Raw genomic sequence first — 221,540 nt, forward strand, 5'->3', positions numbered from 1 at the left:
TGTGCGGTGCCAACATGATGACGCTTTTCTCCATGTGCCAATAATTCCATGGATTTGTATTTACATGAATGTGAAAACTGAATTTTCATTACGTTTGCTGAGCCCTAAAAGGGGCTGTCCACCAATAAGTCACAGCCCATAGTGCTCCACAGGGTCAGGCTCACAGGGGTCCCCTCCAACCAGAGACCTCTGTAGCTACAGCCAGACCTGAGGGCACAGCGCTGTACACAGAGAGGCCTTGTCACATGACTGATGGCTGATTAGCCCGTCTCCATGGAGACAAGAGGTCAGAGACCGTGAACGAGCAGCCTGAGAGCGCAACGTAATGACGTCAGGAAAACAACACCACCGGGGGGGGGCGGGGCGTGTGTCAGCTGTGTACGGAGCATCGGATGGGTGAATCCAATCTGTGAACCGGATAGTGCAGGCGCTGCTCCCGGTGTCCGCCGCCTCCTGGCGCCTCTGTCCACACATGGCCCCCGCTCCAGCTACACACACAGGTATGTGCCCACAACCACATATATCTAATATATATACACACAGGTATATGTGCCCGCGTATATATATACATATACACACAGGTATGTGCCCACAATTACATAAGTACCCATACACACGGGTATGTGCACACATATATATGCACACAGGTACGTGCCCGGCCCACATATATATATACACACACACACAGGTATGTGCCCACAATCACATATGTATATACACACACACACTTAAGTGCCCACAATTACATATGTACACACACACACACACACGGGTATGTGCCCACATATATATGCACACAGGTATGTGCCCACAACCACACATATATATACACACACACACACACACACAGGTATGTGCCCACAATTACATATGTACACACACACACACGGGTATGTGCCCACATATATATGCACACAGGTATGTGCCCACAATCACATATGTATATACACACACACACACACACACACACACACACACACACACACACACACACACACACACTTAAGTGCCCACATATATATGCACACAGGTATGTGCCCACAATCACATATGTATACACACACACACACACACACACACACACACACACACACACACACACACACTTAAGTGCCCACATATTATTATTTATTCATATAACGCCATTAATTCCATGGTGCTGTACATGAGAAAGGGGTTACATACAGAGTTACAGATATCATTTACAGTAAACAGGTTTACAGTGACAGACTGGTACAAAGGGGAGAGAACCCTGATCTTGCGGACTTACATTCTATGGGATACAGGTATGTGCCCGCGTATGTGTGTGTATATATATATATATATAGAGAGAGAGACACGGGTCCCACATATATGTATATACACAGCAGGTATGCGTATATATATATATATATATATATATATATATATATATATATATATATATATATATACATATATACACACACACACAGGCATGTGCCTATATATATATATATTATACACACACACACACACACACACACACACACACACACACACACACACACACACACACACACACACAGGTATGTGCCCACGTGTGTATATATACACACACATGTATGTTAAATATACAAATCTCAAGGCAGGGTATACATATAAATTAATCCCCAAAAAATAAATTAAACAAAATTAGAACAAAGTAATAGCACTATCGCCACAATGTATACGAAATGGACTATCAACCGGACTACTCGGTAATTACAGGAAAAAAGGCCGAAAAGAAACCGAACGCAAGTCCAACAATTCACTAAATGAAAATATTTATTGGGAATATACAACAACGCGGGGTAGGGGGAATACCAAAGAACACACAGACAGGTGTGTGCCCGCATATGTATAGACATACAGGTGTGTTCCCACATATATATAGTTTCCCCAGGTTGCTGCTGACACATATGCCTCTGTAGTTGGCAGGGTCCTACCTGTCTCCACTCTTGTGAATGGGTGAGATGAGGCCTTGGTTCCAGGTACGAGGGACGTAGCCAGCACTCAGCGCAATATTGAACAGTTTAACCATTGCTGCCTGTATTTCTGGTGGGCTGTATTTTACCATTTCTGGAGTGATTCCATTCGGGCCACTGGCTTTTCTACATCTTATGGAAGAGATTCTCTCTGTAACTTCCTGTAGTGTGATTGGTGTATCCAGTGGGTTTTGGAAATGTTTGACTTTTTCTTCCATAGCTTTTAGTTTTTCCGTTATGTTTTTCTGTTCTTGGTTTAGTTCTTCCATCGGGATGTCTTTATAGAGGTCTCTGAAGTACTGAAGCCAGATATTGCCATGTTGGATATGGATGATGTTTTTCTTACTTTTTGTGCCCATGTGGTTCCATAGTTCCCAGAAGGATTTGTCCTGTAGGGCGTCTTGAAGTTGGTTAAGTTTGGTGGAGATGTAACTCTGTTTCTTCCTCTTGAGTATGGTTTTGTATTGCCTTTGTATGGTGTCGTAGGCATCCCTCAGACCCGGGTGGTTGGGGTCTCTGTGTTTCTTGTTTGAGGCTGTTCTCAGGGTTTTCCGTATGGCTTTACATTCTATGTTAAACCAACCGTTGGTCTGTTTTTCTTTTGGCCTTTTATAGTTGACTTTTTTAAGGTCGGACAATTCGGCCAAGGTGTAGAATATATCATTGAGGTCTTTTGCAGCTTGGTTCACTCCTTCTGGGTTAGGCTTGTACTCGTTGTGGAAGTGGTGAAACATCTCCTGTATTTTGGGTCTGCTGGGAGCCTCTTTATATTTTATTGCTGACGTCTTGGACCATTTATATATATATATATATACACTGCTCAAAAAAATAAAGGGTAACACTCAAATAACACATACTAGATTTGAATGAATGAAATATTCTCATTGAATACTTTGTTCTGTACAAAGTTGAATGTGCTGACAACATCATCACACAAAACTCATCAATGGAAATCAAATTTATTAACCAATGGAGGCCTGGATTTGGAACGATACTCAAAGTCAAAGTGGAAAATAAATTACAGGCTTATCCAATTTCAGTGGAAATACCTCAAAACAAGGAAATGATGTTCTGTTGTGTGTGTGTGTGTGTGTGGCCTCCACTTGCCTGTGTGGCCTCCACTTGCCTGTCTGACCTCCCTACAACGCCTGAGCATGCTCCTGATGAGGCGGCGGATGGTCATCCACCAACTCCTGGACAGTTTGTGGTGCAACCTCATGTTGGTGAATGGTGCAAGACATGATGTCCCAGATGTGTTCAATCGGATTCAAGTCTGGGGAACGGGCAGGATATAGCTTCAATGCCTTCATCTTGCAGGAACTGCGGACACACTCCAGCCACATGAGGTCTGGCATTGTCCTAAATTAGGAGGAACCCAGGGCCAACCGCACCAGCATATGGTCTCACAAGGGATCTGAGGATCTCATCTCAGTACCTAATGGCAATCAGGCTACCTCTGGCGGCCCTCCAAAGAAATGCCACCCCACACCATTACTGACCCACTGCTAAACCGGTCATGCTGAAGGATGTTGCAGGCAGCAGATCGCTCGCCACGGCATCTCCAGACTCTGTCACGTCTGTCACATGTGCTCAGTGTGAATCTGTGAAGAGCACAGGGCGCCAGTGGCGAATTTGCGAATCCTGGTGTTCTGTGGCAAATGCCAAGCGTCCTGCACAGTGTTGGGCTGTGAGCACAGTCCCCATCTGTGGACGTTGAGCACTCAGACCATCCTCATGGAGTCGGTTTCTAACCGTTTGTGCGGACACATGCACATTTGTGGCCTGCTGGAGGTCATTTTGCAGGGCTCTAGCAGTGCTCCTCTTGTTCCTCCTTGCATAAAAGCTGAGGTAGCGGTCCTGCTGCTGGGTTTCTGCCCTCCTACAGCCCCCTCCACGTCTCCTGGTGTACTGGCCTGTCTCCTGGTAGCGCCTCCAGCCTCTGGTCACTGCACTGACAGACACATCAAACCTTCTTGCTCGCATTGATGTGCCATCCTGGATGAGCTGCACTACCTGAGCCCCTTGTGTGGGTTGTAGAGTCCGTCTCATGCTACCACGAGTGTGAAAGCACAACCAACATTCAAAAGTGACCAAAACATCAGCCAGAAAGCATTGGTACTGAGATGTGGTCTGTGGTCCCCACCTGCAGAACCACTCCTTTATTGATGGTGTCTTGATAATTGCCAATAATCCATCTGTTGTCTCTTCCATTTGCCCAACGGCAAGTGAAATTGATTGTCAATCAGTGTTGCTTCCTAAGTGGACAGTTTGATTTCACGGAAGTTTGATTTACTTGGAGTTATATTCTGTTGTTTAAGTGTTACCTTTATTTTTTTGAGCAGTGTGTATATGCATATGTGTGTGTGTCTGTAAAATATATATATATATATACATACATATACATGCTCACACACTAGATGGTGGCCCGATTCTAACGCATCGGGTATTCTAGAATATGTATGTATGTATATAGCAGCCTCATAGTATATAGCACAGGTATTATATAGCACCACGTAGTATATAGCAGACAAAAAATACGATGTGGCCTGTGCTATATACTATGTGGCTGCTATATACATACATATTGTAGAATACCCGATGCGTTAATACAGGCCACGCAATATATAACTCAGCCCAAACAGTATATAACACAGCCCACGTACTACACAACACAGCCCACGCAGTATATAGCAGCCACGCAGTATATAACACAAGTGACGTAGTATATAACACAGGCCACGCAGTATATATAACACTGGCCACGTAATATATAGCACAGAACACGCAGTATATAACACTGGCCAGGTAGTATATAACACAGCCCACGCAGTATATAACACTGGCCAGGTAGTATATAACACAGCCCACGCAGTATATAACACTGGCCAGGTAGTATATAGCAGACACGCGGTATATTACACAGCCCACGCAGTATATAACACTGGCCAGGTAGTATATAGCAGACACGCGGTATAGTACACAGCCCACGCAGTATATAACACTGGCCAGGTAGTATATAGCAGACACGCGGTATATTACACAGCCCACGCAGTATATAACACTGGCCAGGTAGTATATAACACAGCTCATGCAGTATATAACACTGGCCAGGTAGTATATAGCAGCCACGTGGTATATTACACAGCCCATGCAGTATATAACACTGGCCACATAATATATAGCACAGCCCACGCAGTACATAACACAGCCCACATAGCATCTAACACTGGCCAGGTAGTATATAGCAGCCACGCGGTATATTACACAGCCCACGTAGTATATAGCAGTGTGGGCACCATATTCCTGTTAAAAAAAATAATTAAAAAATAGTTCTATACTCACCTGCCGGGATCCAATCCAGCGAAGCTGTGGCGCAGGCGATGAGTGCGTGGCTGCCGCCATCTTCCGTTCCCAGGATGCATTGCGAAATTACCCAGATGACTTAGCGGTCTCGCGAGACCGCTAAGTCTTCTGGGTAATTTCGTAATGCATCTCTGGGAGCGGAAGATGGCGGAGGCCGCCCGCGGCTCGGCGGACTACGGAGTGTGAGTATAGCAGGTTTTTTTTTATTATTATTATTTTTAAGCGGTGACAGGATGGGGAGCATGTGGGCGCCGGGCACTGACTGCGGTGACTGGAGGGGAGCATGCGGGCGCCGGGCACTGACTGCAGTGACTGGAGGGGAGCATGCGGGTGCTGGGCACTGACTGGAGTGACTGGAGGGGAGCATGCAGGCGCCGGGCACTGACTGCGGTGACTGGAGGGGAGCATGCGGGCACCGGGCACTGACTACAGGGGAGTAGGGAGGGACTAATCGGACTGTGCCCGTCGCTGATTGGTTGCGGCAGCCATGACAGGCAGCTGGCGAGACCAATCAGCGACGCGGGATTTCCGTGACATATAGATATATATAGATATATAGATATATATAGATATATATAGATATATATAGATATATATAGATATAGATAGATATATATAGATATATAGATAGATATATAGATATATTTATATATATATATATATAGATCTATCTATCTCTCTCGATATATATATATATATATATATATATATATATATATATATATATATATATATATATATATATATATATATATATATATATATATGTCACGGAAATCCCAGGTCGCTGATTGGTCGAGCACAGTCCGGACGCGAAATGGCCGCTCCCTACTCCCCTGCAGTCAGTGCCCCCTCCATACTCAACCCCCCCCCTCCCAGTCAGCGCCCGCCACCCACATAGCGTTTTAGCTGTACGTTAAACCGACTGCGTTACACCGCGGCATAACGCAGTTTAACGCTGCAATTAACACTGTGTGACAAACTTTACTATTGATGCTGCCTATGCAGCATCAATAGTAAAAAGATACAATGTTAAAAATAATAAAAAATGGTGCTATTCTCACCTTCCGCCGTCCACCGATGCGTGCGAGTGGCGAGGCTGCCGCCAGCTTCCGTTCCCAGTGATGCATTGCGAAATTACCCAGATGATTGAGCGGGACTGCTAAGTCATCTGGGTAATTTCGCAATGCATCACTGGGAACGGAAGCTGGCGGCAGCCTCGCACGCATTGGGACAACTTCGGTGGACACCAGAGGGTGAGTATATAACTATTTTTTATTTTAATTCTTTTTTTAACAGAGGTATGGTGCCCACACTGCTGTATACTACGTGGGCAGTGTTATTTACTGCGTGGGCTGTGGTCATGAACATTATTGTCAAGAATCTGCTGATACTGAGAGGAATCCATGCGTCCCTCAACTTTAACAAGATTCCCGGTGCCGGCATTGGCCACACAGCCCCAAAGCATGATGGAACCTCCACCAAATTTTACTGTGGGTAGCAAGTGTTTTTCTTGGATTGCTGTGTTTTTTTGCCGCCATGCATAACTCCTTTTTGTATGACCAAACAACTCAATCTTGGTTTCATCAGTCCACAGGACCTTCTTCCAAAAAGAAATTGGCTTCTCCAAATGTGCTTTTGCATACCTCAGCCGACTCTTTTTGTGGCGTGCTTGCAGAAACGGCTTCTTTCGCATCACTCTCCCATACAGCTTCTCCTTGTGCAAAGTGCGTTGTATAGTTGACCGATGCACAGTGACACCATCTGCAGCAAGTTGATGCTGCAGCTCTCTGGAGGTGGTCTGAGGATTGTCCTTGACTGATCTCACCATTCTTCTTCTCTGCCTTTCTGATGTTTTTCTTGGCCTGCCACTTCTGGCCTTAACAAGACCTGTACCTGTGTTCTTCCATTTCCTTACTATGTTCCTCACAGTGGAAATTGACAGGTTAAATCTCTTAGACAGCTTTTTGTATCCTTCCCCTGAACAACTATGTTGAATAATCTTTGTTTTCAGATCATTTGACAGTTGTTTTGAGGAGCCCATGATGCCACTCTTCAGAGGAGATTCAAACAGGAGAACAACTTGCAAGTGGCCACTTTAAGTAGCTTTTCTCATGATTGCATACACCTGGCTATGAAGTTCAAAGCTCAATGAGTTTACAAAACAAAAAAAGTGCTTTAGTAAGTCAGTAAAAAGTAGGTAGGAGTATTTAAAACAAGAAAATAATGGTGCCTATACTTATGCACCTGTCAAATTTAGTTTGAATGCAGATTGCACATTTTCTGTTAGTACAATAAACCTCATTTCAAGGCAGAAACATTATTGTGTCCAACAGTTATTAGATATATGAAACTGAAATAACTTGCAAAAAAAATAATTTTTAGAAAACATTAAGCTTAAGATTAATAGGGGTGCCCAAAGTTTTTCATATAACTGTATGTACTATGTGGCTGTGCTATGTACTATGTGGCTGTGCTATGTACTATGTGGCTGTGCTATGTACTATGTGGCTGTGCTATGTACTACATACTACGTGGCTGTACTATATCCTGCACCCCGAACCCCCGACATCCTGCGCCCCGAACCCCGACATCCTGCGACCAATCAGTGACAGATGCAGTCCAGCCGCGAATTGACACTGGATTTAAACCACGCTTCGCTGATTGGTCGCTGCCAATTTAGCTTACAAATACTGACCAAATAATGTGTGAACGAGGTCTAATACAGGAGATGACATACAGGTACATACTATATACAGGAGAGATGACACACAGGTATATACTATATACAGGAGGAGATGACATACAGGTATATACTGTATATAGGAGGAGATGACACACAGGTATATACTATATATAGGAGGAGATGATTTACAGGAGGAGATGACACACGTATATACAGGAGGGGATAACATACAGGTATATACTATATATAGGAGGAGATGACATACAGGTATATACTATATATAGGAGGAGATGACATACAGGTATATACTATACAGGTCCTGATGAATTTCTCTCTGGGTCTTACCCTCTTGCTTGAGGGTGTCAATGATGGCCTTCTTGACATCTGTCAGGTCGCTAGTCTTACCCATGATGGGGGTTTTGAGTAATGAACCAGGCAGGGAGTTTTTAAAAGCCTCAGGTATATTTTGCATGTGTTTAGAGTTAATTAGTTGATTCAGAAGATTAGGGTAATAGGTCGTTTAGAGAACCTTTTCTTGATATGCTAATTTATTGAGACAGGTTTTTTGGGTTATCAGGAGTTGTATGCCAAAATCATCAGGATTAAAACAATAAAAGACCTGACAAATTTCAGTTGGTGGATAATGAATCTATAATATATGAAAGTTTAATTGTAATCATTACATTATGGTAAATAATGAAATTTAACACTATATGCTAATTTTTTGAGAAGGACCTGTATATAGGAGGAGATGACATACAGGTATATACTATATATAGGAGGAGATGACATACAGGTATATACTATATATAGGAGGAGATGACATACAAGTATATACTATATATAGGAGGAGATGACATACAGGTATGTACTATATATAGGAGGAGATGACCTACAGGTATATACTATATATAGGAGGAGATGACATACAGGTATATACTATATATAGGAGGAGATGACATACAGGTATATACTATATATAGGAGGAGATGACATACAGGTATATACTATATATAGGAGGAGATGACATACAGGTATATACTATATACAGGGGAGATGACACACAGGTATATACTATATACAGGGGAGATGACACACAGGTGTATACTATATACAGGAGGAGATGACACACAGGTATATACTATATACAGGAGGAGATGACACACAGGTATATACTATATACAGGAGGAGATGACACACAGGTATATACTATATACAGGAGGAGATGACATACAGGTATATACTATATACAGGAGGAGATGACATACAGGTGTATACTATATACAGGATGAGATGACATACAGGTGTATACTATATACAGAGGAGATGACATACAGGTGTATACGATATACAGGAGGAGGTGACATACAGGTATATACTATATACAGGAGGAGGTGACATACAGGTATATACTATATACAGGAGGAGGTGACATACAGGTATATACTATATACAGGAGTAGATGACATACAGGTATATACTATATACAGGAGGAGGTGACATACAGGTATATACTATATACAGGAGGAGATGACATACAGGTATATACTATATACAGGAGGAGATGATATACAGCAAGTATATACTATATATAAGGGAGATGACAAACATGTATATACTGAGGGGAAAATGAGAGGTGTGAGTGCAAAATGAGAGGTGTGAGTGCAAAATGACAAGTGTTGGGGAAATGAGAGATGTGAGGGGGAAATGAAAATGAGAGATGTGAGGGGGAAAATGAGAGGCGTGATGGGAAAATAAGAGAAGTGAGGTGCTATAACTATCCACAGATATTTACTATGCCCAGGCAACGCCGAGCTCTTCAGCTAGTGTGTGTGTGTATATATATATATATATATATATATATATATATATATATATATATATATATATATATATATATATATATATATATATATATATATTTTAGATGGTGGCCCGATTCTAACGCATCGGGTATTCTAGATTATGTATGTCCACGTAGTATATTGCCCAGCCACGTAGTATATTGCTCAGTGACGTAGTATACAGCAGAGAGCCACATAGTATATTGCCCAGTGACATAGTATACAGCACAGAGCCACGTAGTATATTGCACAGCGCATGTAGTATATTGCCCAGCTATGTAGTATATTGCCCAGCCATGTATGACACAGGTTAAAAAAATAAAAAATAAACATATACTCACCTTCCGCAGGCGCATTGTAGCTCTGTCACCTGTGTGGGGTGCAGGCGGCAGCTTCCGGTCCCAGGGTGTGATGACGTCGCGGTCACGTGACCGTGTCGAGGGTCACATGACCGTTACGTCACGGCAGGTCCTTGTCGCTCAGGAACTGTGATGACGTCGCGGTCACATGACTGTGTAGCGGTCACATGACCGTGACGTCACGGCAGGTCCTTTCCGCGCAGGCGCGCAGGACTTGTGATGACGTCGCGGTCACATGACCGTGACGTCATGGCAGGTCCTTCTGCCAGACCATCCTTGCCACCGGAACGTGCCGCTTGCATCGCGAGGAGCGGGAAAGGCGGCGTAGGTGAGTATATAATCATTTTTTATTTTTTTTAACATTAGATGTTTTTACTATTGACGCTGCATAGGCTGCGTCAATAGTAAAAAACTTGGTCACACAGGGTTAATAGCAGCGGTAACGGAGTGCGTTACCTGCGGCATAACGTGGTCCGTTACCGCCGGCATTAACCCTGTGTGAGCCGTGACCGGAGGGGTGTATGCGGGCGCCGGGCAGTGAGTGCGGGGAGTAAGGAGCTGCCATTTTCTTCTGGACTGTGCGCGTCGCTGATTGGTCGTGGCAAAACGCCCACGACCATTGCCACGACCAATCAGCGACTTGGATTCCATGACAGACAGAGGCCGCGACCAATGAATATCCATGACAGACAGAAGGACAGACAGAAAGACGGAAGTGACCCGTAGACAATTATATAGTAGATATATATATTTATTTATTTTTTTATTATATAGGCACATGCGTGTATATGAATATGTTTGCACATACCTGTGTATATATACATTGGTATGTGCCCACATACATGGTACATTCAATACAGAATCTGATCCAGAGACAGTGAGGGCACCAGGCCTCTGATCTTGCTTGGATATTGGAACTATAAAACTTTCACACCACTAATCTAATCCAATTAAGGATTCAGTCTCTGAGCTCCATTTGTTTGTTTATTCAAAGGTTCATTTATTATACCATGCCCTTCTTTTTTTTTTTTTTTTTTTTTCTTTTTGCTGTTTGTTTGTGCATATATTTGTGTTTCTTCAGAAACTTTGTTGTTCCATGCCTGAGGAAAAGCCCTAAGAAGTCCTGAAAGCTTGCTTTGTAACATCATTTATTTTATTTTTGTTAGCCAATAAAGGGAACCTGTCACCCCGTTTTTTCAGTATCAGATAAAAATACCGTTAAATAGGGCCTGAGCTGTGCTTTACAATAGTATATTTTTTGTCCCCTGATTCCCCACTTATGCTGCCGGAATACCTTACCAAAGTTGCCTTTTCGCCTGTCAATCACCCTGGTCTGGTCAAAAGGGCGTGATAAAATGGCTTTCTCCCCCACCTCTTGCTTATCTTCCCGGCGTTGGCGTAGGGTTCTGCGCACGCGCAACTGCCGAATGCACTGCGCAGCGGCAGACAAAGAGCACGATCTGCGCTATTCACTGGCTTTTCTGTGGCGGCGGCCATCTTTCTGAGGTCGCGCGTGCGCAGATGGAGTGCTCTGCTGCCCGGGGCTTCAGGAAAATGGCCGCGGGATGCCGCGCGTGCGCAGATGGAGATCGTGGTGGCCATTTTCCTGAAGCCGAGTTCGCATCTCTGCTCTTTGTACCACACCAACCACTGACTTTTTGGGGTGGGGGTCCATGTCTCCAGTGCCTGTCCTTCAGACATCTGGGAGGAGGTGACCGGGCTAGCACCCACCAGTAGATCAATACCAGTCCCTGGTACTTCAGGCCCAGGTCTCTGGCTCTCTCCTGTAAAGTGGATGCAGTCCAATTTCTGTACTCACTCTGTGGGTGGTTCTCCATTGGGTTACACTCTGTTGATCCCACCGTTGCCACCAGTTGTCACGGGGTCCTTCTCCGATACCACACAATCAACAGAGCGAGGGAAGTGTGAACAATCCCAAGACCTTTATTATCGGCAAAACTAAAAGGTCCATAAACAATCCACCACACAGAGGATACAATAGTCCAGAACATGAATGCAGTTCAGTAACAGGGTAAAATGTCCAAGGAGATGAGAGTCCAATAATCCAGCAGACAGAGGATAAAAATGGTCCATATGCTTCCCTTTCTCTCTGACGTGCCGTGTTCACACCATCCTCACCACACAGGAACTGACTTCCAGCTTCTGTCTTCCTCAGCCCCATCCTTATGTCCAGGGGTAGTCAGATAGGTTGGGGCGGTTTTCAGGCATCCCAGACCTGACAAAGGTGCCTCAGGGATTAAGGCACTACAGGGGGTTCATCAAGAGGCATAGATACAGTCAGCCTGCAGATAGTAAGTGAGCTAATCCAATTATCAGCCTTTTGGAAGGTAATTGAGACTCTAGACAATATGGGGAATACACGTAATGATACAGGGCAACAAGAGAACACTATGAAAATCAATAAAGTATAAATATACACAAAATGATACCCACATAACATATCACACACACACACACACACACACACACACACACACACACACACACACACACACACACGTGTGTGCTCGTACATACGGTATACATATCTATATATACAGGTGTGTGCCCGTACATGGATGTCTGACACCCTGCGCCCGGGATCTTCATTGTGATATCAGCTGCTGCAGCCACACTGTCTACACAACACTGACACTGTGGAGCAGTGTGTACAGCACCCACACGTCACCCTCCGGACTTTGTGCTCTCCTGTTTATGGTGGAGCTGTAACCAGTGACGGGACACTCAGGCTCTTCTAGTGTTGTCAGCTGTTTCAGGAGAAGGTTGTGTTGATGTTGATCCTATGAAAAGTTTGAGACTGAAAGTAATAGAATGGATTAAATACTCTGTGCTGCAGGAGACAGTTCCTTCACAGGAGCATATTGATTAGAACCAAGGTGCGGGCTCGTCTGTGGCTCATTGCCTGACATACATGTTGGAAGGAGCAGGGTTTCCAGGTTTCCAGCAGCACATTGTATTTAAAGGGAATCTGTCACCCCAAAATTGGCCTATAAGCTAAGGCCACCGGCTTCAGGGGCTTATCTACAGCATTCTGGAATGCTGTAGATAAGCCCCCCAATGTAACCTGCAAGATAAGAAAAACAGGTTATATTATACTCGCCCAGGGGCGGTCCCGGTGCTGTCCGGTCCAATGGGCGTCACGGTCCGGGTCCAGCGCCTCCCATCTTACGATGACGTCCTCTTCTTTGCTTCCTGCCGCGGCTCCTGTGCAGCCATACTGATTTGCCCTGCGCACTGCTGTACTTTGCTCTGCCCTCAACAGGGCAAATCAGTACGGCTGCGCTGGAGCCGCGGCAGGAAGCAAAGAATAGGACGTCATCGTAAGAAGATGGGAGGCGCTGGACCCGAACCGCTACCCCCACCGGACTGGACCGCACCGGGACCGTCCCTGGGCGAGTATAATATAACCTGTTTTTCTTATCTTGCACGTGACATTGAGGACTTATCTACAGCATTACAGAATGCTGTAGATAAGCCCCTGATGACGGTGGCCTTAGCTTATAGGCAAATTTTGAGGTGACAGATTACCTTTAAAGGGCCACTGTCACCCCCCCCCCCCCCCTCCAGCCGTTATAAACTAAAAGAGCCACCTTGTGCAGCAGTAATGCTGCTTTCTAACAAGGTGGCTCTATTAGTTTTTTGTACATGTATTCCCAAAATAAAGCATTTTATAAGTTCTCCAAAATACCTTTCTTTGGCCAGGGAGGCAGGTCCTCACCCCCTGCTTGAAACGCCAAACTGCCGTCACTCAAATGTTCAGGGGCGCCGGGCACCGCCCCCTCCGCTCTGTTTTCGCATGAAATCCGGCGCCTGTGCTGTGTAGTAATGTCACCTTGTTAGAAAGCAGCATCACTGCTGCATAAGGTGGCTCTTTTTAGTTTATAACGGCTGGAGGGGGTGACAATGGCCCTTACGGAGAGAATTGTCCTAATATTGGGGGCGATGTTCATTTCTATGTCACCTTTGCAGGACTTCGGGACGAGACCTAGATTCTCCTCTGGAACGGATTCGGTACCCCTCAGCCATGGGACAGCAGCTGACCAGCCAGGCCGTGATGAACAAACTTCCTGAGAAAGTCGTCAAACACGCAGCCCTGGTGCGTGAGAGCGGCTTCCTGACGTACGAGGAGTTCCTGGGCCGCGTCGCCGAGCTCAATGATGTGTAAGAGAAGGATGTACATCAATCGCCACTTACTGTGCACACGACTACTAAAACCCTGCCTGGTAGTGACGAGTATTACCCCGACCCCAAGTAGCGAGTGCAATATTGTCACTCTGACGGTAGAGAATCCGCAGTGTCGCCGCACTGACGGTAGAGAATCCGCAGTGTCGCCGCACTGACGGTAGAGAATCCACAGTGTCGCCGCACTGACAGTAGAGAATCCGCAGTGTCGCCGCACTGACGGTAGAGAATCCGCAGTGTCGCCGCACTGACGGTAGAGAATCCGCAGTGTCGCCGCACTGACGGTAGAGAATCCGCAGTGTCGCCGCACTGACGGTAGAGAATCCGCAGTGTCGCCGCACTGACGGTAGAGAATCCGCAGTGTCGCCGCACTGACGGTAGAGAATCCGCAGTGTCGCCGCACTGACGGTAGAGAATCCGCAGTGTCGCCGCACTGACGGTAGAGAATCCGCAGTGTCGCCGCACTGACGGTAGAGAATCCGCAGTGTCGCCGCACTGACGGTAGAGAATCCGCAGTGTCGCCGCACTGACGGTAGAGAATCCGCAGTGTCGCCGCACTGACGGTAGAGAATCCGCAGTGTCGCCGCACTGACGGTAGAGAATCCGCAGTGTCGCCGCACTGACGGTAGAGAATCCGCAGTGTCGCCGCACTGACGGTAGAGAATCCGCAGTGTCGCCGCACTGACGGTAGAGAATCCGCAGTGTCGCCGCACTGACGGTAGAGAATCCGCAGTGTCGCCGCACTGACGGTAGAGAATCCGCAGTGTCGCCGCACTGACGGTAGAGAATCCGCAGTGTCGCCGCACTGACGGTAGAGAATCCGCAGTGTCGCCGCACTGACGGTAGAGAATCCGCAGTGTCGCCGCACTGACGGTGGAGAATCCATACTGGGATGTAAGGTTCTGACAGGAGAGGGCGCCACCAAGTGGCCGTGCAGTAGACTTCTCCATAATGTAGAATAAATGGTCCCTTTATGTGCTGGTAGTTGTGTCGGCGGTGTAGGGGACTCGTGGTCTGTGTTGCTGACGTCTCCCTCCCTCCCGCAGCACAGCGAGGCTGGCCGCAGGGCAGGACAAGCATCTCCTCTTTGAAGTGCAGCCGGGCTCGGACTCGTCCGCCCTGTGGAAGGTTGTCGTCCGTGTTTTGTGTACCAAGGTGGGTGCCCACCTGTAGCTTTGCATGTTGTGTGTCTCCTGTGGTTTTATATCAGACTGGATCGTTACCTCCAGCTATTATGGACCTATAGTGTCAGCCGTGGTATGCTGAGACTTGTAGTCCCACAACCACTGATGCAGACTTTTCACCTTGTTTTGTCTTTCTGCAATCTTTTGTGTCTAGTCACATTTTTTTTTTCTGCTCCAGATTAATAAGACAAGCGGCATCGTGGAGATATCGAGGATCATGAACCTCTACCAGTTCATCCAGCTCTACAAGGACATCACCAGCCATGCCACCGGCGTGTTCACCCAGAGCAGCGAGGCCTCCGAGGACAATGCCCAGAGCCTGGCATCGCTCTCAGACTGCCAGGCCAGCATCTTAATGGGGAGGTAAGTGATCTGCCCACTCCTCCATCTGCACCGCCTCCGCTGCACACGTCAGCATCGCCTGTGTACACTGAACCTTTCCTGTCTGCTGGTTGTTGGCTAGCTGCACTAAAGTCTGCTGCACCTCCGCTTACATGATTATGTTGGATCAGTCCTGGACAAGGTTGGCAGAAAGGAGGAATCTGCCGAGGAAGCGACACCAACACCTAATCCTTCACATCCCCGAGATAGCGGGGGAAGGGAAACTGTGGTGGCGGATACTTTACTGTGTAGAATATATAACAATAATATACAAAGTCCTCCCCTAAAAACAAACGATGTAAAGAACAAAGCAAGTAATATGCACAAATCCATCCGCATATTCATCTATATAGTGTGCAGTATTATAGTAGTTACATTGTTGTACATAGGGGCAGTATTATAGTAGTTATATTCTTGTACATTGGAGCAGTATTATAGTAGTTATATTCTTGTACATTGGGGCAATATTATAGCAGTTATATTCTTGTACATAGGAGGCAGTATTATAGCAGTTATATTTTTGTACATAGGGGCAGTATTATAGTAGTTATATTCTTGTATATAGGAACAGTATTATAGTGGATATATTCTTGCATATAGGAACAGTATTATAGTAGTTATATTCTTGTACATAGGGGCAGTATTATAGTAGTTATATTCTTGTACATAGGGGCAGGATTATAGTAGTTATATTCTTGTACATAGGGACAGTATTATAGTAGTTATATTCTTGTACATAGGGGGCAGTATTATAGTAGTTATATTCTTGAACATAGGAGCAGTATTATAGTAGTTATATTCTTGTACATGAGGGCAGTATTATAGTAGTTATATTCTTGTACATGGAGCAGTATTATAGTAGTTATATTCTTGTACATAGGAGCAGTATTATAGTAGTTATATTCTTGTACATAGGAGCAGTATTATAGTAGTTATATTCTTGTACATAGGGGGCAGTATTATAGTAGTTATATTCTTGTATATAGGGAGCAGTATTGTAGTTATATTCTTGTACATAGGAGGCAGTATTATAGTAGTTATATTCTTGTACATAGGGGCAGTATTATAGTAGTTATATTCTTGTACATAGGAGGCAGTATTATAGTAGTTATATTCTTGTACATGGGGGCAATATTATAGCAGTTATATTCTTGTACATAGGAGGCAGTATTATAGTAGTTATATTCCTGTACATAGGAGCAGTATTATAGTAGTTATATTCTTGTACATAGGAGGCAGTATTATAGTAGTTATATTCTTGTGCATAGGGGGCAGACTTTCATTCATTATTACAATCAGAATAAAACACAACTGTATGGCTTAAGGACAAGGTGTAGAGAATAAACTGTGATTTATGTTTTTTTCATGAGTCCTTGGAACCGGTTTTCCCTTCTCTGCTGACACTTTTTTTCACCGTTTTCCAGGGTGAAGCAGGTGACAGATGAGGAGGAGTGTTGTATCTGTATGGATGAGCGAGCTGATCTGATCCTGCCCTGCACTCACAACTTCTGCCAGAAGTGCATTGACAAATGGTAGGAGGCAGCGACCGTCCCACTGGTGTCGTCATTATCTCTGCGTGTGCTGGGAACACAGGGCTGATTGCTTAGTCCATATTGACTTATATATATATATTTAGACTCGTCACATGTGATGAGTTGCCATTTGTTATCTTCTGCTTATTGTGAGTTACATCTTGCTTTAGTCGCACTCCGAGCTGCAGTCTGAATACTTCTGGCTTCATGTGCAGCTCTCTGTTGGAGAGTGGATGGTAATTGCACGCTGTTTGAGGCAATCCATGTGTCTGTTTCCAGATCAAGGATCAGGGGATAAAGCGGTGTCAGATATTTATGGCAGCTGCTTTTCTTACTGCTTCGCCCACATTTATTTGTAAAGGAGCTGATAGAGATGAGTATCGGTTTTGTCGTGTCCCATGCAGTGAACCTTCCCTGCAGCCACCACTAGAAGGCAGACTCTTTTATACTGTAAGTCTGTCTGTGGTGAGCTCCCCCTAGTGGTGGCTGCTGCCGGACAGCATTTCATCTTATAACACTATGGACCTATAGGGGATTTGGAGCTAATTATGACACTGTTCATAACTAGATTTTCTCTTTAAAGGGATTTTGTGTCCAGACTGACAGTATAAACTAAGCCCCTAGCCTTGTAGGGAAACTACATTGGAAATCAACTTGTTCTAACTAAAACCTTTTAACTTTTTCTACTTCCAGGAGCGACCGGAACCGCAATTGTCCCATCTGCCGCTTACAGGTGTCGGGAGTGAATGACTCATGGGTGGTCTCAGATGCCCCCACGGAGGAGGATGTTGCAAGTTACATATTAAATCTGGCTGATGAGGTTGGGCAGCCCCATGATACCGTCTTCTAATTACATGGACTATATGCTCATTATGTGTTTAACATTCTTTTATATGCTTGAAAGACGCCAGTGTATGATTGTAAGGCTATAAAACACCGTTTATCACCCTCTGATCAACATCTACACCTTCCATATAGAATGATTATCCAATATTGGTACAGACATTGTATACGTATATTACTGATCTGGAGTTACATCCTGTATTATACCCCAGAGCTGGAGTCACTGTGTACATAAATTACATTACTGATCCTGTACTGATCCTGAGTTACATCTTGTATTATACTCCAGAGCTGCACTCACTATTCTGCTGGTGCAGTCACTGTGTACATAAATTACATTACTGATCCTGTACTGATCCTGAGTTACATCTTGTATTATACTCCAGAGCTGCACTCACTATTCTGCTGGTGCAGTCACTGTGTACATACATTACATTACTGATCCTGTACTGATCCTGAGTAACATCCTGTATTTTACTCCAGAGCTGCACTCACTATTCTGCTGGTGTCACTGTGTACATACATTACATTACTGATCCTGTACTGATCCTGAGTTACATCCTGTATTATTCTTCAGAGCTGCACTCACTATTCTGCTGGTGTAACGCAGGATGGGTAATATACACTGCTCAAAAAAATAAAGGGAACACTTTAAACAGAATATAACTCCAAGTAAATCAAACTTCTGTGAAATCAAACTGTCCACTTAGGAAGCAACACTGTTTGACAATCAATTTCACATGGTGTTGTGCAAATAGAATAGACAACAGATGGAAATTATTGGCAATTATCAAGACACCCCATATAAAGGAGTGGTTCTGCAGGTGGGGACCACATCTCACTACCAATACTTTCTGGCTGATGTTTTGGTCAATTTTGAATGTTGGTTGTGCTTTCACACTCGTGGTAGCATGAGACGGACTCTACAACCCTCACAAGGGGCTCAGGTAGTGCAGCTCATCCAGGATGGCACATCAATGCGAGCTGTGGCAAGAAGGTTTGCTGTGTCTGTCAGCATAGTGTCCAGAGGCTGGAGGCGCTACCAGGAGACAGGCCAGTACACCAGGAGACGTGGAGGGGGCACCGTAGGAGGGCATCGAACCTGCAGCAGGACCGCTACCTCAGCCTTTGTGCAAGAAGGTACAGGAGGATCACCGCCAGAGCCCTGCAAAATGACCTCCAGCAGGCCACAAATGTGCATGTGTCTGCACAAACGGTTAGAAACCGACTCCATGAGGATGGTCTGAGTGCCCGACATCCACAGATTTGGGTTGTGCTCACAGCCCAACACCGTGCAGGACACTTGGCATTTGCCACAGGACACCAGGAATGGCAAATTCACCACTGGCGCCCTGTGCTCTTCACAGATGAAAGCCGGTTCACACTGAGCACATGTGACAGACGTGACAGAGTCTGGAGACACTGTGGAGAGCGAGCTGCTGCCTGCAACATCCTTCAGCATGACCGGTTTGGCAGTGGATCAGTAATGGTGTGGGGTGGCATTTCTTTGGAGGGCCGCACTGCCCTCAATGTGCTCGCCAGAGGTAGCCTGACTGCCATTAGGTACCGAGATGAGATCATCAGACCCCTTGTGAGACCATATGCTGGTGCGGTTGGCCCTGGGTTCCTCCTAATGCAGGACAATGCCAGACCTCATGTGGCTGGAGTGTTTGCCCACAGTTCCTGCAAGATGCAGGCATTGAAGCTATGGACTAAATCACCCGTTCCCCAGACCTGAATCCGATTGAACACATCTGGGACATCATGTCTCGCTCCATCCACCAGCGTCACGTTGCACCACAGACTGTCCAGGAGTTGGCGGATGCTTTAGTCCAGGTCTGGGAGGAGATCCCTCAGGAGACCATCCGCCGCCTCATCAGGAGCATGCCCGCATATTGTAGGGAGGTCATACAGGCACGTGGAGGCCTCACACACTACTGAGCATCATTTCCTTGTCTTGAGGCATTTCCATTGAAGTTGGATCAGCCTGTAATTTGATTTTCCACTTTGATTTTGAGTGGGATTCCAAATCCAGGCCTCCATTGATTAATAAATTTGATTTCCATTGATGATTTTTTTGTGACTTTGTTGTCAGCACATTCAACTTTGTACAGAACAAAGTATTCAATGAGAATATTTCATTCATTCAGATCTAGGATGTGTTATTTGAGTGTTCCCTTTATTTTTGTGAGCAGTGTATAAAGGCTTATTCTATATGTAAGATGTTGATCGGAGGTGACAGATGCTTTCTGTCCGTATTCGCACACATTAGTGTTCTTTGTGTGAATGTATTACACAGCTGCGTCGGTGAATTACTGCTGTAGGAACACTACAAGGTGCAGCTATGTGTGAACCCGCCCTAACAGGGCGAGACGCTGATGGTGATCTAATTCTATGATGTCATGTCCGGGGTGGTGGAGATAGTGTAATATAGTGTGACAGCGACTTCGCACTTTTTAAATTATTGATGTTTTATGTTCCAGATGTTTTTATATCTGAACTCGATAGATTTAGGAAACGTTTCTTTGCTCTTTGTGATATTGTATATAGATATCTATCTCCATCTTCATCGGGTCCTTGGGGTTGATTGACGCCGGATGTGTATAATGGTGAGGAGGATTTTATTATTTATCTCCTAGATGTCACACATTTCAGCGTGATTTATATTTTCATTGGGTGAAACCACATTATGGGCGTGAAGGTATTGGTCCCGTGCTGGGATTACTGGGAACTGATGGGTCAGTGCCGGCTGCCACGTTGTAGACACCGTGACTCCTATGTGAAGATTGGAGTATACAGGACGTAACGTCCCAAGAGCTGCGCTCCGGTGTAAGGCACAGCCATAGAGCACTGGAGCCCCCACATTAGGGGTGATAGGAGAAAGTAACAACATCCCTGTAATAAGTAAACTGCATGTGTGTATGTGTATATATATATATATATATATATATATATATATATATATATATATATATATATATATATATATATATATATATATATATATATATACTGCCATCATGGAAAATTGTGAAAACTTTGCCGATCACTTTATTGGGCACGTAAGTGTCTTCCCCCAGTCTATGTCACTGCCTTCAGCTGCATTAATATATCAGAACGTTCTCGTTTGGAGTACAGATGATGGCAGTGATCAGTCAGATAATCCCCAGGGTTGGTGCTGAGCTGACCCATCACTGCCATCATCTGTACTCCAAATGGGAACGTTCTGATATCAACGCAGCTAAGAGTAGAAAAGTAGGGAAGAGCCGGGGTTTAAAGCCACCTGCATGCCTTTTTTTTTCTTTACAGGACTGTAGTCAAATTCCCTAATAATGTGATTGGCAAAGTTTTATAACTTTCCATGCTGGATACAGTTATGAAAAGAAAATGTAAAAAAATACTATTTAAATTTATTAAAATATTGACTCTGCCAACATTGGAGTATAAATAGGTGATTAATAACAGCTCATAGCATTCAGTGCAGGAGGGATAAGTCACATGGTGTGCATTGCCCCATGTTGTCTGCAGCTGAGAGTAACTACATTGCCATCTAGTGGCTCAAATATAAATAGCATTATAGTTCATTTCAGGAATTTCAATAATTAGGGCTCTTTAAGGGTTGTCCCCCAAAATCTCAAGTAATTCCTTTTCCATAGACTACGGGATAATTTTCTGACATTTGAGTGTACGACTGCTAGCAGCCCCCCAGAGATATTAACAACGGCGCTCTGTACCCTAGGTGTGAGGATCTGCGGAGCCCGGTCTTGAGTTGAGCGGAGGAGTGCTGGCCTTACTTCTGCTCTATTCATGGTCTATGGCACAGCTGGAAATAGGAGAGCGCGACACTCGGTTTTCTCTCTGTTCTATAGGCAGTGAATGGAGCAGAGGTCGAGTGTGTGCACTTGTGCTCCCTTTAACACGTATGCAATTCTCAGGATCGGACTTTTTGCATCCTGTACAGAGGAAAACAACAGACATCTTGGTGATATTTGGCTTACACTATGAAGCCGACCACTAGTGAGGGGACCACTATGAGGCCGTGTAAAGAGGTTTTTTTTTAGGTGGTCAAAAACAACAAATTTTCTAGTGGAAAAAGCTTAGTTTCCTGGAGCAGTTTTGGAAGAGTTTGGTTCCAGCCCCTCCCTTAACCCCCCAAGGTCTCCCCCACTTAGGATTCCCCCTTCCTAAGTGTTCCACCCCCCCAGGGTTCCACCCCTCCTGAGGGTTCCCACACCCCCCTGAGCTTCCCCTCCTGAAGTTCCACCCCCCTGAGGTCCCCCCTGAGGGTTCCACCCCCCCAAAGGTTTGCACCCCTCCTGAAGTCCCCCCCCCCCCCTGCCGAGGTTCCCCTCCTGAGGCTTCCACCCCCCAAGATTTACACCCCTCCTGAGGGTTTCACCCCTCCTTTAAGTTCCCTCTTCCCCTTAGGTTCCCCCTGATTGGAGCAGATTCAATCAGGAGCAGCTCCAAAGACGTGACCTGCACTTTCTTGTTTTCCCCACCAGGTGTTTTTTCAGCACTTAAAGTGCAAAAAAAACCTCTGAAAAAATAGTTGCACAAACAGGAAGAGTCTTTTAAGCATTTTTTAGGTGGTTTTTGGTGTGTTTTTTTAATTTCCTTCTTTAAAAAACGAGCAAACTAAACTCTGTCTGCAAATAACATAAAAGTAATCAGCAATAAATGTCTATTTTTCTGTTTATTTTGTGGACGCGTACATGTAGCATATAATTCTGTGATCACAGATACTTTAGAGAAGCGGCAGTGATTGCCGTGTGACTACTGGGGTGTTTGGAGGGGCTACTACTCTTCCCTGTCGCCTTCGTTAATGAGGGGACCGCAGCCCTTTCCCTTTAAGACTTGCCTGAGACTACACTGAATAATCGTACTCCCTTCCGGGATGTCTGCTAGCGGTCTCCCATGTACACTACGGAGGGAACGCTTATTTGCTACGTTTCCTTCGCAATTGCTTGGCTTCCTGGAGGCCCAGGCTGCTGTTGTCGGTTCCCCATACTTTACACTACAGCTCTGCTCCTTTGTAACGTTCACTTTTTACACTTTATAAGAAGCAGTAATATACTACACTGTATAGGTACAGAGGAGGCCGCCATTGCGGAGCGCAATCCACTTGGTCACATGACCGCACATCACTTCCCTGCGGCCGCCTCTTTTACTTCGGATTTACTTATTATTTTGTATCTGATGCCGCTCATGATAATAATTCATTTATGTGACCTTTTTGCCTTGTACACTAAGCGCTAAACATCCTTACATTACTGCCTTTGTAAAGTAAGAGATTGTTACTGGAAATATTTTAAGATATAAAAAAAAAATTGTATGTATTTTTAATTGTCCAAAAATAAATAAAACCATTTTGAAACTAATGTTTTTTTGTTTTTTGTTTTCAAATCATTTTTAACAAAACTATAACTATTCTGAACTTTTATAATTTTCTTTGTACAATTTATGATTTTTAATTTAAATATTAACGCAGTAACTTCTATTTCTTAGATATATAGATAGATAGATATATTTTATTAAAAAAGGACGGTCGTGTGATACAATACAAGCAGGGGAGTGGGTCCTGGGGAGTGCTTCTTGTGCGAGGAATATACTGCTGTGACATGCTGTTCTTAAAGTGACGATTACATCACGGCAGGTCTTTTCCCCCCATTCTTCTGTGCCTAAAGGGGTTTACCGGTTTTGCATCCTTTATTCCAGTAGGGGGCGTTTTCAGCGGTTGGATCCATGTTCTGCTTGAAATATGATACAGCTAATAAAAACGCCAAACACTTTGGTTTCTGATTTTATTTTTATTTCTGTTTAAAACATAGAAAAAAACAACTTTTTTTGGCAGAATAACACTCTTAAAGTACAAGATGTGTAAAATGTGCACCAGGCCGAGCGTTACATCCATGTAATAAGCGCAGAGATGGCGGTGCACCACTGAGCGGGGAAGCGGGGCGGCAGGCTGGTGAAATGAAGATCCACCAGATGCTGTCGCGATACTATTAGGTTATAGCTGAAACATTGCGGCAGTGACTGTTTATAGGACCAGTCCGGATGGCCTCCATTGGAGCCCTCAGGAGGGGATTTTAACCCTTCTTTCCCTGAGTCCTGAAAATCAAACTGGCCTCAGTGTCCTGTGATACGTCCCCTCCTTATTAGATTGCTAGGCACGTCGGGTAATTCAGGGACCTGGGAAAGCTGAGTGCTGATCCGTATTTAAGCAGCTATTATTTACCCAAATGACGGATCGGACAGATGGAATTTCAATACCCGATCCTTTTGTTTTCGTCGGAGACCTGCCTCTGCCAGAGGAGTCTGACAGCGACTTTTCCTTGTTGAAAACACATGAACTTTTGACCAATTGGGGAGTTGGAAGAAACATTGTTTTCGAGTGTGCGGCCAGCTTGGATGGCCCGAGTACAGACCCAAACGCAACAGCCTCATATGCCTACGAGGCTTCACATGGATGAGTCAAACGGCCTTAAAGGGATCTGTCACCAGGTTTTTGTTACTCTATCTGAGAGCAGTAAAATAGAGGCAGAGACCCTGATTCCAGCAATGTATCACTTACTAGGCTACTTGCTAGAGTTTTGATAAAATCCCTGTATTATTCTGCTGCAGATCTACGAGTTCTCTAAATGCTGAGCTCTGTTTCACCCCACCCACACATCTGATTGGCTACTTTGTGTACACTGTGCAAATCAGTGGTGGGGGCGGGATTGGACTACATGGCAGCAGGTTTACTAGTCCTCTAGTGATCATCTGCTGATAAAACTGTTATTTTATCAATACTACAGCAAGCAGCCCAGTAAGTGACTCATCACTGGAATTGAGGTCTCTGTCCCTACATTATGCTTCCCTCAGATTAGATGCTAAAAACCTGGTGACAGGTGCCTTTAAAAAGCAACTGATCGGTGACACGCATGGATTTTCCCAACACTAAAGACAGTGGTGTAATTTGAAGCTCATGGGCCCCCAATACAAAATCTCCAACTGGGCTCCCTAATTATCACCCGTATTTAATAGTATTGATCTCAAAACTGCCAAAAAAGGACCTTTTTAAACACCCCCTTAGGCTCCAACCTGTGCACCCAGCATGGTTATGTAAAGTATGATCAACGGCGGAAGAGAGGTTTGTACAGCATCTGGCACTCATTCCCTCGATTAACACTGCTGTCAGCTGATATCAGGGAGAAATAGCTTGTATTCGCATGTCTCCCTGTCTACAAATGTCTGATAAAGAGATCACAGGTGATTGTAGACAGAGTGCCCCTTAATTACCATCCATTATTCACATTCTCAGTATTTTATATAAGCGAGCTTTGGCAGACAGAAGACCACAAGGTTTTGAGTGGTGGATAACGGAAGAGGGGGTCCGGCAATGGTGACCAGATTCCATGGTGGTGCTAGAAAAAAAAAGCAATTCACTCTCCAGGGTGACAGGCAAACAGGAAATCCTGGAGGAAAACACATGACGTCCATGATCATCGTCATCATCCATGTTGGCTTGTAGGCACCAGAATGAAGGGACGTTCCCCTGGTTCTCCTCATTGTGCCTGAGCCAAGGGTAAAGCCTCAGAATGCATAGCGTCGGCCAAGAAGCTCAGCTCGTTGCACAGAGTTTCGTAGCGGAAGGCCATGCGGATCTGAGCCACGTTGGTTCTCCTGATGTCGTTTCCCTCCGGACCTTCCTTCATGCAATTCTCCCCCAGAAAATGCTTCTTCTCCTGGAAGACAAGAGGATGAGAGATGAGGATCAGTGTGTGACCCAATGTCAAAACGTCACCCCAAAGCCCCAAACCGAACCCCGGTCAGCTGCACCCCGCCGCCTCCTGGGATCCTCTCGGGGATCATATATGTCTTGGATCACATCCCAGCGAATCCATTACGAAATCAATTTTGCTACAGATTTCCCCCAAAATTCAGGTTCTGCAGAAAGTGAAATTTTGGGGTTTCAATTGGCTCAAATCCAGCAAAACATCGGCCAGGTTGGTGACGTTTTTCCTGGATTCTTTAGGGCTAGGAGAGGGTTAAATTAACAAAATTGTTATTTTTTTTTAAATCATGTATTTTTTATTAAAGCATATGACACGCCATTAACACAGTCCGATACAATTTGCAGACAAATACCGTACATTAGATACATGACCTGATAATATATTTTCATTTTACTAAACAACACCCTTACCACCTAACCAAACAAAATTAAATTTTAAATAGTCTCCCTTCTTCACTAGCTTCCCCGAACCTCTGTCCCAGATTTGTATGTCCCATCAGATTTGATGGATCAGCCAAGACCAGGGAAAGTGTCTCAGCCCAGACCGGGGGGAGTGTGTCAGACAAGGTGAGGACAGGGGGAGTGTCTCATCCCAGACCAGGGGGAGTGTGTCAGCTCAGACCAGGGGGAGTCTCAGACGACCAGGGGGAGTGCCTCAGCCCGGACGACCAGGGGGAGTGTCTCAGGCCAAACCAGGGGGGGTCTCAGACTACCAAAGCACAGTGTGTATAGAGGGCTAGGAATAGGGCTGGGAATGAGAGAAACCATGCCAGAGGGAATAACCAGGAGGAACCGGGTAGGCTAGCCAAGCATTATTGTTTAATCCTGAAATTTTAATTATAGGTGGAAAGTCCTTCTAGATAATGATTCCCTTCTACAGCTGTAATAGGGTGTGATTGACAGTCGTCACTTCTATTGGATCTGAACCAGGTGTGAAAGAAAACCCCAAAATCGTATTGCGACTCAAGGAGACTCCACATTGGGTTCTTATGTCCTAACCTTGTCGGAGAGGCCGCTCTGCAGGACGCTGTTCCTGGCGATCTCGCACAAGTCGCAGGTGCTCAGTTTCCAGACCTGGGCAGCGATGGCGTATTCCTCCATCAGGGCTTCCTATACCATGGATAGAAATATGCATTACCGAGGACACAGGTACGGTGAGGACGACAGAGGGTAACAGTGTCCTCAGCAGCACAGAGTATTTCAGGAGAGGAGAGAGCTGATTTTATGGGAGGTGACAGAATAAGGGATAAATAGGGCCTAGCAGCACAGAGTATTTCAGGAGAGTAGTGTGCTGATCTTGTGAGAGAATACAGGTCTAAAAGTGATCTAAAGGAAGATTACAGAGTAAAAGAGCATAGTGGAAGTAGTGGGGCTCTCAGCAGCACAGAGTATTTCAGCGGAAGAGTGCACTGATCTCATGGGAGATCACAAACAAAATTACACAATGGGAAAAGCAAGGTCTCCGGCAGCACAGTGTATTTCAGGAGCAGGGTGTACTGATTTTATGAGCGATTACTGACAGAGTACATAGCTGAAGAAGCAGGTCTTTCCAGCAGCACAGAGTATTTCAGTAGATAAGTATGTGCTTATCTGGTGGGAGGCGAGGGGCCCCACTTCTTCCTTGCTCCTACCTTGGTGTAGTGGAATTGCATGGGATCGTCTGTGGACAGGGACACGACCAGGCCTTTATGCAGGAATTCCCGCAGTGGGTTCTTGGAGTATTCTAGGAATAAGCTGTTATTGCTGAGCGGAGACATCGCGATGGGAATCTGTGCCAGGTAGTAGAGGTACTGCAGCACCGGGCTCTGGGGAGAAAGGACGGCACGGGTGACCACGGCTCTGCTCACACAGTCAGAAAAATCACAACTTTACAAACACTCAATACACTTTCTGCTTTTACTCCTGCTTGTTGTCAGTGAATAAGAACATTCTTCTTTACAGTGGCATGTAAAAGTCTTGGCACCCCGGGGCAAAATGACTGTTATTGTGAACAGTTAAGAGAGTTAAAGATGAACTGATCTCTAAAAGGTCTAACATTACAGATGACACCTTTCCTTTGTATTTTAGGCAAAAAATATATATACGGTATATCATCTTTCACAGTTTAAAAATTACAAAAAGGAAAATGAGCAGATAGAAAAGTTTGGGCACCCTGCTTGGTTAGCACCTAGTAGCCCCCATTTTGCAAGTATCACAGCTTGTAAACGCTTTTTGTAGCCAGACAAGAATCTTTCATTTCTTGTTTGAGGGATTATCATCCATTTTTCCTTGGACAATTCTTCCAGTTCTGTGAGATTCCTGGGTCGTCTTGCATTCTCTGCTATTTTTAGCTCTAGCCACAGATTTTCAATGATGTTCAAATCAGGGAACTGTAAGGGCCATTGTAAAACCTTCAGCTTGCTCCCTTTGAGGTCATCTATTGTGGATGTTGACGTGTGTTTAGGATTATTATGCATTTGTAGAAGCCATCCTCTTTTCATTGAATCTATTCTTCCCGCTACCCGTGAAATGTTCCCTGTGCCATTGGCTGCAACACAACCCCAAAGTATGATTGATCCACCCCCATGCTTAATGGTTTGTGAGATGTTCTTTTCCTGAAATTCTGTGCTCTTCTTTCTCTACACATACCTTTGATCAGTGTGGCCATAGAGTTCTATTTTAACCTCATCGCTCCACAGTACTTTTTTCCAAAATGCATCAGGCTTGTTTAGATGTGGTTTTGCATATTTCTGACACTTAATTTTATGGTGAGGACACAGGAGAGGTTTTCTTCTGATGACTCTTCCATGAAGGCCATGTTTGTGCAGGTGTCTTTGAACATTAGAACGATGTACCACAACTCGAGAGTCTGCTAAATCTTTCTGAAGATCTTTTGCAGTCAAGCAAAGGTTCTGATTTGCCTCTCTAGCAAACCTACTAACAGCTCTCACTGAAATTTTGCTTGGTCTTCCAGAATTTATTTTGACCTCCACTGTTCCTGTTGACTGCCATTTCTTAATTACATTTCAAACTGAGGAAAGGGCAACTTGATAAAGCTTTGCGATCTTCTTATAGACTTCTCCTGCTTTGTGGGCCTCCACCGGTTTCATTTTCAGAGTGTTAGGCAGCTGCTCAGAAGAACCCATGGCTGATGTATTTTGGTAGAAGGTTAGAGGAGGCTGGGTTTTTATAAAGCTGGAAAATTTGCATCCCCTGGCCTTTCCTAACGATGATACTGAACAAGTCCTAACCCGAACAGGCTCGTTAAGGTGTGAAACTTAGGTTAAAGTTATCTGAGCATACAAATCTCCAAGGGTGCACAAACGTTTGCATAGGCCCATTCTGCTTTTTGTAATTTTTAAAATGTAAAAGATAAATTTATTTTTATTTTGCCTAAAATACAAAGGAAATGTCATCTTTAACTTTAGGCCTTTTAGAGATCATGTCACCTTCAACTTGCTTAACTGTTCACAATAACAGTAATTTTGACCAGGGGTGCCCAAACTTTTACATGCCACTGTAACTCAGCTGAAAACCTTTAGAGATTGTTGCCTCTCGCAGTTTGTCTTAACTGGATACAATTGTAACAATCAAAATATTAATCATTGTTTTGAGCAGAATTATAGGGGATGCACCACTCCCACCCAACTGAATAAAGAGGTGTGACAGGGCCCCGTTCTCCAGATAGATGGGGGTCTTAGTGGTGAATCCTGAATCTGTCTTATAGTTTCACCATTTACATGTATAGTACAGAGGACATATTTAATTTGCAAGCAGCAAATACAAAGCCTTGGTTGCACTACAACTCCCAGCATTGGATCCCGATAACTTTTTTTTTTTAATTCTTACCTTTTTGAGAAGTAATCCATGAGAAATGTTATCTGCAGTTATAAAGGCCGACACCAGATGTGTGATGGACCCGGCTTCTCCGCAATGAGGCCGGAACAGGAAGGTGCTCATCCCCCGCTCCCTGAGAAATGGAAAACGTCAATGATCATTGCAATTCTTCCACACCAGCGATCGCCGCCCAGCACCACAGATGGTTTCACTCCAGAGACCCCATTAATCTCTAAAGCTAAGGGGGGCCCCGGAAGTGAAGTCGGTGGAGAAACCAACAGCATTGCTGTGAGATATGGGAATCTGGAAGCCCTGGAGGGGCTCTAACTTAGGGGGTCTACACAAAAACTGCACAAACTCCAAGGAGAAACCATTTAAAGGGATTCTCCTGCCAATGCTGACTTGGTGGGACAGTCTTGAAGGGAAGGGGTGGGGGTCACTTACTTGCGCAGGTTGTTGAGCAGCATGATATTGGCATACATATAATACAGGTAGTAACTGTATGGGGGGTTCTGCTCGTGTGTCCACTGGTCGGGGGTCGGACTCTTGTTGGAGAACATGTGATCGTTGTGTTTGGACTCATCGTCGACGCTGTCAAAGCCCGTGACCTGGAATCACAAATGTGCCGATCAACGAAGGATACACATGAGAGGGGGCACCCGGAATGTACACAAGGAGAAACACCCCCTGATTATATACAAGGGACGACTCCCCCAGATATACTTAAGAAGGGACACCACCCTGGATATATGCAATGGGGAACAACCCTGGATATACACAGAAAGGGGACACCCCTCTTACTTACATAGTTAAGGAATAGGTAGAGCTCTTTGTGATCTGAAGGGTTAATTGTCGCCTCAAATAGTGGCAAGAATATATTTTCCAACATTTTGCCAAAATCTGGAAGAATCTTCTTCGATCTGAAAATGTCACTGGAAGGAAAAAAACACAGACATTGATTCTTCATGATTATTGTTATTCTGCCATCCGGCCTTACATGTCATAATCCACATTTATGGGAAAAGTAAAGTTTAATTTCAAATCTGATATAACCCGTAATCAGAAAGAAAAAAATGGTATGTAACAACATATTTATCACTGATTAGTCATCATATATCATTTTTTCTTCATCATAGGACTTACTATCGACTAGTCGGCACCAAATACTACCAATAGGAGTGTGGAAACCACAAAAAACACGACAGAAACAGTCATAAATAGCACAAAGAAGTTTTTATTATTCCATACAAAAACAAAAAATAAAAAAAAATAATAATGTAGGACAAAAAAAGGCACAAAGTGGGAAGCATGTGCATACAGCAAGCAAAGTGCAACGCCTTGATGTGCAGACCAAGGAAAGGGTCACATTTAGATCTCTTTATGTATTATCAAAAAGAGGGAAGCATGTATAGGGGTACTACCTGTAGAACAAATAGTAAAGAGTAAATTGGAGATCATCAATTAATCGTGGTACAACCACTGAACACAAAATGTTTATCAAGACATATTACAATATCCAATGCTGAAGCGTCAGCTATAGGAGGCGGGATCCAACCCACATGTTCAATGGTGTCCCCACCCAATTAGATGACCGTCCGGCTATAGCTTGTATGTAGCCACCAATTACAAACTATCCCTCACATGTACCAGGCCAAGGAGTGGTATCTACCACCAAATATATTACCTTTAAGGATGGCACGTCTGCAGACGTGCAGTCCGAGGATTTTCCTGTGTGCCTGTGCCATCCTTAAAGGTAATATATTTGGTGGTAGATACCACTCCTTGGCCTGGTACATGTGAGGGATAGTTTGTAATTGGTGGCTACATACAAGCTATAGCCGGACGGTCATCTAATTGGGTGGGGACACCATTGAACATGTGGGTTGGATCCCGCCTCCTATAGCTGACGCTTCAGCATTGGATATTGTAATATGTCTTGATAAACATTTTGTGTTCAGTGGTTGTACCACGATTAATTGATGATCTCCAATTTACTCTTTACTATTTGTTCTACATGTAGTACCCCTATACATGCTTCCCTCTTTTTGATAATACATAAAGAGATCTAAATGTGATCCTTTCCTTGGTCTGCACATCAAGGCTTTGCACAGTTGCACTTTGCTTGCTGTATACACATGCTTCCCACTTTGTGCCTTTTTTTGTCCTACATTATTTTTTTTATTTTTTGTTTTTGTATGGAATAATAAAAACTTCTTTGTGCTATTTATGACTCTTTTGGTCGTGTTTTTTGTGGCTTCCACACTCCTGTTGTATAACCCGTAATTGCAGTTCCCATTCTCTACCATCAGGGGCAGCACATTTACAGTTAGAAAATGTTGACTACCCATAAATGAAAAGCAGGCGTCAGGGCGGCATCAGTGATAATGGGCTCCATGTCTGCACATCTCCTCTGCATCATATCTCTGTGTTAATGGTCCGGAGAGATTATGTTTTTATTGAGATTGCATCAAGTTTCCAAACCACAGGAAGCAAAATGTGAATTTCCTTTACAATTAAGCTCAGCCTATTACTGGAAAGGCTGCAGTGCACAAAATGACTCCTGATCCACAGCCGGTGCTGAAATCAAGTCTATACAGAGGCTTTTCTATTTTCTGGACGAGGCACAGCATTGTCGATAGCTCATGGTGTTTGTGGCTACATGGTGGGCAGACTTATTGGGTCCCTGGTTTGGACACAAGCTTACTGCTGGGAGTCCTGAGGTTTGACAGTGTTTTTATTTTATGGCGTTTATATTTAGACAGTTTTTTCATGTATTAAAGGCTGTCTCAAGCTGAACCTACTTGAGCACACCGCTCCCGCCCCTGGTTTCTTACTTTGCCGGTAGAGTGTGCTCATGAAGATTGACAGTTCGGACCAGCAGAATGGTTGCGCTTTTGGTCCAAACTGTGCTCTCCCCTAGGCTGCTAGCAGACGAAGCTGGAAGAATTGCAGAAAGTCTGAGGATGATCGGGTCCAGTGACCCGAAGAAGATGTGTCAGAGCAATGTTGGCACCTTTAAGAGGTGCGTAAACACCCCCAATTAAAGGGTTCCACCTCTGAGCTTCTACATGACTACATAGCAACAAAACTCCAGTTGGAGGAGCAGAACATCAGGTCTGTTTTAGGTGAAAGAGAGCAGACACTAGCAAGACAAACGCTGTTAATGAAGGGCAAGGATTGATGCATTATTGAGGGACTTATTCCTGCTTGTGAAGCGTGCACCTTCCAGATAACTGCCTAAAAGTGTCGAGGCCCCGCCACACCAGAGGAGTCTGGAACTCATGCCCAATTGCATAAAGGAGTGCCACAGCAGAGCCTGCTAGGAGAGGGATGCAGTTGTGCAGTAGCTGTAAGGCTATGTACACACTTAAGAAAAGAGGTGCAGAATTTTCTGCTCAAAATCTGCATCTCCTGGCAGAATCCGCAGCTGCGTTTTTTGTGCGGATTTTATTTCTATAATGGAGGGGTGCAGAAACGCTGCAGAACTGCACAAAAGAAGTGACATGCACTTCTATGAAATCTGCAGCGTTTCTGCGCAGATTTTTCTGCACCATGTGCACAGCTTTTTTTTTTTCACATTGATTTACATTGTACTGTAAATCACAGTGCAGTTCTGCAGCGTTTCTGCTGCAGATCTGCACCAATTCTGCACTAAATCTGCATCGTGTGCACATACCCTAAAGGCTGCAATAGCGTGCAAAGCCACCAAGCGAGCTGTTGCAGGACATTGCCGCCAAAGAGATGTTCATCAGATTGTTTGTGAACACTGAGAAAGTGTGAACTGCGCTGTTTAGTTAGTGACACAGAGACTTTTGCAAGCTGAAGGAAGAGCTGCTGATGAAACTGCCAGCAGACTGTCACAATTTTAGCTAATTGCCACAAGTGTCAGTAAAGGGAGAACTGTCCACTAGTGATGAGTGAGTATACTCGTGGCTCGGGTTTTTCTGAGCATGCTCAGGTGGTCTCCGAGTATTTGTTAGTGCTCGGAGATTTAGTTTCCTTGCCTCAGCTGCATGATTTATGACTGCTAGACAGCTTGAATACATGTGGGGATTCCCTAGCAACCAGGCAACCCCCACATGTACTCAGGCCGGCTAGCAGCCGTAAATCATGAAGCTGCGTCGACAAAAAGTAAATCTCTGAGCACTAACAAATACTCGGAGACCACCCGAGCGTGCTCGGAAAAACCCGAGCCATGAGTACACTCGCTCATCACTACTGTCCACCTCTTTTCTAGTAAACCGTTGCCTGATGTGAGCTGGTCGTGACCCTCAAGCTCATTGCTTCCTTGGGTGTAAAGTTCCTCAATGGACAACTGGGTGCAATTGCATCCGTCTGTCAATCTTGCATGGGAAACCCCTGTATCACCCAGGCCCACTACATCCTAATTATAGTTAAAGAGTAACTGTCATTTTAATTTGTATTAAATAAATCAATAATTCACGTGAAAATAAGCAACTTTGTAATACATCTTATCAGAGAAATCTCCATAAAACTTCGAGCACCAACTGTCTTCTTCTGTTTCAGTAATCGGAAAGTCTGCACTCACTGCGCTCAGTGAATTGAGAAATTTGAGAACGAAAGATCAGATCTAGAGGAGAAATAAGCAGATTTATCCTCCTCCTAATAAAAATGGGTTCCGCCGCACACGCAACACCATCCTTTGTACTCATGAGTAATCACTGGGCAGCAGGTGGGCTTCATAGTGTTAGCGTTAACATGATCCATAAATGACTTACAAGATCCGAGGCACCTGGATCATCCAGCGCATGTTGGGGGAGTAGACCTTGTGCTTGATGAACCACTTGGCCAGGATGTCCCACTCATCGGGGGAGCGGCCGTAGATGGATAGCCGAGGCTCTGTGTACTGGTACTTGCTGTCCTCCAGCTCTCGAGCCACTTCCTGAACAGACAGACACGGGGCGCATTAATGCAAAAAAACAAGAAGAATAAGTTAGAACCACGGCTACTCTTTCAGTTTGGACTTTTAAAGGTGCACTGAAGTTGGAAGAAGGGAAAAGGTACAAGACCTAATGGTGACAGGACCTTACAGGTAACCTGGGGGGGGGGGTCTGACCTTCATAACTCATCCAGGGCAAAAGAAAAAGTAAAACACAGAGTTTGAATAGTTAAACATTCACCAGAAGGGGACCCCATTGTCATTGCTTCTACAGGGGCCCCACACAGTAATTGGCAACCATACTGTAAATTTGTGATTGCACCAACTAATTAGGGGAATATTTAAAGGGGTTTTATGAAATTAGAAAAATATGGCTGCTTTCTTCAAGAAACAGCGCCACATCGCTCCATGGGTTGTGTCTGGTATTGCAGCTCAATTAAATTAAATGGGGATCAGTAGCAATACCAGACACAATCCATGGAGAGGTGTGGGACTCAGAGAGGTGTAAAGTGATGCAGTGACTAGAGCATGAATGAATATAGCATATACCGGTAATCACATGTCAGTGGGGTCCCTACCTTAATAATCCTGGCAAAGTACTCCCCGTCTATGTAATTGTCCGTCTTCTGGTAGAGGTCTCTGAGCTCGCTTGCTCCCACGGGGTTATACTTAGCGTTGAACTTATCGAATCTATGGAAGGTTTGTCGTCCCTGTAGTTTAAGCATTAATCGATTATTGAACAGAATCTCCCCAAATAATTTTGAAAAACCCCAGAAAAAAAAAATTAAAACTTAAAAGGCAAATTCTATTCACTTCAATAGGCCGGCTGTAACCTGATCCCTCAGTTGATTTCATCTCGCACAAAAGAGATTTAAGCTGTACTTCAGGAGGCAGGAAGTGGGAAAGAAGTGTCTCATAAGTGGGGAAAGAAGCAGATTTCTCTCCTAAGATATATTACGATCGCTCATATTTGCTTGTAAAATTGTTTTATACAAAATTTGTCAAAGTGATGGTGACCATTTAAGATTGTTTTTTAAGCAGGGACAAATCTCAGGCTTATTATTTTACAACTTTGAGATATGATTGCGGTTATTTCAAAAAGTTCCAGAAAGTCCAAGTTTGACTTACTTTCTCAGAACCCGGACAGATCTAAGACTGATTAGCTCAACATTCTGGTGTACGGACCCTAGATAAAGAGTTTGGAGAAGTAGAAGCTGATTTATTATCTCAGGGGCTGACAGATTGCAGACATACTCGCTCTGACTGATCACAGTCCTATGTTGCCAAAGTTTTGGCATATGAAATGTGGACATTATTATGGGTATTTTCTCCAATCTCTGACATCTGGACCACTGATATAGTCCTAAGAAAGTCAAAGATCTGACCTATTATCTCAGAGGTCCACATCATAACCACTGGACGGCCACTAGTTGTAGAATTATAGAGCTTCCCCAGATCATCACAAACTATACGTTACCGCGTGGACATCCAGAGAGTCTACAGTCAGGTCGTACGGATCCATGTAAAGACTCTCAAATAGTTGTTTGAGTGTCATCTTCTTCCCATTCTTCTCAGTGACCACCTTGTCCGGTTCTGTGCGATACGTGTGTTTAATGAAGCGGAGCAAATGCTTCTGGTTCATACAGGCAGCAGCATGAATATGGGTGTCCACCTGAAGATACCGAAAACCAGATGGTCAATTGTCCCCTTTTTTCAATGAGTGTCCATCATTCCAGAACCGAATTACTGAACTGAAGATCACCAAATGACCAATGTCCATATCATCCATGGTCATACCATGCAAAAATCTAAAGACCAAATGAATGATAAATATGAGGTCTCCAAAGGACTTATCCACCCAAGACCAATGTGAATGACATTCTCCCAAACAATTAGGTGAAATCATCATTGCCGACACAAGCCAAGTTGAATGATTTCTGTCAGAAACTTACGGATATTAATGTCTACGTTGGCCAAACCTATGTCACATATTTCCTGGTCATATGACCAAATCATATCAAGGATAATCTATGTGCCCTAAACTGGTCAATGCACAATCAAAACCAAACTTCAGGATTTATTTGATACTTTCTTATGATGGTCTTCAAACACCATCAACCCAACTGTATGTCTGATCATCCCAACGTATCAATAACCACCCAACCACCTGTTTGGTTGAGTGGTCTCTGATAACTTCTAAGTTATTAGACATCACCTAACCAAACTGTTATCTAATGACGATCCCTACCAAGTATCGAAGATGGCCTAAACCAAAATTTTTCCAATGATCTAATGACCATCTGAAAATAGCAATGATCACCAATTCTAAAAAAAAACAAAGCCCCAACAAAGTATCAGTCACCATCTAACCAAACTGTCTGACTTTTGTAACAACCACGTTCATTTGGCTGACAGCAATTCTTCGAAGATTACCTAAACTAGAATGTGTCCAATGATCTATTGACCATCTGAAAATACCACCAACCACTGGTTCTAAAGAAAAAATCTTGGCAACACATCAATGACCATGAAACCAAACTTTATCTCATCTAATGACCATCACAACAAAGTATCAAGCACTATCAAACTGAACTGTATCACTGATTTATTGACCATCACAACAAGGTATCAATGACCAGACAACAAAACTTATCTCATTTGATGAACACCTTTAAGTATCAAAGACTACCTAAAACAGAGTTTATGACTTATTTAATGACCTTCTGAAAATACCAACGACCACTGTATATAAAAAAAATCTTACCAAATATCACTGGTCACCAAACTATTTAAACACCGTCCCAACAAAGTATCAATCAAGGTCTAACCAAACTGGATGACTTTCTAATAACCATGCGTGTTTTGTTATTCTTTCCATTACCCGGGTTTCATCTAATGACCCTCAATTCATGGGTTCCTTTAAAGTAAAAGCCGATGAGTGCATCATTGATCACTCGTATTAGTAAAAAGAATACGAATATATTGATTTTGATGTTTATATTTATACCTTCCTGACATTATAGAAGTCACGGTGAGGGACACTTTTCAGTTCCTTCAGCTCCGACATCTCGTTCAGCATCTCATGGAGGTTAAACTTGGATCCCAAGAAATTGAGCCTGCGGTGACAGTAGGTTTTTCTGTGGGAAACGTTGATAAAAATAAGGATTAATGTTCTTATTTTTATAGTGCAGATCTGGCAGCTCACCAGCCCACAGAGAGCACCAAGCGATTGGGCCGTATTTAGAGTTTCCGCTGCCCTAGGCACTTTTAGTGCTGGCCCCCCTCCCCCCCCCCCATTGGTGAGTATGACACTATCGGCAGTGACTTTAGCAAGAATCGCTGATGTGAAAGTCGCCTTTTGCAGCAGATTGGGAAGTTTTTCTGCATGTGCCGCGTAACGGATCACTTACGGCAACACAGCGTTCGGCCTCATTCATTCCTTATGGTATTTGTGGCACTTGCCATGATCTGGCAAATGCGGTACCATACCTCCCAACTTTTGAAGAAGGGAAGGAGGTACAAAGTGTGCGGCGCGCTACGCGTGCCGCAGCAAATTTTAGGCCACGCCTCTGACCACACCCATTTCACAACTAGTCACACCCATATCCACGTCCCAACCACAGCCATTTAGCACTGCTGATCACACTGTTTTATATACAATAATTATAAACGAAAAAATATGGCCACAGTGCTCCATACTGTATAATAACCACACATGATGCTCCATACTGTATAATGACCACACATGATGCTCCATACTGTATAATGGCCACACATGATGCTCCATACTGTATAATGACCACATGATGCTCCATATTGTATAATGGCCACACATGATGCTCAATACTGTACAACGGCCACACACAGTTCTCCATGATACTGTATAATGACCCCCCCTCCTGTATGCATGGCTCACACTCCCCCCCCCCTGTATGCATGGCTCACACTCAACCCGTGTGCATGGCTCATATTCACCCCCCCCGTATACATGGCTCATATTCACCCCCCTGTATGCATGGCTCATATACACCCCCCCTCTGTATGCACGGCTCATATTCACCCCCCCTCTGTATGCATGGCTCATATTCACCCCCCCCCTGTATGCATGGCTCATATACACCCCCCCCCCGTATGCATGGCTAATATACACCCCCCCCCTGTATGCATGGCTCATATACACCCCCCCTGTATGCATGGCTCATATACACCCCCCCCCCGTATGCATGGCTCATATACACCCCCCCTGTATGCATGGCTCATATACGCCCCCCCCCCGTATGCATGGCTCATATACGCCCCCCCCGTATGCATGGCTCATATACACCCCCCCCCGTATGCATGGCTCATATACACCCTCCCCCTGTATGCATTGGTCATCTCTCCACCCCTCCCTCTGTATGCATGGCTCATATACACCCCCCCTGTATGCATGGCTCATATACGCCCCCCCCATATGCATGGCTCATATACGCCCCCCCCTGTATGCATGGCTCATATACACCCCTCCCCCGTATGCATGGCTCATATACACCCCCCCCTGTATGCATGGGTCATCTCTCCACCCCTCCCTCTGTATGCACGGCTCATATTCCACCCCCCCTGTATGCATGGCTCATATACACCCCCCCTCTGTATGCACGGCTCATATTCACCCCCCCTCTGTATGCATGGCTCATATTCACCCCCCCCTGTATGCATGGCTCATATACACCCCCCCCGTATGCATGGCTAATATACACCCCCCCCTGTATGCATGGCTCATATACACCCCCCCTGTATGCATGGCTCATATACACCCCCCCCCCCGTATGCATGGCTCATATACACCCCCCCTGTATGCATGGCTCATATACGCCCCCCCCCCGTATGCATGGCTCATATACGCCCCCCCCGTATGCATGGCTCATATACACCCCCCCCCGTATGCATGGCTCATATACACCCTCCCCCTGTATGCATTGGTCATCTCTCCACCCCTCCCTCTGTATGCATGGCTCATATACACCCCCCCTGTATGCATGGCTCATATACGCCCCCCCCATATGCATGGCTCATATACGCCCCCCCCTGTATGCATGGCTCATATACACCCCCCCCCGTATGCATGGCTCATATACACCCCCCCCTGTATGCATGGGTCATCTCTCCACCCCTCCCTCTGTATGCACGGCTCATATTCCACCCCCCCTGTATGCATGGCTGATGGCCCATCAGCCATGCATACAGGGGGGGTGGAATATGAGTCATGCATGTGGCTCATATATTCCCCCGTAGGACCAGGTATATACCGTGCCCTGGCATACACAGGGGTGGCAGAGCAGGACTTGGATGGCGTGCGGGGAGTTTGCCAGCCAGCCGGACCGGGACCCGCTCGGCTCTGCTATATCTGCGCAGCACTCACCTTCAGGTCGTGCGGGTCCCGGTCCGGCTGACTGTCATACGATTTCTCCGGTGTCAGCCTCGGGGCAGAGGAGCCGTTGAACTCGTCCATGAAGATGCGAGCGTCGGCTTCCACCTTAGGGGGAGACGGCCGCCCGCGACTGCTCCAAGCTGCGGCGCGAGAAGACACTTACTGGCTGGATAGTGCACCTGCTCTCCGCGCCCCCCTCCTACCTGCCCGGTGTGAGTTGTGAGTATTGTTTTCAAGGAGGGCGGGGGGCGGGGCGGGGTGGGGCGGTCGGTCGCTTGTGACCTGGGACTTTAAAAAAAAACAAAAACCTTGCTCAGGTGCCGCCCCCCCGCAATGTCGCCGCCCTAGGCACGTGCCCTCGAGTGCCTAGTGGCAAATACGGCATATATATATATATATATATATACACACACACACACACACACATATATATATATATATATATATATATATATATATATATATACACACACACACGCGTGTGTGCTCGTACATACGGTATACATATCTATATATACAGGTGTGTGCCCGTACATGGATGTCTGACACCCTGCGCCCGGGATCTTCATTGTGATATCAGCTGCTGCAGCCACACTGTCTACACAACACTGACACTGTGGAGCAGTGTGTACAGCACCCACACGTCACCCTCCGGACTTTGTGCTCTCCTGTTTATGGTGGAGCTGTAACCAGTGACGGGACACTCAGGCTCTTCTAGTGTTGTCAGCTGTTTCAGGAGAAGGTTATGTTGATGTTGATCCTATGAAAAGTTTGAGACTGAAAGTAATAGAATGGATTAAATACTCTGTGCTGCAGGAGACAGTTCCTTCACAGGAGCATATTGATTAGAACCAAGGTGCGGGCTCGTCTGTGGCTCATTGCCTGACATACACGGTGGAAGGAGCAGGGTTTCCAGGTTTCCAGCAGCACATTGTATTTAAAGGGAATCTGTCACCCCAAAATTGGCCTATAAGCTAAGGCCACCGGCTTCAGGGGCTTATCTACAGCATTCTGGAATGCTGTAGCTAAGCCGCCAATGTAACCTGCAAGATAAGAAAAACAGGTTATATTATACTCGCCCAGGGGCGGTCCCGGTGCTGTCCGGTCCAATGGGCGTCACGGTCCGGGTCCAGCGCCTCCCATCTTCAGAGGATGACGTCCTCTTCTTTGCTTCCTGCCGCGGCTCCTGTGCAGCCGTACTGATTTGCCCTGCGCACTGCTGTACTTTGCTCTGCCCTCAACAGGGCAAATCAGTATGGCTGCGCTGGAGCCGCGGCAGGAAGCAAAGAATAGGACATCATCGTAAGAAGATGGGAGGCGCTGGTAACGAACCGCTACACCCATCGGACTGGACCGCAGCGGGACCGCCCCTGGGCGAGTATAATATAACCTGTTTTTCTTATCTTGCACGTGACATTGAGGGCTTATCTACAGCATTACAGAATGCTGTAGATAAGCCCCTGATGACGGTGGCCTTAGCTTATAGGCAAATTTTGAGGTGACATATTACCTTTAAAGGGCAACTGTCACCCCCCTCCAGCCGTTATAAACTAAAAGAGCCACCTTGTGCAGCAGTGATGCTGCTTTCTAACAAGGTGGCTCTTTTAGTTTTTTGTGCATGTATTCCCAAAAAAAAGCGTTTTATAAGTTCTCCAAAATACCTGTCTTTGGCCAGGGAGACAGGTCCTCACCCCCCTGCTTGAAACGCCAAACTGCCGTCACTCAAATGTTCAGGGGCGCCGGGCACCGCCCCCTCCGCTCTGTTTTCGCATGAAATCCGGCGCCTGTGCTGTGTAGTAATGTCTGGTGCAGGCGCAGTGAGCTCTGGCCGTCTGACGTCACAGCCAGGCTTGCAGACTGCGCCTGTGCGGCCGCCCTGCTTGTGAATCCCAGCCCCGCACTCTGCATAATACATAACACACTGCGGGCTGGGATTCACAAGGTGGGTGGCCGCACAGGCGCAGTCTGCGAGCCATGGCTGTGATGTCAGATGGCCAGAGCCTGCACCAGACATTACTACACAGCACAGGCACCGGATTTCATGCGAAAACAGAGCGGAGGGGGCGGTGCCCGGCGCCCCTGAACATTTGAGTGACGGCAGTTTGGCGTTTCAAGCAGGGGGTGAGGACCTGCCTCCCTGGCCAAAGACAGGTATTTTGGAGAACTTATAAAAGGCTTTATTTTGGGAATACATCCTAATATTGGGGGCAATGTTCATTTCTATGTCACCTTTGCAGGACTGCGGGACGAGACCTAGATTCTCCTCTGGAACGGATTCGGTGCCCCTCAGCCATGGGACAGCAGCTGACCAGCCAAGCCGTGATGAACAAACTTCCTAAGAAAGTCGTCAAACACGCAGCCCTGGTGCGTGAGAGCGTCTTCCTGACGTACGAGGAGTTCCTGGGCCGCGTCGCCGAGCTCAATGATGTGTAAGAGAAGGATGTACATCAATCGCCGCTTACTGTCCACACGACTACTAAAACCCTGCCTGGTAGTGACGAGTATTACCCCGACCCCAAGTAGCGAGTGCAATATTGTCACTCTGACGGTAGAGAATCCGCAGTGTCGCCGCACTGACGGTAGAGAATCCGCAGTGTCGCCGCACTGACGGTAGAGAATCCGCAGTGTCGCCGCACTGACGGTAGAGAATCCGCAGTGTCGCCGCACTGACGGTAGAGAATCCGCAGTGTCGCCGCACTGACGGTAGAGAATCCGCAGTGTCGCCGCACTGACGGTAGAGAATCCGCAGTGTCGCCGCACTGACGGTAGAGAATCCGCAGTGTCGCCGCACTGACGGTAGAGAATCCGCAGTGTCGCCGCACTGACGGTAGAGAATCCGCAGTGTCGCCGCACTGACGGTAGAGAATCCGCAGTGTCGCCGCACTGACGGTAGAGAATCCGCAGTGTCGCCGCACTGACGGTAGAGAATCCGCAGTGTCGCCGCACTGACGGTAGAGAATCCGCAGTGTCGCCGCACTGACGGTAGAGAATCCGCAGTGTCGCCGCACTGACGGTAGAGAATCCGCAGTGTCGCCGCACTGACGGTAGAGAATCCGCAGTGTCGCCGCACTGACGGTAGAGAATCCGCAGTGTCGCCGCACTGACGGTAGAGAATCCGCAGTGTCGCCGCACTGACGGTAGAGAATCCGCAGTGTCGCCGCACTGACGGTAGAGAATCCGCAGTGTCGCCGCACTGACGGTAGAGAATCTGCAGTGTCGCCGCACTGACGGTAGAGAATCCGCAGTGTCGCCGCACTGACGGTAGAGAATCCGCAGTGTCGCCGCACTGACGGTAGAGAATCCATACTGGGATGTAAGGTTCTGACAGGAGAGGGCGCCACCAAGTGGCCGTGCAGTAGACTTCTCCATAATGTAGAATAAATGGTCCCTTTATGTGCTGGTAGTTGTGTCGGCGGTGTAGGGGACTCGTGGTCTGTGTTGCTGACGTCTCCCTCCCTCCCGCAGCACAGCGAGGCTGGCCGCAGGGCAGGACAAGCATCTCCTCTTTGAAGTGCAGCCGGGCTCGGACTCGTCCGCCCTGTGGAAGGTTGTCGTCCGTGTTTTGTGTACCAAGGTGGGTGCCCACCTGTAGCTTTGCATGTTGTGTGTCTCCTGTGGTTTTATATCAGACTGGATCGTTACCTCCAGCTATTATGGACCTATAGTGTCAGCCGTGGTATGCTGAGACTTGTAGTCCCACAACCACTGATGCAGACTTTTCACCTTGTTTTGTCTCTCTGCAATCTTTTGTGTCTTGTCACATTTTTTTTTCCGCTCCAGATTAATAAGACAAGCGGCATCGTGGAGATATCGAGGATCATGAACCTCTACCAGTTCATCCAGCTCTACAAGGACATCACCAGCCATGCCACCGGTGTGTTCACCAAGAGCAGCGAGGCCTCCGAGGACAATGCCCAGAGCCTGGCATCGCTCTCAGACTGCCAGGCCAGCATCTTAATGGGGAGGTAAGTGATCTGCCCACTCCTCCATCTGCACCGCCTCCGCTGCACACGTCAGCATCGCCTGTGTACACTGAACCTTTCCTGTCTGCTGGTTGTTGGCTAGCTGCACTAAAGTCTGCTGCACCTCCGCTTACATGATTATGTTGGATCAGTCCTGGACAAGGTTGGCAGAAAGGAGGAATCTGCCGAGGAAGCGACACCAACACCTAATCCTTCACATCCCCGAGATAGCGGGGGAAGGGAAACTGTGGTGGCGGATACTTTACTGTGTATATTATTGTTATATATTCTACAAAGTCCTCCCCTAAAAACAAACGATGTAAAGAACAAAGCAAGTAATATGCACAAATCCATCCGCATATTCATCTATATAGTGTGCAGTATTATAGTAGTTACATTGTTGTACATAGGGGCAGTATTATAGTAGTTATATTCTTGTACATTGGGGCAATATTATAGCAGTTATATTCTTGTACATAGGAGGCAGTATTATAGTAGTTATATTCTTGTACATAGGGGCAGTATTATAGTAGTTATATTCTTGTACAATGGAGCAGTATTGTAGTTATATTCTTGTACATTGGGGCAATATTATAGCAGTTATATTCTTGTACATAGGAGGCAGTATTATAGTAGTTATATTCTTGTACATAGAGGCAGTATTATAGTAGTTATATTCTTGTACGTAGGGACAGTATTATAGTTATATTCTTTTACATAGGGGGCAGTATTATAGCAGTTATATTTTTGTACATAGGGGCAGTATTATAGTAGTTATATTCTTGTATATAGGAGCAGTATTATAGTAGATATATTCTTGCATATAGGAACAGTATTATAGTAGTTATATTCTTGTACATAGGGGCAGTATTATAGTAGTTATATTCTTGTACATAGGGGCAGTATTATAGTAGTTATATTCTAGTACATAGGGGCAGTATTATAGTAGTTATATTCTTGTACATGGATCAGTATTATAGTAGTTATATTCTTGTACATTGGAGCAGTATTATAGTAGTTATATTCTTGTACATAGGAGCAGTATTATAGTAGTTATATTCTTGTACATAGTGGACAGTATTATAGTAGTTATATTCTTGTACATAGGGGCAGTATTATAGTAGTTATATTCTTGTACATAGGGGGCAGTATTATAGTAGTTATATTCCTGTACATAGGAGCAGTATTATAGTAGTTATATTCTTGTACATAGGAGGCAGTATTATAGTAGTTATATTCTTGTGCATAGGGGGCAGACTTTCATTCATTATTACAATCAGAATAAAACACAACTGTATGGCTTAAGGACAAGGTGTAGAGAATAAACTGTGATTTATGTTTTTTTCATGAGTCCTTGGAACCGGTTTTCCCTTCTCTGCTGACACTTTTTTTCACCGTTTTCCAGGGTGAAGCAGGTGACAGATGAGGAGGAGTGTTGTATCTGTATGGATGAGCGAGCTGATCTGATCCTGCCCTGCACTCACAACTTCTGCCAGAAGTGCATTGACAAATGGTAGGAGGCAGCGACCGTCCCACTGGTGTCGCCATTATCTCTGCGTGTGCTGGGAACACAGGGCTGATTGCTTAGTCCATATTGACTTATATATATATATATTTAGACTCGTCACATGTGATGAGTTGCCATTTTGTTATCTTCTGCTTATTGTGAGTTACATCTTGCTTTAGTCGCACTCCGAGCTGCAGTCTGAATACTTCTGGCTTCATGTGCAGCTCTCTGTTGGAGAGTGGATGGTAATTGCACGCTGTTTGAGGCAATCCATGTGTCTGTTTCCAGATCAAGGATCAGGGGATAAAGCGGTGTCAGATATTTATGGCAGCTGCTTTTCTTACTGCTTCACCCACATTTATTTGTAAAGGAGCTGATAGAGATGAGTATCGGTTTTGTCGTGTCCCATGCAGTGAACCTTCCCTGCAGCCACCACTAGAGGGCAGACGCTTTTATACTGTAAGTCTGTCTGTGGTGAGCTCCCCCTAGTGGTGGCTGCTGCCGGACATATATCTTGATTTTCATCTTAAACCCCTGGTATGTAATTTACCTTCCTACATTAGAGACACAGGAGATGTTCTGGGCAAAATCGATGGCATACCCATGGAAGATGATATGTGGCTGGTGTCATTAGACGTTGACTCTTTGTACACTGCCATACAACATCATCATGGTATTTTGGCAGTGGAATCTTTCTTACTAACTACAGAAATGGACAGAGATTTTATTTGTTTCCTCCTTGATTTGCTTAAATTCGTTCTTGAGCATAATTACTTTATTTTCAAGGAAACAATATATGTACAGCAGAGAGGTACAGCAATGGGGGCGGCATTTGCCCCCTCATATGCTAACCTCTTTATGGGGAGTTGGGAGAGACAAATTTTTTTTGTCAACCCCATCGCATACATTGAGAAGGTCCTGTTCTGGGTCCGTTTTATTGATGACATTCTCATGATTTGGCAGGGCTCAGAGCAGGACCTTCTCGCTTTTTTGGACATCCTCAATAACAACACTATGAATATCAAGCTTACATGTAAATATAGTCAAGTGTCCCTGGATTTTTTGGATATTTTAATTACAAAAGGACCAGATGGTTATCTGGAAACTAATGTCTTCAGAAAAGATACGGCAGTGAATTCTCTACTGCACGCCTCGTCCTCGCATCCAAGATCTCTAATTGAGGGCATACCAACTGGACAATTTATTAGAGTCAACAGAATCTGCTCTAATGAAAAATCTTTTTCTGAACAGGCGGACAATCTTTCATCAAGATTTGAGGACAGAGGCTACTCTAGACGTAGCATTAAGAGAGGACTCCACAAGGCAAGGAAAGCTACACGTTCTGCATTAATGAAAACCAAAACCAAACCAGTGGTAGAACAAAAGGTGAGATTTATATCTACCTACACTGAACAATGGAATCAGATGAGAGAGGTATTGAAAAGGTATTGGCCCCTCTTACAAAAAGATAGGGATTTGACCAAATTTCTACCTACGTATCCATCTATCACATACCGTAGGTCTAGCAATTTGAAAGACCTATTGGTACATAGTTATTATGCAGGCCCGAATATTAATAGGGCCTTTGGATCAAGAGGACAAAAATGGGGTTGCTTTCCATGTAACAACTGTATTGCCTGTCCGAACATTCTGCAGGCTTCAATATTCACCTCAAGTGATGGGAAGAAGAAATTTAATATAACCCAACACATCACCTGCAATACATTGGGAGTGGTTTATTATGCACAATGTCCATGCCCGAAAATCTATGTGGGACTAACGTCTAGAGCATTAAAGATCAGAGTAAGGGAACATGTCAGAGACATTATCAATGCAGAAGAAATTGATGACTTATCCATGCTCAAACCTGTACCGAGACACTTTAAGTCCCATCATAAATGTAACGCAAAACTTCTCAAAGTAATTGGGATAGACAAGGTACTAATCAAGGTACATGTTGATCAGAGAGGAGGTAATTGGAGAAAGACTCTGGCACAAATGGAAACCCGCTGGATCTCCAAAATCAATTCTGTTCAGCCGTTTGGCTTGAATGAGGTGCTTAGCTTTGCCCCCTTTCTTTAAATGTATACATTTTGTAGTGGTGTTTTTATTATCTGATTTTAACTGTGTGTTTTTTTAGTTTTTTAGCTCCTGATATTGTCTCTATAATACCTGATTTGACCTACTGAGTGCTCTGGCCTTGATATCCAGGATACTTTCCTTCCGGAATGGGACCTGCTTTTTTCTTTTTTTCTTTATGTTTTATTTATTTATATTGTATTTTGTATGGGTATATGTGCATTATATATGACAGTTGTATGTTGTTTTTATGTAATTGGCTGTTATGACCCCAATGGCGAGGGTCTCAGAGATATCAGCAAGTCTGCAAAGTACAAAAAATCCAGCTCATAGGGCAGTGGTAACTGGGTTGACCATATATCTACTCCTAACGCCAACCCTAGAAGTAGCCGGGGAACATGCCTACGTTGGTCGCTAGATGTCTCGCGCCAGCCGGAGAGCTAACTACCCCTAGAAGAGGAAAACAAAGACCTCTCTTGCCTCCAGAGAAAGGACCCCAAAAGTAGGATACAAGCCCCCCACAAATAATAACGGTGAGGTAAGAGGAAATGACAAACACAGAGATGAACTAGGTTTAGCACAGAGAGGCCCACTTTCTAATAGCAGAATATAGTAAGATAACTTATATGGTCAACAAAAACCCTATCAAAAATCCACGCTGGAGATTCAAGAACCCCCGAACCGTCTAACGGCCCGGGTGGGAAACACCAGCCGTCCTAGAGCTTCCAGCAAGGTCAGGATACAGATAATATACAAGCTGGACAAAAAATGCAAATAATAACGAATTGCAAAAAGCAAAAAAGCAGACTTAGCTTAATCAAGCAGGAACCAGGATCAGTAGACAAGAGCACTACAGATTAGCTCTGATATCAACGTTGCCAGGCATTGAACTGAAGGTCCAGGGAGCTTATATAGCAACACCCCTGACCTAACGACCCAGGTGAGCATAAAAGGAATGACTGACAAACCCAGAGTCAAATCACTAGTAGCCACTAGAGGGAGCCAAGAAGTAAATTCACAACAGTACCCCCCCCCTTAGTGAGGGGTCACCGAACCCTCACCAAGACCACCAGGGCGATCAGGATGAGCGGCGTGAAAGGCACGAACTAAATCGGCCACATGCACATCAGAGGCAACCACCCAGGAATTATCCTCCTGACCATAGCCCTTCCACTTGACCAGGTACTGAAGCCTCCGCCTGGAGAGACGAGAATCTAAGATCTTCTCCACCACGTACTCCAACTCGCCCTCAACCAACACCGGAGCAGGAGGCTCAGCAGAAGGAACCACAGGCACAACGTACCGCCGCAACAAGGACCTATGAAATACGTTGTGAATGGCAAACGACACCGGAAGATCCAGGCGAAAGGATACAGGATTAAGGATCTCCAATATCTTGTAAGGACCAATGAATCGAGGCTTAAATTTGGGAGAGGAGACCTTCATAGGAACAAATCGAGAAGACAGCCATACCAAATCCCCAACGCGAAGTCGGGGACCCACACCGCGGCGGCGGTTGGCAAAACGCTGAGCCTTCTCCTGTGACAACAACGGCAAAGGATACTGAAATTTGACAGTGATCTTATTCAAAAGCCGATAGTCAATACAAGGCCTCAAAGATCCGTCCTTTTTAGCCACAAAAAAGAATCCCGCACCAAGAGGGGAAGAAGAAGGACGGATATGCCCCTTCTCCAGAGACTCCTTGATATATGAACGCATCGCGGTATGTTCAGGTACCGACAGATTAAATAGTCTTCCCTTAGGAAACTTACTGCCTGGAATCAAATCTATTGCCTTCCAGTCCAAGACTGGATTATGGGTCTGTAACCATGGCAACCCCAAAACAACCAAATCATGCATCTTATGCAGAACAAGAAAACGTATCACCTCCCGATGTTCAGGAGTCATGCACATGGTAACCTGTGTCCAAAACTGCGGCTTATTTTCTGCCAATGGCGTAGCGTCAATACCCCTAAGAGGGATAGGATTTTCTAATGGCTCAAGAACAAAACCGCAACGCTTGGCAAATGACAGATCCATAAGACTCAGGGCAGCACCTGAATCTACAAACGCCACGACAGGATACGATGACAGTGAGCAAATCAAAGTTACAGATAGAATGAACTTAGGTTGCAAATTACCAATGGCGACAGGACTAACAACCTTAGTAAGACGCTTAGAGCATGCTGAGATAACATGTGCAGAATCACCACAGTAGTAACACAAGCCATTCTGGCGTCTATGAATTTTCTGCTCATTTCTAGTCAGGATTCTATCACATTGCATTAAATCAGGTGCCTGTTCAGATAACACCATGAGGGAATTTGCGGTTTTGCGCTCCCGCAACCGCCGGTCAATTTGAATAGCCAGGGCCATGGAATCATTCAGACCTGTGGGAATGGGAAAACCCACCATCACATTCTTAATGGCTTCAGAAAGGCCATTTCTAAAATTTGCAGCCAATGCACACTCGTTCCACTGGGTCAGCACAGACCATTTCCGAAATTTTTGGCAATACACCTCAGCCTCGTCCTGGCCCTGAGACATAGCCAGCAAGGCTTTTTCTGCCTGAATCTCAAGATTGGGTTCCTCATAAAGCAAACCGAGCGCCAGAAAAAACGCATCAATATCAGCCAATGCCGGATCTCCTGGCGCCAGCGAGAAAGCCCAATCCTGAGGGTCGCCCCGTAAAAAAGAAATAACAATTTTCACTTGCTGAGCGGAGTCTCCAGAGGAACAGGGTCTCAGGGACAAAAACAATTTACAATTATTCCTGAAATTTCTAAACTTAAATCGGTCTCCGGAAAACAGTTCAGGAATCGGTATCTTAGGTTCTGACATAGGATTTCTGGTAACATAATCTTGTATGCCCTGCACACGAGCAGCAAGCTGGTCCACACTTGTAATCAAGGTCTGGACATTCATGTCTGCAGCAATCACAAGCCACTCAAAGGTAAAGGGGAAAAGAAAAAAAAAAAAAAAAATGAGAGAGAGAAAAAAAAACTCAGAACTTTCTTTCTTATAATCCCACTTCTGCAATGCATTTAACATTTAGTACTGGCCTGGCAAACTGTTATGACCCCAATGGCGAGGGTCTCAGAGATATCAGCAAGTCTGCAAAGTACAAAAAATCCAGCTCATAGGGCAGTGGTAACTGGGTTGACCATATATCTACTCCTAACGCCAACCCTAGAAGTAGCCGGGGAACATGCCTACGTTGGTCGCTAGATGTCTCGCGCCAGCCGGAGAGCTAACTACCCCTAGAAGAGGAAAACAAAGACCTCTCTTGCCTCCAGAGAAAGGACCCCAAAAGTAGGATACAAGCCCCCCACAAATAATAACGGTGAGGTAAGAGGAAATGACAAACACAGAGATGAACTAGGTTTAGCACAGAGAGGCCCACTTACTAATAGCAGAATATAGTAAGATAACTTATATGGTCAACAAAAACCCTATCAAAAATCCACGCTGGAGATTCAAGAACCCCCGAACCGTCTAACGGCCCGGGGGGAGAACACCAGCCGCCCTAGAGCTTCCAGCAAGGTCAGGATACAGATAATATACAAGCTGGACAAAAAATGCAAACAATAACGAATTGCAAAAAGCAAAAAAGCAGACTTAGCTTAATCAAGCAGGAACCAGGATCAGTAGACAAGAGCACTACAGATTAGCTCTGATATCAACGTTGCCAGGCATTGAACTGAAGGTCCAGGGAGCTTATATAGCAACACCCCTGACCTAACGACCCAGGTGAGCATAAAAGGAATGACTGACAAACCCAGAGTCAAATCACTAGTAGCCACTAGAGGGAGCCAAGAAGTAAATTCACAACAATTGGCTGTCACTTTGTTTCACTTAATATCTATTGGGAAGTATTCTAACACTATAATATATATATATATATTAGTATAATCTATATGTATTTCAACACTATAATATATATGCACTTTTATAATTTATATGTATTTTACGTATATAGTTCATCAATAAGAAATGTATAGGTTCTTTGAATTTGAATTGCATATGGGCATATTCAAGACACTTTCACTTATGATATGCTTGTAGTATGGCTCACCTTGCCTTCTAGTGCATATTACATATTTATGTCTTGTTTGCACTTTATTTTTTATTTATACACTTTTTTTGTATGTAGGTTTTTACTATGCGGCCTAATGTCCTTAGCCATTCTACTATTTTGCGCAGGGCATTTTTTGGCTTCTGGTTACTATGGTGACACTTCGTAATGTGGCTATCCACTGTTATTTGCACATGTATTAGATATTGAGGTACTATGTTTGCACTTTAACCCTGTGCAAATGTTTGTAGGCACTTATCAGTCTGGTTTTATTTATATTTTTACGGTACATTTGTGTAGATACTTCCGTTTTTTTCGGGTTGCTGTGGAGACGCGGCTGCAGTTACCCCACCATCTGTATATATAATGCATATTGATGTTCTGTCCTGCACTTTATTTTTGATTTATATATTTTTTTAATACGTAGATATGTATTATACTGCCGAATGTCTTCAGCTATTTTTTTATTTCACTTAGGGCATTTCCGGCATTTGGTTGCTACGGTGATTTTTCTATAGCGTGGTCAGCCCCCTCTTTTTGCACATATATTAGACATCTAGGCACTATGTTTGCACTTTATTATACCCCTTTGCATATATCTGCAGGCATTCACCAGTTTGTTATAATCCTGGTCCTATTTACATTCTTGCGGTGTGCGCTTGTTGATACTTCCGGTTTCTCGGGTTGCTGTGGAGACGCGTCTGTAGTGTGGCTTAGTCCGCCCCCTGTCCTGACGCGTCGGAGAGGGGATTGGAAGGGCCGCATGTGACGCTGACCGGAAGTGACGTCCATGCTGGTATGTTGAAACAAGCGCCATTACAAACCGCTGCCACCACTGATTATACCATCTATATAAACCCTGAAATAGTCACTATGTGCTGTGACTATCCCCCTGGACGAAGCATACCGCGAAACGCGCGTCGGGGTTTCTAGACTGCGCTGCATACTCAGGTAATATGCCCTTACTTTTTGTCATACCATATATATGCACTATATGTGCTTTGTATCAGTGATGCACTATCTTGCACTTTCTATTGAGGATACAAAAAGCTATATGCTGTGTCTAATGAGATGGGATTTCCCTTCAGTATAAGCATGTTTGCTACATAATGAACTCTATAGGATTAACCCTTTTAGTAAATATGTCCGCCATATAGTGCACTTTATGGGATTTTCCCTTTGATTGTACATATGTGTGCTATATGGTGCACTTTATGGGATTAACCCTTTTCTTTATGAGTCTCTGTAATGACATAGACTATATTCAGATAATTTGAATAATTGTACTATATTTGCAATTCCTTGGTATGTATGAATATATTACTTTATTTTGAAGCATATTCCTGTATGCAGATAGCAGTATTCTGTCACATGTATTCCCACTGGTTACTATGAGACTTGTTTTTATATTTTTGTGATTAATAAAATATTGATGTTTTTTTTTCTACTTCCAGGAGCGACCGGAACCGCAATTGTCCCATCTGCCGCTTACAGGTATCGGGAGTGAATGACTCATGGGTGGTCTCAGATGCCCCCACGGAGGAGGATGTTGCAAGTTACATATTAAATCTGGCAGATGAGGTTGGGCAGCCCCATGATACCGTCTTCTAATTACATGGACTATATGCTCATTATTTGTTTAACATTCTTTTATATGCTTGAAAGACGCCAGTGTATGATTGTAAGTCTATAAAACACCGTATATCACCCTCTGATCAACATCTACACCTTCCATATAGAATGATTATCCAATATTGGTACAGACATTGTATACGTATATTACTGATCTGGAGTTACACCCTGTATTATACCCCAGAGCTGCACTCACTATTCTGCTGGTGCTGTCACTGTGTACATACATTACATTACTGATCCTGAGTTACATCCTGTATTATACTCCAGAGCTGCACTCACTATTCTGCTGGAGTCACTGTGTACATAAATTACATTACTGATCCTGTACTGATCCTGAGTTAGAATTTATATAAAAAGTGGCGCCAAGTATCAAACGGAGGTGTCCTGCAGCGAAACCAACAATTCCCCACAAAAGTGAATTGTAAAATGAAGTTACAAATAATAAATACACATAAAATGTGTATAGGTTCGCGCTGGAAACGTGACTGTATATGATGGAAAAAAGAGAGTAGGGGGACTATTGTTGGTTCAGATATGGGAGAATATTCAATTATTCCAGACACAGAGCTGTAAACAGCATAAGAAAATGCTAAACGCTCACCCGTCTTGTGCAGATGGTTAGGAGCGTCTAGTAGTCCCAGCAGGTGCTAGAGGATGTCCGTCCAGAAGATCCTTTCATGAAGGTAGATCCTGGTAGGACGAAGTCCGTTAGTGCAGAGAAGATCGTGGCTACCCCGGCCGGTAGCAGCCACTGTTCACCTTGTGGCAGAGAGAGGCGGGGTCCAGTTGTGCCGGCGCCGCGTGTGAGTCGAGCGTTGCGTGCGGCTAGACTGCAGGACCTGCGTGACGTATCTGTTCACGTGACCGCCGCTACTGCCCGGTGATAAGTGTACGGAGTGCGGTAAGGACCACTATCCTACGCGTTTCGGAGACGCCTGTCTCCTTCTTCAGGGATGGTCCTTTACCCCACTAGAAGTCTTTTTATACCGCCTCCCATGATCGGTTCCTTCATTGAAACCCAAACAATTCAGCTCCAGCATTGAGACCTCTCGGTGCAACAGTGTCCAGTAGGAATATCCACTTAGTCTCAACTCTGGACATTGCTTTGATGAAATTGCCACCTCTCCAATGTTTTTGTACCACCGCAATACCTGTGACTTCCATGTCTTTAACCTGTCCCCCATGGTAGTCGATAAAGTGTTTTGAAAGTGGGTGGCCCATGAATTTGGTTTTAATATTTCGGATATGTTCATTAATCCTAATTTTCATTGAGCGTTTTGTTCTACCTACATACCGTATATACTCGAGTATAAGCCGACCCGAGTATAAGCCGACCCCCCTAATTTTGCCACAAAAAACAGGGAAAACTTATTGACTCGAGTATAAGCCTAGGGTGGAAAATGCAGCAGGTACCGGTGAATTTCAAAATTAAAAATAGATACTCCATACCGTTCATTATGGCCCCATAGATGCTCCACATAAAGCTGTGCCACATATAATGCTCTGCACCGTTCATTATGGCCCCATAGATGCTCCACATAAAGCTGTGCCATATATACAATGCTCTGCACCGTTGCCCCATAGCTGTGCCATATATATAATGCTCTGCACCGTTGCCCCATAGCTGTGCCACATATATAATGCTCTGCACCGTTGCCCCATAGCTGTGCCATATAGTGCTCTGCACCGTTGCCCCATAGCTGTGCCATATAGTGCTCTGCACCGTTGCCCCACAGCTGTGCCATATAGTGCTCTGCACCGTTGCCCCACAGCTGTGCCATATAGTGCTCTGCACCGTTGCCCCACAGCTGTGCCATATAGTGCTCTGCACCGTTGCCCCATAGCTGTGCCATATAGTGCTCTGCACCGTTGCCCCATAGCTGTGCCATATAGTGCTCTGCACCATTGCCCCATAGCTGTGCCATATAGTGCTCTGCACCATTGCCCCATAGCTGTGCCATATAGTGCTCTGCACCGTTGCCCCATAGCTGTGCCATATAATGCTCTGCACCATTGCCCCATAGCTGTGCCATATAGTGCTCTGCACCGTCCATTATTGCCCCATAGCTGCTGCTGCTGCTGCAATAAAAAAAAAAAAAAACACATACTCACCTGTCTTGCTTGCAGCTCCTCGGCGCCATCTTCCCGGCGTCTCTCTGCACTGACTGATCAGGCAGAGGGCGGCGCGCACACTATATGCGTCATCGCGCCCTCTGCCTGAACAGTCAGTGCGGAGAGACGCCGGGAAGATGGCGCGGCGCCCGGCGTGTGGAACGAGGACAGGTGAATATGTCATACTTACCTGCTCCCGGCGTCCCGCTCCTTCCCCCGGACAGCTGGTCTTCGGTGCCGCAGCCTCTTCCTCTATCAGCGGTCACCGGCACCGCTTCATTAGAGAAATTAATAGGCGGCTCCGCCCCTATGGGAGGTGGAGCAGCCTATTCATTTCTCTAATGAGCGGTCCCACGTGACCGCTCAGGGGAAGAGGCTGCGGCACCGAAGTCAGTGTGACAGGCAGGGGGAGCGACAGGAACGCCGGGACTAGGTGAGTATATGACAGTGCTCACCCGCCGACCCCACCACCGATCATGACTCGAGTATAAGCCGAGAGGGGCACTTTCAGCCCAAAAATTTGGGCTGAAAATCTCGGCTTATACTCGAGTTTATACGGTACCTTTTCCCGCAGGGGCACTTGATCGTATATATCACCCCTGTAGTGGAGCATGTAATAAAATCTTTGATTGTAAATTTTAGATTACCCTTTTCAATGTCTGTTTGTTTGTGCACTCTAGTTTGCTTGCACATATTACACTTATTGCATGGGAAGAACCCCTTCAATATCCTATGGAAGAAGGAAGATGGTTTATATGCCGGTTTTTCCTGAACAGTGGGTGCAATACTGTTGCCCAGATTACAGGCTTTTTTATATACAAATTGTGGATGATTGGCTATTCTATCCCCCAAAATTTTATCATTCTTGAGTATGTGCCAATGTCTATTGACTATTTTGCGAAGAATGTTAGTACTGGCGTTATATTGTACAATAATGGGGATGGAATCCTCTGTATCTTTGGGTTTCACATTGTTGTTAATAAGTTCTTCTCTAGACTTTTTAAGGGCAGTTATTTTGGAACATTCCAGCATTTTTTCATCGTATCCTTTCTCAACAAATTTTTTTGTTAAAAGTTGGGCCTCACTATTAAAATCCTGGAGTCTCGAACAATTGCGGTGGATCCGCATATACTGACTTTTCGGAATATTCAACAGCCAGCTAGGGAGATGGCAGCTGTCGAGAGGAATAAAACTGTTTGTGTCGGTGGATTTCGTGAATGTGCACGTATGGATTTCTGAATTCTTAATAAAAATATTTAAATCTAAAAAGTTAATATTAGTGGAACTGGTGGTTGAAGTGAAATTTAAAAAGTATTCATTTTTATTAATATCAGTTAAAAATGTATTAAGAGTATCCAAACCACCAGACCAAATAAAAATGACATCGTCAATAAAACGCTGCCAGAGGACCAGGTTCGCGCGTAGACGCCCCCCAGGGTAAATGGTGGATTCTTCCCACCTACCCACGTATAGGTTGGCGTAACTGGGCGCGAACCTGGTCCCCATAGCAGTACCCCACTGCTGGGAGTAGTAGTTCTTCTGATACTGGAAATAGTTGTGTGTTAAAATAAATAGCATAAAATCACCCAAAAAATCAATCTGTTCGTGCGGAACCTCAGATAATTTATTTAAAAAGTATTTGGCCGCGTCACACCCCTTTTTATGGTCAATGACCGTATAGAGGGAGGTGATGTCAAGGGTGCCTAATAAATAGTGATCTTGCCATTCAACATTATGTAAAAGGCGCAAAACATGTGAACTATCCTTTAAATGGGATGGTAATAGGGGTACAATTTTCTGTAGGTGGGAATCTATGAATTTGGACATGTTGGCTGTCAGGCATTGAATGCCCGACACGATCGGCCTCCCAGGTGGATTATTCAAGTCTTTATGTATTTTTGGCAGATAGTAAAATACTGCTAGTCTGGGAGGCCCATCGTTGATAAATTCAAACTCCTGCTTATTGATAAAACCCCTATCTAGGCCTGATTTGGTAAGATTTTTCATTTCTTTTAAATATTCTTCAGTAGGGTCCCCATTTAGTCTAAGGTACGTACGTGAGTCACTAAGTAAGCGCATGGCTTCTCTGTGATAGGCATCCTGGTCTAGTAGCACGACCCCCCCTCCCTTGTCGGCTGGTCGAATGACCAGTTCTCTATTTTCTTGTAGGGACACAATAGCTTTTCTTTCTCCATTAGTTAGATTGTATTTATATTTCCTACATTTTTTGTCATTAATTTTACGTATCTCGTCAATGACATTAGCCTGGAACGTTTCCATATGTTCCGAGTATTCGTTCACGGGGTGAAAGTATGATTTTTTCTTTAGATTAGTGTGGACGAAACCAGTATCAGAAGTTGTAAGAGAGATATTAGTCTGAGGATTCTTTATGAAATGTCTCTGAATAGCCAATTTCCTCATGAATAGTTTAATGCCCACATAGGCTCCGAATTTGTCCAAACCCTTGGCTGGAGCATACTTCAAACCCTTTTTTAAAATAGAAGTTTCTTTTTGTGTGGGGGTCACTTTTGAATGTTGGTTGTGCTTTCACACTCGTGGTAGCATGAGACGGACTCTACAACCCTCACAAGGGGCTCAGGTAGTGCAGCTCATCCAGGATGGCACATCAATGCGAGCTGTGGCAAGAAGGTTTGCTGTGTCTGTCAGCATAGTGTCCAGAGACTGGAGGCGCTACCAGTAGACAGGCCAGTACACCAGGAGTCGTGGAGGGGGCGCCGTAGGAGGGCAACAAACCTGCAGCAGGACCGCTACCTCAGCCTTTGTGCAAGAAGGTACAGGAGGATCACCGCCAGAGCCCTGCAAAATGACCTCCAGCAGGCCACAAATGTGCATGTGTCTGCACAAACGGTTAAAAACCGACTCCATGAGGATGGTCTGAGTGCCCGACATCCACAGATGTGGGTTGTGCTCACAGCCCAAGACCGTGCAGGATGCTTGGCATTTGCCACAGGACACCAGGATTGGCAAATTCGCCACTGGCGCCCTGTGCTCTTCACAGATGAAAGCCGGTTCACACTGAGCACATGTGACAGACGTGACAGAGTCTGGAGATGCCGTGGAGAGCGATCTGCTGCCTGCAACATCCTTCAGCATAACCGGTTTGGCAGTGGATCAGTAATGGTGTGGGGTGGCATTTCTTTGGAGGGCCGCACTGCCCTCAATGTGCTCTCCAGAGGTAGCCTGACTGCCATTAGGTACCGAGATGAGATCCTCAGACACCTTGTGAGACCATATGCTTGGCCCTGGGTTCCTCCTAATGCAGGACAATGCCAGACCTCATGTGGCTGGAGTGTGCCCACAGTTCCTGCAAGATGCAGGCATTGAAGCTATGGACTAAATCACCCGTTCCCCAGACCTGAATCCGATTGAACACATCTGGGACATCATGTCTCGCTCCATCCACCAACGTCACGTTGCACCACAGACTGTCCAGGAGTTGGCGGATGCTTTAGTCCAGGTCTGGGAGGAGATCCCTCAGGAGACCATCCGCCGCCTCATCAGGAGCATGCCCGCATATTGTAGGGAGGTCATACAGGCACGTGGAGGCCTCACACACTACTGAGCATCATTTCCTTGTCTTGAGGCATTTCCATTGAAGTTGGATCAGCCTGTAATTGGATTTTCCACTTTGATTTTGAGTGGGATTCCAAATCCAGGCCTCCATTGATTAATAAATTTGATTTCCATTGATGATTTTTTTGTGACTTTGTTGTCAGCACATTCAACTTTGTACAGAACAAAGTATTCGATGAGAATATTTCATTCATTCAGATCTAGGATGTGTTATTTGAGTGTTCCCTTTATTTTTGTGAGCAGTGTATAAAGGCTTATTCTATATGTAAGATGTTGATCGGAGGTGACAGATGCTTTCTGTCCGTATTCGCACACATTAGTGTTCTTTGTGTGAATGTAGTATACGGCTGCGTCGGTGAATTACTGCTGTAGGAACACTACAAGGTGCAGCTGCGGCGCGCCCCCACACCGCCGCAGGGCCGAGGGGTACCCGGAGCCGGGCCTCTAGTTCTCAGTCTCGGGGTTGTCACGGTGGCTAGACCCGGTCCGTGGCCCTGTCCGTCAGTGGGGGACGTCCGGTGAAATAGGTGGTAATAATGGTAGCGATTTAGCGGTGCGGTTGTGGGGTGTAAGTTGCGGTAAATAACGAGGACACCAGGTTGCAGTCTCTTTACCTCTTTACTGGAGATCTCTGAGTCCTCAGTCCAGAACACGGTTCACCAGGCTACGCAAGTCCGGCCGGTCCAATGGCACCTCCAGAGTTCTCCTCTCAGGTGGAAATCTGTGCCTTCCTTCTAGCGCTATGTGTTGTAGTCCTTCCCTGCTGTGCTCACGGAAAGTAACCCCACAACGGTTGTGTCTGTTTCTTAAGTTCCCTCACAACTCGATTTGATGTTCCTCTGTAATCCACCCCTTCCCTGTATTCAGGTTGGAATGGCACCCGTTTGTCAGGTAGGCCTGGAGTTCTTCCGGGACCCTAGAGTCGCCCCTCTCCCGCAATTGCCCCCCAAGACTTCATAGGTGATATGTGGTAGACAGCCCGCCTGAGACCGACTGTCCTGCCGCTGTTTGGAGTATGGCTTGAAGCTGTATTCTAATCCACTCCCTCGGCGTTCCGGCCACCGGTATTGCGCCTCAGCAGGGTGCTGCCTCTTTCAACAAAACCCCTGCTGGTATTCTCCTTCTGCTTGATCTCGTTTCTCACTCAGCACAATCTATCTCGCTTCTAGTCCTTTCTTGAGTCCCGCCGCTTCCAGGAGCCTGCGCGGACCCGTTACGTTCTTTCAATGCCAAGCCTCTGCCAGGATCCCACCCCTGGCAGAGACCCTACAGTCTCTCCCTTCACAACACCCCCTGCCACAGGGTGTTGCTCCGTTCAATCCCGTCAGCGTTCTCTGTCTAACTTCCTGTCTGACCCCCAGTTTACCCACTATGGTGGGGAGTGGCCTAATGAATAGCACCCTTAGCTCCCCCCGGAGGCCCAGCTGTGAAACATATTGGTGTCTGTGATACCTGATTGGAGGAACTCCTTCAGTGCCATCGAACGCACCGTGGCTCCCCTTAGTGGCGGAGCCACAGTACTGCCACGACCAGGACTCTGGGGCGCTGCACTCCCCCCTGGTTAAACACAGTACTCCGGGACTGGGAAGAAAACAACAATACAGATTAGCAAAAAGACATACAATTTTGTTGAGTGTAAAACAATAAGTATACTTGAACAGGCTTCCCTTTATGGGAGGTGAGGACACTTTTAACGTTACAAACATAGTCAACATTATAAATTACAGGCTATACATAACTCCTGTTACCCAACCGGGTATTCTACCTAGTGCAAATTCTGGAACAATAAATTAACATTGCCTTTAAGAAACATACACTCTTAGTTTACCAAAGGCCTTCCTATAATCACATTACAGGGTAAGGTAACTTCACATTCTCCTACTTTGAACCTGCAGGACCGCCTGTCCCTATGGCACCAGACCTACTGCCTCTCCTTTCTTTTACAGGACCGCCCCGTTCAGCCAGGGCCTACTGCCTTTCGCTACTATACATAGTATAGACATAACATTCCTTTCATTTAAAGAACTCTGAGCCCGCTCTACTCAGCTCCTTTAAGGACTCACTCTCTAACCCCTACGGGTTCACTTTCTGTCCTTAGTAACAAAGTAACTTTCTATGGGGACGCAGGGTTTACCTTCTATCCTCACCTTCATCATTACTTCCTTACTTTCAGCTATGCAGATCTCTATCTCTACCCCTACGGGCTCTCTGCATCTTTTCTTTCTGCAAAACATTATTTAGATTTCACATTTCAACAAATTCAACACATATAACTTAGCATGTAAAACAGTTACATTTCTTTTTCAAGCTTCATTATCACATTACTGTTCTGCAACGGTATCTTTCTCAAGTTCAATTTCACACATCCCCTTTAAGAGGGGACCAAGTCTTTCTGAGGTAGCTCGTCTTCTCAGCCTACCAGCCCACGCAAAGGTTCCGGTATGGTATCTTCGCAAAGTGTCTTTAACTAGAACCGGTAGGAAAGGTATCTTCACAAAGTGTCTTTGGCTCAAACCAATAGGGCAAATATCTTCGCAAAGTGTCTTTGGCTAAAACCAGTAGGGAGCACCTTTAAGAAGGTGCAAACTATTTACAAAAGAAAGTTCGAATCATGCACAGTCCATGATTTCTGCAGTTTGTGTAACTTTAAAACTTGTATAAACTTCAGGAAAACAACAGTGACCCCGGGTCAACAAAGGGGTCACCTTTAACCCTGAACGGGTCTAGCAGCAACTTGGAAGAACAGTAACTATGTACATTTAGCAGTAATATTACTTTACCGTTGAGATGTGGCCGGGGGTCTTCTCTCCGGCCTCACCAAACCAACAGATCGTTCTGGTGAGCCAGGGCGTCGTTCCGATCCCAGCAGTGCCAGAATCCCCCGCTGGGAGATCCTCGTTGTCGGCAACCGTACACGTTCCCCCGGGGCACGGTGAGGTCGAGCTTCTGATGGTTCCGCGGGACCGGGCTCTGCAGCTTTCCTCGCCGGAGTATCGTCTTCCGGTGCCCCTGCAGCAGCCTGGAGGGCAACGCATCGCTGCACGCCTCGGGCTATCCAGCCCGTCTCACCCGCGGCCCTCCTCCACCGCGTGTAGGTGACAGCATCACCTGGCTCTAAGTTGCAATCGAACCTCCCGCTGCTTGGTTCCACCTCTATCCGATCCACACGGACCTGTAGTGGCTCCCCAATCTCCTGGATTATTCCCCGTCCAGACTGGGGATTGAAGGCCACCACTACACCCCAGTGCAACGGTGGGATCTCTGGGGGGCTTACCAGGTCAATCTGCTCGGCGGGCTGGGGCCGGCTCCGCCAGGCTGCCATCAGACGCCGGAAGTGTTCCGCATCTGGAATTATTTTCAAGTCCGGCGTCGGTGGTGTATCTTCGGACGCGGCCAGGTGGGAAGGAGCAGGGGACACTGGGGACAGGCGGATTTCTGTTGGCTGCCCCATCCGAGCTAGCACACGGGTGTCATTCTTTAGGCGGCGTGCCAGCTGTCGGGTCTCGGCTGCAGCCGCACACTCCGCGGACATCGGCGGAGGGGGTCGTCCCATCGGTGGCCCTGCCAAGGCCGAACCCCGCAATGTGGGCGCCCCTGAGGCTACCTCAGGCTGCGTATCCTCAGGCCGAGCCGGGTCAGCTCCGCGTGGTACTCTGAATGTCGCCATCTTTTTCTCCTCTTCCGCGTCGTCTTCCCGCGGTCTCTTCCGTGGGCGGCCCCGTCCCCATGGTCTCCACCCTCCGGCCAGAATCAGGAGGCGGACCTCGGCAGTTGACGGGCACGTCCTCAGGACACAAAAATACTTAGACTGGGCGGCCATTATTCTTCGCGCTCTCCAGCTCGTCTACGCCCACTCCACGCCCCTCTTCTCTTCCTGCGCTTTCCTCAGCGCTGCAATGGCGGCGGATTTTGGCGGCAACTGGCGCAGCACAGTCTTTGTAATAAAGTACAGTCCAAGCACAACAAATCACAGTCTCTAGGCACACATGACCTGATTCTTCAGGCTTAAGTAGATCCTGTTCGTGACGCCAAGTCTGCGGCGCGCCCCCACACCGCCGCAGGGCCGAGGGGTACCCGGAGCCGGGCCTCTAGTTCTCAGTCTCGGGGTTGTCACGGTGGCTAGACCCGGTCCGTGGCCCTGTCCGTCAGTGGGGGACGTCCGGTGAAATAGGTGGTAATAATGGTAGCGATTTAGCGGTGCGGTTGTGGGGTGTAAGTCGCGGTAAATAACGAGGACACCAGGTTGCAGTCTCTTTACCTCTTTACTGGAGATCTCTGAGTCCTCAGTCCAGAACACGGTTCACCAGGCTACGCAAGTCCGGCCGGTCCAATGGCACCTCCAGAGTTCTCCTCTCAGGTGGAAATCTGTGCCTTCCTTCTAGCGCTATGTGTTGTAGTCCTTCCCTGCTGTGCTTACGGAAAGTAACCCCACAACGGTTGTGTCTGTTTCTTAAGTTCCCTCACAACTCGATTTGATGTTCCTCTGTAATCCACCCCTTCCCTGTATTCAGGTTGGAATGGCACCCGTTTGTCAGGTAGGCCTGGAGTTCTTCCGGGACCCTAGAGTCGCCCCTCTCCCGCAATTGCCCCCCAAGACTTCATAGGTGATATGTGGTAGACAGCCCGCCTGAGACCGACTGTCCTGCCGCTGTTTGGAGTATGGCTTGAAGCTGTATTCTAATCCACTCCCTCGGCGTTCCGGCCACCGGTATTGCGCCTCAGCAGGGTGCTGCCTCTTTCAACAAAACCCCTGCTGGTATTCTCCTTCTGCTTGATCTCGTTTCTCACTCAGCACAATCTATCTCGCTTCTAGTCCTTTCTTGAGTCCCGCCGCTTCCAGGAGCCTGCGCGGACCCGTTACGTTCTTTCAATGCCAAGCCTCTGCCAGGATCCCACCCCTGGCAGAGACCCTACAGTCTCTCCCTTCACAACACCCCCTGCCACAGGGTGTTGCTCCGTTCAATCCCGTCAGCGTTCTCTGTCTAACTTCCTGCCTGACCCCCAGTTTACCCACTATGGTGGGGAGTGGCCTAATGAATAGCACCCTTAGCTCCCCCCGGAGGCCCAGCTGTGAAACATATTGGTGTCTGTGATACCTGATTGGAGGAACTCCTTCAGTGCCATCGAACGTACCATGGCTCCCCTTAGTGGCGGAGCCACAGTACTGCAACGACCAGGACTCTGGGGCGCTGCACAGCTATGTGTGAACCCGCCCTAACAGGGCGAGACGCTGATGGTGATCTAATTCTATGATGTCATGTCCGGGGTGGTGGAGATAGTGTAATATAGTGTGACAGCGACTTCGCACTTTTTAAATTATTGATGTTTTTTGTTCCAGATGTTTTTATATCTGAACTCGATAGATTTAGGAAACGTTTCTTTGCTCTTTGTGATATTGTATATAGATATCTATCTCCATCTTCATCGGGTCCTTGGGGTTGATTGACGCCGGATGTGTATAATGGTGAGGAGGATTTTATTATTTATCTCCTCGATGTCACACATTTCAGCGTGATTTATATTTTCATTGGGTGAAACCACATTATGGGCCTGAAGGTATTGGTCCCGTGCTGGGATTACTGGGAACTGATGGGTCAGTGCCGGCTGCCACGTTGTAGACACCGTGACTCCTATGTGAAGATTGGAGTATACAGGACGTAACGTCCCAAGAGCTGCGCTCCGGTGTAAGGCACAGCCATAGAGCACTGGAGCCCCCACATTAGTGGTGATAGGAGAAAGTAACAACATCCCTATATTATATATATTATCCCATATATATATATATACTGCCATCATGGAAAATTGTGAAAACTTTGCCGATCACTTTATTGGGCACGTAAGTGTCTTCCCCCAGTCTATGTCCCTGCCTTCAGCTGCATTAATATATCAGAACGTTCTCGTTTGGAGTACAGATGATGGCAGTGATCAGTCAGATAATCCCCAGGGTTGGTGCTGAGCTGACCCATCACTGCCATCATCTGTACTCCAAATGGGAACGTTCTGATATCAACGCAGCTAAGAGTAGAAAAGTAGGGAAGAGCCGGGGTTTAAAGCCACCTGCATGCCTTTTTTTTTTCTTTACAGGACTGTAGTCAAATTCCCTAATAATGTGATTGGCAAAGTTTTATAACTTTCCATGCTGGATACAGTTATAAAAAGAAAATGTAAAAAAATACTATTTAAATTTATTAAAATATTGACTCTGCCAACATTGGAGTATAAATAGGTGATTAATAACAGCTCATAGCATTCAGTGCAGGAGGGATAAGTCACATGGTGTGCATTGCCCCATGTTGTCTGCAGCTGAGAGTAACTACATTGCCATCTAGTGGCTCAAATATAAATAGCATTATAGTTCATTTCAGGAATTTCAATAATTAGGGCTCTTTAAGGGTTGTCCCCCAAAATCGCAAGTAATTCCTTTTCCATAGACTACGGGATAATTTTCTGACATCTGAGTGTTTGACTGCTAGCAGCCCCCCAGAGATATTAACAACGGCGCTCTGTACCCTAGGTGCGAGGATCTGCGGAGCCTGGTCTTGAGTTGAGCGGAGGAGTGCTGGCCTTACTTCTGCTCTATTCATGGTCTATGGCACTGCTGGAAATAGGAGAGCGCGACACTCGGTTTTCTCTCTGTTCTATAGGCAGTGAATGGAGCAGAGGTCGAGTGTGTGCACTTGTGCTCCCTTTAACACGTATGCAATTCTCAGGATCGGACTTTTTGCATCCTGTACAGAGGGAAACAACAGACATCTTGGTGATATTTGGCTTACACTATGAAGCCGACCACTAGTGAGGGGACCACTATGAGGCCGTGTAAAGAGGTTTTTTTTAGATGGTCAAAAACAACAAATTTTCTAGTGGAAAAAGCTTAGTTTCCTGGAGCAGTTTTGGAAGAGTTTGGTTCCAGCCCCTCCCTTAACCCCCCAAGGTCTCCCCCACTTAGGATTCCCCCTTCCTAAGTGTTCCACCCCCCCGAGGGTTCCACCCCTCCTGAGGGTTCCCACACCCCCCTGAGCTTCCCCTCCTGAAGTTCCACCCCCCTGAGGTCCCCCCTGAGGGTTCCACCCCCCCCAAAGGTTTGCACCCCTCCTTTAAGTTCCCTCTTCCCCTTAGGTTCCCCCTGATTGGAGCAGATTCAATCAGGAGCAGCTCCAAAGACGTGACCTGCACTTTCTTGTTTTCCCCACCAGGTGTTTTTTCAGCACTTAAAGTGCAAAAAAAACCTCTGAAAAAATAGTTGCACAAACAGGAAGAGTCTTTTAAGCATTTTTTAGGTGGTTTTTGGTGTGTTTTTTTTAATTTCCTTCTTTAAAATACGAGCAAACTAAACTCTGTCTGCAAATAGCATAAAAGTAATCAGCAATAAATGTCTATTTTTCTGTTTATTTTGTGGACGCGTACATGTAGCATATAATTCTGTGATCACAGATACTTTAGAGAAGCGGCAGTGATTGCCGTGTGACTACTGGGGTGTTTGGAGGGGCTACTACTCTTCCCTGTCGCCTTCGTTAATGAGGGGACCGCAGCCCTTTCCCTTTAAGACTTGCCTGAGACTACACTGAATAATCGTACTCCCTTCCGGGATGTCTGCTAGCGGTCTCCCATGTACACTACGGAGGGAACGCTTATTTGCTACGTTTCCTTCGCAATTGCTTGGCTTCCTGGAGGCCCAGGCTGCTGTTGTCGGTTCCCCATACTTTACACTACAGCTCTGCTCCTTTGTAACGTTCACTTTTTACACTTTATAAGAAGCAGTAATATACTACACTGTATAGGTACAGAGGAGGCCGCCATTGCGGAGCGCAATCCACTTGGTCACATGACCGCACATCACTTCCCTGCGGCCGCCTCTTTTACTTCGGATTTACTTATTATTTTGTATCTGATGCCGCTCATGATAATAATTCATTTATGTGACCTTTTTGCCTTGTACACTAAGCGCTAAACATCCTTACATTACTGCCTTTGTAAAGTAAGAGATTGTTACTGGAAATATTTTAAGATATAAAAAAAAAATTGTATGTATTTTTAATTGTCCAAAAATAAATAAAACCATTTTGAAACTAATGTTTTTTTGTTTTTTGTTTTCAAATCATTTTTAACAAAACTATAACTATTCTGAACTTTTATAATTTTCTTTGTACAATTTATGATTTTTAATTTAAATATTAACGCAGTAACTTCTATTTCTTAGATATATAGATAGATAGATATATTTTATTAAAAAAGGACGGTGTGATACAATACAAGCAGGGGAGTGGGTCCTGGGGAGTGCTTCTTGTGCGAGGAATATACTGCTGTGACATGCTGTTCTTAAAGTGACGATTACATCACGGCAGGTCTTTTCCCCCCATTCTTCTGTGCCTAAAGGGGTTTACCGGTTTTGCATCCTTTATTCCAGTAGGGGGCGTTTTCAGCGGTTGGATCCATGTTCTGCTTGAAATATGATACAGCTAATAAAAACGCCAAACACTTTGGTTTCTGATTTTATTTTTATTTCTGTTTAAAACATAGAAAAAAACAACTTTTTTTGGCAGAATAACACTCTTAAAGTACAAGATGTGTAAAATGTGCACCAGGCCGAGCGTTACATCCATGTAATAAGCGCAGAGATGGCGGTGCACCACTGAGCGGGGAAGCGGGGCGGCAGGCTGGTGAAATGAAGATCCACCAGATGCTGTCGCGATACTATTAGGTTATAGCTGAAACATTGCGGCAGTGACTGTTTATAGGACCAGTCCGGATGGCCTCCATTGGAGCCCTCAGGAGGGGATTTTAACCCTTCTTTCCCTGAGTCCTGAAAATCAAACTGGCCTCAGTGTCCTGTGATACGTCCCCTCCTTATTAGATTGCTAGGCACGTCGGGTAATTCAGGGACCTGGGAAAGCTGAGTGCTGATCCGTATTTAAGCAGCTATTATTTACCCAAATGACGGATCGGACAGATGGAATTTCAATACCCGATCCTTTTGTTTTCGTCGGAGACCTGCCTCTGCCAGAGGAGTCTGACAGCGACTTTTCCTTGTTGAAAACACATGAACTTTTGACCAATTGGGGAGTTGGAAGAAACATTGTTTTCGAGTGTGTGGCCAGCTTGGATGGCCCGAGTACAGACCCAAACGCAACAGCCTCATATGCCTACGAGGCTTCACATGGATGAGTCAAACGGCCTTAAAGGGATCTGTCACCAGGTTTTTGTTACTCTATCTGAGAGCAGTAAAATAGAGGCAGAGACCCTGATTCCAGCAATGTATCACTTACTAGGCTACTTGCTAGAGTTTTGATAAAATCCCTGTATTATTCTGCTGCAGATCTACGAGTTCTCTAAATGCTGAGCTCTGTTTCACCCCACCCACACATCTGATTGGCTACTTTGTGTACACTGTGCAAATCAGTGGTGGGGGCGGGATTGGACTACATGGCAGCAGGTTTACTAGTCCTCTAGTGATCATCTGCTGATAAAACTGTTATTTTATCAATACTACAGCAAGCAGCCCAGTAAGTGACTCATCACTGGAATTGAGGTCTCTGTCCCTACATTATGCTTCCCTCAGATTAGATGCTAAAAACCTGGTGACAGGTGCCTTTAAAAAGCAACTGATCGGTGACACGCATGGATTTTCCCAACACTAAAGACAGTGGTGTAATTTGAAGCTCATGGGCCCCCAATACAAAATCTCCAACTGGGCTCCCTAATTATCACCCGTATTTAATAGTATTGATCTCAAAACTGCCAAAAAAGGACCTTTTTAAACACCCCCTTAGGCTCCAACCTGTGCACCCAGCATGGTTATGTAAAGTATGATCAACGGCGGAAGAGAGGTTTGTACAGCATCTGGCACTCATTCCCTCGATTAACACTGCTGTCAGCTGATACCAGGGAGAAATAGCTTGTATTCGCATGTCTCCCTGTCTACAAATGTCTGATAAAGAGATCACAGGTGATTGTAGACAGAGTGCCCCTTAATTACCATCCATTATTCACATTCTCAGTATTTTATATAAGCGAGCTTTGGCAGACAGAAGACCACAAGGTTTTGAGTGGTGGATAACGGAAGAGGGGGTCCGGCAATGGTGACCAGATTCCATGGTGGTGCTAGAAAAAAAAAGCAATTCACTCTCCAGGGTGACAGGCAAACAGGAAATCCTGGAGGAAAACACATGACGTCCATGATCATCGTCATCATCCATGTTGGCTTGTAGGCACCAGAATGAAGGGACGTTCCCCTGGTTCTCCTCATTGTGCCTGAGCCAAGGGTAAAGCCTCAGAATGCATAGCGTCGGCCAAGAAGCTCAGCTCGTTGCACAGAGTTTCGTAGCGGAAGGCCATGCGGATCTGAGCCACGTTGGTTCTCCTGATGTCGTTTCCCTCCGGACCTTCCTTCATGCAATTCTCCCCCAGAAAATGCTTCTTCTCCTGGAAGACAAGAGGATGAGAGATGAGGATCAGTGTGTGACCCAATGTCAAAACGTCGCCCCAAACCGACCCCCGGTCAGCTGCACCCTGCCGCCTCCTGGGATCCTCTCGGGGATCATATATGTCTTGGATCACATCCCAGCAAATCCATTACGAAATCAATTTTGCTACAGATTTCCCCCAAAATTCAGATTCTGCAGAAAGTGAAATTTTGGGGTTTCAATTGGCTCAAATCCAGCAAAACATCGGCAAGGTGGGTGACGTTTTTCCTGGATTCTTTAGGGCTAGGAGAGGGTTAAATTAACAAAATTATTTTTTTTTTTTAAATCATGTATTTTTTATTAAAGCATATGACACGCCATTAACACAGTCCGATACAATTTGCAGACAAATACCGTACATTAGATACATGACCTGATAATATATTTTCATTTTACTAAACAACACCCTTACCACCTAACCAAACAAAATTAAATTTTAAATAGTCTCCCTTCTTCACTAGCTTCCCCGAACCTCTGTCCCAGATTTGTATGTCCCATCAGATTTGATGGATCAGCCAAGACCAGGGAAAGTGTCTCAGCCCAGACCAGGGGGAGTGTGTCAGCCCAGACCGGGGGGAGTGTGTCAGCCCAGACCACTGGGGGAGTCTCAGACGACCAGGGGGAGTGCCTCAGCCCGGACGACCAGGGGGAGTGTCTCAGGCCAAACCGGGGGGGTGTCTCAGACTACCAAAGCAAAGTGTGTATAGAGGGCTAGGAATAGGGCTGGGAATGAGAGAAACCATGCCAGAGGGAATAACCAGGAGGAACCGGGTAGGCTAGCCAAGCATTATTGTTTAATCCTGAAATTTTAATTATAGGTGGAAAGTCCTTCTAAATAATGATTCCCTTCTACAGCTGTAATAGGGTGTGATTGACAGTCGTCACTTCTATTGGATCTGAACCAGGTGTGAAAGAAAACCCCAAAATCGTATTGTGACTCAAGGAGACTCCACATTGGGTTCTTATGTCCTAACCTTGTCGGAGAGGCCGCTCTGCAGGACGCTGTTCCTGGCGATCTCGCACAAGTCGCAGGTGCTCAGTTTCCAGACCTGGGCAGCGATGGCGTATTCCTCCATCAGGGCTTCCTATACCATGGATAGAAATATGCATTACCGAGGACACAGGTACGGTGAGGACGACAGAGGGTAACAGTGTCCTCAGCAGCACAGAGCATTTCAGGAGAGGAGAGAGCTGATCTTGTGAGAGAATACAGGTCTAAAAGTGATCTAAAGGAAGATTACAGAGTAAAAGAGCATAGTGGAAGTAGTGGGGCTCTCAGCAGCACAGAGTATTTCAGCGGAAGAGTGCACTGATCTCATGGGAGATCACAAACAAAATTACACAATGGGAAAAGCAAGGTCTCCGGCAGCATAGTGTATTTCAGGAGCAGGGTGTACTGATTTTATGAGCGATTACTGACAGAGTACATAGCTGAAGAAGCAGGTCTTTCCAGCAGCACAGAGTATTTCAGTAGATAAGTATGTGCTTATCTGGTGGGAGGCGAGGGGCCCCACTTCTTCCTTGCTCCTACCTTGGTGTAGTGGAATTGCATGGGATCGTCTGTGGACAGGGACACGACCAGGCCTTTATGCAGGAATTCCCGCAGTGGGTTCTTGGAGTATTCTAGGAATAAGCTGTTATTGCTGAGCGGAGACATCGCGATGGGAATCTGTGCCAGGTAGTAGAGGTACTGCAGCACCGGGCTCTGGGGAGAAAGGATGGCACGGGTGACCACGGCTCTGCTCACACAGTCAGAAAAATCACAACTTTACAAACACTCAATACACTTTCTGCTTTTATTCCTGCTTGTTGTCAGTGAATAAGAACATTCTTCTTTACAGTGGCATGTAAAAGTCTTGGCACCCCGGGGCAAAATGACTGTTATTGTGAACAGTTAAGAGAGTTAAAGATGAACTGATCTCTAAAAGGTCTAACGTTACAGATGACACCTTTCCTTTGTATTTTAGGCAAAAAATATATATATATTTTCATCTTTCACAGTTTAAAAATTACAAAAAGGAAAATGAGCAGATGGAAAAGTTTGGGCACCCTGCTTGGTTAGCACCTAGTAGCCCCCATTTTGCAAGTATCACAGCTTGTAAACGCTTTTTGTAGCCAGACAAGAATCTTTCATTTCTTGTTTGAGGGATTATCATCCATTTTTCCTTGGACAATTCTTCCAGTTCTGTGAGATTCCTGGGTCGTCTTGCATTCTCTGCTATTTTTAGCTCTAGCCACAGATTTTCAATGATGTTCAGATCAGGGGACTGTAAGGGCCATTGTAAAACCTTCAGCTTGCTCCCTTTGAGGTCATCTATTGTGGATGTTGACGTGTGTTTAGGATTATTATGCATGTGTAGAAGCCATCCTCTTTTCATTGAATCTATTCTTCCCGCTACCCGTGAAATGTTCCCTGTGCCATTGGCTGCAACACAACCCCAAAGTATGATTGATCCACCCCCATGCTTAATGGTTTGTGAGATGTTCTTTTCCTGAAATTCTGTGCTCTTCTTTCTCTACACATACCTTTGATCAGTGTGGCCATAGAGTTCTATTTTAACCTCATCGCTCCACAGTACTTTTTTCCAAAATGCATCAGGCTTGTTTAGATGTTGTTTTGCATATTTCTGACACTTAATTTTATGGTGAGGACACAGGAGAGGTTTTCTTCTGATGACTCTTCCATGAAGGCCATGTTTGTGCAGGTGTCTTTGAACATTAGAACGATGTACCACAACTCGAGAGTCTGCTAAATCTTTCTGAAGATCTTTTGCAGTCAAGCAAAGGTTCTGATTTGCCTCTCTAGCAAACCTACTAACAGCTCTCACTGAAATTTTGCTTGGTCTTCCAGAATTTATTTTGACCTCCACTGTTCCTGTTGACTGCCATTTCTTAATTACATTTCAAACTGAGGAAAGGGCAACTTGATAAAGCTTTGCTATCTTCTTATAGACTTCTCCTGCTTTGTGGGCCTCCACCGGTTTCATTTTCAGAGTGTTAGGCAGCTGCTCAGAAGAACCCATGGCTGATGTATTTTGGTAGAAGGTTAGAGGAGGCTGGGTTTTTATAAAGCTGGAAAATTTGCATCCCCTGGCCTTTCCTAACGATGATACTGAACAAGTCCTAACCCGAACAGGCTAGTTAAGGTGTGAAACTTTGGTTAAAGTTATCTGAGCATACAAATCTCCAAGGGTGCCCAAACGTTTGCATAGACCCATTCTGCTTTTTGTAATTTTTAAAATGTAAAAGATAAATTTATTTTTATTTTGCCTAAAATACAAAGGAAATGTCATCTTTAACTTTAGGCCTTTTAGAGATCATGTCATCTTCAACTTGCTTAACTGTTCACAATAACAGTAATTTTGACCAGGGGTGCCCAAACTTTTACATGCCACAGTAACTCAGCTGAAAACATTTAGAGATTGTTGCCTCTCGCAGTTTGTCTTAACTGGATACAATTGTAACAATCAAAATATTAATCATTGTTTTGAGCAGAATTATAGGGGATGCACCACTCCCACCCAACTGAATAAAGAGGTGTGACAGGGCCCCGTTCTCCAGATAGATGGGGGTCTTAGTGGTGAATCCTGAATCTGTCTTATAGTTTCACCATTTACATGTATAGTACAGAGGACATATTTAATTTGCAAGCAGCAAATACAAAGCCTTGGTTGCACTACAACCCCCAGCATTGGATCCCGATAACTTTTTTTTCTTTAATTCTTACCTTTTTGAGAAGTAATCCATGAGAAATGTTATCTGCAGTTATAAAGGCCGACACCAGATGTGTGATGGACCCGGCTTCTCCGCAATGAGGCCGGAACAGGAAGGTGCTCATCCCCCGCTCCCTGAGAAATGGAAAACGTCAATGATCATTGCAATTCTTCCACACCAGCGATCGCCGCCCAGCACCACAGATGGTTTCACTCCAGAGACCCCATTAATCTCTAAAGCAAAGGGGACCCCGGAAGTGAAGTCGGTGGAGAAACCAACAGCATTGCTGTGAGATATGGGAATCTGGAAGCCCTGGAGGGGCTCTAACTTAGGGGGTCTACACAAAAACTGCACAAACTCCAAGGAGAAACCATTTAAAGGGATTCTCCTGCCAATGCTGACTTGGTGGGACAGTCTTGAAGGGGTGGGGGTCACTTACTTGCGCAGGTTGTTGAGCAGCATGATATTGGCATACATATAATACAGGTAGTAACTGTATGGGGGGTTCTGCTCGTGTGTCCACTGGTCGGGGGTCGGACTCTTGTTGGAGAACATGTGATCGTTGTGTTTGGACTCATCGTCGACGCTGTCAAAGCCCGTGACCTGGAATCACAAATGTGCCGATCAACGAAGGATACACATGAGAGGGGGCACCCGGAATGTACACAAGGAGAAACACCCCCTGATTATATACAAGGGACGACTCCCCCAGATATACTTAAGAAGGGACACCACTCTGGATATATGCAATGGGGAACAACCCTGGATATACACAGGAAGGGGACACCCCTCTTACTTACATAGTTAAGGAATAGGTAGAGCTCTTTGTGATCTGAAGGGTTAATTGTCGCCTCAAATAGTGGCAAGAATATATTTTCCAACATTTTGCCAAAATCTGGAAGAATCTTCTTCGATCTGAAAATGTCACTGGAAGGAAAAAAACAGACATTGATTCTTCATGATTATTGTTATTCTGCTATCCGGCCTTACATGTCATAATCCACATTTATGGGAAAAGTAAAGTTTAATTTCAAATCTGATATAACCCGTAATTAGAAAGAAAAAAATGGTATGTAACAACATATTTATCACTGATTAGTCATCATATATCATTTGTTCTTCATCATAGGACTTACTATCGACTAGTCGGCACCAAATACTACAACAGGAGTGTGGAAACCACAAAAAACACGACAGAAACAGTCATAAATAGCACAAAGAAGTTTTTATTATTCCATACAAAAACAAAAAATAAAAAAAATAATAATGTAGGACAAAAAAGGCACAAAGTAGGAAGCATGTGTATACAGCAAGCAAAGTGCAACGCCTTGATGTGCAGACCAAGGAAAGGATCACATTTAGATCTCTTTATGTATTATCAAAAAGAGGGAAGCATGTATAGGGGTACTACCTGTAGAACAAATAGTAAAGAGTAAATTGGAGATCATCAATTAATCGTGGTACAACCACTGAACACAAAATGTTTATCAATTGTTCAGTGGTTGTACCACGATTAATTGATGATCTCCAATTTACTCTTTACTATTTGTTCTACGGGTAGTACCCCTATACATGCTTCCCTATTTTTGATAATACATAAAGAGATCTAAATGTGATCCTTTCCTTGGTCTGCACATCAAGGCTTTGCACAGTTGCACTTTGCTTGCTGTATGCACATGCTTCCCACTTTGTGCCTTTTTTGTCCTACATTATTTTTTTTTATTTTTTGTTTTTGTATGGAATAATAAAAACTTCTTTGTGCTATTTATGACTCTTTTGGTCGTGTTTTTTCTGGCTTCCACACTCCTGTTGTATAACCCGTAATTGCAGTTCCCATTCTCTACCATCAGGGGCAGCACATTTACAGTTAGAAAATGTTGTCTACCCATAAATGAGAAGCAGGCGTCAGGGCGGCATCAGTGATAATGGGCTCCATGTCTGCACATCTCCTCTGCATCATATCTCTGTGTTAATGGTCCGGAGAGATTATGTTTTTATTGAGATTGCATCAAGTTTCCAAACCACAGGAAGCAAAATGTGAATTTCCTTTACAATTAAGCCCAGCCTATTACTGGAAAGGCTGCAGTGCACAAAATGACTCCTGATCCACAGCCGGTGCTGAAATCAAGTCTATACAGAGGCTTTTCTATTTTCTGGACGAGGCGCAGCATTGTCGATAGCTCATGGTGTTTGTGGCTACATGGTGGGCAGACTTATTGGGTCCCTGGTTTGGACACAAGCTTACTGCTGGGAGTCCTGAGGTTTGACAGTGTTTTTATTTTATGGCGTTTATATTTAGACAGTTTTTTCATGTATTAAAGGCTGTCTCAAGCTGAACCTACTTGAGCACACCGCTCCCGCCTCTGGTTTCTTACTTTGCCGGTAGAGTGTGCTCATGAAGATTGACAGTTCGGACCAGCAGAATGGTTGCGCCTTTGGTCCAAACTGTGCTCTCCCCTAGGCTGCTAGCAGACGAAGCTGGAAGAATTGCAGAAAGTCTGAGGATGATCGGGTCCAGTGACCCGAAGAAGATGTGTCAGAGCAATGTTGGCACCTTTAAGAGGTGCATAAACACCCCCAATTAAAGGGCTCCACCTCTGAGCTTCTACATGACTACATAGCAACAAAACTCCAGTTGGAGGAGCAGAACATCAGGTCTGTTTTAGGTGAAAGAGAGCAGACACCAGCAAGACAAACGCTGTTAATGAAGGGCAAGGATTGATGCATTATTGAGGGACTTATTCCTGCTTGTGAAGCGTGCACCTTCCAGATAACTGCCTAAAAGTGTCGAGGCCCCGCCACACCAGAGGAGTCTGGAACTCATGCCCAATTGCATAAAGGAGTGCCACAGCAGAGCCTGCTAGGAGAGGGATGCAGTTGTGCAGTAGCTGTAAGGCTATGTACACACTTAAGAAAAGAGGTGCAGAATTTTCGGCTCAAAATCTGCATCTCCTGGCAGAATCCGCAGCTGCGATTTTATTTCTAGAATGGAGGGGTGCAGAAACGCTGCAGAACTGCACAAAAGAAGTGACATGCACTTCTTTGAAATCTGCAGCGTTTCTGCGCAGATTTTTCTGCACCATGTGCACAGCTTTTTTTTTTTCACATTGATTTACATTGTACTGTAAATCACAGTGCAGTTCTGCAGCGTTTCTGCTGCAGATCTGCACCAGTTCTGCACTAAATCTGCATCGTGTGCACATACCCTAAAGGCTGCAATAGCGTGCAAAGCCACCAAGCGAGCTGTCGCAGGACATTGCCGCTAAAGAGTTGTTCATCAGATTGTTTGTGAACACTGAGAAAGTGTGAACTGCGCTGTTTAGTTAGTGACACGGAGACTTTTGCAAGCTGAAGGAAGTGCTGCTGATGAAACTGCCAGCAGACTGTCACAATTTTAGCTAATTGCCACAAGTGTCACTAAAGGGAGAACTGTCCACTAGTGATGAGTGAGTATACTCGTGGCTCGGGTTTTTCTGAGCATGCTCAGGTGGTCTCCGAGTATTTGTTAGTGCTCGGAGATTTAGTTTCCTTGCCTCAGCTGCATGATTTATGACTGCTAGACAGCTTGAATACATGTGGGGATTCCCTAGCAACCAGGCAACCCCCACATGTACTCAGGCCGGCTAGCAGCCGTAAATCATGCAGCTGCGTCGACAAAAAGTAAATCTCTGAGAACTAACAAATACTCGGAGACCACCCGAGTGTGCTCGGAAAAACCCGAGCCATGAGTACACTCACTCATCACTACTGTCCACCTCTTTTCTAGTAAACCGTTGCCTGATGTGAGCTGGTCGTGACCCTCAAGCTCATTGCTTCCTTGGGTGTAAAGTTCCTCAATGGACAACTGGGTGCAATTGCATCCGTCTGTCAATCTTGCATGGGAAACCCCTGTATCACCCAGGCCCACTACATCCTAATTATAGTTAAAGAGTAACTGTCATTTTAATTTGTATTAAATAAATCAATAATTCACGTGAAAATAAGCAACTTTGTAATACATCTTATCAGAGAAATCTCCATAAAACTTCGAGCACCAACTGTCTTCTTCTGTTTCAGTAATCGGAAAGTCTGCACTCACTGCGCTCAGTGAATTGAGAAATTTGAGAACGAAAGATCAGATCTAGAGGAGAAATAAGCAGATTTATCCTCCTCCTAATAAAAATGGGTTCCGCCGCGCACGCAACATCATCCTTTGTACTCATGAGTAATCACTGGGCAGCAGGTGGGCTTCATAGTGTTAGCGTTAACATGATCCATAAATGACTTACAAGATCCGAGGCACCTGGATCATCCAGCGCATGTTGGGGGAGTAGACCTTGTGCTTGATGAACCACTTGGCCAGGATGTCCCACTCATCGGGGGAGCGGCCGTAGATGGATAGCCGAGGCTCTGTGTACTGGTACTTGCTGTCCTCCAGCTCTCGAGCCACTTCCTGAACAGACAGACACAGGGCGCATTAATGCAAAAAAACAAGAAGAATAAGTTAGAACCACGGCTACTCTTTCAGTTTGGACTTTTAAAGGTGCACTGAAGTTGGAAGAAGGGAAAAGGTACAAGACCTAATGGTGACAGGACCTTACAGGTAACCTGGGGGGGGGGGTCTGACCTTCATAACTCATCCAGGGCAAAAGAAAAAGTAAAACACAGAGTTTGAATAGTTAAACATTCACCAGAAGGGGACCCCATTGTCATTGCTTCTACAGGGGCCCCACACCGTAATTAGCAACCATACTGTAAATTTGTGATTGCACCAACTAATTAGGGGAATATTTAAAGGGGTTTTATGAAATTAGAAAAATATGGCTGCTTTCTTCAAGAAACAGCGCCACATCGCTCCATGGGTTGTGTCTGGTATTGCAGCTCAATTAAATTAAATGGGGATCAGTAGCAATACCAGACACAATCCATGGAGAGGTGTGGGACTCAGAGAGGTGTAAAGTGATGCAGTGACTAGAGCATGAATGAATATAGCATATACCGGTAATCACATGTCAGTGGGGTCCCTACCTTAATAATCCTGGCAAAGTACTCCCCGTCTATGTAATTGTCCGTCTTCAGGTAGAGGTCTCTGAGCTCGCTCGCTCCCACGGGGTTATACTTAGCGTTGAACTTATCGAATCTATGGAAGGTTTGTCGTCCCTGTAGTTTAAGCATTAATCGATTATTGAACAGAATCTCCCCAAAAATTTTTGAAAAACCCCAGAAAAAAAAAATTAAAACTTAAAAGGCAAATTCTATTCACTTCAATAGGCGGCTGTAACCTGATCCCTCAGTTGATTTCATCTCGCGCAAAAGAGATTTAAGCTGCACTTCAGGAGGCAGGAAGTGGGAAAGAAGTGTCTCATAAGTGGGGAAAGAAGCAGATTTCTCTCCTAAGATATATTACGATCGCTCATTTTTGCTTGTAAAATTGTTTTATACAAAATTTGTCAAAATGATGGTGACCATTTAAGATTGTTTTTTAAGCCGGGACAAATCTCAGGCTTATTATTTTACAACTTTGAGATATGATTGCGGTTATTTCAAAAAGTTCCAGAAAGTCCAAGTTTGACTTACTTTCTCAGAACCCGGACAGATCTAAGACTGATTAGCTCAACATTCTGGTGTACGGACCCTAGATAAAGAGTTTGGAGACGTAGAAGCTCTGATTTCTTATCTCAGGGGCTGACAGATTGCAGACATACTCGCTCTGACTGATCACAGTCCTATGTTGCCAAAGTTTTGGCATATGAAATGTGGACATTATTATGGGTATTTTCTCCAATCTCTGACATCTGGACCACTGATATAGTCCTAAAAAAGTCAAAGATCTGACCTATTATCTCAGAGGTCCACATCATAACCACTGGACGGCCACTAGTTGTAGAATTATAGAGCTTCCCCAGATCATCACAAACTATACGTTACCGCGTGGACATCCAGAGAGTCTACAGTCAGGTCGTACGGATCCATGTAAAGACTCTCAAATAGTTGTTTGAGTGTCATCTTCTTCCCATTCTTCTCAGTGACCACCTTGTCCGGTTCTGTGCGATACGTGTGTTTAATGAAGCGGAGCAAATGCTTCTGGTTCATACAGGCAGCAGCGTGAATATGGGTGTCCACCTGAAGATACCGAAAACCAGATGGTCAATTGTCCCCTTTTTTCAATGAGTGTCCATCATTCCAGAACCGAATTACTGAACTGAAGATCACCAAATGACCAATGTCCATATCATCCATGGTCATACCATGCAAAAATCTAAAGACCAAATGAATGATAAATATGAGGTCTCCAAAGGACTTATCCACCCAAGACCAATGTGAATGACATTCTCCCAAACAATTAGGTGAAATCATCATTGCCGACACAAGCCAAGTTGTATGATTTCTGTCAGAAACTTACGGATATTAATGTCTACGTTGGCCAAACCTATGTCACATATTTCCTGGTCATATGACCAAATCGTATCAAGGATAATCTATGTGCCCTAAACTGGTCAATGCACAATCAAAACCAAACTTCAGGATTTATTTGATACTTTCTTATGACGGTCTTCAAACACCATCAACCCAACTGTATGTCTGATCATCCCAACGTATCAATAACCACCCAACCAACTGTTTGGTTGAGTAGTCTCTGATAACTTCTAAGTTATTAGACATCACCTAACCAAACTGTTATCTAATGACGATCCCTACCAAGTATCGAAGATGACCTAAACCAAAATTTTTCCAATGATCTAATGACCATCTGAAAATAGCAATGATCACCAATTCTAAAAAAAAACAAAGCCCCAACAAAGTATCAGTCACCATCTAACCAAACTGTCTGACTTTTGTAACAACCACGTTCATTTGGCTGACAGCAATTCTTCGAAGATTACCTAAACTAGAATGTGTCCAATGATCTATTGACCATCTGAAAATACCACCAACCACTGGTTCTAAAGAAAAAATCTTGGCAACACATCAATGACCATGAAACCAAACTTTATCTCATCTAATGACCATCACAACAAAGTATCAAGCACTATCAAACTGAACTGTATCACTGATTTATTGACCATCACAACAAGGTATCAATGACCAGACAACAAAACTGTTATCTCATTTGATGAACACCTTTAAGTATCAAAGACTACCTAAAACAGAGTTTATGACTTATTTAATGACCTTCTGAAAATACCAACGACCACTGTATATAAAAAAAATCTTACCAAATATCACTGGTCACCAAACTATTTAAACACCGTCCCAACAAAGTATCAATCAAGGTCTAACCAAACTGGATGACTTTCTAATAACCATGCGTGTTTGGTTATTCTTCCCATTACCCGGGTTTCATCTAATGACCCTTAATTCATGGGTTCCTTTAAAGTAAAAGCCGATGAGTGCATCATTGATCACTCGTATTAGTAAAAAGAATACGAATATATTGATTTTGATGTTTATATTTATACCTTCCTGACATTATAGAAGTCACGGTGAGGGACACTTTTCAGTTCCTTCAGCTCCGACATCTCGTTCAGCATCTCATGGAGGTTAAACTTGGATCCCAAGAAATTGAGCCTGCGGTGACAGTAGGTTTTTCTGTGGGAAACGTTGATAAAAATAATAAGGATTAATGTTCTTATTTTTATAGTGCAGATCTGGCAGCTCACCAGCCCACAGAGAGCACCAAGCGATTATATCATAGCTGTGTCCACTGGCAATGGCTCTCAGGCTTCACATCACATCGCACGTTATAGGCTGGAATTGTATCCTCAGTGGTCAGTCAGTGGTCACTGCATAGTGGGCCAACAACTGATCGTACTGGATTACATGACATTAACCTTCTTCTGTCTTGCTAATTTATTTTTAATACAGCCTTGATCTAGTACGGTGCAGCTAAGATCAGTGACTCCAGGTTAACTGAATTGTCTATAGAAGTCTTAGCACTTAGCTTTGTCCTTCTCTCATGCTTTATACTATATATCCTTTCTCATAATAGGCCAAGACGGATGATCTTTCCTGCCATGCTTTATACAGCAGCGCTGCTCTATTAGGACACACCAACCATCAGCAACTTGAGTTCAGCTGCATCGTCTATTAATGTTTTAGATGGAAATACTCTTTCTTTCTCATCGGAAGCTCTGTATTTCTCCCATGCTTTACACTACAACTTTGCTCTATTACACACAGCTGAAATTAGAAACCTCATTGTCTATTAGGGTCTTACATAGTCTTAAATCCATGTCCTGTCTTATAACCTTGGGCTATGTGCACATGTTGCGGATTTTGCTGCGGATAAGCAGCTGTTTTCCATGAGTTTACAGTACCATGTAAACCTATGGAAAACAAAATCCGCAGTGCACATGCTGCGGAAAAAAACGCGCGGAAACGCTGTGTTGTTTATTCCGCAGCATGTAAATTCTTTGTGCGGATTCCTATTATGGAGCAGGTGTAAAACCGCAGGTGGAATCCGCACAAAATCCGTGGTAATTCCGCAGTAAATCCACAGTGCGGTTTACCTGCGGATTTACAAAAACAGGTGCGGAAAAATCCGCAGACATCCCACCTACATGTGCACATACCCTAAGTCTACAAGTCTCTCCCTTTCTCATGCTTTAGGCTATGTGCACACGTTGCGGATTTCCTGCAGATCTGCCGCGTTTTTTACCGTGCAGAAACGCTGCAGATCCGCAAGTGATTTACAGTACAATGTAAATCAATAAAAAAAAAAAAATGCTGTGCTAATGGTGCCGAAAATTCCGTGCTGAAACGCTGCGGATTAAAAGAAGTAGCATGTCACTTCTTTTGTGCTGAGCTGCAGCGTTTTTGTACCCATTCCATTATAGAAATCCAGAGGGGTAAAAACGCAAGAAATACGCACAAAATCCGCAGTAAATCCACAGCACATCCGCACAAAATCCGCACCTGCTTTTTTTGCCAAGAGATGCAGAATCCGCACAAAAAATTCCAGAGGCTAATCCGCAACGTGTGCTCATAGCCTTACACTGCAGCTTTGTATTGCAACTGAACTGCTTGCAAGGAAAAAAAAGATCTTCAGCAAAATAAACTGGATAAGTATTTACTATATTTAGTGCATCACTTTTCCTGGAGACAATAAAGCTAATTTGTCTACAATAGACCTCTCTGGAATGTCTTTGTCACTGTCAGCGCTGGATAGATCATGTGACGAGCTGTCATATTGACCATTGTTTTATTACAAGCTTGTGGCATGCAGCAGAGACTCATCATAAGCTAAGTATTAATCTCTCCATTATTCCGAGTCCTGGGCAGATCCAAACATTTACTTCCAAAACCAGAAGAACCTGTTCAAGATTCTTTACAAGTGGGAAAACGTCGCTTGCCAACACAATGTATCATAGGTTCAAGTGATTACGACTGTCAGGCGCCCGGCCTGCTGGCTCTACTCTCTTCATTCTGGAGAGTTACATGAGAAGTTTGTCAAAACTTTCATATGCTCCTTCTCCGAGCCAAAGAAGACAACTACATGTAAATGTGGATGACACATCCCATGACCGGTCAAACTAAAATTTGTTAAAGCCCAATTGACCCTATAGCAGACACACACAGAAGTGGCTGCCTCTCCACCTCTTCTTAATGCGATAGGATCCCCAACCATAAGACTGAGTGGTGGAGATCATTAGGTCATCCAGATTGTGACTCCTCCAGGGCATGGTCTTCTATATATACTTCCTACAATCTAGCCCCGGTGGAGAGGTAAGAAATTTGCTCCACTAACTTTGCTCCACTAACTTTTATTTATCAGTGGCTGTCCCTTGCTACAGAAAGCCACAACATGAGTAAATAATAGGGTTTGGGTGTAGAATATGCAATGTGACCCATCATCGGAGTCTATTTTTTTTATTTTTTTCATTGTATGGTCCCCAATATCAGATGGATCAGTTGGAATATCTGCCCTTCTGTTACCTCCATTAGTCTTCACTACTAGAACAACCCATAGAGATCTACAATACATTACATTTTTGACTTACGTTGGGCCATCAGCGATAAGAGCCAAGATATGACTGAGGTCAAGAGTGTAGGTCTCAAGGTCGGGATATGGTAAACTTCTCGGCTCGTTGGCTTCTGCCATCTCCTTGTTGTCATAAACATATGGGATCCCGCCTCTCATTTTCACAACGTAGTAAAGATTTGGAGGAACTTTTTCTAAATTGTAAGGATCCTCATTCCCTGGTGGAGGGTTAAAGACTGTAAAATAAAATAGGATGGAGAAACCTAGAGTTTATATCGGATGAAACATGAAGTCCTTTACTTGGGACAATCCCTACATTTTTTACATCATAAACATCCGCAAAGATTTCCAGGTTTGATCTTACATTGTATTAGAAATGTTACGTTCAGTTTCTATTATATTTTGTGCAATTTCCTACTCATAAACACATAAAGGATGGTGTAATTATTGCCCCATGACCATCACTTACAACCTATCTCATTTTGGGAAGTCAAGACTTTTTTGGGAGCATTAAAAATTAGGGCAAAGATTGCCCCTATATTATCACCAGAAAAAGACTTGTTGTTTAGATCAGATTTTTATGTTAAATATACTTTAACTTTTTTTTTCAAATAATTTCTATCAAAATTGGCTTTTTCTCCTCACCTGTAAAAGCCTGTTTTTTGTATTGTCCATTGGAGGACACAGGGCCATAGAAGAGGAAGAATTCAAGTCTTACATAGACATCAACATGCCAACGTTCACATCCCAATTTATCAAACACATCAGTGTTTATTTCGCTTTGCCGTTAGAGGATGACTGGACCATCCACCACCAGAGCCCTGAGATTTTGGGACCTGGAAACTAAACTTGACGACTTGTGGTTGAGCCTGGATGCCATGAAGTTAACATCTGGAGATGTCCATCTACAGCAGAGTTTGGCGAACACTTGAGGTTGAAGTCATCACTCTCCTAGGCTAAATCTTTTGTGATTGAGGAAAATGGTCATTCAACTGTCCACTCCTGGAATGTGGATGCCGGGAGGTCTGATCATTTTATTCTGGCCAAAGTAGAATCTGAAATAATCGCAGCATAGGTGCTGTGCACCTGGTTCCTCCGTGGTGATGTAAGTTGGTGTCGGCTGTTATGTTGTCCATTCGGATGCTCTCAGGGTGACCTTTTAAGGGCTTAATTTAGTACATCAGAGAGAGAGAGGAGTATCCATCAAGTTCTGGGTCGTTGATAGGGAATGTAGATTCTTGAGGGATCCATATTCGTTGAACTGCTCAAGCTAGAAGATGTCTTCCTGGCCATGGAGACTAGTATCCATCAAAACAACTCACCAATGGAGCAGTAAGAAAAACTGTCCCTGAGAGATGGAGCAAGAGCAGAACCACTACTGAAGAGGGTGACGGACCTCAAATGGAAGAGAAATCTGCTGATCCAGAGAATCCTTCAACCTGACCCATCGCGTCCGGATCGCTCACTGAAAAGGAAGAGTATGAAATTAGGCATATGGAGCTGCTTCCATGAATACCTCTGATAACCTGTGTTCACATACAATTTCAGATCGAGTCTTTGTTCTGGAAGAGACAATGCTTCATATTGGAGAGTGTGGACTTTTTCTGTTGGGAGAAAAATCCCGGCCAAAGGAGTGTTGAAAGAACATGCCCAAAAAGTTAGACTTCGAAAGGGAAGAGAGACAATTTCAGATAGTCAATTATTCAACCAAAGAGTGACAGAGTTGCGATGTGAATGCTCTACAAGTTGTTTTCTCTGGACGGTGCCTTTATCATGATATCATCCAGGTAGGGGATGGCAACAATGCTCGTGGAGCGAAGAAGGCCAAGAAGCTCATGATGACCAGTGGGCCATGGTCAGACTGAAAAGGAGGACTACAAATTGGTATTGGCTGGGCCCAACAGCAAAGCGAAGAAAACACTGAGCGGGATGTGAAGATATGATAATGCATTCCTTTAAGTACTGCAACCAGAAAGTTCTTCTATTAAATATGCCACAGCCAGATGTCGCACTATCCAGCCAAAGTGCCCCCATTATGACTTCTGGAAGCCACCATGTACAAGAGCAGGTGATGTGCAAATGGCTAATTTTGAACAACAATTTACTTTGCACTGACTGTACTGGTTGTAGACATGGAGCTGAAGACTTATGGGGCAATCACATACTGAACAAAATTGATATAAAAAAGTGACCCCTATACCTGGAAACACCTCATCTTCCAGCTTCCAGCTTTCATCATTCATGGTACACAAGTACTGAGCAGTGGTTCTGGGGAAGCGGTGATATGCCAGCCGGGAATATTTTTCCCGTATTAGGAGAGCTTTAGCAAGTCCAATGGCAGCTTGTTCATAATCATCAACAGTAACCTGTAGATAACAGGATTTTTTTAAAGAATATTTAATTTAGGCTGAAATTTCTCATACAAATGTCAGATTTCAATAATAAAAATAAATCGGTGCTCAGATAGCATTCATCAAAGTCTGGAGAAAAATTAATGTTAACATATTATTTCCACTCAAGAAACTAACCAAATCTTTATGAAACTAACCAAAGTTTTCACTACACCTATTCTTTATCCAATCAATCACCTAAACTACCAATTCTTCAAACAGCTAACTACCGTACTTATCTAATCACATAAACCACCACCAAAATATCTCTTCATCTAACCATTTAGCAACTCATTCAACCAACTGGTTATTCATCTAACCATATAACCAACCACCCAACTAAGGCTGGTCATACACATTAGATGGCTGTGGCTGTTGGCCGAATGATGCTTTAGCCAATCGTTCGGCCAACAGTCATCTCAGCGGACTATCCAATACACTGGAGTGGTCCCTCCGCCAAGCACTCCTGTGTTCTCTATGAGAAAGTTGTGACTGACACGTCAGCTGGTGGCTCATCTCAAAGGAGAACAGTGCGATTAATTGGATAGGTCTGATCGACATTAGTGATGAGCGAATATACTCGTTACTCGAGATTTCCCGAGCACGCTCGGGTGACCTCCGAGTATTTTTTAGTGCTCGGAGATTTAGTTTTCCTCCCCTCAGCTGAATGATTTACATCTCTTAGCCAGCTTGATTACATGTGGGGATTCCCTAGCAACCAGGCAACCCCCACATGTACTTATGCCGGCTGACAGATGTAAATCAGCTGCGGCGATGAAAACTAAATCTCCGAGCACTAAAAAAATAATCAGAGGTCACCCAAGCGTGATCGGAAAATCTCGAGTAACGAGTATATTCGCTCATCACTAATCGACATTTCTTCCGACCATCAGTTGGCCGGCACCCCCCATAAACATTAGTCCATCAGATGAACCCATAGATATTGGCAGGTTCAGTCGACATATGTCTGATGTGTATGAGGGCCATAACCCTTCATCTAACCAGCCAGCCACACAACCAGTTTCCCATCTTATTATGTAACCAATCACCCAACTAACACTAACATTTCACCCAACCAGTTGGCAGCTCAATCAACCAGTTATTCATCTAACCATATAACCAACCAGTTAACCAAATCTTTATCCAACCAGCCAGCCACTCAACCAACCAATTTTTCATCTAACCATGTAACCAACCACCCAATTAACGCTTCATCCATTCCAGCCAACCAGCCAAACAACCAACTAGCTTTTAACGCAACCATGTAATCAACCAACCAACTCTTCATCCAACTAGCTAGCCCACCAACTGATCAATCAACCAACTCTGGAAGCTAGCGTACTCTTTATCCAACCAACTTTTCGTCCAACTAATCCACTCTTCACCGAAACAACTTTCCCTCAACCAACTCTTCATCCAGACAGTATTCAACCCAACCATCTCTTAACAAGTTCTTTATTCAACCGGTTCCTTGTTCAACTAGATCTTCGACTAAACCTGACCATGCGCAAATGGCTAATTGTTATGTGAATCTGCTAGATCAACAACCAGTCATTTATGCATGTGGAGCTTGTTAGATCCTTGGGTCCTGCAGGCAAGAAGTTGCTATCAGAAGTGTCTGATGGCAGCTAGCTTCACTGGCTCACTGAAAACACATTGTATAGTTTAGAGCTATACCCATATAGTGTATGGCCACCTTACTCTTCCCACAGCCAAACCTTATTGAGCAATAAGCAATTATGTTTAACAAGTTACAAGCCATGAGCAATGCTCCTACCCCAGCACAGTAGTCTCCACTTATGGTGACTCTTTGGAACTCGGGGACATCATACATCACTTGAACAGCCTGCGATGCACATCGTAAAATGGGATGGGCCGGTTGGTCTGGAGATATCGAAGGAGAAGGAATTGGCGTGATGGTGGACTGCGTCTTCCAGTCAAGAGGGGGCATTTGAAGAGACAAAGATTGGGATCGGATAATCTTGAAACTTTTCTTCCTAAATCCAAGAAAATGAAAAAGGAAGAATGTATCCATGGTTCTTATTATGTACACAATCAGCTTATTGTTTAGAGGAACTGTATGCATCAGCTCAACAGAGTACAGTGGATGGCGATCCAATGGGAAAAATTAGACATTTCCCAACTGATGAATCGTTGACCTTTGTTGTGTATTCGGCGCATCCGTTTGCAATTTTTCAATCATCTGTAAAATTGGATCCTCTCTTGATCAATTTATCAAAATCTAGGTTCTCGATTCATTATTGTATTTTAGCCTTTTTTAATTCGTCTTTTTATATTGCACCTTTTCTTTGTGTCTTTTAAAAAGTCTATTTCAAATGTGTTCGCCTGTTTTGTTTTTATTTTTATAACATTTTTACACATTTTATACTAATATAGGGGTGTGGTCTAGGGCTGATATTAATATAAGGGTTTTGTCTGGGGTCTGATATTAATATAGTGGTCCGGTCAGGTGTCTAATATTTATATAGAGGTTTTATCTTTCGCCTGCTCCATATACTACATATTCTCCCATCTTCTGCCTTACACAAACATTAGATGTTGGGAGAAGTGAGGGGACAACAGTCAAGCAGTGGGGGAGGCTGTTCAGCACCGGGCCCCCCAGCCTATGGGCCCCAAAACAATCATGTGGCCAGCCATCATTGTCATCGGCCGCTGCCTATGTACTATGCCTATCTACTTCATACAGGGGAACAAACCACGTATCTCCTGCTACTCACAGACCATGCAATGATACTTTGTCCCAATTCAGCCATATTTTCTTGTACTCCTTCCCTAGATCCTATATATATATATATATATATATATATATATATATATATATATATAGTCACTTTACACAGGACGGAGAGATCCGCAAATTAAATGAAGCGATATTTCTCCGCTGCAACACGTCGTGACATATTGGACGATGTCAGATACAGTATACTTTTCCTCCTTACACCACGTTGTGGCTGCCATGCCAATGTTTCAGTTGACATTTCCGGTCATTTATTTGCCTTGTAATGAGAGTCTAATATCCGGACACATCTAGATGCTGTGATTATAGCGTAGCGTTGCTGTGTAATAATTCACCACATGCTTCACATTCCGGCCTCTGGCCATTGTCAGACTCGTGTTTGTAAAGTTATGGCAGGTTTTTCAACAATCTAATCTAATAGCTGACAGTTCCTGTGCCTGTCCATGTGCAGCGGAAACTATGGAGACTATCAGATCATGGCTCGTGTGGCCACAAGTGACAAGAAACGGTTGCTATTTTTGCTACAAAGTGCCAAGACACGAGAGCCACACAGAGGAAGGAGTGGAAAGGGGTTCACATAATAAAACTATAATAACGACAATTACCTGGCAAGGCTGGCATATTGTGCAAATATAACACATATAACACAACATATTTGTGCTGTGCTGCGCAGTGCCTCTTCTATACAAATCTCCATGTTTTCTCTCGCGCTGCACCCCTTCTCTGGAACGTTCTTCCTGATGCAGTCAGAAATTCTGTAACACTATAGATAATTTGTCCTCTTTCCTCCGCTAGATTGCAGTAGAGCCTCTATCACACAAAGTTTCTCTAAGTTTTCTCCTGTGCTGCGCTCATTTTTTGAATTTATCTTCCCGATTCTGGTCAATCCTATAAATAAGTTATTCTATTTCTTTCTGTAGATTGCAGGAGAATGGAGTTTAGCAGGTTGGTATAGTCTTTAGTTTCAATAGCTATACGACTTGACATTTTCTTTGGGGCGCACAGCCTGGTCGCTTTGCTCATTGTGACATCAAAAAATATGCTATTCCTTTCTTTCTGACACAAGCAGAAAGAATCCTTACATACTGTTCTTCTACAATACAAAGCTTCTCTACGTTTTCTCTGGTGCTGCACCCACTTTCTGTTTTTTTTCCTAGTGTTGCCAAATACTCAGATTATCCAACTTTATAAATACAGGTGAAGTATCGATCGCGTTTCGGCTGTATCCAGCCTTCCTCAGCTGTATGTCCCAAAGGTGTTGGGACTTTGGGTGCTAACCAGGTCCCTAGAATTAAGCGCGCCCTGGTCTAACCCTATCTAACCCTATCCTCAGGATTACTCCTGAAGGTGAAGACACTGGGATCACGTGCCTTGCTATGCTACTTTATCAATCCTAATCTGCCAGGGTAGTGGGGATCTGTAATATACAGGAACACATACCCAGACAAACAAGAGAAGACGGACAGGGATAAATTAAAATAACAACCATATAACATACACTCACAAAACAACAGACTGGCACACAGGGGAGTTAAAGGAGGGAAAATCCAAATAGGAGAGGATGAGGATGTGCACATAGGCAAAACTCCAAACAGCAATCTCCAGGAGTGCGTGAAATCAGACAGTGCGGTCTTCTGACCCTTCTCTGTCATGGTATCCCCATGACAGTGTATACCTGGATGCAGCCAAAATATGTAGTATTTTCCAAATAAAAAGTTTTTATTTTTCAATACCTTTTGTTTTATCTGCACTCATTGGATCAATTTGCCTCTTTCCGTCATGTTGGGAGAGCCCTTTATCTGTTTGTTTGTTTTTTTTTACTTCATCTGGCTCTGCTGGATCGCCCCATGGAACATTTACCACCAGTATACCAGGTTGGCTAAACACACTGGAATCCACTATAGTGCTCACAGCACAACTTTGGCAGGTGAGAACATTTTCTACAATTGGTTTTATATTTTTGACTTATTACGCTTAGAAATCGCTCCTCTCTCTTCTTTTCCACCAAGGAATATCATATTTTGGTTTAACTCTAGAAATACGTCATTCTATTTCATGCTGTAGATTACAGGAGAATGGGATTCTCAGATCCATACAGCCCCCCAATTTTTGCATCTACGCTATTTTCCATTGCACTTTGGGTACACGGCCGCCCGGACTTCCGAGGTTCAATTCTCATCATGACAGCAGAGTATGAGCTGCTCTTTTCTGCCTGGGATCACACTCATGTAGAAGGTGCACTTGTTTGCAAGCAGAAAATTGGATTGGACCAAGTTAGATTTATCTTATGTGCACGTAATTTCTTTTTCAAAAAGATTTCACTCCGAAACCCACCTGAAACAAATTCTAACTAAACACTCAAATGAATGAACCTAAGCATTTCTATGTAACAATGACTTGCTGTGTATTTGTTCCGGCTTTTGAACTTATTATTATTATTATTATTATTATTATAATCATTTTTATAAATTTTCAAATTTAAAGTGATTGCAGGAAAATAAAAAAAAATCTGGAAAAATATAAGGAATGTTGGGGAGAATGAGGAATGAGAGATAAAAGTGAATGTTTTTTTCCGCTTCAGGTTTCCAAAGACTCATTATGACAGATGTTGGCATGAGACATCCTTTGCAAATGCAAATGTATTTGCATATTTAAATCTAAATTTGATTTTATTTTCTTGTTTGCAGAGTAGATTTCCATAAATAGGAGGGACGTTATGGACATCTATCCCCATGCACGGGGCTCGTATCTGGCCAAATTCTGGGTCATTGAGATGACTTCAGCTAGAGAAGTGTAGTTTGGGCACATAACATTTGCATGTGGGGTACCTACAGTTTCTTGCATACAGCTCCGATATTGATCTGTTTGTCTCTTTTCCCACATCCTGGATCAACTGACAGGTATCTACTAACTACGCTGCAGCACTGAAATTGCAATACAAAGAAGGAAAAGTTGTGAAATTCATCAGATGGATAGACAGGTCACTGATCTGAAAATGATGAAAAAGTGGAAGCAAATTATTAAAAACTCCTAAATTTATTCAATATGGAGTATGAGCCATGTGCAGAAATCCTGGCACTTTCAGCCTCAGCTGCCATCAATGAAGTTATTAATGGTCATCTGAGGAAGGTTCTGCCGCTGAATGCACTTGGGCAAATCATCAAGATCCGCTGCTGGCAGCTCCTGTGTAATCACCGACCAATGACATCCCATATGTGATCGATGGGAGACAAGTCTGGAGATGCTGCAGCCATGGAGCACATTTAGACCACACAGGCAGCTCACAGTATCACCAGCAACATGCAGCCTGGGGTTGTCATTTAGAAACATGGCTCCTGGGACACTTTGGAGAAATGGCTGCACCACTGGTTCCACAATTAATCATTTCTGTGCTGCAATTGAAAGTGGATGTCACATGTTAAGACTAAGGCAGCAAACTGAGTCTACACAAACCACCAGAAGGTGTTTGCTTGACATTGAGCTGTAAGCCAGATACAGATGCCCACTGTCCGCTCTCAGAGGCCGTCATGGCGCAGAGCAAGACAGCAATGGAGGCTGGAAAGGAGGTCTGTCCTCTTCAGCAATGAGTCTTGGACACAATGGACATTGGACAACGCCATGAAGACGCCTTCACGAGGGAACAACACACTGGTCCTACTCCTAGGATTACAGTGGCGGGTGGCATAATATATGGTAGTTGGACCCCTCTAGTCTTCATCCCATGTCACTAATAGCTCGGCGTTACACTGATTTGGTGATGGAACCAGCGGTGCAGCCATTTCTCCAAGGTGTCCCAAGAACTGTTTTCCAACACGACAACCCCAGGTCACATGTTACGTGGCCTAAATCTGCTCCCATGGGTCTCCGAACTTGTCTGCATCGAGCACATCGGGGACGTCATTGGTCGGTGATTACACAGGTAGCTGCCAGCAGAGGATCATGATGATTTGCCAAAGTGCATTAAGCAGCACAAACCTTCCTCAGACGACCATTAATAACCTCATTAATAGCAGCCGAGGCTGTAAGTGCCGGGATTTCTGCACGTGGCATATTAGATACTGAATAAATCAAAATGTTTTTGAAAATTTTGTTTCCATTTTTCACGTATCTGTAACGTGTCTTTGCATCCTGTGATTTCCATCATTCCACCACTTTTCCTTCTTCATTTTGCGATCTCAATCTTGAGAAGTGTCTACCATAATCGTATCCAACATTTCCGTTCTAGTCATAAATCCGGAATAATCAATTTTGCACGTTTCCAGCGTACAGTTATCACCTGCTGACTCCTCAGGTTTATTAATAACCCTCCAGTTATATGACCTCCGAGCTCTCCAGGGATTTACATAGAGAAATAATGGCCGCTGTTCTATCATGGAAATGTAATATTGTTATTGTGTCATGTGAAAACTACTCTGTTCTGTTATTCATAGACTATGAAAATGCGGAAACAATCTGTAATATATCGAATAGAATAATTCATGATGAGCTGGATACTCAAAAAAAAAGCAAAAAAAGCAGTGTCCAGGTATGCGCCCTACCCAGTAGTGTGCACAACATAGAGTGGACCCCAATAATTATAATATGCCCCCATTATGATGCCTTACTTTACCACCTAGGACAGAGGGGCACAATTTCTCCTGCCGCCTTTTCATAACCATGAAGCCGAATCCAAACCCCCTGTCGTTGGCGGACAAGGCAAGTATTTGGCGCCCCCTGACCCCAGGGGTCTCTCTGGGTCCCTTCCAGCACATGTATTATAATTTGAGGCAAAAACAGATAATATTTTAGCTAGCTCCTTGTTCCTATAGTTTTTTTTCTGCATTTTACTGGAAACAGTAAATTTTTTAAACATAAAAGGTTAGACATTTTCATTTTGTTACATTTTTATTTTTTCATTACTTTTTTTATGTAGCAAATTTTGTTACCTTAGTTCTTTCCCTAACCCTAACCATAGTTAGTAGCAAATTACTTCTAGTAATGAATGAAGAAAGTATTGAATCATGTGTAGAGCAGTCCTCGTGATTTAATACTGCCTTTATTCATAAGCTGCTCAGCTTATGTCATCTCAGTCGCTGCTTATGCAGAGCGCAGGAGTCACCATGAGTTTGTCATCAGCTACTGCGCTCTGCAGTGGCAGCGACTGAGATGACAAAGATCACTTCACTATACTGAGAGCTTTGTCATCTTCATCGTTGTCTAGGCAAACCCATCTTGACTGCTGCACTCTGCATAGGCAACATCAGACGGGCACTCACTATGCCACTCAAAAAAAGTTCTACTTGTTTTACAGTGATAAAAATTCCAGATGAGATTTCGTGTCTCCGTAGACTTTGGTACCCCTGTGGTCCCCAATGCTATGCGATTGCCCCCTGCTGTACATGAGAAGGGGTTACATACAAATTACAGATATCACTTACAGTAAGCAAACTGTCAATGACAGACTGATACAGAGGGGCGAGGACCCTGCCCTTGCGGGCTTACATTCTACAGGATGGTGGGGATGGAGACAGTAGGTTGAGGGTTGCAGGAGCTCCGGTGTTGGTGAGGTGGTAGCTTCGGTAGTGGTGAGGAGGCAGCTGAGTCAGTGCAGGCTGTAGGCTTTCCTGAAGAGGTGGGTTTTCAGGTTCCGTCTGAAGGATCCGAATGTGGTTGATAGTCGGACGTGTTGGGGCAAAGAATTCAAGAGGATGGGGGATATTAGGGAGAAGTCCTGGAGGCGGTTGGGTGAGGAGCGAATAAGTGTGGAGGAGAGAAGGCGGTTTCGGGAGGACCGGAGATTACGTGAGGGAAGATATCGGGAGATTAGTTCAGAGATATATGGAGGAGACAGGTTATGGATGGCTTTGTAGGTCAGTATTAGTAGTTTAAACTGGAGATGCTGAGGGAATGGGATCCAGTGAAGAGATTTGCAGAGGGGGGAAGCGGAGGAGTAGCGAGCAGAGAGATGCATTAGTCGGGCAGCAGAGTTAAGGATGGACTGGAGAGGTGCAAGGGTGTAGGGAGGCCACAGAAAAGGATTTTGCAGTAGTCAAGGCGGGAGATGATGAGGGCATGCACAAGCATTTTAGTAGATTGATGGTTCAGGAAAGGACGGATTCTGGAGATATTTTTGAGCTGGAGGCGACAGGAGGTGGACAGAGCTTGGATGTGCAGTTTGAAGGACAGGGCAGAGTAAAGGGTTACTCCGAGGCAGTGAACTTCCGGTACGGGGGAAAGCGTGATGTCGTTAATTGCGATAGATAGGTCAGGTATGGAAGATCTATGAGATGGAGGAAAGATAATGAGTTCAGATTTGTCCACATTGAGTTTGAGGAAGCGAGAGGAGAAGAAGGAGGATATGGCTGATAGACACTCCGGGATTCTGAACAGCAGAGCGGTGACGTCTGGGCCAGAAAGGTAGATCTGAGTGTCATCAGCATCAAAATAATACATTGACTTCTGCTTATAAAGATAGAAGCCATGACGCTGAGCGGCATCCATCGTACTATGGATCCAAGCAGTCACTGACGATCCCCAAAGGTTTACAGCAGAGCCACTGTAGACAGCATGCCATAGGGCAGATATAAATATAGTACAGCCTTACTTCCTATATACCTATACCTTATAGCACTTACAAAACGTATAAAAATAAATCACTTATGCATCATCATTGTTATTTTTTTATATTATGATTATTATTATGGTAGTAAAAAAACTTAAACAAATATACTTAAATATTTATCAATATTATTGCACATGAAAATGCTAAAAATAATAATTCTAAATTAGGATAACACATTAATGAATGAATCCATTAAACTTGTATAATAATATTATTAATTATTAACAACAGCAAAGCACAATAATAATAACAATAATACTAATAATAATAATACTACTACTACTAATAATAATAATAATAACGCACAGCAATATTATTATTATTATTATTATTATTATTATTAATGCACGGAAAATATTAATAATACTAAGAATGATAATTAATAATTATAATGAATAATAATTATAATGAATAATTGAATAATAATGCACAGCAATAATAATAATAATAATAATAATATTAATGCATAATAATTATAATGAATAATAATGTAATAGTAAAGCACAGCAATAATAATGCATAATAATAATAAGAAGAAGAATACACAATAGTAAAAAATATATATATCCGTTCACTATTTTTGGCAGGACGAAGGCAATAATTATACAGGCATTTTTAAGAATTGTGCTTATTTTCACTTGTACTGTTATTTTTACATGGAGAATGTAGTGCAGAACACTGGTCCATAAGGGTGAGTTTCCACGGTCAGTAAACGCTGCGTGTTTGACGCTGCGCAGAGCTGCAGCGTCAAACACGCAGCGTCCAGATGTTCCAGCATAGTGGAGGGGATTTTTGGAAATCCCGTCTCCACTCTGCGTGGAAACCCGCACGCGGCGGCCCTGCGACTCCGGACATGCTGCGCGTCTTTTCAGATCGCAGCATGTCCGTACACCTTGCGGGGACGCAGCGTCCCCGCAAGGCATATCACAGGGCCCTATGGGAGGGGGGCGATGATCCCGGATGTGTACTGTACACATCCGGCACCATCGCGTCCCAGAAAGGGGGCGGGGCTTAGCGCCGAGCGGCGATACCGCCGGCCATCCTGACCATGGACACATACCCTTATGGAGGAGATAACAGAGATCTGACCTGAATGGAGTAGATGCAATAGTCCGTACCTGGCCCAGCACAGCTCTGTCCTCACGATAGACAAGTGGCATAGGCTATAGAGACCCAGCATGCCTTTATGTGCAGTGATGGGTGTGGAGGGAGGACTTGGATCCAGCTTTGGACATGGCTGACTCCACACATAATCCCATTAAAGAAGATTCTCCTACTGTGTTTATCTCTCCATGTCAGGATTGTATCAGGAATACAAGGACAGCAAAATAACCAAAATCTTGCCATAAGCAATTACATAAAGACCAAGAAGATTGTAACTTGTTTTATATAACTATGGACACACACTGGTCTGCATAGAAGCTGCATACACACAACGGAAGGAAATTTTCAATTGAAATTTTTTTTTTTTTTTTTTTAAAGTGGCTCCATTTTATAATGAAACAAGGAGTAAACCATCTATACAGGGCATCATGTAATCATATTGATGAGAACACTTCTATTATTGTATACAGTGATATATTCTGGAGCGGTATTGACACCGATTCCTAAGATGTGTCACATACCCCCTATAGCTGCCATCATTCTCACCTCACCACCTCTTATTTTAAGCCCCCTGTGTAGATAACTCTGCAGTCAAGGACAAATTCAGGAGAGTCTGTTAATAACCGGAGCTTGAAGGACATCACAGTGAAACTCCACTGATGATTATTGGCCACACAGTCGGTTAATGGTGAATCTAGCCTTTCAATTATAAAAATAAATGTGGAAACCATCAACAAGCAGGTGAACTTCTCACCGAAAGATTACTTGTGTATGACTGCATTTGGAGTTTTTAAAAATTAATTAAAACCTGAATACCAATGTGTACTCGTTACTATGTGAATCAGAAGCTTCAGTGAGGGCGTTACTGGATAGCAAGAAAGCCACGAGGCTGGGGAACAGGGCGCTATTACACAGCTGTCCTCGGTATCCCAGGCTCCGCCCCCTTCCCCTGGGTCCACTGCCCTCTGCTGTGCTCCACATCAGGTTCTACAGGTTGCCTGATGTGGATCAATAACATCATGTCACTAGACTTATTTAACAACATACGAGGTAAAAAACAAGTTCAGATCACCGCCCTTATGCCCCATTAAAAATAAAACAAAAATTAAAAAAAAAAAAAGAAAAATTGGTATCGCTGCATTCATAAAAGTCTGATCTATCAAAGTATTAAATAAAATGAATGGCGTAATATGAAAAAAAATGGAAACTCCAGAATTACAGAGTTTTTGCTGTCGCAACTTTGCAATAAAAGGCGATCAAAACATTGCATGTACCCCAAAATAGTATCAATAAAAATGTCAGCTCCGGGCGCAAAACATAAGCCCTCAAACAGACCCATACCATGAAAAATGATAAAGTTGAGTCATGGAGAATGGCGACACAAGAAAGTTTTTTTTCACTAAATTTCAAATTTTTGGGGGCCACTTAAATAAAAAAAAACTAGACATGTTTGGTATCTGCAGACTCGTACTGACCAGGAGAATCATATTTCCAGGTGAGTTTTACCGTATAGTGAAAATGGTAAATAAACATAAAAAAAAATGTGAAATTGCGCTTTTTCTGCAATTTAAACACACATGGAATTTTTCTCCGCTTTCCAGTGCATTACATGATAAAATGAATGGTGCCATTCAAAGTTGCCCAGTGACACAACGACTTATGTCTTGGGATTGAGACTCTAGTGTCCCTTTTTTGGTGTGCTCCATTATCTGTACTACTGAGTTTAAACTCGCACCCATCCCTGCTGGTTCCCCTGCATCTGTCTGTCTTCTGTCCAGTTAATCCCAATTTCATGTGTTCTATGGAAGGTGCACCAAGATCTGTGGTCTGTGTGCCCACCCGGACTAGAGGCTGAGCAGATCCACCTCACCTGGTGAGCAATTACACCAAATGATAGAAAACTGAGACAGCCCCTTTAAGGTTTGTGAACTAATCACAACCACAGCCTATTCACCCTTGTGCACTCAAAGTACTGAATAGGAAACAAACGCCACTCCTTCAGCATAGCTACTTGTTGCAAATTTGTTGAAAATCTCTGAGAAACATCTGAAGATATGTTTTGTACTTCTAGGCATATTGTTCATATTACAAATGATACCAGGTTATATACAGTCAAAGAAACTAAGAAATGTGTGAAATGCCTGGAAAGAAAATGTGGAGGAATTAAGGAAAATGAAAATTGTTTCCTTTTTAATGAAAATTGTTTCCTTTTTTTGTTTGAGGTTTATTTTACTTTTTTCTTAGATAACTGTAAAATAAAAAAAAAAACACGTCTCTTCTTGCATGAAGGTTATAAAAGCAAAGATTCTACTGAACCAGAAAAAGTGCGATGTGCAAGAAGTTACTATACAAAGACTGTGCAGGACAAACCTTTTAACGGTTTCAGCGGATTTCTGTTCCGCCATTTCCTTCTCCAGTTCTCGTTCTTTGGCCTCTTTCTGTCCAATAGGACAATCCTCGGGAACGGTAAACAGGGAAAATGCATCTTTACTGTCCTCTTCTCTAAGTACTTTGGCAAAAACTTTCTCAGCCAGAAGCCGGACTTGTTCATCCACCTCTGAAATATTGAGGCGAGGGAAGTGCCGCGGCATCTCTCCTAAAGAGATAAATAAGTTAAAATAATTAGTTCTGAGATCAAATAACTACTAAAATACTATGTACAAAAATACAACTGCTATAATACTGTTCCCTATGTACAAAAATATAACTACTATAATACTGCCCCTATGTACAAGAATATAACTACTATAATACTGCCCCTATGTACAAGAACATAACTACTATAATACTTCCCCCATGTACAAGAATACAACTACTATAATACTGCCCCTATGTACAAGAATACAACTGCTATAATACTGTCCCCTATGTACAAGAATATAACTACTATAATACTGCTCCTATGTACAAGAATATAACTACTATAATACTGCACCCATGTACAAGAATATAACTACTCTAATACTGCTCCCTATGTACAAGAATATAACTACTCTAATAGTTTCCCCATGTACAAGAATACAACTACTATAATGCTGCCTCTATGTACAAGAGTATAACTACTATAATACTGTTCCTATGTACAAGAGTATAGCTACTATCATACTGCTCTCTATGTACACGAATATAACTACTATAATACTGCTTATATGTACAAGAATATAACTACTATAATACTGTCCCTATGTACAAGAATATAACTACTATAATACTGTCCCTATGTACAAGAATATAACTACTATAATACTGCTTCTATATACAAGAATATAACTACTATAATACTGCCTCCTATATACAAGAATATAACTACTATAATATTGCCCCTATGTACAAGAATATAACTACTATAATATTGCTCCTATGTACAAGAATATAACTACTATAATACTGCACCCATGTACAAGAATATAACTACTATAATACTGCCCTGTATGTACAAGAATATAACTACTATAATACTGCCCTGTATGTCCAAGAATATAACTGCTATAATACTGCCTCCTATGCACAAGAATATAACTACTATAATACTGCTCCTATGTACAAACATATAACTACTATAATACTGCTGCTATGTACAAGAATATAACTACTATAATACTGCCCCTATGTATAAGAATATAACTACTATAATACTGCTCCTATGTACAAGAATATAACTACTATAATACTGCCCCTATGTACAAAAATACAACTGCTATAATACTGTCCCCTATGTACAGGAATATAACTACTATAATACTGCCCCTATGTACAAAAATATAACTACTATAATACTGCCCCTATGTACAAGAATATAACTACTATAATACTTCCCCGATGTACAAGAATACAACTACTATAATACTGCCCCTATGTACAAGAATACAACTGCTATAATACTGTCCCCTATGTACAAGAATATAACTACTATAATACTGCTCCTATGTACAAGAATATAACTACTATAATACTGCACCCATGTACAAGAATATACAGTAACTACTCTAATACTGCTCCCTATGTACAAGAATATAACTACTATAATACTTCCCCATGTACAAGAATACAACTACTATAATACTGCCCCTATGTACAAGAATACAACTGCTATAATACTGTCCCCTATGTACAAGAATATAACTACTATAATACTGCTCCTATGTACAAGAATATAACTACTATAATACTGCACCCATGTACAAGAATATAACTACTCTAATACTGCTCCCTATGTACAAGAATAAAACGACTCTAATACTTTCCCCATGTACAAGAATACAACTACTATAATGCTGCCTCTATGTACAAGAGTATAACTGCTATAATACTGCTCCTATGTACAAGAGTATAGCTACTATAATACTGCTCTCTATGTACACGAATATAACTACTATAATACTGCTTATATGTACAAGAATATAACTACTATAATACTGCCCCTATGTACAAGAATACAACTGCTATAATACTGTCCCCTATGTACAAGAATATAACTACTATAATACTGCTCCTATGTACAAGAATATAACTACTATAATACTGCACCCATGTACAAGAATATAACTACTCTAATACTTTCCCCATGTACAAGAATATAACTACTATAATACTGCTCCCTATGTACAAGAATAAAACTACTCTAATACTTTCCCCATGTACAAGAATATAACTACTATAATACTGCCTCTATGTACAAGAGTATAACTGCTATAATACTGCTCCTATGTACAAGAGTATAGCTACTATAATACTGCTCTCTATGTACACGAATATAACTACTATAATACTGCTTATATGTACAAGAATATAACTACTATAATACTGTTCCTATGTACAAGAATATAACTACTATAGTACTGCCCCCTATGTACAAGAATATAACTACTATAATACTGCCCCTATGTACAAGAATATAACTACTATAATACTGCTCCTATGTACAAGAATATAACTACTATAATACTGCTCCAATGTACAAGAATATAACTACTATAATACTGTTCATATGTACAAGAATATAACTACTATAGTACTGCCCCCTATGTACAAGAATATAGCTACTATAATACTGCTCTCTATGTACAAGAATATAACTACTATAATACTGCTTATATGTACAAGAATATAACTACTATAATACTGCCTCTATGTACAAGAATATAACTACTATAATGCTGCTTATATGTACAAGAATATAACTACTATAATACTGCCTCTATGTACAAGAATATAACTACTATAATACTGCCCCCTATGTACAAGAGTATAGCTACTATAATACTGCTCTCTATGTACACGAATATAACTACTATAATACTGCTTATATGTACAAGAATATAACTACTATAATACTGTTCCTATGTACAAGAATATAACTACTATAGTACTGCCCCCTATGTACAAGAATATAACTACTATAATACTGCCCCTATGTACAAGAATATAACTACTATAATACTGCCCCCTATGTACAAGAATATAACTACTATAATGCTGCCTCTATGTACAAGAATATAACTACTATAATACTGCTCCTATGTACAAGAATATAGCTACTATAATACTGCTCTCTATGTACAAGAATATAACTACTATAATACTGCTTATATGTACAAGAATATAACTACTATAATACTGCATCTATGTACAAGAATATAACTACTATAATGCTGCTCCTATGTACAAGAATATACCTTCATGTGATTTAATGATATGACAAAGTCCTATTTAATAAACATTTGTTAAAGACACATCCAGAGTTCTGACATTTTTTGCGTTAAGCTTTTCTTCATACTGTTTCCATATATTATACTGATGTCTGATAAGTAAATATATGGAAATAAGAAGCTGATACATTTGAAGGATCATGTAATAAGTGGAGCTCTGTATTTTGTTTGTTATCAGGATGTTTCATCAGTGTTTTCTTTCCATTGTTGCATCATTCATTTGCATTATTTCTCTTGTACTTCATCTTGTAAAGTGACAGAGAAGCCTACATTGAGGTTTATTAAGGTTTTATGGACCCTAAACAAAACATATCTGCCAGAAATTAAAGCCATAATGTAAATTTATCACGGAGAGCTAGACTTACAAAGCCGAGTCAACATATAGCAGTGATAATGCATTGTTTTATGTAGAGGATTTGCACAAACATGATAAGGAGTCAACAATATACAAAAAAAAAATCAACATTACCCAAGCAGCACCTACCTTTTCCAGCGATATGGTTACAAAGAAAGCCAAACAATTCAATTTATTCAGCAGAGTATGCAATGTAGGACATCAGAGAAAGACGAGATCAAAGCTCTACCAAGCCATGAATACATTACTCTGACTGGTTCAACTAGTTCCAGTTTTTTTTTCTTTCCAACCAGTGGAGCCGCTTATATTATGAATGAGGTTATATACTTTTTATTGTACCCAGTAACCCGAAATTTTATCTCCCAGACCTTCGGGTCCTCACGAGTATGGACAAATCTTAAACATATGATCATTGGTCCTCAAGCACCATCAGTACGGCTGAAGAAGGCCAAATTTAAAGTCAGGGGTAGCTTGCTGTGAAATATTTATTTAAATTGGATCTAAAAAGTTGCAAAATAATGTGCACCTTAATAGTAAAGGAAGGAATGATACATTTTTCTAAGCTTTAGAATTATTTTAACATTAATAATATGGAAACTTGTCACTTGATTTTTGGACTGTGTAAATACATCAACTTCACAGACTTCTTGCCTTATGGCACATTCTATGAGCACACCAATGCTGACAGTGTAAATGCTTCTCTTGCCTAAATAAAAATGATGTCCCCATAAATGGACACTACTGCATATATGTGAATGCGATGGGATCTGGTGACATCACAACATTGTCTCATTTGAACCAATCATAAATATTAGCCACGCCTTTAAAATGTCTGCTTCCATGGTCAGCACTATCTTTGGTTAAGCTCTGCATGTGCAATAGAAGATATTTATATAGTAACATCCAAATATGCAATATGGAAAGGTGGGAAGGCTATGGGGTTAATCACCAGCCCCTGGACAAAAATTCTAGATACCGTCTAATTCACCCTACTTTTTAAGCTTGCCTCGGATTACTGTTCTTTGAATGTGGATGCAAAGAGTTGCCATAAACATGTGGCTATGTGACACTGAACATTAACACCCCCCCCCATGATGAATTTTGTATACAGCTTTGTAATTCACTCCAAATTTACAATTTTAAGTGAAAGTGATATCCAATATACAGCTCCACAGAGGATGATGTTGGCATTGACCCAGCAACTCAGTTACGCAACCCCTTTGCATATAACTAGCAGCTGCCCATCTCCATGTCCGCAGAATATTGCTCCACACCATGACTTGCTGTTTACATCAGATGTGAGGGGGGAAGAGCTTAATTACCCAACAGGAACACAACAACATGCCTAGGAAACTATTCAAGTGTCAAAATATTAAATTCCGGAACAGAATGAGGAAGTTGAAAGCTTTTTAAACTGCTAATTGTATCAAATTTTTCCCAAAATAGACCTTTAAAAGCAAAGTAAAATTTGAAAACTAAATCTGAAACCAAAGCTAGAAAAATACTACTACTACTACTAATACTAATAATAATAAACTAATAAATATTACAGTAATACAATGTACATACCTATTGTTCCAGGGACTGCCATGGGTCCTACACAAAAGCCACTTTTCCAAAATTAATATTTCCAAGGCAGACTTACTTTATGTGATATCGCAATAATCTCAGGACTCAGGATGTCAAGTTGAGAATTATTTCAGGAAAGCCAAATTTTTGGTCCAGTGAGACATAGCATGCTAGTTAAAATAAAAAATCTAAAGCTGATATATTTTATTGTGTGGATGCTGAGGCAAGAGGTGTAGGATCCAAATTCCTACCAAAAATGGATCAGCTCAGTCTTATGAGACCTGCTTGTTCTCAGTAGGTGAGTACAGCTCTTTGAAACGAAGACCTTGAATACCGTTGATGAGGTTGTTCGTGTGTGACCTAAATTTAGGAACTCAGACTTAGGAAGACTGAATCCTGGTCCAAAGTTGATCAGATCAATCCTATGGGAAATAGGTCCACAGTAGATGAGTTTGGTAACCTTAGTTTTGGTCCACAGTAAGTGAACTCAGTCCTTAAGAACCCAAGTCCTGGTTCACAGAAGATAAACTCAGTCCTGGGGATCCTTTGTTCTAGTCCACAGTAGATAGACTTCGTATTGAAGGACCTGAGTCCAGTAGATGAGCTCAGTCCTTAGGGACCTGAAAACAGAGTATGTAAGTCTTTGAGATGCTTCTCTGATGTTCTCCTTCCTCTCTCGCCTCTTGATGTGAGCTCAGCTCTTACTGCCGGTATGTTTTGATCTGAGACAACTATACAAGATGGGTCATGCTAAGAAATATGAAGACTAAGAACAAGACACCAAAGAGGAGGTCTGATGACAGATTAACATCTCTCACATCTCAGAAGGGAAGTATTTTTAGAGCAGATTATGGGATCTGTTTTTGCTCCTCCAGTAACTCTACTGTATGGTGTTTTTATAAGTCACCGCTACACGTCACTGGGGAAGTAGAGACACCTGTTTAGCATAAGTGTCACTTTGGTTCACATGTCACAACACAGCTGCATTGTCTAGATAACTCTTGTCTGACTCAAGGAAGGAGGATCTTGTGGAGGATCACAAAGCGGAGATACAAGCATGAAAGGGCACAAAATGCAGTCTGAGAACACAAAACCATACATTGTGGAAGCAAAAGAAATATATTGGAAAAAAAAGCAATATATGTTGTGTTCACAAAATTTTATATACTGATGCAAAACATATTTGTTCACAAAATAAACATTTTTGTAAAAGTGTCTTTTAATTGCACAATTTTGGCAATTAATTGTGCACTTGCGAAAAAAAAAAATTTATGCCGACACATGTTCATTCAAAAATAGAAAAACATATTTTGAACTAATTTAAAAAATCAGAAAATTAACCTTAAGTTCTCCATTTATATTTTTTTCTGCTTGTAGTAATGCCATGATTTTTTTTTTTACAAGCATTTTTAGAGGTGTTTTTGTTCATTTGTAATATCTTATAAAGAAGCCAAAAAATATACCCAGAAAATATAATGACAGAACCTTAATTAAGGCGTTTATTCCAGAAACCGATGCAAGAAAAAAATTGCAAATTATGGTGTATGCTATTTGTACTGAATAATTTGTGAATTTGAAAACTTTTTCTGACTTTTGAAAAAAGTGAGCAAAATCAAGTAGAAGCGAGCAAAACCCACCGAGGCCAAACACATTTACTAAAGTTTATGCCAGAAAGTGGCATAAAGTACAGTATAGGCTAGCCTGGAACACATTCATAATTCTAGCGAACGCACAGAATTGGAATTACCCTATTTATCAGCTTTTCTATAAAAAAATGGCGTAAATACATCCTACACTGTGTTTTGCAACAAAGTTCACCAAAAGCCACAAATTAAAATGCGTTGTATGTAGTGTTTTGTATTGCACTGTAGGTTCTAAGTAACATCTGGATGCAGTGTTTTTAGCCAAGAAGAAAGCGCACCTGCAGCTGAAGTGTATTTCAGTGAACACACCCGCCAGCCCCTGCACTGCAATACACGCTGCCGGCTAATCAGCTGACGTCAATGTGCCCATTAAAGACAGTGTATGGCAGTGGCGCCATGTGCCACACATGGCTGACAAGCCTAAATCAGCTGCAGGTTGTAGAAGAGAATGCCATATGTCGTGGGAGAAGAGGAAGGTAAGAAGAATCATTTTTTGTTATTCTTTATGAGTTTGTAAAGAGCAGCAGAATGGACATTATACCAGGAAGGGGCCCAGGATAGGGGGACATTCTACTAGGAAGGGGCCCAGGTTGGGGAACAGTATACTAGGAAGGGGCCCATGATAGGGGAGATTATTATAGGGTGGGGAACATTCTACAAGAAAGGGGTCCAGGATGAGAGACATTAGATCAGGATGGGGGATATTACACAAGGAAGGGGCCCAAGAGGGGGACATTGTACCAGGAAGAGCTCCAGGATGGAGTAGATTTTTATAGGATCGGGGACATTATACCTGGAAGGGGCTCAGGATGGGGGACATTATACCAGGATGCATAACATTATTCCTGGAAAGGGCTCAGGATCAGGGACATTATACCAGAAAGGAGCCCAGGATGGGAGACATTACACCAGGATGGGGGTTATTATTATAGAATGGGGGACATTATACCAGGAAGGAGCTCAGGATGGGGGACATTACACCAGGAAGAGGCCCAAGGTGGGGAGGGCACTATACCAGGAAGGAGCCCAGGATGGGGGCATTATACCAGGAACGGCTCAAGGATGAAGTTTATTGTTATAGGATGGGGGACATTATATCAGTAAGGACTTCTCACAAAATTAGAATATCATTTAATTTATTTCAGTTCTTCAATACAAAAAGTAAAACTCATATATTATGTAGAGTCATTACAAATAGAGTGATCTATTTCAAGTGTTTATTTCTGTTAATGTTGATGATTATGGGTTGCAGCCAATGAAAACCCAAAAGTCATTATCTCAGTAAATTAGAATAGTTAACAAAAACATCTGCAAAGGCTTCCTAAGTGTTTAAAAATGTCCCTTAGTCTGTTTCAGTAGGCTCCACAATCATGGGGAAGACTGCTGACGTGACAGATGTCCAGAAGGCAGTCATTGACACACTCCACAAGGAGGGTAAGCCACAAAAGGTGATTGCTAAAGAATCTGGCTGTTCACAGAATGCTGTATCCAACCATATTAATGGAGAGTTGAGTGGAAGGAAAAGTGTGGTAGAAAAAGGGGCATAAGCATCTGGGATAATCGCAGTGATGGTTTGGGGAGCCATGTCATCTGCTAGTGTAGGTCCACTGTGTGTTATCAAGACCAAAGTGAACGCAGCCATCTACTAAGAAATTTTAAAGCACTTCATGCTTCCCTCTGCCGACAAGCTTTTTGGAGATGGAAACTTCATTCTCAAGCAGGACTTGGCCCCTGTCCACACTGCCAAAAGTACCAATACCTGGTTTAAAAACAACAGTATCACTGTGCTTGATTGACCAGCAAACTCGCATGACCTTAACACCATAGAGAATCTATTGGGTATTGTCAAGAGGAACATAAAAGACACCAGACGCAACAATATATTATTAAGAAATTTAAGTACCATGGGACTGTAGCCAACCTTCCTGGATGTGGTCGCAGGAGGAAAATTGATGACAAATCAAAGAGATGGATAATACGAATGGTGACAAAAGAGCCCAGAAAAACTTCTAAACCGATTAAAGGTGAACTTCAAGCTCAAGGAACATCAGTGTCAGATCGCACCATCCGTCGTTTTATGAGCCAAAGTGGACTTCATGGGAGATGACCAAGGAGGACACCGTTAAAAAAAAAAAATCATAAAAAAGCCAGAATGGAATTTGCCAAACTACATGTTGACAAGCCACAAAGCTTCTGGGAGAATGTCCTATGGACAGATGAGACAAAAATGGAACTCTTTGGCAAGGCACATCAGCTCTATGTTGACAGATGGAAAAATGAAGCATATCAAGTAAAGAATACTGTCCCTACTGAGTAACATGGAGGAGGCTCTGTTATGTTCTGGGGCTGCTCTGCTACATCTGGCACAGGGGGACTAGAATCTGTGCAGAGTACAATGAAATCTCAAGAATCTCAAGACTATGAAGAGATTCTAGAGAGAAATGTGCTGCCCAGTGTCAGAAAGCTTGGTCTCACTGGCAGGTCATGGGTCTTGCAACAGGATAATGACCCATAACAAACAGACAGCTAAAAACACCCAAGAATGGCTAAGAGGAAAACATTGGACTATTCTGAAGTGGCCTTCTATGAGCCCTGACCTAAATTCTACTGAGCATCTTTGGAAAGAGCTGAAACATGGCATCTAGAAAAGACAACCTTCAAACACGAAACAACTGGAGCAGTTTGCTCTTGAGGAGTGGACCAAAATACCTGTCAAGAGGTGCAGAAGTCTCATTGACAGTTACAGGAATCGTTTGATTGCAGTGATTGCCTCAAAAAGTTAAAGGTACCATCATTTCTGTCCAGGTCTATTTCATGAGTTTTATTTTTTTTCACTCTGTGGAAGCATGGTTTAAAAGCAATGTCTGACTTTCATTTGTTCATTTTCATAGATTTTTTATTACTACTTTTTTCAGATTCAAGTTATTCCTGTGACCATTGGGGGTTTTTCTGTCATTAAACGAGGGGCACCAACAATTTTGACCATGTGTGTACATTTCAGTAGGCCAACATTTCAGATTTTAAAATAATTTTTCAAGCTGTTGTTACAAAGTATTCTAATTTACTGAGATAATGACTTTTGGGTTTTCATTGGCTGTAAGCCATAATGATCAACATTAACAGAAATAGACACTTGAAATAGATCACTCTGTTTGTAATGACTCTATATAATATGAGTTTCAGTTTTTGTATCGAAGAATTAAAATAAATTAACTTTTTGATGATATTCTAATTTTGTGAGAAGCACCGGTATGTTTTTAACAAATAAATATACAATCATAACAGCTGAAAGTTGCGCTCATGGTCCAGCACAAAGTTACATATTACGGTATTTAACACACGCTCAGACACAAGTTCAGAAGAGGATTTTGTGGATGTTTTTTTTTTTTTATAAAATAGGAATGTTATTTTTTTTTGCTAATACATTTTTTGGGGAATTCTTTGCTAAATTTCCACAGTGTTTGCAGGCTATAAATGAAATATACATTTTGTGCAGGGAGATCAAGGTGCTGATTCCCCCTATCATCTTAGTAAGACGAGGATCATCTTTGTAGGAGTGAAGGTTGTTGGTTTGGTAATCCTGACATTCTTGGTGCCCCCAACCGCAGACGAATAGGTCTCCTTACATCACAGACCTCATAGTCTCATCTACAAAACACTCATGAACTTATGTTACAGTTTTGTGTTTGCAAACATGAATGTTATTAGGTCATTTGTAGAGTGGCAAAACATCTGTGGAGTCATCACATTTTACTACAGGATGACAGATCTAGGTCTGTAAACACACAGCAGATTTCTGCTTGCCGGATCCAGTGCAGGTAACACTAAGGCTATGTGCACACTTTGCGGCGTCCTCTGCGGGTTCTCCCGCAGCGGATTTGATAAATCTGCAGGGCAAAACCGCTGCGGTTATCCCTGCAGATTTATCGCGGTTTGTTTTGCGGTTTCCGCTGCGGGTTTCCTCCTATACTATTGATGCTGCATATGCAGCAATATGCAGCATCAATAGTAATGGTAAAAATAATAAAACATGGTTATATACTCACCCTCTGACGTCCCGATCTCCTCGGCACCTGCACGCGGCGGTCCGGTTCCAAAGATGCTGTGCGAGAAGGACCTTCGTGACGTCACGGTCATGTGACCGCGACGTCACGGTCATGTGACCGCGACATCACCGCAGGCCCTGCTCGCACACCAACCCTGCAACCGGACGGCCGCGTGCAGCGCTGAGAGGTGAGTATAGCATTATTTTTTATTTTAATTCTTTTTTTTTACACACAAATATGGTTCCCAGGGCCTGGAGGAGAGTCTCCTCTCCTCCACCCCGGGTACCATCTGCACATGATCCGCTTACTTCCCGCATCGTGGGCACAGCCCCATGCGGGAAGTTAGCGGATCAATGCATTCCTATGGGTGCAGAATCGCTGCGATTCTGCACAAAGAAGTGACATGCTGCGGGTTGTAAACCGCTGCGTTTCTGCGCGGTTTTTCCCGCAGCATGTGCACAGCGGTTTGCGGTTTCCATAGGGTTTACATGTAAATGTAAACGCAATGGAAACTGCTGCGGACCCGCAGCATCAAAATCGCCGCGGATCCGCGGTAAAACCCGCAAAGTGTGAACATGGCCTTAGGGTGACACTGACATCCCAGCAACACATTGTAACATAGGAGATAATGATTTCTTATGGTTTTGCTTTGGGATCTGCAACATAGTCACATGTTTTTAAATGTATTGCATTTTCTGTTGTCAGTCCATTTTTTGCTTCAATTTTTTTCCCTAATTTCCACCTCTAAAACCTAGGTGCGTCTTATGGTCCAGTGCGTCTTACAGTCTGAAACATACGAAGAGGTGCTGTGTATATAGGGTATACAGGAGAGGTGTGGTGTATATAGCGTATACTGGAGAGGTTTCACCTATATAGTGTATACTGGGGAGATGCAGTGTATATAGTGTATACTGGAGAAATGCGGAGTATATAGGGTATACTGGAGAGGTGTGGTGTATACAGTATATACTGGAGAGGTGCGGTGTATATAGGGTATACTGAAGAGGTGCTGTATATGTATTATATACTGGAAACGTGCTGTGTATAGTATATACTGGAGAGGTGAAGTGTATAAAGTATACACTAGAGAGGTGCGGTGTATATAGTATATACTGGAGAGGTGCGGTGTATAAAATATATACTGGAGAAGTGCCGTGTATATAGTATAAACTAGAGAGGTGCGGTGTATATAGTATATACTAGAGAGGTGTGGAGTATATAGCATATACTAGAGAGGTGCGGCCTATATAGTAAATACTGGAGAGGTGTGGTGTATACAGTTATATGAAAAAGTTTGGGCACCCCTATTAATATTAAGCTTAATGTTTTATAAAAATTGTTTTTTTTTGCAACAGCTATTTCAGTTTCATATATCTAATAACTGTTGGACACAGTAATGTTTCTGCCTTGAAATGAGGTTTATTGTACTAACAGAAAATGTGCAATCTGCATTCAAACAAAATTTGACAGGTGCATAAGTATGGGCACCCTTATCATTTTCTTGTTTTAAATACTCCTACCTACTTTTTACTGACTTACTAAAGCACTTTTTTTGGTTTTGTAACCTCATTGAGCTTTGAACTTCATAGCTAGGTGTATGCAATCATGAGAAAAGCTACTTAAAGTGGCCACTTGCAAGTTGTTCACCTGTTTGAATCTCCTCTGAAGAGTGGCATCATGGGCTCCTCAAAACAACTGTCAAATGATCTGAAAACAAAGATTATTCAACATAGTTGTTCAGGGGAAGGATACAAAAATCTGTCTCAGAGATTTAACCTGTCAATTTCCACTGTGAGGAACATAGTAAGGAAATGGAAGAACACAGGTACAGTTCTTGTTAAGGCCAGAAGTGGCAGGCCAAGAAAAACATCAGAAAGGCAGAGAAGAAGAATGGTGAGATCAGTCAAGGACAATCCTCAGACCACCTCCAGAGAGCTGCAGCATCAACTTGCTGCAGATGGTGTCACTGTGCATCGGTCAACTATACAATGCACTTTACACAAGGAGAAGCTGTATGGGAGAGTGATGCGAAAGAAGCCGTTTCTGCAAGCACGCCACAAACAGAGTCGGCTGAGGTATGCAAAAGCACATTTGGAGAAGCCAATTTCTTTCTGGAAGAAGGTCCTGTGGACTGATGAAACCAAGATTGAGTTGTTTGGTCATACAAAAAGAACAAGTTACACGGCACTCTTTTTTTATAAAAAAACTTGGCACTCAATAATGCTTGTAGAAAATAAAGTCATTTATTTTATATCTGGACAGACAGATCAGCGGTAGCTCGTTTCTTGCTAAACGTTTTCGGTCCTTTGTGGACCTTCGTCAGAGCAAGTTTATCTGGAGCGTAGGATCTGGACTTATAATCACATGTATGAGTATATTGGCAATATATGTGGAGGCTAATTTCTGAGGCAGTAATTGAGACCGTGACTGTGAGCAGAATAAGCTGCTTGGGCATGCAGTGTGCCCACACTGTATGCGTTCTGGAGGTGTCTGTAAAGATAAGTGATAAGTAAAGCGCTGCGGAATATGTTAACGCTATATAAAAAAAATAAAGATTATTATTATTATTAGGTGCAGTTTATATAGTATTTACTGGAGAGGTGCGGTGTATATAGTATACACTGGAGAGGTGCGGTGTATATAGTATATACTGGAGAGGTGCGGTGTATATAGTATATACTGGAGAGGTGCGGTGTATATAGTATATACTGGAGAGGTGCAGTGCATATAGTATATACTGGAGAGGAGCGGTGTATATAGTATACACTGGAGAGGTGCGGTGTATATAGTATATACTGGAGAGGTGTGGTGTATATAGTATATACTGGAGAGGTGCGGTGTATATAGTATATACTGGAGAAATGCGGTGTATATACTATATACTGGAGAGGTGCGGTGTATATAGTACATACTGGAGGGGTGCGGTATATATACTATGTACTGGAGAGGTGCAGTGTATATACTATACTGGAGAGGTGCGGTATATATCCTATATACTGGAGAGGTGCGGTGCATATAGTATATACTGGAGAGGTGCAGTGTATATAGTGTATACTGGAAAGGTGCGGTGTATATAGTATATACTGGAGAGGTGTGGTGTATATAGTATATACTGGAGAGGTGCGGTATATATAGTATATACTGGAGAGGTGCGGTATATATAGTATATACTGGAGAGGTGCGGTGTATGTAGTATACACTGGAGAGGTGCGGTGTATATAGTATATACTGGAGAGGTGCGGTGTATATAGTATATACTGGAGAGGTGCGGTGTATGTAGTATACACTGGAGAGGTGCGGTGTATATAGTATATACTGGAGAGGTGCGGTGTATATAGTATATACTGGAGAGGTGCGGTGTATGTAGTATACACTGGAGAGGTGCGGTGTATATAGTATATACTGGAGAGGTGCGGTGTATATAGTATATACTGGAGAGGTGCAGTGTATATAGTGTATACTGGAAAGGTGTGGTGTATATAGTATATACTGGAGAGGTGTGGTGTATATACTATATACTGGAGAGGTGCAGTGTATATAGTGTATACTGGAAAGGTGCGGTGTATATAGTATATACTGGAGAGGTGCAGTGTATATAGTGTATACTGGAGAGGTGTGGTGTATATAGTATATACTGGAGAGGTGCAGTATATATAGTATATACTGGAGAGGTGCGGTGTATATAGTATATACTGGAGAGGTGTGGTGTATATAGTATATACTGGAGAGGTGCGGTGTATATAGTATATACTGGAGAGGTGCAGTATATATAGTATATACTGGAGAGGTGCGGTGTATATAGTATATACTGGAGAGGTGTGGTGTATATAGTGTATACTGGAGAGGTGTGGTGTATATAGTATATACTGGAGAGGTGCAGTGCATATAGTATATACTGGAGAGGTGCGGTATATATACTATATACTGGAGAGGTGCGGTATATATACTATATACTGGAGAGGTGCAGTGCATATAGTATATACTGGAGAGGTGCGGTATATATACTATATACTGGAGAGGTGCGGTATATATACTATATACTGGAGAGGTGCGGCATATATACTATATACTGGAGAGGTGCGGCATATATACTATATACTGGAGAGGTGCTGTATATATAGCATATACTGGAGAGGTGCAGTGTATATAGTGTATACTGGAAAGGTGCGGTATATATAGTATATACTGGAGAGGTGCGGTGTATATAGTATATACTGGAGAGGTGCGGCATATATACTATATACTGGAGAGGTGCGGTGTATATACTATATACTGGAGAGGTGCGGTATATATACTATATACTGGAGAGGTGCGGTATATATACTATATACTGGAGAGGTGCTGTGTAAATGTAGAAGGCACAGGATGTGGCTACTGATGCATGCAGGGTGTGGGCACAATAAGTCGGTATATACAGCCTGAGCGGCGTGGCTCACAATATACGGAGAAGGACATTCTGAAAGTGACAGTAATAGTGACTCAGGATTCCAGTCTTACTAGTTTTCTATCACTCATATTAGAATTAATATGTGGGGTGACCCTCTGACCTCCCAAAACAGTCATCCAGACCCTACTGGGGTGAGATACTCAGCAAGGGCATACAGCAGCCTCACCCTCCGAGCATGCTGGCACACACCCTTCTACATAGATATATACAAGCACCAGCTCAAGGTCTCGCTGCACCTCAGAGGTCACATCTGCACACATATCACCCGGCTGCCTTACCTGGGGGTCCTGCACGCCCTCCTCTCCACCGATGACCCCTGCTGCAGTAGATGGGCGGCAGAGGCTTCTGTCCTGGCTCCGAGTTCAGTTACCTGCAGAGACTTCTGTCTGATCGCTCCAGGAAACTTCTTGCTGGGCTCAGATAGCAGTCCCTCTGCTGGATAAGGAATATATTGTCATTCATGTTCTCCGCCAGCAAGCTGCCACAAGCCTTGGAATATTGTCAAAGGAGAGCTAAATAAGGAGCAGAAGAGGAGGGAAGGAGAACAGAGAGATGGGAGGATAGGAGAGAATATAACCAACAGACAGGGGAGAGGAGAACAGGGGAGAATATAACTGGGGGACAGGGGAGAAGAGAAAAGGGGGACGGGGAGGAGGAAACACAGGGGGACGGGAAGATGAAAAACGGGGACAAGGGAGAAGAAAATAGAGACAGGGAGGAGAAGAAAGCGGGAACAGAGAAAAGAATAGGGGGAAAGGGGAGAAGAGAACATGGGGACGGGAAAGAGGAAAAATGGGAAAGGGGAGAACAAAAACGGGAAAAAGGGAGAAAAAAACTGGGATGGGAGGAGAAGAAAACAGGAATGGGAAAAAGTACAGGAGAGAAGAGAACAGTGATGGAGGAGAAAAGAACAGTGAGACGAGAGAGAAGAGAACGGTGATGAGAGAGAACAGAACAGGGGGACAAGAAAGAAGGGAACAGGTGGATGGGGAGAAGAAGACGGGGACAGGGGAGAAGAGGATGGGGGGCGAGGGAGAAGAGGACAGAGGGATGGAGGAGAAGATGACAGGGGGACAGGGAAGAAGAAGAACTGGGGGACGGAGCAAAAAAGAAAACAGGGAAGAGAACAGAGGGATGCTGGAGAAGAAAACAGAGTGTCGGAGGAGAAGAGAACAGGGTGACGGGGAAGAAGATGAACATAGGGATGGAGGAGAAGAGAACAGGGGATATGGAAAGAGGAGAACAGGGGGTATGGAGAGAGGAGAACAATGGGATGTGGAGAGAGGAGAACAGGGGGATATGCAGAGAGAACGGGGATATGAAGAGAGAACAGGGGGATATGGAGAGAGTAGAACAGGGGGATATGGAGAGAGGAGAACAGGGGGTTAGGGGAAGAGTATATGGGGCTGGGAAGACAGAAGGATAGAGGGACAGGAATACTGTGTGATGGAAATAGAATAAGAGGACAGGATAATATGGACGCAGGAGGATAGGGGGCAGGGGGATATAAAGACTTAAAGACAGGTGATAAGAGGACAAGAAACCAGAGGGATAGTGTTATTAACGTAACATACACTCACGTATAATGGAAAAAAGGAAGACCTACTGTGGCGCCTCAGGGTCCTGGTCGTAGCAGTGGTATTGCTTTCCTCTCGGGGAGAGTGATGCTACGTTTGGAGGCAAAGAAGGATAACTGCATCCAGGTATTACAAACATGCAACACATTTCACACTCCAGGCACCAGGGGGAGCTCCTGCTCCTATTTATTAGGTCACTCCCCACATTGGTAAAACTGGTCGCCTGTAGGGAAAGTTAGTCAGTTGCTGGCTGAGCTTAGCTCAGTTAGTTGGTCCCTGACAGGAGTAGGATCCTGTCAGTGAATGAAGGAGAAAGGACACGGAGCTGTGCATGCCCTCAGAGCTGCAGCTCCCAGAAAGAGACACACAGAAGGCAGCACTGTATTGCAGCAAGCATGAAGGAAGTTGTAGCAAAGGAGAGGATACCATAAGGGGACCAGCCCTACACAGGCTGCCTCCTGAGGCACAGAAGTCCGGTAGTCGGACGACCGAGGGAGTAAGGACCTTTATGCTTTGCTCCAGAGACCGGCAGGACAGCTAATTGCAAGCTACCTGTCCGCCCTACACCCAGGAGGCACGGTGGCAACCCTCGGAGGCCGGGGCATGCGAGAGTCCCTATAAACAGCCTCAAGCCACCAGTAATACGGGTTTGTCCTATCCTATATGGGGGACAGAGAGAAAGACATTACATCTGTGAGGACCTTATGTGAAGCCTTAGGCAGTAAGGAGTTACAACACTGCAGCGCAAGGAAAGGCTACTGATTTCCACCTGGACAAGGGGACTCTGGACTTGCCTCCAAACTGGCCAGACTCTGCCTGCCTTGTGATCTGGTGCCCTGGACTGTGGATGCTAAAGTCTTCAGTAAAGGTAAAGAGACTGCAACCTTGTGTCCTCGTTCTTCACTGCGCCATTCATCATTCACCATCTGCACACCGGGAGGCCCTGGGGATACACTTCACCTGTGGGAAGGTATACCATCTAGCTGCCTTAACATCACCCCAGCGGACCCCTTAAAGCAGCGTCGGTCACCCTGACCGAATACCACAGGTGCCGTCACAAACACAAGCGTTATCTCTTTAAAGACCTTTCCCTTTTACACAGACGTCCCAGGGCCACGGACTGGGTCAGCCACCGTGACATCCCCCTGTGAACCGCAGGACCCGGTACCGAGTACCCCACGGCCCCATGGGGGCGCTCCACTACTACGCACCTACACTTAACTGGCCCCTGTACAGACTAGAAAGACTCTAGCAGCACAACTCAACAATACCATGCAGCGCCCCAGAGTCCTGGTCGTTGCAGTACTGTGGCTCCGCCACTAAGGGGAGCTATGGTACGTCTGATGGCACTGAAGGAGTTCATCTGATCAGGTATCACAGACACCAATACATTTCACCACCGGGCCTCCAGGGGGAGCTAAGGGTTCTATTCATTAGGCCACTCCTCACACACTGGTAAAACTGGGGGTCAGGCAGGAAGTTAGACAGAAAGCTGACTGGGTTGGAACCAGGCAACACCTTGTGGCAGAAGGTGTTGCGGGAGAAGATTCGGTAGGGTCTCTGTCAGGGGTGGGATCCTGACAGAGACTTGGCAACTAGAGAGAAAGCAACGGGACCGTGCCTGCTCAGTATAGCGGCGGTGCCCAAGAAGGGATTGGAAACGAGATAGATTGTGCTGAGTGAGAAACGAGATCAAAGCGACAAGGAGAATACCAGTAGGGGTCGTGCTGTAAGACCGAGGCAACATTCTACTGAGGCGCACAACCGGCGGCCGGAACGCCGAGGGAGTATTACAATATTCAGCTTCAAGCAATACTCTAAACAGCGGCAGGACAGTCAGTCTAAGGCGGGCTGTCTCACTTAAATCACCTATGCAGTCTTGGGGGGCAACTTGTGGAGAGGGGCGACTCTAGGGTCCCGGAAGAGCTCCGAGCCTACCCGTCAAACGGGTGCCGTTCTAACCGCAACATCAGGGAGGAACGGAGAATTAGCAGAACATCATCTAATTGAGTTGTGAGGGAACTTAAGAAACGGACACAACAGTTGTGGGGACTTTCCGTAAGCACAGCAGGGAAGGACCGCAACACATAGCGCTAGAAGGAAGGCACAGATTTCCACCTGCCAAGAGAACTCTGGAGGTGCCATTGGACCGGCCGGACTTGCGCAGCCTGGCTATCTGGACTCCGGACTGAGGACCCAGAGATCTTCAGTAAAGAGGTAAAGAGACTGCAACCTGGTGTCCTCGTTATTTACTGCACTGCACCACTACAGCGTCACCACACCACCATCATCCATCCACATCTATTACTGTACGCCCCTCAGCAGGGTCACGGACCGGGTCTAGCCACCGTGACAACCCCAGAGCAGAGACTCACAGGCCCGGTACCGGGTACCCCTCGGCCCTGCGGCAGTGGGGGCGCTACAACTTGGCGTCACGAACAGGATCTACTTAAGCCTGAAGAATCAGGTCATGTGTGCCTTGGAACTGTGATTTATTATACTTGGAACTGTGATTTACTGTGCTTGGACTGTACTTTATTGCAAAGACTGTGCTGCGCCATTTGCCGCCAAAATCCGCCGCCATTACAGCGCTGAGGAGAGCGCAGGAGAAGAAGAGGGGCGTGGAGTGGGCGTAAACGAGCTGAAGAGCGCGAAGGACAATGGCCGCCCAGTCTAAATATTTCTGTGTCCTGAGGACGTGTCCGTCAACAGCCGAGGTCCGCCTCATGATCCTGTTTGGAGGGTGGAGACCATGGAGACGGGGCCGCCCACGGAAGAGACCACGGGAAGAAGACACTGGAGAAGAAGAGAAAATGGCGACATCGGGAGCACCGCATGGGAATGACCAGACTCGGCGAGAGGCTGTGCAGCCCGATGCAGCCCAGGATGCGCCATCACTGCGGGAGCTGACCCTTGCGGAGCCAACGATGGGCCTACCTCCCCGGCCGCCGTCCGAGGAGTGCGTGGCCGCAGCCGAGGCCCGGCGGATAGCCTACCGCTTGGAAGCCGATGCCCGTGTGATCGCTCGGCTGGGCCAGCCTACGGAAGTCCGCCTGTCTTCAGTGTCCCCTGCTTCCTCCATCCAGGCCGCGACAGAGTGTGAGCTGCGTGCATCGGGCCTGAGGATCCTGCCGGAGGCCGAACATCTGCGGCGCCTCATGGCAGCCTGGCGGAACAGACCTCAGCCTGCAGCCGAGGTTGATCTAACCAGTGTGGAAGAAACCCCACTGTCCCACTGGGGTGTGGTGGTCTCCTTTAACTCCCGACACGGAAAGGGAGTTATCCAAGAGATCGGGGAACCACTGCAGGTCTGCGTTGACCGTGAGGAAGTCGAGCCCTGTGGAGGAAGGTGTGACGCCGACCTGGAGCCTGGCGATGCCGTGACCTACACCCGGTGGAGGAGGGAAGCAGGTGGAACAGGCTGGATAGCTCGGGGTGTCCAGCGGTGCGTCGCCCTGCAGGCTGCTACTGGAACGCCGGAGGATGAGCCTTCTGTGGAGAAGGTGCCGGAGCCCGTCCCCGCGGAACCTCAGGAGGTCCGGGTCCACCGCGTGCCTCTGGGTCGCGCTCGCCCACAAGCTAGGAGGGCATCCCGGCGAGGGATCCTGTCGCTGCTGGAGCCAGGACCGGCCCTTGCCACACCAAGGCGACCCGTTGGCCGGGTGAGGCCTGGAAGAAGACCATCCCCTACACTACAAGACTAAGTAAGCAGAACTGCTTTAATAATTGTATATAGTTACTGTTTTACTGTTTTGCTGCTAAACCCGTTCAGGGTTAACTTTTAAAGGGATCCCTTTGTTGACCCGGGATCCCTATTGTTTTGTTTGTCCTTCTAAGTTTTGCACAAGTTTCCAGAACTGCCGCAATCATGAACAGTGCATGATACAAACTTTTTGTAAATAGTTTGCACCTTATTAAAGGTGCTCCCTACTGGTTTTACTTCAAAAAGGACTCTTTGTGAAGATACCACACTGGAACCTTTGCTGAGTATGGACTGGTAGCTTGAGAAGATATGCTACCTCATAGAGACTTGGTCCCCTCTTAAAGGGGATGTCCATTAGTTGCACTTAAAGAATGGTATTGCTTTGAGACTGAGAGATAGCAATAATGTCTTGATAAAGAGAAAGTGATGATAATGTTTGCATAAGAAAGTTATATGTATCCAACTAGTTAATTGTAAAGAAATGCTGATAATGTTCCCTGAAAGAAAGTGAAAGCTAGAAGAAGGATGCAGTGGGCCCGTAGGGGTAGACGTAGTGTCCAGCATACATGTCAGTAAGAAACTAATGAGACGGTTTAATGTTATATAGAAAATGTTTGATGATGTTGATAGACAACGAGGATAGAAGGTGAACCCTGAGTCCTCCTAGGAGCCATATAGAGATGGCTCAGTGCTCTTAAACTGAAAGTAATGTTATGTTCTATACTATGTATAGTAGTTGAAAAGACAGAAGGCTCGGGCTGAAAGGAGCGGTCCTGTAAGAAAGGAGAGGCAGTAGGTCTGGTGCCGTTAGGACAGGCGGTCCTGCAGATTTAAAGAAGGAGAATGTAAAAGTTAAATTGCCTTATAATGTGATTATAAGAAGGTCTTTAGCGGATTCAGAGTGTACGTCCTTAAAGGCAATGTTAAATTATTGTTCAAGAATTTGTACTAAGTAGAATACCCGGTTGGGTAAGAAAAGTTATTTATAGCATGTTGCTATTATATTTAACTATGTTTGCAACGTTCAAGTGTCCTCACCTCCCATAAAGGGAAGCTTTGTTCAAGTATGCTTATTGTTATTGCACTCAACAAAATTGTATGTCTTTTTGCTAACCTGTATTGTTGTTTTCTTCCCAGTCCCGGAGTACTGGATTTAACCAGGGGGGAGTGCAGCGCCCCAGAGTCCTGGTCGTTGCAGTACTGTGGCTCCGCCACTAAGGGGAGCTATGGTACGTCTGATGGCACTGAAGGAGTTCATCTGATCAGGTATCACAGACACCAATACATTTCACCACCGGGCCTCCAGGGGGAGCTAAGGGTTCTATTCATTAGGCCACTCCTCACACACTGGTAAAACTGGGGGTCAGGCAGGAAGTTAGACAGAAAGCTGACTGGGTTGGAACCAGGCAACACCTTGTGGCAGAAGGTGTTGCGGGAGAAGATTCGGTAGGGTCTCTGTCAGGGGTGGGATCCTGACAGAGACTTGGCAACTAGAGAGAAAGCAACGGGACCGTGCCTGCTCAGTATAGCGGTGGTGCCCAAGAAGGGATTGGAAGCGAGATAGATTGTGCTGAGTGAGAAACGAGATCAAAGCGACAAGGAGAATACCAGTAGGGGTCGTGCTGTAAGACCGAGGCAACATTCTACTGAGGCGCACAACCGGCGGCCGGAACGCCGAGGGAGTATTACAATATTCAGCTTCAAGCAATACTCTAAACAGCGGCAGGACAGTCAGTCTAAGGCGGGCTGTCTCACTTAAATCACCTATGCAGTCTTGGGGGGCAACTTGTGGAGAGGGGCGACTCTAGGGTCCCGGAAGAGCTCCGAGCCTACCCGTCAAACGGGTGCCGTTCTAACCGCAACATCAGGGAGGAACGGAGAATTAGCAGAACATCATCTAATTGAGTTGTGAGGGAACTTAAGAAACGGACACAACAGTTGTGGGGACTTTCCGTAAGCACAGCAGGGAAGGACCGCAACACATAGCGCTAGAAGGAAGGCACAGATTTCCACCTGCCAAGAGAACTCTGGAGGTGCCATTGGACCGGCCGGACTTGCGCAGCCTGGCTATCTGGACTCCGGACTGAGGACCCAGAGATCTTCAGTAAAGAGGTAAAGAGACTGCAACCTGGTGTCCTCGTTATTTACTGCACTGCACCACTACAGCGTCACCACACCACCATCATCCATCCACATCTATTACTGTACGCCCCTCAGCAGGGTCACGGACCGGGTCTAGCCACCGTGACAACCCCAGAGCAGAGACTCACAGGCCCGGTACCGGGTACCCCTCGGCCCTGCGGCAGTGGGGGCGCTACAACTATCTCTGACCTAACTCCCTAAAGGGCCATCAAAAGGTTTCTTGCATCTCCTGAGTAACCAGCAGGGAGGCCTGCCAACTAGAGGAGAGGTAGGCATGCAGAAAGATACGAAAACCCAGGGTGAGAAATTTAAAACACATTCATATAGGATAGAGAGGGAAAACTAAGGAGAGCCAAAAGAAAAAAGGAACAAGTATAACCTCCCAGAAACCTAAAGAGATGAAACAAAGAGGAACTGGGAAGGAAAACACACAGATTCACTGCAGGAATTCAACTTGTGTTTGCGATGAAAGGTAAACTCCTTAGCTGAAGGGCTAGAACTCCTAAATCCAAGTCCACCTAGAGGTATAGTCAGCAAGGAAGCAAAGTAAATGGTAAACATATAAAAACCTATCCAAAAAGTGATAGTGCAGACCAAAACAAGAATATGGTAATCATCTAGAGAGTGGCAAACCAATAAGTAGGAACAAAGACAATTGGAATTATCAGCATTTGGACAGGGAAGAAAAGGCAATAGCTTATCAGACAGTGGAACCGATCACACAGCAACAGGTCAGCAGATGAAATCCCAAAACCGAGCCATGACAGATAGGAGAACAGGGAAATAGAATCATAAGGGATAGAAGGATAAGTACAACAGAGGTTAGTAAAATAAAGAGAGAGAGGGGGCAATAGAAAAGGGACTAGGAGCACAGAAGTAAAGGGAGAATGGAGGACAGTAAAATGGGTAACAGGCATAAAGGATAGGGCACAGGTGGGTAAGGTGGCATGGGGATAGGAAAACTGAAAGACAGGAGGGTAAGCACAAGTAGCATAGGGGGACAAGAGAACAAGAGAAGGGGGATAAGAAACAGGCCAGGAAGACAGAGGTATAAGTGAAAAGAAGGACAGTGGGATGGGGACAGGAGGATAGACGGATAGAAGCAGAGTGAAATCACAGGACCGGAGGAAAGGATTCAGAAGGATAGGGAGACAGGATAAGAACAAGTGGCAGATGGGGCCAAGAGAACAAGAGGAGGGGAAGAGGCCAGGAAGACAGAAGTATAAGGAAAAAGAATGACAGTGGAATCGGGACAGGAGGATAGACAGACAGAAGCAGAGTAAAACCACAGGAATGGAGGAAAAGACTCAAGGATAGGTAGAAAGGAGGATAAGTACAAGTGGCATAGGCAGACAAGAAAAGAAGAGGAGGGAGAGAAGAAACAGGCCAGGAAGGCAAAAGTATGAGGGAAAAGAAGGACAGTGGGATCAGGATAGGAGGATAGGCGGATTGAAGCAAAGTAAAACCTCAGGACTGGAGGAAAGGACTCAGAAGGATAGGGAGACAGGAGGATAGTGGAACAAAAGCGGTAAGGATAAGAGAGACTGAAGGTCAGGAGGATGTAGGATCAAGGGAACCAATTCAAAGAGAGCATATCATATAATATCATCCATGATATTACTATATAAGAAAGGAGGTCATAGTATATAGCACAGGAGCTCACAATGTATGAAGTATATCTGACATTACTATATGAGGAGGAGGGATCATTGCTTGGGATATTAGATGGCATTGACATTAAAGAGGATAGAGAATACAATAAACTGAATGTATCCCTATAGATTTTGATGTTGCTGCAGTCAGGACATTAATGAGTTTTTCCTACATGATAAGAGATGATGGGTGACAACTACCCTCATTACCATGACCAGAAGGGTGGTTACCCAGCTCTCCACATACCCTGACTGGTGTATAAATGTGCCTCGTGTCAGTTTAAGGCCATGTTCACACTTTATGGGTTTTACCGCGGATCCGCGGCGATTTTGATGCTGCGAGTCCGCAGCAGTTTCCATAGCGTTTACATTAACATGTAAACCCTATGGAAACCGCAAACCGCAGTGCACATGCTGCGGGAAAAACCGCGCAGAGACGCAGCGGTTTACAACCCGCAGCATGTCACTTCTTTGTGCAGAATCGCTGCGATTCTGCACCCATAGGAATGCATTGATCCGCTTACTTCCCGCATGGGGCTGTGCCCACGATGTGGGAAGTAAGCGGATAATGTGCGGTTGCTACCCGGGGTGGAGGAGAGAAGACTCTCCTCCAGGCCCTGGGAAGCATAAATAGTGTAAAAAAAAAGAATTAAAATAAAAAATGATGCTATACTCACCTCTCAGCGCTGCACGCGGCCGTCCGGTCTCAGTTGCTGTGCAAGCAGGACCTGCGGTGACGTCTCGGTCACATGACCGAGACGTCACAAAGGTCCTTCTCGGCACAGCATCTTTGGAACCGGAGCGCCGCGTGCAGCGCCGAGGAGATCCGGACATCAGAGGGTGAGTATAACCATTTTTTATTATTTTTAACATTACTATTGATGCTGCATATTGCTGCATATGCAGCATCAATAGTATAGGAGTAATTCCGCAGCGGAAATCGCAAAACAAACCGCGATAAATCTGCAGGGATAACCGCAGCGGTTTTGCCCTGCAGATTTATCAATTCCGCTGCGGGAGAACCCGCAGAGGACGCCGCAAAGTGTGCACATAGCCTAATACTGTAGCTCTAGTATTTTATTTATGTGTAAGGAAGCTCAGAATGACCAGTGTATTAGACCAAACTCATAGCCCAATGATAAAGATTAGTGATGAGCGAGTATACTCGTTACTCGAGATATCCTGAGCACGCTCGGGTGTCCTCCGAGTATTTGTTAGTGTTCGGAGATTTAGTTTTCATCACTGCAGCTGAATGATTTACATCTGTTAGCCAGCATAAGCACATGTGGGGGTTGCCTGGTTGCTAGGGAATCCCCACATGTAATCAAGCTGGCTAGTAGCTGTAAATCATTCAGCTGCAGCGATGAAAACTAAATCTCCTAACACTAACAAATACTCGGAGATCACCCGAGCGTGCTCGGGAAAACCCAAGCAAGGAGTATACTCACTCATCTACTATATTATTGTCTAAGGGTCACTTCCGTCTTTCTGTCTGTCCTTCTGTCTTTCTTTCTGTCTGTCACGGATATTCATTGGTCGCGGCCTCTGTCTGTCATGGAAATCCAAGTCGCTGATTGGTCGTGGCAAAACGCCCACGACCATTGCCACAACCAATCAGTGACGGCCATAGTCAGGCGGCAAATTGGCCACTCTTTCCTCCCCGCAGTCAGTGTCCGCTCCATACTCCCCTCCAGTCATCCAGTCAGCCCTCGCAGCTATTAACCCTGTGTGACCAACTTTTTACTATTGATGCTGCGTATGCAGCATCAATAGTAAAAAAGATCTAATGTTACAAATAAGAATAATAATAAAAAAAAGGTTATTCTCACCCTCCGACGTCGCCCGCTGTCCTCGCCAGTGCAAGCGGCAGGTTCCGGTGCCAAGGATGCTATGCGAGAAGGACCTTCCATGACGTCATGGCCATGTGACCGCGACGTTATCACAGGGCCTGCGCTCATACCAGCCCTGGGACCGGAAGCTGCCGCGTGCACCGCACACAGGCGCCAGGACTTCAAGGGGCCTTCGGAGGGTGAGTATATGTTTATTTTTTATTTTAAGTCTTTTTTAACCACACATATAGTGCCCACATTGCTATATACTACGTGGGCTGTGTCACATTCTGCGTGGGCTCTGTTATATACTACATCTCTGTGCTATATACTAACGTGGCTATGTTATATACTGCGTGGCTGCTATACACTGCGTGGGCTGTGTTATATATTACGTGGCCAGTGTTATATACTGCGTGGGCTGTGCTATATACTGTGTGGCTGCTATGTACTGCCTGGGCTGTGCTATTTATTACGTGGCCAGTGTTATATACTGCGGGGGCTGTGCTATATACTGCGGGGGCTGTGCTATATACTGCGTGGCTGCTATATACTGCGTGGCCTGTGCTATATATTACGTGGCCAGTGTTATATACTACGTCGTCTGTGTTATATACTGCATGGCTGCTATATACTGCATGGGCTGTGTTATATACTGTTTGAGCTGTGTTATATACTGCATGGCCTCTGTTATATACTGCGTGGCCTGTATTAATGCAGCGGCTATTCTACAATATGTATGTATGTATGTATATAGCAGCCACATAGTATATAGCACAGGCCACGTAGTATTTGTCTGCTATATACTACATGGCTCCTATATACTACGTGGCCTGTGCTATATACTATGTGGCTGCTATATACATACATACATACAGTACATATTCTAGAATACCCAATGCGTTAGAATCGGGCCACCATCTAGTCACTAATAAGGATCTATAAGTAATGTCACATGGAAACAGATGGAGTCCATACAGCATTCCATTTGCCATTCCATGACTATAGACACTGGGCACATGATGCCACAAACATGAGCTCAGAGCTCTGGATTTTTATATTCTCGTATTGATTATTATTCTGCTTTCCAACCTAATGGATCAGGTGACATCATCATCCTTCTAAATGTTTAATGGGGCCATTATTGATGGTGTATCCATTGTGCAATGCATCTCGCCATAATGGAGTTTCCTTATTCACAAGTCTAAGTGCTTCCTCTTCGCTGTCTATTAACTGTTTTATGGGCTCAGTCTCTGGGTCCACATCTCATTCTACTGTGCAATGGATACAATGTATGTTTGTAAATGCTCGACGTAGCATTGCTGGGTTTGTCATGTTGTCATGTAAGAAAATTAACTAAACTTTTGCAACATTGTAAAAAAAACTCTCTTCTCAGCATGGATAGGAAGAAAAATCCCTAAATATATATATATAGGATTATATAACTCTGGAAAGGATAACTGTTGCATTGCAGGAGTGAATGGAGCACTGGGCTCAGGTTTGTTGAATAGATTGCAAGCTCCTGGGAGTGATATTTTACGTATGTCTATATAATAGAATTGTACAAGTCTGATCTGCAGAGCTATATACAACAGACTCATGCACACTACAGCGCTGGGACATATGACACCTATTTACCTAGGATCCCATTTCTGCAGTTTGTACATGGCTGCCGCGGAGCATACCAGGGCCGTATATAAATAGCAAGGAATTGTATAGGAATTATATATCTGCTGTGACCTCAGCAATCGGAGTCATTAGGTAATGTCAAAGAAAAAACAATCATAAGAAACCTCTGAAATGGCACTTATAAGGACATTTTAAATATGTAAATGTTATATTATCCATAGAAGCCATTATTATCCTACATCAGAAATGGGAATAAAACTCAACTTTTTCCATCCATCCGTATCAAGAAAGCTTAGAGTAATGAGCATTGAAATGATCCAGACCAGACATAAGGGCATGTGGACATAAATTAAATTTATGTAATAAAATAAATAAAAATTGGCATGTGCATATGTATTCACCCCTTTTGCTATGAAGTCCCTAAAAATTCTGGTGCAAGCAATTCCCTTCATAAGTCACATGCTTAGTGACAGGACGTCCACCTGTGTACAATCTAAGTGTCACATGTCTGTCAGTATATACACTTTACCTTTTCTGAAAGGCCACAGAGGCTGCAACACCATTAAGCAAGAGGCACCACTAACCAAACACCACCATGAAGACCAATGAGATCTCCAAACAACACCATGAATACCAAGGATATCACCAAACAACACCCTGAAGACCAAAGAGATCTCCAAACAACACCACGAAAACCAAGGAGATCTCAAAACAACACACAGGTGCTCTGTATTTAGTGATAGTGAACAGGTAATACAGGGAGCACCAGTGACATTATACACAGGATCTCTGTATACAGTATCAGTGTACAAGTAATACAGGGATCACCAGTTACATTATATACAGGAGCTCTGTGTATATAGTCAGTGTACAGGTAATACAGTGATCACCGGTGACATTATAAACAGGAGCTCTGTATATAGTGTCAGTGTACATGTAATACAGTGATCACCAGTGACATTATACACAAGAGCTCTGTATATAGTGTATAGTGTACAGGTAATACGGTAATCACCGGTGACATTATACACAGGAGCTCTGTATATAGTGTACAGTTAATACAGTGATCGCCAGTGACATTATACACAGGATCTATGTATACAGTATCAGTGTACAGGTAATACAGTGATCACCAGAGACATTATATATAGAAGCTCTGTGTATAGTGTCAATGTACAGGTAATACAGTGATCACCGGTGACATTATATACAGGAGCTCTGTATATAGTGTCCAGGTAATACGGTTGTAACGGGGTCTACTGTGCTGTAGTACCTCTTTAGGTACCACACAGTGTTTCAGCAGGTCCACTCTGCGTTGGCTGGATTCTGAATGAAGGACGCTGGCTGGAATTCCTTCGTTACATGGGTGCATATAAAATCTCACTGCTTCTCCACGTATTTCCAGTCTAACAACACTTTATTCACAGCACACAGAATATATAACACAGATACAGAGGGCAGGTCAATAGAAAAACAGCAGGCCAGACATACATTACAATAGCCACAGGTGGCCGGAGCCTGCCGATATTTACTGTGGGAATTACAAAGGTGGTGGAGGTCAGAAGGAGAATATCTTGTCCAGAGGCGCAGCCTGTGGACTGATGCATTTCACATGGAACCTATTATACATACATATACTGCATAACATATTCTTGGTGCTGGGGGGTTCTGTAACACGGCTCCCCTTTTCAGCGACACGATCGGCATACACAGTCTGATCCTTAACGGATCGGTTTGGGGATGATCGAAGTTTATGGGGTTGGTACAAGTTCCGTTTGTCGACTTAGTCCATCGGCGTTACCGTTTTGTTTGCCGGGTCTGTAGTGGATGGTGAAGTCCAGAGGTTGTAGGGCTAAACTGCACCGCAGTAATCTGGCGTTGTCTCCGGAGACCCGATTAAGCCAGACTAGGGGATTATGGTCCGTTAGTAGGGAAAACTGTTGTCCATACAAATATGGTTGTAACTTTTTGAGTGCCCATACTATTGCCAGGCACTCCTTCTAGATGGCCGCATAGCTCACTTCATGGGGCACTAGTTTCCGACTCAGGTAAGCTACCGGGTGTTCTTGGCCGTCCGTCCCGACTTGGCTTAGTACTGCCCCCAATCCAAACATAGAAGCTTCCTTGTGAACAAGGAAACGTTTAGTTGGATCGGGTGCGGCCAATACAAGGGTACTGGTGAGGGCGTCCTTTAGCTGGCGGAAGGCTTCCTCACACTCTGAGGTCCAGGTTACCTGGCGGGGTTGGTTATTATGGGTCAGATCAGTGAGGGGCTTGGCTACGCTGCTGTAATTGGGAACTAATTTCCTGTAATACCTCGCTGTCCCTAGAAACGCCATGACCTGGGTTTTAGTGCGTGGGGTGGGCCATTTGGCTATGGCCTCAATCTTGGCTGGTTCTGGTCTCTGTTTCCCACTTCCCACCGAATGCCCTAAATACTGAACCTCTGCTTTGCCCACGTGACACTTGTTTGGGTTCAGGGTGATTCCGGCCTTGTGGATCCTGTCTAATACTGTCTCTAGGTGATTTAGATGCTCTTCCCATGTCGCGCTGTAGATGGCGATGTCATCCAGGTAGGCACAAGCATAGTCCTGGAGACCATCCAGAAGCCGGTCAGCCAGCCTCTGGAAGGTCGCCGGGGCAGTCTTCATCCCGAATGGCATAACTCGAAACTGGAATAAGCCGAACGGGGTGACAAATGCAGACTTGGGAATAGCGTCAGGACTAAGGGGAATCTGCCAGTAGCCTTTGCATAGATCGATGGTGGTCAAATACTTTGCCCCTGCCAGCCGGTCTAACAACTCATCCACACGCGGCATGGGATACGCATCCGTCACTGTTTTCTCATTGAGCTCAAGATAGTCTACACAAAACCGTGTAGTCCCATCCTTCTTGGGCACTAACACTACGAAGGATGCCCAGGGACTATCTGACTCTTCAATGACCCCTAAACGCAACATCTCTTGTATCTCTTGTCGCATCCCTTCTCGTACAGACTCAGGGACGCGGAAGGGGGGTTGTCGCAGGGGGGTCTGATCCTGGGTCTCAACCTTGTGTTGTGCCAGGCGAGTGTACCCTGGTCTCCCTGAAAACATCCTCTGTCGCTGCCTCAACAACGCCTCCGCCTGCTGTCTCTCCCGGGGACCTAGGTCTTCACCCAAGTGTACCTGGTCCCATGTTTTAGACTGAGTCCTTTCCCCTAAAACATCAGGCAAGGGAAGTCCGGCTAAATCCTCTGCTTCAGGTGCACAGATGGCCACTACCTCTTCAGGGCGCTCCCGGTAGGGCTTCAGCATATTCACGTGGAACATGCAGATAACCCTGGGGTCGTCACAATCGGCGACATTATAGGTGGTGTAGGCTATTTTCCCCACTACCTGGTAGGGCCCCTGCCATGCAGCTTGGAACTTGTTCTGATTAGTGGGCTCTAACACCAGGACCTTCTGTCCTATTTCCAAGGTGTGCTCTCTGGCCTTCCGATCGTACCATACGCGCTGGCGCCGCTGAGCCTCCTGCATGTTCCCACATACAGCCTGGGTCAGCTCCTGTAGGCGGTCCCGGAATTCCAGCACATAGGGTACAATAGGTACCCCTTCTATGATGCCCTCCCCTTCCCAGTGTTCTAGCACTAAGTCTAGGGGTCCCCTTACCCTTCTCCCGTATACCAGTTCGAATGGGGAGAACCCCGTGGATTCTTGGGGCACCTCCCGATAGGCAAACAGGAGGTGAGGCAAGAATTTCTCCCAGTCCCTGTAGGTCCTGGTAAAAGTCCCAATGAGTTGTTTTAACGTCCCGTTAAAGCGTTCACACAACCCATTGGTTTGCGGATGGTACGGGGAGCTTCTAATGGACTTTATGCCGCACAGCTTCCACAGTTGGTTGGTCACCTCTGCTGTAAACTGGGTACCCTGGTCCGAGATAATCTCCCGGGGAAATCCAACCCGTGAGAAAACCTGGAGCAGGGCAGCCGCCACCGTCTCTGCCAGTATGTTAGGTAACGCAACCGCCTCTGGATACCGTGTGGCATAATCTACCACCTGACGGACTGGGTTTGGCTAACGGCCCTATCAGATCGACCGCTACTCGGCTAAATGGTTCCTCCACAATAGGGAGGGGGCGTAATTTGGCCTTGCATTGATCTTCCCTCTTGCCAATGCGCTGGCAACTGTCACAGGTCTGGCAGTACTGACGAACATCATAGGTTACCCCCGGCCAAAAGAAGTTCTGTGTCAGACGATGCCTGGTGCGACTGACGCCGAAGTGCCCAGCCAAGGGTATGTCATGAGAGATTCGCAGTAACTCCTGCCTGTACTTCTTGGGAACTACCAGCTGTCGTTTTATAGTGGGGCTCGTCCCTGTGTGGTGCTGCTCTGTGATCCGGTAGATGAGTCCCTGCTTCCATATAAACTGTTCCCCTTCCAGTACCCCTCTCCCCTCTTGTGCCTTCCCACGATATCCCTCCAATGAAGGATCCTCAAGTAACTCCCTCTTAAATTCATCTGGTGTGGCCCAAGAAATGTGCCTGGCTATGGGAATACGTGTAGGGCTGGGATGTCTTACCTGGGCCTCCTCTGAGTGTGATTTCGCCTCCGCAGCTCGAGCTTGTCTCCGGGTGGTCACAGGATATGTCTCAGCCAGAGGGGCAACCGAGAAGGCAGACAACATGGGCCCCAAGTCATTTCCCAGCAAGACATCTGCGGGCAAATCCTCCATCAAGCCGACCTCAACAAGGCCATCCCCGACTCCCCAGTTCAGGTGAATCCGGGCAGTGGGCAGTCGATGTATGGCTCCCCCTGCTACACGGACTGCCACTGTCAGGTCCGTCTTCTCTTGGCCCCGGACGAGATGAGGCTTCACAAGGGTCAAAGTTGCCCCGGAATCTCTTAGTCCCTGCATACGTTTCCCATTAACCCACACGACCTGTCGATGCTGTTGTCGATTATCTGCCCGGTCTGCCTGCACGGGGTCCACTTCATGCAGCACTTCCTCCATCTCTTCCACCCCTTGGTTAGTCGTAGCCCCCAATGTCGGGTCAACTTCTCCTTGGTAGCAGTGTACAGCGGCCCGGCTGAAGGTAGCTGTTCCTGCCTTTGGCCACTGGGTATGCTGAGTCCGGTTGGGACATTGTCTTTGCAGGTGGCCCAGCTGACGGCAGGTGTGGCATCGCGCCCCAGGGGAACTGTGGTAGGCTGGGTTTCTAGCTGGTCCCCCTACAATCTTCGGTGGTTTGGGGCCCTCCAGGTCCATGGGCGGACCCCTAGTGACCATCTTTGATCCGGACAACTGAGGCCTCCTGATATCATGATGTTCATCGGCCAGACGAGCGGCTTCCTCAAGAGTCGTTGGCCGCCTGTCCCGAAGCCATTCCTGTGTCTCGGGGGTTAGTCCATTAAAGAATCGTTCTAACAAGACGAGCTGGAGGACGTCCACCTTAGTGGTTGCTTGGCTCCCTTGTACCCACTGTAGCAGTGACCGCTATAATTTACAGGCCCATTCAGCGTGGGTATCGATTACTCATTTTATAAGTCCGCGGAACTTTTGGCGGTATGCCTCTGGTGTCAGCGCATACCGGGCCAAGATCACTTCTTTGATCCGCTCATAGTCCATACAGTCCTCATCAGGTACCGTGCAATAGGCGTCCGCTGCCCGGCCTGTCAGCTTGCTGGCCAGAATCTGAACCCGTTCCTCCGGCTTAACTTGATGAAGGGCACACTGCCGCTCAAAGTCCTGCAGAAAGCCATCAATGTCTTCCTCTGCCTCCCCCAACTGTCGGAAGGCATTATACTGGATTTTGTGGCTTACTGTTGAAGGTACCTGGGCGGAGACCAGAGCTCGCCCTGCTCGCTGACTCTCCTCTCTCCGCTCTGCCATCTCCATCTTGGCCAGCTCCACTTTGGTCTGCTCTGCCATCTCCATCTTGGCTGGCTCTATCCTGGTCTGCTCTGCCATCTTTTCCTTCAGATCAGTACGCACATCAGCCATCACCTCTTGTATGATCTCTACTGCAGGGTTTGGGCCATAGAACGCCAGTCTGTTCTTTACCTCCCTCTGGAATTCAGTCTCCTCCACGTTCACATTGGGGGGCGCTGCACTGTCGTGTTCCATGATGGCTGCTATCAAATCCGATTTTGTTTTGTTGCTGGCGATTAACCCTTGGGCTTCCACCAGATCTTTTATGTAGTCCTCTAACTTCTGGTAGTTGTTTTCCATTCATTCCTTTCCTCCTGTAGAAGGGGTCTCACATCCCGCTGTCTGCCACCAGTGTAATGGGGTCTACTGTGCTGTAGTAACTCTTTAGGTACCACCCCGTGTTTCAGGAGGTCCACTCTGCCTTTGGCTGGATTCTGAAGGACGCTGGCTGGAATTCCTTCGTTACATGGGTGCATATAAAATCTCAATGCTTCTCCACGTATTTCCAGTCTAACAACACTTTATTCACAGCACACAGAATATATAACACAGATACAGAGGGCAGGCCAATAGAAAAACAGCAGGCCAGACATACATTACAATAGCCGCAGGTGGCCGGAGCCTGCCGATATTTACTGTGGGAATTACAAAGGTGGGGGAGGTCAGAAGGAGAATATCTTGTCCAGAGGCGCAGCCTGTGGACTGATGCATTTCACATGGAACCTATTATACATACATATACTGCATAACATATTCTTGGTGCTGGGGGATTCTGTAACAACGGTGATCACCGGTGACATTATATACAGGAGCTCTGTGTATAGTGTCAGTGTACAGGTAATACAGGGATCACCAGTGACATTATACACAGGATCTATGTATACAGTATGAGTGTACATGTAATACAGTGATCACCAGAGACATTATATACAGGAGCTCTGTGTATAGTGTCAGTGTACAGGTAATACAATGATCACGAGAGACATTATATACAGGAGCTCTGTACATAGTGTCAGTGTACATGTAATACAGTGATCACCAGTGACATTATACACAAGAGCTCTGTATATAGTGTATAGTCAGGGCCAGACTGGCCATCGGACAGTTCTGGCAAATGCCAGAAGGGCTGGTGGCAGTTGAGGGCTGGTCGCCAGTGCCGACTCCTCCCCCGACTCACCCCCCCGCCGACGACGACTCACCCCCCCGCCAGCGCCGCCGCATTCAACTATACCGGCGTCTATGACGCCAGTACAGTTGAATGCAATGATGGAGGAGAGAGCGTCTGCTGACGCTCCCTCTCCCATCATTCCCCGCTCTGCCTGGCGCTGACACTGCGGGTGCGCGATGACGTCATATCATCACACAGCTGCTGAGACTGGAGCCAGGAGCAGCACTGGGCACGAGGAGAGGTGAGTGTTTTTTTTTTTTTTTTTAAATATATCACTGAGTGATAACTAGATTGTGGGGCTATTGGGGGGCTGTATTACATTCTATGGGGGCTGGCTGCATTACATTCTATGGGGGCTGGTTGCATTACATTCTATGGGGCTGTGCTGCATTACATTCTGTGGGGGCTGGCTGTATTACATTCTATGGGGGCTGTGCTGTATTATATTCTATGGGGGCTGTGCTGCATTACATTCTATGGGGGCTGTGCTGCATTACATTCTATGGGGGCTGTGCTGTATTACATTCTATGGGGGCTGTGCTGTATTACATTCTATGGGGGCTATGCTGTATTCCATTCTATGGGGGCTGGCTGCATTACATTCTATGGGGGCTGTGCTTCATTACATTCTATGGGGGCTGTGCTGCATTACATTCTATGGAGGCTGTGCTGCATTAGATTCTATAGGGGCTGTGCTGTATTACATTTTATGGGGGCTGTGCTGTATTACATTCTATGGGGGCTGTGCTGTATTACATTCTATGGGGGCTGTGCTGTATTACATTCTATGGGGGCTGGTTGCATTACATTCTATGGGTGGCTGGCTGCATTACATTCTATGGGGGCTGTGCTGCATTACATTCTATGGGGGCTGTGCTGTATTACATTCTATGGGGGCTGTGCTGAATTACATTCTATGGGGGCTATGCTGCATTACATTCTATGGGGGCTGTGCTGCATTACATTCTATGGGTGTCTGGCTGCATTACATTCTATGGGGGCTGTGCTGCATTACATTCTATGGGGGCTGTGCTGCATTACATTCTATGGGGGGTGGCTGCATTACATTCTATGGGGGCTGGCTGCATTACATTCTATAGGGGCTGGCTGCATTACATTCTATGGGGGCTGGCTGCATTACATTCTATGTGTGGCTGGCTGCATTACATTTTATAGGGGTTGGCTGCATTACATTCTATGGGTGGCTGGCTGCATTACATTCTGTGGGGGGGGCTGGCTGCAATACATTCTATGGGGGCTGGCTGCATTACATTCTATGGGGGAGGGCTGTATTACATTCTATGAGGTGCTGTGTTATATTCTATGGAGGGGCTACATTATATTCTATGGGGGGCTGCATTATGCTCTATGAGGGGGCTACCATATATTATATATGCAGGGGCTGCATTATATTCTCTGGGGGTTACATTATACTCAGGGGGCTACAATATATTCTGTGGGGTGGCTGCATTATACTCTGGGGTGGCATCATTATACTATATGTGGGCTGCATTATACTGTATCGCGGACTATGGGGAATACATTATACTATATGAAGAACTATGGGGTGCATTATACTATGGGAAGTGAATTGTACTACATGGATGACAATGGCGGGGCATTATACTATATGGAGCACTATGAGGAATGTATTATACTATTTGGAGGACTGCGGAATGTATTATACTAGTTGGAGGACTGAGGAGTGTATTATACCATATGGAGGAATTGCAGTGTATTTTAATATATGGAGGTCTATGAGGAGTGTATTATACTATATGGAGGACTATGTGGAGTGTATAATACTATATGGAGGACTGAGAAGTGTTTTATACTATATGGAGGACTGAGGAGTGTATTATACTATATGGAGGACTGAGGAGTGTATTACACTACATGGAGGACTGAGGAGTGTATTATACTATATGGAGGACTGAGGTGCACATTATCATATATGGAGGACTATGGGGTGTATTGTACTAAGCAAGCAAAATGCTGCCTATTCATCGAGTGATTGGATTGTTTATGTGGGAACAGAAATCCTTGTTGTCAGCAGCACATTGCCGGTGTAAACGGTAGTTGTGCTGCTGATAACATGATACTGTATGGGGACAGATTGATCTAATTGTGATTGTTCTGTTCCCTTCATTCTTTCTCAGTTGGTGTGAAGAGGCCGGGAAACAAGCGAACGACTTCACTATTGTTGATCACACTCGATTAGTGGCCTGAGATCAGCGCATGTAAGTACAGCAGAAATGCTTCACAGGGAGACCAGGCAAGGATGATGACAGTTGTAGTTAGCACCCAGCGCCTGGGAATAGCACTAACTCTACTGCTTTTCCCTGCCGCCAGAGCATTTAATTCTGGTATGTGTAAAGATTTTTAGGGTTGATGTCAGCTGCGTAATGTCAGCTGCTATCAATCCCTGGTGTAAGTAATGGAGAGGTGTCTATCAAACACCCCCACTACTAGCCCAGACCTGGTGAGACCCAGCGACTCTGAAGAGCGGTGACCAGGGCTGGACTGGGACTAAAATTCAGCCCTGGCATTTGAAGTTACACAGGCCCACTTGTCAGATGGTGACTGTATAATATCTTTGTACACTTGTAGGCAGGGCCGGTTTTAGGCAAAGTGGGGCCCTAGGCAAAGTTTAAAATGGGGCCCCAAATGCTAACATATTGCACATCACACAAAAGCATTTCGATTGTATTTACAAGCGCTGAGTTCAGGCCGCTAAATGAGTTTGATCGACAATACTGAAGTTGTTCAACACTTGTTTCCCCGTCTCTTTCCACCAGCTGAGGAATAATGATGGGACAGAACGATCACTAACAGATCACTAACAGATCACCATACAGTATCATGTTATCAGCAGCACATCTGCACATCTACAGTTTACACTGGCGATGTGCTGCTTAGAACAATGATTTTTGTTCCAGCAAAAACAATCTGAATATGCAGCATTTTACTTGTTTAGTAAAATACACCCCATAGTCCTCCATATATTATAATGTGCACCACAGTCCTCCACATAGTATAATACACTCCCTATAGTTCTCCATATAGTATAATACACTCCCTATAGTCCTCCATATATTAAAATACACTGCTCAGTCCTTTATATAGCATAATACACTCCTCATAGTGCTCCATATAGTATAATGCACCGCCATAGTCATCCATGTAGTACAATTCACTTCCCATAGTATAATGCACCCCATAGTTCTTCATATAGTATAACGTATTCCCCATAATTCTCGATACAGTATAATGCAGTCCACATATAGTATAATGCAGCCACCACCCTACAAAATATAATGCAGCCACCCCAGAGTATAATGCAGCCACCCCAAAGTATAATGCAGCCACCCCATAGAATATAATACAGCCCACCTCCCCATAATATATAATGTAGCCTCCATAGAATATAATGCCGCCCCCCATAGTATAACACAGCCCCCCCATAGAATATAATATACCCCCACAATAGTATATAACAGCCACATAGTATATAACACGGCCTCCCCCATAGAATATAATATACCCCCCATAGTATATAGCACAACCCACATAGCAGATAACACAGCCCACATAGCAGTATACAGCACAGCCCATGTAGCAGTATACAGCACAGCCCACATAGTAGTATACAGCACTGCCCACATAGTAGTATACAGCAGAGCCCACATAGTAGTATACAGCACAGCCCACATAGTAGTATACAGCAGAGCCCACACAGTACTATATAGCACAGTCCACATATTAGTATACAGCACAGCCCACATAGTAGTATACAGCACTGACCACATAGTAGTATACAGCCCTGCCCACATAGTAGTATACAGCACTGCCCACATAGTAGTATACAGCAGAGCCCACATAGTAGTGTATAGCACAGCCCACATAGTAGTATACAGCAGAGCCCACACAGTAGTATATAGCACAGCCCACGTAGTAGTATACAGCACAGCCCACGTAGTAGTATACAGCAGAGCCCACACAGTAGTATATAGCACAGCCCACATAGTAGTATTCAGCACTGCCCACATAGTAGTATACAGCAGTGCCCACATAGTAATGTATAGCACAGCCCACATAGTAGTATACAGCACAGCCCACATAGTAGTATACAGCAGAGCACCGTAGTAGTATATAGCAGAGCCCACACAGTAGTGTACAGCACAGCCCACATAGTAGTGCATAGCACAGCCCACATAGTAGTATACAGCAGAGCCCACATAGTAGTGTATAGCACAGCCCACATAGTAGTATACAGCACAGCCCACATAGTAGTATACAGCAGAGCACCATAGTAGTATATAGCAGAGCCCACACAGTAGTGTACAGCACAGCCCACATAGTAGTGCATAGCACAGCCCACATAATAGTATACAGCAGAGCCCACATAGTAGTGTATAGCACAGCCCACATAGTAGTATACAGCACAGCCCACATAGTAGTATACAGCACAGCCCACATAGTAGTATACAGCACAGCCCACATAGTAGTATACAGCACAGCCCACATAGTAGTATACAGCAGAGCCCACATCTCTCCTCCCCCCTAGATTGGCCTCACAGTCCAGTAAAAAACAAAAACACTCCTCACCTCACCTCGTGCCCGCGTTGCTCCCTGCTCCTGTCTCGGCGGCTGCCGCTGCACTGCCTGGGACACAGTGAGTGCGCGCGCACCCGCAGTGTCAGAGGCAGAGCGGGGAATGAGGGGAGAGGGAGCGACAGCAGACACTCTCTCCTCCATCATTGCATTCAACTGTACCGGTATCATAGACGCCAGTACAGTTGAATGCGGCAGCGGCGGCGCTGGGAGGGGGAGGGTGAGTCGTTATGCAGCTGCCCACTACTGGCACAGGCCTTTCTGGCATTTTCACTAAGGCTTCTTTTTGTGCTGGTCACGATGGTTCCTTGTTACTGTAGCATCCAATAATGTTCGTCTTTTTTATTATGTCATTCTGACCAAATAAAATTATTTTATTATGGATTATACTCGTTTGGTGGTTTTTTACCGCTTATGTGTTAAAATTGTACCTCTGTGAGTTTTTTGTCCTATGCTATTCTCCAGGGCATTCGTTTGGTGTTAATAGTATTTGTTTTTCTGTTTCTTGAACAGAGTAACTGGTGCCCCGCTTCTGATCACTATGGATCATAAAGCCAGGGAAAGAACCTGGCAAGACCGTATTGGTGATGTGTTCAAATCCAGAACTGTTGGTGCTACTAATGATGTTTCTAATAATTTTAAGGATTCAACCCGTAAATATCGGAATTTATTGCATAAAAAAATCAGATTGTGGTGGACTCGTGCCTCACTACAAAATTATCAGAAATGCAATATAATTCCTAGAGGTCTTCGGGTGCAATTGTACCCCACTTTTGAGCTTGGTGACATTGCATTAAATACCAGATGGGAAGAGGCGGCTACTGCTTGCTCTCTAAAATTCATTGAGATCATCAATGAGAAAAATACGGCATCGTTGAATGAATTGGATTCACAAATTACATCTATGCAGGCACAAATGACCGTTGAATATTCAAAAGAGCAAATGGATGAATTTTTTCTAGAAATATCCAAAGATATGGAAAAGTGGGAAAAAGAGATATGTGATATGAAAACGAAAAAATATGAGCGTGATCTAAATGATTATGAAACAAAACGAATCTTTAAATGGCAATATAGAAAAGAGAAAAAATTGCATCTATCAAGAAGTTCATGTTTGACATCAGTTGCTTCTCTTTTAAGTCAAACTTCTGCACAGGATTGTGACACCCCTAGACCTCCGAATATGAAAACTAGGTTTGGTGGGAAGTGGAATAATCAGGATTCTTCTAGGAATCACCAGGGACCAAAAAATAAACAATCCCAGGTAATTAATCTATCTGATCATATACTCACATCTGAGCAGGAAGATCTGCTTCAACGGGGGTTAACCTTCTCTCCCGCTAAATCTTTAGATGCCTTCACGGCGGTAAAGGATGTCCATCTTTTTGCTCGAAAATTGGTATTAAAAAGATATCATGAAAAATCAATAACAGATTGCCAATTGGATGAAGCTGATGACCAACAAGTGGTAGCCATTCTGGAATCATTGTTGGATGAACAGGATCCAACTTCGGTAAGTAATGTTCCTACCCACTTATATCCTAAATCAAAGAAATTTCCGGCATTGAGTACCTGTTCAGCCATTGATGTCTTCGTTAAAATGGTGTCTAGGGATGTGGAACAGCTTTGCACTAAAAAGGTTTATAGTGGGAATCCTAAAATGGACGTGGCAATCAAAGAGATACAGAGTTGGTCAGATGTAACTATTAAACAAGCAGATAAAGGGGGCAATGTAGTCATCTGGCCCAACCATCTATATGAAAAACAGGCCCAAAAATTATTGATGGATAAAGCTTGTTATAAGAAGCTTTATTATAACCCCCTAGTAGAGTTTAAACAGGAATTGACTGATATTGTTACACAGGCCTTTGATGCTGGCGTTATTCCTAAGAAACTTATGGAAACCATTATCTGTGTTAAGCCCAGGATGCCTACTCTGTACCTCATTCCCAAGGTTCACAAAGATCCCTCAAACCCGCCAGGGAGACCGATAGTCTCGGGGAATGAGGGTCTTTGTGAACAAGCATGTAAAGTGATCGATTTTTACTTAAAGCCTTTGGTGCATACTCTCCCATCCTTTGTCCAGGATACCACAGCTACTTTGCGCAGCTTTGACGGTTTATGTCTGCATGATAATATGGTGCTTGTGACAGCAGACATTGAGAGCCTCTACACATCGATTAAGCATCAGGACGGACTTAGGGCGGTCTCTTGGTTCCTTGAGGCTGGGGGTTTCGATAGAGGTTTGGCTGATTTCATATTACAGCTACTCCAGTTTATTTTGACACACAACTGTTTTGTATTTTCAGATCAGACTTACCTCCAGCTTCAGGGGACCGCCATTGGGGCCGCCTGTGCTCCGTCCTATGCAAATTTGTTTTTGGGTGCCTGGGAGAGAGGTATCTTTCTTAGCGATCCAGTGGTGCACATTGATAAGGTGCACCACTGGATTCGCTATATTGATGATATATTTTTTGTATGGGAAGGGACGAAAGAACATCTTGATGAATTTATGTCCGGGCTCAATGCTAATGAGCTTAACATCAAATTGACTTTCTCCTATGGCAGCCAAGTTAATTTCTTGGATTTAGATGTATGTATCTCTCCTCAAGGTCTTATTGAGACGAATTTTTATCGAAAACCTACAGCAACAAATACTTTTTTACATGCAAGCTCATCGCACCGTCAATCAACCATCAATGGTATTCCCATCGGACAACATTTGCGGATTAAGAGGATTTGTTCCAGCCAACAGAAATTTCAGGATCAAGCCCAAAACCTGTACCAGCGGTTCAGGGAACGAGGATATAGCCATCGGCAGATCCGTAAAGGCTACAAGAGAGCGTGTTCAACTTCTCGTGATGAACTCCTGTACCAATCTACACCAAAAATCAAAAATGATACTCAGGTGAGATTAATCACTCCCTATAATAGTCAATGGAAAGAATTTACTCAAATAGTTAACAAACACTGGGATGTATTGCGAACTGATCCCATTTTGAAGAGGATTATCTCAGATAAACCATTGATAACGGCAAAAAGATCAGATAATCTCCGCGATTTGCTTGTCCATAGCCACCATTCTCCAAATGTCAAAAAGAAAGATTTACATAGACCTATACATGGGTTCTTTCCATGCACCTTTTGTAAGGGCTGTCGAAATCATGTCAAAAGTAAGGAGTTTTCCAATCCTCAGAATGGCCATAATTTTAAAATCAGGCATCAACTTACTTGTGCCTCTAAAGGGGTAATCTACCATGCACAATGCCCCTGTGAAAGAGTGTATATTGGCATGACAACACGGGAACTCAAATTGAGAACAAGGGAACATGTACGGGACATTGAAAGAGCAAAGGTGGCTAAGACCACCAAGGAGATTGAATCCCTTAAAACCCTGGCTCGACATTTCTATTTATATCATGAGTGCAATGCAAACAAGCTCAAAATTAAAGCTATTGACCAAGTCTCATTGGGTCCACGGGGGGGTGATCTTTTTAAAGCACTTGCTAAGGTGGAAAGTCGGTGGATTTACCGACTTAATACAATCACCCCCATTGGCCTTAATGAGAACTTTGGGTTTGGATCCTTTTTATAATTAACATCATTCACGTTTTTTATGGGGGGTGGGTTTTGGTTTTATGATATGTAACTTTGATTTTAATAATTTTTCTTTTTCCTTAGTATCGTTGTTCTGGCCGCCTTTGCAATCGATCCAATAGCTATATGTCTGATGTCGTGTCTGGATTCACCTACAAAATGTTGGGAAAGGAGGAAAAATAAAAATATATGGAGACCAAAGAATTTTGCCCTACTGACAAACATATATGTGTTCTCTTATGTGAATGTAGCCATATTATGAATCTGCCTATATATGCTAATTTTATTTCATATTGATAATGTGGAAATATTGACTTTTATATTTATGGACAGACTCTTTAGTGTGTGTATATATTTTGCTGCGGTATAAATTTTAATCTGTTTTAGTATCTTTATACCTTTTTCACCATTGCACTGTTTATGGATTTTAATGTATATGCATTACGCATTTGTCTCACATTGTCTTTTCAATTTATTTTTACACTTGCAATGTGCACAGGTTTGTGTTTAATTATATATATATGTGTATATATATATATATATATATATGCATATATTCTTTCCATATACATATGTTAGTTGTTGTGTAGGTTTATTCCTTCACTGTATGTTATATGTTATTCACTTTGGCACTTTTTATACGTATATTTATATATGGATTTCAGCAGTATATATGATATTTGCGGTGTAGATTGTTTTAGTCTATAGTATTATACTGCTTTATTTGACACTTATGTATTAATATTGCTAATTATGTTGTACAGCAGTTTATGTATTTATACAGCTGAGGGTTGTCTATACCTATGTACCTTTATGCGTGTTATTATTGTGTGTAAAGCAATGCTGTTAGGCAGGTCGGAATGTTGGGCTTATGTGGCAACAGCATATCTCCATATATACACAAAGTTATTGCTGTGGTTCCGGTCTCCTTGTGCGCATGCCCCGCGTCCTTGGCTCCTGGTGTATCGGGGGGGCGGCACCTGGTGCACGGCTTGTGACCGCCGTCTCCATGACGGCGCTCCTTGCTTGCGCTCCACCGCCGCTTCCTGTGATGCCCCTCTGGTTGCCTTGGGGGCGGCGCATGCGCCGTGAATTTGGTGACCGGAAGGAGGTGGATCTTGGCACACGTCATCTATATGAGAGTATGTCTTGTGCCGCAATGTCATAATGACCATCTACAGCTGCGGTTGGATTTTATTGCAATTCTGATTGGCCATGTGATGTTTAAATAACCGGAACCCCCTCCCTAACGCACGCCTCCTGAAGAAGTTCTAATGAAACGTGCGTTGGGGCGGCGGGGACCATACGCTACCAGCACTTTTATGCCAGTTGCAGTCTTTGTAAGTACTTTTCACCTTCTTTAGTCACATTTGTGTGCATAGATTCAATGGTTAGTCCAATTTGGACACCATGCACTTTGTGCTTATTTATTAGCTCATATGTAGCATCTTAGCACTTTATATGGACATGGTCCTGTTTGTTTTTTGCACACTCCAACATATTGATATGTATTGAGAGATACTAAGCAAAGACTTTTCACTAAGGCTTCTTTTTGTGCTGGTCACGATGGTTCCTTGTTACTGTAGCATCCAATAATGTTCGTCTTTTTTATTATGTCATTCTGACCAAATAAAATTATTTTATTATGGATTATACTCGTTTGGTGGTTTTTTACCGCTTATGTGTTAAAATTGTACCTCTGTGAGTTTTTTGTCCTATGCTATTCTCCAGGGCATTCGTTTGGTGTTAATAGTATTTGCCAGAACTGCCTGATGGCCAGTCCGACCCTGGCGGTGACGGTAGTAACAATACTGCTCTTCACAGTCGCCGAGCTCAGCGCAAGACCCGGAATATCTGAAGAGCGGTGACATTACTGATGTAACCGCTCTTCAGAGTCACCAGGTCTCGTGCTGCGCAGCGGAACCAAAAGTGGCTGTAGGCAAAGTTTATGGAGCATCAGAATGTGGTTCCACAGCCTTTGGTCGTCTCAATCCCTTCATTATCTTCGAGATCCAGTTATGTAGGTAAAGTAGCGGCTTTTCTTGGTACTGCAACTAAAAGCAATAAATAGGACTGAGCTGTAATGCTGCATATAGCTGTAATTATATGTTACACTCCCCTCACTTCTTGTAACCTACAAGTGTACATCATGTGACAAGTGGGCCTGTGTACCTTCAAATGCCAGGGCTGAATTTTAGTCCCAGTCCGGCCCTGTGTATAGTGTACAGGAAATATGGTGATCACCAGTGACATTATACACAGGAGCTCTGTATACAGTATCAGGGTACAGGTAATACAGGGATCACCAGTGACATTATACACAGGAGCTCTGTATATAGTGTCAGTGTACAGGTAATACAGTGATCACCGGTGACATTATACACAGGAGCTCTGTATACAGTATCAGTGTACAGGTAATACAGTGATAACTGTTATGGTCTGGTGAAGTAGGAGCGACAAGCGACTAGCTCTGAGCAGGTGGTAACTATACAGACCGCAGTTCCTGATCTTAACACAACACTAGCAGTAGCCGTGGGATGTTCCTGTCACTCCCTGGACACCTCGTCACAGCCGGAGAACTAGCTACCTAAAGGTAGAAACAGGAAAGCTATCTTGCCTCAGAGAAAATCCCCAAAGGATAGGACAGCCCCCCACAAATAATGACTGTGAGAGGAGAAGGAAATGACATACGTAGTATGAAACAAGATTTAGCAAAGGAGGCCACTTCTAGCTAGATAGAATTAGTACAGGACAGAACACTGTGCGGTCAGTAATAAAAACTAGAAAAAGTCCACCGCAGAGAAATGCAAAAATCTCCACACCTGACTAAAGGTGTGGAGGGCAAACTCTGCTGCCCAGAGCTTCCAGCTTAGCGGAATAGGTTCATACTGATAAGCTGGACAAATGAGCAAAACATAGAAAGTTCTGAACAACAAAGTCCACAACAAGTGAACTGCAAAAGGAAAAGCAAGGACTTAGCTTTGCTGAACTGGTCAGAGTGTCAGGGAAATCCAAAGAGCCGTGACTCCAGGCTGGAACAATTGACAACTGGCATTGAATGAGGGAACAGGCCAGACTAATATAGCCGAGCCAGAAAGACGATCAGTGAAAACAGCTGCTGATGCTAAAGCCCAGAAGCAGCCATACCACTCAAAACCACAGGAGGGAGCCCAAGAACAGAATTCACAAAAATGCCACTTACAACCACCGGAGGGAGCCCAAGAGCGGAATTCACAACAGTACCCCCCCCCCCTTGAGGAGGGGTCACCGAACCCTCACCAGAGCCCCCAGGCCGATCAGGACGAGCCAAATGAAAAGCACGAACCAAATCAGCAGCAGCATGGACATCGGAGGCAACCACCCAATAATTATCCTCTTGGCCATAACCCTTCCACTTGACAAGATACTGAAGCCTCCGCCTCAAAAAACGAGAATCCAAAATTTTCTCAACCACATATTCCAACTCCCCCTCAACCAACACCGCGGCAGGAGGATCAACAGATGGAACAACGGGTACCACATATCTCCGCAACAAAGATCTATGGAAAACATTGTGGATGGCAAAAGAGGCTGGGAGGGCCAAACGAAAAGACACTGGATTGATAATCTCAGAAATCTTATAAGGACCAATAAACCGAGGCTTGAACTTAGGGGAAGAAACCTTCATAGGAACATGACGAGAGGATAACCAGACCAAATCCCCCACACGAAGCCGAGGACCAACACACCGACGGCGGTTAGCAAAATGCTGAGCCTTTTCCTGAGACAACGTCAAATTGTCTACCACATGAGTCCAAATCTGCTGTAACCTGTCCATCACGGAATCTACACCAGGACAATCAGAAGACTCAACCTGCCCTGAAGAAAAACGAGGATGGAAACCAAAATTACAAAACAAAGGCGAAACCAAAGTGGCCGAACTGGCCCGATTATTAAGGGCAAACTCGGCCAACGGCAAGAAAGCCACCCAATCATCCTGATCAGCAGACACAAAGCATCTCAAACAGGTTTCCAAGGTTTGATTAGTTTGCTCAGTTTGGCCATTTGTCTGAGGATGGAACGCCGAAGAAAAAGACAAATTAATGCCCATCTTAGCACAAAAGGCCCGCCAAAACCTGGAAACAAACTGGGAACCTCTGTCAGACACAATATTCTCCGGAATGCCATGCAAACGAACCACATGCTGAAAAAACAATGGAACCAAATCAGAGGAGGAAGGCAATTTAGGCAAAGGCACCAAATGGACCATTTTAGAGAACCGGTCACAAACCACCCAGATTCCTGGGACACAGGAAGGTCCGAAATAAAATCCATGGAAATATGCGTCCAAGGCCTCTCCGGGACAGGCAAAAGCAACCCACTAGCACGGGAACAGCAAGGCTTAGCCCACAGGACTGCACAAAAGAACGCACATCCCGCGACAAGGAAGACCACCAAAAGGACCTAGCAACCAAATCTCTGGTACCAAAAATCCCAGGATGACCGGCCAACACAGAACAATGGACCTCAGAAATTACCTTACTTGTCCATCTATCAGGAACAAACAGCTTCCCCACAGGACAGCGGTCAGGTTTATCAGCCTGAAATTCCTGAAGCGCCTGCCGCAAATCAGGGGAGATGGCAGACAGAATCACCCCTTCCCTAAGAAAGCCAACCGGCTCAAGGACTCCAGGAGAATCAGGCAAAAAACTCCTAGAGAGGGCATCCGCCTTAACATTCTTAGATCCCGGAAGATATGAGACCACAGAGTCAAAACGGGAGAAAAACAGGGACCACCGAGCCTGTCTAGGGTTCAGCCGCTTGGCCGACTCGAGGTAAATCAGATTCTTATGATCGGTCAAGACCACAATGCGGTGCTTGGCTCCCTCAAGCCAATGTCGCCACTCCTCAAATGCCCACTTCATAGCCAACAACTCCCGATTGCCGACATCATAATTGCGTTCCGCAGGCGAAAACTTTCGGGAAAAGAAGGCACATGGCTTCATCAAGGAACCATCAGAATTCCTCTGTGACAAAACGGCCCCTGCCCCAATCTCAGAAGCGTCAACCTCAACCTGAAAAGGAAGAGAAACATCCGGCTGACGCAAGACAGGGGCAGAAGTAAATCGGCGTTTAAGCTCCTGAAAGGCCTCAACAGCCTCAGAGGACCAATTTGTCACATCAGCGCCTTTCTTTGTCAAATCGGTCAGGGGTTTAACCACACTAGAGAAGTTGGCAATGAAACGGCGATAAAAATTAGCAAAGCCCAAAAATTTCTGAAGGCTCTTCACAGATGTGGGTTGAATCCAGTCATGAATGGCTTGGACCTTAACAGGATCCATTTCTATAGATGAAGGAGAAAAAATAAACCCCAAAAAAGAGACCTTCTGAACTCCAAATAGGCACTTAGACCCCTTCACAAATAGAGCATTACCACGAAGGATCTGGAATACCATCCTGACCTGCTTCACATGAGACTCCCAATCATTGGAAAAAATCAAAATATCATCCAAATACACAATCAAGAATTTATCAAGATAATTGCGGAAAATATCATGCATAAAGGACTGAAATACAGAAGGAGCATTAGAAAGCCCGAAAGGCATCACCAGGTATTCAAAATGGCCTTCGGGCGTATTAAATGCAGTTTTCCATTCGTCACCCTGTTTAATACGAACAAGATTATATGCCCCTCGAAGGTCAATCTTGGTAAACCAACTAGCCCCCTTAATCCTAGCAAACAAATCAGAGAGCAAAGGTAAAGGGTATTGGAATTTGACCGTGATTTTATTAAGAAGGCGATAATCAATACAGGGTCTCAAGGAGCCATCCTTCTTGGGAACAAAAAAGAATCCCGCTCCCAATGGTGACGAAGACGGCCGAATATGCCCCTTCTCTAAAGACTCCTTGACATAGCTCCGCATAGCGGCATGCTCTGGCACAGACAGATTGAAAAGTCGGCCCTTAGGGAACTTACAGCCAGGAATCAAGTCAATAGCACAATCACAGTCCCTATGTGGAGGAAGGGAACTGGACTTGGGCTCATCGAATACATCCTGGAAATCTGACAAAAATTCAGGAACATCAGAAGAGGGGGAAGAGGAAATTGACATCAAAGGAACGTCACTATGTACCCCTTGACAACCCCAACTAGTCACAGACATCGATTTCCAATCCAGCACAGGATTGTGCACCTGTAACCATGGAAAACCCAGTACAACAACATCATGTAAATTATGCAACACCAGAAAACGGCAATCTTCCTGATGTGCTGGAGCCATGCACATAGTCAGCTGAGTCCAATACTGAGGTTTATTCTTGGCCAATGGTGTAGCATCAATACCCCTCAAGGGAATAGGACTCTGCAAAGGCTGCAAAGAAAAGCCACAGCGCCTGGCGAATTCTAAGTCCATTAAATTCAGAGCAGCGCCCGAATCCACAAATGCCATGACAGAAAAAGATGACAATGAGCAAATCAGGGTCACAGACAGGAGAAACTTAGGCTTTACAGTACTAATGGTAACAGATCTAGCGACCCTCTTAGTACGCTTAGGCCAATCAGAGATAGTATGAGCAGAATCACCACAGTAAAAACACAGCCCATTCTGACGTCTGTATCCCCTCTGTTCCGCTCTAGTCAAAATCCTATCACATTGCATAGGCTCAGGTCTCTGCTCAGAGGACGCTGCCATATGGTGCACCACTTTGCATTTGCGCAGGCGCCGATCTATCTGAATGGCCAGAGACATAGATTCGCTCAAACCAACAGGCGTGGGGAACCCCATCATAACATCCTTAAGGGCTTCAGAAAGACCCTTTCTGAAAATTGCTGCCAGAGCATCCTCATTCCATTTAGTGAGCACAGACCATTTTCTAAATTTCTGGCAGTATAATTCTGCCGCTTCCTGACCCTGACACAGGGCCAAAAGTGTTTTCTCAGCATGCTCTACAGAGTTAGGTTCGTCATACAATAATCCGAGCGATTGAAAAAATGCATCTACATTAAGCAATGCCGGATCCCCTGACTCAAGGGAGAATGCCCAGTCCTGAGGGTCACCACGCAGCAGAGAAATAACTATTTTAACTTGCTGAATGGGGTCACCAGAGGAACGGGGTTTCAGAGCAAAAAACAATTTGCAGTTATTTTTAAAGTTCAAAAACTTAGATCTATCCCCGTAAAACAAATCTGGAGTAGGAATTCTAGGCTCTAAGGCCGGAGTCTGAACAACATAATCTTGGATACTCTGTACTCTTGCAGCAAGCTGATCCACACGAGAAAACAAACCCTGAACATCCATGTCCGCGCCCAAATCCACCCAGAGATTAAGAGGAAGGAAAAAGACAAAACAGACTAAAGAAAAAAAAAATGGCTCAGAACTCTTTTTCTTTTCCTTCTTTTGAGATGCATTCAGCTCATTTTTGGCCAGTTGTACTGTTCTGGTCTGGTGATGTAGGAGCGACATGCGACTAGCTCTGAGCAGGTGGTAACTATACAGACCGCAGTTCCTGATCTTAACACAGACACTAGCAGTAGCCGTGGGATGTTCCTGTCACTTCCTGGACACCTCGTCACAGCCGGAGAACTAGCTACCCCTAAAGGTAGAAACAGGAAAGCTATCTTGCCTCAGAGAAAATCCCCAAAGGATAGGACAGCCCCCCACAAATAATGACTGTGAGAGGAGAAGGAAATGACATACGTAGTATGAAACAAGATTTAGCAAAGGAGGCCACTTCTAGCTAGATAGAATTAGTACAGGACAGAACACTGTGCGGTCAGTAATAAAAACTAGAAAAAGTCCACCGCAGAGAAATGCAAAAATCTCCACACCTGACTAAAGGTGTGGAGGGCAAAATCTGCTGCCCAGAGCTTCCAGCATAGCTAAATAGGTTCATACTGATAAGCTGGACAAATGAGCAAAACATAGAAAGTGCTGAACAACAAAGTCCACAACAAGTGAACTGCAAAAGGACAAGCAAGGACTTAGCTTTGCTGAACTGGTCAGAGTGTCAGGGAAATCCAAAGAGCCGTGACTCCAGGCTGGAACAATTGACAACTGGCATTGAATGAGGGAACAGGCCAGACTAATATAGCCGAGCCAGAAAGACGATCAGTGAAAACAGCTGCTGATGCTAAATCCCAGAAGCAGCCATACCACTCAAAACCACAGGAGGGAGCCCAAGAACAGAATTCACAAAAATGCCACTTACAACCACCGGAGGGAGCCCAAGAGCGGAATTCACAACAGATAACCAGTGACATTATACACAGGAGCTTTGTATATAGTGTACAGGTAATACAGTGATCACCGGTGACATTACACACAGAAGCTCTTTATACAGTGTCAATGTACAAGTCTGTCTAGAATAGCTTTAACTAGAGAAAGACGAAAGAGGGAGTTATTAAGATTACATAGTAAAGGATGCAGATTCAGTTGAAAACTGTGATCCAGGGAACCATATTGGGATGCTGCTTCTTGCCGTTCTCCTTAACTGGAGAAAATCAGCCGAATCCCACTCCTGTCGCTATCCCTACTCTTATACTTACCCGCTGCCATCTTCACACTCAGTTGCTGCAGCTCCAGTCGGTCTCCAGCTGCTTGTGACCTGCCAGATTGCTCCAGTGTTTGCCAGAGGTCACTTTTCAGCACAACTCTATGAGAGCCTCGTTCTGGCTTTCATAAACCTGCATTGAGAGCTTGCGATGTAACTTGCGATGTCAGGCCAGTCAGAAGTTGAGGTCACAAGATGGCACAGGTGAGGACGACAGCGGGTGAGTTTGAGGTTAGGGTCAAGGACCTGCTTTGCCAAGAAGCCTGATAATATACTAGGTGGTGGTGCATTAGATTAAAAATTGTGAGGCCAGGGAAAGCTGCTTGTGGCACACATACTGTATATAAATATAACTTTTACAGGGGCTATCTTGCTCACCTTCTTTCTGTGATCAGCCTCAGAGCCTGTAAAATGGCTGACAGACACAACCAAACTTCTCTCCAGCCCTTTATATTAACATAGTAAGGCAGCCTCTGTCCACCTATCCCATATGGCTTTTCATTTTGTTTGCTTCATACCCCCCCCCCCCCCCCCACACACACACTAGCATGTCCTTTTCTGGTGGGCAGACAGCATAGGAGGTTCATAAACTTCCATCCAATAGAAAACAACTTAGCAACCATGCCGTGTTTAGCCTGCATACGTCACTGCTAGAGGATAAGGAGAAGAGTTCGGGAAGTCAGGTAGGAGGAGACAACCAGTGTCTCCCTCCCACACCCTCCAGAGACCCCTCCTTTTTATTTTGTCTCTTATTTTTGTATCTTCTCCATCTGATGATGTGTAGCTGGGCTTGGACACTGGAGAGTCACTTTGTCTCACAGTGTCCGTCCACTGCAGCTGGCAATTCTTTGCATGGCGGTGTGCACCGGCCACACTCTATGCAAAGAGTGAAGGAGCAGAGAACGAGTGCGCGTGGATATCCGGCATTACAGCACGCCAGCTTTAGCACCAGATATGGCTCTGATTCTTCCTGGATCATGGCTCTGGTTCTTCTTCCGAACTGGGAGAATTGCCTGAATCCCACCACTGACCTTAGGGATTCTTGCATTGTAAAAATGCCACATATTTTCTGCTGTTTTTTTCTGGAGAGAAAATCCACTGCACTTTCCAGTAGTGGTGCTTTATATGGGATTTTAAGACATCTTATGCTCTAATAGCAGGCATATTCAGTTGCACACAGGAGGTTGTATTTTAATAGTTACATCCTGAAATCAGATATAATCAGGGAAATGCAGTAGATATAGTATTTCTTGACTTCAGCATTGCATTTGATAAAGTATCTCATACTATCCTTATTGAAAAAATGACCAAGTATGGGATTGACAAGGATACGGTTAAGTAGCTTCATAACTGGCTCAGTGATCGTACTCAAAGAGTGGTAATAAATGGTTGTACATTCAATTGGAAGAGTAGTACAAGTGGGATACCACAATGCTCTGTCCTGGCCCCAGTGTTGCTCAACATTTTTATAAATGATCTAGATAAGGGAACTGAAAGTAAACTGATCAAATTTGCAGATGATGCAAAGCTAGGAGGGATAGCTAACACAAGAGAAGACAGAGAAAGGATTCAGAAGGATCTAGATAAGCTTGAACAATGGGCAGCGACTAACAGAATGGTATTTAACAAGAAGAAATACAAGATTATTCATCTGGGCAAGAAAAACAAAAATTATCTTCAGAATGGGAGGAATAGAACTAAGCAACAGCACGCGTGAAAAATACTTGGGAATACTAATAGATCACAGACTGCACATGAGTCAACCGTGTGAAGCAGCAGCAAAAAAAGGCAAACACAGTTCTATGATGTATTAAGAGAAGCATACAGTCTAGATTAAGTGAAGTAATTATCCCCCTCTACTCCTCCTTGGTCAGGCCTCATCTGGAATACTGTGTCCAGTTCTGGGCACCATGTTTTGAAAAAAAGACATCAACAAACTGAAGCAAGTTCAGAGAAGAGCTACCAGGATGATGGTGAGTGGACTGCAAAATATGTCCTACGAGGAACGGTTATAGGATCTGGGAATGTTTAGCTTGCAATAAAGAAGGCTAAGGGGAGACTTAATAGCTGTCTACAAATATCTGAAGGGTTGTCACAGTTGTCTCATTTGCACATGGAAACAAGAGATGCAATGGAAAGAAACTGAAAGGGAGAAGATACAGATAAGATATTAGAAAAAACTTTTTGACAGTGAGGGTGATCAATGAGTGGAACAGGCTGAAACGAGAGGTGGTGAGTTCTCCTTCAATGGAAGTCTTGAAACAGAGGGTGGACAAGATGGTTTAGTGAATCCTGCATTGAGCAGGGGGTTGGACACGATGGCCCAGGAGGTCCCTTCCCACTCAAACATTCTAGTATTCTATTATAAATTTAGAATGCATGAGAAGTAATAATATAATTCTTTATGCCATTATGTAATCTGCCTATTTATATTTCCTTATGTTGACAGCACAATTATTAATATTGCAAGGTACAATACACGGGGTGGAGATGCGTTGTCACAATGTTTCACCCTCCTCATATAACGTCTCCAGATTCCTGCGGCCTCCTTATTTTATATAACGATACGTAACCCAGAAGCCGAACCTTCATTCCGGTGACCTCATCATCGCTGCTGACAGAGGATGGGTGTTTTCGTTTTGTAACATTTTGCAATGTCATGAGATGTTTACAGTTTCTGTTCACTGCACCTACATGATGCGATTCATGGGGTCACATCCGAATGCAAAATAGGAGTTGTGTATTAGTTGTGGGCTAGACACACTGATTTCTGCTGCAATACACATGCCGCTATAAAGATCTAAAATATGTCATTTTTTGGCAAATTGTAAACTTTTTCGGGCTGTTTGTTTTTTTTTTTTAAAGTAAATAATCTCGTTGCCAGATGTTGGTTGTAAGTCAATAAGATTTGTTTATTGCACTCTAGTGTGTTTTTGTGAACCTTCTCACACTTGTAGTGTGTTTTTTTCATTATTTGCATTTTACTTCATGCATTTCCGGCAGGACAGTAAAAAACGCATAAAAAGTGCGTGTCTGAATAAACCCAAAAATGTTTTTTTAAAACAAACAACATTTATGGATTTTTTTTTACAACACAAAAAAAGCATCAAAAACTTTGTGAAAGTAGCTTTAATTAAAAGCGTTTTCAACTTTATCCAAACCCCTTTGAGTTGCGTAGATTTTTTGTTTTTTACCCTTTAGTCTTTTTCTCCCCTTTTTTCAAGAGCCATCTTTTTTTTTTTTTCATTTTTCCATTGAGATAGCCATAAGAGGGTGTATTATTTGCGAGATCAGTTTTCGTTTTGAACATTTCATTATACCATACAAATATAGTGAAAAATGAAAAAAAAATCCAAGTGGGCAAAATGGTGGGAAAAAAGGCAATTTCTGCCTGTTTTTTTTATTTTGTTTTATGATATTCAATTTGCAGTAAAAATGACACATTAGGGAAGAGTCAGACGACTGTATAACTTGGATGGGGATTGCAATACAATACTCGGACTGACCGGCAGCTCTCCTCACCCGACCGTGGCAGCACGTATTTATCAGGAGAACTGACGGCCAGTCCGAGCATTGCGTTGCCATCCTTGTCCAAGTTATACGCCCGTCTGACTCTTCCCTTATTCACTAAATTAACCACATTTCTATATTTTTTTTTATGTTTTACTGTTTAAGACAAAATAAATGGAAACAAAATTTTTGTTTGTTGCCAAATTCTGATAATTGCCCCTTTTTGTTTTTTTTTTCAGTCCAAGTTGTGATTTGAGGGTTTTTTTTTTTGTGAGATGAGTTGCAGTTCTTAATGTTTCTATTTTAGAATATATTTGATGTTCTCTCTTTTTATTTTCCACTTTTTTAACGGTGAAGGAAGTGATCAAACCACAAAAAGTTTGCCACTATTGTTCTTTCTGGGATTGATATGATGATATTTTATTAATTCAAACAGTGACAGTCACAGAATAATGAAATATGTCTTAAAAATATAAAATAAAGTAACATTTTATGTTACGTTTTGTGTAAAAGGTATTATTCAAGCTTTTAGTTGTTTTTTTTACGATTTTTATGTATATTTTTTAACTTTATTTTTTACATTGTTTTTATTAGTCCTCCAAAAGTATCCTAGGGAGCCTGTGATCACCCTCTCCAAAAAAAAAAACCCCTGTATTATTGGTAGTGTCACTTTAAACCAGATCGTGATCGTTGCCTTAGGAGCTTGCGGGAACCCGTGTGATACATTACTTGTCAGCAGTACCTGGCGCTCGTGCCATCAGGACAATGATCTGGTTTGTCTCTCGTGTAACACTCTCCATGTTACTAGAAAACATTGTGTCTCTGCCCAATCTGATCTCACGCTCATTAATGAGTAAGAGACAAATGAATGGCTGCACGAGGGATAAATGATAAATTACAGGTAGAGGGAACATATTTGGAGGATTTGTCACACACGTTCCTGCTGTAGGTTCATCCCGAAAGTCATTTATTTGTGCAATAAGCCAGCCTGGCACCAGTCGTCGCATGTAGAGGAATGTTATAGGCGCTTCTGTCCTTTATTAAAGTCCCTGCTACCCCACCCCTGGGATCTAGGGGAGATGCTCAATTGGGTTTAGGTCAGGGCTCTGGCTGGGCCAGTCAGGAATGGTCACAGAGTTGTTCTGAAGCCACTTCTTTGTTATTTTAGCTGTGTGCTTAGGGTCATTGTCTCATTGGAAGGTGAACCTTCGGCCAATTCTGAGGTCCAGAGGAGTCAGGAAGAGGTTTTCATCCAGTATATATCTGTACTTGGCCGCAGTCATGTTTCCTTCAATGGCAACCAGTCGTCCTGTTCCTGCAGCTGAAAAACACCCCCATTAGTCCATGAGCCGGGCCAGATATCGGTACCACCCGGAGTGACTAATTTTCTTTGGTATTTTTAGGTAGATGCATGTCTGTAGTTTATTTTTTGATATGATAGCCCTTACATATACGTAGCTTATTAACCCCTTCAGCCCTAGGCCTATTTGTACCCAAGTGCCTAAGCCAATCTGACCTGTGCCACTTCATGGGCTAATAACTTTGGAACGCTTTCACCTATCCAAGCCATTCTGAGATTGTTTTCTCGTGACATATTGTACTTCACGTCAGTGCTAAATGGGAGTCAATATATTTTACCTTTCTATATAAAAAAATGCTAAATATTCGGAAATTTTGGAAAAATCGGCAATTTTTTAACTTTGAAATTCTCTGCTTTTTACAAAAATACTGATACCCCCCATAATAGTTATTAATTTACACTCCCCACATGTTTACTTCATATTGGCATCATTTTGAAAATGAAACCTTATTGTTTTACGACGTAATAGGGCTTATAGTTTTATGCGCAATTTTTCACATTTACAGCAAAACCCACTTTTCAAAGGACCAAGTCACTTCTGAAGTCACTTTAAGGGGCTTACATAACAGAAACCACCCATAAATTACCCCATTTTGCAAACTACACCCCTCAAGCTGTTCAAAACTCATTTTTAAAAACTGTTAACCCTTTAGGTGTTCCACAGGAATTTTAGCAGAATGAAGGCGAAATTTCAAAATTTCATTTTTTTTCCAGATATTACATTGTAATCCAATTTTACCTGCAACCTAGCAAGGGTTAACGGCAAACCCAAACTTGGTTACCCTAATTCTGCAGTTTATAGAAACACCCCACATGTACTCATAAACTAAAGTATGGGCACACAGCACAGCTCAACACGGAAGGAGCGCTATGTGGTTTTTGGGTGGCGGATTCACTGGAAGAAATCTAGGGGGCCATGTCACATTTGAAGGCTGCCTGAGGTACCCCCACAGTGGAAACCCCAAAAAGTGACCCTATTTTGGAAACTACACCCCCAAGGAATCTTTTAGGGGGTATAGTGACCACTTTGACCCAACCAGTGTTTCACAGTAGTTGGAAACACTTGGTTGAGAAAATGGAAAAAGTGCATTTTTTACATGAAGGTGTCATTTTAGGCTCATTTTTTTATTTTTAAGAGGTGTACCAGCAAAAAATGCACCCCACTATTTGTTCACCAATCTCTCCCGAACACAACAACACCCGATATGTTGTCGTACACTGCAGTATTGGGGAACGGCAGGCCTCGGAAGGGAAGGAGCGCCAAATGACTTTTGGAGTGCAAATTTTACTGGAAGAAATCTAGGGGGCTATGTCACATTTGAAGACACCCTGAGGTGCCCCAACACACGCACACACACTGACACATACACGTTCTGTGCTGAACAGGACTCTCCGGTCAAAAACCAAAAACCATATCTGGCTTCTGGCTAGAATGTCAGACCATGAGGATCAGACCACCAGCAGTTGGACTGGGTTCAACATAAAAATCCGCAGCGACATTGTAGTGGCCCAGGACACTGTAAGCTACCTGCCCACTATCAATGCTCCTGCAACAGCCATGTCCACTGTGAATGAAGTCTTGGAGCAAACACATGCCATCATGCAGACCCTGAAGCTTAACAGAATTGTGTGTGTGTTTGATCAAGCACTCTATGCCAAAGCTGCCGAGGTTATCTGGAAACAGGAGAAGTTCAAGAACATTATAATTAGAATGGGTGTCTTCCACACAATCTGTAATCTCCTCTCTATCATAGGGAACAGATTTCAGGATGCAGGCCTTAGAGATCTGTGTGTTGAATCCGGTGTAATCGCTGAAGGATCAGTGTCTGGAGTGATGGACGGCCGGAGGTACAACAGAGCAGTGAGACTACACAAGCTGGTCTATGAAGCACTTATGAGGCTTGCATGGAAAAACTTGCTTCCATGGCTAGAAGAAAACCATGCAAGGGACCTTCACCATCTGGATGAAACACTGAAGAACATCACAAACTTTCGCATCAGTGTGTCGCAGGGATCCTTCGAAAAGCTCTTGGATAATGAATCTTGCACACTTACCCTGAAGCTCTTTCAAGTTTATCTTGAGACCCTCAGAAATGAACAACTCTCAGCATTCTGGATGTCATACTTGGACATGGTCGAGACCATGCTGGCCCTGGTTCGAGCTTCAAGAGAAGGCAACTGGATGCTTCACCTAGGAGCAATCCGACAGATGATACCATGGTGTTTTGCCTATGACAAGGTCAACTATGCCCGATACCTAACCTATTACTATGCCACAATGTCTCGGCTGCCCATAGAACACCCAGAGGTCCATGAATACTTCATGCAAGGTGGCTTTTCGGTCCAGATCGGTAGCAAGAATCCTTTTGGACGAATTCCTGTGGACCAGACCATTGAAGAGACAATCAACAAAGACACCCAGACACCAGGGGGCACAAAAGGCTTCAGCCTCAAAGTTGGAGCTGTTTCCAGGTTCTACCTGACATCAGAGTACCGCAGTATGTACTTGAGGCAGCTGAGGGCCCTGGTAGGCCAACAATATACTGACTTCAGCCATTCAGACCTACAGGTGTCTAGGATTAGAAGAGATGAAGCCGATGTCCAATCTTTCGTTCAACTGCTGGAGACAGGTTGGGTGAACCCCTTCAACAAAGAGCATAATGGTGAACTTATCAGTTTGTCAACAGCGACTGTAGCACCACCAGATGTAGCCAAAGACCTTCAAGGGGCATACAGTATAGGAGAGGATGCATATCAAACATTCAAGGATGAGCGTTTGGGTACCGATAAGCCAACTACATTGTTTCATGACAAGATGACGAAGAACAAACTTAAAACGTTCTCTAACATCCAAATGAAGACACGCAGACAAGGTCTTGGCAAGGAGGTAATTTTGAAGGCTGACAGAAACCTATTTGGCCAGATGATACTTGTAGCTGAGAACAGAAAGCTACAAATGAGTGATGTCTTGACTCATCCCCTGGGTCCATTGCCATGGGCACTTGCCAATGGTGATGGGTCTATCCGCAAGACCAACAAGGCTGCCCTCGCAAGGGAGTTGGAGAGGAATGCTCGTCCTGCAGAAGTGATCCCCGAGCCCTCTGCAACCATCATTGATGGGATGAGCCTGGTTCAGAAACTGAAGGGAAACAATGCAACATTTGGCCAGCTAGCAGGCACAGCAATGAGTCGCGCTATCCATGAGGGTGCTAAGAGCAAGCGCATTGATATTGTCTTTGACGTCTACAAGGAGACATCCATCAAAGATACAGAAAGAGTCAACAGATATGAAGGCACAGGGATCCATTTCAAGAACATTCAACATGGGCACAACATCCAGCAGTGGAAAAAGCTTCTAAGTAGTTCCTCCAACAAGGCAAGTCTCATAAAGTTTCTGGTAGAAGAATGGAAGGCGAAACACCACAGGGAGAAGCTTGAGGAGAAGGAGCTGTATGTCACATGTGAGCAGCTCTGCTTTAAGATCACCAAAGAACAGTGGGAAGAGGCTGCTGACCTTAAGTCAAATCAAGAAGAAGCAGACACACGCCTCCTTCTCCATGCTCTTCATGCAGCAGAATCTGGTTACAAGTCGGTCATCATCACTTCGGAGGATACTGATGTCATGGTCCTGTGTCTGGGCATGTGCCACAAAATCCCATCCCACCTGTTCCAGAAATGCGGTACACAGAACCGGACAAGATTCCTGGATATCACCACTCTGAGCCGAACATTGGGAGGCAGCGTATGTGATTCATTGATTGGTATGCATGCATTTACAGGCTGTGACACCGTCAGTGCATTCGCTGGCCGTGGGAAGATGACGACACTCAAGCAGTTGAAGATGAACAAGACATACCAGGATGCCTTTCAGGAAGTTGGTCGTTCATGGGAAGTGTCTACCGAACTTTTTGAGAAGTTACAGGAAATCACCTGCCACATGTACCTGCCAACTACCCAAACAACTGAGGTAAACAGGCTCCGTTATCAGCTGTTCTGTGCCAGACGTGGAGTGGTAGAGTCAAGTCAACTCCCTCCTTGCCAGGACTGCCTTTTCATGCATGCACTGCGTGCAAACTACCAGGCTGCGATCTGGAGGAGAAGTCTGCAGAGCCAGCCATGGGTTGCAAACCCAACAGACTGCGGTTGGATGATAGATAACGACGGAAAGCTTGTTGTCAAGTGGATGCAAGGGGCACCAGCACCAGAAGCTATTATACAGCTACTGTCCTGCAAGTGTGTGCGGTCATGTGAACTTCCTCAGTGTACTTGCCTCAGCAATGGCCTGAAGTGCACAGACATGTGCAGATTACAGACATGCCAGAACAAGGGTACTGAAGACGAGCCAGTAGAACAACAGTCAGATTCAGAGTCCGATGTTGAAGATATTATGGAGTAACATATATATATATATATATATATATATATATATATATATATATATATATATATATATATGCACATGACATGTTCAGTGTGTATTTACATAACTTGGATTAAATTTTGTTACAAATACTACATCTAGTCACTCCGGGTGGTACCGATATCGTCATATTTGGTTCTTGGCTCATGCTAAAATTCCTGTGGAACACCTAAAGGGTTAACAGTTTTTAAAAATGAGTTTTGAACAGCTTGAGGGGTGTAGTTTGCAAAATGGGGTAATTTATGGGTGGTTTCTGTTATGTAAGCCCCTTAAAGTGACTTCAGAAGTGACTTGGTCCTTTGAAAAGTGGGTTTTGCTGTAAATGTGAAAAATTGCGCATAAAACTATAAGCCCTATTACGTCGTAAAACAATAAGGTTTCATTTTCAAAATGATGCCAATATGAAGTAAACATGTGGGGAGTGTAAATTAATAACTATTATGGGGGGTATCAGTATTTTTGTAAAAAGCAGAGAATTTCAAAGTTAAAAAATTGCCGATTTTTCCAAAATTTCCGAATATTTAGCATTTTTTTATATAGAAAGGTAAAATATATTGACTCCCATTTAGCACTGACGTGAAGTACAATATGTCACGAGAAAACAATCTCAGAATGGCTTGGATAGGTGAAAGCGTTCCAAAGTTATTAGCCCATGAAGTGGCACAGGTCAGATTGGCTTAGGCACTTGGGTACAAATAGGCCTAGGGCTGAAGGGGTTAATAAGCTACGTATATGTAAGGGCTATCATATCAAAAAATAAACTACAGACATGCATCTACCTAAAAATACCAAAGAGAATTAGTCACTCCGCTTGGTACCGATATCGTCAAATTTGGTTCTTGGCTCATGGACTACATAGCATGATGCTGCCACCACCATGTTTCACTGTTGGGATTGTATTGGGCAGGTGATGAGCAGTGCCTGGTTTTCTCCACACATACCACTTAGAATTATCACCAAAAAGGTCTATCTTCGTCTTATCAGACCAGAGACTCTTATTTCTTATAGTCTGGGAGTCCTTCATGTGTTTTTTAGCAAACTCTATGCGGGCTTTCATATGTCTTGCACTGAGGAGAGGCTTCCGTCGGGCCACTCTGCCATAAAGCCAAAAAAGAATGGAGTAGAAATGTCCCAAACAACATATTTTAAAAGGTCAAATACAAAACTTATTTATTTTAGCAATACAAATAACAAATATACAAATATACATGCTGTATGCAATGTATAACAACAAGGAGATATAGCAGAGGAAAACATGGCGGTACGCCGGGTTACGTACAGGTGGCAAAATTCATTCCTAGGATGTAAGCATTAACCCCTTTCTGACATTGGACGTACTATCCCGTCGAGGTGGGGTGGGCCCGTATGACCACCGACGGGATAGTACGTCCAACGCGATCGGCGGCGCTCACGGGGGGAGCGCGGTCGATCGCGGCAGGGTGTCAGATGATTATCACAGCTGACATCCGGCACTATGTGCCAGGAGCGGTCATGGACTGCCCCCGGCACATTAACCCCCGGCACACCGCGATCAAACATGATCGCGGTGTGCCGGCGGTACAGGGAGGCATCGCGCAGGGAGGGGGCTCCCTGCGTGCTTCCCTGAGACCCCCGGAGCAACGCGATGTGATCGCGTTGCTGCGAGGGTCTCTTACCTCCTCCTCGCTGCAGGTGCCCGGATCCAAGATGGCCGCGGCATCCGTGTCCTGCAGGGAGGGAGGTGGCTTATAGAGTGCCTGCTCAGGGCAGGCGCTTGGTAAGTCTGCAGTGCTGTAAGTCAGATCGGTGATCTGACAGAGTGCTGTGCAAACTGTCAGATCACCGATCTGTGATGTCCCCCCCTGGGACAAAGTAAAAAAGTTTAAAAAAAAATTTCCACATAAGTAAAAAAAAAAAAATTCCTAAATAAAGAAAAAAATATATATATTATTCCCATAAATACATTTCTTTATCTAAATAAAAAAAATAAAACAATAAAAGTACACATATTTAGTATCGCCGCGTCCGTAACGACACCACCTATAAAACTATATCACTAGTTAACCCCTTCAGTGAACACCGTAGGGGAAAAAAAAAAACGAGGCAAAAAACAACGCTTTATTATCATACCGCCGAACAAAAAGTGGAATAACACGCGATCAAAAAGACGGATATAAATAAACATGGTACCGCTGAAAATGTCATCTTGTCCCGCAAAAAACGAGCTGCCATACAGCGTCATCAAAGAAAAAAGAAAAAGTTATAGTCCTCAGAATAAAGCGATGCCAAAATAATTATTTATTCTATAAAATAGTTTTTATCGTATAAATGCGCCAAAACATAAAAAAATGATATAAATGAGGTATCGCTGTAATCGTACTGACCCGAAGAATAAAACTGCTTTATCAATTTTACCAAACGTGGAACGGTATAAACGCCTCCCCCAAAAGAAATTCATGAATAGCTGGTTTTTGGTCATTCTGCCTCACAAAAATCGGAATAAAAAGCGATCAAAAACTGTCACGTGTCCGAAAATTTTACCAATAAAAACGTCAACTCGTCCTGCAAAAAACAAGACCTCACATGACTCTGTAGACCAAAATATGGAAAAATTATAGGTCTCAAAATGTGGAGACGCAAAAACTTTTTTGCTATAAAAAGCGTCTTTTAGTGTGTGACGGCTGCCAATCATAAAAATCCGCTATAAAAAAATGCTATAAAAGTAAATCAAACCCCCCTTCATCACCCCCTTAGTTAGGGAAAAATAATAAAATTAAAAAAATGCATTTATTTCCATTTTCCCATTAGGGCTAGGGCTAGGGTTAGGGCTAGGGTTAGGGTTAGGGCTAGGGTTAGGGCTAGTTTTAGGGCTAGGGTTAGGACTAGGGTTAGGGTTAGGGCTAGGGTTAGGGCTAGGGTTAGGGCTGGGGTTAGGGTTGGGGCTAGGGTTGGAGCTAAAGTTAGGGTTAGGGTTGGGGCTAAAGTTAGGGTTAGGGTTAGGGTTGGGGCTAAAGTTAGGGTTAGTGTTTGGATTACATTTACGGTTGGGATTAGGGTTGGGATTAGAGTTAGGGGTGTGTCAGGGTTAGGGGTGTGGTTAGGGTTACCGTTGGGATTAGGGTTAGGGGTGTGTTTGGATTAGGGTTTCAGTTAGAATTGGGGAGTTTCCACTGTTTAGGCACATCAAGGGCTCTCCAAATGCGACATGGCGTCCGATCTCAATTCCAGCCAATTCTGCATTGAAAAAGTAAAACAGTGCTCCTTCCCTTCCGAGCTTTACCGTGCGCCCAAACAGGGGTTTACCCCAACATATGGGGCATCAGCGTACTCGGGACAAATTGGACAACAACTTTTGGGTCCAATTTCTCCTGTTACCCTTGGGAAAATACAAAACTGGGGGCTAAAAAAATCATTTTTGTGGAAAACAAGATTTTTTATTTTCACAGCTCTGCGTTATAAACTGTAGTGAAACACTTGGGGGTTCAAAGTTCTCACAACACATCTAGATAAGTTCCTTGGGAGGTCTAGTTTCCAATATGGGGTCACTTGTGGGGGGTTTCTACTGTTTGGGTACATCAGGGGCTCTGCAAATGCAACGTGATGCCTGCAAACCAATCCATCTAAGTCTGCATTCCAAATGGCACTCCTTCCCTCCCGAGCTCTGCCATGCGCCCAAACAGTGGTTCCCCCCCACATATGGGGTATCAGCGTACTCAGGACAAATTGGACAACAACTTTTGGGGTCCAATTTATCCTGTTACCCTTGTGAAAATACAAAACTGGGGGCTAAAAAATCATTTTTGTGAAAAAAAAAAGAATTTTTATTTTCACGGCTCTGCGTTATAACCTGTAGTGAAACACTTGAGGGATCAAAGCTCTGAAAACACATCTAGATAAGTTCCTTAGGGGGTCTACTTTCCAAAATGGTGTCACTTGTGGGGGGTTTAATGTTTAGGCACTTTAGGGGCTCTCCAAACGCGACATGGCGTCCCATCTTAATTCCAGTCAATTTTGCACTGGAAAGTCAAATGGCGCTCCTTCCCTTCCGAGCTCTGCCATGCGCCCAAACAGTCATTTACCCCCACATATGGGGTATCGGCGTACTCAGGACAAATTGCACAACAACTTTTGTGGTCTAATTTCTTCTCTTACCCTTGGCAAAATAAAAAATTGGGGGCGAAAAGATAATTTTTTTGAAAAAATATGATTTTTTATTTTTACGGCTCTGCATTATAAACTTCTGTGAAGCACTTGGTGGGTCAAAGTGCTCACCACACATCTAGATAAGTTCCTTAGGGGGTCTACTTTCCAAAATGGTGTCACTTGTGGGGGGGTTTAATGTTTAGGCACATCAGGGGCTCTCCAAACGCGACATGGCATCCCATCTTAATTCCAGTCAATTTTGCATTGAAAAGTCAAATGGCGCTCCTTCCCTTCCGAGCTCTGCCATGCGCCCAAACAGTCGTTTACCCCCACATATGGGGTATCGGCGTACTCAGGGCAAATTGCACAACAACTTTTGTGGTATATATGATTTTTAAAAAAATATGATTTTTTATTTTTACGGCTCTGCATTATAAACTTCTGTGAAGCACTTGGTGGGTCAAAGTGCTCACCACACATCTAGATAAGTTCCTTAGGGGGTCTACTTTCCAAAATGGTGTCACTTGTGGGGGGGTTTAATGTTTAGGCACATCAGGGGCTCTCCAAACGCGACATGGCATCCCATCTTAATTCCAGTCAATTTTGCATTGAAAAGTCAAATGGCGCTCCTTCCCTTCCGAGCTCTGCCATGCGCCCAAACAGTCGTTTACCCCCACATATGGGGTATCGGCGTACTCAGGGCAAATTGCACAACAACTTTTGTGGTATATATGATTTTTAAAAAAATATGATTTTTTATTTTTACGGCTCTGCATTATAAACTTCTGTGAAGCACTTGGTGGGTCAAAGTGCTCACCACACATCTAGATAAGTTCCTTAGGGGGTCTACTTTCCAAAATGGTGTCACTTGTGGGGGGGTTTAATGTTTAGGCACATCAGGGGCTCTCCAAACGCGACATGGCATCCCATCTTAATTCCAGTCAATTTTGCATTGAAAAGTCAAATGGCGCTCCTTCCCTTCCGAGCTCTGCCATGCGCCCAAACAGTCGTTTACCCCCACATATGGGGTATCGGCGTACTCAGGGCAAATTGCACAACAACTTTTGTGGTCTAATTTCTTCTCTTACCCTTGGGAAAATAAAAAATTGGGGGCGAAAAGATAATTTTTGTGAAAAAATATGATTTTTTATTTTTACGGCTCTGCATTATAAACTTCTGTGAAGCACTTGTTGGGTCAAAGTGCTCACCACACATCTAGATAAGTTCCTTAAGGGGTCTACTTTCCAAAATGGTGTCACTTGTGGGGGGTTTCAATGTTTAGGCACATCAGGGGCTCTCCAAACGCGACATGGCGTCCCATCTTAATTCCAGTCAATTTTGCATTGAAAAGTCAAATGGCGTTTCTTCCCTTCCGAGCTCTGCCATGCGCCCAAACAGTCGTTTACCCCCACATATGGGGTATCGGCGTACTCAGGACAAATTGCACAACAACTTTTGTGGTCCATTTTCTCCTGTTACCCTTGGTAAAATAAAACAAATTGGAGCTGAAATAAATTTTGCGTAAAGAACATTTAAATGTTAATTTTTATTTAAACATTCCAAAAATTCCTGTGAAACACCTGAAGGGTTAATAAATTTCTTGAATGTGGTTTTGAGCACCTTGAGGGGTGCAGTTTTTAGAATGGTGTCACACTTGGGTATTTTATATCATATAGACCCCTCAAAATGACTTCAAATGAGATGTGGTCCCTTAAAAAAAATGGTGTTGTAAAAATGAGAAATTGCTGGTCAATTTTTAACCCTTATAACTCCCTAACAAAAAAATAATTTGGTTCCTAAATTGTGCTGATGTAAAGTAGACATGTGGGAAATGTTACCTATTAAGTATTTTGTGTGACATATCTTTGTGATTTAAGGGCATAAAAATTCAAATTTGGAAAATTGCGAAATTTTCAACATTTTCGCCAAATTTCCATTTTTTTCCACAAATAAACGCAAGTTATATCGAATAAATTTTACCACTATCATGAAGTACAATATGTCACGAGAAAACAGTGTCAGAATCGCCAAGATCCGTTGAAGCATTCCAGAGTTATAAACTCATAAAGGGACAGTGGTCAGAATTGTAAAAATTGGCCCGGTCATTAACGTGCAAACCACCCTTGGGGGTAAAGGGGTTAAGTACACATATAAATGTAAATCCAAATGAACAATCAGCTGGGCCATTCAACAAATATATGTCACAGTATCTCTGTATACAAAAGCCCAATGTCCACTATAGTACTCTCAATACTGCACGCTTACCCATTTGAGAATCAGGGGAGCAGACCCCACCTCACCCGGCAGCCCTGGACGAGCGTTTCGCGGTACAGCTTTTTCAACAGGGGTTAATCCTTTGCCAGTCCCATGTGTTTATATATAAGTAACACCGGAAGTGTAGCCGGTAAAAAGGCCCATGCGCATCAGCGAGCCGCGCACGCCTCCATCAGAGCCGTCACAGCAGAGCGCGCATGTAGACGGAACTCTGCCATGTGACGTCATGTGACATGCATACTCTGCCTCTATTGATAGCTACTGAGGGAGACGAGCATCAGGAACGACAAACGCGCATGCGCACCACCAGCAGCCATTTTATAGAAGACCAAGAGCGCAGCCATATTTAAGAAGACAGTAATGTCATAATCAGCATATCAAATAAAAAAAAAACCCCAGTGAAGTACAAAAACGGTAATGAAACTATTATTATAGTATAAACAGTGAAAATAATACAATAAATCCAATTGAACCCCTGTTAAAAAAGCTGTACCGCGAAACGCGTGTCCGGGCCTGCCGGGTGAGGTGGGGTCTGCTCCCCTGATTCTCAAATGGGTAAGCGTGCAGTATTGACAGTACTATAGTGGGCATTGGGCTTTTGTATACAGAGATACTGTGACTTATATATTTGTTGAATGGCCCAGCCGATTGTTCATTTGGATTTACATTTATATGTGCACTTAATGCTTACATCCTAGGGATGAATTTTGCCACCTGTACGTAACCCGGCGTACCGCCATGTTTTCCTCTGCTATATCTCCTTGTTGTTATACATTGCATACAGCATGTATATTTGCATAGTTGTTATTTGTATTGCTAAAATAAATATATTTTGTATTTGACCTTTTAAAATATGTTGTTTGGGACATTTCTACTCCATTCTTTTTTTGGTTTTATCTATCTGGAGTTTTCTATCCAATTGGATACCCTTGGGGTGTTCTGGGAGAGTTGTTGTTGTGTGCTCTCGGCCACAGTATACACTGGTGCTTTATGATTATGTGTATAAACACTTTGCCATAAAGGCCTGACTGGTGGAGGGCTGCAGTGATAGTTGGCTTTGTGGAACTTTCTCCCATCTCCCTACTGCATCTCTGGAGCTCAGCCACAGTGATCTTGGGGTTCTTCTTTACCTCTCTCACCGAGGCTCTTCTCCTATGATTCCTCAGTTTGGCTGGACGGCCAGGTCTAGGAAGACTGCTAGTGGTCCCAAACTTCTTCCATTTAAGGATTATGGAGGCCACTGTGCTCTTAGGAACATTGAGTACTGCAGAAATTATGTTGTAACCTTGGCCAGATCTGTGCCTTGCAACAATTCTGTCTCTGAGCTCCTTGGCCAGTTCCTTTGACCTCATCATTCTCATTTGGTCTGACATGCACTGTGAGCTGTGAGGTCTTCTATAGACAGGTGTGCGCCTTTCCAAATAAAGTCCTATCCGTTTAATTAAACACAGCTGGCCTCCAATGAAGGAGTAGAACCATCTCAAGGAGGATCACAAGGAAATGGACGGCATGTGACTTACATATGAGTGTCTGAGGAAAGGGTCTGAATACTTCTGACAATGTGATATTTCAGTTTTTCTTTTTTATTAAATTAGCAAAAATGTCTACATTTCTGTTTTTTTTTTAGTCAAGATGGGGTGTAGAGAATGTACATCTATGTGAAAAAAATGAACTTTTTTGAATTCACCAAATGGCTGCAATGAAACAAAGAGTGACAAATATAAAGGGGTCTGAATACTTTCTGTACCCACTGTATATATATTTGTATAAATACACTACACTTAGCTTATCTATAGAATATGTCATACATGTGAGATCGGCTCTTGTCTCATCTGTGGGGCCCGTACACCTATTAGGTCCCCTCTTCAGACACCACATCAAGGTGGGGAATGACAATTAGTGAATTGGCTTCTAGGGGTAGGGGGGCCGGCACCTGTAAGCCATTAATGCCATTTCCTGCAGATGATGCCACTGATATTTATCTGTGCCCAGATAGACTGCCATTAGGATAGTTTCTACATTGAACTTTTAGTACTTTCCCACTAACATTATCCCCTTCTCTCCTTTTCCTCCTCCCTTATCTTAGTATTATTGTACATGTCTTGGTTAAATATTGTACAATGTGAAATAACAAAATGTATCAAGATCCTGGAAGAAAAAAAACAGGAAGTAAATATTCAATGAATATGTAGCCAGGGGCGTAACGATGGCGGTCGTGAGCTCTTCTTATGCTGTAAATGCTTCTTTCCCAGAATGGACCTTAGACATCTGCTCCTCCCCGACTAAGTACATGTAACAGTCTGCAATCCCTGCCCTGATACCGATCCCTGCCCCGATACCGATCCCTGCAGCCTGTAATAAATGTTGGATGATCTGGGAAACTGATGAAGAATCTACGTAGGAAACACTCTTTGATGAGCAATCAGCTACAGGAGGACCAGGGGCCACATCCGGGGGCCGCTGCTGTAATATGCATATAATATGTCGCCGAGGACATATTAGTGGAACACCTGATGTGGCACATGAGCAGCGGTCATATTTCGCCGCTCATCAATATTTATGCTGCCTTCATATCGAGCAATATCACTGATAAAAGACAGACGTTTTATAGACATGTCTGCAGAGGGACCGATAAAAACATCAACGCTTCAGAAAGAAGACAGTAGCGACTTTTTCTCAATTTATTGATATCTCTTTGCGGCCAGTGATTGGAAAAAACATGTATCTTTTACAGTCCAAGGTGGAACCGGTTTGATACAATGTATCATTGCTTTGTGCAATACAAGCTGTACATGCTGACTGCTCTTACACTGTAACAATTGAGTGATCAGGACTAGTCCAGGATGGTTTCAGGTGATATTTAGTAAGTGGAAGAACGTTTTATTCATTAATTGTGTAATTAAGCACATTTAAACAAGGCTGAACACTGGCCCTTTAAGTAGACATTATGGCGTCTGTGGTGCTAGGAGGAAAAATGACATCTTCCCTTATCCTCCCGAGAAGTCTCAAGTTTCTCATGCGGCTCCATAAATATATTATATTTAATGATATTATCTTTATGTTCCCATTAAACGAGATTCTCTTCCGCCTCACATGTCGCACTTCTCCAGTTACTTAGAGGACTTTATAAACTTATCCATGAAGAAGGAATATAGCGATGTGGTCTTCTGCGTCAGATTTAGCATGGAGAGCAGCAAGCTTTCTTCTTCATAGTCTGTAAAGCCACGTTCACACGTTCAGTATTTACATCGGTATTTATAAGCCAAAATCATTAGTGAAACAAACCCGTCACCACTTCTGCATTTCTCACCACTCCTGGATTTGGTTTGGAAATACTGATGTAAAATAGTGACCACATACTGGTATCAGCAATTTCTCTAGTCTGCAAAAAATGGTCCAAGTGTCATAAGTGTTTGGTCCGTGTGATAGTTTTTACCATCGGTATTTCATCAGTTTTTTTCACATCTGCAAAAAATAAATAAATAAATTACAAAGCTTCTCTCGGACATTGCAATGTTAACCAAGGACGACACACAGATGGCACACTGACAGCACCGAGATGCCACACAGGCGGCACACAGATGGCACAGAGATGGCACACTGACAGCACACAGACAGCACACAAACGACACAGAGATGGCACATGGGCGGCACAGAGATGACCCAGTGATGCCAAACAGACAGCACACTAATGGCACAGAGATCGCACACGGACAGCACACGGACAGCACAGTAATGGCACAGAGATGGCACACTAATGGCACAGAGATCGCACATGGACAGCACACAGTCAGCACACTAACGGCACAGAGATGGCACACGGACAGCACACTAACGGCACAGAGATGGCACATGGACAGCACAGAGATGGCACATGGACGGCACAGGGATGACCCAGTGATGCCACACAGACAGCACACCAAAGGTACAGAGATGGCACACGGACAGCACACAGTCAGCACAATAACGTAACAGAGATGCCACACAGACGGCACACTAACGGCACAGAGATGGCACACGGACAGCACACCAACGGCACAGAGATGGCACCCGGACAGCATACAGTCAGCACACTAACGTAACAGAGATGGCACATAGACGGCACACAGACAGCACACAGATGGCACAGAGATGCACAGAAATGGATCACAGACCGCACACTAACGGCACACAGATGGCACACGGACGGCAATGTGTGCTACCAGTGATTTTCACAGACCGAATAGAGTTGTACGAGTCATACTGATCAAGACTTGCACCTAAAGCAGACAAAGCAAACTTGTGATTCACAAACAAAAATGTGAACAGCCCCATAGACTATAGCGTGTACATGTTCTGTGAAAAACGGCAATAGAATCCGTACAGAAAAATCGGATGTCTGAATGAGGTCTATGGCCAAGTTCAGACGAGTATATGAAAAATCGTCTGATTTTCCCTCCATACTGTCATCTGTATTCCATGCGTGTGTCTTACGTCCTGCCATGTCTGTTTTTCACCTCCGCTTTTATACATCAGCAGTTTAAAAAATGGTACAAGCCCAAATACAGTTTAAGAATTGCAATGTAGCTGTAAAAATTGAATGCAATACGGATGATCCGTATGGGGTCCGATTTGTTTGCGCCCCCATAAACTTGTATAGGTAAGTCTCTTCGGAAATAGGGAAGAGACTAATGCATGCTGCAATATTTTTCACACGGACACTTGATCATCTGAACAGCCCTATTAAATAACGCTGATCCCTGTGCTTAAGTTATAACATTTACTAAAAAAGATCTGGTGTTGTGGTGCCATCAAGTGGAGGTCACTAAATTTGCAGTATGTTAGTTTTCCCCTAAAACAAAATAAAATTTCCAAATTAGACACCTCTACCGCTAGGGTCCAAAGCGCAGAAGAACCTCAATGGTATTTGGTGTATTGAGGACGTGTTTGTTTCATAAACCTTCAAGTATGATCCTTTCTTTGTGTTTTTGGTAGGTGTAGACCCTGCAAAAGTTTAACGTTGTACTTAAAGGGGACCAATCACTTGTCATAAATATGTATTATTTTACCTGGTGTCAATGGCACTGTTCTCCTGAATCCAGCGATGTTTTTCTTTTGTTCCTGCGCCTCTCCATTCCTGAGATATGGCCTCCTCTTCCATGTATATTAATCTAGAGTTTTAGCCAACTGGGCGTGATCCTCAGAAAATACACGCATAGTTGAGAATCCCCCTGTTTTAAATAAAAAGACAAAATTTACACACAATGAAGAAGGGGACATATCTCAGGAATGGATAGGAACAGTAACAAATGAAAAACATCGCTGGATTCAGCGGCATTTACACCAGGTAAGAAAAATAGACATTTGTGGCAAGTGAGAGGTCCCCTTTAAGGTCACTTATGAATAACATCATATGTATTTATGTGCACTGCCTTTGGAGTTATGAAGCTAATTTTTTTTACATATAACTATATAACAACACACAATTTTCCTTCATTTTTGTCTTGTAAAACACTGAGTAAGTCATCAAATCATAAGGCCGGAAAACTGCTTGAGTAAGTGTAAATTCTTAAAGGTGCAAGGGATCAGGTCTCTGGTAGGAATTAACCGCTCAGGATAACAAAACTAAACAGCCTCTATTGGCACAAAGTGAAAACATAAAGTAAATAGTTCATATAGTTGTGCGGGATCGTCCGCTCGGGTTAGTGCCCAGCTCTTTTGTCCTCAGCAAAAGTAAACAACACTGGAGGTCTGCACACCTCCAGTCACAGGCACTAAACACCAGGGATTTCACCAACTGTAAACCCAGACAAATATGGAGCGCCTGCTAGGACCGTGGGGTACTCGGTGGTTGTTAAAGGGGTAGTCACGGTGGCAGCGACCCGGTCTGTGGTCCTGGGCGTCTAAGTTAACCCCTTAATCCCATATGACCTACTATCCCGTCGAGGTGACCTGGGACTTAATTCCCAGGGACGGGATAGTACGTCATATGTGATCGCCGCCGGGTGTCAGCTGATTATTACAGCTGAGATCCGGCACTCCGGATCCCGGCACATTAACCCCCTGAATACTGCGATCAAACATGATCGCAGCATTCCGGCGGCATAGGGAAGCATCGCGCAGGGAGGATGTGATCGCAATGCGATGTGATCGCGTTGTTCAGAGGGTCTCCTACGTCCTCCTCCCTGCAGGCCCCGGATCCAAAATGGCCGCGGGGCGCCTTCCGGGTCCTGCAGGGAGGTGGCTTGCAAGTGCCTGCTCAGAGCAGGCGCCGGCAAGCCTGGAGCGCTGCCTGTCAGATCGCTGATCTGGAACAGTGCTTTGCAAAGTCTCAGATCAGCGATCTGATACTATACTGTGATGTCCCACACTGGGACAAAGTAAAAAAGTAAATAAAAAAAATATTTACATGTGTAAAAATAAAAAAAATCCTAAATAATGAAAAAAAAAAATATTGTTCCAATAAATGCATTTCTTTATCTAAATAAAAAAAACAAAACAATAAAAGTACACATATTTAGTATCGTAACGACCCGACCTATAAAACTGTCCCACTAGCTAACCCCTTCAGTGAACACCTTAAAAAAAACGAGGCAAAAAACAACGCTTTATTATCATACCGCCGATCAAAAAGTGGAATAACACGCGATCAAAAAGACGGATATAAATAACCAAGGTACCACTGAAAACGTCATCTTGTCCCGCAAAAAATGAGCTGCCATACAGCATCATCAGCGAAAAAATAAAAAAGTTATAGTCCTCAGAATAAAGTGATGCAAAAATAATTATTTTTTATATAAAATAGTTTTTATTATATCAAAGCGCCACAACATAAAAAAATAATCTAAATGAGGTATTGCTGTAATTGTACTGACCCGAAGAATAAAACAGTTTTATCAATTTTATCAAACGTGGAACGGTATAAACGGCCGCATCCCCCCCCCAAAAAAAAGTAATTAATGAATAGCTGGTTTTTGGTCATCCTGCCTCACAAAAATCGGAATAAAAAGTGATCAAAAAAGTCACGTGCCCAAAAATGGTACCAATAAAAACGTCAACTTGTCCCGCAAAAGACAAGACCTCACATGACTCTGTGGACCAAAATATGGAAAAATTATAGCTCTGAAAATGTGGAGACGCAAAAAAATATTTTTTGCAATAAAAAGCATCTTTTAGTGTGTGACAGCTGCCGATCATAAAAATCCGCTAAAAAAAACACTATAAAAGTAAATCAAATCCCCCTTCATCACCCCTTTAGTTAGGGAAAAATAATAAAATTTAAAAAATGTATTTCCATTTTCCCATTAGGGTTAGGGTTGGGGCTAAAGTTAGGGTTGGGGGCTAAAGTTAGGGTTAGGGTTGGGGCTAAAGTTAGGGTTAGGAGTGGGGCTAAAGTTAGGGTTAGGGCTACAGTTAGGGTTGGGGCTACAGTTAGGGTTGGGGCTATAGTTAGGGTTAAGGTTGGGGCTAAAGTTAGGGTTAGGGTTGGGGCTAAAGTTAGGGTTAGGGTTGGGGCTAAAGTTAGGGTTAGGATTACATTTATGGTTGGGATGAACACTCGCTTGGCACGGGATTTAAATACTCAGGCACGATTTCTCCACTTAAACAGCCTTATTCGGTTTATTAAACATCATAAACCACATGACATACAGTCTATTTCATTACATAGATCAACGGAACACATTTACCATCGACAGTCTGTTCCAATGGCAGATCTGTGTCTGCCCGTAACCCCTTGTTACCTGGAGTTACCTTTCTGGAGCTCTGGCTCCACACAGACTCCTGCTAGTGCTGGTTCACATGGGAAAGCTGCCTCACTGGGATTACTGTTCTTGTGACCAGGGCACCTCAGATAGTCCAGACCCACAGTAGGAAATGTAGCTTCCCCAACACAGAAACCGTCTCAGGCTCTGTAGATGCAGCCTCTCCATGCGCTTCCAGGAAGTCCAATCACAGGCACTTCCAACACACAGGCCATCAGTCCATGGTCTCCCCAGGTGCTTGCAGGACTCCAGTCCATCCCAGGACAATCCAACACCTTAAAAATTCCAGGACTCACACTCTCAACAGGTGCTTGCAGGACTCCAGTCCATCCTAGGACAATCCAACACCCTGAGCGTTCAGGACTCACACTCTCACCAGGTGCTTGCAGGACTCCAGTCCATCCCAGGACAATCCAACACCCTGAGCAGTCAGGTCCACAGTCTCTCTAGGTACTTCCAGGAAGACTCCACTCACAGGAGCTTCCAACACCGACCGTCCAGGACCTTGCACATGGACCAAACAGATCCACACACTCTGACCATGTGACCAGACGTCAGTCACATTATATGGTTGTAACCACTCCCCTAGATGGGAGTATGTGTGGTTAGCCAGTCCCGGCCAGCTCACCAGCTAACCCTATAAGCCCGCCCTTATAAGTAAACACAACAAACTCTTGTGGAACTATAAGTCCCAGCATAACCATATCATTTTGGGCTTAGAGCGCAGAGCACCTCTGCGACACATACCGGCCATTTACAATCCTGTCGGACTTTGTCTCATTACCATAATTATGGCTCCAAGCGCATCCAGAAGCACACACACAGCACCCCCTGGCTGTATCCTGGGTTACCGCACCACTATATATATATATATATATATATATATATATATATATATATATATATATATATATATATATCTGCAGTGGACTATGTATAGATTTATTGGTCACTGGCAATAATGTAACATCTGTCTTGAAAGCTGCAGGTGGCACCCAAGTGTTAATATGTATTTTCCTGAGACAAGTAGACTTCTGTCTCTAATCTCACCAGGGGGTCCTGCTGGAAGCCAAGAAGAAAGGTAACATTTGACACCTCCTAGCTCTTGGAAGAAAGATGTTAATTACGGCCTGATAGTATCTCTATAAAAACTTTTACACAAAGGATCTCAAGAGAAAATAATATATTCATTGGGGGGCGCGGCCGTAGTCCAATCAAAAAACAAGCAGTTATGATATTAATCTGAAGGGCTGGTCTAGAAACCTGACCTCCAGACCAAAGCTATAAATTGGACCTGTATGCCTGGAAACTTGTTCACATTATGTGGGCAGCCGAGCTGTGTGATCCAATCTACATTCATCCTACCCTCAGGGAGCAGAAAGCAGACTACAAATTAGATAATTTCTGTAAGTTTTTCTCCTGTTACTTTATACTGTTTTGCATAAGTTGTATGTCTTTTTTTATCATATTTTTATAACTTTTTCTTACTGAAAGCACTAAACCCTTTTGTATTAAAGTATAAAACTTTAACAAGTTGAACCTTGAATGTTCTAAAAGAATCCATAGCCTAAGGTGTGTGATGAGTGGTAGACATTATTAGTATTAATATTTCCGGGACTCATCGCCCGTGTATTCGGTGAGTGGTGGCTGTATGTATGAGCGGGTGTGTGGCCTGGGTCGATGTGTGATTTATGCTCCCATTACAGCATAGGACAGAGGTTGGATGCTGGACTAAGAATGGGGAGATAGATTAACCCTTGCAGGCACAACCCAAGTCATGTGCTGAGAGCGGGCACGTGACAAATTAGTTACACCACGGAGTAAGGGATCCGTGTCAGGGTCACTTGTGGGGGGTTTCTACTGTTTAGGTACATCAGGGGCTCTGAAAATGCAACGTAATGCCTGCAGACCAATCCATCTAAGTCTGCATTCCAAACGGTGCTCCTTCCCTTACGAGCTCTGCCATGCGCCCAAACAGTGGTTCCCCCCCCACATATGGGGTATCAGCGTACTCAGAACAAATTGGACAACAACTTTTGGGGTCCAATTTCTCCTGTTACCCTTGGGAAAATACAAAACTGGGGGGCTAAAAAATATTTTTTTTGAAAAAAAAAAGAATTTTTATATTCACGGCTCTGCCTTATAAACTGTAGTGAAACACTTGGTGGGTCAAAGTGCTCACCATACATCTAGATAAGTTCCTTAGGGGGTCTACTTTCCAAAATGGTGTCACTTGTGGAGGATTTCAATGTTTAGGCACGTCAGGGGCTCTCCAAACACGACATGGCATCCCATCTCAATTCCAGTAAATTTTGCATTGAAAAGTCAAACAGTGCTCCTTCCCTTCCGAGCTCTGCCATCCGCCCAAACAGTGGTTTACCCCCACATATGGGGAATCAGAGTACTCAGGACAAAATGCACAACAACTTTTGGTGTACAATTTCTTCTGTTACCCTTGGGAAAATAAAAAATTGGGGCCGAAATATCATTTTTTGGAAAAAATATGATTTTTTATTTTTACGGCTCTGCATTATAAACTTCTGTGAAGCACTCGGTGGGTCAAAGTGCTCACCACACATCTAGATAAGTTCCTTAGGGGGTTTACTTTCCAAAATGGGGTCACTTTTGGGGGGGTTCAATGTTTAGGCACATCAGGGGCACATCAAGGCCTCTCGAAACGCAACATGGCGTCCTATCTCAATTCCAGTCCCATTTGCATTGAAAAGTCAAGCGGCGCTCCTTCCCTTCCGAGCTCTCCCATACGCCCAAACAGTGGTTTACCCCCACATATGGGGTATCAGCGTACTCAGGACAAATTGTACAACAACTTTTGGGGTCCAATTTCTCTTGTTACCCTTGGTAAAATAAAACAAATTGGAGCTGAATTAATTTTTTTGTGAAAAAAAGTTAAATGTTCATTTTTTTAAAAACATTCCAAAAATTCCTGTGAAACACCTGAAGGGTTAATAAACTTCTTGAATGTGGTTTTGAGCACCGTGAGGGGTGCAGTTTTTAGAATGGTGTCACACTTGGGTATTTTCCATCATATAGACCCCTCAAAGTGACTTCAAATGCGATGTGGTCCCTAAAAAAAACTGGTGTTGTAAAAATGAGAAATTGCTAACAAAAAAAAAATTTTGTTCCAAAATTGTGCTGATGTAATGTAGACATGTGGGAAATGTTTCTTATTAAGTATTTTGTGTGACATATCTCTGTGATTTAAGGGCATAAAAATTCAAAGTTGGAAAATTGCTAAATTTTCTAAATTTTTGACAAATTTCAGTTTTTTTCACAAATAAATGCAGGTAATATCAAAGAAATTTTACCACTATCATGAAGTACAATATGTCACGAGAAAACAATGTCAGAATCATCAGGATCCGTTGAAGCGTTCCAGAGTTGTAACCTCATAAAGGGACAGTGGTCAGAATTGTAAAAATTGGCCCAGTCATTAACGTGCAAACCACCCTTGGGGGTTAAGCGGTTAAAGGGATGTGTCACAGCGGCAGTGACCCGGTCCATGGCCCTGGGCATCCAAGTTGAAGGGAAAGTCTTTAAAGGGGTTGTTTTGAATAAAGAATGTTTGTGACACCACCTGTGGTATTTGGTCAGGGATGACGACGCTGCTTAAAGGGGTCCACTGGGGATGATATTATTGCAGTAGGGATGGTATGGCTTCCCACAGGTGAGTCCCCAGGGCTCCCGGTGTAGTGGCAAAGATGATAGATGGTGTGATGCCAGAAAAAATGAGAGGACACAAGGTTGCAGTCTCTTTACCTTTTACTGGTGGTATTCAGACACAGTCCAGGGTACGGATTACAGATGGTGGTGAGGTCCGGACGGCCTGGAAGCGATTAGGAATCACCCTAGCCATGTGGGGTTGGAAGCCTTCCTTACTACGCTGTAGTGTGCATCCCTTGCTGCCTGAGGCTTCACACAAGGTCCTCTCTCTCTCTCTGTCCTATATGTTGGACAATACCCGCATGGCAGGCAACTCGAGCCTTTTTACAGGTGTCTATGATGACTCCGGGCTCTATGTGCTGCTGTGCCTTCGGGTGTAATGGTGGCCTGGAGACTTGAAATCTCCTGCCCGCCGGATTCTGCTGTGGGGCATACAGTTACCCCCACAACCTCGGTCTTCCCGCCACCGGTTTCTTGCACTGATTCTGGAGTGAGCTCTCTCTCGCAGCTCCACTCCCAGTATCTTTCCTCTCCTTCGCCTCTTCTCTCCTCACAGTCTGCCCTGTCTCTCTTTCTGCTCTTTCTAGGAGCTTCAGAACCTCATGTCTGCACGGCCCCAGCTTTCCTCAAGACTGCTCTGTCAGGAGCTGCAGAACCTTGTGTCTGCACAGCTCCAGTTCTTCTCTAAACTGACTAACTCCTCCAGCCAGAATATCTAGGGAAGCCACCCACAAACTGGATCAGAGCTCCCCCTTCTTGCCTGGAGTCAGAACAGTGTTGTGTGTATGTGTCACCTGTTAAAGGGATCTTCCTTGCTTCCAGGCATGACATCACCCTCCCTGTGAGGAAGGCAATACCACTGTAACAACCGGCTTCCTGGGGTGTAACAAATATGAGCAGCTTTACCGCCCTTTTGACTCAAGTTGAACCTCCTGGATTGGAGGATGAGAATGACTGGTCCTGCCCATCAATTACCAATCATTCCTGACACTTGAACCCATACTGCTCCGCTAAACCAAAACTCCTCAGCACCCTGTCAGTGCTGGAGTCTTTTTCACGTGTCACATCACAGAGGCCAGGTACCTCGGTGATACATCCACTCCGTTCCGGTCCTGTAGGCATTAGACGCCATCTTTCTGCCTGTCTACAACGGGTTGTCACAACTTTAGCAAGTTATCATCTATCCTCTGTTTACTCTCCATGGGACTGCCTGAGCTAGCCAAGTGCTAGACTCTGATTTTTATGCACAAAAGGTTTTATGACAACCAGGCCATATTTATTATTTTGCACAAGAGGGAAGATGTCAGGGTGACACTTAAATCAATAAATCTCTCTCTCATGTAAGCGCTGCAGACAATCACTGTTTTAATACCTAGTACAGTTGTTAAGCTCCATCATGCCTCCTCTTCACGTATTAATATTTTCAATTGGTCTAGACATGGATGTCCCCTATCCTCCCTTTTGTTTGTGTTTGCATACAGCCTTTGGCATCTAACATAAGGAATATCCCTAACATTCAGGGATTCCCAGTAAAAGGGAAGGAGCTCACGTTGTCTCTTTCTGCAGACGACATTCCTCTCACTTTATGCGACCAACAAGTTTCCGTACCCAGTCTCCACACTACTTTAATGGAACATGGTGCACTTTCAGGTTACAAGGTAGACACCCCAAAAACTGAAGCTCTCCCTATTAACCTACCTCCCTCGACGTTGAGTGTTCTGTGCGAAACGTCCAAATTTGCCTTGAAATACTCAAATACCTTTGTATCTTTATAACTGGATCTTATTAGTCCTTTTGTAGACATAATTTCTCAAAATTCTTTCAGAAAATTAATTTACAACTCTGTAAGTGGTCTAAACTTTCCCTCGAAAGTTTTGGGAGAGCAGCCGCCATAAAAATGACCATTTTACCCACATTTTTCAGATATGTTAAAGACCCTTCCTGTACTAATCCGGGTACAATTTTGAGGAAATTTCAACCTGATCTTCTTAAATTTTTGAGGGGGGCATAAATGTCACCATATAGCCAAATCAGTCTTTTATTCACCAAAAACGTAGGGGTAAAGTGCCTTCCTAGATAGTTGGTGATACTATCTAGAAGTTCACCGAATTCCGTCCTGGGCCTCACTGCGAATATATACCAAGTGGTCAGAAATAAGAAAACTTTGGATAGTCCCTATACACCCCAATTCATTATTATAGTCAACTACAAAAATAGACCTTACAGCACCCTTACTGGGTTTCATGGAGAGTAGGTAGTAAGGCTTTCCCCTTGATGTCACCCAGGTCCCTTATGATCTCCTTCCTCTCTACACCTTCCATACAGGATAGTTTTTCAGCAAACATGACAAAGCCATGGATTCAGGCCCATTGATTCTATGATGCAGGTATATTGGATGCCTTCACTATAGATATTCTTCCTGTCCGAAATATTAGGTAACGGTTTAAAGTTCCAAGTTCCGCTTTTTTCTCCTATCTACATATTCGTTATTTGGCACTGACTTTGCATAAAAGCACAATATTCTCTGCTCTGACCTCATCTGAACAATTCAGAAAGCAAAGCCCCTCCACGAAAGGTCTTATTACAGACGTTTATGGTACTTGTCTTCTCATCCTTCGGATTTCCCTCTAATTCAACTTATATGGTCAAATGTGGTGTCACATGCCATATACTTTGCATTGGCTCTTTCCCCTCTACATCGGACATCTTTTTCCCCTCTAAACCAGTGTTGGAGGTGCAGGGAAGTGGAGGGGTTCTTATCGCACATATTCTGGGATTGCCCATTAATCTCTCCCTGCTGGCTGAAAGTTAGGGGCCTGATCTCTCAGATCTTGCGTTCTGTGGTCCCTTTGGATCCTCCGGTCTACTTGCCCAATGTGCTCCCACGCTCTATGGGAAAACGTCCTGCCAGGCTGCTCCTCTATATACTAAATGCCTTACAGCCTCCCATTGGAAGAAACACACCTGCCATTAAGGAATTCAAAGTGAAGATTAAGGAAACCAGGCAGATGGAGAATCTTACCGCATGTATGAATAACCAGCCTGAGGCATTAGCCGAGTTTGGGCACCATGGGATGATTTTGTCACCAAGTTAACTTAAAAAAATGTTGTACTGTTTTTCTCTCAGTTTTTTCTCCCCTCTCCATAGTGTTGTCTGATTTTTAATGTTTGATTGGATAAATTAGGATTGACTTAATTCATTGCACATTGGACTTTTCCTTGTTGGCTTTGACAAGACTCTTCATTGAGAATTCATTGTCCGATACAATAATAATGTTTTATAAGTTCCAAATACGTGCTAACTAAATGCATATGCTACGCTTAACGGTGGCGCATGTGGTTTGTGAACCCACTGTGCCACAGTGCAAAGTCTACCCAGGAAGGGGCGTAGCTAAACGGCTACCAGGTGTGAACTGAAGTTCCTGATGGTGGAGACAGTGTGGGCTGCAGGTAACCGCCAGGTACCACTCCTAGGCAGGCGCCAGTACTGCAGCTGCCGATCCCAGGGGTCAGGTTTGCTGACACAGACTGGGGATATGTTCAAACACACCGGTCTAGGATACTGGATCAGGGACACAGACTGGGGTACAATGTTCAGGCATTGGCAGTATTCGGACTATGGGACTTCTGGCACAGGACTGGCAACACACGGACCAGGAGACTTCGGGAATAGCTTGCCCTCTCCAGGACCAGGAGACAACGCTCAGGCCCTAGTAATACTGGGACCGGGGGACGAGGTTCAGGACATGGGCCGCATTGGGACTAGGATACAGAGTTCAGGCACGGATCGCACTGGGACCAAGGATTCGGGTTCAGGACACTGGCAACATCAGGACAAGGATACAACGTTCAGGCACTGACCGCGCCGGGACCAGGGATTCGAGTTCAGGAAACTGGCCACACCAGGACCAGTGATTCTGGATGAAGACACTGGCTGCACTGGGACAAGGCATTCAGGTTCAGGAATCTAGCCGTATGGGGACCAGTGGACCTCACAACTGCACTGGTAGAACACCAACTGACTCAACTAATTGTACACATATTCCCCAAAACATTTTTACTCAATACGTATTGTATTGCATATATATGCCTTTATATGCTGCATTGCATATAGCGAAAGAAAGCGACTCACGATTAAATGATACACAGAAGAAAAAGAGTCATGCTAAATATTAGAAATATAATAACACCTTTTATTGGTTAAATAGATCACACAAAGAATATTAAATATTAAAAACTAGGGCTTAGAAGAGCACAAAAATAGCCCACAATTGAACAGAGCAATAAATACAAAAGTACAAAAATATGGCAGGTGAGTGACTAGTAGTCCAAGGTAAAATAGGAGCGAGGTGTAGCCTCAGGATATATAGGGCAAACTCACAGGTAAGTGATAATTTCTCTATTGCACAGTTCCCATGCAGAGGCACAGAGGGAAGGAGGGAAAATCACCCAACAGTGGGATCACACGGAAATATATTAAGTATATGGCACATAATATCTACCAACATAATTTCCTCTCTCTATCCCAATACTGCAACTGCAGCGGTGCCTATATATATAAATAACATGTGCAACATAAGGTGATATTAATGAAGTATATTACCCATCATTACGTCCTGAAAGCTATACCGCAGCTCCTTCCCCAACGCACGTTTCGGAAACAAATCTTTCCTTTTTCAAGGGGCGTGACTTATGGGGTAAAGAGTTCCTCCCTTTATACCACATGTTACCAACCACATGGTAATAATAGACAAATAGAAATATGCTTACTGGGCATGCGCACCTCCACTAAGACGGCGAGCGCCGGGTCCCCGGACACACCCCCCGTCTGCCCGATCACGTGGGACGGCCGGCGCCTAGCCGTTACCTCGCAACCAAGCAGGACAGGGGCGGTCCAAGAGCCCGGAGCAAGAGCAGGCAGAGAAGAGAAATGCACACGTGCATATCAGCAAAAAAGAGAAGGTAAACACCGGCAACTTGAACATATGTAATCATGTGTGCGGACATAAAACAACCACATATTTAACCCATCTTAAACCCTAATGGTATTAGTGGGCGGATAGTTAGTCATGTCCACACAGTATTTGATAGAAGAAATACGTCCGTCCAGGTCCATAGATATAAGCCTTCCTTGCCTCTCCAGTCTTTTTCAGAGGTAGATGGTTGGTGGAATATTTATGTAGGGCGGTACGGGCAGATGATAACCATAGAGAGGTATAATGGACATACAAACGATGACATAACCGTCACTACAGAAAGGGGAAAAGAACATATATGTTAAAAAGAATAAAAGCCACAAACGTTAAAAACATCAGTGGTGAAACGGTGCAGAGATAACCTAGAAAAAGGCAACAGGAGAAACAAAGTTAGTAATGGTACAAATAGTACCAATAATGGTAGTAGTCAAGGCACTTCCAACCAAGAGTGAATCAGAGAAAGGATGCAAATCCTTGGGACTCGTTAAGACCCACAGGGGACATAGTATTCAAGATAGTGATCCACCTACATTCTTTCTGAGCTAATAGTCGCTTAATATCCCCCCCACGGATGCCTCCCTGTACGTGTTGTATACCTCTAATCATGAACGATTTGGGGTCACTTTGATGGAATAATTTATAATGTTTTGGTATTGTTTTGAGGGACATAAGATCTGTAGCGGTGGCTGCCGCAAGGATATCCCGTACGTGTTCCCGTGTGCGTATCCGTAACTGTCGTGATGTAAGGCCTATATATATTTTTTGACACCCACACGTGGCATAGTAAATCACTTGAGTTGTGGCACAGGTTATATGTTGCCTTATTGTGAATTGACGTGTGCCATTGGAAGATGTAAAAATAGTGGTGCGCAGGATGTTTTGACACGACACACAGGTACCACACGGGAAACACCCCTGTGGGGGGCCCCGGGAGTTAAAGAGTCTTTTCTCAATTTTTGGGATATAATGACTCTGGACTAAAGTATCTGACAAATTTTGACTTCTCCTGGCTGTCATAAGAGGCTCCTTGGGTAGGAATTCTGACAGCACCGGGTCAGTCTGTAAAACGTTCCAGTGTCGTTTGAGGCATTGCCTCATTTGTGTCCATTGGCCATTAAACGTAGATATAAATCTAACCGGTTGATCTTTTTGTGTGGTTATTCTTTGTCCCTTTTTGGTTTGAGGATGTAGCAGGGCCGTACGATTACTCCTTTTGGCCTGATTATATCCCCTTCTTATGCTTCTTTCGCTGTACCCACGCCTCCGAAACCTATCCTTGAGGTCATTGGCCTGTCGCTCAAAGTTGACCTCAGATGAGCACAGTCGCCTCATCCTCAAAAATTGGCCAACTGGGATGGCCCTAATAGTAGATGCCGGGTGACTAGACCCGGCATGCAGCAGAGAATTAACCGAGGTGGGCTTCCGGTATACATCAGTTTGTAGTTGGAACAATTCATCAACCGATATCTTAATATCCAGGAAGTCCACCTCGGCTCTACTGTATTTATATGTCAGTCTAATATTAAACATATTATGGTTCAAGTCATCCATGAATTGTTTAAGCCGCCGCTCACTCCCCTGCCACACAATAAATAAATCGTCGATGTATCGCAGCCAGCACTGCACATGGTCCGCGGCCTGGGCGCCCTCCCCACCAAAAACTCCCCTCTCCCAGTACCCCAGAAAGAGGTTGGCGAAAGAGGGCGCACAGGCCGCCCCCATGGCAGTGCCGCACTGCTGTAAATAAAAAACATCGCGAAAAACAAAAAAGTTGTGGGTCAGGATGTATTGGAGCAACTCCAAAACCAAGTCACAGAGTGGGCCATCCCAGTTGCTACCAGTGAGAAAGAAGCGACAGGCCTCTAGTCCATCATGGTGTCGGATGCATGTGTACAGCGATTCCACATCAGCTGTCACAAGTAATGTATCCCGATCCAATGTCATGCCATCTATCCTGGCCAGGACGTCCATCGTGTCACGTGCATAAGAGGGCAAGGCCTCCACCAAGGGTTTTAGATAATAATCAATAAATTTACAAATGGGCTCACATAGCCCTCCAATGCCGGACACGATGGGCCGCCCTGGCGGGTTCAGTGGATCTTTATGGATCTTTGATATGAAATATATTGTTGGGATTCTTGGATATTTAATTAGTAAACCCTCAAAGATTTTTTTTTGGGGATAATCCCTTTATCCAAAGCCTGGTTCAGAATCAATTCTAATTCCGCTGAAAATGCCACTAGAGGGCTATGGTCAAGGCGACAATACGTTTTTTTATCCCTCAACTGTCTAAGGGCTTCCCTTTCGTATTGGTCCTTCGGCCAAATGACTATGTTTCCCCCCTTGTCAGCCGGTTTTATAACGACATCATTATAATTTTGAAGTTCACCCAGGGCCCTACGTTGGCAACTGGTGAGGTTGTCGTTTTTATGTGTTGTCGGTATATGTTTAAAGTCTTCCATAACTAATTTCGTGAAGATCTCCACTGCTGGACATGCTGACAAGGGGGGAAAACGTTTGGACCGTGGGCAGATAGAATGTGGGAACATACCTGTAGATGGTAAATCCTGTTCACTCAAAAGGTCCTCAAGGGCCTGAAGTGCCTCGGCTTCTATCTGGTCACTTTGATCATCCACATAGGCTTGTTTTGTATGTACTTTTTTAAGAATTAACTTTCTTGAAAATAAAAAGAGATCCTTTATAGCTGTGAAGGAATCAAAGTTGTTAGTAGGTGAAAAATTCAGACCCATGGATAGGACCTCTATTTGGGCCTCAGTGAGCACATGTGCTGATAGATTAATTACCTCAAGATGGCTATTTTTATTTCTTTTGTCCTGTTTGTAAAATTGTGTAATTTTACGTTTGGCCACCTGGGTATCTTTATTCGGGATCATTTTGTGAGGGTCCATATTTTTGTTTTGAGATTTGGAGGACTCTTCACTTGATGCATGCGATGTCATAGACATAGATACTGATGCAGATCTTCCCCTAGATCTCCTCACATATCTCCTTGATTTCCGATTCCATTTATACATGGTGTTAGACTGTTTATCACCTATGTCCCTCTGAAATTTTGTAGTCTTAATGGAACAGATATCTTTCTCCCATTTTTGGAACTCACTATCAATATCCTGATTTAGTGTCCGTAGGTCATTTTCAGAGAGTTCTTGTTTTAATATATTTTGGACTATTTCGATCTCTTGATCTAGGGTATCTATAGTGTCCTTATTATGTTGTGCCAGTAGCTCCATGAAGCCTCTGGAACACACATTAGCACATTCTTCCCACTTTTGTTGGAAGATAATATCTTCCACTTCAAATGATGGGAAGACTTGGACCCGGAGTCCCCTTGGCGTCAAACCCGTCTCAATATATTTGGTTAAAAATGCCCGATTCCACCAGATCTTAGTGCGTTTGTGAAGTAAATCTTTGAGTCTCTTTGTTGCCTCATGGATATCCCTACCACCGGTCACCACCGATGTCTTGGAACTGTCACTGAACACCTCATTTATACGTGTAAGCCAGACTTGCTCACGTGCTCTATAATCCATATTAGTTTTGGAGCTTGAGGCTGTGAAAAACACAGAAAGCATTAATTGTACACATATTCCCCAAAACATTTTTACTCAATACGTATTGTATTGCATATATATGCCTTTATATGCTGCATTGCATATAGCGAAAGAAAGCGACTCACGATTAAATGATACACAGAAGAAAAAGAGTCATGCTAAATATTAGAAATATAATAACACCTTTTATTGGTTAAATAGATCACACAAAGAATATTAAATATTAAAAACTAGGGCTTAGAAGAGCACAAAAATAGCCCACAATTGAACAGAGCAATAAATACAAAAGTACAAAAATATGGCAGGTGAGTGACTAGTAGTCCAAGGTAAAATAGGAGCGAGGTGTAGCCTCAGGATATATAGGGCAAACTCACAGGTAAGTGATAATTTCTCTATTGCACAGTTCCCATGCAGAGGCACAGAGGGAAGGACGGAAAATCACCCAACAGTGGGATCACACGGAAATATATTAAGTATATGGCACATAATATCTACCAACATAATTTCCTCTCTCTATCCCAATACTGCAACTGCAGCGGTGCCTATATATATAAATAACATGTGCAACATAAGGTGATATTAATGAAGTATATTACCCATCATTACGTCCTGAAAGCTATACCGCAGCTCCTTCCCCAACGCACGTTTCGGAAACAAATCTTTCCTTTTTCAAGGGGCGTGACTTATGGGGTAAAGAGTTCCTCCCTTTATACCACATGTTACCAACCACATGGTAATAATAGACAAATAGAAATATGCTTACTGGGCATGCGCACCTCCACTAAGACGGCGAGCGCCGGGTCCCCGGACACACCCCCCGTCTGCCCGATCACGTGGGACGGCCGGCGCCTAGCCGTTACCACGCAACCAAGCAGGACAGGGGCGGTCCAAGAGCCCGGAGCAAGAGCAGGCAGAGAAGAGAAATGCACACGTGCATATCAGCAAAAAAGAGAAGGTAAACACCGGCAACTTGAACATATGTAATCATGTGTGCGGACATAAAACAACCACATATTTAACCCATCTTAAACCCTAATGGTATTAGTGGGCGGATAGTTAGTCATGTCCACACAGTATTTGATAGAAGAAATACGTCCGTCCAGGTCCATAGATATAAGCCTTCCTTGCCTCTCCAGTCTTTTTCAGAGGTAGATGGTTGGTGGAATATTTATGTAGGGCGGTACGGGCAGATGATAACCATAGAGAGGTATAATGGACATACAAACGATGACATAACCGTCACTACAGAAAGGGGAAAAGAACATATATGTTAAAAAGAATAAAAGCCACAAACGTTAAAAACATCAGTGGTGAAACGGTGCAGAGATAACCTAGAAAAAGGCAACAGGAGAAACAAAGTTAGTAATGGTACAAATAGTACCAATAATGGTAGTAGTCAAGGCACTTCCAACCAAGAGTGAATCAGAGAAAGGATGCAAATCCTTGGGACTCGTTAAGACCCACAGGGGACATAGTATTCAAGATAGTGATCCACCTACATTCTTTCTGAGCTAATAGTCGCTTAATATCCCCCCCACGGATGCCTCCCTGTACGTGTTGTATACCTCTAATCATGAACGATTTGGGGTCATTTTGATGGAATAATTTATAATGTTTTGGTATTGTTTTGAGGGACATAAGATCTGTAGCGGTGGCTGCCGCAAGGATATCCCGTACGTGTTCCCGTGTGCGTATCCGTAACTGTCGTGATGTAAGGCCTATATATATTTTTTGACACCCACACGTGGCATAGTAAATCACTTGAGTTGTGGCACAGGTTATATGTTGCCTTATTGTGAATTGACGTGTGCCATTGGAAGATGTAAAAATAGTGGTGCGCAGGATGTTTTGACACGACACACAGGTACCACACGGGAAACACCCCTGTGGGGGGCCCCGGGAGTTAAAGAGTCTTTTCTCAATTTTTGGGATATAATGACTCTGGACTAAAGTATCTGACAAATTTTGACTTCTCCTGGCTGTCATAAGAGGCTCCTTGGGTAGGAATTCTGACAGCACCGGGTCAGTCTGTAAAACGTTCCAGTGTCGTTTGAGGCATTGCCTCATTTGTGTCCATTGGCCATTAAACGTAGATATAAATCTAACCGGTTGATCTTTTTGTGTGGTTATTCTTTGTCCCTTTTTGGTTTGAGGATGTAGCAGGGCCGTACGATTACTCCTTTTGGCCTGATTATATCCCCTTCTTATGCTTCTTTCGCTGTACCCACGCCTCCGAAACCTATCCTTGAGGTCATTGGCCTGTCGCTCAAAGTTGACCTCAGATGAGCACAGTCGCCTCATCCTCAAAAATTGGCCAACTGGGATGGCCCTAATAGTAGATGCCGGGTGACTAGACCCGGCATGCAGCAGAGAATTAACCGAGGTGGGCTTCCGGTATACATCAGTTTGTAGTTGGAACAATTCATCAACCGATATCTTAATATCCAGGAAGTCCACCTCGGCTCTACTGTATTTATATGTCAGTCTAATATTAAACATATTATGGTTCAAGTCATCCATGAATTGTTTAAGCCGCCGCTCACTCCCCTGCCACACAATAAATAAATCGTCGATGTATCGCAGCCAGCACTGCACATGGTCCGCGGCCTGGGCGCCCTCCCCACCAAAAACTCCCCTCTCCCAGTACCCCAGAAAGAGGTTGGCGAAAGAGGGCGCACAGGCCGCCCCCACGGCAGTGCCGCACTGCTGTAAATAAAAAACATCGCGAAAAACAAAAAAGTTGTGGGTCAGGATGTATTGGAGCAACTCCAAAACCAAGTCACAGAGTGGGCCATCCCAGTTGCTACCAGTGAGAAAGAAGCGACAGGCCTCTAGTCCATCATGGTGTCGGATGCATGTGTACAGCGATTCCACATCAGCTGTCACAAGTAATGTATCCCGATCCAATGTCATGCCATCTATCCTGGCCAGGACGTCCATCGTGTCACGTGCATAAGAGGGCAAGGCCTCCACCAAGGGTTTTAGATAATAATCAATAAATTTACAAATGGGCTCACATAGCCCTCCAATGCCGGACACGATGGGCCGCCCTGGCGGGTTCAGTGGATCTTTATGGATCTTTGGTATGAAATATATTGTTGGGATTCTTGGATATTTAATTAGTAAACCCTCAAAGATTTTTTTGGGGATAATCCCTTTATCCAAAGCCTGGTTCAGAATCAATTCTAATTCCGCTGAAAATGCCACTAGAGGGCTATGGTCAAGGCGACAAACATATATAAACATATACCCACAACACATAAAAACGACAACCTCACCAGTTGCCAACGTAGGGCCCTGGGTGAACTTCAAAATTATAATGATGTCGTTATAAAACCGGCTGACAAGGGGGGAAACATAGTCATTTGGCCGAAGGACCAATACGAAAGGGAAGCCCTTAGACAGTTGAGGGATAAAAAAACGTATTGTCGCCTTGACCATAGCCCTCTAGTGGCATTTTCAGCGGAATTAGAATTGATTCTGAACCAGGCTTTGGATAAAGGGATTATCCCCCAAAAAATCTTTGAGGGTTTACTAATTAAATATCCAAGAATCCCAACAATATATTTCATACCAAAGATCCATAAAGATCCACTGAACCCGCCAGGGCGGCCCATCGTGTCCGGCATTGGAGGGCTATGTGAGCCCATTTGTAAATTTATTGATTATTATCTAAAACCCTTGGTGGAGGCCTTGCCCTCTTATGCACGTGACACGATGGACGTCCTGGCCAGGATAGATGGCATGACATTGGATCGGGATACATTACTTGTGACAGCTGATGTGGAATCGCTGTACACATGCATCCGACACCATGATGGACTAGAGGCCTGTCGCTTCTTTCTCACTGGTAGCAACTGGGATGGCCCACTCTGTGACTTGGTTTTGGAGTTGCTCCAATACATCCTGACCCACAACTTTTTTGTTTTTCGCGATGTTTTTTATTTACAGCAGTGCGGCACTGCCATGGGGGCGGCCTGTGCGCCCTCTTTCGCCAACCTCTTTCTGGGGTACTGGGAGAGGGGAGTTTTTGGTGGGGAGGGCGCCCAGGCCGCGGACCATGTGCAGTGCTGGCTGCGATACATCGACGATTTATTTATTGTGTGGCAGGGGAGTGAGCGGCGGCTTAAACAATTCATGGATGACTTGAACCATAATATGTTTAATATTAGACTGACATATAAATACAGTAGAGCCGAGGTGGACTTCCTGGATATTAAGATATCGGTTGATGAATTGTTCCAACTACAAACTGATGTATACCGGAAGCCCACCTCGGTTAATTCTCTGCTGCATGCCGGGTCTAGTCACCCGGCATCTACTATTAGGGCCATCCCAGTTGGCCAATTTTTGAGGATGAGGCGACTGCTCATCTGAGGTCAACTTTGAGCGACAGGCCAATGACCTCAAGGATAGGTTTCGGAGGCGTGGGTACAGCGAAAGAAGCATAAGAAGGGGATATAATCAGGCCAAAAGGAGTAATCGTACGGCCCTGCTACATCCTCAAACCAAAAAGGGACAAAGAATAACCACACAAAAAGATCAACCGGTTAGATGTATATCTACGTTTAATGGCCAATGGACACAAATGAGGCAATGCCTCAAACGACACTGGAACGTTTTACAGACTGACCCGGTGCTGTCAGAATTCCTACCCAAGGAGCCTCTTATGACAGCCAGGAGAAGTCAAAATTTGTCAGATACTTTAGTCCAGAGTCATTATATCCCAAAAATTGAGAAAAGACTCTTTAACTCCCGGGGCCCCCCACAGGGGTGTTTCCCGTGTGGTACCTGTGTGTCGTGTCAAAACATCCTGCGCACCACTATTTTTACATCTTCCAATGGCACACGTCAATTCACAATAAGGCAACATATAACCTGTGCCACAACTCAAGTGATTTACTATGCCACGTGTGGGTGTCAAAAAATATATATAGGCCTTACATCACGACAGTTACGGATACGCACACGGGAACACGTACGGGATATCCTTGTGGCAGCCACCGCTACAGATCTTATGTCCCTCAAAACAATACCAAAACATTATAAATTATTCCATCAAAGTGACCCCAAATCGTTCATGATTAGAGGTATACAACACGTACAGGGAGGCATCCGTGGGGGGGATATTAAGCGACTATTAGCTCAGAAAGAATGTAGGTGGATCACTATCTTGAATACTATGTCCCCTGTGGGTCTTAACGAGTCCCAAGGATTTGCATCCTTTCTCTGATTCACTCTTGGTTGGAAGTGCCTTGACTACTACCATTATTGGTACTATTTGTACCATTACTAACTTTGTTTCTCCTGTTGCCTTTTTCTAGGTTATCTCTGCACCGTTTCACCACTGATGTTTTTAACGTTTGTGGCTTTTATTCTTTTTAACATATATGTTCTTTTCCCCTTTCTGTAGTGACGGTTATGTCATCGTTTGTATGTCCATTATACCTCTCTATGGTTATCATCTGCCCGTACCGCCCTACATAAATATTCCACCAACCATCTACCTCTGAAAAAGACTGGAGAGGCAAGGAAGGCTTATATCTATGGACCTGGACGGACGTATTTCTTCTATCAAATACTGTGTGGACATGACTAACTATCCGCCCACTAATACCAGTAGGGTTTAAGATGGGTTAAATATGTGGTTGTTTTATGTCCGCACACATGATTACATATGTTCAAGTTGCCGGTGTTTACCTTCTCTTTTTTGCTGATATGCACGTGTGCATTTCTCTTCTCTGCCTGCTCTTGCTCCGGGCTCTTGGACCGCCCCTGTCCTGCTTGGTTGCGTGGTAACGGCTAGGCGCCGGCCGTCCCACGTGATCGGGCGGACGGGGGGTGTGTCCGGGGACCCGGCGCTCGCCGTCTTAGTGGAGGTGCGCATGCCCAGTAAGCATATTTCTATTTGTCTATTATTACCATGTGGTTGGTAACATGTGGTATAAAGGGAGGAACTCTTTACCCCATAAGTCACGCCCCTTGAAAAAGGAAAGATTTGTTTCCGAAACGTGCGTTGGGGAAGGAGCTGCGGTATAGCTTTCAGGACGTAATGATGGGTAATATACTTCATTAATATCACCTTATGTTGCACATGTTATTTATATATATAGGCACCGCTGCAGTTGCAGTATTGGGATAGAGAGAGGAAATTATGCTGGTAGATATTATGTACCATATACTTAATATATTTCCGTGTGATCCCACTGTTGGGTGATTTTCCCTCCTTCCCTCTGTGCCTCTGCATGGGAACTGTGCAATAGAGAAATTATCACTTACCTGTGAGTTTGCCCTATATATCCTGAGGCTACACCTCGCTCCTATTTTACCTTGGACTACTAGTCACTCACCTGCCATATTTTTGTACTTTTGTATTTATTGCTCTGTTCAATTGTGGGCTATTTTTGTGCTCTTCTAAGCCCTAGTTTTTAATATTTAATATTCTTTGTGTGATCTATTTAACCAATAAAAGGTGTTATTATATTTCTAATATTTAGCATGACTCTTTTTCTTCTGTGTATCAACTGACTCAACTAGTTGCTTGGCAACTTGCTTAGGTAGAGAGGGAGTCTTTTATACAAGATGCCTCCCAGTTATTTTCTGGGAGCCACCTTCCAGTTGTATACAATTATATTAAATGCCTCTCAGAAGCAAGGTGAGGGCATTTACTATATGTGCGCACTGCCCCTTTAAGAGCAGGTTAGAACGTGCGCACACCAGCAGGAAGCATGCCAGGGACCACTCCGAAGGCCAGGGCGGTAAGCCGGCCTCCCTGCAGGGTGGATGAAGGGGACACCATGCTGGGACGCCAGCAGCAGCGCTACAGCATAATTGTTTCTTTATGTTAAAGATAAAAATTGTTAAAATAAACAGTTAAATAAAACTTGCTGACAGATTCCCTTAAAGAAGCAGGACGGGAGAGGATGGGGTATATTATATTATCCCCCTTGTTTTACTCCGTGTGCCACGGTCATCAGATGGGGTAGATGTTCTTAGTGGCAAATTGGAATTAAGCAGCTGTGTCCTCACACCCCCACAATAACCTCGTCCCCTTTGGTTTGGATTATGGGGCACAACACTCACTGAGGGATCTAAATATAACGTGAGTTTTCCGGTGACCTTGAAGAAATTGTTATTAACTGAGATTAGATTAGATTGTCAGCTCCTTGTACCAGGGACTTCATGACCGGCATTTTCTTGCTGGACAAATATTTTATCTAAACAAATGAATTTTTTGCTACATGAAATATTTCAAGAATTTTTGTCTGATGTCAACTTCTTGTAAACAGATCGTAAAGAAATAGATGTAAGAGGGTAAACCAGAACGTGGCGGCAGTGACCTTGTGACGCCCACTATTTGTGGAAACTGCTGTGGACGCAGTGTGATTAGCTGCCTCTTGTACAACTAGACATCCTGCCTTAAAAATAACTTTTCAGCACGTCTTTACATATGGTCAGGCTAGCAGTGCTATGGCAGTACAGGCACTTGCCGCCAATAAAAATTACAAATTTTGTGCCGGTCATTAGAAATCTAGGTAGAGTCCATATGCAAATCAGTAGTGATGTGCACTGGGGCGTGGCAGTGCACTTGGAAGCAGTCCAGTTCCATTGATACCCCTCCAGTGCAACTCCAGCGTGATTTGCACAGGTCTTCAACACTGGATTTCTCCTAACCGACACATCGAATCTGTGCAAAAATAGTTATTTTTATTGGGAACTAGAGGCAATATAGCCATACCCCTATTATATATGTAACAGGTTCCCTTTAAAGGGGGACTCTGCTGAGTCATTTTATACAATCCCAGTTCTAGTATTATTCACAGCATTCTTCTGTGAAGCCATGCTGCTGTGATGGATGACGTATGTGCTTTAGCATTGTCTTGCTGAAATATGCAAGGGCTTCCCTGAAATAGACGTTGTCTAGATGGAGCGTATGATGCTCTAACACCTTTTGACGCGGGTTGCCAGCTTACGTATTGAGGCCCTAATATAAACTAATACCTTACATACATTGATATGTGGGTTTTTTTGCACTTTATCTAGCAGGGCGCAGTCGGACCAAGATGGCTCTGTAAACTGTAGGCCTCTATTCACACAGCATGCATTTTGTAGCACTGGGCGGCCCGCCTATATGTGCGTTAGTAATAGGCTGTAAACCAGATGCTCTGCATTGCCTGTGTGAACAATGCCACATACAGACTATTATCGCTTATCCTTTTGTGCACTAATGCCAAACAGCCAACACTGGATTGAAAGTGGTTGTTTCATCGGTATTTTTTGCACCTGTGTTTTTTGCCATCATTTATCGGGTCCGATGTGCCCTGCTAGTGCATTTGTTTGGAGGCTTCAGCAGGTAACCATCTCTGCTTTTTTCTCTGTGATTTTTTTCATTTTTTTGGAGGATATTTAAGTCCTCTTTTTGTGTCTGTGAGCTTTTATTCAATGTTTAGCGTTAAGACCGGCAAAATGTAAAGACCCTTGACGCGGGTTGCCGGCTTACGTATTGAGGCCCCAATATAAACTAATACCTTATGCAGCGCCCCAGAGTCCTGGTCGCTGCAGTAATGTCGTTCTTCCACCAGGGGGAGCAATATTACGTCTGAAGGCAATAAAGGAGATCTTCTGTCCAGGTATCACAACCACACACCACACACTTCATACTCCAGTCCACCAGGGGGAGCAAAGGTTCTATCCACTAGGCCACTCCTCACAGATACTGTAGGTAAAACTGGTGGGTTGGTTAGGAAGTTAGACAGAAGCTGACTGGGCTTCAGCCAGACAGTCAGAGCTCGACGGAGTTTGGCAGAAGCTGGCTGGAGTGGGCTCCAGCCAGATCCAGACTGCGGTCTGAGGAGGACGAGGGTCCACGGAGCTGCGCCTGCCCCACGTGCTGCAGCATCCAAAGAAAGAGACATTGAAAGGAAGTGTATTGCAGTGAGTGAGAAACGAAGGCATAGCAACAAGTGGATACCAGAGAGGATAGCGACCGAAGAGAAGCGGCATCCTTCTGGTGCACGTTCCGGTAGCCAGAATACCGAGGGAGTAAAGTGCTCTACGCCATTGCTTCAGAGACTGGCAGGACAGTCAATTCCAAGTTGGCTGCCCGACCTTAATACCTAGGAAGACATGGTGGCAACTTGTGGGGGTCGGGGCGTCTCTAGGGTCCCTATAAACAAGCCTCAGGCCATCAGTCATACGGGTTTTATTCTATCCAACCACGGGGAACAGAGAGAGAAAAGTTATAACAGTGAGGACTTCATTAGAGCTTAAGCAAGTGAGGACCTACTGTGTTACTGTGCGCATAGGAAGGCTATTGCATTCCACCTGGACAAGGAGACTCTGGATTTGCCTTCAGACCGGCCGGACTTTGCCTACCGTGTGATCCGGTGCCCTGGACTGTGGACACTGAAGCCTTCAGTAAAGGTAAAGAGACTGCAACCTTGTGTCTTCGTTATTCACTGCGCCTCACATCATCCACCATCACCACCTACACTCTGGGAAGCCCTGGGGATACACTCCACCTGTGGGAAGGTATACCATCTAGCTGCCGCAACATCACCCCAGCAGACCCCTAAGCAGCGTCGGTCACCCTGACCGAATACCACAGGTGGCGTCACGAACACTATCCCTTTAAAGACCTTTCCCTTTGAATATGGACGCCCCTAGGGCCACGGACCGGGTCAGCCACCATGACATCCCTGCGGCGAACCGAAGGACCTGGCTCCGAGTACCCCACTGCCCTACTGGGGGCGCTCCACTTACATACATTGATATGTGGTTTATTTTTGCACTTTATCTAGCAGGGTGCAGTCGGACCAAGATGGCTCTGTAAACTGTAGGCCTCTATTCACACAGCATGCATTTTGTAGCACTGGGCGGCCCGCCTGTATGTGCGTTAGTAGTAGGCTGTAAACCAGATGCTCTGCATTGTGTGAACAATGCCACATACAGACTATTATCGCTTATCTTTTGGTGCACTAATGCCAAACAGCCAACACTGGATTGAAAGTGGTTGTTTCATTGGTATGTTTTGCACCTGTGTTTTTGCCATCATTTATCGGGTCCGCTGCACCCTGACATGTTTGGAGGCTTCAGCAGGTAATCATCTCTGCTTTTTTCTCTGTGATTTTTTTCAATTTTCTAGAGGATATTTAATTCCTCTTTTTGTGTCTGTGAGCTCATACCCCTATTATATATGTAACAGGTTCCCTTTAAAGGGGGACTCTGCTGAAGTCTTCATTTTATACAATCCCAGTTCTAGTATTATTCACAGCATTCTTCTGTGAAGCCATGCTGCTGTGATGGATGATGTATGTGCTTTAGCATTGTCTTGCTGAAATATGCAAGGGCTTCCCTGAAATAGACGTTGTCTAGGAATGTATGATGCTCTGATGCTCTAACACCTCTATGTAATTGGAGCGCCCCCACACCTGTCGCAGGGCCTAGGGGTACCCGGAGCCGGGCCTCTAGGTCTCAGTCCTGGGGTTGTCACGGTGGCTAGACCCGGTCCGTGGCCCTGTCTGTCAGTGGGGGACGTCCGGTGAAATAAGAGGTGTTGTAACGGTGCAGTTGTGGGGTGCAAGTCGCGATAAATAACGAGGAGACCAGGTTGCAGTCTCTTTACCTCTTTACTGAAGATCTCTGAGTCCTCAATCCAGAATACGGCTCACCAGGCTGCGCAAGTCCGGCCGGTCCAATGGCACCTCCAGAGTTCTCTTCACAGGAGGAAATCTGTGCCTTCCCCCTAGCGCTATGTGTTGTAGTCCTTCCCTGCTGTGCTTACGGAAAGTACCCCACAACTGTTGTGTCTGTTTCTGATGTTCCCTCACAACTCGATTAGATGATGTTCTGCTAATCCTCCGTCCCTCCCTGAGGTTCGGGTAGGAACGGCACCCGTTTGACGGGTAGGCCTGGAGTTCTTCCGGGACCCTAGAGACGCCCCTCTCCCACAATTGCCTCCCAAGACTTCATAGGTGATTTGAGTTAGACAGCCCGCCTGAGACTGACTGTCCTGCCGCTGTTTGGAGTATTGCTTGAAGCTGAATGTTATTCTACTCCCTCGGCGTTCCGGCCACCGGTAGTGCGCCTCAGTAGGATGTTGCTTCGGTCTTACAGCACGACTCCTACTGGTATTTCTCCTTTTGCGTGATCCCGTTTCTCACTCAGCACAATCTATCTCTCTTCTAATCCTTTCTTGGGCACCGCCGCTACCCGGAGCTGGCACGGTCCCGTTACGTTCGTTCTCGTTGCCAAGCCTCTGTCAGGATCCCACCCCTGACAGAGACCCTACTGTATCTTCCCCAACAACACCCTCTGCCACAAGGTGTTGCCTGGCTCCAACCCAGTCAGCTTCTGATCTAACTTCCTGCCTGACCCCCAGTTTACCCACTATGGTGGGGAGTGGCCTAATGAATAGCACCCTTAGCTCCCCCCGGAGGCCCGGCTGTGAAATGTATTGGTGTCTGTGATACCTGATCAGATGAACTCCTTCAGTGCCATCGGACGCACCATAGCTCCCCATAGTGGCGGAGCCACAGTACTGCAACGACCAGGACTCTGGGGCGCTGCACTCCCCCCTGGTTAAACACAGTACTCCGGGACTGGGAAGAAAACAACAATACAAGTTTAGCAAAAAGACATACAATTTTTGTTGAGTGCAAATAACAATACGTATACTTGAACAAGCTTCCCTTTATGGGAGGTGAGGACACTTGAACGTTACAAAACATGGTTAAACATTAAACATTATAAATTACAGGCTATAAATAACTCCTGTTACCCAACCGGGTATTCTACTAAGTGCAAAAATTGCTGAACAATACTTTAACATTGCCTTTAAGGACATACACTCTGTATCCACCAAAGACCTTCCTATAATCACATTATAAGGTAAGTTAACTTTTTCATTCCCCTTCTTTAAATCTGCAGGACCGCCTGTCCTATCGGCACCAGACCTACTGCCTCTCCTTTCGGTTACAGGACCGCCCCGTTCAGCCAGGGCCTACTGCCTTTTCAACTTCTATACACAGTACAGATCATAACATTACTTTCAGTTTTAGAAGCACTGAGCCATCTACGTATGGCTCTTAGGAGGACTCTCTACCTAACCCCTACGGGTTCACTTTCTGTCCTCTGTAACACATTATTAACTCTTTCTTTACAATAACCAACTTACTATGGAGGACTCAGGGTTTACCTTCTATCCCCACTTTCTATCAACATTATCAATCATTCCTTTTCTTCCGAGAAACATCATCATCATTTCTTCACAATTAACTGGTTGGATACATATAACTTTCTCATGTACACATTATCATCACTTTCTTTCATCAAACATTATTGCTACCCGTCTTAAAGCAATATCACCATTTAAGTGCAACAATTGAACATCCCCTTTAAGAAGGGACCAAGTCTCTATGAGGTAGCATTTCTTCTCAAGCTACCAGTCCTTACTCAGCAAAGGTTCCAGTGTGGTATCTTCACAAAGAGTCCTTTTTGAAGTAAAACCAGTAGGAAGCGCCTTTAATAAGGTGCCAACTATTTACAATAAGTTTGTATCATGCACTGTTCATGATTGCGGCAGTTCTTGATAACAGGAAACAAAAAGTGGAAAAACAAACCAAACAATTGGGATCCCGGGTCAACAAAGGGATCCCTTTTAAAAGTTAACCCTAGACGGGTTCAGCAGCAAAACAATAAACAAACAGTTAAACAGAGAACTATTCACATTTTCATGGTTTCGAGGTTTATTCTTACTCAGGTGGCCTTGGCCCCGGGCCCCCGACTACTGTGGCACGGATACCAGCGGCAGGCCCCGCAGGGACCACCAGGTCACCCGGTGTCTGAATTTGAAGACTGACCCTGCTGGCGAGTTCGGGAGCTACTACAAAGCGCACAGTGGAGACAGTAACGAGATCTGGCAAATCTGGATCAACCATAATTGGGGCCACAGGTGACACTCCCTCAGGCTCACACCGCTGAACATTCCGGGCACGCCATCCTTGTGCGTTCCAGTGACGGGTGTACGTCACCTGATCCCCTTCTCGCAATGGTTCGCCATCCCGATCACAGCAGGGAGTTTCCACGTCATAACTAGCAACGAAGACATCAGTCGATAGACCCGGTTCCTGTATAGAGCCCCATCCTTTCCTTGGGTGGAAGGCCGACACCATTCCTCGCTTCACCACGTCTTTCCTGCCATGCACAGACTTCTTGCGTTGTGTCTCCCGTTGTTCAACTCCATCTCGCTGTTTCCAGTGCTGGAGCACGCATTGATTATACTGGTCCCAGGTAAGTATCGCGATGGTGAGACCATCCACCGGAACCCCATCCTGCTCAACCCAGGGGGTGTCCCACCGGAACATCACTCCGTCCGGGCCCATCTCTATGGGCTCCCCCCACCTGGTTGGTAATGGCGGCAACAACTTCCCGATCGCGCTGGGGCCGAGGACCACCCGCTCGATGGTGAACGAAGGATTACTGCTGCGGGGAGGATCGGTCGCGGGAGCGGGATCGAGCGTGGGGGCAGGGGTATCTGTCGTACCTGCGCCTGATGTGGTTCCACTGGTGTCGATCCGGTCCGCTGACAAGAACGCTGGAGTCGGCTGCTGCTCGGACTGCGGCTCTTCCAATACGGTCCCCGGACGCGGCTCCGCTCGCTGTGGTTCCTCCTCCGCCGGCTCCGAGGTCGGGATTGGTGGACTCAGCTCCGCTATCTGTTCCAAGGGCTTCGGATCCTCCGGCTGCAGGGGACACGGGTCCGCCTCCGGTGAACGAGGGCAAACTGGGACTGCTCCTTCCCCGTTCCGGCACTCGCTGTTCTTCGTCATGGTCCGCTGATCGGTGGCAATGCATGCATCGGACTCCGCCATTTCTCCGGGGCCGAGCTTCTCCATCTCCTGCTTCCCGCTGTTGCAAATCAGGGGGTCGTCCTCTGCTTGAGGGCAGGTCCTCACTCTGCAGCCAGAAACGCAGGGGGCGGTAGCCATTTCTCGCGCCACTCTGGTGGTCTCCTCCCATGGCACGCTCTCCTTCTTCTCTGGCGTAGCAATGGCGGCGGCTTTTGGCGGGAACTTCTCTGGTCAATGGCAATACACAGTCTCTCAATAAAGTGCAGTCCAAGCACAATAAATCACAGTTCCAAGGCACACATGACCTGATTCTTCAGGCTTAAGTAGATCCTGTTCGTGACGCCAAGTTTGGAGCGCCCCCACACCTGTCGCAGGGCCTAGGGGTACCCGGAGCCGGGCCTCTAGGTCTCAGTCCTGGGGTTGTCACGGTGGCTAGACCCGGTCCGTGGCCCTGTCTGTCAGTGGGGGACGTCCGGTGAAATAAGAGGTGTTGTAACGGTGCAGTTGTGGGGTGCAAGTCGCGATAAATAAGAGGACACCAGGTTGCAGTCTCTTTACCTCTTTACTGAAGATCTCTGAGTCCTCAATCCAGAATACGGCTCACCAGGCTGCGCAAGTCCGGCCGGTCGAATGGCACCTCCAGAGTTCTCTTCACAGGAGGAAATCTGTGCCTTCCCCCTAGCGCTATGTGTTGTAGTCCTTCCCTGCTGTGCTTACGGAAAGTACCCCACAACTGTTGTGTCTGTTTCTGATGTTCCCTCACAACTCGATTAGATGATGTTCTGCTAATCCTCCGTCCCTCCCTGAGGTTCGGGTAGGAACGGCACCCGTTTGACGGGTAGGCCTGGAGTTCTTCCGGGACCCTAGAGACGCCCCTCTCCCACAATTGCCTCCCAAGACTTCATAGGTGATTTGAGTTAGACAGCCCGCCTGAGACTGACTGTCCTGCCGCTGTTTGGAGTATTGCTTGAAGCTGAATGTTATTCTACTCCCTCGGCGTTCCGGCCACCGGTAGTGCGCCTCAGTAGGATGTTGCTTCGGTCTTACAGCACGACTCCTACTGGTATTTCTCCTTTTGCGTGATCCCGTTTCTCACTCAGCACAATCTATCTCTCTTCTAATCCTTTCTTGGGCACCGCCGCTACCCAGAGCAGGCACGGTCCCGTTACGTTCGTTCTCGTTGCCAAGCCTCTGTCAGGATCCCACCCCTGACAGAGACCCTACTGTATCTTCCCCAACAACACCCTCTGCCACAAGGTGTTGCCTGGTTCCAACCCAGTCAGCTTCTGATCTAACTTCCTGCCTTACCCCCAGTTTACCCACTATGGTGGGGAGTGGCCTAATGAATAGCACCCTTAGCTCCCCCCGGAGGCCCGGCTGTGAAATGTATTGGTGTCTGTGATACCTGATCAGATGAACTCCTTCAGTGCCATCGGACGCACCATAGCTCCCCATAGTGGCGGAGCCACAGTACTGCAACGACCAGGACTCTGGGGCGCTGCATAATGCTCCGCTTCAATGGCGCCTTTTATGAGTATGTAAGGAGGTGGACCAGGGAGAAGACAAGTACAGTGGATGCCTAGATGAGCAACTGTAAGTGAACACCGCCATCTGCTGTTCAAAAGGCACAAGTGAAGATAAAAAAAATAATTATAGTAGTAGGAACTCCAACAGTGGAAAAGCATGTTCCCAGGGAAGAGATTTAAGATGACACCAGGTCAGTTGACACTTGTGTTGCAGTAACTGATTATAAAAGGTCTGGCTGGGCCAAGAAGTCCGAGACCAGCGCCAGTAAAAGACTATAAGCAGTGCCAGTAGAAGAGCGCAAATAGAAGACCATAAGTAGCACCAGTAAAAGACACAAAGCAGCACCAGTAGAAGACTGTAAGAAGCACCACAGAAAACCGTAAGCAGCAACAGTACAAGACCGTAAGCATTGCCATTAGAAGGCTATAAGTAGTGCCAGTAGAAAACCGTAAGCAGAGCCAGTAGAAGACCGTAAGCATTGCCAGTAGAAGACCGTATGCATCGCCAGTAGAAGACCGTAAGCAGCGCAAGCAGAAGACCATGACCAAATCCAAACTAGACTCAGGAGACAATCTGGCTGTAGCAGAGGACCATTCCTGCGGGTCGTGACTTGTAGCGTAGACATACGGTAGAGGGTGTGGGTTGGGGCCATGCTTCATGGACCGGTGACAGCCAATGTGACGAGCACTGTGTATACCCAGTGACTCGCATATCTAGGACTTGCAGCCTAACGGGAAATACTGGTGACCGCCTCTAGGGCCAATGTAACAATCGGAGGAGCTTACAGAGACCACAATGTGAACTTGCCTAGTACTGGGAGTGGTGCCCATTAAGCCGGAGCATATAGGCTAAGCATTACTCATCAACCGTCGTTTAATTGCTATAGAATAAGGACAGTGTACATAAATAGGATGTTGAATAGATATCGTATTAAGTTGCATCGCTGTGTTCTGATAGTGCCATACTGTATTGTCCTTGCTACTATTACCCATAATATATGGCTTACTGGTGTGTGTGGGTATATATATATATACACTCACCGGCCACTTTATTAGGTACACCATGCTAGTAACGGGTTGGACCCCCTTTTGCCTTCAGAACTGCCTCAATTCTTCGTGGCATAGATTCAACAAGGTGCTGGAAGCATTCCTCAGAGATTTTGGTCCATATTGACATGATGGCATCACACAGTTGCCGCAGATTTGTCGGCTGCACATCCCAAAGATGCTCCATACAAGGCAGGATGGATCCATGCTTTCATGTTGTTTATGCCAAATTCTGACCCTACCATCCGAATGTCGCAGCAGAAATCGAGACTCATCAGACCAAGCAACGTTTTTCCAATCTTCTACTGTCCAATTTCGATGAGCTTGTACAAATTGTAGCCTCAGTTTCCTGTTCTTAGCTGAAAGGAGTGGTACCCGGTGTGGTCTTCTGCTGCTATAGCCCATCTGCCTCAAAGTTCGACGCACTGTGCGGTCAGAGATGCTCTTAGGCCTACCTTGGTTGTAACGGGTGGCGATTTGAGTCACTGTTGCCTTTCTATCAGCTCGAACCAGTCTGCCCATTCTCCTCTGACCTCTGGCATCAACAAGGCATTTCCGCCCACAGAACTGCCGCTCACTGGATTTTTTTTCTTTTTCGGACCATTCTCTGTAAACCCTAGAGATGGTTGTACGTGAAAATCCCAGTAGATCAGCAGTTTCTGAAATACTCAGACCAGCCCTTCTGGCACCAACAACCATGCCACGTTCAAAGGCACTCAAATCACCTTTCTTCCCCATACTGATGCTCGGTTTGAACTGCAGGAGATTGTCTTGACCATGTCTACATGCCTAAATGCACTGAGTTGCCGCCATGTGATTGGCTGATTAGAAATTAAGTGTTAACAAGAGGTTGGACAGGTGTACCTAATAAAGTGGCCGGTGAGTGTATATATATATATATATATATATATATATATACAGTATATATATATATATATATATATATATATATATATATATATATATATATATATACAGTCATGGCCAAAAGTCTTGACACCCCTGCAATTCTGTCAGATAATACTCAGTTTCTTCCTGAAAATGATTGCAAACACAAATTCTCTGGTATTATTATCTTCATTTAATTTGTCTTAAATGAAAAAACACAAAAGAGAATGAAGCAAAAAGCAAAACATTGATCATTTCACACTAAACTCCAAAAATGGGCCAGACAAAAGTATTGGCACCCTCAGCCTAATACTTGGTTGCACAACCTTTAGCCAAAATAACTGCGACCAACCGCTTCCGGTAACCATCAATGAGTTTCTTACAATGCTCTGCTGGAATTTTAGACCATTCTTCTTTGGCAAACTGCTCCAGGTCCCTGATATTTGAAGAGTGCCTTCTCCAAACTGCTATTTTTAGATCTCTCCATAGGTGTTCTATGGGATTCAGGTCTGGACTCATTGCTGGCCACCTTAGAAGTCTCCAGTGCTTTCCCTCAAACCATTTTCTAGTACTTTTTGAAATGTGTTTTGGGTCATTGTCCTGCTGGAAGACCCATGACCTCTGAAGGAGACCTAGCTTTCTCACACTGGGCCCTACATTATGCTGCAAAATTTGTTGGTAGTCTTCAGACTTCATAATGTCATGCACACGGTCAAGCAGTCCAGTGCCAGAGGCAGCAAAGCAACCCCAAAACATCAGGGAACCTCCGCCATGTTTGACTGTAGGGACCGTGTTCTTTTCTTTGAATGCCTCTTTTTTTCTCCTGTAAACTCTATGTTGATGCCTTTGCCCAAAAAGCTCTACTTTTGTCTCATCTGACCAGAGAACATTCTTCCAAAATGTTTTAGGCTTTTTCAGGTAAGTTTTGGCAAACTCCAGCCTGGCTTTTTTATGTCTCGGGGTAAGAAGTGGGGTCTTCTTGGGTCTCCTACCATACAGTCCCTTTTCATTCAGACGCCGATGGATAGTAAGGGTTGACACTGTTGTACCCTTGACTGCAGGGTAGCTTGAACTTGTTTGGATGTTAGTTGAGGTTCTTTATCCAACATCCGCACAATCTTGCATTGAAATCTCTTGTCAATTTTTCTTTTCCGTCCACATCTAGGGAGGTTAGCCACAGTGCCATGGGCTTTACACTTCTTGATGACACTGCGCACGGTAGACACAGGAACATTCAGGTCTTTGGAGATGGACTTGTAGCCTTGAGATTGCTCATGCTTCCTCACAATTTGGTTTCTCAAGTCCTCAGACAGTTCTTTGGCCTTCTTTCTTTTCTCTATGCTCAATGTGGTACACGCAAGGACACAGGACAGAGGTTGAGTCAACTTTAATCCATATCCAACTGGCTGCAAGTGTGATTTAGTTATTGCCAACACCTGTTAGGTGCCACAGGTAAGTTACAGGTGCTGTTAATTACACAAATTAGAGAAGCATCACATGATTTTTCGAATAGTGCCAATACTTTTGTCCACCCCCTTTTTTATGTTTGGTGTGGAATTATATCCAATTTGGCTTTAGGACAATTCTTTTTGTGTTTTTTCATTTAAGACAAATTAAATGAAGATAATAATACCAAAGAATTTGTGTTTGCAATCATTTTCAGGAAGAAACTGAGTATTATCTGACAGAATTGCAGGGGTGTGAATACTTTTGGCCATGACTGTATATATATATATATATATATATATATATATATATATATATATATATATATATATATATATATATACAGTTAGGTCCATATATATTTGGACAGAGACAACATTTTTCTAATTTTGGTTATAGACATTACCACAATGAATTTTAAACAAAACAATTCAGATGCAGTTGATGTTCATACTTTCAGCTTTCATTTGAGGGTTTCCACATTAAAATTGGATGAAGGGTTTAGGAGTTTCAGCTCCTTAACATGTGCCACCCTGTTATTAAAGGGACCAAAAGTAATTGGACAGATTCAATAATTTTAAATAAAATGTTCATTTCTAGTACTTGATTGAAAACCCTTTGTTGGCAATGACTGCTTGAAGTCTTGAACTCATGGACATCACCAGATGCTGTATTTCCTCCTTTTTGATGCTCTGCCAGGCTTTCACTGCGGTGGTTTTCAGTTGCTGTTTGTTTGTGGGCCTTTCTGTCTGAAGTTTAGTCTTTAACAAGTGAAATGCATGCTCAATTGGGTTGAGATCAGGTGACTGACTTGGCCATTCAAGAATATTCCACTGCTTTGCTTTAATAAACTCCTGGGTTGCTTTGGCTTTATGTTTTGGGTCATTGTCCATCTGTAGTATGATACGACGACCAATCAGTTTGGCTGCATTTGGCTGGATCTGAGCACACAGTATGGCTCTGAATACCTCAGAATTCATTCGGCTGCTTCTGTCCTGTGTCACATCATCAATAAACACTAGTGACCCAGTGCCACTGGCAGCCATGTATGCCCAAGCCATCACACTGCCTCCGCCGTGTTTTACAGATGATGTGGTTTGCTTTGGATCATGAGCTGTACCACGCCTTCGTCATACTTTTCTCTTTCCATCATTCTGGTAGAGGTTGATCTTGGTTTCATCTGTCCAAAGAATGTTCTTCCAGAACTGTGCTGGCTTTTTTAGATGTTTTTTAGCAAAGTCCAGTCTAGCCTTTTTATTCTTGATGCTTACGAGTGGCTTGCACCGTGCAGTGAACCCTCTGTAGTTACTTTCATGCAGTCTTCTCTCTATGGTAGATTTGGATATTGATATGCCTACCTCCTGGAGAGTGTTGTTCACTTGGTTGGCTGTTGTGAAGGGGTTTCTCTTCACCATGGAGATTATTCTGCGATCATCCACCACTGTTGTCTTCTGTGGGCGCCCGGGTCTTTTTGCATTTATGAGTTCACCAGTGCTTTCTTTCTTTCTCAGGATGTACCAAACTGTAGATTTTGCCACTCCTAACATTGTAACAATTTCTCGGTTGGGTTTTTTCTGTTTTCACAGCTTAAGGCTGGCTTGTTTCACCTGCATGGAGAGCACTTTTGACCGCATGTTTACTTCACAGCAAAACCTTCCAAATGCAAGCACCACACCTCAAATCAACTCCAGGCCTTTTATCTGCTTAATTGAGAATGACATAACGAAGGGATTGCCCACACCTATCCATGAAATAGCCTTGCAGTCAATTGTCAAATTACTTTTGGTCCCTTTAAACACAGGGTGGCACATGTTAAGGAGCTGAAACTGCTAAACCCTTCATCCAATTTTAATGTGGATACTCTCAAATGAAAGCTGAAAGTCTGAACTTCAACTACATCTGAATTGTTTTGTTTAAAATTCATTGTGGTAATGTCTATAACCAAAATTAGAAAAATGTTATCTCTGTCCAAATATATATGGACCTAACTGTATATATATTGTTGTGAATTCGACTTTTTGGCTCCCTCTTGTGGTTACTAGTGATATGACTCTGGGATTTTCTTCCCTCAGTTTGCACCCAGCTGGGTCGTTAGTTCAGGGGTGTTGCTATATAAACCTCCTGGATCCTTAGTCCAGTGCCTGGCATCGTTGTAATCAGACACATTCTGTTTGCTCCTATCTGCTGGTCCTGGTTCGTGCAAAATTAAGCTAAGTCCTGCTTCTTTGTTTTTTGGGTTATTTGCTTGCTCTCATTTTTGTCCAGCTTGTACTAAATGTGATTCCTGACCTTGCTGGAAGCTCTAGGGGGCTGGTGTTCTCCCCCCGGGCCGTTAGACGGTTCGGGGGTTCTTGAATTTCCAGTGTGGATATTTTTGATAGGGTTTTTGCTGACCATATAAGTTATCTTTCTTTATTCTGCTATTAGCTAGTGGGCCTCTCTTTGCTAAATACCTAGCTCATTCTTATGTTTGTCTTTTCCTCTTACCTCACCGTTATTATTTGTTGGGGGCTTGTATCCAACTTTTGGGGTCTATTCTCTGGAGGCAAGAAAGGTCTTTCTTTTCCCTTCTAGGGTTAGTTAGTTCTCCGGCTGGCGCGAGACGTCTAGAATCAACGTAGGCACGTTCCCCGGCTGCTGGTATTTGTGGTGCTAGGATTAGATATATGGTCAGCCCAGTTACCACTGCCCTATGAGCTGGTTATCTGTGTTTGCAGACTTAGCAATTATTCCTGAGACCCTCTGCCATTGGGGTCATAATAGTATGCCAGGCCAACATTGAATGTTTAATGCATTGCAGAAGTGGGATAATAAGAAAGGAAATTCTGAGTTTTTTTTTTTTTCTTTCCTCTCTTCCTCCCCTTTACCTTTGAGTGGCTTGTGCTTGCTGCAGACATGAATGTCCAGACCTTGATTACAAGTGTAAACCAGCTGGCAGCTCGTGTGCAGGGCATACAAGATTTTGTTACCAGTAGTCCTATGTCTGAACCTAAAATACCTATTCCGGAATTATTTTCTGGAGACCGATTTAGGTTTAGGAATTTCATGAATAATTGTAAATTGTTTCTTTCTCTGAGACCCCGTTCATCTGGAGATTCAGCTCAGCAAGTTAAAATTGTTATTTCTTTTTTACGGGGCGACCCTCAGGATTGGGCTTTCTCCCTAGCGCCAGGAGATCCGGCATTGGCAAATATTGATGCGTTTTTAATGGCGCTCGGATTGCTTTACGAGGAACCCAATCTTGAAATTCAGGCAGAAAAAGCATTGCTGGCTATTTCTCAGGGCCAGGATGAAGCTGAAGTGTATTGCCAAAAATTTCGGAAATGGTCCGTGCTTACTCAGTGGAATGAGTGTGCTCTGGCCGCAAATTTCAGAAATGGCCTTTCTGAAGCCATTAAGAATGTGATGGTGGGTTTCCCCATTCCTACAAATCTGAATGATTCTATGGCGCTGGATATTCAAATTGACCGGCGTTTGCGGGAGCGCAAAACCGCTAATCCTCTGGAGGTGTTGTCTGAACAAACACCTGATTTAATGCAATGTGATAGAATTCAGACTAGAAATGAGCGGAAAAATCATAGACGTCAGAATGGGTTGTGTTTTTACTGTGGTGATTCTACACATGTTATATCAGCATGCTCTAGACGTCTAACAAGGGTTGTTAGTCCTGTCGCCATTGGTAATTTGCAACCTAAATTTATTTTGTCTGTGACTTTGATTTGCTCTTTGTCTTCTTACCCTGTTATGGCGTTTGTGGATTCAAGTGCTGCCCTGAGTCTTATGGATCTGTCATTTGCCAAGCGCTGTGGTTTTGTTCTTGAACCGTTGGTAAATCCTATTCCTCTTAGAGGTATTGATGCTACGCCATTGGCGGAAAATAAACCGCAGTTTTGGACGCAGGTGACCATGTGCATGACTCCTGAACATCGGGAGGTGATTCGTTTTCTTGTTCTGCATAAAATGCATGATTTGGTCGTTTTGGGTCTGCCATGGTTACAGACCCACAATCCAGTCTTGGATTGGAAGGCAATGTCTGTGTCAAGTTGGGGCCGTCAGGGAATTCATGCTGATTCCCCGCCGGTGTCTATTGCTTCCTCTACTCCTTCGGAAGTTCCTGAGTATTTGTCTGATTATCAGGATGTATTCAGCGAGTCCAGATCCAGTGCTCTGCCTCCTCATAGGGACTGTGACTGCGCCATAGATTTGATTCCAGGTAGTAAATTTCCCAAGGGAAGATTATTTAATCTGTCTGTACCTGAGCATGCCGCAATGCGTTCGTATATCAAGGAGTCTCTGGAGAAGGGGCATATCCGTCCTTCCTCTTCCCCTCTTGGTGCGGGATTCTTTTTTGTGGCCAAGAAGGACGGATCTTTGAGACCTTGTATTGACTATCGGCTTCTGAATAAAATCACTGTTAAATTTCAGTATCCTTTGCCTCTGTTGTCGGACTTGTTTGCCCGGATTAAAGGTGCCAAGTGGTTCACCAAGATAGATCTTCGTGGTGCGTACAACCTTGTGCGCATTAAGCAAGGAGATGAATGGAAGACTGCATTTAATACGCCCGAAGGTCATTTTGAGTACTTGGTGATGCCTTTTGGGCTCTCTAATGCTCCCTCAGTGTTTCAGTCCTTTATGCATGATATTTTCCGGAAGTATCTGGATAAATTTATGATTGTTTATCTGGATGATATTCTGGTTTTCTCTGAAGATTGGGACTCACATGTGGAGCAGGTCAGGATGGTGTTTCAGGTTTTGCGTGAGAATGCTTTGTTTGTTAAAGGCTCAAAGTGTCTCTTTGGAGTACAGAAGGTTCCCTTTTTGGGGTTTATTTTTTCCCCTTCTGCTGTGGAGATGGACCCAGTCAAGGTCCGAGCTATTCATGAGTGGACTCAACCCACGTCAGTTAAGAGTCTTCAGAAGTTCTTGGGTTTTGCTAACTTCTACCGTCGTTTTATCGCTAATTTTTCTAGCGTTGTTAAACCTTTGACGGATATGACCAAGAAAGGTTCTGATGTTGCTAACTGGGCTCCTGCAGCCGTGGAGGCGTTCCAAGAGTTGAAGTGCAGCGCCCCAGAGTCCTGGTCGTTGCAGTGCTGTGGCTTCGCCGCTAAGGGGAGCCATGGTACGTTCGATGGCACCGAAGGAGTTCCTCCAATCAGGTATCACAGACACCAATATGTTTCATAGCTGGGCCTCCGGGGGGAGCTAAGGGTGCTATTCATTAGGCCACTCCCCACCATAGTGGGTAAACTGGGGGTCAGGCAGGAAGTTAGACAGAACGCTGACGGGATTGAACGGAGCAACACCCTGTGGCAGGGGGTGTTGTGAAGGGAGAGACTGTAGGGTCTCTGCCAGGGGTGGGATCCTGGCAGAGGCTTGGCATTGAAAGAACGTAACGGGTCCGCGCAGGCTCCTGGAAGCGGCGGGACTCAAGAAAGGACTAGAAGCGAGATAGATTGTGCTGAGTGAGAAACGAGATCAAGCAGAAGGAGAATACCAGCAGGGGTTTTGTTGAAAGAGGCAGCACCCTGCTGAGGCGCAATACCGGTGGCCGGAACGCCGAGGGAGTGGATTAGAATACAGCTTCAAGCCATACTCCAAACAGCGGCAGGACAGTCGGTCTCAGGCGGGCTGTCTACCACATATCACCTATGAAGTCTTGGGGGGCAATTGCGGGAGAGGGGCGACTCTAGGGTCCCGGAAGAACTCCAGGCCTACCTGACAAACGGGTGCCATTCCAACCTGAATACAGGGAAGGGGTGGATTACAGAGGAACATCAAATCGAGTTGTGAGGGAACTTAAGAAACAGACACAACCGTTGTGGGGTTACTTTCCGTGAGCACAGCAGGGAAGGACTACAACACATAGCGCTAGAAGGAAGGCACAGATTTCCACCTGAGAGGAGAACTCTGGAGGTGCCATTGGACCGGCCGGACTTGCGTAGCCTGGTGAACCGTGTTCTGGACTGAGGACTCAGAGATCTCCAGTAAAGAGGTAAAGAGACTGCAACCTGGTGTCCTCGTTATTTACCGCGACTTACACCACACAACCGCACCGCTCCATCGCTACCATTACTACCACCTATTACACCGGACGTCCCCCACTGACGGACAGGGCCACGGACCGGGTCTAGCCACCGTGACAACCCCGAGACTGAGAACTAGAGGCCCGGCTCCGGGTACCCCTCGGCCCTGCGGCGGTGTGGGGGCGCGCCGCAGACTTGGCGTCACGAACAGGATCTACTTAAGCCTGAAGAATCAGGTCATGTGTGCCTAGAGACTGTGATTTGTTGTGCTTGGACTGTACTTTATTACAAAGACTGTGCTGCGCCAGTTGCCGCCAAAATCCGCCGCCATTGCAGCGCTGAGGAAAGCGCAGGAAGAGAAGAGGGGCGTGGAGTGGGCGTAGACGAGCTGGAGAGCGCGAAGAATAATGGCCGCCCAGTCTAAGTATTTTTGTGTCCTGAGGACGTGCCCGTCAACTGCTGAGGTCCGCCTCCTGATTCTGGCCGGAGGGTGGAGACCATGGGGACGGGGCCGCCCACGGAAGAGACCGCGGGAAGACGACGCGGAAGAGGAGAAAAAGATGGCGACATTCAGAGTACCACGCGGAGCTGACCCGGCTCGGCCTGAGGATACGCAGCCTGAGGTAGCCTCAGGGGCGCCCACATTGCGGGGTTCGGCCTTGGCAGGGCCACCGATGGGACGACCCCCTCCGCCGATGTCCGCGGAGTGTGCGGCTGCAGCCGAGACCCGACAGCTGGCACGCCGCCTAAAGAATGACACCCGTGTGCTAGCTCGGATGGGGCAGCCAACAGAAATCCGCCTGTCCCCAGTGTCCGCTGCTCCTTCCCACCTGGCCGTGTCCGAAGATACACCACCGACGCCGGACTTGAAAATAATTCCGGATGCCAAACACTTCCGGCGTCTGATGGCAGCCTGGCGGAGCCGGCCCCAGCCCGCCGAGCAGATTGACCTGGTAAGCCCCCCAGAGATCCCACCGATGCACTGGGGTGTAGTGGTGGCCTTCAATCCCCAGTCTGGACGGGGAATAATCCAGGAGATTGGGGAGCCACTACAGGTCCGTGTGGATCGGATAGAGGTGGAACCAAGCAGCGGGAGGTTCGATTGCAACTTAGAGCCAGGTGATGCTGTCACCTACACGCGGTGGAGGAGGGCCGCGGGTGAGACGGGCTGGATAGCCCGAGGCGTGCAGCGATGCGTTGCCCTCCAGGCTGCTGCAGGGGCACCGGAAGACGATACTCCGGCGAGGAATGCTGCAGAGCCCGGTCCCGCGGAACCATCAGAAGCTCGACCTCACCGTGCCCCGGGGGAACGTGTACGGTTGCCGACAACGAGGATCTCCCAGCGGGGGATTCTGGCAATGCTGGGACCGGAACGACGCCCTGGCTCACCGGAACGATCTGTTGGTTTGGTGAGGCCGGAGAGAAGACCCCCGGCCACATCTCAACGGTAAAGTAATATTACTGCTAAATGTACATAGTTACTGTTCTTCCAAGTTGCTGCTAGACCCGTTCAGGGTTAAAGGTGACCCCTTTGTTGACCCGGGGTCACTGTTGTTTTCCTGAAGTTTATACAAGTTTTAAAGTTACACAAACTGCAGAAATCATGGACTGTGCATGATTCGAACTTTCTTTTGTAAATAGTTTGCACCTTCTTAAAGGTGCTCCCTACTGGTTTTAGCCAAAGACACTTTGCGAAGATATTTGCCCTATTGGTTTGAGCCAAAGACACTTTGTGAAGATACCTTTCCTACCGGTTCTAGTTAAAGACACTTTGCGAAGATACCATACCGGAACCTTTGCGTGGGCTGGTAGGCTGAGAAGACGAGCTACCTCAGAAAGACTTGGTCCCCTCTTAAAGGGGATGTGTGAAATTGAACTTGAGAAAGATACTGTTGCAGAACAGTAATGTGATAATGAAGCTTGAAAAAGAAATGTAACTGTTTTACATGCTAAGTTATATGTGTTGAATTTGTTGAAATGTGAAATCTAAATAATGTTTTGCAGAAAGAAAAGATGCAGAGAGCCCGTAGGGGTAGAGATAGAGATCTGCATAGCTGAAAGTAAGGAAGTAATGATGAAGGTGAGGATAGAAGGTCAACCCTGCGTCCCCATAGAAAGTTACTTTGTTACTAAGGACAGAAGGCGAACCCGTAGGGGTTAGAGAGTGAGTCCTTAAAGGAGCCGAGTAGAGTGGGCTCAGAGTTCTTTAAACGAAAGGAATGTTATGTCTATACTATGTATAGTAGCGAAAGGCAGTAGGCCCTGGCTGAACGGGGCGGTCCTGTAAAAGAAAGGAGAGGCAGTAGGTCTGGTGCCATAGGGACAGGCGGTCCTGCAGGTTCAAAGTAGGAGAATGTGAAGTTACCTTACCCTGTAATGTGATTATAGGAAGGCCTTTGGTAAACTAAGAGTGTATGTTTCTTAAAGGCAATGTTAATTTATTGTTCCAGAATTTGCACTAAGTAGAATACCCGGTTGGGTAACAGGAGTTATGCATAGCCTGTAATTTATAATGTTGACCATGTTTGTAACGTTAAAAGTGTCCTCACCTCCCATAAAGGGAAGCCTGTTCAAGTATACTTATCGTTTTGCACTCAACAAAATTGTATGTCTTTTTGCTAATCTGTATTGTTGTTTTTCTTCCCAGTCCCGGAGTACTGTGTTTAACCAGGGGGGAGTGCAGCGCCCCAGAGTCCTGGTCGTTGCAGTGCTGTGGCTTCGCCGCTAAGGGGAGCCATGGTACGTTCGATGGCACCGAAGGAGTTCCTCCAATCAGGTATCACAGACACCAATATGTTTCATAGCTGGGCCTCCGGGGGGAGCTAAGGGTGCTATTCATTAGGCCACTCCCCACCATAGTGGGTAAACTGGGGGTCAGGCAGGAAGTTAGACAGAACGCTGACGGGATTGAACGGAGCAACACCCTGTGGCAGGGGGTGTTGTGAAGGGAGAGACTGTAGGGTCTCTGCCAGGGGTGGGATCCTGGCAGAGGCTTGGCATTGAAAGAACGTAACGGGTCCGCGCAGGCTCCTGGAAGCGGCGGGACTCAAGAAAGGACTAGAAGCGAGATAGATTGTGCTGAGTGAGAAACGAGATCAAGCAGAAGGAGAATACCAGCAGGGGTTTTGTTGAAAGAGGCAGCACCCTGCTGAGGCGCAATACCGGTGGCCGGAACGCCGAGGGAGTGGATTAGAATACAGCTTCAAGCCATACTCCAAACAGCGGCAGGACAGTCGGTCTCAGGCGGGCTGTCTACCACATATCACCTATGAAGTCTTGGGGGGCAATTGCGGGAGAGGGGCGACTCTAGGGTCCCGGAAGAACTCCAGGCCTACCTGACAAACGGGTGCCATTCCAACCTGAATACAGGGAAGGGGTGGATTACAGAGGAACATCAAATCGAGTTGTGAGGGAACTTAAGAAACAGACACAACCGTTGTGGGGTTACTTTCCGTGAGCACAGCAGGGAAGGACTACAACACATAGCGCTAGAAGGAAGGCACAGATTTCCACCTGAGAGGAGAACTCTGGAGGTGCCATTGGACCGGCCGGACTTGCGTAGCCTGGTGAACCGTGTTCTGGACTGAGGACTCAGAGATCTCCAGTAAAGAGGTAAAGAGACTGCAACCTGGTGTCCTCGTTATTTACCGCGACTTACACCACACAACCGCACCGCTCCATCGCTACCATTACTACCACCTATTACACCGGACGTCCCCCACTGACGGACAGGGCCACGGACCGGGTCTAGCCACCGTGACAACCCCGAGACTGAGAACTAGAGGCCCGGCTCCGGGTACCCCTCGGCCCTGCGGCGGTGTGGGGGCGCGCCGCAGACTTGGCGTCACGAACAGGATCTACTTAAGCCTGAAGAATCAGGTCATGTGTGCCTAGAGACTGTGATTTGTTGTGCTTGGACTGTACTTTATTACAAAGACTGTGCTGCGCCAGTTGCCGCCAAAATCCGCCGCCATTGCAGCGCTGAGGAAAGCGCAGGAAGAGAAGAGGGGCGTGGAGTGGGCGTAGACGAGCTGGAGAGCGCGAAGAATAATGGCCGCCCAGTCTAAGTATTTTTGTGTCCTGAGGACGTGCCCGTCAACTGCTGAGGTCCGCCTCCTGATTCTGGCCGGAGGGTGGAGACCATGGGGACGGGGCCGCCCACGGAAGAGACCGCGGGAAGACGACGCGGAAGAGGAGAAAAAGATGGCGACATTCAGAGTACCACGCGGAGCTGACCCGGCTCGGCCTGAGGATACGCAGCCTGAGGTAGCCTCAGGGGCGCCCACATTGCGGGGTTCGGCCTTGGCAGGGCCACCGATGGGACGACCCCCTCCGCCGATGTCCGCGGAGTGTGCGGCTGCAGCCGAGACCCGACAGCTGGCACGCCGCCTAAAGAATGACACCCGTGTGCTAGCTCGGATGGGGCAGCCAACAGAAATCCGCCTGTCCCCAGTGTCCGCTGCTCCTTCCCACCTGGCCGTGTCCGAAGATACACCACCGACGCCGGACTTGAAAATAATTCCGGATGCGGAACACTTCCGGCGTCTGATGGCAGCCTGGCGGAGCCGGCCCCAGCCCGCCGAGCAGATTGACCTGGTAAGCCCCCCAGAGATCCCACCGATGCACTGGGGTGTAGTGGTGGCCTTCAATCCCCAGTCTGGACGGGGAATAATCCAGGAGATTGGGGAGCCACTACAGGTCCGTGTGGATCGGATAGAGGTGGAACCAAGCAGCGGGAGGTTCGATTGCAACTTAGAGCCAGGTGATGCTGTCACCTACACGCGGTGGAGGAGGGCCGCGGGTGAGACGGGCTGGATAGCCCGAGGCGTGCAGCGATGCGTTGCCCTCCAGGCTGCTGCAGGGGCACCGGAAGACGATACTCCGGCGAGGAAAGCTGCAGAGCCCGGTCCCGCGGAACCATCAGAAGCTCGACCTCACCGTGCCCCGGGGGAACGTGTACGGTTGCCGACAACGAGGATCTCCCAGCGGGGGATTCTGGCAATGCTGGGACCGGAACGACGCCCTGGCTCACCGGAACGATCTGTTGGTTTGGTGAGGCCGGAGAGAAGACCCCCGGCCACATCTCAACGGTAAAGTAATATTACTGCTAAATGTACATAGTTACTGTTCTTCCAAGTTGCTGCTAGACCCGTTCAGGGTTAAAGGTGACCCCTTTGTTGACCCGGGGTCACTGTTGTTTTCCTGAAGTTTATACAAGTTTTAAAGTTACACAAACTGCAGAAATCATGGACTGTGCATGATTCGAACTTTCTTTTGTAAATAGTTTGCACCTTCTTAAAGGTGCTCCCTACTGGTTTTAGCCAAAGACACTTTGCGAAGATATTTGCCCTATTGGTTTGAGCCAAAGACACTTTGTGAAGATACCTTTCCTACCGGTTCTAGTTAAAGACACTTTGCGAAGATACCATACCGGAACCTTTGCGTGGGCTGGTAGGCTGAGAAGACGAGCTACCTCAGAAAGACTTGGTCCCCTCTTAAAGGGGATGTGTGAAATTGAACTTGAGAAAGATACTGTTGCAGAACAGTAATGTGATAATGAAGCTTGAAAAAGAAATGTAACTGTTTTACATGCTAAGTTATATGTGTTGAATTTGTTGAAATGTGAAATCTAAATAATGTTTTGCAGAAAGAAAAGATGCAGAGAGCCCGTAGGGGTAGAGATAGAGATCTGCATAGCTGAAAGTAAGGAAGTAATGATGAAGGTGAGGATAGAAGGTCAACCCTGCGTCCCCATAGAAAGTTACTTTGTTACTAAGGACAGAAGGCGAACCCGTAGGGGTTAGAGAGTGAGTCCTTAAAGGAGCCGAGTAGAGTGGGCTCAGAGTTCTTTAAACGAAAGGAATGTTATGTCTATACTATGTATAGTAGCGAAAGGCAGTAGGCCCTGGCTGAACGGGGCGGTCCTGTAAAAGAAAGGAGAGGCAGTAGGTCTGGTGCCATAGGGACAGGCGGTCCTGCAGGTTCAAAGTAGGAGAATGTGAAGTTACCTTACCCTGTAATGTGATTATAGGAAGGCCTTTGGTAAACTAAGAGTGTATGTTTCTTAAAGGCAATGTTAATTTATTGTTCCAGAATTTGCACTAAGTAGAATACCCGGTTGGGTAACAGGAGTTATGCATAGCCTGTAATTTATAATGTTGACCATGTTTGTAACGTTAAAAGTGTCCTCACCTCCCATAAAGGGAAGCCTGTTCAAGTATACTTATCGTTTTGCACTCAACAAAATTGTATGTCTTTTTGCTAATCTGTATTGTTGTTTTTCTTCCCAGTCCCGGAGTACTGTGTTTAACCAGGGGGGAGTGCAGCGCCCCAGAGTCCTGGTCGTTGCAGTGCTGTGGCTTCGCCGCTAAGGGGAGCCATGGTACGTTCGATGGCACCGAAGGAGTTCCTCCAATCAGGTATCACAGACACCAATATGTTTCATAGCTGGGCCTCCGGGGGGAGCTAAGGGTGCTATTCATTAGGCCACTCCCCACCATAGTGGGTAAACTGGGGGTCAGGCAGGAAGTTAGACAGAACGCTGACGGGATTGAACGGAGCAACACCCTGTGGCAGGGGGTGTTGTGAAGGGAGAGACTGTAGGGTCTCTGCCAGGGGTGGGATCCTGGCAGAGGCTTGGCATTGAAAGAACGTAACGGGTCCGCGCAGGCTCCTGGAAGCGGCGGGACTCAAGAAAGGACTAGAAGCGAGATAGATTGTGCTGAGTGAGAAACGAGATCAAGCAGAAGGAGAATACCAGCAGGGGTTTTGTTGAAAGAGGCAGCACCCTGCTGAGGCGCAATACCGGTGGCCGGAACGCCGAGGGAGTGGATTAGAATACAGCTTCAAGCCATACTCCAAACAGCGGCAGGACAGTCGGTCTCAGGCGGGCTGTCTACCACATATCACCTATGAAGTCTTGGGGGGCAATTGCGGGAGAGGGGCGACTCTAGGGTCCCGGAAGAACTCCAGGCCTACCTGACAAACGGGTGCCATTCCAACCTGAATACAGGGAAGGGGTGGATTACAGAGGAACATCAAATCGAGTTGTGAGGGAACTTAAGAAACAGACACAACCGTTGTGGGGTTACTTTCCGTGAGCACAGCAGGGAAGGACTACAACACATAGCGCTAGAAGGAAGGCACAGATTTCCACCTGAGAGGAGAACTCTGGAGGTGCCATTGGACCGGCCGGACTTGCGTAGCCTGGTGAACCGTGTTCTGGACTGAGGACTCAGAGATCTCCAGTAAAGAGGTAAAGAGACTGCAACCTGGTGTCCTCGTTATTTACCGCGACTTACACCACACAACCGCACCGCTCCATCGCTACCATTACTACCACCTATTACACCGGACGTCCCCCACTGACGGACAGGGCCACGGACCGGGTCTAGCCACCGTGACAACCCCGAGACTGAGAACTAGAGGCCCGGCTCCGGGTACCCCTCGGCCCTGCGGCGGTGTGGGGGCGCGCCGCAGACTTGGCGTCACGAACAGGATCTACTTAAGCCTGAAGAATCAGGTCATGTGTGCCTAGAGACTGTGATTTGTTGTGCTTGGACTGTACTTTATTACAAAGACTGTGCTGCGCCAGTTGCCGCCAAAATCCGCCGCCATTGCAGCGCTGAGGAAAGCGCAGGAAGAGAAGAGGGGCGTGGAGTGGGCGTAGACGAGCTGGAGAGCGCGAAGAATAATGGCCGCCCAGTCTAAGTATTTTTGTGTCCTGAGGACGTGCCCGTCAACTGCTGAGGTCCGCCTCCTGATTCTGGCCGGAGGGTGGAGACCATGGGGACGGGGCCGCCCACGGAAGAGACCGCGGGAAGACGACGCGGAAGAGGAGAAAAAGATGGCGACATTCAGAGTACCACGCGGAGCTGACCCGGCTCGGCCTGAGGATACGCAGCCTGAGGTAGCCTCAGGGGCGCCCACATTGCGGGGTTCGGCCTTGGCAGGGCCACCGATGGGACGACCCCCTCCGCCGATGTCCGCGGAGTGTGCGGCTGCAGCCGAGACCCGACAGCTGGCACGCCGCCTAAAGAATGACACCCGTGTGCTAGCTCGGATGGGGCAGCCAACAGAAATCCGCCTGTCCCCAGTGTCCGCTGCTCCTTCCCACCTGGCCGTGTCCGAAGATACACCACCGACGCCGGACTTGAAAATAATTCCGGATGCGGAACACTTCCGGCGTCTGATGGCAGCCTGGCGGAGCCGGCCCCAGCCCGCCGAGCAGATTGACCTGGTAAGCCCCCCAGAGATCCCACCGATGCACTGGGGTGTAGTGGTGGCCTTCAATCCCCAGTCTGGACGGGGAATAATCCAGGAGATTGGGGAGCCACTACAGGTCCGTGTGGATCGGATAGAGGTGGAACCAAGCAGCGGGAGGTTCGATTGCAACTTAGAGCCAGGTGATGCTGTCACCTACACGCGGTGGAGGAGGGCCGCGGGTGAGACGGGCTGGATAGCCCGAGGCGTGCAGCGATGCGTTGCCCTCCAGGCTGCTGCAGGGGCACCGGAAGACGATACTCCGGCGAGGAAAGCTGCAGAGCCCGGTCCCGCGGAACCATCAGAAGCTCGACCTCACCGTGCCCCGGGGGAACGTGTACGGTTGCCGACAACGAGGATCTCCCAGCGGGGGATTCTGGCAATGCTGGGACCGGAACGACGCCCTGGCTCACCGGAACGATCTGTTGGTTTGGTGAGGCCGGAGAGAAGACCCCCGGCCACATCTCAACGGTAAAGTAATATTACTGCTAAATGTACATAGTTACTGTTCTTCCAAGTTGCTGCTAGACCCGTTCAGGGTTAAAGGTGACCCCTTTGTTGACCCGGGGTCACTGTTGTTTTCCTGAAGTTTATACAAGTTTTAAAGTTACACAAACTGCAGAAATCATGGACTGTGCATGATTCGAACTTTCTTTTGTAAATAGTTTGCACCTTCTTAAAGGTGCTCCCTACTGGTTTTAGCCAAAGACACTTTGCGAAGATATTTGCCCTATTGGTTTGAGCCAAAGACACTTTGTGAAGATACCTTTCCTACCGGTTCTAGTTAAAGACACTTTGCGAAGATACCATACCGGAACCTTTGCGTGGGCTGGTAGGCTGAGAAGACGAGCTACCTCAGAAAGACTTGGTCCCCTCTTAAAGGGGATGTGTGAAATTGAACTTGAGAAAGATACTGTTGCAGAACAGTAATGTGATAATGAAGCTTGAAAAAGAAATGTAACTGTTTTACATGCTAAGTTATATGTGTTGAATTTGTTGAAATGTGAAATCTAAATAATGTTTTGCAGAAAGAAAAGATGCAGAGAGCCCGTAGGGGTAGAGATAGAGATCTGCATAGCTGAAAGTAAGGAAGTAATGATGAAGGTGAGGATAGAAGGTCAACCCTGCGTCCCCATAGAAAGTTACTTTGTTACTAAGGACAGAAGGCGAACCCGTAGGGGTTAGAGAGTGAGTCCTTAAAGGAGCCGAGTAGAGTGGGCTCAGAGTTCTTTAAACAAAAGGAATGTTATGTCTATACTATGTATAGTAGCGAAAGGCAGTAGGCCCTGGCTGAACGGGGCGGTCCTGTAAAAGAAAGGAGAGGCAGTAGGTCTGGTGCCATAGGGACAGGCGGTCCTGCAGGTTCAAAGTAGGAGAATGTGAAGTTACCTTACCCTGTAATGTGATTATAGGAAGGCCTTTGGTAAACTAAGAGTGTATGTTTCTTAAAGGCAATGTTAATTTATTGTTCCAGAATTTGCACTAAGTAGAATACCCGGTTGGGTAACAGGAGTTATGCATAGCCTGTAATTTATAATGTTGACCATGTTTGTAACGTTAAAAGTGTCCTCACCTCCCATAAAGGGAAGCCTGTTCAAGTATACTTATCGTTTTGCACTCAACAAAATTGTATGTCTTTTTGCTAATCTGTATTGTTGTTTTTCTTCCCAGTCCCGGAGTACTGTGTTTAACCAGGGGGGAGTGCAGCGCCCCAGAGTCCTGGTCGTTGCAGTGCTGTGGCTTCGCCGCTAAGGGGAGCCATGGTACGTTCGATGGCACCGAAGGAGTTCCTCCAATCAGGTATCACAGACACCAATATGTTTCATAGCTGGGCCTCCGGGGGGAGCTAAGGGTGCTATTCATTAGGCCACTCCCCACCATAGTGGGTAAACTGGGGGTCAGGCAGGAAGTTAGACAGAACGCTGACGGGATTGAACGGAGCAACACCCTGTGGCAGGGGGTGTTGTGAAGGGAGAGACTGTAGGGTCTCTGCCAGGGGTGGGATCCTGGCAGAGGCTTGGCATTGAAAGAACGTAACGGGTCCGCGCAGGCTCCTGGAAGCGGCGGGACTCAAGAAAGGACTAGAAGCGAGATAGATTGTGCTGAGTGAGAAACGAGATCAAGCAGAAGGAGAATACCAGCAGGGGTTTTGTTGAAAGAGGCAGCACCCTGCTGAGGCGCAATACCGGTGGCCGGAACGCCGAGGGAGTGGATTAGAATACAGCTTCAAGCCATACTCCAAACAGCGGCAGGACAGTCGGTCTCAGGCGGGCTGTCTACCACATATCACCTATGAAGTCTTGGGGGGCAATTGCGGGAGAGGGGCGACTCTAGGGTCCCGGAAGAACTCCAGGCCTACCTGACAAACGGGTGCCATTCCAACCTGAATACAGGGAAGGGGTGGATTACAGAGGAACATCAAATCGAGTTGTGAGGGAACTTAAGAAACAGACACAACCGTTGTGGGGTTACTTTCCGT

At 44.8% G+C, this 221,540-nt stretch overlaps 4 protein-coding genes across 6 annotated transcripts; 2 read left to right on the forward strand and 2 right to left on the reverse strand.

Moving 5' to 3' along the window:
* Positions 1 to 332: 332 nt before the first annotated feature.
* Positions 333 to 19,011, forward strand: LOC143806575 (RING finger protein 141-like). Its single transcript, XM_077287265.1, has 6 exons — positions 333 to 500; positions 14,228 to 14,419; positions 15,487 to 15,595; positions 15,803 to 15,987; positions 17,430 to 17,537; positions 18,231 to 19,011. Exons 2-6 carry the CDS (start codon positions 14,283 to 14,285, stop codon positions 18,385 to 18,387), a joined length of 696 nt encoding a protein of 231 aa, XP_077143380.1. The 5' UTR covers positions 333 to 500; positions 14,228 to 14,282; the 3' UTR covers positions 18,388 to 19,011.
* A 5,144-nt stretch (positions 19,012 to 24,155) lies between these two features.
* LOC143803834 (AMP deaminase 3-like) lies at positions 24,156 to 40,370 on the reverse strand. Its single transcript, XM_077281600.1, has 11 exons — positions 40,321 to 40,370; positions 37,887 to 38,016; positions 36,357 to 36,551; positions 35,458 to 35,589; positions 34,719 to 34,882; positions 30,785 to 30,911; positions 30,424 to 30,587; positions 29,992 to 30,112; positions 27,795 to 27,968; positions 27,163 to 27,273; positions 24,156 to 26,113 (listed from the first exon to the last, which is right to left on the reverse strand). The coding sequence occupies exons 1-11, from the start codon at positions 40,368 to 40,370 to the stop codon at positions 25,934 to 25,936; spliced, it is 1,548 nt and encodes a 515-aa protein (XP_077137715.1). The 3' UTR covers positions 24,156 to 25,933.
* Positions 40,371 to 42,493: 2,123 nt separating this feature from the next.
* Positions 42,494 to 54,081, forward strand: LOC143806576 (RING finger protein 141-like). Its single transcript, XM_077287266.1, has 5 exons — positions 42,494 to 42,718; positions 43,755 to 43,863; positions 44,070 to 44,254; positions 45,657 to 45,764; positions 53,367 to 54,081. The coding sequence occupies exons 1-5, from the start codon at positions 42,582 to 42,584 to the stop codon at positions 53,521 to 53,523; spliced, it is 696 nt and encodes a 231-aa protein (XP_077143381.1). The 5' UTR covers positions 42,494 to 42,581; the 3' UTR covers positions 53,524 to 54,081.
* Positions 54,082 to 67,761: 13,680 nt separating this feature from the next.
* Positions 67,762 to 114,420, reverse strand: LOC143806577 (AMP deaminase 3-like). Of its 3 annotated transcripts, none has more exons than XM_077287268.1 (15): positions 114,288 to 114,420; positions 98,612 to 98,837; positions 87,556 to 87,775; positions 85,589 to 85,754; positions 83,408 to 83,624; positions 80,867 to 80,996; positions 79,335 to 79,529; positions 78,435 to 78,566; positions 77,696 to 77,859; positions 74,228 to 74,354; positions 73,867 to 74,030; positions 73,441 to 73,561; positions 71,245 to 71,418; positions 70,688 to 70,798; positions 67,762 to 69,672 (listed from the first exon to the last, which is right to left on the reverse strand). In XM_077287268.1, the coding sequence occupies exons 2-15, from the start codon at positions 98,830 to 98,832 to the stop codon at positions 69,493 to 69,495; spliced, it is 2,322 nt and encodes a 773-aa protein (XP_077143383.1). In that variant the 5' UTR covers positions 98,833 to 98,837; positions 114,288 to 114,420; the 3' UTR covers positions 67,762 to 69,492. The 3 variants fall into 3 exon arrangements, with proteins under 3 accessions (XP_077143383.1, XP_077143382.1, XP_077143384.1); XM_077287267.1 differs by lacking the exon at positions 114,288 to 114,420 and adding an exon at positions 103,874 to 104,039 and having other exon boundaries at positions 69,361 to 69,672; XM_077287269.1 differs by lacking the exon at positions 114,288 to 114,420 and adding an exon at positions 102,434 to 102,484 and having other exon boundaries at positions 69,361 to 69,672.
* Positions 114,421 to 221,540: the final 107,120 nt, after the last annotated feature.

Source organism: Ranitomeya variabilis, chromosome 2 (assembly GCF_051348905.1).
Source record: "Ranitomeya variabilis isolate aRanVar5 chromosome 2, aRanVar5.hap1, whole genome shotgun sequence".
In the NCBI taxonomy this organism is placed as follows: domain Eukaryota; kingdom Metazoa; phylum Chordata; class Amphibia; order Anura; family Dendrobatidae; genus Ranitomeya; species Ranitomeya variabilis.

Coding starts and splice junctions, on each gene's coding strand:
- LOC143806575 (XM_077287265.1), top strand. CDS start 14,283: ATGGGACAGCAGCTGACCAGCCAGGCCGTGATGAACAAACTTCCTGAG. Junction 14,420..15,486: donor GTCGCCGAGCTCAATGATGT/GTAAGAGAAGGA, acceptor TCCCTCCCGCAG/CACAGCGAGGCTGGCCGCAG. Junction 17,538..18,230: donor CAGAAGTGCATTGACAAATG/GTAGGAGGCAGC, acceptor TTCTACTTCCAG/GAGCGACCGGAACCGCAATT.
- LOC143803834 (XM_077281600.1), bottom strand. CDS start 40,370: ATGGACGAGTTCAACGGCTCCTCTGCCCCGAGGCTGACACCGGAGAAA. Junction 36,552..37,886: donor ACTTCTATAATGTCAGGAAG/GTATAAATATAA, acceptor CGGTATCTTCAG/GTGGACACCCATATTCATGC. Junction 30,912..34,718: donor ATCCAGGTGCCTCGGATCTT/GTAAGTCATTTA, acceptor TTTTCCTTCCAG/TGACATTTTCAGATCGAAGA.
- LOC143806576 (XM_077287266.1), top strand. CDS start 42,582: ATGGGACAGCAGCTGACCAGCCAAGCCGTGATGAACAAACTTCCTAAG. Junction 43,864..44,069: donor TCCGTGTTTTGTGTACCAAG/GTGGGTGCCCAC, acceptor TTTCCGCTCCAG/ATTAATAAGACAAGCGGCAT. Junction 45,765..53,366: donor CAGAAGTGCATTGACAAATG/GTAGGAGGCAGC, acceptor TTCTACTTCCAG/GAGCGACCGGAACCGCAATT.
- LOC143806577 (XM_077287267.1), bottom strand. CDS start 103,895: ATGGCAGTCCCTGGAACAATAG. Junction 85,755..87,555: donor GTGGAGACTACTGTGCTGGG/GTAGGAGCATTG, acceptor TGTTATCTACAG/GTTACTGTTGATGATTATGA. Junction 73,562..73,866: donor CTGCTCAACAACCTGCGCAA/GTAAGTGACCCC, acceptor TCCATTTCTCAG/GGAGCGGGGGATGAGCACCT.